Source organism: Rana temporaria, chromosome 10, assembly GCF_905171775.1.
Source record: "Rana temporaria chromosome 10, aRanTem1.1, whole genome shotgun sequence".
Lineage (NCBI taxonomy): Eukaryota > Metazoa > Chordata > Amphibia > Anura > Ranidae > Rana > Rana temporaria.
Window position 1 is genome coordinate 118,055,377 of NC_053498.1, and position 282,700 is coordinate 118,338,076.

At 44.5% G+C, this 282,700-nt stretch overlaps 5 protein-coding genes across 6 annotated transcripts; 3 read left to right on the forward strand and 2 right to left on the reverse strand.

The window, feature by feature from the left end:
- Positions 1-25,391: 25,391 nt before the first annotated feature.
- On the forward strand, positions 25,392-32,325 carry LOC120915502 (lymphocyte antigen 6E-like). The gene is made up of 3 exons (XM_040326064.1): positions 25,392-25,519; positions 28,440-28,559; positions 31,763-32,325. The coding sequence occupies exons 1-3, from the start codon at positions 25,462-25,464 to the stop codon at positions 31,969-31,971; spliced, it is 387 nt and encodes a 128-aa protein (XP_040181998.1). The 5' UTR covers positions 25,392-25,461; the 3' UTR covers positions 31,972-32,325.
- A 10,556-nt stretch (positions 32,326-42,881) lies between these two features.
- On the forward strand, positions 42,882-58,648 carry LOC120915489 (myb-related transcription factor, partner of profilin-like). The gene is made up of 4 exons (XM_040326044.1): positions 42,882-42,970; positions 47,402-47,476; positions 51,444-51,896; positions 57,353-58,648. Exons 2-4 carry the CDS (start codon positions 47,431-47,433, stop codon positions 58,189-58,191), a joined length of 1,338 nt encoding a protein of 445 aa, XP_040181978.1. The 5' UTR covers positions 42,882-42,970; positions 47,402-47,430; the 3' UTR covers positions 58,192-58,648.
- A 2,728-nt stretch (positions 58,649-61,376) lies between these two features.
- On the reverse strand, positions 61,377-101,860 carry LOC120915488 (beta,beta-carotene 9',10'-oxygenase-like). Of its 2 annotated transcripts, none has more exons than XM_040326042.1 (12): positions 101,752-101,860; positions 91,631-91,826; positions 86,956-87,170; positions 85,461-85,576; positions 84,188-84,290; positions 83,020-83,148; positions 78,097-78,257; positions 75,033-75,200; positions 71,083-71,211; positions 68,697-68,876; positions 65,911-66,021; positions 61,377-61,672 (listed from the first exon to the last, which is right to left on the reverse strand). In XM_040326042.1, exons 1-12 carry the CDS (start codon positions 101,789-101,791, stop codon positions 61,553-61,555), a joined length of 1,668 nt encoding a protein of 555 aa, XP_040181976.1. In that variant the 5' UTR covers positions 101,792-101,860; the 3' UTR covers positions 61,377-61,552. The 2 variants fall into 2 exon arrangements, with proteins under 2 accessions (XP_040181976.1, XP_040181977.1); XM_040326043.1 differs by lacking the exon at positions 101,752-101,860 and adding an exon at positions 97,959-98,057.
- An 8,870-nt stretch (positions 101,861-110,730) lies between these two features.
- On the reverse strand, positions 110,731-180,725 carry LOC120915486 (beta,beta-carotene 9',10'-oxygenase-like). The gene is made up of 12 exons (XM_040326041.1): positions 180,519-180,725; positions 145,712-145,913; positions 140,177-140,388; positions 136,356-136,471; positions 125,544-125,646; positions 124,132-124,260; positions 121,114-121,274; positions 119,733-119,900; positions 117,993-118,130; positions 113,763-113,945; positions 112,127-112,237; positions 110,731-111,445 (listed from the first exon to the last, which is right to left on the reverse strand). The coding sequence occupies exons 1-12, from the start codon at positions 180,553-180,555 to the stop codon at positions 111,320-111,322; spliced, it is 1,686 nt and encodes a 561-aa protein (XP_040181975.1). The 5' UTR covers positions 180,556-180,725; the 3' UTR covers positions 110,731-111,319.
- Positions 180,726-229,364: 48,639 nt separating this feature from the next.
- On the forward strand, positions 229,365-266,855 carry LOC120915501 (interleukin-18-like). Its single transcript, XM_040326063.1, has 5 exons — positions 229,365-229,442; positions 243,468-243,522; positions 256,495-256,635; positions 258,929-259,068; positions 266,188-266,855. The coding sequence occupies exons 2-5, from the start codon at positions 243,474-243,476 to the stop codon at positions 266,410-266,412; spliced, it is 555 nt and encodes a 184-aa protein (XP_040181997.1). The 5' UTR covers positions 229,365-229,442; positions 243,468-243,473; the 3' UTR covers positions 266,413-266,855.
- Positions 266,856-282,700: the final 15,845 nt, after the last annotated feature.

Sequence of the window (282,700 nt, forward strand, 5' to 3'; positions counted from 1 at the left end):
GCGCATTGCGGCTAAGTACGCCGTACGGGCCTATTGATTTCGACGTGGACGTAAACAACGTAAATCCCGATTCGCGGACGACTTACGCAAACAACGTTAAAATTTCGAATTTTGCGGCGGGAACGGCGGCCATACTTAACATTGGCTAGGCCACTATAGCATAGCTCTAACTTTAGGCGGCCTATCCCTTACGGAAACAACGTAATTCGACGGCGTAGGCCTGGCGTACGTTCGTGAATCGGCGTATCCTCTCATTTACATAATCTACGCCGGCTGCAATGGAAGCGCCATCTAGCGGCCATCAGAAACATTGCAAGCTAAGATAGAACGGCGCAAGCCGGCCTATCTTAGCTTTGTTTAAGCGTATCTCTGTTTGAGCATACGCTTAAACAAACGCCGGTGTAGATTCAGAGTTAGGTCTAACTCTTTGTGAATCTACCTATTTGTACTCAGAAATTGTTAAGGGATAGCTGGTTGACTCCTTCAAGCTACACTATACGAGTGTTGCCATTCCAGGTCTTCAATAGACAGCCCCCTCAGAAATCTCTTTGTAGAACCAGGGTCACTCTCTCTCTAACTTCAGGCCATCAGCACACTAGAATGCATGGGGATAGGCCCTAGAATTATGAAATGGATAAAAACATTATATAAAGGGCCTACGGTCATGGTAAAAGTCAACAAAATATTATCATGCCCCTTTGAGATGAAAAACGGGACGAGACAGGGGTGCCCCCTGTCTCCACTCTTATTTGTATTAGCATTGGAACCACTCCTGGAAACAGTACGGGGGGATGTAGATATCAGGGCTTTTAGAGTGGCAGATGAGGAGCATAAGTTAGCTGTATTTGCAGACGATGTACTATTCTACATATCTAACCCCCGCATCATGATGCCCAATCTTTTGAGAGTACTAAAAGAATATGGAGAACTTTCCAATTTTAAGATTAATCCGAATAAATCTTAGATATTAAATGTCAATATGAAAACAAAAGAGGAAAAATACCTACAAATGCCTCAATGTTTGCAATCATTACAGTAAAAGGAAAAATAATCTATAATTTCTTCTTCAGTGACAGTGAGAGCTGTAAGAGAAAGATAGAAAAATTAAGGAGAACAGTGACAAAAGTTCTGAAATGTGATGCTCTGAAGAAGAACCCATTTGACCCGGTGGAGATGCCACAAGCCGACTGCCTGATTAGTTGCCTCTGTTTAGAAGCACCCTGTAAAGATGTGGAATCCTTCACCAATGTTTTGAGAAATTTGAAGGACCTCATTAAACCAGGGGGTCACATATTAATACAGAGTTTGCTTAACTGTTCATACTATTGTGTTGGTCAAAAGGCATTCTCCTACCTGCCCATCACTAAGGAAGAACTGGAGGCATCATTTAAAAAGGCTGGCTTTGAAATACGGAAACTAAAGATCACACCATTTGCTGAAAAAAAGCCAGAAATTAGTAATTGTAATGGCTTTTACTTTATCCATGCCCGTAAACCATGTCCATAGGGCAAACGGCCTATCAAGTATTTACACCCAGGTCTAAGGCTAAGCTTGCACAGCAATGGAGAGCAGCGGGAGCACTTTACCGCTCTGCCAGCTGTCCAACCCTGGCTACAGTAGGAGGCAGTGTGGTGCGTGATTCTGCATATCACACAACCCCCCCCCCTTTTTTTTTATGCAAATTTTTATTTAAAATGTAGAAAACATACACTTCATTCACGGTGTTGTACAGCAGTGTGATGCGCTGCCAAACAGTGCTATGCGATCCTGTATGGTGCACTGAAGGAATATGCAGCAATGCTCAGCTAGATGAAAAATCATGTCAAATCAATTGATCAAGGTCATTCACTCATACCTAATTTACTATGAATAATCATAAAACCAAATATGTTTTGCAAGCTTGCCATGAATATAATATAACACCTATAAGTGCCGAATTATGAATTTAAAATAATATTCTACACTGTAACATGCACTGCAATAAAGTGCAGCATGACTGTATATTAGTGCAGCCCTAGAAAACCATTGCTTTCTGTGTGTCCTTGCAGTGACAGACATTTTACAATGCAGTAAAATGACTGTCACCACACACTGTGTGAATCGGTCCTTAACCACTTAAAGGAGTTGTAAAGGAAAACATTTTTTTTCCTAAAATTAATGTCTGCAAGGTAGACATCAGAATAGTGTAATGATTCTGTTAAAAAACAAGTAAATACCTATTAAATTCCTTCATCTATATCACCTCCGGCATTCTAGTTTCTGTTCTCTCATTCACTTCCTGGTTTGCATGGTTCGTTCATGTAAGAACTACATTTCCCAGTATGAATTGCGGCACACCCAGTAATTCACACCTCCTTGAGGTCTCTAACATGTAGAGAGCGTCCTGCTGCACAGATGTAGTTTCCAGGAGGGGGTACGCACGTTACTGACCACCGCATCACGGTGGTCAGTAAAATCAGACAAGCAGGAAGTGAACAGAACAGAGAAGACATAGAGCAACTTCTGAGCAAAAACGAACAATGAGGAAGTGAAAAGAGGAATGTCTGCAGGTAAAGGATGCTTATTATATATATTAAAAAAAATTCCTTTACAACCCCTTTAAGACTGGGCCTATTTTTTTAACTTTTTGTTTACAAGTTAAAATAAAACATTTTTGCTAGAAAATTACTTGGAACCCCCAAACATTATATATATTATTTTCTAACACCCTAGAGAATAAAAAGTGAAAAATGATGTTACCATGAGTAAATTGATACCCAACATGTCACGCTTTAAAGTTGAGCCCGCTCGTGGAATGGCGACAACCTTTTACCCTTAAAACATGCAACCTATAGAATTTTTTAAACGTTGCATATGGAGATTTTTTAAGTTACAGAGAAGGTCTAGGGCTAGAATAATTCCTCTTGCTCTATCGATCATGGTGATACCTCACGTGTGGTGTTTGAACACTGTTTTCATATGCAGATGCTACTCACATATGCGTTCTCTTCTGCACATGAGCTTGGCCGGACAGGGCGTTTAAATTATTTTGCCTTTTTATTGTTCTTAAAAAAAATGTCCTAAAAAAAAATGGTGTCACTTTCATTCCTATTACAAGGAATGTAAACATCCCTTGTAATAGAAAAAAAGCATGACAGGACCTGTGATTAGTCACAGTGATCACATAATACAGACCATCTGTACTATGTGATTAGAGGTGGGCAATCACAACAATACACACTGGGGTAGATTCAAGAAGCAATTGTGCCTGTGTAACCATAGGTTACACAGCGCAATTGCTTACTTGCTTACTTGCTCCTGATTCAGGAACCTTGTTACGCCGACTGCAGCCTAAGATCTGCGCGGCATAAGGCTTTTATGCCCGCATATCTTAGGCTGCATTCTTGCGGTGGCCGCTAGGTGGCGTTCCCGTTGTGCTCAGTGTATAGTATGCAAATTGCATACTAACACCGATTCACAACGTTGCGCGAGCCCTGCGTACGCAATTTACGTTGTTTACGTACGGCGGTTTTCGCGCAAGGCTGCCCCTGCTATTAGCAGGGGCAGCCCATGTTACGTATACCCGTCGTTCCCGCGTCGCGAAATTTGAATTTTACGTAGTTTGCGTAAGTGAATCGTTAATGGCGCTGGACGCCATTCACGTTCACTTTGAAGCAAATGACGTCCTTGCGACGTCATTTGCCGCAATGCACGTCGGGAAAGTTTCCCGACGGAGCATGCGCTCTACGATCGGCGCGGGAACGCACCTAATTTAAATGATTCCCATCCCCTACGGGATCATTTAAATTGCGTGCTCTTGCGCCGGGCATTTTGCCTGCGCGCCCGCGCAATTTACGGAGCTTCTGCTCTGTGAATCAAGGGCAGCGGAGCAAATTTGCGGGGGCGCAGGGCAAAAACGTTGCCCTGCGCCTCCGTAAATAATGCGCAATTCTACCTGAATCCGGGCCACTGATTAGATCAATTTCATTCAGTATAAATGGTTGCTTATAACAGAGAAATTCACTGGTATAAGCAATCAGAATGTGATTTTTACATTCTGTCATTAGTCAGTGTCCCTGATCACCGCCATATCAGTTATATGATGACACTGTGCTGCACTGGTGACAATATGTAAAAATGTATTTCTTAATTTTTCAAAAAATTCTCAATGCCTCTTACTAAATACCTTGGACTGTCTACTTTCCAAAAAGGGGTCATTTGGTGGATATGTGTACTGTCCTGGTGTTTTCGGGCCTCAAGAAACGATATAGGCAATCAGTACATCAGGATTGATACATTTTCAGATTCTGTATATACCATAGTTTGTGGGCTCTATAACATTCCTAAGGACTAAATTATATACACTGATTTGGGTTATTTTCACCAATGAAATGTAGCAGTATACATTTATAACAAAAACAAAGAAAAACACAGTGGTGATTAAAGCGGAGGTTCACCCGTACATAATACTTTTTCCCCTTAGCTTCATGCTCGTTTTGTCTAGGGGAATCGGCTAGATGTTTCAAAATATGAGCTGTACTTACCGTTTACGAGATGCATCTTCTCCGTCACTTCCGGGTATGGGCTGCGGGACTGGGCGTTCCTATGTTGATTGACAGTCTTCCGAGAGGCTTCCGACGGTCGCATCCATCGCGTCACGATTTTCCGAAAGAAGCCGAACGTCGGTGCGCAGGCGCAGTATAGAGCCGCACCGACGTTCGGCTTCTTTTGGCTAATAGTGACGCGATGGATGCGACCGTCGGAAGCCTCTCGGGAAAACTGTCAATCAAGAAGGAACGCCCGCTCCTGAAGACCCATACCCGGAAGCGACGGAGAAGATGCATCTCGAAAACGGTAAGTACGGATCATATTTTAAAACAAATAGCCGATTCCCCTAGACCGAACGAGCAGGAATCTAAGGGGAAAAGATCAAAAAATAAATAAATGGGTGAACTCCCGCTTTAAACAACACCAAAAGAAAGCTTGATTTGTGTAACAGTGTTGCATGGCAACTCAATTGTCATTCAAAGTGAAAAAGCTCTGAAAGCTGAAAATTGGCCTGGTATGGAAATGGTTAAAAGAGACTTTATTTATTATTACAACGTGTATAAAACATAGGTAAACTGATTAAATTGAAGGTAATCTATAATAGTTGTAATAGCACAGGGACCACACACTATTTTTTTTTGTTACAGCTTTAAATGCGTCTAATATGCTGTAATATGTAGATGGTGTGAAGGGCATATACTGTATGATTCTCCATGTGCCCCTTGCACTTGGTCTTATGACATTGCATGATCAAGCTAAGTAAATACATAGGGAAGTATCGATGTCCTGTGCGCCAACTATTTAGTACAGCACTAGTCTGCTAGTAAGTGTAACACGCTGTTGTCTGGGGGTTGGTGTTGCTTGCTCTGCATAATATTAAAGGGGAGTTCCAGCCATTTGTATGTTTATTAAAAGTCAGCAGCAACAAAAAGTGTAGCTGCTGGCTTTTAATAAACAGGCACTTACCTGCTCCAGCGCTCCAGCGACGCGCCGGCCGGGGCTCCGCTCCTCTCCCCCCCTCCCCGGCCGGCGTCTTCATCTTCAGTGTGGGCACCCGGCCGTGACAGCTTTCGGCTTCACGGCCGGGCACCCACTGCACATGCGCGAGCGCGAGCGGCGCGGCACTGCGCCGTGTAATTGCCCAGGAGATCGCCTAGGACCTGTGACGTGTCCTAGGCGATCGCCTACAGCAGCCACTTCCTGAAGGCGATTAAGCTTAGTCGCCTACAGGAAGGAGGAAGTGGGACAGGAAGTCCCACTCGTGCTGAAGCCCCCACTCCCCTCCCAAAAAAAATACATGCCAAATGTGGCATGTAAGGGGGAGAGGAGTGGGTTAAGAGGAAGTTCCAAATTTGGGTGGAACTCCTCTTTAAGTGTACTATAGTGTGGGCAGCAGGGTAAGGACACAGTACTGGGGAGCTGGTCCAAGGTTTGGATTGGGGCCTCAGCCTTCACTATATTACCTAAATAATTGGGACACCTGCCTTTACACGCACATGAACTTTAATGGCATCCCAGTCTTGGTCCGTAGAGTTCAACATTGAGTTGGCCCATCCTTTGCAGCTATAACAGCTTCAACTCTTCTGGGCAAGCTGTCCACAAGGTTTAGGAGTGTGTCTATGGGAATGTTTGACCATTCTTCCAGAAGTCAAAAGAATGGTCAAACATTCCCATAGACACACTCCTAAACTTTGTGGACAGCCTTCCCAGAAGAGTTGAAGCTGTAAGGCCTCGTACACACGACCGAGGAACTCGTTGTAAATGAAACATTGTTTTCCTCGACGAGTTCCTTGTAAAGCTTGTCGAGAATCTTGACAAGCTTTCTTTGCGTACACACTGTCAAGACAAAATCTCGTCGTTCTCAAACGTGGTGACGTTCAACGCATACGACGGCACTATAAAGGGGAAGTTCGATTCCATTGGCGCCACGCTTGGGGCTGCTTTTGCTAATCTCATGTTACTGCGTGTTAAGTAAAAGTTTGGTAAGAGACGATTCGCGCTTTTCAGTCTGTTACAGCGTGCTATTTCCATTACGAACGCTTCTTTTACCGAAGGTGCGCTCATACTTCTGAGAATGCACGGGTTTCTAAGCATACACACGAACGTGTTTCTCATCGTAAACCAGCCCGATAGGAAAAACACAATGAGGAAATTGAGACTCCCAGACGAGGAAAAAGAGAACTTGTTCTCTTTTTTGCTCGTCGAGATCCACAACAGTTTTCTCGACGAAAAACATACACACGACCGTTTCTTCAGCAAAAAAGCTCTGCCGCCAAGTTTCTTGATGGATTCTGTAGAAGAAAACAGTCGTGTGTACGAGGCCTTATAGCTGCAAAAGGTGGGCCAACTTACTACGGGGATGCCATTAAAGTTAATGTGCGTGTAAAGGCAGGCGTCCCAATACTTTTGGTAATATAGTGTATATAGCTACGCCTAAGCATACATGTTACTGATCTTGACAGCTAATACTGTCCATGCTCATAAGCCATGCCTTTTAAGCAAATGACCAATAAAGTATATTTACCAGACCCAGGTCTTGATCAGCAGTTTATTTTGTTGCTTTACAAAATCATGATGCAGAAAAACAATGAAGAGACAATGCAAACCAGATATATAATAATCTAAACCAAAAAGATGCTGCTCCAGGTAGGTCTACTCTACCTACACCCCCACACACCTTCCAATTGGGTGCAAGCCCAGCTCGCCGCAGGCTGCACTGTAGAAAGTCTGGATGGCTGCACTCTAGTACAATCCACTTTAGGTTAAAAAAAAAAAAAACAAGGTTACATGCTGACACAGACACAGCATAGGACTAGATGGTTGACGCGTTTCGGTCATCTAAGTTAGCACTGATAACGCAAAATCCTGTAATTTGGTCTTTTGTGAGTTAATAAAGTGGATCATACTGGAGTGCTGCTGTCTGGACTTTGCTTTCTACAGAAATGTATTTATGATGGGGTTTCTATCTGCCATAAATGCAATCCTCTTATTATTAGTGAAAAAAGGATATTTTGGAGGAATGCATCGGGTCTAATTTCAACTGCAGGTTACTGCATACCCTCTGTAGATTAACCGTTTCCATACCGCGCCTATTCTGGCACTTCTCTCCTTCATGTAAAAATCATAATTTTTTTTGCTAGAAAATTACTCGGCACCCCCAAATATTATATATATTTTTTTACAGACACCCTAGGAAATAAATGAATAAAAAAATACCAAAACAGTAAAGTTAGCCCATTTCTTTTGTATAATGTGAAAGATGATGTTACGACAAGTAAATAGATACCTAACATGTCACGCTTTAAAATTGCGCACACTCATGGAATGGTGCCAAATCTCCATAGGCGACACTTTAATTTTACAGGTTACCAGTTTAGAGTTACAGAGGAGGTCTAGTGCTAGAATTATTGCTCTCGCTCTAACGCACGTGACGATTCCTCACATGTGTGGTTTGAACAGCATTTACATATGTGGGCAGGACTTGCGTGCGCGTTCGCTTGTGAGCGCAAGCTACTGGGGACAGGGGCGTTTTAATTTTTTAATTTTTTTATTATTTTTTTTTATTTTACTTAATTTTTTTATTTTACTTAATTTTTTTATTTTTACACTTTTTTTACACTTTCATTCCTATTACAAGGAATGTAAACATCCCTTGTAATAGGAATAGTGTGTGACAGGTCCTCTTTATGGAAAGAGACGGGGTCAATAAGACCCCACATCTCTCCTCCTGGCTGGAAAGCATGAGATCGTGAAAAAAGAAAATCACCGATCTCATGCTTTCAGCTGCGATTGCAGCTTTGTTGACTTCCAGGTACCCGGGCGTGACGTCATAACGTCGCGTCTGGGCCTCCGATGGTCACAGAGATTTCTATCCTCCCCATCCAGCGGCGGCCGATTCGTTCTCCGGGCCTCCGACGGCACGGGAGAGCCCGGAAAAGCACCGGATGGCAGCGGGAGGGGGGATGTCCCTTCCCGCTGCCTATAAGAACGATCAAGTGGTGGAACCGCCATAATGATTGTTCTTATGGTGCGCAGAATCGCCGCCTGAAGAAAAGGATATCTGAATGATGCCTGTAGCTGCAGGCATCATTCAGATATCAAAAAAAGTGAAAAAAATATAGTCGCGCTAAAAATTTGGTGAATAAATTGAAACAAATATGTGCATATTCCAAATACAATTCAAAAAAATCAATCCTTAAATGATAATTGTGAACAAATACTATGGTAGAAACATTGATCCCCATACAAAGAATAAAAGTAAATATGAATAAATATAAGAGTCCATATGATAGGTGAATAAGTGAATAGATTCTTATCGCTGGCCACAAAGAAGGTGTTCCACCACTAATGTGAGGAATCCTTCAATGATATAGTCCAATTGTGTCAGAAAGTGAAAATTACAGCCGATCCAGTGAAATCCTCCACCAATAAAGCACACAGATCTGCTTACCAGAACCCGGCGGTCCCTTATTATGAGGGACCCCAGGGAGCATGTAGATATAAGAACTGCTGGGTTTAATACTCCAAGGACCGTGCTAGTGATTATCTCCACACTCCATAAAGGTGAATGTCAGATAACATGAAGATATGGAAAAAGACAAGAAATACCTTGGGATAATCAGGGTATTGCCAACTACAGAAGCTTCTGATTCCAGTGTTTGGACAATATTAGAGGAAGCTATTTGACTAGAATTTCCATTAGAATGTCTCTTAATATTCATTTTGCGAATTAACTTATGGGCATCTATGAATGTCTCAAATTTGTTCAATGTGCGAGGGGGTGCAAATTTAAGGCCCTGGCTGAGTACCAGCTGTTCACCCTGTGACAACTGGGCGGAGCTAAGTCTCTGGGTGTTTTACATAAAAAAGAGAAAATACATCTAGTACCTTCTGCACCCAAAGTCCCGGTCATATATTACCTGCCAAAGGTGCATAAAAGTATGATAAATCCACCAGGTCGGCCCATTATAAGCGGAATAGACTATAGTCACAGCTAGAATAGGCAAGTATATTGACAAATTTTTGCAACCTCTAGTTACTGTAACACCTTCATATTTGCGTGACACCACACAAGTCATCAATCTTTTGACTGTTTTTGACTGGAAAGATGGATTCATTTTAGCGACGGCAGACGTCACCTTCCTCTACACAATCATATCACACGAGCATGGTCTAGAGGCAGTGAGATTTTATCTTCAGCGAGATAATACTTTGTCTGTCGTACAAAAAGATTTTATCATTGATCTTTTAATTTTTTGCTACCAGACATAATTATTTTTGGTTTGGGCACCTTTTTTATTTACAAAGGTGTTTAGCGTGGCTATGGGGGCCAAGTTTGCCCCCAGCCTCGCCAACCTTTTCATGGCATACTGGGGGAGGGAGGTTATTGATAAAAATCCGCCCAAAGAATTGCGACTCTGGAAAAGATACATCGACGATGTTCTTGTTTTATGGGAAGGAGATTTACTTTCATTAGAAAATGTCTTCACTGGACTTAATGATAACAATAGAGGAATTTGTCTTAAATATGAAATTAGCCAGTCTCAAATCCATTTCTTAGATCTCAATATTTCAGTTATGGATGGGGTTCTGACCACTACTACACACTTTAAGGAAACAGATCGTAATGCGTTTATTCCTCTGACGAGTTGCCACCATTCAAACTGGCTTACTGCTGTTCCCAAGGGTCAGTTCCAATGAATCAGACGGAACTGATCAACCTTAGTGGACTATCAACAAGCGCAGATCTTAAAGCAGAGATTTCTAAAAAGGAGATACTTAGAGACAAACATTGACAACACCATTCAGATAGTTAATGATATGGATCGTAATACGATGCTCATGAGAACCGATTGGGCCAATCATATCACAGACAACCGATTCGGTTGTTCTATGATTACAGGTTACTCTAATCAACATTTTCTAGTTAAAAAGATGTTCAATAAAAATTGGAATATTTTAAAGAACGATAGGATTTTGGGCCCTGCCATCCCCGATCATCCAGTCGTCATCTTTAGAGGAGCACCTTCTTTACGCCACAAAGTAGCCCCTAACATCATTGATCCCCCCAAAAATATCTCTTTCTTTCAAACCATGAAAGGTTTTTTTCCATGCCGGAAATGTAAAATATGCAAGCTCAATTCCTTTAAGGGACGGAAATTGGAAAATTTTCAATCCACACAGACTGGTAAGATATATGACATTGACTCTTTCATCACGTGTTCCAGCGAATGTGTGATATACCTTATTCAGTGCCCATGCTCCAAGCAGTACATCGGTCGCACTAAGAGGGCCCTACATGTCCGGTTAGAGGAACATGTTGGTAATATAAAATGTGGGTTTCCCAAACATAATTTATCCAAACATTACGCCAAACATCACAATCGTCAAATCAATGACACCTTGTTTGTCCCAATAGAAAAGCTCCGTCCACATTGGAGAGGCACAAATAGGGTGCGCGCTATATCCAAACTCGAGACGAGGTGGATATTTGACATGCAGTCTTATGTGCCTCATGGGTTAAACGTAGACTGGGACATTAATTGTTTTATAAACAATTCTTAACCATGTCATTATTAATTCATAGCCTGCTTTTCTCCCAGTTTTTAGCTGCATTTTTCATATTATCCAATTTTAATATTAGTACTACAATATATGTGTGCTTTTTCATTCAGATTATGTAATTCATCCTATGTATTTTGTTTAAATTTTTACTTGGATCTTTCCATCTCATGAATGTTGGACATGCGGTTGAGGCAGACTCTCCCTTTCTGCTTTTATTGTTATATAGCAAGTAGATTATGCGCAAAAAGTTTATCAGAGCATTGTTATAGGAGGCAGCATAGTCAATCTAAAAAGTTGAAATCAGTAAAAAAATTCCAGCTGTTTGGGGTGGTGATGGGGGATGTGCGGGTATGTTGGGATGGGAGTATGCACACAGGGCTGCCGTCAATAAGGAACAGAAACCATGTTCCAATCTGGCAAACAAACAAGGAGAGAGGCGCCTCTGGGTGCAGTACTTAAAACAGTTTAAAAATGAAATTAAAATTAAAAAAAACACAAGTGAAAAAAGCCACTCACATTTTGGTGGTCAATCGAAAACGTGTGGAAACAATTTTTCAGGAGGGTAGGTAGGTATCATCTGGTGGTGTCTTTTCCCTTTGTCCCTGGTACAGCGCTCTGGGATGCAGGGGATCTGTCCTTCTGCCGCTGGTGGAGTCTGTGATTTTCGGCGGTGGGCAGGGGGATCCTGTGCAGGCGCTGCGAGCCGTGTGTGCCAATGGACGAGCAGGGATGACGTCACCAGGAAAGCGACGCGTTTCTGAATGCTGGCCGCGAATGACAGGGCTGCCGCATTCCTTTCTCAAGCTGCTGATATGGAGCATGGGGCTAGACTTTGTATGACGGGGGAGTGGGCGGAGCTAGTCGGGAGCAGACTGCAATAGGTTTAAAACTAAGAGCTGGGCGGGCTGATCTCGGGACAGGACGAAAAATTAAAAATTAAAAAATGAAAATGAAAAAATGAAAAAAATGTTGAAATGATGAAAAAAATGTATATGTATATGAAAGATAAAAATCGGGACAGAAGTGGAAGGAAAAAATAATAATAATAAAAAAATAATAAATGAAAAATGTGTGTAAAAAATATATATATATGTATATAAATAAAGAAAAGGGGAGGGAAGCCAAAGGCAGAACGATGTATGGAGATGGAGAAAAGGGGAGAAAGAAGAAAAAGGGGAGAGGAGGGGAAGAGAAGGGGAGGGGAGGGGGGGGGGGTATTTTGTTTATGGCAACAGTAGGGTGTTGTCTATTATTAGAGCTGAGGGTGCTGGCACCAGGGAGTTTAAAAGAGGAATAAAAGTAGTGAAAAATAATAATGAAAAGTAATGAGAACATGAGTTTAGATAATGAAAGTGAAGATAGGAGGGCTGTGGTGGGACTGGCGTGGGTGCAATTATAACATGAATAGTAGTAGATTGGGCAAGAGGACATGGGGAAAGAAGAATGGTGAACGATAGATTTTTTGTGGTCATGAGGCCATGACGCTGAGGGATAAAGAACTTTATTATAAACAACGATATGGTTCAATAGGGTAAGCGATGTGCATGGGGTGTAGGGGGGAAGGGGGCTGGTGTGATTAGAACAAATTGTAGGTATGAACAAAACACATTTGGGTGATGTGGGTACATATATAAATATGTATAGGGAGGGTACATACATAACCATATGATAAGCAATGCATATTATACTGAGCCCTCCTATCTTCACTTTCACTTTCATTCACTTTCATTATCTAAACTCATGTTCTCATTACTTTTCATTATTATTTTTCACTACTTTTATTCCTCTTTTAAACTCCCTGGTACCAGCACCCTCAGCTCTAATAATAGACAACACCCTACTGTTGCCATAAACAAAATACCCCCCCCCTCCCCTCCCCTTCTCTTCCCCTCCTCTCCCCTTTTTCTTCTTTCTCCCCTTTTCTCCATCTCCATACATCGTTCTGCCTTTGGCTTCCCTCCCCTTTTCTTTATTTATATACATATATATATATTTTTTACACACATTTTTCATTTATTATTTTTTTATTATTATTATTTTTTCCTTCCACTTCTGTCCTGATTTTTATCTTTCATATACATATACATTTTTTTCATCATTTCAACATTTTTTTCATTTTTTCATTTTCATTTTTTCATTTTTAATTTTTCGTCCTGTCCCGAGATCAGCCCGCCCAGCTCTTAGTTTTAAACCTATTGCAGTCTGCTACCGACTAGCTCCGCCCACTCCCCCGTCATACAAAGTTTAGCCCCATGCTCCGTATCAGCAGCTTGAGAAAGGAATGCGGCAGCCCTGTCATTCGCGGCCAGCATTCAGAAACGCGTCGCTTTCCTGGTGACGTCATCCCTGCTCGTCCATTGGCACACACGGCTCGCAGCGCCTGCACAGGATCCCCCTGCCCACCGCCGAAAATCACAGACTCCACCAGCGGCAGAAGGACAGATCCCCTGCATCCCAGAGCGCTGTACCAGGGACAAAGGGAAAAGACACCACCAGATGATACCTACCTACCCTCCTGAAAAATTGTTTCCACACGTTTTCGATTGACCACCAAAATGTGAGTGGCTTTTTTCACTTGTGGTTTTTTTAATTTTAATTTCATTTTTAAACTGTTTTAAGTACTGCACCCAGAGGCGCCTCTCTCCTTGTTTGTTTGCTTTTATTGTTAGCTCCGTGTACTTCTGTTATATTGCCACAAGATGGCGTTGTTTTTCTCATAACAATCAGGCTTGTTTATTTTGCTCCTTTTCAGCTGCCAGTACTATGCTGGTCCGCTGTTGGTTTCTCATTCCTTATCTCTGTTTGCCCCCAGTAAAAATGGCGGATAGGCACTATATAAGGGCATGCGTGATGACGGGAGTTTAGCAGCCAATCCCAGACGACGTCCGTGGTGACGAAACGCGTAGGCGTGGCTTGCATAGTGGTCATCTAAACAGGGTAAGGAGACTACAACACTTCTTCCGGGTGTCTTCTCTGGTGGATGAAGTTTACTCTATCCCTTTACCCAGCATATGGATGACCATTTGGACTAACTCTCTTGGGATCATCTTCCATGTGGATCGCAAAATTGAAGAGAAGAAGCTGGGACAGCTGCACTCCAAAAACGTTCCTTTTTATTAAAACTGGTCACAGAACATCTCACGCCACAGCAAACAATCAGGAAAAATCTAACGTGTTTCACACTGTGCTTCAGTGCTTATTTATAGCTATGAATAAGCACTGAAGCACAGTGCGAAACGCCTTAGCCTTTTCCTGATTGTTTGCTGTGGCGTGTGATGTTCTGTGACCAGTTTTAATAAAAAGGAACGTTTTTGGAGTGTGGCTGTCCCAGCTTCTTCTCTTCAATTTTGCATTAATTGCATTGCCGGCACCCACGGTTTGGATCCAGTGAGTAAAAGTTCCTTGGTTCATCTGTGCGGTTACTTTTCTTCTCTTCCATGTGGATTGGTTCCACACAGCTTTTTACACTTATCAAATTCAGTGTGATTTTTCCTTTTTTCCATTTATTTTTTCAGACTTTGTGTTCACTTTTGGTGGTTTCGAGTCACATATTGATTGGTTATATTACACATTTGTGACACCACATTATTTAATATTTATCACGGATAATATATTGATTTGTTCATTATTAGAATCCAATTTCAATTATATGAGCGCTGTACCCCTTATTACACATGTTCTTTTAATTTTTGTATCACACATTTTTGGTACTGGCAGCTAGTTCACTTAATTTATTTCATTCTATTCACATGTTCATCTAGCGCAGTGTTTTCCTTTTTTATTGGTGCCAATACATCAGATGTGATCAATTTGTTATGAATGAATGAATGAAAAATTTATATAGCGCGGCACATGCGAACTGAATCGCCTCTGGGCGCTTGTTGTTTGTGTCTCATGCCTTTCAGAAAAGCAGGGTTTTGATCTGCCTTCTGAAGGACAGGTGGTTTTGCTCCAACCGAATGCTGGTTGGTAAAGCATTCCAAAGCCTGGGGCCCTGGAAAGCAAACCTTCTTTCTCCTTTGGACTTGTATTTGGTTTTAGCAACCTTGACCAGATTTTGGTCGGTGGATCGCAGAATGCGGTTGCAATTGTGAGGTTTGATCTTGTCGCATAGATATCTAGGAGCCTTCCCATGGATGCACTTATGTGTCAGGCAGAGTGCTTTAAATGCAATTCTGTCTTTCACTGGCAACCAGTGAAGGGATCTCAGTGAAGGTGAGATTGATTCCCAAGATTTTTTCCCAGTCACCAGTCTAGCGGCTGTATTCTGTACGACTTGAAGACGAGCGATTTGGTACTTGGGTAGCCCGAGGTAAAGGGCATTTGCATAGTCCAGTCTGGAATTCACGATTGTTCCCACCACGACTGCTACGTCTTCTTTGGGGATAAATGGAATCAGTCTGCGTAGTAGGCGCATCAAATGGTGCGCCCCGCTAACTACTGACCCTATTTGTGCGTCCATTGTCATGAAGGTGTCAAACGTGACTCCCAGACTTTTGACTTTGGAGCTAGGGGAGATGATTTGTCCCAGGATGGGAGATGGTGTCCAGTTTGTTGTCGGTCGTTTCTTCCGACTGGCATCGAAGATAAAGAGTTCTGTTTTAGCGCTATTGAGTTTGAGATAACTCTTAGTCATCCAGTTTTCTATTGAAGAGAGACATTTCTCTAATCTGAGATGATGATCCTTTTTATGGCAGATGCGAAAATACAACTGCGTGTCGTCTGCATAAGAGTGATAGAGTAGTTCTTGGCTACTGATAATATCAAAGAGAGGACGAAGATAGATATTAAACAGCACCGGTGATAGGGGGGATCCTTGGGGGACCCCACATGGCACCGTGCGTTTTTCTGACGTGAAGGATCCCAGTTTCACTGTTTGTGATCGGTTTCCGAGAAAAGAGGAGAACCATGGTAAGGCATCTTCTGAGACTCTGGCGACTTCTGTTAGTCGTCTCAGTAGCAATTTATGGTCTACTGTGTCAAAAGCTGCGCTTAGGTCCAGCAGAACCAGGAGACACGATTCTCCTTCGTCTGCGGCCTCGAGCGCATCGTCCCATATTTTCAGTAAGGCCGTTTCTGTACCGTGTCCGGGACGGAACCCGGATTGATATGGATCGAGTAGGTTGTGGGTGTCCAGATGCTGTTGCAGCTGATTTACCACCACTTTCTCCATTATCTTGGACAGAGCATTTAGACCTGTTATGGGACGGCGGTGAGTTGGGTCCATAGGATCCAAATTAGTTTTTTTCAAGATCGGCAGGATTGTGCCCTCTTTCAGCAGGGAAGGCACTATGCCTTCCTTAAATGACTGATTTATAAGCTGCGTGATCGGAGGCGCCAGGATGTCGGCACATTCCTTCAGTAGCTTGGTGGGAATGATGTCATTGGGTGCTGTGCTGTTGCGCAGCGCACCAATGAATTTTTTTGTGGTATCGATGGAGATGGGTTCCAAAGTGAACTTAGTTGATTGTAGAGGCGTTCCGTCGGTGTTTTGATTGAAGAGGGGGCTGAGTGGAGTATTGTTTTGCCGAATACTTACCCGAATTTTTTCAATTTTGTTGATGAAGAAATCCGATAGTTCATTGCAGAACTCTTGGGTGTCTGAAGTGGGGACTTCAAGACATCCCGGATTCATGGTCTGGGTGACCATCCTGAAGAGTTCACGTGGGCGATTCATTGCGCTGTTAATCACCATGGAAAAGTGAAGTTTTTTGGCTTTGAAAATTTCCTTGTGATATCGTGTTGTTACTGCTTTGTAGAAGTTGAGGCGGTCTTCTGAAGGACTTCTTTTCCAGGCGGCTTCCGCCCTTCTGCGCTCTTGCTTCAATAGCGACAGCTGGTTATTGAACCAGCTGGACTTTTTTGTCCGGCTGCGGAGTTTGCGCTTTGGTGCTGCTAAGTCGGCTGACTGTAGCAGAGCTGCATTTATGGCATCCAAAGTATCTGAGGCTGCTAGCTGAGGAGGAATAGCCCCAATTCGGTTTCCCAGGGTAGATCTGAAGAGTTCCGAGTGGAGCTTCTTCTGAGATCTAGCCCAGTGTATTGTCACCGGCTTGGGTACTTTCATGACTAGTGGAGTTCTGGGAATTATGAAGCTAATTGCATGGTGGTCTGTCCATGGCAAAGGTTCATTTCCCAAAATGTTTATTTTCAGATTTTGTCTGAAAATTAGGTCGAGTGTGTGACCTGAAGCATGCGTGGGTCCGCATATAAGTTGCTGAAGTCCTAATCCTTCCAGGTGGTCGATGCAGGCCTCCGCGATGGGATCCTGTGAGGAGTTGGCCCACAAATTGAAATCCCCGAGCAGCAAAAGATGATTGCTGTTAAGGGAGTAAGTGGAAATGAACTCCGTTAATGCTGAAATCAACTGCGATTTGGGCCCAGGGGGCCTATAGCAGAGGAGAATGTGAACGGTCTCCTGAGAGTGAGCTTGAAGTTGAAGCGTAAGGGTTTCCATAAAAGGTAGAGGATTTTGAAGGACCGGTTTAGTGATTGCAATATGAGACTTATGAATCACCGCCAGGCCTCCTCCTCTTTGCCCTATTCTATTTTCCGTAAGGATGCGATAATTTTCTGGCACCAATTCTCCGAGAATGGTGTTGCAGTCGTCTGACAGCCAACTTTCCGTAATAAAGAGGCAGTCTAGATCGTTTTGTAGTAAGAAATCATGGATTTCTGAACGGTGTTTAACTGCCGATCTAGTGTTAAGCAACGCACATGATATGTGCTTGAGCTGTGTTGAATGGTTGAGATTTTTGATGATCGATCGTCGATCGATTCTCAAAAGTTGATCTGATTTTAAGGCTTTTGTGGTGACGGCAGGTAATATTGTTGCGAATTGTCTCAGACCCCAAATGGTTTCCGCAGAGTATCGCAGTTTAACCATTGTTGCCAGTCACCGTGAGGGGGGGTGCGGGTGTTTGGTGAGAGAGGATTCGGAGAATCCTCGCTCTCAGCAATCCTTGGTCCAGAGGAAGGCAAAAAAACCCTGGGCAAGCTGGCCAATGTGCTGCGGCAGGGAAAAAAATTCCTTCCTGATCCCTAAAGGCGATCGGCTCAAGCCCTGGATCAAAGACTGATGACTTAATGAGGGGAAAAGGGGGGGGGGATGCTGGGTGTCACTGTTGCTGGGGTGCACCAAGATGGCCGCCAGGCAAAGACACAGGACCCAGGCTGGGGGGGCAATCAGGTAGGTAAGAAAATGATTCCACCGATCTGGTTGCTAACAGGGGGGTGGAGGGGACCTCTAGGGGTGCAGGGGCGATAATCAAAGAGAACTGCACTGTTGGTGGTAGGTGCAGGGAGAAACGGTCGGAGCGCCGGTAGGCCGCGGCTGAAGCCGCGGACTTTCCTGAGGCGCGGCGGCCGCGAAAAGTAGCAGGCTGGCGCGGGCGTGTAAAAACGCCAAAAAGCGCCGAAAATACACCCAGGGGGGGTGTCTGGGGGCCACCACAATCGTGGGTGGCCGTGCTAGTGGGGATGCCGAGCAAAAGACGGAAATAGAGAGCCGCAGTGTGGGGTCTGTGTGACGGCTGCCCTGAGAAGGACGGCCGTCAGTGGTTCCCCAGGATGGTAGGCCCTGAGAGACAGGGTCTTACCTGCGGAGAAAGAAGGAGTCCACGAGGAGAGGAGAGAGCTTGATTCCTGGTTCCTAGGAGCTGTTTCTTGTGCAGCACAGGTAATGGAAGTCTGCCTAGTTTCTGACTGCCAGGTCTGGGTGGGAGCAGGCTCGTAAGCGGAAGGTCCGAAGCACCCTACTCCACCTCATTTGCACCATAGATTGTAGACTCTATAACTTTCACACAGACCACATAATATCCACTAATGTGGGTTATTTGTACCAAAGATACTGTATGTAGCAGTATAAATTGTGGCCAAAATTTATGAAGAAAAATTACTAATTTGCTAAATTTTATCACAGAAACGAAGAAAAAAAATTTTTTTCATTTTTTTTGTCTATTTTCATTTATAGCGCAAAAAAATAAAACAACCCAGAGGTGATCAAATACCACCAAAATAAAGCTTCATTTGTATGAAAAAAAAGGACAAAAAAATAATTTGGGTACAGTGTTGCATGACTGAGTAATTGTCATTCAAAGTGTGAGAGCACTGAAAACTGAAAATTGGTCTGGGTAGGAGGGGGGTTTAAGTGCCCAGTAAGCAAGTGGTTAAATTACACACAGGGGCCCAGATTCAGGTAGGCTTGCGCTTCTTTTACGTAGGCGCAGGGCACCGTTTTTGCCCTGCGCTACCTGCGATTCACGGAGCAGTAGCTCCGTAAATTGCGTGGGCGCTCCGGCAAAATGCCCGGCGTAAGCGCACACAATTTAAATGATCCCGTAGGGGGCGGGAATCATTTAAATTAGGCGCGTTCCCGCGCCGAGCGTAGGGCGCATGCTCCGTCGGGAAACTTTCCTGACGTGCATTGCGGTAAATGACGTCGCAAGGACGTAATTTGCTTCAAAGTGAACGTGAATGGCGTCCAGCGCCATTCACGATTCACTTACGCAAACAACGTAAATTTCAAATTTCGCGACGCGGGAACGACGGGTATACTTTAGCATTGGCTGCCCCTGCTATAGAAGGGGCAGCCTTACGCAAAAAACCGACGAACGCAAACGACGTAAACTGCATACGCAGGGCAGGGTAGTGAATCGGCGTTAGTATGCAATTTGCATACTATACGCTGACCACTACCAGAACGCCACCTAGCGGCCTGCGTAAGAATGCAGCCTAAGATATGAGGGCATAAGAGCCTTATGCCACGCATATCTTAGGCGTAACAAGCTCTCTGAATCAGGAGAAGTCGTTACGCCTGCGCAAGTAAGCAATTGCGCTGCATAACTATGGTTACGCAGACGCAATTGCTCTCTGAATCTGGGCCAGGTAGATTATATTTACTAATTAGGTGACTTCTGAAGGCAATTGGTTCCACTAGATTTTAGTTAGGGGTATCAGAGTAAAGAGGGCTAAATACTGCCGCACACCACACTTTTCACATATTTATTTGTAAAAAAATAAAAATTGAAACCCATTTATCATTTTCCTTCCACTTTACAATTATGTGCCACTTTGGGTTGGTCTATCACATAAAATACATTTACATTTTTGGTTGTAACATGACAAAATGTGGAAAATTTCAATGGGTATCAATACCTTTTCAATGCACTGAATGGGGTTTCCCCACAGCTGCATTGCTAGTGCACAGCAGCCTATTCATTTGCATGGGCTGCTGTATTCACTGAAAATGAAGGTAAAAGGTCCCTGCATCTTTTCAGAAAATGTGGCTGCAGGTAAACTGCCTAGTGCAGTGCAGTCCTGAGTACAGGACACCTTGCTGTGGTTTCCAGTGTGTGGGGGTGCCATTAGGATTACAAGAGATGTTTGCATTCCTTGTAATAGGAATAAAAGTGATAAAAAAAAAAAAAAAAGAAAGTGTAAAAATGAAAAAATGAAAATAAACAATAGAAAATAAATGTTTTAAAGCGTCCCCGTCCCTGCGAGCTTGCACGCAGAAGCGAACGAATACATATGTCATGCCCACACATGTAAACGGCATTCAATTCACACATGTGAGGTATCGCCGCAAACGTTAGAGCAATAATTATGTACCAAGACCTCCTCTGTAACTCTAAACCTTTAACCTGTAAAAAATGTAATCTTTGCCTATGGAGATTTTTTGAGTACCAAAGTTTGGCACCATTCCACGAGCAAGCGTAAGTTTCAAGCATGACATTTTACCTATCTATTACTCGTTGTAACATCATCTTTCACATTATACAAAAAAATTGGGCTAACTTTAGTGTTTTTTTTTTTTTTTTTAATTAATGAAACATTTTTTTCCCCCCCAAAAAAACGCATTTGAAAAATTGCTGTTCAAATACCATATGACACAAAAAGTTGCAATGACCGCCATTTAATTCCCTAGGGTCTAAAAAAAACATATATAATGTTTGGGGGTTCTGAGTAATTTTCTACCAACAAAATTAGGATTTTTACATGTAGGAGCGAAGTGCCAGAATTTGTCCGCATGAGAAGTGGTTAAATAATAGAAAATAATTAATCATTATGATCACAATTATTATTACTAGCAAACGACATACCACAGTTGCTACATTTCAGGGCTTTTTTTTCTTTTTTTTATCACGTGCTCTCATTCTCTGAACTGTAACCATGATCCAGCTAATACTATAATAACCACAAATGTAATAGCCAGATTTACTTTTTCAGCATTATAAAACAAGCTATGACACATATGTCATTTACTACAGTGCTAACAAACGAACTCAGTTTTTACTTTACATTAAGCCATAGACTGAAAACAAGTGAAGATAATATCATAACAGAGTAAATTTATTTAGAAAGACGCTTAAGTACTTATTATACCCAACAAAAAAGTAATTGAGCCCCTAATATAGATATACTGTATAGGCTGAATATGGTTTTCCACATATTAAATCACTGGAGAGATCTTGTATTTGACCACCAGTAGTAATTAGCAGTGGCGGTTCGTCCATAGAGGACACTGGAGCGCCGCCCCCTCTGGCTCTCACCGCCACTGAAATAACATAGATTCATGCATTGCACGAATCTATGTTATTATCGCCGCTGTTATTCAGATGGTCGGCGCTCATGTCCGGCCATCTGAATAACGCCAGCTGGTTGGCTGTACGGAAATGTCTATCAAAGGCAACAGCTCTGATAGGCTTTCCCAATACAGCCCTCGGGTCCCGGAAGCTTATTCTCGGAGCGCACACACTGTACGCCCCTTGGATAAGATGACAGGCGTCTCAGCCAATCAGGTTGGCCGGTTCTGGCTACCGGTAACCTGATTGGCTGAGACACCTGTCAGTCATCGAGGGCGGGAGAAGACATCGTGGGACGTGGATGCCTGACTCCAGTAAAGGTAAGTGCCAGGCGGGGGGGGGGGGGGGGAAGCAATTTACAGGGCACAGTGGGGACAATTGGCACAGCGGCGACCATTAAAGGGCACAGTGGTGACAATTGATGGCACAGTGGCTGCGTTTAATGGCATGGCACAGTGGTGACAATGGATGGCACAGTGGCGACAATGGATGGCACAGTGGCTGCGTTTAATGGCATGGCACAGTGGTGACAATGGATGGCACAGTGGCTGCGTTTAATGGCATGGCACAGTGGTGACAATGGATGGCACAGTGGCTGCGTTTAATGGCTTGGCACAGTGGTGACAATGGATGACACAGTGGCTGTGTTTAATGGCATGGCACAGTGGTGACAATGGATGGCACAGTGGCTGCGTTTAATGGCATGGCACAGTGGTGACAATGGATGGCACAGTGACTGCGTTTAATGGCATGGCACAGTGGTGTGAATTGATGGCACAGTGACTGCATTTGATGTCATGGCACAGTGACTGCGTTTAATGGCATGGCACAGTGGTGCGAATTGATGGCACAGTGGCTGCATTTGATGGCATGGCACAGTGGTGCAAATTGATGGCACAGTGGCTGCGTTTGATGGCATGGCACAGTGGCTGCGTTTGGGCACAGTGAGACTGCAATTTTATTTTCCTTTGCGCCCCTCCAAAAATCGGTCGTGTGTACACTTTTCAGCGAGGAAGCTGACGAGGAACTCGTCGGGCCAAATAGAGAAACATGTTCTCTATTTCCTCGTTGTTAAATGAGGAAAGTCGGCCCGCCGAGAACCTCTGCGGCTTCAGCACTGAACTTGACGAGGAACTCGATGTGTTTGGCACGTCGAGTTCCTCGGACGTGTGTACGGGGCTTAAGAAGCCAGTGGGTGACTCAGGACATAGACAAATCTGAAATGTATGAACCTTTGAGAAAAGGCTATTATGTACTACTAAGCAAGGTGAAACAATCCTATAAAGTCCCACCTGTGTTCTAATATGACTTAGATACAATTATCATTTATCTCCATGGTTTATTGCTTTGTTGTATCTAAGAAGTAAATGAGGATACTTGACAGCAAAATGATTGGGTAATAATACGTATACACACCCTCAATTACAGCATGAAACCATCTACCTCTACCCACACCTATGCTTGTCAATAGACCCAAGACAGGAGATATATTTCTGTGCCTGGATTATAATCTTTTCACTTCAGGGAGAAAAAAATATATGTATGTACATGCTCCTTATTCACCCCTGGTATTATAGCAATATTTATTTTCAGATAAAAATTAAGGCTATATTAAAGGTGTGGTAAAGGTTCGTGTTTTTTCACCTTAATACATTCTATGCATTAACCTCCCTGGCGGTATGATTATTTCAGATTTTAGGTGCTGAAAGCGGTACAATTATTTGCAAGGAAATTTGGCGTTTTATATTGTAGACCTGTAATTTTTAGGAATAACTCACTTAAATCTGACCAAACAAGAGTCTAGTAGGCATCCCAGGTATGAATTTTTTATTTATTTTTTAATTATAAATTATAATATAATACATAATTATAAATAATTATAACAAATAATAATATAATTATAATAAAAATTATTCAATAATGTAATCAACTCAAAATCACTGAAATTTGCTCAGTTGCAGAATTGTCGCTGTCATTACTTTTATTTTTTTATGACGAATTTCCCCACAAATCGCTATCGCTCAATTCTGCAAGTGATTATAATTTATTATCGCTGTTTTCTAGCTGGTCTAAAACCATTTTTGACATAAAGGGACACTTTTGGTTGCTATGGACAATATACAGTTTGCAGAGAGAAAGAACAGTTTTTATTATATAAAAGAACATGCAGGGCACTGGGCAGACCACTAGGGACAAGGGGGGTGTGTATTTTTTACATACAGTACTGTCATCTATAAGATGACAGTATACTGTATGTATTGTGTTTGTTTACCTTTTTGAATTTGGCGCCGTTCTCCGCTCCCGTGCGTCGTAACGTCGCAGGGAATGGAGATCGGCAGCACACAGAGGCACTGTGTGAATCGAGCGAGGACCCGCTCGCTCACACAGCGCGGTGGCATCGCTGGATCCAGGGACAAGTAGGTAAACCAAGCCTGTGGATTCAGCGAGGCGAGCCCGAGTCTGACTCGGGGTTACCGATCGTAGCCCAAAAATCTCACCCCGAGTCAGACTCTGGAAAACCGCCAGGGGGGTTAAAGGGGTTGTAAAGGAATTTAGTTTTTTTTCATAATAAGCATCCTTTACCTGCAGACATTCCTCTTTTCACTTCCTCATTGTTCGTTTTTGCTCAGAAGTTGCTCTATTTCTTCTCTGTTCTGTTCACTTCCTACTTGATTGTTACTCACCACCGTGAAGGGAGGCTTTACTGCGGTGGTCAGTAACGTGCTCACCCCCTCCTGGCAACTACATCTGTGTAGCAGGACGCTCTCTACGTGTTAGAGACTTCAAGGAGGTGTGAATTACTGGGCGTGCCGCAATGCATACTGGGAAATGTAGTTCTTACATCAACGAGCGTCGCAAACCAGGAAGTGAATGAGAGAACAGAAACTAGAACGCCGGAGGTAATAAAGATGAAGGAATTTAATAGACATTAATTTTAGGCAAAACATTTTTTTCCATTACAACTCCTTTAAGGTGAAAAAACACCTGGCAACGACGCCCCCCCCCCCCAGCCCCCTTGTTTTACTTACCTGAGCCTGTTCACCTGCTGTGCACATCCCCCGACGTCCTCTTCTAAATGGAGCCTGGCTGTTGATTGGCTAGATTGGCTAGATTGATAGCAGCGCAGCCATTGGTTCGCACTGCTGTCAATCACATCCAATGACACAGCACGCCAGAGGTCGGGCCGAGTGATACAGTCGGTGGCTATAGTCACCAGCTGTATCACGGGTGTGCGCCCACAATCTAGCCCCCTTGGGAGAGAGCTTCCCATGAAGGGGGTGAGTTATTGCAGGGAGGAGCCGAGACAGCCGCCGAGGGACCCCAGAAGATGAGTATCAGGGCCACTCTGTGCAAAATGAACTGCACAGTGGAGGTAAGTATAACATGTTTGTTATTTAAAAAAATAACTTGATTCACACCACTTATATTTGAATATGATTTATAGACTTTCAGGGTGTCACAGAAGTAGATTAAGAATACTTATAAATAATCCCTGTTTTCGTTATAATTTCATAGTATAACATTGTTACTAACTAATTGTGATGAATCACTTAGGTGAGATGAATGGTAAGACACACTGTTCATAAACAAAATCTGAAAGCTGCAGATTATTTCATCTATAGTAGAGTATGTCATTAATCATACATAAAACCTCCTAAAATATGTTATAGAAGAAAATTCTCAGACCCCGCCTTGTGTATAGGAGGATCCCTTTCTCATACTTATAAAAAGACAAGTCTATCCAAACATCAGCTTTCCATAATATTCCATCTCTTTCAACACAATGAATTTCTTCGAAGTAGGATTATTTTCACTGAGTGCCATGTTGACTATTTCAGGAGGTAAGTTATACATTCTTCAAGGATATCTAAAATGATATTTTATTCACAGTTTCCAGATATTTTATGCAGTTAAAGACCAATGCCACCTATACCTGGAATTACAAGGGCACTGCTGGATTAAACCCTTCTTCTTTCTTGGAGACTCCATAAATGAGATTTCCTTTCATTAATTTGGAAAAACAATTAATATCTCGTACACCCCATTTGGGTGGTTATATCACAGCAGCTCTGCGGGTGAGAGACTGATTTTTTCTGTGGCACAGAGATAATTTGTTAAATTTGCTTAATTCATTTTCTGTCCCACAATGATACAATAAAAAAGTTACTTTTACTTTACACAGATAAACTCTGCAATTATTTGCTCAATATACATTGTAGAGGGTGACACCAGCATTTAGTTCTGCAAAGCCATAAAAATGTGAACACAACTAGGAATTATAATATTTTAACAATGAAGATCCTAAATTATGTAAGAAGTCACAATGTAATGTTGGTTTTAGGTGGATTTTAATGCTGATTTATTGTTTAACTAACCGCATCATATGGGTTTGCTTAATGTGTATGTCCAGGCATTAACCTCAAACCTCCATCTTCCTCTCTAGTGCATGTCCCAGTAAATTTTTTCTGTTTTAACCTTGTTCCAATAGCATCATTTCCAAGTCTATAACATTTTTGCAGGGGTAGCTGCTGGAAGGTCAATTTCTAATAACATGTATCTGGATTCACGTAGATTGCCGCAACTTTAAGGCGGCGTAGCGTATTATATTTACGCTACGCCGCCTTAAGTCAGAGAGGCAAGTACTGTATTCACAAAGTACTTGCCTCCTAACTTATGGCGGCGTAGCGTAAATGGGGCTGGCGTAAACGCGCCTAATTCAAATTAGGCTGAGTGGGCATGTTTCATGTTAATGGGGGGTGACCTGACGTGATTGACGTTTTTACGAATGGCGCATGCGCCGTCTGTGTACATATCCCAGTGTGCATTGCGCCAAAGTACACCGCAAGGTCGTATTGGTTTCGACGTGAACGTAAATTACGTCCAGCCCTATTCACGGACGACTTACGCAAACGACGTAAAATTTTCAAATTTCGACGCGGGAACGACGGCCATACTTAACATTGACTAGTCCAGCTATTTGATGGAATAACTTTACGCCTGAAAACACCTTACGTAAACAGCGTATCTTTACTGCGACGGGCGCACGTACGTTCGTGAATAGGCATATCTAGTCATTTACATATTCTACGCCGAACTCAACGGAAGCGCCACCTAGCGGCCAGCTTAAATATTGCACCCTAAGATACGACGGCGCAGGCTGTCGTATCTTAGCTAGGTTTAAGTGTATCTCAGTTTGAGAATACACTTAAACTTAGGACGGCGCAGATTCTGAGTTAGGTCGGCGTATCTATCTGATACGCCGGCCTAACTCTCTCTGAATCTAGCTAATAGACTTGCATCTCCCAGTAGATAGGCTTGATCTCTTCTACATATGATGTGTGGGCAGGTGCTTTAAAATCAAGGCAGCAGCATAGATTTGCTGGGAAATTAAATCAAAGTATGCATGTAGAGTAGGACAGGGGGAGCTAGGGGATGGAAGGGGTTCTGTAGTTCAGCAGGCACAACTGAGAATGCTGATTAGATTTTCAGTGTGACTTTGGGGTTGGTTTACTAAAGCTACATAGGATGTTAACCTTTCAAGAGCTTAGTAATTTTGGTGGAATTTCAGTGTGCAAAAAATACCCAACCGATACAAGGAAAATAAAAAAAAAACAGCGGGGCAGATCCTCAAAGAAATTACGCCGGCGTATCTGTTGATACGCCGCGTAATTTCAAATTTTGCGTGTCGTATCTTTGTTTTGGTATCCACCAAACAAGATACGACGGCATCTGTGTTAGATCCGACAGGCCTTAGTACGCCCTCGGATCTAAGATGCAATTTTCCGGCGGCCGCTGGGTGGCGTTCACGTCGTAATCCGCGTCGAGTATGCAAATTAGCTTTTTCCGACGATCCACGAACTTACGAGCGGCCGTCGCATTCTTTTACGTCGTTTCTGTTCGGCTTTTTCCGGCGTATAGTTAAAGCTGCTGTCTGGTGGCGTACTCAATGTTAAGTATGGCCGTCGTTCCCGCATATAATTTTGAAAATTTTACATCGTTTGCGTAAGTCGTCCGTGAATGGGGCTGGACGCCATTTACGTTCACGATGAAAACAATGACGTCCTTGCAACGTCATTTGGAGCAATGCACCATGGGAGTTTTGATGGACAGGGCATGCGCAGTTCGTTTGGCGCGGGGACGAGCTTCATTTAAATGAAACACGCCCCCTACTCGCCGCATTTGAATTCCGCGCCCTTACGCCGCAAGAGATACACTACGCCGCCGTAACTTACGGCGCGAATTCTTTCAGGATTCAAAGATTTGCAAAGTAAGTTACAGCGGCGTAGCGTATCTCACATACGCTGCGCCCACGCAAATGTATGTGGATCTGCCCCAGCATTTTTGCTTGCACATGATTGTATAAAATCAGCAGATCTTGATCCTCATTCACTAAAAAGTGAGGCAGATTTTCTTGTCAGGTGCAACTTCTCTTGCAAAGCGAATTTGCCTTTAGTAAATCACCCCCTTTGTGTTCTCAGCCCAAACAGGAAGCTAGGTACACACTGGATATCTGGCAGGTTATTACATATTTTTATTCTATTTAATGTGTTTTTAAGAGGGATAACATATAAGGATACTTATGTTTTGCAGAGAATCACACATTCTGTGGTTTGGATCTGTCCACTGTACCTTTGGGAACATGTTACATCAGTTTTTAGGAGAAAAACATGTTCCATCCAATTTAGGACGAGATCTTGTTGACAGAAATCTTGTTACCAGTACTTTACACCAATCTCTCACTTTTATATTTTTCTATTTTAGTGGCATCTTTACATTGCTATTCATGCACTGATGTGAAAAACAACACTCTGTGCAACCAACAGCCAACAGTGATCTGTAACTCCTCTAGCCTGTGTTTTACACAAATAGACAAAGCAGTACGTAAGTATATGACTTCTTTGGGTGTCAATATAATTGTTCATTTTCTAATGCTTGTTGCAATATGGAACGCTTAGGCCCAGATTCTCAAAGGCGTTACGACGGCGCAACACCATTAGCGCCGTCGTAACACCTCATCTGGCCCCGGGTATCTATGCGACTGATTCTCAGAATCAGTTGCGCATAGGTACCCATTAGATCTGACAAGCGTAAGGCTGTTACGCTGTCAGATCTTAAAAGTAATTTTTTTTCCCGCCGCTAGGTGTCGCATCGTCGCTTTTCCCCGTCGTCTATGCAAATGAGGTAAGTACGGCGATTCCCGAACATACGCGAGGTCGACCCAGCGAATTAACGTCGTTTGCGTAGCGTACCCGACGCGTAAGGTTGCCCCTGCTAATTAGCAGGCGCAACCAATGTTAACTATGGCCGTCGTTCCCGCGTCGAATTGAATAAAAATTACGTTGTTTGCGTAAGACGTCCGTGAATGGCGCTGGACGCCATTTACGTATACATCTAGGCAAATGATGTCGGGGCGACGTCATTTAGCGCAATGCACGTCGGCTAATTTACCCGACGGAGCATGCGCAGTACGCTCGGCGCGGGAGCGCGCCTAATTTAAATGGTGCCCGCCCCATTTGAATTGGGCGGGCTTGCGCCGAGCAATCTAACGCTACACCGCCGCAAGTTTACAGGTAAGTGTTCTGAGAATCAGGATTTAAACCTGTAGACCTGCGGCGGTGTAACGTAGAGCTCATATATTACGCTGCCCAGGAGCAGCGCTAATGTATGAGAATCTGGGCCATAGTGTCTAATATACTGAAGATAAAAAAGAAGTGATGTAAATCTGTGTCAACTTCTGACATCCAATCATTTGCAAGGGCAGCTGTTTTTTAGGAGCCGACAGCTGCAAAGGATGCCAGACCTTGTAGTTTTCTATTCACTTCACTCTGTGAGTGAATTACGTAACTGGCCTGGGTGGGCAATTTTGAGATTTCTTGCCTGACCTGTTTCATTGGGATGGTAATCATATTTTTGCCTTGTTGTTTTGTCTCAGTTTGACTTAATTTATATGTTGCTGGTCATGTACATTGAGGGACAATTTACACCATGAATCACACAGAACTTCTCTGTGCATTCCTGTGCGATTCACATGCAATCTGGGCAGGGGCGGACTGACCATTCGGGCACTCGGGCACTATGCCACTAGTAGGGCCCCATCAGGGTTGCCAGCCGCAGTAAAATCTGAGACAGTATGTAAAAATTTGTGTTTTTTTACATCTGTCCCTGAAACGTCCCTTACTGGCATCCTTTTGGTCTAAAAATCCCAAGATTATATCTGCCATGCCTCTCCAGTACCTTTTCCGTATGTGTATTCTGTGTGTATACTGTGTATGTATACTGTATGTGTGTGTATACTGTGTGGCCCCATAATCCTCTATTGCCTGGGGGCCCATAATCCTCTATTGCCCGGGGGCCCCATAATTTCCTATTGCCCAGGGGCCCCATGAGTTGTCAGTCCGCCCCTGAATCTGGGTGTGGTGCGATTTCACCCAATTCATTTGAATGGGCGGAAATCGTTGCCGGACTATAGCCAAAGTATTGCAAGAACTACTTTACATAATGCAGAGTAACCGGATCACATGGTACTTCTGTACAACGCAATCCAGTGCAGACAAGCGCACTGTGTTTGCAATCTGCATTTGGGGTGTCGTTAGCATTGCACTGGCACCTGCTGCAGATCACAAGTGCGTTGCATTTTGAAAGCGGTGCACGGAATGTGGGTTTCCAGCACCACGTTCTGGTGAGAACAGACCCTTAAAGGGTTTGTAAAGGAATTTTTTTTTATCTTAACCTCCCTGGCGGTATGATTATTTCAGAAAAAAAGGTGCTGAAAGTGGTACAATTATTTGCAAGGAAATTTGGCGTTTTATATTGTAGGTCTGTAATTCTTAGGAATTACTCACTTAAATCTGACCAAACAAGAATCTAATAGGCATCCCGGCTATGACATTTTTTTAAAAACAAAATTATAAATTATAATATAATAAATAATTATAAATAATTATAACAAATAATATAATTCTAATAAAAATTATTCAATAATGTAATCAACTCAAAATCACTGAAATTTGCTCAGTTGCAGAATTGTCGCTGTCATTTTTTTTTTCATGCCGAATTTCCCCACAAATCGCTATCGCACAATTCTGCAAGTGATTCTAATTTATTATCGCTGTTTTCTAGCTGCTTTAAAACCATTTTTGACATAAAGGGACACTTTTGGTTGCTATGGACAATCTACAGTTTGCAGGCAGAAAGAACAGTTTTTATTATATAAAAGAACATGTAGGACACTGGACAGACCACTAGGGACAAGGGGGAGTGTATTTTTCACATACAGTACGGTAATCTATAAGATTACAGTATACTGTATGTATAGTGTTTGTTTACCTTTTTGAATTTGGCGCCGATCTCCGCCCCGTGCGTCGTAATGTCGCAGGGAACGGAGATCGACGGCACAGGAGGGCACTGTGTGAATCGAGCGAGGTCCCGCTCGCTCACACAGCGCGGTGGCATCGCAGGATCCAGGAACAAGGTAAGCCAGTGCACGCTGCAGGCTCTGCATAGCTACCCCGAGCGTGACTTGGTAATACCGATTCCAGCCCAAAAAATCCACCCTGAGTCACGCTCGGGAATACCGCCAGGAGGGTTAATAGCTTCCTTTACCTTAATGCAGTGCTGTTTTCATGTCCTCATTGTTCGTTTTAATTCTTCTCTGATCTCAACACTTCCTGGTTGTCTGTTTCCTGATGACCACAGTACTGGGAGCTTTCTCTCTGTGGTCACTAATCAACGAGGTGTGATTACCGTGTGTCTAAAACCCCTCAGCACCAATCAGTTTCGTTTTCCAAACCATCACTGCCCTGTATTGGCTCTGTAGCTCTGTACATCACAGAAGCAGGAAACAACATGCAAAAACGAAACTAGAAACTGCAGGTACATTATATGATTGATTTTTATCTATTTTTAATATTTTTTAAAGGGAATCAGTTAACTATTATGTCTCTATACCCTGTAAACAGTCATTTCAGCAAAAAAAAAATGTTTCCTTTACAACTCCTTTAAACTCTAATAAAAATTATAATGTAACAAAAAAGGCAACTTGATCATCCAATGTTTCTTACTTGCCTATTTGTGTTTGTATTCAGTTCACAATGTGAAGATTACCAAAAAATGTGTTCAGGAGAGGGAATGCAATCCAACAAACTACAATGTATTTGTGGCCTCTAAGCACACATCCTGCTGCTCTGGAGACTTCTGCAATGAATATGCGAACGGCAAGACCAATCTAACATGCAACACCTTCCTCATAATGGCGGCAGTACTGGTGCTTGGAATCTTCAAGAAGATGGAATAATCTAAACCAGTCTTATGAAAACAAGTCTTATGAAAACAAGTCTTATGAAATTTGAAGGTTTTTTTTAGATTTGTATAAATCCAGGACACTAAAATATCTGCAAAATGTTCTTAGATGTGTTTTTAAAAAAAGTTACCTTGAGCCATGCATGAAAATGTCTGCAAGAGCAATAGTCTACCTTGCATATAGCAGCCAATCAGATTCCCTAATCTCTTCTGGCACTTTTATCTATGAAGCCTATTAAATACTGAAAATCTTTTTTCTGGAATTCCTCATCAAAACTTGCAATGTACTTCCCGGTATGTGTGTGTGCCTGCAGCCTTTCAGCTAAATATAGAGATTTCCGGCTCTTGACTTTTTTCCTTAGCATATTTGGCATGAGATTTGGGGATTTCGCTGCTCTGCTGCTCGCTGTTCTCTTTACTGGAGACTTACATACCAGAAAGGAGAGCCCTGCCTCTACCAAGATGGTCACCTCTGCATAGAGACATAGGGCCAGATTCACGTACAGCGGCATATCTTTGAGCGGGCGTAGCGCAGCTCATATGCGCTACGCCGACGTAACATAGAGAGGCAAGACCAGTATTCACAAAGCACTTGCTCCCTAAGTTACGGCGATGTAGCGTAAATGGGCCGGCGTAAGCCCGCCTAATTCAAAGTAGGCGGGTAGTGGGCGTGATGTATTACAATGAAGAGTGACCCCATGTAAATGAAGCGCCAAACAAACGGCGCATGCGTGCGCATGCTCAGAATCGCATCGAATTTACTCCCTAAGATACGCCAGTTCAATGCCTACGACACGAACGTAACACCTACGCCCAGCCCCATTCACGTACGACTTACGTAAACGACGTAAAATCCGACAGCAGTTCCGACGTCCATACCCTACATGACTTAGACCAACTATTTGATGGTTTAACTTTACGCCGAACGTACGCCTTACGTAAACGGCGTAGCTTACTGCGACGGGGTGGCGCCATTCGAATGGAACTTCCCCTTTATAGTGTCATCGTACCTGTTGTACGTCACTGCGCTTTGCTCAAGCATTTTTTATCACGATCGTGTGTATGCAAGGCAGGCTTGAGAGGAATCACGTCGAGAAAAACATATTTTTTTCCATGACATGAATAACGGTCGTGTGTACGCGGCATAAGTTTAGGCTTTAGGATCAATGTTAATGAGTCCTTCTAGGCATAGCAAGATATTCTATCCCCAGCCCAGCACTTGAATATTGGCACTTCACAGACTGTTAGACCATTGGGATCACTGTAAGGCCCCTTTCACACAGTCGGGCCATTCAGGTCCGCCTGTCAGTTTTTTCGGCGGACCTGAACGGCCGCTCCAGACATCTCTATGGAGCGTCGGATGTCATACACATATAGTACAATATACATGTATATGAGGATAATGATTTTGTTAATATGAAATATTTTCAAGGGTGTTTTTGATATCATATGTGTGTTCTCACTTGTGTTGCGCTTTTACACTTCTGTTTTTTTAATATGTGCTTGGATAACCACAACTATGGCCAAATCTCAGAAAAATTAAGACAAATCAAAGCCCAAGTGAATGCGAATGGTCCAAACGATATGTGTGTAGTAAGCGTGTTTGTGTTTATTTTTTAATAAATCTCCCTTGCAGGTTGCAGGTCTCTCATCTTTATGCTTTCTCTCTTCTCTTCCCTTGGAACAAGTACCTACATGTCAGGGTTCCTGTCACTTCACTGCCTACAAGCTTGTTTGATCTCCGAGAGTCCAAAGGATTAAAAATCAGGCATCTGCATATATGTCTTTGTTACTTATGGGCTCATACTGTACACGTTTGTGAACATTTTCTTGTTTCATAATGTATTACTTATATGAGAAATATTATATTAATAATACATTATTAACACACATTGAAGGATTGTGTTAAAGGGTTTAAAATATGATGTTGCCAAATTATAAATCAATATTAAAGTGATTAGATTACGTAAGGGTTAGAGACGAGGACTAGGTTGTTTGTTTTTTATTGTGTTTTTTTTTTTTTTTTTTTTCTTTCTGTGTACATTTGGGGAAATTTCCCTCACTCTATGTAGTTTTTTTTTTTAAACTTCCCCCACTCTACATTTTTGTTTTTGCTTTTCTGTTGTTTATGTTTTGTTTGTTTGCTTGTTGTTTTTTTTTTTTTTTTGGCACGTGTTAGAGAGACATCCCCTCCTGTTCTATTGGAAATGTTGTCACCTACAGTAAATGAGAAGTGAAGGAAAATGTTCTTGTTATTCAAAACTTTTGGCTAAAGATACATTTTATAATTAGCATTCACACTACAGTCTCAAGTTGTTGAAAATCATGTTTTTTGTTGCAGTATACAACTCCCTCAATAAATATATCTGTATCAGTTTTCATTTATGATAGTCACATTAATGTGAAAGATAGAAAACTCTTCATGAGTTGATTGTTGATATATATACACACACACACACTATAATGTGAAAAGTATTGGGACACCTGCCTTTACATACACACACAGGGCTGCTGATAGAAATCATGGGGCCCCGTACAGCCTACCTGACGGGGCCCCCTTCAGCTCCACCCCTGGTCCCGCCCCTGGTCCCTCCTTTAGCTCCACCCCTGGCCCCGCCTTGAAACTGTCTCTGCAGCACGTTACGGGATTGGCGGTATTGGTAGGCACCTGGAGCAGAGAACCGGGGGGGGGGGGGGGGAGGGGCTGCCGTCTGAAATTGAAATTGAGAAGCGGGAGGGGGGGGGCTGCCGCGAATTGAGAAGCGGAGGGGGGCCCTTTACAAATTATTAATAAAAATTTAAAAATAAAAATATATAAAATAAATAAATAAACATTTATAAAAAAAAAGGGGGGGGGTTGCCATTCAGGGCCCTGGGGACCTCTGGGCCATTTAATTAAAAAAAAAAAAAGGGGGTTTGCCACATGGAGACCTCATGAGCCCTTTAATATATATATATATATATATATATATATATATATATATATATATATATATATATATATATATATATATATAAGGAATAAAAAGAAAAAAAATGAAATAAAATAATATGAAAAAAAAAAGAATTTATAAAAAAAAAGGGGGATTGCCATCCGGGGCCCTGGGGACCTCTGGGTCCTTTAATAATAATAATAACATATATATATATATATATATATATATATATATATATATATATATATATAATAAAAAAATATATAAAAATGTATTTATTTTTTTATAAAAAAAAGGGGTGTAATCATCCCAGGCCCTGGGGATCTCCGGGCCCCTGGGGACCCCCGTACCCCTAAGAAAAAAAATTGTCCCTTTAATAAAAAATAAAAATATATATATATTAGAAAAAATATATATTTTTTTATAAAAAATAAATAAAAAAAACTGGGGGTTTCTATCCGGGGCCCTGGGGGCCTTCGGACCCCTGGGGACCCCCGGACCTCTAAAAAAAAAAAAAAAAATGGCCCTTTAATAAAAATTAAAATAAAAATAGATTAAAAAAATATATATATTTTTTTATAAAAAAATAAATAAAAAAAGGGGGAGTTGTCATCCGGGCCCCTGCTGGCCCGGGGCCCCCTACAACAGGGCCAGTTGTACTGGATTATCAGCGGCCCTGTACACACATGAACTTTAATGGCATCCCAGTCTAAAGCCTCGTACACACGATCGGACTTCAAACAAACTTTTCCGTGGATTTTTGTCCGAAGGGAGTTGGCCGGGCACACCCATAGCATACACACGCTCGGACTTTTGTGCAAACTTTCTAGAACTTTCCCAACATCACGTGTTTTTTCTGCTCTTTTCTGCTCTTTACTGCCACCCTTTGGTCAACTTCTGCTATTGTTGGTTGATTTTAACATTGGTTCTGGGCATGCGTATTTGCACTTCGGACAAAAGTCCGATGGATTTCTGTACATACGATAGGACTTTGCACCGTGGGACTTTTGTTGCCGAAAAGTTTGTCCGTTTGCAGAGCGAACTTTTGCCGGATGAAAACCGAAAATGTTTGTCTAATGGAGTGTACACACGCTCGGATTTTTTGGAAAACTTGCTCATTTTGAAGTTTGTTGGCAAAAAATAGGATTTTATACTCACCGTAAAATCTTTTTCTCTGAGTTCATGGACGGACACAGCCTTAATCTTGACAAAGTGAGTATTAGCCTTCCTTTAGGAGTGACTAAGCAGAAAGTGTTAAAGCGGTGGTTCACCCTGCTGAACAACATTTCAGCATAAAATCCGGCATAGTAGCGCGAGCTACACTATGCCGGTCTTACATTTTTTAACCCCGTACTCACTGTTTAATCGTACATAGACGATTCCGTCTGCCGCGGGGAATGGGCGTTCCCAGCAAGAGGGAGGGTGATTGACGGCTGACTCTGGCACGTCACGCTCCCCGAAGACAGCCGGAGTAGGTCTCGGCTCTTCACGGCGCCTGCGCACAGGCGCCGTGAAGAGCCAAACCTATTTCGGCTATTTCCGGAGAAGCGTGACGCGCCAGAGCCGGCCGTCAATCACTTTCCGTCTGGATTGGAACACCCATTCCCAGTGGGCAGACGGAATCGTCTAGGTCGGATTAAACAGTGAGTACGGGGATAAAAAATGTAAGACCGGCATACTGTAGCTCGCGCTACGATGCCGAATTTTATGATAGAATAAAAATTTTTTTTTTTTTTTTATTCTAGGGTGAACCCCCGCTTTAACAACTTCAAAGCTGAACAGCCCCGCCCAGGGGGTGGTCCTACTGGCTATATCCCCTCAGCCTGCACTAAGCAGCTCAGTTCGTTAAAAGCAGTACAAATTTAAAAAAGAGGGGTGGGTGCTGTGTCCATCCATGAACTCAGAGAAAAAGATTTTACGGTGAGTATAAAATCCTATTTTCTCTTTCGTTCATGGACGGACACAGTCTTAATCTTGACAAACTGGAACGTCCCAAAGCAGTGTCAAAAAGAGGGGTGGGAACAGCATAAAATTAAACTTCACCCCAAAACAAAACAGAGCTCCTCAACTGTGGAGTTGTAACTCTAAACAGCCGCCTGCAAAACTTTGCGGCCAAAGAAGCATCCGAAGATGCACTCACATCAACTTGTAAAGTTTAGTGAAAGTGTGACCGGGCGACCAGGTCGCCGCCTTACACACCTGGGAAACAGACGCTTGATGTCAGAAAGCCCAAGAGGCACCTATTTCCCTGGTTGAATGCATCGTGACAGGCCTGATCGCAATCTGTCGGATCCACCTTGAAATGGTGGCCTGATGAGACCGCTGGGCCCCTCTTGGGACCAGCCACCGAAAAAAAACAGTGAGTCTGAACTCCGGAACGGAGCAGTAACAGTCAAGTATACTCTCGGAGCTCGGACAACGTCCAAGGAATGCCACATCGTCTCCTTAGGATTCGACGGATGAGGACACAAGGATGGCAGTACAATGTCTTTCTTGAGATGGAAGGTTGAAATGACCTTAGGAAGAAAAGAAGGCTGCGGACGCAGCACCACCTTATCCTTGATAGGGAGCCTTTCATGACAAGGCTGCCAGCTCAGAACCCGTCTTAACTGACATAACTGACATAACAGCCAACAAAAGGACCCCTTTCTGAGAAAGTGTCAACAAGGGAACTTCCCTAATGTTCCCAAACGGTGGTTTCTGAGGCACCTAGAGGCCATCCCTTTAAGGCCATTGACTGTAAAGCAGGATGACATATGGGACCTTGAGACAGCAGGTACTCTCGTAGCGGTAGACGCCACGGACGTCTGCTATTCAAATCTCCACGGGGGTAGTGGAGGATGGACCGGAGGGGCCGCATGCCGAACCCCCTGTACAAACATTCTCACTAGAGAGTGAGCCGCCAGGGGTTGTTGAAAAAAGACAGCCAGGGCAGAAATCTGCCCTCTTATTGTATTTAAAGCTAATTTTTGGTCTGCCCCACACTCTGCCTCTTACGAGCAGCAGGACTCTGGGAACCAAATAGGCACGCGGATGTCACCTCATTTCCCTTTACAAATGGATATGTAGGTCTTCCAAGTGCGATGGTAAATCTTCCTGCAGGATGATTTCCAAGCACTCCTCTTGGTAGAGATCACCGAGTCTGGCAGGCCCCGGTCTTTTAGCACCTGGCTCTCAATAGCCCTGCCATTAAAGCCAGCAACTGTAAAACAGGATGGCGTATAGGACCTTGAGACAGCAGGTCCTTTCCTAGTGGTAGACGCCAAGGGACGTGTGCGTACCACATCGAGGCCAATCCGGAGCAATTAGGATGATTGGAATCCCCTCTGTCTCCACTCTGCAAAGCAGATGAGGAAGGAGCTTTAGAGGAGGGAAGGCATAGATTAGCCGGTACTGACTCCATGGTGCCACTAACTAGCTTCTGACGCCAGGGTGACCCACACACCTGACACAAGGACTTCAAGGCAAGGCACAGTAACCCACCCTCCTAGCTGCAGCAGAGACGAGAGGTTCCCACTCAGAGGACTCACCACCCTGGAACAATAGTATGCTGCCGTCCGCCACTTAGTAGAGCTGCTTCCTTGTCAGATATGCAGTCTGACCCTTGAGCAGCGTGTGTCTTTCAGTCTGTGCCTTTTAAGTGCTGCTGTCTGATAGATGGCAAAATAGCTGCCGAGTGCCCACTAGAGGCCAATAACGATCGCAGGCCACAAAAACATGGCCGCCGAGCGGCAGCTAGAAGCCCACACAGTGAGGGCACAAAAACATGGCCGCCGACAATAGCCAGTGCATGGATCTCACGGAAAAACAGGCCGCCAAACGGTCTATCGAGACCAACCAATGCCACAGTACACAAGCGCATGACCACTGGGTGTAGATAGAGCCAGGAGTCCAGGACAAAGGCCACCAAGCGGCCGCTAGAAGCAGAACAAAAACATGGCCGCCGAGCAAGAATAGTCAAACACCACCTGGATCACAGCAAAGATGGCTGCCAAGCAGAAGATAGAGGCCAATTACAGCGCGGCCACAAGAACATGGCCGCCAGTGCAGTAGAAAGTAAACAGCAAAAATCACAAAAAACATGGCCGCCGAGCATGAATAGTCAAACACCACCTGGATCACAGCAAAGATGGCCGCCAAGCAGAAGATAGAAGCCGATTAAAGCATGGCCACAAGAACATGGCCGTCAGTGCAGATAGAGCAATACAGCATGGATCACAGCAAAAATGGTCGCCGACGGCATGGAGCAGGACACACAGGTAAGCAAAATCTTTTTAAGCAGCTTATAATAATGCTTTAGCGGACGTATATGCACAGTTCTCCCCAGGTGACACCCTCCCCAGGAGAACCCACCGCCCCAGCAGCTAGCTCAGAGAGTCTAGGGAGGAAGGAAGGAAGGGAGGGGAGAAGGGATGGATAGAACCCTTTACTCACAGCCCAGCTCTGTCTTCCTGCCGAAGCAGAGGATTATACTTACCCTTCCTGAAGATTGTGCTGGAAGCATCCCAGACAGACCATCTTCTGCATGGTGACGGAGGTGACAGTCGGCCAGGCTACTGCGACTTGGCCCTGTAGACCGGTCCTATGCAATCCCTGGAGCGTATAGCTCACCGGCCACCAGTAGAGCGACGTGGACGACCCAGTGCGTAACTATGGTCGGCAAACGCTCGATGGCCGAAACTGGGGGGACTACAAGGGTCTGGGATCCAGCCTGTCGCCCAGTCGGCAGTTGATCGAAGATCACAGGAACAAAAAAAAAATTATGAAATTTCCATCTGGGATAAAAAACCTCCAGGCCTATGGGCCCGAAGGGAGCCATGTCTTCTCCTTAACTAGGCAGAAAAAAACTGAGCTGCTTAGTGCAGGTTGAGGGGATATAGCCAGTAGGACCACCCCCTGGCCGGGGCTGTTCAGCTTTGAAGTTGTTAACACTTTCTGCCTAGTCACTCCTAAAGGAAGGCTAATACCCACTTCGTCAAGATTAAGGCTGTGTCCGTCCATGAACGAAAGAGAAAGTCAGACCGTGTGTATGGGCCTTTAGTCTGCTGGGTTCAAAGTGAGTTCCCCCCACCCGTAGCTTTAACAGCTTCATCTCTTCTGGGAAGGCTGTCCATGAGGCTTAGGAGTGTGTCTATGGGAATGTTTGACCATTCTTTGAGAAGCTCATTTGTGAGGTCAGGCACTAATGTGGACGAGAAGGCCTGTCTTCGCTCTAATTCATCCCTATCTGGTTGAGGTCAAGACTCTGTGCAGGCCAGTCAAGTTCCTCAACCCCAAACTCGCTCATCCATGTCTTTATGGACCTCGCTTTGTGCACTGGTGAGCAGCCAACTTGGAACAAGAAAGGGGCCATCCCTAAACTTTTACTACAAAGCTGGGAACATGAAATTGACCAACATGTCTTGGCTTGTTGATGCCTTAAGTGTTTCCTTCACTTGGCCAAACCAAACCCCTGAAAAACAACCCTGCACCATAATCCACCAAATGATTTCAATCAGTGCACAAAGCAAGGTCCATAAAGACATGGATGAGCGAGTTTGGGGTGGAGGAACTTGACTGGCCTGCGAACTCAACCGGATAGAAGACCTTTGGAATGAAGACTGCAAGCCAGGCCTTCATGTCCAACATCAGTACCTGACCTCACTAATCCACTCCTGGAAGAATGGTCAAACATTCCCATAGACACACTCCTAAACCTTGTGGACAGCCTTCCCAGAAGAGCTGAAGCTGTTATAGCTGCAAAGGGGGGGCCAACTCAATATTGAACCCTATGGACTAAGACTGGGATGCCATTAAAGTTCATGTGAGTGTAAAGGCAGGCGTCCCAATAATTTTGACAATATAGTATGGCCCGGATTCACATACATCGGCGCATATTTATGCCGCTGTAGCATATCTCATATACGCTACGCCGACGTAGCGCAGAGAGGCAAGCACTGGATTCACAAAGCCAGTGCTGCCAAATCTGCGCTGGGTTTCCTATGCGTAAGTCGTCGTAAGTGGAAGTGGGCGTGAGCCATGCAAATGAGGCGTGACCCCATGCAAATGATGGGCCGAGCGCCATTAAGATACGAATAACGAATGGCGCATGCGCCGTCCCGTGGACGCATCCCACTGCGCATGCTCAGAATCACGTCGGAACTACTCCCTAAGATACGACGGATCACTGCCTACGACGTGAACATAACCTACAACTAGTCAAATTCACGTACAACGCAAACGACATAAGATACAACGGTTTGTGTTCCCTGGTCCATACCTTTGCATGGGTTGCGCCTCCTATATGGGGAATAACTTTACGCCGGACGTACGACTTACGCAAACCGCGTATATTATGCGCCGGGCGCAAGTACATTCGTGAATCGACGTATCTTCCTCATTTCCATATTTGAATAGGAAATCAATGGGAGCGCCACTTGCATCCAGCGTAAATATGCGCCGGCGTAGGCAAGTTACGTCGGTCGAATGAAGCCTATTTTTAGGTGTATTTCGGTTTGTGAGAATGGCGCATAGATACGACGGCGCATATTTGCACTTACGCGGCGTATCTCGAGATACGTCGGCATAAGTGCTTTGTAAATCTGGGCCTATATATTTATATATACATATTTATCATATGTGACCAAAAATGCTTTTGATCATTTAATACATAATATTACATTCTAGGATATCTATGACCAATAAATAAAATAATTTACTTGTTATTTTGTCTCAGAAAGTGTTATGATAAATAAACATATTTTAACCACTTGCCGACCGCCGCACACACATATACATGAGCAGAATGGCACAGGCAGGCAAATGAGCGTACAGGTACGTCCCTATAAATGTGCCGCCTTGTGATTTATTGATAAAAAAAAATTAAAATCACTTTTAAACGTTTATGTTTTTTTATCAATAAATCACTTTTTGGAATTACGCTATGGTGCTGATATCTGTTTTTATGAGACCACAGTATCATCTTTGGGATCTCTGAGTGAGGACGATCGAGTGGTGGATCAATCAGCGGGACGAGCCAACAATTCCCCGATGTCCTGACACACCTAAGGCTGGGTTCACACTACGATTTTCCCGTCCGTCAGCCGCATACGATTTATATGAAAAAACGTATGCGGCTGAAACGGACGTAAACGTATGGAACCGCACATATGTGCGTTTTCCATTGACTTGGAGCCTAGGTTCACACTGCTGCGAATTCAAAATCGCGGTAAAATGCCGCGATTTTGCCGCGATTTGCCGCGATTTCGGCCGCAATTTAATGTAAATCGCGACCCGAAATCGCAAAAAGTAGTACAGGAACTACTTTTTGAAATCGCAGATGCGGCGTCGCACTGATTAGGACAGTGCCATTGCCGACAATTGCCGCCGATTTGAGATTCGATTTGACATGTCAAATCGCATCTCAAATCGTTCCAAATCGTACCCAGTGTGAACCAGGGCCAATGTTAAAAAAAAACGTATGCGTTTGCCATACGGTTTCAAAAACAGCCGCAAAACCGCGGTTGAACACGGTTTTGCGTACTGTTAAAAAACGTTTTGCCAGCAAATCGTACGCACCCGGATGCATCTGAGTGCATACGATTTGCAATGCATTGTCTATGTATGCGTTTTCCCGTCCGGGCCCGTACGTTTTCAATACTGAAATAGTATGCGGCTGACGGACGGGAAAATCGTAGTGTGAACCCAGCCTAAACCCATAATCATCCAGCAGCGTTACTAACAGCCTACGAGGAGGATTGCTGAGACCATCCATCCAGGCTCTTTACTTGCCAAGGTCTGGTAAGTGTACACTTCATAGGGAGAGGGATTCATTTTTTTCCCCAGCAGGCGACGTGTGTAGAGATCATGATGACATTATAAGAAACATTCTTTCTGTCCCATGACAAGGACTATGGAGTAGAGAGTTTGCGTGGGAAGGGACTGTCCTTTCAGGGTGGAGACTTTAGCTGCATGACTCACTATTGGGAAAGTGAAAGTAACCGTGCAGAGTATTCCCAGATCTCATATACGAAGGCAACCAGCAGATCTTATACAACGCTCACACCATACATTTCATGGGTAAGGGGCATTTCTGTTACATATGCAAATTCATGATAAAAATTGTCAGGTTTTTTTTTTTTTTTTACTATAGGTTTTTCTTTTTAAAGAAGTAGCTCAACTGTATTCCAATGTAGATGTTCAACCAAGTGAAGATTTCTATGTGTGTAGAACAGGCTGTGGTTCATGGCGGTCACCCGGCCGTTACAGAAAAGTTATATATAGTTTGTATGATACTCTACTATCTACTCAGTGTTAGAGACTCTGTTACCGATCTACAAATGAAATCCAAAATGAAATTGCCTTTCACTAATTATTAGATGTGATGGCTGCATTAGGGTTTTTTTTTTTCATCCGGTGATCCTGCCAATAAGTCTGTTCTTTTTCCACTTCCTTTAACCCCTTCCTGCCTAAGCCGTTTTCTGACATTTGTTGCTTACAAGTTAAAATCCGTATTTTTTACTAGAAAATTACTTAGAACCCCCAAACATTATATATATATATATATATATATATATATATATATATATATATATATATATATATATATATTGCAATATTTTATGTAATACACTTGCAGGAATATGCAATTAGCGGACCTCCAGCTGTTGCAAAACTACAACTCCCATCATGCCTCTGCCTCTGGGTGTCATTCTTGTGCCTGTCAGAGTCTTGCTATGCCTCATGGGACTTGAAGTTCTGCAACAGCTGGAGGTCCGCTGATTGCATATGTAGGTTATACAGTATTTGCGCAGCGTTTTTTCAAACGCATTTTTTGGGGGAAAAATACACTTTCATGAAAAAAAAAAACTGTGGGCTGGATTCACAAAGAGTTACGCCGACGTAACTCGGAATCTAAGCCCGTCGTAAGTTTAAGTGTATGCTCAAACTGAGAGATACACTTAAACCTAGCTGTCGTATCTTAGGGTGCAATTTTTTAATTGGGTGCCTTTAACCACTTGCTTACTGGGCACATATACCCCCCTCCTGCCCAGGTGAAATTTCAGCTTCCGGCACTGCGTCGCCTTAACTGACAATTGCGCGGTCGTGCGACGTGGCTTCCAAACAAAATTGACATCCTTTTTTCCCCACAAGTAGAGCTTTCTTTCAGTGGTATTTGATCGCCTGTTCGGTTTTCAATTTTTGCGCTATAAACAAAAAAGAGCGACAATTTTGAAAAAAAATACAATATTTTTTACTTGTTGCTATAATAAATAGCCCAATTTAAAAAAAAAAAAATTTCAGTTTAGGCCGATACGTATTCTACATATTTTTGTTAAAAAAAAAAAAAAAAAAAATCGCAATAAGCGACTGGTTTGCGCAAAAGTTATAGCGCCTACAAAATAGGGGACAGAATTGTTTTTTTTTTATTTTTTTACTAGTAATGGCGGCGATCTGCAATTTTTATTGGGACGGCGACATTATGGCGGACACATCGGACACATTTTTACTGCGATCAGTGCTATAAATATGCACTAATTACTGTATAAATGTGACTGGCATTGAAGGGGTTAACACTAGGGGGTGAGGAAGGGGTTAAATATGTTCCCTATATAGTGTTCTAACTGTTGGTTGGGGGGGAGGTGACCGATCTGTGTCCCTATGTACAAGAGACACAGATCGGTCTCCTCTCCAGAGACAGCACCGCTGTCTCTGTGTGAGCCGGCAATGAGAGATGATCTCAAATGTTTACATTTGAGATCATCTCTCATTGGCCGCACAGATCGCATAGCAAACGACCACTCTGATTGGCCGTTCACCGCGATCTGTGATTGGCTGTGTCCAAGGGACACGGCCAACACAGAGTTTCCCCGCTGCGCGCTCGGGAGCGCGCGCGCGGGGAACGAGCAAAGGGGCGGACGTCAATTGACGTCCACTTGGAATTTCAGGTCCGCGCTGTAGCCGTCAACGTTTTTTTCCTGACGAGATTCTTGGCAAGAATCTCTTGCCGCCCGAGTGTACAGACACTCTTTTGAATATAGCAAACGCGGTGACGTCATCAACTACAACGAGCATGCGCTCATCACATTCGATGCCGTCTCCGCCATCTTGCTATACCCTACCTATGCCTAGGAAGCTACCACGCATGTGTCAAAGTCATTTCGAGCATGCGCGAGTTTCCACGGCGACAGGTCAGTATACACACTCTCGGGTTTCTCGCCAGGAAAACACTGCCGAGAATCTCACAACGAGAAAATAGAGAACATGTTCTCTATTTTTCTCGTCTAGATTCTGGGCAGTTTTCTTGACGAGAAACCTGAAAGCCTCGTACACACGCTTAGCCAGATTCAGATTCAGTAGATACGCCGTCGTAACTCTGAATCTGCGCCGTCGTACATTTAAGTGTATTCTCAAATTGAGTTACACTTAAATGTAGCTAAGATACGACAGCCTGCGCCGTCGTATCTTAGCTGTCTAGTTCCGCCGGCCGCTAGGGGTGTGAACGCTGATTTACGCCTAGAATGCGTAAATCAGCGAGATACGCCTATTCACGAACGTACGCTTGCCCATCGCAGTAAAGATACGCCGTTTACGTAAGGCGTTTTTAGGCGTAAAGTTAGTCCAACAAAAAGCTGGCCTAGTCAATGTTAAGTATGGACGTCGTTCCCGCGTCGAATTTTGAAAATTTTACGTTGTTTGCGCAAGTCGTCCGTGAATGGGTCTGGACGTAATTTACGTTCACGTCGAAACCAATAAGTCCTTGCGGCGTACTTTGGAGCAATGCACACTGGGATATGTCCACGAACGGCGCATGGTTTATTTACATAAAACACGCCCACCTCTTCACAATTTGAATTAGGCGCGCTTCCGCCGGCCCATTTACGCTACGCCGCCGTAACTTAGCAGGCAAGTGCTTTGTGAATACAGCACTTGCCTCTCTGACTTACAGCGGCGTAGCGTAAATACGATACGCTACGCCGGCTGAAACATACGTCGCCCTACGTGAATCCAGCTAGCTCAGTATACTCAGCAAGAAAGCTCTGCCAGCAGTATTCTTGCTGGTTCTTGCCGAGTAAACTGAGCGTGTGTAGTGGAGTTTAGAGTTTAGCTTCAGTTCAAGGTCGTATGAATCTACTTGTCAAACACTAGACTCTCCCCACACTGACAATGCTGCTGTACAAAGGTGTCTTTACTACTCTACAATATAGACACCCTATAGACAGGAGGTGTGTTACTGACAGGGTCTCCAGGTGAAATAAAACACCTATGCAGGTTGCAGCTTGCATATTCCAAGTGCATTTTGTGTTTTTCAATACACATTTTTCATCCATTGAAGTCTATGGAACCAGAAAAAAAAATCATGGCCCTTTCCATAAGATGCACAGACGTGAACGTGACCCATAGGAAGCCTTGTTTCCCTACGTTCACACGTATGCGTTTTTTAGTGCATTTTGAAGTTTGCAGAAACGCACTACAGTCCATTTAACATGGTTAACTATAAATACACATATAGGGCTAGATTCAGTAAGAATCGCCTATCTTTAGGCGGGCGTAGCGTATCTCATATACGCTATGCCGCCGTAACTTTGAGAGGCGAGTCCCGTATTCTGAAAGAATTTGCGCCCCGAAGTTACGGCGGCGTAGCGTAAATGTGCCGGCGTAAGCGCGCCTAATTCAAATTGTGAAGAGGTGGGCGTGTTTTATGTAAATAAAGCATATGACCCCGCGTAAATGACGTTTCTAACGAACGGCGCATGCGCCGTCCGTGAACGTATTCCAGTGCGCATGCTCCTAATCACGTCGCAAATAGTCAATGCTTTAGACGTGCACGTAACTTACGCAAAGCCCTATTCGCGAACGACTTACGCAAACGACGTAAAATTCTACGCTGTCCCGACGTCCATACTTAACATTGGCTACACCTCATATAGCAGGGGTAACTTTACGCTGGAAAAAGCCTTACGTAAACGGCGTAAAAAAATTCGCCGGGTGCACGTACGTTTCTGAATCGGCGTATCTAGCTCATTTGCATATTCTACGTGGAAATCAACGAAAGCGCCACCTAGCGGCCAGCGTAAATATGCACCCTAAGATACGACGGCGTAGGAGACTTACGCCGGTCGTATCTTAGCAACATTTAAGCGTATCTCAATTTGAGCATACGCTTAAAGATATGACGGCGCGGATTCGGACTTACGACGGCGTATCTACTGATACGCCCGTCGTAAGTCTTTCTGAATCTAGCCCATACTGTCTAAAAAACAAAACACAAATATAGCAGCCGGCACAACAGTAGATCAATTGCAAAATGTGACAAAAACGTGGAAAAGTGCAGCGCTAATATATGAAAGGTCTTAAACCATGTAAAAAAAAAAAAAAAAAGAATTACATAGGTATAATATGTAAACCAGTGACATAAACTTAATAGACTAAGGGTAATTGTGCTTTTGCTTATAGAAAACTGAGAAGAGATCAAAGTTTACTGATCACTTACATTTTTTTTATTTCAAGGAATCGGTTGATGAATCTTTGACGGGCTTATGAAAATTACAGATTTTTTCCCTTTAACACCTGGCAAGGACACAGGTAATGTCTCTTTCTAGTTTTACCGTTAGAGTCAATACAGAGTTTTTTTGTGGCTTACAAATAGTCATAAACAATTTCACCAAAATGAATCCTTAAGGCACAGGGTACGGTAATCGAAAGCCTCGTACACACGTTTGGATTTCCATTGGACAAATTTGTGGAATTTTGTGCGAAGGGCGTTGGCCGTGAACTTGGTATGCATACAGAGGACAGAATTTTCCAGCCAACATACACGAAACAATGTGGTTTTTCAGCTCTTTAGCGCCACCCTTTGGGCAACTTCTGCTAATGTTGTGCTATGGTTAGCATTGGTTCGGAGCATGCGTGTTTGTACTTTGGATTTTATACCAACGGACATGTGTACACATGATCGCATAATCCGACAGAACACATTTGTTGTCAGACAATTTGAGAGCATGCTATAAAACAATTGTCGGAAATTCCGACAACAAAGGCTCATAGTGGTGAAAATCCCATAAAAACAGCTTTATTTACCACCAATATGATCCAACACTCAAAATGACCACCTGGGTACTTCCTGTTCAGGCGCCTCACATCACTTTCTGATGTGTTTTGTCTGTAGACTTTGCCAAGGGAATTTGGGGTGCATATTGCTTTGACAAAGTCTACAGAAGAAATGCATCAGGAATCGTCAGACGCCGGAGGTACCCCGGTGACCATTTTGAGTGTTGGATGTTTGTTTACCTTCTTACATGTAAGCAAAACTGAAGGGGCCAGATCCACAAAGAAGTTACGCTGGCGTATCTATTGATACGCCACGTAACTTCTAGGTTGCTCCGGCGTATCTTTGTTTTGTATCCACAAAACAAGATACGCCTGAAGCTGGGCTAGATCCGACTGGCGTATGTCTTAGTACGCCGTCAGATCTAAGGTGCAAATTTCCGCTGGCCGCTAGGTGGCGCTTCCGTCGATTTCCGCGTAGAGAATATGCAAATGAGCTAGATACGGCGATCCACAAACGTACTTCCGGCCGGTGCATTTTTTACGTCGTTTCCGTAAGGCTTTTTTCGGCGTATAGTTACCCCTGCTATATAAGGCGTACGCAATGTTAAGTATGGACATCGGGCCAGCGTCGAATTTTCCGTCGTTTGCGTAAAACGTTCGCGAATAGGGCTTTGCGTAGAATTACGTTCACGTCGAAAGCATTGGCTTGCTGCGGGTTCATTTGGAGCATGCGCACTGGGATACCCCCACGGACGGCGCATGCGCCGTTAAAAAAATACGTCATTTACGTGGGGTCAAGTAAAATTAACATAAAACACGGCCACATCTTTATCATTTGAATTCCGCGCCCTTACGCCGGCAGATTTACGATACGCCACCGTAACTTTAGAGGCAAGTGCTTTGTGAATACAGCACTTGCCTCTCAAATTTGCGGCGGCGTAGCGTTACTACGATACGCTACGCCTGCCTAAAATTACGATGCGCTACGTGGATCTGGCCCAAGATTTTTTTCTGGATCCTGAGTGAACTCCAGTGATGAACAGCCAATAGGAAGAATCAATGTCATGCAGGAAGTGATGTGGACAACCAATGATGAACTTACCTCATATATATATATATATATATATATATATATATATATATATATATATATATATATATATATATAAAAAAGGACATTAGATTTCTTTTTTCTCAGCGATTAGCATGGGAGGGGTGTCCATTTAGGTCAACACTGCAACTTCAACAATTGTATAGGTCAGTTATGAAAAGAAGTATCGGTTTCTAGTCACACTTACGTCATGCCGTATCTGCCTTCACATATAATGATTAGAGTTTATTTTTAGCAAAAGGCTAATCTTATCTATTCGTAAAGGACGCCCTGCCTTTAATGTCTAAAGGTGAAATGGGGCTACTTTAGAAAAACAGTTAATAATGAACAACACAGAGATCTTTTTTACATTCTTTCATTAAAGTTTTCCCTCCATTAGTGATGAGCTGAACTGCCCTGGCTTCAGTTCGGCAGGGGTTCACCGGATTTCAAGGAAATTTGAATGCTGAGCCCAAACCCCATTGAAATCATTAGTGTCACTGGTCCTCAAAAAGTGTCAGTTAGTGTCAGAATGTCCACCGCAATACCGCAGTCCCACTATAAGTTGCTGATCGCCACCATAACTAGTAAAAATAAACAAAATTATCCCATATTTTGTAGACGCTATACCTTTTGCGCAAACCAATCAATATACGCTTATTGGGATTTTTTTTTACCAAACATATGCAGTAGAATACATATTGGCCTAAATTGATTATGAAAACAGAAAATGTAATATCAAATACTTACTGAAGTTTTCCTTTCCTGACGTGCTCCATGTCAGCCTACTACTGGGTATGCTCCGCCCATAACCCCACCTGCAGGACCTAACTCGTAAATTTGACTTCCGCCCTATGGCCGGTATTCCATAACTCGATTTCTGCACCTGGGTACAATCCCCATTGAAAAGGTCAGATTGTGACAAAACGCGTCTGGAAGGGCACGTATTGATGTCACCAAATCGTTGTAATGGAGGAAGGGCTCCTATTGTTTGCCGGCCGGCATTTTTATACGCAAATTTTTATCTACTAAGTGTACTACTTTTTTATATATTAAATTTTGTGACGGTATCATGGTATGGTTCGCTTCTTTTCCTTTTTGAACGTATGATTACATCTCGGGCATGAACTTTAAGAGACGTAGAGGGGAATCTAGCCATCCATCCAGTCCACTTGTTGTTTGAATCAGCTCATCATTGCAAGCTAAAGGCTGTGGCTGGGTTACAGCCAGACGCCCTTTGTGCTTGCCATCTGGTAAGCGGATTTATGGTACGGTGTTGGGCACTTTTTCCCTCGTGTGGAGTCACTGTGGTGTCATTCTAAGGATTATTTGGTTCTGTATAAGGACCTTTAGATTGCTTAACTTTCTACACAATTTAACAATTGCAGATTGGTTTATATAATACCTATGGGCTAATAGCTTGGAATCATTTCCTACCTATGTCATCTATTGAGGACTGTTTTTTCCATATGGACGGAGGATTTAATTTAATTATTTAAAGCGGAGGTTCACCCAAAAAAACAAGTATCTAACATTACATTCAGTATACCTCAAACATGTACAGTATGCCGGTGTTTTTTTTGGGGGGGGGGGGGGTACATACGGTATTATCGGTATTTTCCTCACGGCTTCCGGGTACTCGCTTCCGCGGGACTGGTCGTTCCTGTGCAGTGCCGCCCAGATGACATTGCGGCACTGCACAGGAACGCCCAGTCCCGCGGGAGCGAGTACCCGGAAGCCGGGAGGAAAATACAGATAATTCCGTATGTACACCCCCCCCAAAAAAAATGTAATGTTATATACCGTGTTTCCCCGAAAGTAAGCCCTACCCCGAAAATAAGCCCTAGTTTAAAATGCTTGTAAAATCCTATAATCCACTCTATTACAATATTATATAATGTACAATGTTTGTGTTTCTGTAATATAATCGCGGGGAAGAGAGCTCCAGCGGGTCACAGAAAAGCAGAGCAGCGCTATAATGAAGGTATTTGGCACAATTATATTACAGAAACACACATTGTACATTATATAATACTGTAATAGAGTGGATTATAGGATTTTACAAGCATTTTAACTTGGTTCACACTGGGGATTCCTGTCAAGCAGGGAGGGAGAGGGGGAGAGAAGACAGCACATTATATGGTAAGACCTACCCCGAAAATAAGCCCTACTGTGTCTTTTGTTGCCAAAATTAATATAAGACCCGGGCTTATTTTCGGAGAAACACGGGTACTTGTTTTTTGGGTGAACCTCCGCTTTACCTATTTAACAATTTCATTTTGCGCAGTTTTCTTCTTTTTGCCTATCTGTGTATGTGTATATCCCACAATAAGCTGCTGCCTATCTTTGTATTAGTCTAGCGCATTTTTCTCCTTTACCATATATTAAAGATATTTTGTATCCTTTAAGCAGAAGACAAGTCTGTCACCTCTGGAATTCAAGGCCAAAGAATGTCTCATGGTGCAAACACTGGGGTGTTATCCATACAGACCCCTAAGAAGAGGAAGGAGAGGTTTACTGACCAGGAAATCCATGCTCTGGTAGATGCAATCTTGGAACACATAGAGCAGTTGTTTGGACGGAAAGCAGCCAATGCTGCAGGAAAAGCTGCAATCTGGGATGAAGTGGTAAGAAGAGTTAATGTGCAAGGTAATATTCAGCGAACACTTCCAGAATGCAAAAAGAAATGGGATGATTACAAAAGAAAAATTAAGAAAACTATTAATATGACAAAGTCATCGACTGATAACATATCTATGGAAGAAAGGTTGCACAGAAGACAAATGACAGTTGCAAAATTTTTCAAATGGGACAAAGAAGGCACCAGCGCCACACAGCTCCTTAACAACTCTCTCCTGGATGAAGGTAATTGTACTTTGTTATTACAAATTGAACTCCTATTATGTACTAAATAAAAAATTATAGAAAGAATGTCATATAAACTGTATGGCAGGGGTGCCCAACCAGTGGTCCACGGAGCCCTCTGATGTGGCCCGTGACCTCTTGCTCTGGAATAGCGGGTTGATATAAGCTTCATGTATAGCGCCAACTCCTGTCATAGGTGTCGTGATACCAAATGCACTCTGCCTGGGACAGCAACAGCTGGCGATGCCTGAATGGAAGACTGTTATTAACCACTTAAGCCCGGGACCATTATACAGGTAAAGGACCTGGCCCCTTTTTGCGATTCGGCACTGCGTCGCTTTAACTGACAATTGCGTGGCCGCTCGACGTGGCTCCCAAACAAAATTGGCGTCCTTTTTTTCCCACAAATAGAGCTTTCTTTTGATGGTATTTGATCACCTCTGCGGTTTTTATTTTTTGCGCTATAAACAAAAATAGAGCGACAATTTTGAAAAAAATAAATAATATTTTTTACTTTTTGTTACAATAAATATCCCCAAAAAAATAGTTTAGGCCGATACGTATTCTTCTACATATTTTTGGTAAAAAAAAAAAAAAAAAAAAAAGCAATAATCGTTTATTGATTGGTTTGCGCAAAATTTATAGCGTCTACCATATAGGTTATAGTTTTATTGCATTTTTATTAATAATTTTTTTTTTTCTAGTAATGGGGGTGATCAGCGATTTTTATCGTGACTGCGACACTTTTGACACTATTTTGGGACCATTGTCATTTTTACAGCAAACAGTGCTATAAATGCACTGGTTACTGTAAAAAATTACACTGGCAGTGAAGGGGTTAACCAGGAGGGGGCGCTGTAGGGGTTAAATGTGCCCTAAGACAGAGAACAGATGATCAGTGACAGGCTCACTAGGAAGCACGGGGAGAGGTTTGTTTACACTTACCTATGCCCTTTCTTGCTCTCTGTGACCCGATCGCGATCGGGTCTGCTGTTCCCGCTTGCGACCCACGGCTGGGATCTTAAAGGGGATGTACATGTACGTCCTTGTGCCCAGCCGTGCCATTTTGTCGACGTATATCGTCGTGAGGTGGTCCTCAAGCGGTTAAAGGTAAGTTTATTACTAAAATCACTGGGCTAGATTTAGAGAAGAGATACGCCGGCGTATCTCCTGATACGCCATCGTATCTCTGAGTCCGGCCGTCGTATCTATGCGCCTAATTCATAGAGGTTACGCATAGATATCCCTAAGATCCGACAGGTGTAAGTGACTTACACCGTCGGATCTTAGGCTGCAATCTCACGCTGGCCGCTAGGTGGCGCTTCCGTTTGTATACGTGAGGAATATGCAAATGAGGAGTTATGCCGATTCAGAAACGAACAACCACCCGGCGCTTTTTTTTTACGTCGTTTGCGATCGGCTTTTTCCGGCGTATAGTTACCCCTGCTATATGAGGGGTATGTGCGGCGTATCCTATGTTAAGTATGGCCGTCGTTCCCGCGCCGAGTTTTGAATTTTTTACGTCGTTTGCATAAGTCGTTCGCGAATATGGCTGGACGTAATTTACGTTCACAACGAAAGCATGACGAGTTGCCAACGTCATTTGGAGCATGCGCACTGGGATTTAGTCGCGGCCGGCGCGTGCGCAGTTCGTTCGGCGCGGGGACGCGCATCATTTAAATGATACACGCCCCCTACCCGCCGAATTTGAATTCCGCCGGGTGGATTTACGATACGCCGCCGCAACTTTACAGGCAAGTGCTTTGTGAATAAAGCACTTGCCTGAAAAACTTGCGGCGGCGTAACGTAAATCAAATAGGTTACGCGGATCTAAAGATCTGCTCACCTATCTGAATCTAGCCCAGTATATATGGACATATCTGTTCTGCAGTGGTTACTGGACTGCTTTCATACTGATTTGCAGGTGCAGCGCAGAACACCTGCGGGTTACTTGCACTGAGCCATAGACTTCTGTTATTACCCGTGGGTTGGTACACTTCAGAAAGTGCACCACACCTGCAGGATGTAATAGATCTCTATGGCAAAGTGTAGCTAACCGCAGGAAAGCCACAGATGCACTTCGTTGCGCCCTCAGTGTGGTATATCGCAGCGCATCAGTGTGAAAGCAGCCTTAGGCTCCTTTGACGCGACCAGTCTGACCCAATTCGACCCTTCATTCACCTCTATTGAGCCACAGATGTAAACAAACTTGTGGTCGTTTACAAACACCTACCTCTAATTCGATCCACAAAAAAAAAAAAACAGAAGGGGGGATCTGTCCCCTTCCATCTGGGAAGAGTGGACATGGGCCTATCACCTGCCCACTCCATTCATTGCGGCCCGTGACCGGTTACCAAGTCGCTCCAGTGGCCCTCGCCCTTCAAAAGGTTGGGTACCCCTGCTGTATGGGATAAAAAGACCCAACTAGGTCGTTCACGCATATAGGACAAGGAAAGTAGAATATTGTACTGTATTAACTATCGATGCATGCAGCAGGTTTTGGAGTTTAGGCGATACCTTTTATTAACCAATTTAACCGGTTAACGACCGACTCCTATACATATACGTCGGCAGAATGGCACAGCTGGGCAAAGTAACGTATATTTCTGTCATGTTGAAATTCCCATGACCAGTGTTCCGCGATCGGATCACAGAGCTGCAGTTCTACCTAGTGACACTGTGACTGATCGTCTGCTTCCTCTCATCGGGAGCAGCGATCAGTGACATGTCACATGTAGCCACGCCCCCTAACAGTTAGAATCACTTCCTAGGACACACTTAACCCCTTCCTAGCACCCCTAGTGGTTAACCCCTTCACTGCCAGTAACATTTCTACAGTTTGCAGGCTTTCTTGTGCACCATCTTTAGAAGAGGCTTCCTTTAGGGATGACAGCCATGCAGACCAATTTGATGCAGTGTGCAGCGTATGGTCTGAGCACTGACAGGCTGACCCCCCCCCCCCCCCACCACTTCAACCTCTGCAGCAATGCTGGATGCACTCATACGTCTAATGTTTCCTGTTTTACTTATTTCTATCATACAGCCTGCAGTACAGTTCTTAATTTCAAGCTTTAAAGCCCAGGCATATCTTCTGTCTTTAAATGAGATCATTCCACCTCTCCACCCCCCCCCCCCCCCCCTGCAGGAATAGGGATTTTTTTTAATACAAAATCCTTGCCTCTGTCTCAGGCAAATAAAATGCACGCCGTGCCACACGGGATATGTATGTCACATACCCTTTGAGGCATAGGCTTTCATTGAGGATAGGAGAAGGGGTGGGCTTGTCCACACATCATCGGGAGGAGATGACGTCACAGGGAAACAAGGCGGCACAGGATCCAGTGCTAGTAGTAGTAGAAATGATGAATGGACAGCCACACTCCAAAAACCTTAAAAATAAATAAAAATTGGCACTACAAATCACAGCAACAATGGGGATTTACAGCCTACGCGTTTCACACTATTGGTTTGTGCTTAATCAGGGGCCATGATTAAGCACTAACCAATAGTGTGAAACACGTAGGCTGCAAATCCCCATTGTTTCGGTGATTTGTAGTGCCAATTTTTATATTTTTTTACTATAAAGATAACCATCAAGTTTTTTAAAGTGCGGCTGTCCATTCATCATTTCTACTACTTGCCTTGTGCATTGCTGGCAACCTTGATTTCCTGAGAAGACACTGATTGCATAAGCGTATCCACCTGGAGTGGTACCGTATTTATCTGCCTATAGCGCGCACCGGCGTATAGCGCGCACCCCTAATCTAAAAGGGAAATTCCTGGAAAAAAAAAAAAGAATTACTTACAGTTTTGGTCCGTTTGCGGCCGTGCGCGGGGTCCGTCCAGCCTTCCTCGTGGCATCCGTCTGCGGCTTCCTCGCGGCGTCCGTACAGGTGTCAGTCTGCGGCTTCCTCGTGGGGTTCGTCCAGGTGTCCGTCTGCGGGGTCCGTCCAGTCCTCCATCCGCACGTTGCCCGGGGTTGCGGCGGTGTTAGTTTTTGAATTAGGCGCCGAGCCGAGAGGAGCCGGATTTCCTGTTTGTTCGGCTCCTCTCAGCTTCTCTTGGGCGGAGCCGAGTGTAGCCGAGTGTGCAGTACACTCGGGCTCGGCTCTAGGCTGCGGCGCTCGGCGCCTAATTCAAAAAACCAAACACCACTGCAACAGTATCGGCGTATATCGCACACCCACGATTTTCCCCTGATTTTAAGGGGAAAAAAGTGTGCCGTATACGCCAATACACTAACTCCCTTTCTCTACAGGATCCAGTGCTGGCAGAAGAGAAAAGGCTCATAGCTGGATAGTGCTGGATCCGCTGGGTTGGTGAGTATCAAAAGTTAGCAGACCTCACCACCAGGTAGGGTAAGGTTTAGAGAAAAAAAAAGTTGGGGGGGCAGGGTGGAGGGTGAAGTTCCGCTTAGGGTTGTCCCGATACCGATAACAGTATCGGTATCGGGACCGATACCGAGTATTTGCGGGAGTACTCGTACTGAAAATAGAATACTTGTTCCCCCCCCGCCGCAAACCTGTCGCCGCAAACCGCAAAGCCGCCGCCGCCGTTAATCAGCGTGCGGGGAACATTACAGCTTCGTTTGAATAGCTGTATCCCCGCCGCGTATAGACACTCCCCCTTGCGCGGGATTGGACGGATGATCTGTCCAATCCCGAGCAAGGGGGAGTGTCTATACGCGGCGGGGATACAGCTATTCAAACGAAAGCTATAATGTTCCCCGCACGCTGATTAACACGGCACGTGCGGCATCATCAAGGTATGTAGGACATGGCTGCATTATGTGGGGGACATGGCTGCATTATGTGGGGGACATGGCTGCATTATGTGGGGGACATGGCTGCATTATGTGGGGGACATGGCTGCATTATGTGGGGGACATGGCTGTAATATGTGGGGGACATGGCTGTAATATGTGGGGGACATGGCTGCAATATGTGGGGGACATGGCTGCATTATGTGGGGGACATGGCTGCATTATGTGGGGGACATGGCTGCATTATGTGGGGGACATGGCTGGAATATGTGGGGGACATGGCTGGAATATGTGGGGGACATGGCTGCATTATGTTGGGGACATGGCTGGAATATGTGGGGGACATGGCTGGAATATGTGGGGGACATGGCTGGAATATGTGGGGGGACATGGCTGGAATGTGTGGGGGACATGGCTGGAATATGTGGGGGGTATGGCTGGAATATGTGGGGGGACATGGCTGCATATGTGGGGGGACATAGCTGCATATGTGGGGGGACATGGCTGCATTTAGGGACACATTTAAAAAAAGTATAGGTATTCGGTATCGGCGAGTACATAAAAAAAAGTATCGGTACTTGTACTCAGTCCTAAAAAAGTGGTATCGGGACAACCCTAGTTCCGCTTTAACAAAACTTTTTGTTGACACCGTCTTAATACTAAGCTAAAACTCCTTTTTACCGGTATTTTCCAGGTGAGATGCCCGATTCAGAAGATGATTTTATTGTCAATCAAAACGAAGAAATATCATCAGAGAACTTGACAGTGGATAGCCCTGAGGATATGTGCATTCCACACTCATCTGCTGCTGATGATCACCATCACACAAAACCATTAACGGAGGCAATACACTCACCTGACACTTTATCAAAGCAATCATTTGAGCACCATAAAACAAAACCTTTAAAAACAGGCATACATTCATCTGCTGATATATCAAAACAGACAGTTGAGCGCCAGAAAAAAAAAACTTTAAAAGAGAACATAAACTCATCTGCTGATGTATCAAAACCATCCAAGTACCAGGCAGCTGAAACATCAAAAGAAATCATAGAGCCCACATCCACCGAGTCTCCTCAACAGCAATTACCAAACTGGGACAGTAAGTTAGATCAGCTTATTGCCCAACAACGGCAAACAAATGAGATCCTCAGCATACTACGACAGAGTGTATCTGAAAGCCTAAAGCTGCAAAAAAGAATGAGCCGTGTGCTAAAAACCAACTTTCTAGAGTTACAAAAATCCATTATATCCAATCAGGAGATATCCAATGAGCAGAGCAGAGCGCTGGAAAATACGATGAAAAGTGTTCAAGCGAAGATGAATGAAATCAGCAACCAGCTTCGAGTAAAACAACTGCAAGAATTCATGTCCAGTGATGACTCAGATTTGGATATAGGTACCCCAAGAATGCTAAGCAGCCCTTTAAATAAAGAATTGACACCAAGGAAGAAAAGAAAGCTGAATGAAACCCCCTCATCTTCTGGCTCTTTAAAGAAGAAAGGAAAGAAAAATGTTTCAAAAAGCCATTAATGGGAAAGTTGTCGACACGCTACATCTTCTGGGCAGTTAAATGTTCCAAGGATCCCAGAACAATAACAGCCCCCGCTACTGGAAATCACACATGCGTTTCACTTCCTTCTTTCTGAGTGAGATGAACTTTAGTCACATTGACAACAGATTTATCTTCCTTTTAATCAGAAATTTCCTGAGATTATTCCAAGAAACCGGTGAAGACAATTGTATCCACCATGTTTGATCACTTTGAAAGACATTTTAAAGAGGTGCATAAAAAAGGTGCTCCACATATTATGGAAGTGTAGCATCAGATTTTAGATTATAAAGTTCTAGAGCAGGGGTGTCAAACTCAATTTCATTGTGGGCCGCATCAGCAGTATGGTTGCCCTCAAAGGGTCAGCTGTATCTGGTGTGCACTACGAGTGCAGGGTTCAGGGGAGCGTTAGGTACAGACAGAGTGCAGAGTTCAGGGGCGCGTTGCGTACAGAGTGCAGGGTTCAGGAGTACGTTATGTACAGAGTTCAGGGGTGCATTACGAACAGAGTGCAGAGTTCAGTGGTGCGCTACGTACAGAGTGCAGGGTTCAGGGGTGCGCTACCTACAGAGAGCAGAGTTCAAGAGTGCGTTATGTACAGAGTGCAGAGTTCAGGGGTGTGTTGCGTACAGAGTTCAGGGGTGTGTCACGTACAGAGTGCAGGGTTCAGGAGTGCGTTATGTACAGAGTGCAGCGTTCAGGGGTGCGTTACGTACAGCGTGCAGGGTTCAGGGGTGTGCTATGTACAGAGTGCAGAGTTCAGGGGTGTGTTATGTACAGAGTGCAGGGTTCAGGAGTGCATTATGTACAGAGTGCAGCCTTTCCGGGGTGCGTTACGTACAGTGTTCATCGTTCAGGGGTGTGCTATGTACAGAGTGCAGAGTTCAGGGGTGTGTTACGTACAGAGTGCAGAGTTCAGGGGTGTGTTACGTACAGAGTGCAGAGTTCAGGGGTGTGTTACGTACAGAGTGCAGAGTTCAGGGGTGTGTTACGTACAGAGTGCAGGGGTGTGTTACGTACAGAGTGCAGAGTTCAGGGGTGTGTTACGTACAGAGTGCAAGGTTCAGGAGTGCGTTATGTACAGAGTGCAGCGTTCAGGGGTGCGTTACGTACATCGTGCAGGGTTCAGGGGTGTGCTATGTACAGAGTGCAGGGTTCAGGGGTGCGTTACGTACAGAGTGCAGAGTTCAGGGGTGCACTATCTACAGAGTGCAGAGTTCAGGGGTGTGCTACGTACAGAGTGCAGGGTTTAGGTTTGCAGCTATAGTTAGTACCTCCCTGTGTAGGTTCATCTCTATGTTCAGTACCAGTACCAGTGTTCAGGTCTTCCCTATAAGTCTTATTTCACCACCAAAATCATCAGCACAAAAAATAAGGCTTTAACAACACTCCCTCTCTTCATCGCCACTAAGGGATGAAGCAAGTCATCAAAAGACCACCCTCAGTATGCAGCCCACTGGATGGAAAAGAAACAGAAGACGGAGCTGTCAGGAACTTCCGCCACTGACATCTATGCCAGGCCGATCGCGCATTAAATTTAGCTCTCACACAGCCAGCGCTGCTAAAAGGGACTGAGGAGGCGAGAGAGCGGAAAATGTTTATTCTTGTTCCCAGGAGACTGACCGGCCGCACATACGCTCACACAAAGCCGGTGCCGCTCGCGGGACTGAGGAGGATGTTTACTCTTGCTGCCTGGGAGACCTGGCAGTGAGAAAAACAGACAGCGGTGAGAAAAAGAGGTGGCAGCCGCCGCATGGGCCATATGACAGGGCCTGGCGGCCCGGATTCGGCCCGAGGGCCTTGTGTTTGCCACCTGTGTTTTAGAGTGATATGAGAAATTGGGAAGGAAGGGTTTTATGACAAATACAAGGTTTTTAAGCATTAATAAAAGTATTCAAATCAATTATAATAGATTATTTCAACCCTCAGTTTAGTCAAAATAGTAAAAGGAAAAAAAAATCAGAACAAGGGACACTACTTACCATTAATCCGATTTGTCACTTGTGCTACTGGCGCCTGCTTTTTTTTTTTTTAATCTTCATCCTCCAACCCCCCACCCCCAGAGAACTAAGGTAGCTGTCACCGGCATAAACTGTGATAGGTTCGTCCCTCTAATCCATGTGCCGGTCCCTAATCTACATGTGGGGCCTGGGACGCATGGATTCCAATGGGGATTTTTTTTTAAGCACCTGATTAGAGCCCAAGGCATTAATTGGTTTCAATAAAAGGTGGGCTTGGGACCCAGAGCACTATTCCCCTGAGCCCACCCAGTTGTGTGACAATAGCAAATTAATATTCGCTATTGTCTTCCTGGTTCTCCAATCAGGAAGGGGGTCCTGGGACCCGATTGGCCAGGGAGTCTCAGGATCCACTTCCTGTTTTGCTGGGAGGAGAAGCATTGCAGTCCTAGCCCTCTCCATACCTCTGCTGGAAAGGGGGGGGGGGGGGGTTCTCCGCAGCTCATTCTTCATTCCCCAGGGGTCTCTGTCCAGGAACCGGAACAGAAAAGTGGGTGTGATCGGCGGCCCCTGTCCATGGCGGTGAAGGAGGGAGGTGAGATGGAGACCAAACTCTTCTCTGGGAAACGTTGCCAACTCTGCACTGCTTTCAGATTGGTTTGGCCTTCATTCCCCCTGCATCCTAAGGTAAGGAGAACTCGGACTGCCGTCTCTCTGCCCGTCTCCTGCGGGGGGAAGTTGTTGATCCCTACTTTTTCGTCCGTCTCCCGTGGGGGGTGTTGGTGTGATTGGGAGCGTTGCCTTCCCGTCTGTCTCAAGTGTTAGTTTCCCAACCCCCCTCCCCCAAATATTGGCGCACCAGCTGCCACTGCCTGAGACTGCTGCTGGGTGCCACCATCTTGTGTGATGTCAGCAGCCCCAGCAGATTCAGAGTTGTCGCCCCACTGACAGTTCAAAGTATTCCACTTTGCTACTCCCTCTACAACAACCAAAGAGTTTATGCAGGGAGGTGAGGGGTGTAGGAGCTGGGTCAGCATAGATGATAATTAGACACTCCCGGATAGGAGAGAGCTGTGACATGTCAGGGTGGGGGGGGGGGGGGTTGTGATGGGTAACTGACACCCCTGAAGAATTCAAATTTTCTAGCAAGTTCAAAGGCACATTGCAAGAGAATAACAATTATAGGAAGGAAAAAACACTACAAATAGCCATTTCAACTAGTTGATTTTCTATGCAATTTTAGTGACAGTAAGTACACAATACAACTTTGTATTCCAATGTTATAAAAGCCTGTATTTGGTTAATATACATTATTTACTTATGTTCTTCACAGTTGTAATTAAAAGTGCTATGTAATCATAAGGCAGTCTTCATATCTTCACATTCAGTTTCTTTGAGGTACAAAGATACCATGAAAACCATAAGGAATCTGCAAAGGAACTTCCGCTCTGGCAATTTCTGTGAAGTCTTTTGCATTCAAGATTAGAAGGAAAGTACTTTTATCCTAAAAGAAAAGAAAAAAAAGAGAATAAGAAAATATAATCATGTTTCTTGTACTCACTGATGTAAACTGTAATTTCCTACTTCCCCCTCTAGTGGAATGTAATGGAATGACACCGTGCTAGCAGATAACAGGAACTCCTACACGTCAGGGTTTTACACTGTGTTAATGGAAGACATCATTCTGACAATATGACTGTTTTCTTCCTGTTAGAATAGATAGGTAACAGTTCCAACACAAACCCGCCTGAATAAAATGTACCGTCACAGTACGCCTATACTTACTTTCTCCAGGGCCGGTGCGACCACTAGGCAAAGTAGGTCGCCGCCTAGGGTGCCCGGCCACTGGTGTTCCTACTCTCTTCTCTCTGAAGCAAGCAACTAATTCTCAGCATCAGCAGACAGCCACCGCTCTGTTCACACTTAGAGCCCATTCACATCTAGGCGACAAAACGCCCGACGCCGGACGCTTGTGCCGCTAGAGGGGAGAATTCCCATTGTTGTCTATGGAGATGGTTCACATCTCATAGACGCCGTACGCCTGTCATCTGAAAAAAAGTCCCGGACCCTTTTTTTCAGGCGGCATTGGCGTTCGGCCATACAAAGCAATGGGAAGGCTTTGTGAAAAAATAAAAAAAAAAGTTACACACTCGCGGGCAAATACGCCGCGTACGCTGCGTATCTTGTCGCGGAGGTGTGAATGCAGCCTTAGTGTCAGAGGTGCATTGGCGGCCGAGAACTCTGTCTATGTCCCGACTCCCGAATGAATGGAAGCAAGCAAACATTTATTGATGGGTGTTGGTGAGGTTGCATTTGATTGGCGCTGCTGAGGCTGTATTGGTGGGCACTGGTAGGCTGCATTGATGGGCGCTTCATTAAAAAGTTGGGGTATACATGGGCAGGGCAAATGGGGTGGAGTCAGGGGGGGGCGGGAAAATGAGGACCGCCTAGGGTGTCAAATATCCTTTCACCAGTTAGGTTAAAAACCCTGCATAAGCTCTGTCTGAAGTTTATGTAGGGGCTGGGCCAGCAGCTCAGGTATCATGTACTGCATAATAAGAGGAGAAGACTGTCACATGCTCCCCCATATGAAGAAGTACAGAATATGTATTTATTGCAGGTATTTACTTAGTGCCGACAATTAGTGCCTGCCCTTACAATCTAAGGTCCCTAGCTCACATGCATATATATATATACATTATACACTTAGGGGCAGATCCACAAAGATCTGCCCCGGCGCATCCTATCTGAGATACGCTACGCCGCCGTACCTTACCTGGCTTTGGTTTGAATCCATAAAGATTTTGCGCCGTAAGTTACGGCGGCGTAGTGTATCTCAAGCGGCGTAACGGCGCGGAATTCAAGTTGGGCGGGTAGGGGGCGTGTTTCATTTAAATGAAGCGCGTCCCCGCGCCGAACGAACTGCGCATGCACCGTCCCTAAATTTCACGCGGTGCATTGCGCGAAATGACGTCGCAAGGACGTCATTGTTTTAAATTGGACGTAAATTACGTCCATCCCGCGATTCACGGACGACTTACGCAAACAAAAAAAAAATTCAAAATAAACGCGGGAACGACGGCCATACTTAACATAGCAGGTTTAACTATAGGCCACAAAACAGCAGCTTTAACTATACGCCGGAAAAAGCCGACTAGAGACGACGTAAAATAATGCGACGGCCGCTCGTACATTCGTGGATTGTCGGAAATAGCTAATTTGCATACTCGACGCGGAAAACGACGTGAACGCCACCCAGCGGACGCCGAAGAATTGCATCTTAGATCCGAAGGCGTACGCCTATCGGATCTAACCCAGATGCCGTTGTATCTTGTTTTGAGGATTCAAAACAAAGATACAACGCGGGAAATTTGATAATTCAGTAGATACGTCGGCGTACTCGCTTTGTGGATCTGCCCCATACTGTTTTGCCATTTTGGAAAAGAGCTGATTAACCTACCATGCCTTTTGATTGTGGGAGGATCATTGAGTACCCAGAGGAAACCCACACAGGCACAGGGAGAACATGAAACCTCCATGTAGATAGTGTCCTGGTCAAGATTAGAACCAAGGACCCCAGTGCTGCAAGGCAGAAGTGTTCTGCTCTACTTCACAGAGCTCTAAAAAAAGATAAACAGAGCTGTGGGGGCAGAACAGTAAAGGTTTTCTCAATAAAAAAAAGGGGTACTATAAAGGGAGTTTATAGTAACTTTGTAGATTATTTATTTTTAAATATGGGCAGGATATTTTTTAGTCACATAATTATTTTAATTCTCAAGGATTTATACGTTGTCAAGGGGTTCAGTCCAATGTTTCAACCAGGCAAACTGTGCTGTAAATCAGCAGCTGTGCTGTAACTTTAGCTAATCCACAGTGCTCTTGGAACCCTTTATCGTGTATCTTTATTTATTAGTAAAACAAAGATTGTAAAAACAAAGTTTAGGTATAAAGTATATGCTTGCTAAAGTTATTTTCTTTATATTTGTATATTATTTCCTTAATGAATGTAATTAATTTATCTGTAATTCTGGTGGGCTCTCTCCAGGCTCCCCTGTCCTCTTCCTATCCATTATAATGCATGTGCTTCTACTATAGAGGCTTCCAGAATTTGAATTTAGAACTTGAGATAATACTGGGTGCCATGAAGAGGCTCTGCAGCTTATGCATGTATTTGCAAATCTGTACAACCCAAACCCCTGCTTTAAACACATAGGCCCGGATTCAGAAAGGACTTACGCCGACGTATCTTCTGATACGCCGCGCAAGTCCAGGGATGCGCCGTCGTATCTATGCGCCTAATTCTCAATACAAGATACGCCTGAATTTTGGCTTGATCCGACCGACGCAAGTCTCCTACGCCGTCGTATCTTGGGTGCATATTTACGCTGGCCGCAAGGGGCGCTTCCATTGATTTACGCGTCGAATATGCAAATGACCAAAATACGCCGATGCACGAATGTACTTGCGCCCGTCGCTGTAATCTACGCCGTTTACGTAAGCCGTACGTCCGGCGTAAAGTTATTCCACCAAAAGCAGGGGTAAGTCATGTTAGGGTATGGACGACAGAACAGCGACGGAACAGTCGTCGTATTTTACGTTGTTTACGTAAGTCGTACGTGAATGGGGCTTGGCGTAGGTTACGTTCACGTCGTAGGCATTGAGTCGGCGTACCTTGGGGAGTATATGCGACGTGATTCTGAGCATGCGCGGGCATGCGCCGTTCGTTCGCCAATTCATTTGCATGGGGTCACGGTTCATTTACATGTATCACGCCCTCCTTCAACCTACTTTGAATTAGGCAGGCTTACGCCGGCCAATTTACGTTACGCCGGCGAAAGTTTGGGAGCGAGAGCTTTGTGAATACTGCTCTTGCCTCTCAGAGTTACGTCGGCACAAAGATGCGCCGATCTACGTGAATCTGGGCCATACTGTTAGACAGGATAATTTGATTGGTTGCAGGCTGGTCGGCAAGTTGAGCTGGGAATTTTATTTGGTTTGTTTGACAGGCGTTGCCCTTCCATGCGCTCCTTGCTGTAAAAGCCAGTTATAGGCGGGGGCAGTGGCCATTTGTTTGTACTGTTAAAATACTGGTGTTGGGACACAGTGGACACCTTTGCTGCCATTAAACTATTGCTGGGTGTCCAGAGCACCCCTGTGCCTTTAAGGAGGGATGGGCTCCCTCTAGGCTCACCTGCCCTCTATCTATCCATTATAATGCATGTGCTTCTACTATGAAGGCTCTCAAAATTTAGAGATAGGACTGTAGATAATACTGTGGTGCCATGAAGAAGCCCTGCAGCTTATGCATGTATTTGCAAATGAGTGCAAATGAAACCCCTGGTTTTAACGCATAGTGTTAGACAGGATAATTTGATTGGTTGCAGGCTGGTTGGTACGTTGAGCTGGAAATTTTCCTTGGGTTTTTGTTTCCCATCTGTAATCCTGAACTAGGATTGAATAATACTGTCCTGCTGGGCTGGGCTTCTCCTACGAGCACCTTCCACCAAAAGCCAATTCACACCAGTGCGGCGTGGTTTAGGCACGTTACCACTGAACTCTATATGATGTGCATTTTCATGAAAACGCATTAAAGATGCACCCAACAGGATTTTTTTAAACACACTGTACATAACACACAGGTGTGAATGAGTACTAAGGAAGTGTTGCAGAAAAAAGGAGACAGAGATATGGTTTCCATTATCACACTATATGATGAATTGGTACAACAGTCCAGTCACCCACCTGATGAGGTGTAAGGACAGCAGACAGTAGGACTCCATCATCCTCTTCTACAGAATCTGGGGAAGGCACAAATATTGGTTCTGAAGGGTAAAATCCATCTTCTTTCCATACCTGTGACATTTAGGAGACAGACCATTGTGATTTCAATATGCACAATATAAAACATTGGTTAAAAACGGGAAGTATATTGCTCAGTATATCATATTTTGACTTATTATTGAAGTCTTTACTTATTAAAGTGGTTCTAAAGTCTAAATGTTTTTTTTTTCTACTTTAATACATTATATGCATTATGGTAAAAAAAACAGCAGCTCTACTGTGTACTATACTACTGTGTGACTTTTTAAACCGTTTAGGACCACTTAATACAGATCTAGTAGTTCACAAAAAAAGCTGAGTAATATATGATATCTATAATCTGATTGCTGATTGCTACGTTCATAAACTCTGTTTTTTTTTTTTTTTTTTTTTTTTTTTTAACAATTCAGGAGGATAGTTCCAAGGAAGTTGGCAAACAAAACCATAATTAAAGAGTAACTCCACTTTTGTTATGAAAAAACATCCCCCCCGGTGATCTATGTACATTGCATGGATTTTAACAAACTTTGTTGCAGATTCCTACCTTTTGTTATTCATAAGATACAGCTGTTTGTTTGTCTGTGTTCAAATGTAACAAATAGGAGTGGTTTTATAATTATCTGTTCTATTGAGGAAAGAGACATCAGCTGCATCCCTTTAGATGTGATTTCCATTTTGGGAGTATCTCACCAAAAATTACAGCCCAGATTCACAAAAGAGATACGACGGCGTATCTCTCGATACGTCGTATCTCTGTTTTAGGGTCTTCCTAACTATGCGACTGATTCATAGTTACATAGTTAGTCAGGTTGAAAAAAGACACAAGTCCATCCAGTTCAACCACAAAAAATAAAAAAACAAAATAAAAAACACAGTAAAATCCTATACACCCAACTCCATACCCACAGTTGATCCAGAGGAAGGCAAAAAACCCCAGCAGAGCATGATCCAATTTGCTACAGCAGGGGAAAAAATTCCTTCCTGATCCCCCGAGAGGCAATCGGATTTTCCCTGGATCAACTTTACCTATAAATCTTAGTACTCAGTTATATTCTGTACATTTAGGAAAGAATCCAGGCCTTTCCTAAAGCAATCTACTGAGCTGGCCAGAACCACCTCTGGAGGGAGTCTGTTCCACATTTTCACAGCTCTTACTGTGAAAAAACCTTTCCGTATTTGGAGGTGAAATCTCTTTTCCTCTAGACGTAAAGAGTGCCCCCTTGTCCTCAGTGTTGACCGTAAAGTGAATAACTCAACACCAAGTTCACTATATGGACCCCTTATATATTTGTACATGTTGATCATATCCCCCTTATTCTTCTCTTCTCAAGAGTGAATAAATTCAGTTCCTCTAATCTTTCCTCATAGCTGAGCTCCTCCATGCCTCATAGAATCAGTTACGCATAGTTTGCCCTAAGATCCTACAGGTGTAATTGAATTACACTGTCGGATCTTAGGATGCAATACCTCGGCCGCCGCTGTGGGGAGTTCGCGTCGTAAGCCAGCGTGGGGTCTTTAAATTAGTAGTTACGGCGATCCACTGCGGTTTTTCGCGTTCGCTACGTCGCTGCTAGTCTAGTTTCCCGTCGCAAAGTTAGTCGTCGTTTTAGCTGCCCTAACTTTACACAGCACACGTATGTGCTGTATAAAGTATGGCCGTCGTTCCCGCGTCGAAATTTTAAAAAAAATTGTTCTTGCATAAGACGTCCGGGAATACGAAAGTACGCTACGCACGTCGCTGTTCGAAAAAATGACGTCACTTTGCGCAAAGCACGGCAGGGAATTTCAAAACGGAGCATGCGCAGTAGGTCCGGAGCGGGAGCGCGCCTAATTTAAATGGCACACGCCCCTTTGAATTACGCGGGCTTACGCCGGAGGCCGCCGGCGTAAGTTTTCATGCAAGTGCTTGGTGAATCAGGCACTTGCGATGAAAACTTGCGGCGGTGTAACGTATCTACGATACATTACGCCGCCGCAGTTCTATGTGAATCTGGGCCTACATTCTTGTGGCAAGGGATGCCCAAAATGTGACTTGTATGCAGACTTCTCGAAAAAGTAAACCAATCACACAAGCAGGAAGTGACATATCTGGGGGGCGTTCTGTACACATTCTGTGTACAGAACGCCTCCAGGTAGCCATATTGCATTGCATTTTACTGAAAATTGTACAGCTGCAGAATAAAAAGCAAAGCTTGTGTTTAATAGCATTCAATTACAATATGACTTCTATAGCACTGTATATGCCATTTAAATTTTTTTTCCCCCCCACAAAGGTTGAGTAACCCTTTAACAGTCAACACATTTTTCTACATTAAGGCTACTTTCGCACTGAGGTGCTTTACAGGCACTAGGGCTTTCACACTGGAGCAGCGCGCTGGCAGGATGGTCAAAAAAGTCCTGTAAGCCACATCTTTGCAGCACTGTAGGAGCGGTGTATTCACCGCTCCTAAAGCGCCCCTGTCCACTGAAATCAACGGGCAGCGCTGCTGAACCACCTGCAAAGCAGCAGCGCTTTACAGGTGATTTTAACCCTTTTTCGCTTGCTAGCGGGGGTTAAAAGCACCCCGCTAGCGGCCGAAAAGCGCTGCAAAAAAGACGGTAAAGTGCCGACAAATATATCATTGCTTTACCGCCGATGCCCCCAACGCCTCGGTGTGAAAGTAGCCTTAATGTGTCTTATAATATAACCAGCTGCCTTAATAACTAACCTTTGCTTTCTTTGTCTCCACGTCGACTTTAATCAAAGAATCCCCAACCAGGTGCTGGAAGCCACAGCCATAAAAGAACTGGTATTTTTTTGTGTTATATTTGGCATAATTTATCTGAGGAAATTCAATTCCACTTGAGTCCAACGTATGGTCATGGAGATTTTCATGGGTACACCACACCTACATGGGTTTAAATAAACAAAGAATCTACTGAACATCAAAAATCCAGAAAAAATAATATTGTAATCAATAAAGTGGAACTTTTACAAAAGTACAAAAAAAAAAATTGTGAACAGGCAGGATTTTTAGTGCAGAAGAGATATACTATGGGGTTGATCTTGTGCAGCTGTGCAAAAAAAAAAACAATCAGCTTCCAGTATTTTTTGGTCAAATATTAATTGAACAAGCTGAAGTTAGAAGCTGATTGGCTACCGTGCACAGCTGCACCAGATGTTGCACTCTCCAGTGTTAGTAAATCAACCCCTTTATCTTGTCAGCATAAATGTTTCTTACCCGACTGTATACTAAACTGCGCTCACACACCTTGGTATACAATTTCAGCAAACCAAGAGAAAATTTAAATAAACTCCTGCGCATGCCGTAAAGCAAAATGGCTGAAGATGTCAGCGGCCAGCAGGGAGCTCCGGGAAACAACAGTGCTGGAGAGAATGGGAGTTTAGTTCCACTTTAAAGTGAACCTATGCTCTTAGAATGTCCAAGTGAAAACACCACAGGATCCAACTATTAACTTTATTAGCCAAACAGGCTTCTTAGGCCCCGTACACACGACCAAACATGTATGCTGAAACTGGTCCGCGGACCAGTTTCAGCATACATGTTCGGTCGTGTGTAGGCGCGAGCGGGCCGAATTCCAGCAAACATTTGCCCGCCGGGCCTTTTCCCAGCGGACAAATATTCCTGGACGTGTTTTAAAACCGTCCGCTGGAATCCTGCCCGCTCGGACATGTACGGTCGTCAGTACAGACCTACCGTACATGTCCGAGCGCCCGCTGCCCCTCGCATGCGTCGAATGACTTTGACGCATGCGTGGAAGCCTTTAAATGGCAGGCCCGCCCACGTCGCCGCGTCATCGTCGCGGCGACGCCGCAGACACGCCCCGCGTATTGTTTACGCGCGGACTTCTGTACGATGGTTAGTACAGCCATCGTACAGAAGCCCTCTGGCAGGCATGTACGGTGAAAACGGTCCGACGGACCGGATCCATCGTACATGTTTGCTCGTTAGTACCCGGCCTTAGTTGTAGGCCTTGTTTACACAGTACAACTGTTGTTTTGACACCCCCCTTTAGCTGCAAAAACAGAGAACCTTTAAATAATAACTTTTTAAAGTCAGCTACATGAATAAAGAAGTTATTCTAAATAAAACAGGTGTCTGGTCCTGCCATATACAAAATGTTCTTTACAGCAGAATCGGTGCTTGCCTTGCAGTGTAACCCTTGGATGTGTAACAAATGACCCCAGTAAGGCAGCAAAGGTTTGACAAATATCTCCAGCACTTGATAAGTTCTATGATCATAAGTCCCCCATAAGAAAACCAACCACTGCTCTCCAATTAAAAAAGCACTGATGCCTACGTGATTAACGTGGCAGGAAAACAGGGTAATTGGGTTTTACTGAGTGTTGGAGAGCAGGGCAAAAGTCCAAGAATGGAAGAGTGTAATTACCGGGGATTTTGTTTAGTGCTGCCCTTGCCCTGTCATTCCCGGCTCACACCTCAGATCCTCAGTGACCTAATAGATAATGGAAGCAGCCATAGTCTCCTTCCAAGATCAGGAGTGGATGTCACTTACCAGTGGCGGCTGGTGCTCAATAAGTGCGTAATAAATGGGAGGCGCTGTGGTGTCATCTGTGACATCAATAGTACTTCCTATGGTTGCTATTTCGAAACCTTTCATCAGCTACTTTTATCTCTTTGGAACTTTGAATTTGAGAATTCTGCCCCAAAGTTTCTATTCCTTATAATCTGGCAAGATCATTAAAAACAGTGACACGAACATGACTGGTGGTAAAGCTAGCTCTCAGAATAGGGCCCTATTGGCCGGAAGCTTAACTCCCCCTCTACCCATTTAGGGCAAGGGAAATAATTGTATTCCTGGATAAGTGTCTGCTTTGGTCTTTTATTGCCTGCATTTAACTGTATCCTGTGAACTGTTTTATATAAATAAAAAACTGTTATTTGGAAAAGAAAAAAAAACAGTGACACGCTTTTGCTACTGGATTTTTTATTTTATAACTAAAAGTAATTCATAAATAAGAGAATTCAGCGGGACTAATAATGACTATTGCAAGCTGGAAAATTATATCTCTGAACTCAGTCTTTAAAAAAACAATTAAAATGTCTCTTTTCTGCATAACAGATTGCCTACCTTTCCATCGGCTTTCTTTTCAGCGGTAGCGGTAGAGTAGTTTAGGGGTTGGGTAAGGTCTCCTTTGGCACTGGTGTCCAGAGGGATGACAAATCTGCGTGGGTAAGCCTTAGCCACACTCTTATACACCTGCAGATAAAAGTTACCACACAATATATCATACAAAATTTTAATGATAGAGAAATGAAAAACATTGTCAAACAAAACTGTTTATGGCGACATAGCTGGGTGTGTTGTTTAATAACAATACTTCCTTTAGACTCCTTTCACACTGGGGCCCTTTACCGCTGTTTCAACCCCACTAGCGGCCAAAGAAAGGGTTAATAGCGCACCTGTGTTGCATCGCTGAAAAAGCGTTTTGCAGGCGCTTCCCATTCATTTCAATGGGCAGGGACTGTTTATGGCTATACTTAACAACAACACTTCCTTTAGACCCCTTTCACACTGTCGGCGTAAGCGGTAAAGTGCCGCTAGTTTTAACAGGACTTTACCGCTGTTATAGCGGTGCTTTTTGGCCGCTATCAGGGCGCTTTTAACCTCCGCTAGTGGCCGTAGAAAGGGTTAGTAGCGCCTGTGTTGTGGCGCTGCCAAAGCGCTTTGCAGGTGATTCGGCAGCGCTGCCCATTCATTTCAATGGGCAGGGGCGGAGCGCTGTATACACCGCTCCCGCACCGCCCCAAAAGATGCTGCTTGCAGGACTTTTTTTCCGGTCCTGCAAGCGCACCGCCCCAGTGTAAAAGCACTCAGGCTTTCACACTGGGGCGGCTTCAGAGGTGCTTTACACAGAGCTCCCTGATTAAGGCCCTTCTCCCCCAATCACTCAGTTTGGCTGGGTGGTCCGATCTAGGAAGAGACCTGGTGGTTTCAAACTTCTTCCATTTACGGATGATGGAGGTCACTGTGCTCATTGGGACCTTCAATGATGCAGAAATTTTTCTGTACCCTTCCACAAATCTGTGCCTCGATACAATCCTGTCTCTGAGGTCTACAGACAATTCCTTGGACTTTATGGCTTGGTTTGTGCTCTGACATGCACTGTTAACTGTGGGATCTTATATAGGCAAGTGTGTGCCTTTCCAAATCATGTCCAATCGACTGAATTTAGATGGACTCCAATCAAGTTTTAGAAACATTTCAAGAATAATCAGTGGAAACAGGATGCACCTGAGCTCAATTTTGAGTGTCATGGCAAAGGCTGTGAATACTTATGAACATGAGTTTTCTTCTTTTTTTTTTATAAATTTGCAAAGATTTCCAACAAACTTCTTTCACGTTGTCATTATGGGGTATTTTTTGTTGAATTTTGAGCAAAATAATGCATTTAATCTATTTTGGAAAAAGGCTGTAACATAACAAAATGTGTATGAAGTGAAGCGCTGTGAATACTTTCCGGATGCACTATATTACTCCCTCCAAACTATACAAGCACCAGCAAGTAGGAAAGATCAGTAAAGCAGAACTGAATCTGCATTGTTTATCCAGAGCTGTAGCCATTATATGCATGTCCAGGGCCGATCCTAGGCAGGGTGCAGGGGGTAGGCACCGCAAAGGTGGGGGCGCCGAAGCTCCAAAGTGCCCCTCTCCCTCCTCCTTGTCTGTGTCCAGAGGCAGAGGGCAGAGGGCGGTTCCCCATCCCGCTTGCTCTCTTCGCTGGCGACTGACAAGAGAGCATACCTCCCACTGCCCCCCGGAAATTCGGGCTGGGTACTACAGCAGAGCCTAGTACCGGAACACGTTCCGGGACTAGGCTCCACTAATTAATTCTGTCCAGTGTGCATTGAGCAGTCTCCTGTCTGCCCCGCCCCCTCTGCATGTGTCGGCTCTTCTCCCATAGGCGGTGTGATGAGAGGCTTCTGGGTTGGCCGGAGCTGCTGCCAATCATCCCGTGCACTCCCAGAAATGATTTTCGAGTGCCACCCTCCAAGTAACCAAAGATGCCACGTATGCCCCGCTCCCTGTAAAGTGCTTCTGCTCCCAGCACGCCTGAGCTACAGGGATCTAATGGACAAGTACTGATCTACGGGGACACCTGCTGTGGGGGGCTCTGATGGGGGACACCTGCTGTGGGGGGGCTCTGATGGGGAACACCTGATGTGGAGGGGCTCTGATGGGGGACACCTGCTGTGGAGGGGCTCTGATGGGGGACACCTGCTGTGGAGGGGCTCTGATGGGAGACACCTGCTGTGGAGGGGCTCTGATGGGGGACACCTGCTGTGGAGGGGCTCTGATGGGGGACACCTGCTGTGGAGGGGCTCTGATGGGGGACACCTGCTGTGGGGGGCTCTGATGGGAGACACCTGCTGTGGAGGGGCTCTGATGGGGGACACCTGCTGTGGGGGGGCTCTGATGGGGGACACCTGCTGTGGAGGGGCTCTGATGGGGGACACCTGCTGTGGGGGGCTCTGATGGGAGACACCTGCTGTGGAGGGGCTCTGATGGGGGACACCTGCTGTGGAGGGGCTCTGATGGGGGACACCTGCTGTGGGGGGCTCTGATGGGAGACACCTGCTTTGGAGGGGCTCTGATGGGGGACACCTGCTGTGGAGGGGCTCTGATGGGGGACACCTGCTGTGGGGGGGCTCTGATGGGGGACACCTGCTGTGGGGGGGCTCTGATGGGGGACACCTGCTGGGGGAGACATTGATGGGGGGCACTAATGAAGACTTTCATAGGGGAGCATCTCTGTGTTTGAGTCGTAGCCATATAAACATGTGTAAAGAGGAGGAGTTAGTAAGATGACTACGCCCATGTGGGGGCGCCAGAAATATTTCTGCACCCAGGCGTCTGTGACCCTAGGATCGGCCCTGTGCATGTCTATGGTTCTGGGTACACAATGCAGATTTAGCACAGCATGCTTGCAAATTAGGATTTACCTCCTAGATTACTCTCTTCTACTGATGCATTTCCAGGCTTCTACTTATTGATCTCTCATCACCACCTTCTGTTGTTCTTCCAGACCGGAGATTTTTCTTCTTTGGACATTGGTGAACCACTGATGCTGTAACTCCCACCCATGCATACACTTGTTAAATTAGAGCAGCACCCAGCTGTTACTTATGCTAGGACTGTACCCTGCACTGAGCATGTGTCACAAGAATGGAAAGAGACATACAATTCTCTTCTAAAATAAAACTCCTCCTGCTTACAATTTTTTTTATTTAATCGTTTATGTGGGATCAGAAGGCAAAAAAGAACTGTGGAGCAGAGACAAGGGGCCAGATTCACGTAGAATCGCGGCGGTGTAACTTATCCTACATAAGTTACACCGCCGCTATTTTTCATCGCAAGTGCCTGATTCACCAAGCACTTGCGATGAAAACTACGCCCGCGGCCTCCGGCGTAAGGCGGGCCAATTTAAATGGGCGTGTGCCATTTAAATTAGGCGCGCTCCCGCGCCGGACCAACCGCTCATGCTCCGTTTCCGAACTCCCGCTGTGCTTTGCACGCCGTGACGTCATTTTTTTGAACGGCGACGCGCGTAGCGTACTTCCGTATTCCCAGACGGCTTACGCAAACGACGTTAAATTTTGAATTTCGGCGCGGGAACGACGGCCATACTTTAGATAGCAATACACTTGCTGACTAAAGTTAGGGCACCAAAAAAAACGACTAACTTTGCAACGGGAAACTTGACTACGGACGACGTAGCGAACGCGAAAAACCGTCGAGGATCGGCCGTAACTCCTAATTTGCATACCTGACGCTGGTTTACAACGCAAACTCCCCCCAGCGGCGGCCGCGGTACTGCATCCTAAGATCCGACAGTGTAAAACTATTACACCTGTCGGATCTTAGGGATATCTATGCATAACTGATTCTATGAATCAGTCGCATAGCTAGAAACAGAGATACGACGGAGTATCAGGAGAAACACCGTCATATCCCTTTTGTGAATCTGGCCCAAGGTTCTCCCCTACTAGAAATGTTCCCACCATTCCTTCCCTGGTCACCTCATTCAATGCTTCTCCAGATTTGCGCAGATTCTGCAGCTCAAAGATTCCCACTGCTTCTCCGTTGTCCTGGCAGCAGAGATCAAGCACTATGCAGCCTTGGTCTTCGAAGGCATTAATTTGATGGAAGGTTGAAAATGCTTTGGTGTGAAAATTCACAGGGTGCTTCTAAAAAGACAAATTAAAATAAAAACATATGTTTTTAAAAATAACTTTAGTAAAACTGCAGCAAGTATTTATTAGTAAGGTCTCATTTACACGGGGGCTTGGACCCGTAGTCTCTGAATGGGTTGTGTTTATGCAGCTTGATCTGCCAGGTGCTGTGTGTAGATAGTCCATTCAAGTCCATGGGAATGCAAAAGCTGCTCGCCCCAATTTTACAGCCATGCTGGTGCAGGAGAGCAGCACTGAATGCACAATGTCTGCTTAATGTACAAATGTGCAGGATAAGGGAGGAGATCAGTTAATATACAGGTAACATGCAAAGATAACAGCATATCATATGTATTACAGAGGAGTGGAGGTAAAAGGGTTAAACCTTATTTAGCTACATCACTAACCTAGTCTCAAAATACCAACCAAATCAATCTTTACCTTACTCCCAAGACCTTCTGCCCTCTATTTTCCTTGTCACCTCCTCCCATACTCGCATCCAGGACTTTTCCTAAACTTCTCCCACCCTCTGGAACTCTCTACCCCAATCTGTCTATCTCCTACTCTGCTTGCTTTTACATGATCCCTGAAAACCCTTCTCTTCAGAGAAGCCTATTCTGCCTTCACCTAACAACTGTACATTTATTTTCTCCATCAGATCGTCCCCCCCCCAGTAATTAACTTTTGTATAATTTGACCCTCCCTTTTAGATTGTAAGCTCCAACACGCAGGGCCCTCCGTTTCCTCCTGTATTGAATTGTATTGTAACTGTACTGTACTGTACAGCCGGGTGACAGCTTGCGGCTGGATGATGGAGACACGTAATCTGACCACTCTACCATGGATCAGCAGCCAAGAAAAGCGTGGTCAGGGGAACACAGGAACAGTCAGGATCAACCAGGCATTATACAACATGGAAAGGGATAAATTACATTGCAAAAGCACTGTGCTGTATATTGTGCTTTACTGTGCTTGCAAATTTATTTTTATTTTATATATTTTTTTTTTTTGAAAACTTAAATTTTATTGAATTTTCAACATTTTCCAGGTAAAGGATAAACAAAAGAAGGGACCAGGAAAGAAAAAAAAAAAAATAATAGAAAAAGACATAAAAGGACACATGGCATTGTAAAGGGGCAGCACTAGGAGGGACAAACAAAGTTGCCAGAAGGATTGGGAGAGGGCAGACAGTGTCCGGGGTGGTAGATTGAGGGGGAGGGCTTCCGTCTTAGAGTTATTAATTTTGTACATTTTATATTTTTTAATAAACAAACATGGTATACTTACCTGCTCTATGCAGTTGGTTTTGCACAGAGCAAACTTGATCTTCCTCTTCTCGAGTCCCTCTTCGGCGCTCCTGGCCCCTCCTTCCTGTCCAATCCCCTCACAGCAAGCGGCTTGCTATGGGGGCACCCAAGCTGAGCCATTCAGACACAGAGCCCCCGATCTGGCCCTGCCCCCTCTCTCATGATTGGTTAACTGACTTTGATTTACAGCCGCAGGAGCCAATGGCACCGCTGCTATGTCTCAGCCAATCAGGAGAAGAGTCCCGGATGGCTAAGACACTTGTGGACATTGCTGGAAAGAGATGGGGCTCAGGTAAGTAATTAGGGGGTGCTGGGGAGGCTGCTACACACAGAAGGCTTTTTATCTGAATGCATAGGATGCATTCAAATAAAAAAGACGTCTGCCTTTACAGCTCCTTTAACCACTTGCTTACTGGGCACATATACCCCCCTCCTGCCCAGGTGAAATTTCAGCTTCCGGCACTGCATCGTTTTAACTGACAATTGCGCGGTCTTGCGACGTGGCTCCCAAACAAAATTGACGCCCTTTTTTCCCCCCACAAATAGAGCTTTCTTTTGGTGGTATTTGATCACCTCTGCAGTTTTTATTTTTTGCGCTATAAACAAAAAAAAGCATAAATTTTGAAAAAAAAATCAATATTTTTTACTTGTTGCTATAATAAATAGCCCAATTTTTTTTCCAAAAAAAAATTTTTTCTCAGTTTAGGTCGATACGTATTCTTCTACATATTTTTGGTAAAAAAAATAAAAAAAAAAACCCCATTAAACGCTTAGAAAATATGGGACAGAATTATTATTCTTATTTTTTTTCTACTAATGGCGGCAATCTGCGATTTTTTTATCGGTACTGCGACATTATGGCGGACACATCGGACACTTTTGACACATTTTTGGCGCCATTCACATTTATACTGCGATCAGTGCTATAAATATGCACTAATTACTGTATAAATGTGAGTGGCAGGGAAGGGGTTAACCACTAGGGGGCGGGAAAGGGGTTAAATGTGTACCTGTATTGTGTTCTAACTGTGTGTGGAGGGGGGTGACTGGGGGAGGTGACCGACCTGTGTCCCTATGTACAAGGGACACAGATCGGTCTCCTCTCTCCCCTGACAGGACGTGGAGCTCTGTGTTTACACACAGAGCTCCACGTCCCTGCTCTGTCATTACCGATCGCGGGTACCTGGCGGACATCGCGACCGCCAGGCACGTGCATCGGCATCTCGGGGACAGAGGAGTGGTCGGAGGAATCCAGGACGTCAATAGATGTCCTGTTGGATTTTCAGAGCCACCGTGAAGCCGTCATTTTACAATGACCCGGGGCTCAAGTGGTTAAAGGAATAGAAACATTTACTTTTTAATTTTTTATTTTTTTTTAGGGTTACAAACTCTTTAACTGAAAAAAAAGTGACCAGGAATTCTAAATTGCTAATCTACATGCTTGTTCTAGATCTGTGTCTCAGAACTGAGGACAGAGATGACCAGGCAACTAACAATGCGAGAAGGACGTTGGTAATGGCAAACCCTTTTTTATCATACGGGCCATGAATTCTGCAATTATAGAGCAAGCCATTGTGTATTGATATTATTGGAAAACAATTTACCTTTCCTGTGTGTTTATTAATAACGTGGAAAATCGTGTCAAGCTCAGGCTCCCAGCTCATGATCCCAGCAAAGGATTTTCCTCTAATTTGGTTAATCAATAACTTTATAATGTTCAATCTCAGAGGCTGTTCCACAAACACCACATAATTCTCACTCATTCCTTGGGAGAAAAGCAAAATGAAAGCAGAATTAAAAATGGGGCCATAAAAAGCCCAACTTTTCTATCTCAGAGCCTGTAAAATTCTACAACTGAACTAATTCAAATAATCACACAGATTACAAGCAAAGTGTTGACTTGGATTGACTTGATTTAAGACTACATCCATCATATAGGGGTTGATTTTTTTTAAATAATGAATTGCATAGCCATTCACCAACAATAAATGTTATCAGGTTACATCCGGGTTTAAACAGCAAATAAAATACCACAAAGGAGCGATGTATTAGAAGGTATCTCCTATAATACTTGGCTCCATCTAGTGAGAAAATGCAGCATTTTCCATTTAAACTCAATTAGCCAGATTCACGTACGCCGGCATAACTTTGTGCGGGCGTAACGTATGTCATTTACGTTACACCGCCGCAAGTTAGAGAGGCAAGTGCAGTATTTACAAAGCACTTGCTCCGTAAGTTTTGGCGGCGTAGCGTAAATGTGCTGGCGTAAGTGCGCCTAATTCAAATTGTGGAGAGGTGGCCATGGTTTATGTAAATAAAGCATGACCCCACGTAAATGAAGTTTTGAACGAACGGCGCATGCGCCGTCAGTGGACGTATCCCAGTGCGCATGCTCCAAATTGCGCCGCAAAGACTCATTGGTTTCGACGTGAACGTAACCTACGCCCAGCCCTATTCTGAATCGACTTACGCAAACGACGCAAACAACGTGAAATTCAACGGCGGTTCTGACGTCCATACTTAACATTGGCTGCGCCATCTTTTTTTTTTTTAAAGTGTATTTTGTGCGTGTACTCGAGAGAGGAGCCGGACTGCAGGAGTTGGGAGTAGGCAGGCCTCCCCCAGAGGCAATCTGCCACCTTTCTCCATGCCCCGGGTGGCAATGGCGGGTGTGAGGGGGTCCTCCCACACAGCCCGCCCTACCTGCTCCGCTTTGAAGCCCAACGGGGCAGAGGGACTCCCTATAAGGGAGTGAGAGGATCTAGCCCGCTCAACCAGCCCCGTTAGTCCTTTGCCTCTCTTTTTAGAGACCGCGTGGTCAAAGTGCGTGCATGTTAACCAATTTTGAGTGCGTGTAAGTGTGGTGGTTTTTGTGGGAGGGGGGTGGGCGTACTAAGCGCAGGCTTACCTCGCATAGCACACCCACCGGGAGCCGGGCTGAGACCACCAAACTCAATTCACATGCAGCCGAGACCGGGATCCGAACCCCTAGCTGCAGAGGTGAATGGCTTGTCAGCGCAGTGCCAATCGCGTTGAGCCACCGCAGCTCCTACGCTATCTTTTTAGTGGTTTATCTTTACGCCTGAAAACGCCTTACGTAAACGGCGTATCTTTACTGCGATGGGCAAGCGTACGTTCGTGAATAGGCGTATCTCGCTGATTTACGCATTCTAGGTGTAAATCAGCGTACACGCCCCTAGCGGCCAGCGTAAATAGACAGCTAAGATACGACGGCGCCGGCGGTCGTATCTTAGCTACATTTAAGCGTATCTCAATTTGAGAATACACTTAAATATACGACCGCGCAGATTCTGAGTTACGACGGCGTATCTACTGATACGCCGTCGTATCTCTACGTGAATCTGACCAAATGATTTTGACCTTCCTGAGAAATGTTCTTGGGCCACACATAAAATACACTAACAATAAGGATAGCTGATGAGCAGAAAAAGTCAGGCAGATCACAAGTTAACGACTATCGATATAGATATGTATGTATCACGACCATCGATATAGATATGTATCTGAGTAATAAAACTTAAAGCGGTTGTAAACCGCATAAACTTTTTTTTTTTCCCCCCAAACCTGCAATGCAAAAGGCATAATAGGCTAGTATGCACCGCATACTAGCCTATTATGAAATACTTACCTCGGAACGAGGTGTGTACCACTTACCTGGTCCACGCCGAGTAGGATGTCATCTTGCTCCGGCGTGTCTTCCGGGTATCGCCGCTCCAGCGCTGTGATTGGCTGGAGCGGCGATGACGTCACTCCCGCGCGTGCGCGCGGGAGATTTAAAATCCGCAGGGTCCGGCGATGCCGGTCCTTCAGCCGTGGAGTCCCCCCTGCGCATGCGCCGCCCGCATTGCGGGGGTAATATCTCCTAAACCGTGCAGGTTTAGGAGATATTCTCCTTACCTACAGGTAAGCCTTGTTGTAGGCTTACCTGTAGGTAAAAGTCCAAATAGTGGGTTTACAACCACTTTAATTAAAAAAAAAAATAATAATTACTGTAAAAGTGGGCAACATAAAACTAGTGCCATATTTGCCACGGTTTTTTAAAAACACATGAATCAATATTTGATTAGATGGATGTTGTAGTAATTCTCAATGGGTTCTCAAGGTGCTTATCAGATATTTTGGTTCTAATTTTGCCCTTTATGTGCTTCATCCTTGAAAATTGTTGCTCACCAATTTAGGTGCTGCCGAAAACCGATGACATGAATAAGGTGCGATTGTGAAGAGTGGGAGATTTTTCTTTGTGAAGATAAAACTTATAAAAAAAAAGTACAGTAAAGAGACAATGTCATTTTTTTTTTTTTTTTCGGCAGCATATGTTCAAAAAAATGTAAATGCATTTTTACAAAAAATAAAAAAAACATAATTTTTAGGCAAGTTAAGGATTTTGTCTTGGGCTGCATTCAAAGCTGCTGCAAGTTGAACACCCCTGATTTATATTTTTTGCACAATTCACAGAGAACAAAATGTAAATAAAAAAAAAATGACATCTCTAGCAAAGATCGGCAGGCAAGGTGGTGTGCAGAGATTGTCTGGGAAGCTGCTGGGTGGTGAGAAGGAAGCGCTGTAGAACAAAGAGGCCAGCAGCGTGGTATGATAGATACACAGGGGAGGCAGTCTGCCTCCTACCTACTTGATGTCTGTTTACCTGCACTGTCATCATTGTAGGGGCCCCAGAGCATTACTTTACCTGGGGGCCCATGATGCTATTAAGACGGCCCTGCATCGCCGTCTGGGTGTCCCTGGCTTGCTTGACACTCTTCTGAAATGCAGAGTTCAGCCAGGAAGCACTGGGCAGAAACAGACAAGAGCGATGTGGCTGATGGAGAGACGTCATCACCTCATCAAAGCCGAGGACACTGAGAAGCCGCCACTCTGCAGAGTTGCACACGGTTTAACTTACCCAGCCACAGCGCTCCTGTCTGTTTCTGCCTAGCCAAACTCTGCATTTCAGAAGAGTGTCAGGAAAGCCAAGGATACCCAGATGCCGATTCACACCACACCACTGGCCTCTTCATTCTCCAGCGCATCCTTCTCTCCACCCAGCAGCTTCCCGGCCAATCTCTGCACACCACCAGCCGCTTGCCTGCCGATCTCTGCTAGAGATGTCAAGACTTCCACAGATGACAGGCCAATATTTCCTCCATCAAATATGAGTGCTATATTTATTCATCACTACCAAATAGTGATTTTCATCTAGGAGGAGGGGCTTCCTCCTGACTGCATGCCTGGACTAAGGGCAAATGGATTCTAGGAAGTTAATGCTGCATGAATCATCTTCCCTTTCTCAAGATGTCCATGGCTGGAAATGCCAGGGGCTGTTTTTCAAAGCAATTTCTCAGTAAATTAAAGCATGGAGACATGGACAGATGAGTGAATTTTCTTTGAAGATAAAAAATGAATTAAATCGTGTTTTTGGTTTGTGATGCTCAGATACCATTTAGTTCTGCTTTAATATCTAATAAATGATCAGGGGGCATCCCAAATGCTTTAAAATGCTCCAGAATCAGGAATACTAGTGAACTGTTCTCTAAATGCTTGCAAACCTTTTACTAACCCCTTGCTACTCAATCCCATTATTTTGGAGGTAGATGGAGTGAACACAAGTCCTTAATAAAAACTGAAGTCAAGGAATCTTGTACCGTCCTATTCATCTGCAATTCAAACTAGTGGTGTATACATTGTACATTTTAAAGTGATACTATTAATATGCAGTGTTTCATTTTACCTGACTTATAAAAAAGAAAAATCGATAAAAATGTTATTGATAATAAATAAAACAACACTTTAGTTTATATTTTAAAGGGGTTGCAAAGGTAATTTTTTCCCCCCAAAATATCTTCCTTTACCTTAGTGCAGTCCTCCTTCACTTACCTCATCCTTCCATTTTGCTTTTAAATGTCTTTATTTCTTCTGAGAAATCCTCACTTCCTGTTCTTCTATCTGTAACTCCACACAGTAATGCAAGGCTTTCTCCCTGGTGTGGAGAAAGCCTCTTGAGGGGGGAGGGGGCGAGCAGGAGAGTCAGGACGCTCTCTACTTTGCAGATAGAGAAAGGAGCTGTGTGTTAGTGGACATCCTGACTCTCCTGTAGTCCAAGGGAGGGGGCGAGCATGACATTCCACACCAGGGAGAAAGCCTTGCATTACTGTGTGGAGTTACAGACAGAAGAACAGGAAGTGAGGATTTCTCAGAAGAAATAAGGACATTTAAAAGCAAAATTGAAGTATGAGGTAAGTGAAGGAGGACTGCACTAAGGAAAAGGAAGCTATTTAGGGCAATTTTTTTTTTTACCTTTACAACCCCTTTAACTTCTCATATTGGTGTCATTATAGATCTAATCCAGAAAAATATGTGATAAAAAAAAATTTCCGTAGCCAGTGTAATTTGTAATGGCGAAAAAAAAAAAAAACACAAGCCAGAATTACATACATCTATATCAGTAAGAGAGAAAAAGGTTGAGAAAGTTCAACTATTATTCTCTTTTGGATATTCACAACCCAACTCACCAAAGCTGTGATAATAGGCAGGTTTCATTTTCTCCTCTGGATTTATGGAACATATGACTTGTGCTCCATCCAGAGTTTCTCCCGAGCTGGACTTCTGAGGGGGAACTCTAATTATATTGTACCGTGTACCTGTAAGGAAATAAATGTCATATGGTGATAATAAGCTTTAAAGGAGAATTAAAAAAATAAATAAATACATCAGTCCGATGCTGCAAGCTGTCCCCTACTGGCTCTAAGCCAGAGAACCAAGTGATCACGTGACTGCTAATCACTCAGTTCTGGTTGTTCACTGATCAGACAGTGGTGACTGTCAGTCACCAGATCTCTGCTCTGTCCCTCCAGTGCTCACTGGGCAGGAGAGGGGATGGGAGCAGCTGGCTCAGGCTCTCAGCAGTGCACTGAGAGGCTGAGCCAGCAGCCTGTAAGGCAGCTGGATGGATTCTGACATTTTCTGCATTATTGTTGGGATCCCTCCAACGTCTGGAGTGGCTATGTAATGTCAGCCAACAGCAGACTTTAGCCTGCTGTCGGATGATTCTGGGTCACTGGAGAGCATAAGTAAGTGCACTGCTGTGACAAGCTTGAGAAGTATGTCCAAAAGAACTTTGGCCCTATTTCTCTTTTAAAGAGCATTACCTACAGTGAAAACATATAGTAAAAATACACAGACAATGGAAATTATTCAATGCAATAAATTCCTTCTTTTGAAAAAGTAAGTCTGTCATGACCCTAAAAGGTAGCTGGACAGAGAATATCAGGTACTGTGGCATTCTGGGTACCCTTTCCTGCATCCTGGGTGCCCTAAATTGCAGGCACTGTAACATGTCAAGTTCAGCACTGATTCTGTATACTGGTGATACTATGTGCTCACACACCCTTTCTATATCATTGATGGCGCAGGACTACAACTAGCCTTACATTACATTATATATTATAGCATCCCAGAATACTTAGCTACCAGCCTGGTGTTAAATATGTCAAACAACAGAGAAGTTATTAGGTTTCAGTGAATATGCCTGCTCAGTTCCTCTAGTACAGTAAATAAATGGTTTTATAATAAAGAAACAACAGAATCTCATATAACTCCCAGGTTTTCTTTGCAAGGATAAGTTGTACACTAGCAAGCATTGTATGAATGAAGATGTACGGTAATTATCACATAGCTTACCTTCTTTCCCATAAGAATTTCCCATATTGTACACAGTCCCATCAGGGTCATAATGAGGGTGTGCTGTAGCACCATTTACGGCAATGAAATTGCTCCAGTCCACCTATTTATTAACAAATAAAAAGACAAAATGGGTAATAAATCCTCACCTGTTGTTATCAAGATGGTACTGTATGTATGTATGTATGTATGGGTCACCTTTATTTGCTATTAGGAAGGTTTTTGCTTATTTAAAAGTACGGTATTGCATCTCAAGATTTTTGTATTATACATTCATAAACTAATACATAAACTAGAAGCAGGGCCGGCCCTACCATGGGACCCGACGGTACCATTGTACCAGGCAGCACTTTCAGGGGGGGCAGCAAATTTCCTGCCTGCACGCCATCCCATTCCACCAGCTCCACTCTCCACTCCACTGTGGGGCTAATTGCCGCCCGACCGCTCCTCCCGTTCCGCTCTCCGCTCCACTGTGGGGTTAATTGCATGAATAGAGCCATAACAGGTCCTTTTTATACTCCTATATACATGTATAGAGCCATGATAGGTCCACTTTAGTTATCATGATATAAAATAATGGATGCGGGGGCATTTTGGTGGGCATAATTTTTTTTTTGGGGGGGGGGCAGCATTTTTATTCTTGGTACCAGGCAGCACAATGTCTTGGGCCGGCACTGACTAGAAGACACTAGAAACAACTAAGCATGGTGTGACTTTGAAGGCACAACAAAAGACTATCCAAGTTAGGGTAAATGTGCTTATAATCCGGCATTATACATAATCAATATAGAAAATTCAATTAAATTTTTTTCGCAAAATAGACGCTTTTTGTGGACTTAATCCACTTCATCAGATTAATAGTGGAGCATATAAATATCCTCTGGGCTAATACCAGTACAGGGAAAGACAAACCCCAACAGGGAGGTAAAATCATTAGGTAAGGCCTGGGGCCAGCACTCGGGAGGACCTACACAGATGAGAATAGTTGTAGATGGTTCAACCTAGTGGCATAATATAGTGTTTATATAAAAGAAAATATCTGATATGATTTGCCATGTCCAAACAAATTTACAGAGGCCCACAGGTCACACCACTTAGGGACCGCTGTTGGACATTCTCAGCATGTCCGATTTGTATTCAACAAAATGCAACCATCTATGTACCCTGCATGGAAAACGTCCACACAGGACACATGCTTAGAGACAGCTATTCTTCATCTAAGACCTTTGAATCCTAAAAAATCCTTCCTGAAATCCATAGATTTCTTTATTACCTTGTCCAGTGTTTTTAGACTTGCTGGATCCACTTTTCGCATGAAATTGGTCTCAGTGCTGACATAATAATCCCCTTTATAAATCACATAGTTTACACTACAGTTGTCAGTGGATACTGAAAGGGATTGAAAAAAACAAAAAAAAAAAAAAAAGTTATGTTTACTGAAGTGATAAAACACTAAAAGAATACAGAGTTGGTGGCTAAAAGGCAATTTCAAAAGTAAAGATTATGTCTTGGCTCTGGGCCTGTGGACACCATTGTGCTGCGGTAATGAAGTGGCATCCAATACACCTCGCCAACTAAAGTGTGTTGGAGCGCACAGTAACGCACTACTAGGCATTGTAGCGTGCTGCTTTACAAGAAGCAGAACATGCACATTTATGGCGTGTTTTATGCATTAGGCAGTCTGTTCAAAGTAATAGGTTGTCTTAACGCATTGTGCAATAATCCGTGTGCATTAATGTAGTCCAACAATATTAATAAGGCCTGCATGTTATACTATAATTGCATGTACATAAAAGCCATCCTGAAAATGTTCTAAGAAAAAATAAAATAAAAATAAACTGAACAGAGTGCCATACTGGGTCTTGCAGCTCCACAGAGATATGAGGGATGCCAACAGAACATAAGAGGAATTTTACTTGTCAAAAGACATACAATTGGGGCTCTTGGCCCTAAAGAGGGAAGGAGTTCTTTAGTGTTCTAGGACTCCAGCCCTGTAAACACGGGCCAGAATCTCGTCAGGAAAAAAACACTGTTTTTCCAGACGAAATTCTTGGCAAGAATCTCTTGCCGCCCGAGCGGTTCTTTTGAAAGGCAAGAACGCAGTGACGTCTTCGCGTACAATGAGCATGCGCTCGTCACATTCAATGCCGTCGCCGCCATCTTGCTGCACCCTACCTTTGCCTAGGAAGCTACCGCCCATGTGTCAAAGTCATTTTGAGCATGCGCGGGTTTCCACGGCGACAGGTAAGTATACACACTTTCGGGTTTCTCGGCAGGAAAACACTGCCGAGATTCACAACGAGAAAATAGAGAGCAGGTTCTCTATTTTTCTCGTCAAGATTTTAGGCAGTTTTTTTGACGAGAAACCTGAAAGCCTCGTACACACGCACGGTATATTCGTCACGAAAGCTCTGCCAGCAGTTTTCTTGCTGGTTCTTGCCGAGAAAACCGAGCGTGTGTACGAGGCTTCCTAGTTCTATATGATGGACAGCGCAAAAAAAAGTCACATAGGGGTTTATTTACAATCTGCTTCTAACCTCAGCTTGTTCAATTAAGCTTTGGCAATACAACTTGGAAGCCAATTGGTTTTTATGCAGAAGTGATTTTGCATTCTTCATCTTTGGTAAATAAACCCCATAGTGTGAATGAAATAAACCAAACCATTTAACAACTTTCACTGGTTTGAGTAAGGTCCAAGTCACAGATCATGGTCTGTGGCCTCTGGGCTGCAGTGATAGGGACACTACTGTTTCTCTAAAGATATCTACCTTTTTTAAAATCAAATCTGGATTTCATGCGATCGTATATAGACATGCAGGGGTCTGGAGCTGCCAAAGTACCAAACTCTGAGCATACAATCCGGTTCTCCTTCTTATTCTTTATATAGGCGTCACTTTCCAGAAATTTGCTCATGTAGGTGACGGAGCCATTTTCAATGTGGAAGTTGTGCATTAAAGCCATGCCATCAAACCAGTGATTGTACCTAAAAACAAGAGACACCATTCTTAAACAAGGTAGGAAATAATAGAAACATCAACAAATCTCCACTGACTTACATATAGTAAGTTATTGCTTGTTTGTGATTACAGCTTTCCTTAACCACTTGCTTACTGGGCACATATACCCCCTTCCTGCCCAGGTGAAATTTCAGCTTTCGGGACTGCGTCGCGTTAAATGAAAATTGCGACGTGGCTCTCAAACAAAATTTATGTCCTTTTTTCCCACAAATAGAGCTTTCTTTTGGTGGTATTTGATCACCTCTGTAGTTTTTATTTTTTGCGCTATAAACAAAAAAAGAGCGACAATTTAAAAAAAAAAAACACAATATTTTTTACTTATAATAAATATAAATAACATTTAATATATATCCCGGACACTGCAAGGTGTATTTTCACCTTAATGCATAGGATGCAGGTGATAAAACAGCTCCTTTAAGATCTCCTATATTTTAACCACTTCAGATCCGTAGGACGTCCTGGACTTTGAGCGGTGATATCTGAATGATGCCTGCAGCTGCTGGCATCATTCAGATATCGCTGTCTTCAGCTGACGATTCTGTGCACCAGAAGAACGATCAAAGCGGCGGTTCCGCCGCTCGATCGTTCTTCTAGGCAGCGGGAGGGGACGTCCCCCCCCTCCCGCCGCCATCCGGTGCTTCTCCGGGCTCTCCCGTGCCATCGGGGGCCCGGAGAGCGAATCGGCCGGCGCTCGTTGGTGAACCATAGAGATGACTGGTGACCAGACGGTCACAGTCATCTCTATGACCGTCGGAGGGCCGGGCGCGACGTTATGACGTCACGCCCGGTACCCGGAAGTAAACAAAGCCGCTATCGCGGCTGTCGGCATGTAATCGGTGAAATTTTTTTCACCGATTTCATGCTTGTAAGCCTGTAGGAGAGATGTGAGGTCTTATTGACCCCACATCTCTCCATAAAGAGGACCTGTCACAGTGATTCCTATTACAAGGGATGTTTACATTCCTTGTAATAGGAATAAAAGTGATCAAAAAAAAAAAAAGTAAAAAAAAGTGTAAAAATTAAAAAATGAAGTAAAAAAATTAAATAAAATACTAAAAAAAAAAATTTAAAACGCCCCTGTCTCGGTCGCTCGCGTGCAGAAGCGAACGCACATGCAAGTCCCGCCCACATATGTAAACACCGTTCAAACCCCACATGTGAGGTATCATCGCGTGCGTTAGAGCGTGTGCAACAATTCTAGCACTAGACCTCCTCTGTAACTCAAAAATAGTAACCTGTAAAAAAATTTAAAGCGTTGCCTATGGAGATTTTTAAATACCGAAGTTTGGCGCCATTCCATGAGTGTGCGCAATTTTAAAGCGTGACATGTTAGGTATCTATTTACTCGGCGTAACATCGTCTTTCACATTATACAAAAAAATTGGGCTAACTTTACTGTTTTGTTATTTTTTAATTCATGAAATTGTTTTTTTCCCTAAAAAAAGGTGTTTGAAAAATTATTGCGCAAATACCATGCGAGAAAAAAAGTTGCAATGACCGCCATTTTATACCCTAGGGTGTCTGCTAAAAAAATATATAATGTTTGGGGGTTCTGAGTAATTTTCTAGCAAAAAAATTGTGATTTTTACATGAAGGAGAGAAGTGCCAAAATAGGCCCGGTAACGAAGTGGTTAAAGCGGAGTTCCAACCACAATTAGCATTTTTTAAATGTATGTCCTTTCATCCTGCGTTTTTATAATATAAATCTGGTCACTTACTATTTTACAATCCGCCGCCGATCCGCATAGATATTCAAAAAAGATAGTTTATAAAACTATATCTACACCGTTGTCATTTTGCTTGTGGGCAATGTGAAGCCTACAGGCACTTATTTCCTGGAAGTCTTGGATGGGGAGTGATAATTGGACAGCGCACTGCATCCTGGGAAATGATGACACACAATTCCCAGGAGCATTAGAGGGAGATGATGTCAGAATCCTAGGTGGATTCAAAGGCAGATTTTGTGGGACCGCATAGCAACAGGCATTTCCAGATCAGTAAAAAAAAAAAAATATATTTTTTTTCTTTTTTAGTCGTAAGCTAGAGTTTAAAGCAAAATAGTTTTTTTGATGGAACCTCCACTTTAAATAAGTATTATTATAGTTTAATTAAAACTGAACACTTGGCAGACATAAGACACAATTTAATCCAGTTAAGCATTCATAAAAAATACTAATCAGGTGTTGAAAAAGTGGGATCTGGGAAAACTGAACAACAGTAAAATATGAATGTAAAATAAATGATAACTTTCAATAGGCTTTTAACCACTTCAATACCGGGCACTTTGCCCCCCATTCCTGCCCAGAACAATTTTCAGCTTTCAGCGCTGTCGCATTTTGAATGACAATTGCGCGGTCATACTACACTGTATTCAAACTAAATTTGTATAATTTTCTTCTTACAAATAGAGCTTTCTTTTGGTGGTATTTTATCACCTCTGGGGTTTTTATTGTTTGCTAAACAAACTAAAAAATAAGACCGACAAAAAAAAGTTTTGTTTCTGTGTAAAATTTTGTTTTCTCCTTCACCGACGGGCACTGATATGTAGATTTGATGGGCACTGATTTGCAGCACTGATGGGTACCGATAGGCGGCACTGATGTGCAGAACTGATGGACACTAATAGATGGCACTGATGGGCATCACTGATGATTAGGTATGGACAGTATTTTTTTTTGATGGGCAATGATTGGCACTGTGATGGGTACTGACAGGCGTTTCTGATAGGGCACTGACTGTCAGCTGATGGGTACCGATTGGCATAGTTTGTGGCACATCTGATGGGGCTGAGCGGATAATCAATGCGCTGATCATCAGCACAGACCCCCCCCCCCCTCTGACAGGGAGTGCTGTCGATCGGGATAAAGGGTTTTAACCACTTGCTGCCAAATCACGTACCTGTACATCATTTGGCTTCAAGTGGTCGTACCAGAGTGATACCTCCAGCTGCAAACATCACCTCGGTACCGTTATTTAGAACTGAGGGTCGACTCTCTTCTAAAAGCAACCCATGCAGCTAAGCATTCACTCGGCTGTCATTACACACAGCGGGAGGGGACTCCCCCCCACCTGAGCAACTAGCCAGCACGTTTGCTGGCTGGCTGGAGACCTAAACAAAGGAGGTGGAAACATCAGGCTGACTTTTTGGCATTAAAGGGGCAAATGGACGGGGCCAAGTAAAATTTGGATGAGAACCTTCTTCCCTCAGCCAAAACATTGAAGATGGGTTGGGGATGGGTCTTCCAGAATGACAATGACCCAAAACATACCATCAAGGCAACAAAGATGTGGCTCAAAAAGAAGCACATTAAGGTCATGAAGGGAACAGAAACTGAGTTTCCAAGCAAAAGCAAAGAAACCTTAAGGATTTAGAGAAGATCTGTAAAGAAGAGTGGACCAAATCCCTCCCACAATGTGTGCAAACCTGGTAACCAACTGCAAGAAACGTCTTACCTCTGTGCTTGCCAACAAGGGTTTCTCCACCAAGTACTAAGCCATGTTTTGTTTGGGGAGCAAATACATAATTCTACTTACTGAACTGCAACTCAATTTAGAACATTTGTTTCATGTGTTTTTTCTGGGTTTTAGGTTGATATTCTGGGCCAGATTCACGTAGAATCGCGGCGGCGTAACGTATCCTAGATACGTTACACCGCCGCAAGTTTTCATTGCAAGTGCCTGATTCACAAAGCACTTGCGATGAAAACTACGCCGGCGGCCTCCGGCGCAAGGCGGGCCAATTAAAATGGGCGTGTGCCATTTAAATTAGGCGCGCTCCCGTGCCGGACCTACTGCGCTCAGTTGCGCAATTCCTGTCATGCTTTGCGCGCCGTGACGTCATTTTCTCGAACGGCGACGCGCGTAGCGTAATTCCGTATTCCCGGACGGCTTACGCAAACGACGTTCATTTTTAAATTTCGACGCGGGAACGACGGCCATACTTTAGACAGCGATACGTTTGCTGACTAAAGTTAGGGCACCCAAAACGACGACTAACTTTGCGACGGAAAACTAGACTAGCGGCGACGTAGCGAACGCGAAAATCCGTCGTGGATCGCCGTAACTCCTAATTTGCATACCCGACGCTGGTTTACGACGCAAACTCCCCCCAGGGGCGGCCGCGGTATTGCATCTTAAGATCCGACAGTGTAAAACAATTACACCTGTCGGATCTTATGGCTATCTATGCGTAACTGATTCTATGAAGGAGATACGCCGTCGTATCTGCTCTGTGAATCTGGCCCTCTGTCTCTATCATTTAAAATACACCTATGATAAAAAAAATATAGACCCTTCATTTCTTTGTAAGTGGGCAAACTTACTGAATCTGCAGGGAAATCAAAAAACGATTTTTCCCCACTGTACAAGCCAACAAACACCACACTCTATACTTCAATGCGTCAACATCAACAAATACCATTCTTACTTGTCATTTCCGAATTCGAATCTGCCAGGTCCGTTACGTAGAAGACTGCCTTGGATCCATTTTGGGACGGCACCTCTGATCTTGGCTGGAATTGGCTGGGGAGTTTCTTGCACAGTTTGGAACAGAGGCGCTATGCATTCTACATTGGCTTGCGTGGAGAAACATACCCTCTCCCACACACACCACTTCTTAACAACTAAAACAAAACAGGAATTGTGTTAGAAAAAGTAAAATTGTAATTTATTTAGGTACAGAAAGAACAGCTATAAAACTTTCAAATATATACTGCAACAATCTCCTAGCTGAACAGCCCTGCCCATCAATGCATTGTAGAACAGTTGTGGGTCATATGATGCTTAGAAGCTCTGCTAGAGAAACGCTTTTTACTAATCTTTGCTACTGTTCTTTCTTTTGGATATGGCTGAGCAAGAGGATTGATTGCCACCACATTTAGAACGAAATGCACTTCCTCTCCAGCACCGGACACAGACTTTAGCCATTGCCTAGCTCAGGGGTGTCCAAACTTTTTCAAAGAGGGCCAGATTTGATGAAGTGAACATGCGTGAGGGCTGACTATTTTGCCCGACATTCTTTGAACCATTAAAATTCGGTCTTAGCTAGGGGTGCAACGGATCACAGTTGATCCGTGATCCGAACGGGTCACCCCCTTCGGATCGGAAAACACACTGTGATCCGCGGATTGCCACGGCTCTGGAGCTAGGCCGAAGCCGCGGCCTTTCCTAATGTTACGGCGGCGGCTTCGGCCTACCTCCGGAGCCGCGACCATAACGCTAGGAAAGGCCGCGGCTTCGGCCTAGCTCCGGAGCCGCGGCCATCTTGGTACACCCGGCGGCGGCCCTCCTCTGTTTACACCCACAGAGGAGGAGCCCGCACCCGTGGGACACGCCGCTCGTCTGTCGGTACTAGCTGGGGGGGGTCACTGTACTGAAAAGGGGGTCACTGTCCTGAGAAAAGGGGGTCACTGTCCTGAGAAGGGGGGGTCACTGTCCTGAGAGGGGGGGTCACTGTCCTGAGAAGGGGGGGTCACTGTCCTGAGAAGGGGGGGGTCACTGTCCTGAGAAGGGGGGGGTCACTGTCCTGAGAAGGGGGGGTCACTGTCCTGAGCAGGGGGGGGGGGTCACTGTACTGAGAAGGGGGGTCACTGTACTGAGAAGGGGGGGTCACTGTACTGTGAAGGGGGGGTCACTGTACTGTGAAGGGGGGGTCACTGTACTGAGAGGAGAGGGGGGGGTCTCTGTACTAAGAGGAGGGGGGGTGTCTGCACCGAGGGGGTACTATAATTGGTGGGGGGGGGGAGATGTGGATATTACAGTGGGGGAGATTTTTTTTTTTTTTTTTGCCGATCCGAAAAATGATCCGATCCGTGACTCCTGATCCGAGGAACGATCCGAACCGTGAGTTTTTTGATTCGTTGCACCCCTAGTCTTAGCATGTTCATCCAAGCAACTAATACACTGCCCAACAAAAATTCTCTTGCCTTTGTGGCCGTGTGTGGTGAAGAGATGAGCTTGGGTGTGTTATTTGGATATACTGTATATATTTCTTTTGTGGTCCTAACTAATCCCAGAGCGCTGCTCAGGACTAAGGATGAGCTTGGGCATGTTATTTGGATATACTGTATTTATCAGGCCAATAACACGCACAGGCTCACCATTGCCATGCATGCAGCCTTACATGTGCCATGAATGCGGCCTTACCATTGCAATCAATGCAGCCTTACCATTGCAACTAATGCAGCCTCACATGTTCCATGAATGCAGCCTTACCATCAGTGCAGCCTGATCGATGCCCGTCTGCAGCCTCGGAGGGCAGAGGGAGGGGGGCGGGACGAGTGCCGACAGAGTACAAACAGGAGAATCTCTTGTTTATTTTGTGGCCCCTTTAATACGCCTAAAAGGCCTTATACACAAGATAGGTTAACCAGAGGCCAGCGGTCTGAGGGACCGTTTTCATCGGTCGAAACCAATCGTGTGTGGGCCCCATAGGTTATTTACCCATCGGTTAAAAAAAAGCCAACTTGCTTTAAATTTAACCGATGGATTGGTAACCGATAGGTCAAAACCGATCGTTAGTAGGCACAACCATCGGTTAAAAATCCACGCATGCTCAGAATCAAGTCAACGCATGCTTGGAAGCATTGTACTTCGTTTTTTTCAGCACGTCGTTGTGTTTTACGTCACCGCGTTCTGACACGATCGGTTATTTAACCGATGGTGTGTGGGCGCGACGGACCATCAGTCAGCTTCATCGGTTAACCTATGACAACGGTCCTTCAGACCGTTCTCATCGGATGGACTGATCGTGTGTACGAGGCTTCAGCGAATGAGGAGGTTATCTTACTTGTTAAGCTTGAAGATAAAAAAGCACTTGGAGTTTCACTTATGGTGTTTGTAAGCTGACTTGAACTGCTTATAATACCATGGCTGGTTGTATTTAGAATAGTTGGCAAAACGGGTGGTGGCTCAGTAGGGTACTGCTTGGTAAGCAAGCTAAGAGCGGGTGCATTGATAAGGTTGCATTGTATTGCTATTCTTTTTCCAGCAGAGGTTTGAATTGCTTTATTCTTTTTCCGCCCAGGAGGATCAGTGTCAGAAAATCTACATTTGATGCAAGAATCTCCAGTATCCATTGAGTTCTTCTGCGCTTAGCCTTAAAAAGGGAGTTCCAGCCGTATTTATGTTTATTAAAAGTCAGCAGCTCCAAAAATGCCTTGTTTCCACTGAGCGGAACGGTTCGGGTCGGCACAGTTTGAAACAGTTAGAATGGTCCGGTCTATTCAGGTGAGCGTTTCCACTGCAAGTCAGACCATCAGGGGCCATACAGGGTTTAGAAAAAATGCCTAGCGTGTCCACCAATCAGTGGAATGTATTGTAGCTCCGCCCTAACCGAACCGTTCCATTTTCTATGGCCCCACATCTGAAGCAGGACCCAGAATGGTGCGGTACGGTTCGGTTTCATGGCACACTTTCATAATGGAAAAAACACCCAAAATACCATACCGAACCGATCCGCTCAGTGGAAACGAGGCAAAAGTGTAGCTGCTGGCTTTTAATAAACAAACACTTACCTGCTCCACGGTCCAGCGACGCAATGCCCGGAGCGTCGCTCCTCTCCCCCCTCTCTCCGCCGGCGCCTCCATTCTAACTGTGGGCACCTGGCCATGGCAGCTTTCGGCTTCACGGCCGGGCACTCACTGCGATCCCTGGGCGGAAGGAGCAAGTGGGACAGGAAGTTCCACTCCTACTGAAGCCCCCACTCCAACCCAAAAAAATGACATGCCGAATTTGGCATGTAAGGGGGTGTGGAGTGGTTAAAGCGGAAGTTCCACTTTTGCGTGGAACTCCGCTATAAACATTCCAAAGGGTGGAGGAGGATCAGGTTCAAACAGAGTTGGTAAAGCATCAGGCTTCATCACTTTCTTGCCATTGTCAGTGTCCCAGTAGTTGTCTTTGGTGAAATGCCTTGAACATATTCGGAAACTGTCATAATTCTTTCCCTTTAGAACTTTGTATACAAGGCATTCCCCTATTCTGCCTAGTGACACTGTCACTGATGACCGTTTCCTGTAATCGGGAACGGTCATCAGTGACGCGTCACGTGTAGCCACGCCCCCCAACAGTAAGAATCACTCCCTAGGGAACACTTTTTTTTTTTTTTTTTTTTTTTTAAAGTGTATTTTGTGCGTGAACTCGAGAGAGGAGCCGGACTGCAGGAGTTGGGAGTAGGCAGGCCTCCCCCAGAGGCAATCTGCCACCTTTCTCCATCCCCCGGGTGGCAATGGCGGGTGTGTGAGGGGGTCCTCCCACACAGCCCGCCCTACCTGCTCCGCTTTGAAGCCCAACGGGGCAGAGGGACTATAAGGGAGTGAGAGGATCAAGCCCGCTCAACCAGCCCCGTTAGTCCTTCGCCTCTCTTTTTTTTAGAGACCGCGTGTTCAAAGTGCGTGCATGTTAACCCAATTTCGAGTGCGTGTAAGTGTGGTGGTTTTTGTGGGAGGGGGGTGGGCATACTAAGCGCAGGCTTACCTCGCATAGCACACCCACCGGGAGCCGGGCTGAGACCACCAAACTCAATTCACAGGTAGCCGAGACCGGGATCCGAACCCCTAGCTGCAGAGGTGAATGGCTTGTCAGCGCAGTGCCAATCGCGTTGAGCCACCGCAGCTCCCTCCCTAGGGAACACTTAACCCCTGCAGCGCCACCTAGTGGTTAACCCCTTCACTGCCAGTGTAATTTTTACACTAAGCAGTGCATTTTTATAGCACTGATCGCTGTAAAAATGACAATGGTCCCAAAATGGTGTCAAAAGTGTACGATGTGTCCGCTATAATATCGCAGTCACGATAAAAATTGCTGATCGCTGCCATAACTAGTAAAAAAATAAAATATTAATAAAAATGCCATAAAACAGTCCCCTACTTTGTATACGCTATAACTTTTGCGCAAACCAATCAATAAACGCTTATTGCAATTTTTCTTTACCAAAAGTAGGTAGAAGAATACGTATCGGCCTAAACTGTGAAAAAAATAAATGATATATTTTTTGGGGATATTTATTATAGCAAAAAGTAAAAAAAAAATTTAATTTTAATTTATCAAAGACCAGGCCACTTTTTGCGATTCGGCACTGCGTAGCTTTAACTGACAATTGCGCGGTCGTGCGACGTGACTCCCAAACAAAATTGACGTCCTTTTTTTTCCCCACAAATAAATCTTTCTTTTGGTGGTATCTGATCACCTCTGAAGTTTTTATTTTTTGCGCTATAAACAAAAAAAAAGAGCGACAATTTTGAAAAAAAAAATATTTTTTTTTTACTTTTTGCTATAATAAATATCCCATTTTTATTTTTTTTTTACTTTTTTTTTCTCAGTTTATGCCGATACGTATTCTTCTACATATTTTTGGTGAAAACAATTGCAAGAAGCGTTTATTGATTGGTTTGCGCAAAAGTTATAGCGTCTACAAAATAGGGGATCGAATTATGACATTTTTTTTTTATTATTATTTTTTTAATAGTAATGGCGACGCTCTGCGATTTTTGGCAGGACTGCGATATTACGGCAGACACATCAGACACTTTTGACACATTTTTGGGACCATTCACATTTATACAGCGAACAGTGCTATAAATATACACTGATTACTGTGTAAATGTGACTGGCAGGGAAGGGGTTAACACTAGGGGGCGATCAAGGGGTTAAATGTGTTCCCTGTTAGGTGATTCTTACTGTGGGGGGAGGGGACCGATGCTGTGTCCCTATGTACAAGGGAAACACCATCGGTCTCCTCTCCCTGACAGGACGTGGATCTCTGTGCTTACACACAGAGATCCACGTCCCTGGCTCTGTAACTGCCGATCGTCGGTACCCGGCGGACATCGCGGCCGCCAGACACGGACATTGGCACCTGAGTGACGCGCCTGACGTCCTCGGGCCTCCCGGCCGATATTTGTCAATGGCCGGGGTCTCAAGTGGTTAATAAAATATATCCAAAGGATAATGCACAAGGCTGGTGCGCCCTTTTCTTCTTTTTCTCTTTGACATTTATACAGTAATCAGTGCATTTTTATAGCACTGATCGCTGTATAAATGTCACTGGTCCCAAAAAAGTGTAAAAAGTGTCCGATCTGTCTGGCACAATGTTGCAGTCCCCCAAAAAAATGCAGATCACCGCCATTACTAGTAAAAAAAAAAAAAATAAGAATAATAAAAATGCCATAAATCTATTCCCTATTTTGTAGACGCTATAACTTTTGCGGAAACCAATCAATATACGCTTATTGTGATTTTTTTGAACGAAAAATATGTAGAAGAATAGATATCGGCCTAAACTGATGAAGTTTGTTTTTTACTTTTTTTGGGGGGGATATTTATTATAGCAAAAAGTAAAAAATATTGTTTTGTTTTTTTCAAAATCGTCGCTTTTTTTTTGTCTATAGTGCAAAAAAAAAAAAACACAGAGGTGATCAAATACCACCAAAAGAAAGCTCTATTTGTGGGGAAAGAAGGAGTCAGTTTTGTTTGGGTGCAGTGTCGCATGACCTTGCAAAATAATAATAATATTATTATTATTGCACAAGAGCTGTAATAATCCAGCCTGACAGACATGAGGTTTTTCATTGAGGAAACCTTACTGGCTGATGTGTACAGCACCTGGGATCCCCCTGTTATCACTTCCCATAGACTTCCTATTCCAATACAGAGCAGTCATGGGGAAGAAGCACATTCAGCCTCTTGTTGTATAACACTGAGCCCTCACAGCTTCCGTACACAGCACTACCCTCAATGCTCCCAGACACTGATATTACCTGACACACGGAGCACTCTGCTAACCTCCACCACTCTCATGTTCCACAACAAAACTCCTATAGTCCCCGTACCCCCCTCTCTGTACACCTATTGGGCGTTGCCTCTGTCAATCACTGAGCTTTCCGCCCTGATTGGTCTTTCATCTCTATAAGAATCGTCCTGCCAGAGATAACGGAAGTGACGTGTTCGGTACAGCTATATGTCACAGCTCTGTGCATACACAACACACCTATACTACACTGATGACTTCTTTTTTTTATAAAGTTTTTATTGTTTATGCCAAAAATACAAGTTATTGACATCATTCTTACCACAGAATGTGCAGCGCTGCACTTATTGTTTTCTGTTTATACTTGACTTTGTTTGTTTGTGTGCTGGCTGCTACATGGTCTAAATTTCTCTAACTAGCGCAATTTTTTTCCCCACATTTTTTTACCACAGAATGTAAAAAAAAAAAAAAAAAACAATGAGTACGAGATTGTAAGCTCCTTAGGCTGGGTTTGCACTAGTGCGATGGCAGACAGCGCAGGTGATTCGCACCGCATTGCTGTGCAGATCACATGCGATGTCTGTGCGATGCAAATTTTGTATGGCTGAAATCGCATCACATTCTCACTGGAATGGTGCAGGACCTTTTTTTTGGACCGCACGGGAAACGGATCGCATTGGGTATTCACACTTATGCGATCTGATTCCTGTCCCCTTTCATAACTCCCACTGCGTTCTGTGAACCAATTTGGTAGTGTCATTAACCACTTCAGCCCCAGGCAGATTTAGCCCCCTAATGACCAGGCCATTTTTTGGGGATACAGTACTGCGTCAATTTAACTGACAATTGCGCAGTGGTGCGACGTTGTACCCAAATTAAATGTATGTCCTTTCCCCCCCCCACAAATAGAGCTTTCTTTTGGTGGTATTTGATCACCTCTGTGGTTTCTTTTTCTTTTTTTTTTTTTTGCGCTATAAACAAAAATAGCCAATTTTGAAAAAAATATATATATTTTTTTTTACTTTTTGCTATAATAAATATCCCCAAAAAAATGTAAAAAAAAAAACGAATTTCATCATCAGCTCTACTACATATTTTTGATAAAAAAAATATTGGTTTGTGCAAAAGTTATAGCGTCTACAAAATAAGGGATAGATTTATGGCATTTTTATTATTATTATTTTTTTTTACTCGTAATGGCAGCGATCAGCGGTTTCTAGCGGGACTACCACATTGCGGCCGACAGATCGGACACTTTTGACACTTTTTTGGGACCAGTGACATTATAACAATGTAACAATTACTGTATAAATGACACTGGCAGGGAAGAGGTTAACACTAGGGGGCGATCAAGGGGTTAAGTGTTCCCTAGGAGGTGTTTCTAACTGTGGGGGGAGTGTACTTACAGGGAGTACAGAGAGATCGCTGTTCCTGATCACTAGGAACAGATGATCTCCCTGGACTCCCCTGGCAGAACAGGGATCTGTTTGTTTACATTGACAGATCCCCGTTCTGCCTCTCTGAGGAGCGATCGTGGGTGGCCAGGGGACATCGGTGCCATGCGCGCACTCGTTATATCTCTTAAACGAACCGCCGTACTGGTATGGCGTAGCGAGGAAAGAAAAATGCGGCACGTGAATTCCCCCTTACATCAGGTATCCCCCAGTGGAGCCCCCTCTTACATCAGGTGTCCCAGCAGCGGAGTCTCCGCCGCCATTAGAGAAAACCATAAGTAACAGGTCACTCGCCGAGGCCAGGAACAAACAAGAGGCGGAGCCGGCTGGGTGGCTGCCAATAGAAATTGAACTGCCGCCTACCCACTGCCTTTCCCACAACAGGGGACCAATGTCCCTTTGCCCCTCTTTCCTCCTCATGTGTCCCTCATTTTGGTCTGATCTATATAGATGCATATAAAATGCACTTTTTAACTATCCAAAAGTGTTAAAAGTGTTATGCCGCGTACACGCGACCATTTTCAATGTTCTAGAAAAAACAACGTTTTTTCCGACGTGATTCTTGTCAAGCCTGCCTTGCCTACACACGATCGTGAAAAAAAATGCTTGAGCAAAGCGCGGTGATGTACAACGCGTACGACGGCACTATAAAGGGGAAGTTCCATTCGGATGGCGCCACCCTTTGGGCTGCTTTTGCTGATTTCGCGTTAGTAAAAGTTTGGTGAGAGACGATTCGCGCTCTTCAGTCTTTGTGCTTTTCAGTCTGTTACAGCGTGACGAATGTGCTATCTCCATTACAAACGCTAGTTTTACCAGAACGAGGGCTCCCGTCTCATAACTTGCTTCTGAGCATGCGCGTTTTTTTCACGACGTGAAAAACGACAACGTGAAAAAAAACGCAAAAAATTAGAGCATGTTCTAAATTTTTAATGCCCGTTTTTCACGTCATGAAAAATGCTCTGGAGCCTACACACAATCGTTTTTAATGACCATTTTAAAAAAATGTAATTTTTCACGTCATGAAAAACGGTCGTGTGTACGCGGCATCAAACTTTTAATCGTATTTCTAAATTGCTGCATTTCTATATTCCAAAAGCCAATATAAAGGAATAGTAGTGGTAAAAAAAAGCTGTTGTGGGTTTAACCAATCTTGGCCTAGATTCAGTAACACTTACGACGGGCGTATCAGTAGATACGCCGTCGTAAGTCCGAATCCGCGCCGTGGCAACTTTAAGCGTATGCTCAAACTGAGATACGCTTAAATGTTGCTAAGATACGACCGGCGTAAGTCTCCTACGCCGTCGTATCTTAGGGTGCATATTTACCCTGGCCGCTAGGTGGCGCTTTCGCTGATTTCCACGTAGAATATGCAAATGAGCTAGATACGCCGATTCAAAAACGTACGTGCGCCTGGCTGATTTTTTTACGTTGTTTACGTAAGGTTTTTTCCGGCGTAAAGTTATGCCTGCTATATGAGGCATAGCCAATGTTAAGTATGGACGTCGGGACCGCGTCAAATTTTACGTCGATTACGTCGTTTGCGTAAGTCGTTCGCGAATAGGGCTGTGCGTAATTTACATTCACGTCGAAAGCATTGAATTTTTGCGGGTTAATTTGGAGCATGCGCACTGGGATACTTTCACGGACGGCGCATGTGCCGTTCGGAAAAAGCCTCATTTACGTGGGGTCACAATAAATTATCATAAAACACGCCACATCTTCCACATTTGAATTAGGCGGGCTTACGCTTTGAGAATACTGCACTTGCGATATGCTACGCCCGCCTAAAGATAGGCAAATCTATGTGAATCTAGCCCCTTGTTTTTTGTACAATTCTCCTTTAAGGGGGTGGGGCAAAGGGGTGTGTCCTATTCCTGCATACTTTTGCTGATGTCTCTCATTCCAGTCTCAGAAAGTTAGGAGGTGTGAAATTGTAACGCATCGCAACAAGCTGCAGAAAAATAGAAATAGCAAACAAAGCAAAAAAAAAGTGCATTGCAACATATTTACAAAATGCATGGTAGAGCGGCACAATTGAATACATGCTGTGAACAAGTATTGTTATAATCCATTCTGAAAGCGACTGAGACATTTGAAAAAAAAAAACCTTGCAGGCTGATACACTGTAATCAATAATGGACAACCAGGACTGCCTATTCCAATGCAGGGCAGCCCAGGAAGCACATTCACCTAATCACACAGCAGGCAGCCCTTTGTTGTATAACACTTCCCTTGTCGTATATATAACACTGAGCCTTCAAAGCATTTGTACATAGCACTGTACTGCCCCCAATGTTCCCAGTCTCCAGACAAGTATGTAGGAGCATTGATTGTATATACAGATATTACCTGACACACGCAGGACCCTGCTTATCTCCAGCACCCTCATCTTCCACTACAGAACTCCTCTGGACCCTGAACCCTGACTTTACTCCTATTGGTTGTATTCGCTGTCAGTCACTGAGCTTTCTGTCCTGCATTCCATACATAACGGAAGTCTGTGTAAAGTGGATTGTGTAAAGTTATGTGTACTACACCCACTGCAAAGACAAGCACAGTACATGCCACAGCTCTATGTACACGGTTCAAAGGGATTGTGAGGAGAGAGGAGAATGGATAAGGCAGAAACCAGTTCCTTAGGTGGAGTTCCACCTGAGGCCTCGTACACACGACGAGTTTCTCGGCAAAAAACAGCAAGAAACTTGCTGGGAGATATTTTTTTGCCGAGGAAACCGGTCGTGTGTACATTTTCGTCGAGGAAACTGTCCAGAAACTCGACGAGCCAAAAAGAGAGCAAGTTCTCTATTTCCTCGACGGGAATGGATAAACTTGCCTTGTCGAGTTCCTCAACAGCCTGACAAGGAACTCGACGAGGAAAACGATGTGTTTCGCCCGTCGAGTTCCTCGGTCGTGTGTACGAAGCTTCAGAGTGGAAACTTTGCTTATGTCGAAAACCTGTCAAAAACAGGTACTTGCTTCCACTTCCGTGTAAGGTCACCACGGCGACCTATGTCATTTACAACCCCTCCTCTATCCCCCCGCTGAATGGTCCCAGAAGACAGCGGGACCATTCAGAAAATCCAGTGCTTCTCGCACATTCGCAGTGGAAAACAGGCTATGAAGCTGCAAAGGCTTCACTTCCTGTTTCCCTTAGGATGCCGGTATGTTGTCACATTCTGCTCCCCATCACAGAATACTCCGGAAGTGACGTTCCGTCGCCGCCATCTTGCTACACCCCACACTCCTGCACAGTAATGATAGAGTGAGAAGGGAGCAAGCGGACATCTTGTTACACCCATCGGAGTTTTAGATTTCACACTTATTTTCAACACAAAACGGAGCTTATATACTTAAATACAGTGGCCCGGATTCATGAAACACTTACGCTGACGTATCTTGAGATACGCAGTGTAAGTGTGCAGATGCGCCGTCGTATCTATGCGCCTAACTCTTAAAACAAGATACGCCTGAAATGTGGCTTCATCCGACCGACATAAGTTCCCTACGCCGTCGTATCTCGGGCGCATATTTACGCTGGCCGCAAGGGGCGCTTCCATTGATTTACGCGTTGAATATGTAAATGACCTAGATACGCCAATTCACGAATGTACTTGCGCCCGTTGCAGTAATCTACGCCGTTTACGTAAGGCGTACGTCCGACGTAAAGTTATTCCACATTCCAGGAGGCGCATTCCAGGAGGCGCATCCCATGCAACGGTATGGACGACGGAACAGCCGTCGTATTTTACGTAGTTTACGTAGGACTACGTGAATAGGGTTGGGCGTAGGTTACGTTCAGTGATTCAACGTATCTTAGGCGTTCGTTCCGACGTGATTCTGCGAATGCGCACTAGGAGCGTCCATGGGATGGCGCATGCGCCGTTTGTTCGGCCCTTCATTTGCATGGGGTCACGCTTCATTTAAATGGATCACGCCCACTTCCTTCCTACTTTGAATTAGGCGGGCTTACGCCGGCCAATTTACGTTACGCCGGCGCAACGTTGGGAGCGAGTGCTTTGTGAATACTGTTCTTGCCTCTCTATTCTACGTCAGCGTAGCGCATATGAGATGCTCTACGCCGGTATAAAGATGCGCCGATCTACGTGAATCTGGCCCAGTGTTTTTATATTCCACGGACTGTTTACATGTTAAATGTCAAAATCAGAGGCGTTCTGTCACATTAGCAACCATGTAAGGTCAGCAGGTTTGCTGCTGCTTTTAAAATGTTACATTTAAACAGTCCGTCGGATTTCTAAATACTGTCTTTAAGCAAATAAGCTCAGTTTTTTTGTTTAAAACTGTGAAATCTAAAACTCCGGTGGGTGTAACAAGATGTCCACTTGCCACCTTCTCACTCTATCATTACTGTGCAGGACTGTGGAGTGTAGCAAGATGGCGGCGACAAAACATCATTCTGTGATAGGGAGCGGAATGTGACACTACACCGGCGCCTGCACCCGGAAACCGATGGACGGTTGGCTTTGGGTGCGGACATCGCGGGCTCCCTGGACAGGTAAGTGTACTTATATTAAAGGTCAGCAGCCTAGAACCCTGCTTTAAGGCCCCTTTCACACGGGTTCAGGTCTGTCTCTCTGTTTTTTAGGCGGACCTGAAAAAAATGCTCCATGCAGGTCTATAGAGAGATGGATGTCAGCGGTGACATGTCCGCTGACATTCGATCAGCTCCGATCCGCTAAAAATTCAGATGTATGGCGATCAGATGAGATCTGATGAAAATGGACATGGTGTCTGTTTTGGTCAGATCTCCACATAGGAATAGCTCTACAGACCCCTCCCCACTTAGTGAGCAGAGACGGACCTGTCATCCGCCGGCTCAGCGGAGATCAACAGAGCGATCTCCTGCTGAGCTGGCGGACTCCACTGCAACGGATCCCCCTTGTGTGGAAGGGGCCTACGGCCTCATTCACACGACGGACCGTTCAGGTCCATGCATCCCTATGGAGCGTCGGATGTCAGCGGAGACATGTCCTGATTGATGGCAGTCTCAGCGAGCCGTTGAGACGATGAGATGGTCGCTCCTCGCCCCTCCACTGCTCAGCGCCTCGATGAGTGCTGAGAAGTAGAGCAGAAGCTATGCTGACTGACAGTCAGTATCGCTCTGCTCGGGGAGGAGTGAGAACTGAGTCATCGGTGGTGTTCGGTTCTCAGTGCAGAGACGCCGGGGGACAGATGCAGCATCAGTCTAATGCTCCATCCACCGAGGTAAGTATGAATAGGGAAAAATAAAAACTTTACTTCTCTTTTAATTTGCAGGGATTTTCTCTCACTTCGCAGAAAAAAAATCTTGCAAAATCTCCCATACTCTTATCAAAAATGGAAAAAAAATAAAAATGTTGCCCATAGTTCTACTTTAAATGCCCTTAGAAGAGCCAGAAGCTGGGTAAGCACTTTGGTGAACAATCAGCAATAAGGGACATTCTTGAGAATTGGAATTACATGCTCAAGAGCATCAACACAAAACAATAAGGCTGAGGGCATCAGCTATACAGGCATACCCCACATTTAAGTACACAATGGGGTTTATTTACTAAAGATGGAAAGCGCAAAATCAGGCTCACTTCTGCATAGAAAACAATGAGCTTCCAGGTTTTATTACCAGGCTTAATTGAACAAGCTGGGGTTAGAAGCCCATTGGTTTCTATGCAGAAGTGAGCCTGATATTGCGATTTCCAGCATTAGTAAATAAACCCCGTTGTGTACTTAAAAGCGGGGTATGCCTGTAATTGATGATTATGGACCTGTATATTACTCTATGGCTAACTACACAGATTATATAAATCTAACGCGCTCACCGCCAGCTAGAGACCTTCATAGCCAAAAGCCACAAGTTTGCGCAGATTAGAACCACTCTGACGGAATTCGAAAACATGTGGGTCTCTGCGGACTCTCTACCCCATGCGGTCTCAGCACTATATGGGATGCTGGAGGCTGCGTCACCTACCCCTACGCCCCACTTTATCAGGGAGTTGGAAAGAGACCTACGAATTGACTTCACTAGGGAACAGCTTCATCACTTATACCGTTTCACTCACTCGAGCTCTGGACTCTAAGACCCAAGAAAACAACAAGCTATTGTCACGGTGGTACAGAGTGCCCACTACTCTGGCCAGAATTTTCCCTACTGCCTCTGATGTGTGCTGGAGGGGATGCGGGCAAAAGAGCATGTTCCTCCACATTTGGTGGGAGTGCCCGGTGCTCTGGCCGTTCTGGGAAATGGTTGGCAAACACATGTCTGATGGCCTGGGTGTGGATATCCCTGCTTTGCCTAAACATTTCCTGCTCCATATCCCCCCCATACCACTGTCACATTATTATAGAAGTGCTCTCCCCCACCTCCTCAATGCAGCAAAACGTCTCATACCACTCCATTGGAAAAGCTTGCATATTCCAAGCGAGCAGGACTGGTTGGGGAAGGTGGGGGAGATCATGGAGGCAGAGAGCTGGCTTGCAGACTGCTGGGACACCCGTAAACAATTTGATCAAACTTGGGCAGAATGGAAGGCTCACATTCACAACACAACCACGTTCTCGTCCAGTTTAGATGTGGCATTCCTGGCCCTTGCTGATCCCTCCTTTGGGAGGCTCGTTCAGGTGCGCCATCAGTTGACTAACCCGGACACCTCCTGATTACGGGTACATCTCATCAACAGCACCGATGAGAACTGTTTCGTATGCTTCCGCTTCTCCTGCTTTCTTCCCCTCTTTCTTTTCTCTTGCTTGTTTCCCATCTGACCTTCTATCTGTAACGTTACTCCAAATTCGATTCAGGTTTATGGATCGCAACTGCGGAGACTTCTCAGGTTCGAACCCAGGTTTCACTCTTAACTCAGTTAAGAGTTTGGGTTCTATCATCACAGCCTCAGTAAAGTAAATAATGCTTATTCCAGCATAAGCAACATAAAAGTAAATCTTGGTATTACTGGTATAGAACAGGTATAGGGATAAGTGTAGACGCAGTACTGGGACTGCACACTAGGGGTCAGGAGTGAACTCAGTGTTACTGGTATTGTACAGACAGGACTGGGTTCCTTATGGACAAATTAGTCTACTTATCATAGTTCAATCGTTAGTACTAATAGTAACCGACATCATAGGCAGAGCACAATGGTGAGGATATCTGTAGCAGTGAAGATAAACTTGAATGCTGTAGTTGAGACACTAGGGGTGCTCTATAGTACTCAATAGTATTAGCAGTGCACACAGGCATGGAAGCAACATCAGGCATGTAAAGCAATGCAGGTATTGGTATCTATAGCAGTGAGCATAACATGTGAGCTGCAGTTCAAACTTGAGTGGAACTCCTTAGTACTTTAGCAATGAGCACAGGCTTGAAAGCAAGCGACAAGTATGGGATCAGCGTCTAGTAATTGGTTTCTATAGCAGACTACTTGCGGTTGCAGATAGCTGGGCATGGATGTGCGTCCTGGGAGCCTGGACCTGGCTGATGAGAGCGGTAGCTGCAAACAAGGAGTCCTGGTGATCCAGTTCAGGAAGCTGGAGATCAGTTCAGGTGAGTCTGGAAGCCCAGCTGACAGTGGCGTTCTGTCAGCAATAGAGGAACACCATTCTGTGAGTGCTGGGAGTTTAAATAGGCCGCACAGGAATGAACCAGGAAGTACCACTAGGTGGAGCACCTCCGCAACCACTGTGGAGAGCAAGGCTGCAGGAGGTGAGAGGACATTCGGAAAGAAGGAAGAGAGTTGACTGGAAAAGAAGCAACTAAAGTTGTACTTAGTGCAAAGTTATTGGTGTGACGTTACACTATCTTCTTTGTCCCTTTCCTTTTTTTGTCTGTAATGTTTATTGTTTTACCGGCATGGGATGCTTAGGTGTCCAGCCTTGTTTCGGGCTACCGGGATAGTCTTCAGGTTTTTTCTTGACTGTCCTGGGTGCCTCTGGTTGTTTCAAGATGCTTATTAGTATCAGTATGGGAGTTCTGATTGCACTTGCATACGTGTAGGGGCTTTAGGCTACCCTACCCCTCACCAGTTTGGGGGGGATGCCTGCCCACATAGATCGAATGTCCGGGGCGGGCGGGATGCCCCCTTTTTATCTAGAGTTTTTTTTTACTCCCTGCTGAGATGTATGTTTGTATCCAGACTATGTTTAATATATATTTTTTATTGTTCCCTTCCCTGTATCCCTCCTCTCCCCCTCCCACCTTTCCACCCCCCCCTTTTTTTTTGTCTCCCTCCCCTCTTTCTCCCCTCCCCCAGTTTGTTCTGGCTATGTTGTACTGTTCAACTGTCAATATACTTTGAAATTGAAAATAAAGCCCCGTTGACATTGTAAAAAAAAAAAAAAATCTAACGCGCTACCCAGTAATAAATAATGAATTCCAATCAATAGGACCATGGAAAAAATGTATATAAATAAATACTACGAAGTGCATAAATAGTGTCAACCACATAAATACATCACTCTAGTGGCCAAAATGTATATAAGGTGCAAGAATATAGAAAGAAAATCCAAAATAGTTAAAAATATTTTTTTCGTAAAGTCCATGTATATGTAACAAGCAAAATTATTAAATACATATGTGCATTCAAAACTTCAGCTTCATAAGTCCAATGGTGTGTAGCTCCACTTTAATTAGAAATCTCTTCTCCAAAAAGTGCTGTGTAAACACATACACCACCGTACCCTTCACCCAACTGCAAGGGTGTTCTCTCATCTTCTTAGTTGGACTTCGTTATGCTAGAGGAAGTCATAAGCACCTCTATTAAAATAATGAAGTGCTGCTCCACACGATTATTCCATCCACCTTGGACAAGCTATCCTCAATCCAGAAGGTCATATACTGTATATAGGAAGCAAGGAGAAGGCCAACATATTGTAGATCGTCTAAGATAATTTTATTAAACCAAAGAAAAACACATGATTACAGAAGACAATAAGCAAATCTCTTTTGTGTAATGGCTTTCGTAATCTCCGCCCTCATGATGAGGTCACCGCCTGCCTCTAACTACGTCTATCTAACTACACACATTACACTTTATGCCAAGCCTGATGCAGAATCCAGTGCCCAAAGCAAACATTACAGGCCTGCCCTACACAATGGGGTCCTAGTACTTTCTCCAAGGTAACACCAAAGGGCACTGAAATAAATTACAGGGGGGTTAGATTCTCCTTACTTAAAATATAAAGTTCATCCTCAAAGTTCTATATCTTGGCTGGGCTCCAGGAGGAAGGGCTCTGGAGAAGTCACAGAGACAAGTATAGGAAGAGAAGACAAAGGAACTAGAGAGCAGGAGGTCTTGAGAGGAGCTGAGAATGGTTTGGGTGATATTTGGAGACAAGATTGGTGATGTAGCTCGGGGCAGAGTTGTGAATGGCTTTGTATGTTGTTGGATTTTTAATTTATTCACTGGGCAGTCGGAAGTCCATGGAGGGATTGGCAGAGAAGGGTGGCAGACACTGAATAGCTTTGTAAGGTGGATGACTCTGGTAGCAGCATTCATGATAGAATGAAGAGAGGTAGACCTATGAGAAGGGAGTTGCAATGGTCAAGGTGCAAGATAAGAAGTGAAGGAGTAGCTTGGTAGTTTCATTGTCTAAAATGGGTCACATTTTAGAGATGTTACGGAAGTGAAGTCTACAAGATTTTGACAGATATTAAATTTGGAGCACAGGGGGGAATATTATGAGCTCCGTTTTAGAAATGAGGAAGTGGACCTCTGAAAACTAAATAACATTTTGTTGGATTAAAAAAAAAGAAATGAGGAAGTGGTGTGACATCCATGTTAGTATGTCAGTTAGTAGGTTAGTAATGCGAGAGGACACTGAAGGAGTGAAGGGAGAAGCAGAGAGATAGATTTGGGTATCATTGGCATAGAGATGGTATTGAAAGCCATGGGAGGATATCAAGTGACCAAGAGAGGAGGTGTACTGTAGATAGAGAAGAGAAGAGGTCCCAAAACAGAGCCTTGGAGGACCCCCAGAGAGAAAGTGGAGAGAAGGAGATAGAATTGTAGGTAACACTGAACGAGAGCTGTGATAGATAGAAGGAGAACCAGGAAAGGGCATAATCTTGGAGGCCAAAGAGTCAAAGGTGGTATAAGAGAACTGTCAAAGCGCTCCGGGCGCACTCGTGCACGCACATGCGCACAAGGAACTCAGCAGATCGCTGAGGCGCTGATGCGTGTGCGCAGAGGAGCGTGCATGTCCGTGGGAGAGCGTCCAAGCTTTCCTTTGGCACCAGACGGCCAATGTAAGGGGCGTACTGACCCCAGTCTAGTGCTGACGGATGTCAGCTGTTCCTGTACCCGTATCCTATAGTTCACCTGCCTGTCACCTGTTACTGAACCTTGACTTTCCCTGACTCTGCTGCTGGACTTCGTTACACTTCTGATTATCGGTTCCTGATCTCAGCTCCCTATTTGACCTTGCTCCTGCCTGATGACTTTGTACCTTGCTGCCCACCTGCTACCGATCCCGGCTATCCGTGTGACTACGCTCCTGTCTCCTGTTTGGCTCTAATCTTCCTCCCCGGGTATCTGCAACTCCGTTCCTGCGGCCTCCTGTGGCTTGCTGCCTTCCAAGAGTCGCATCATCTGCTTCAGGCTTCCAGGGCTACATCTGCAGGCACTTGTGTTCCTCCTGTCCCTTGGTTCCTCCTGTCTCCACCCTCAGCGGGACCAGGGCCGGAGATACAAGAGAGGCTGACCTCGTCACTTCAGACTCTGTACAGGTACGTGACAGGTGGCTACATTCCTCATCCATACTTGCAGTGCAGGAGTGAATGTAGCCACCCTAAGACAGGAATTATATTACTAGCAGAAATACAGGTAAAAATAAAGGAATACAGGCCTGAAAAAAAAGTCATGCAGCCACCACATCCAATGATTGGTAAGCTATAAAATATTATATTTTTGTTTTGGGGGTTAGTTATGTTTTAAGAATCATAAGGCCAAATCTCTGAATGTATTAATTAAAAAGTCAGTTTTTTGCTATTTGTGTCCAATTGGGCAGATTTACCTTTACTTCCTGTTCCATAGCTAAAACAAGAAGTGAGAGTAAATCCTTGCAAATTAAGGGAATCCATAGGGACCCCCAAGGTCACCAGAACTAGTTTCCCCATTGGAAAATTTCACTGTTACTATTATGTTATTCAAAATAGAAAACATATCGGATGTTTAAACTAAGCAAATGTACAAATTTTAGAAAAAATAAGGTCATTTTGAAATTGATGGCAGCAACACGTCTCAAAAAAATTTGGACAGGGCAACAAAAAGCTGGCAAAGTACAACCCAATTCCCAAAAAAGCTGGGACAGTGTGTAAAATCTACATAAGAACAGAATGCAATGTTTTGCAAATTTCATAAACACATATTTTATTCAAAATAAAAAATAGAGAGAATATCAAATGTTTAGACTGAGAAAATGTACAATCTGTTTAAAAAAAAATAAGGCAATTAAAAAAATTATGACAGCAACACATCTCAAAAAAGTTGAGACAAAAGCTGGCAAAGTACAACGTAGCTAAACAGGGGTTAAAGCCGGCCATACATGCATTGAAATTCAGCAGATTCAGCATGCAGGGCTTAGCTGATTGTACACAAGATGATTTATTGATAGATCTAAGTACAGTACAACCAGCCTGTTGGATTTTTCCTGAATAACCAGTGCCAGCGGCTATAGCCAGAAACACTGTTCATTGTATTCTGGAAGACTCCCTGCTGTCAGAATAAAATCGCTCAGTAGGAGCGATTCCCCCATCCATGTCAAATGTGTGGGTGGGAGAATCGTTTTATAATTTTTTTTCATTCAACCCACTGGTTAAATAATAAAATATAAAAATAATCATGCACGATTTGCCTAAAAGGGGTCCCTTGTCTACATGCTTATAGGCAGGAATTAACATTTTAAAAGCTTAGGTTGGCTGACAGGTTCTCCATCAGTAACATTCTTTCTGAGGTAGGAAAATTCCATGGAATCCATAAGGCATTTGTACAGGAATTTCAGCCCGTGCAATTTCTGTGAAGGCTTTGGCATCTAAGATGAGCAGAAATGTTGTTTTATCCTACAAGAAAGCAGAAAAAAAAATCAATTAATATTTGAATTAAAATGTATATTAGACATGTGCACTGCCAAAAAATGTGTTCATTTTTTGTTTCATTCGATTTTTTTTTAGCTTTTTTCAGAAATTCTGAAAATTCTGAAATTTGGATATTCGAAATTCAAAATCTCTGATTTTCGAATTTTCAAAATGTTTGAATTTTCAAAATGTTTGAATTTTCAAAATGTTTGAATTTTCAAAATTTCCAAAATTCAGAATTTTCGAAATTTCGGAAATTGGAAATTTCGGAAATTGGAAAATTCGGAATTGGAAAATTTGGAAATTGGAAAATCTGACAATATGGACATTTGAAAATTCGGAAATCCGGAAATTTCAGAATTAACGAATTTGTCAAAATTCATAAAAAAAAACGAATTTGGAACTAAACAAATTGCACATCTCTATCTCTATTACAAATTTGATACATTTTTAAGTTTGAACGTTTTTTTTGTGCTCATTGCAAATACATAAAGGAACTTCATGGCTGATCGCCCAACAGCATAACTGCACCACATGCTTAAGTGGAACTTGACTCTGTCAGCCATCATTGAATATTTTTAAATCTTATGCTGCTAGCTTTAGTAAATATGTTATTTCTTTACAACTATACATTACTTTGTTGAGCTGTTTGCAGTGCAATCCTACCTGACGGGGAGTGACTACGGCTGAAAGGATAACTCCATCATCTTCTTCAGTGGAATCTGGACTAGGCACAAACACAGGCTCCGAGGGATAGAAACCATCTTCTTGCCAAATCTTATAAAATAAAAACATACACATGTAATAAACACAATAAATGTACAATGCCACCATCAATGCTGATGAGACATAGGGACATATTTGTGTATTTCTTAAAATATGTGATCACTTGTAGACTGGGAGCAACGATCAAAGCTGGAGGATATCAGAAAGTGGTAGCAGGTGTCAGGCACTAATTCATATGGGAATACACTGCTTAAAACCAACCCAGTGCTTCAGATATGGACATGGCTGTGTATGGCCTCAGACAGCGCTGCTCCGGCCATGCCCCCTGACATGTTTTGTCCCGCCTATGGGGGCTTGATCACAGAGGTCTAACCCCTGGTAGTTGGGGTGAAACATGTCAGCGGGTGTGGCCGGAGCAGCATTGGCCATACACAGCACGGGGTCTGAAGCATGGGGTCGGTTTTGAGCAGCCCCTTACCCCCACATATGTCCACGCTTACTTAAAATATGAGTGAATAGAAATAAATGAATGCAAAAGCAGAAATAAGCTGACAGCTCAGTCCTGCAGATTACAAAGGGAGTTACAGCAAGACCAATAGGACCAGTTTTGCTACCTGAAAAAGTTTGTACTTACTACTTAGTCATACAATCAGTAGTAATTTCTCTAAAAGAACATTGGGCCAGATTCTCGTAGAACTCCGGCGGCGTAACGTATCGTGTTTACATTACACCGCCGCAAGTTTTCAGTGTAAGTGCCTGATTCACAAAGCACTTACCTGTAAACTTGCGGCGGTGTATCGTAAAGACGTCCAGCGCAAGCCCGCCTAATTCAAATGGGGCGTGTACCATTTAAATTAGGCGTGCTCCCGCGCCGAACGTTCTGCGCATGCTCCGTTCGCAATTTTCCTGACGTGCTTTGCGCGAAATTACGGCACCCCGAAGTGTTTGTGAATGGCGACGTGCGTAACATTTTACGCTGAAAAAAAAAAAATTTAAAATTCGAAGCGGGAACGACGGCCATACTTTAACATGGCTGGTGTAAAGTTAAGCAATGCAAAACATTGCTTAACTTTGCGACGGGAAAAAACGACGTTACGCACGCGAGTAGGTTCGTGGATCGCCGTAAATGCTAATTTGCATACCCGACGCTGGAAAACGACGCGTACTCCACCCAGCGGCGGCCGAAGTATTGCAGCCTAAGATCCGAAGGCGTACAAAGCTGTAAGCCTGTCGGATCTTAGCCAAAAGCCGTCGTATCTTGTTTGTGAATCACAAACTAAGATACGACGCGGCAAATTTGAAAATACGCCGGAGTATCAGTAGATACTCCGGCGTATTTGTTCTGTGAATCTGGCCCATTGTACCAAAAAGCAATAATGCGAAGGTCTATGATATGCAAGTGCCAGTTTAGTAATGGTACACTTTAATTTTATAGTAACTAAAGATGCCATGCTATACCGCGTATATAATGGAGAAATTATAAAAAAAAAAAAATTGGAAGATTATGTTAAAATAAAATAAGTAGGTTCATTATAAATTTTTTACAGCATCCTAAAAGAAAAAAATATATTCTCACCTTCATGTCCTTGGTCACCACATCCATTTTTATAAGGCTGCTTCCAACAAGATGCTGTAATCCACATCCATAAAAATAGCGGTACTTTTTGGTGTTGTATCTGGAGTAGTTAATGGCTGGGAAGTCAAGGCCTCCAACGTTTTCAAATGTTTCATTATACAGGTTCTCGTGAGTACACCACACCTAGGAAAATGACATACTGGGTGACAGATTGTATCTTAACTATATAGAAAAACAAAGATGTGACAAAACAGTAACAAACTGCATTTTCGTTTATTAAAATAATTCAAACCGCAATGATGATTATGTTCTAAATTAATTAAGGGCATTGTAAAGTCAGAAGGTTTTTTTTATCTTTTTTTTTTTTTTATCCAACAAAAAAGTTTTTTATTGATGAAAAGGTGGTATACAGCGTTTGGCAACTATACATTGTGCAACATGGCCATACAGACAGCCATCAAAAACAAAATACAGCAGTGTTATTATTATTACAATGTCACCACTTCTACTACCCTCAAATTTCCATGCTGTGTTACTCATCCCACATTCAGTCCCAACAACCTGTCCATGACCAGGTCCACCAGGGAAAACCCCGGCGTATCTAGCCACGGGGCCCAAAGATTCTCATATTTCTGTGTACTCCCCCTGTGTTGGTAGATAAGTTTCTCCATACGTAGCATATCTCCTATCTTGACAATCCATTCCCTCGAGGTCGGAGGGTTCTCCGATTTCCAGTAAAACATAATCAACTTCCTAGCCTGGAATAGAACTCTATGAACAGCCTCCCTTGTGTACACTTCCACCACATACTCCTCCAATACACCCAATAGACATACCCTGGGGTTCACAGTTATAGACACCCCAAATACCGAGTTGACAGTACTCACTACCTCGGCCCAGTTTTTATGCAGTTTGGGGCATCTCCACAGAAGATGGATAAGATACCCATGGTCACGCTTACATCTAGTGCTTGTATCTTCATTTTGCATCCCCATCAACTGCAATCTATGTGGCGTATAATATACCTTGAAGATGATATATAATTGAGTGAGCCGCTGGGCCACATTCAGTGATCAAGTGCTCACCCCTTGAAATATCTCTTCCCACTGTTCTCCATCCAGTTGGCCAACTTCCCTCTCCCATTTTTCCCTCACCGGTATTGGATGCTGCCCCAAGAAGTTCTGTAATAAGATGGCGTAGCATTGAGAGATAAATCCCTTCGAAGACACAGCATCCCCAATGAGACTAAATACCGGGGTTGGCGACAAGTGCCACTCAGAAGACCTACTCTGAGCCCTTACTGCGTGCTGGAGCTGCAGGTACTGAAAGAGCATTGAGGACGGAAGCCCATAGTCCGTCCGCAGAACTGCAAACGGTCTAAGCCTTCCATGCCTAAAAACGTGTTTGACATGTGTGATCCCATATGGTTTCCACCCAGTCCCTATCTGTAGCTTAGCCAACTCTGTGTAAGTGTCATTAAGCCATGGGGGCTATATTCAGTGTATTCGTCAGCCTGTTGAATATACTTGCATTTATTACACACTTTTTGTATGAGATTGTACGTAGGATATTTTTTATTCGGTATGGCAAGGTTTTTTTTTATCTTAATGCATTGGATGTATTAGGATGAAAAGCTTTCTGTGTGCAGCAGCCCCCCTCAGCCCTCCTAATACTTACCTAAAGTCCATCTCGATCCAGCGATGGTGCACGAGAGACTCGGCTGTCCAGGACGCCCCACCTCATTGGCTAAGACAGCAGTGAAGTGCCATTGGCTTCCGATGCTGTCAATCAAAGTCAGTGAGCCAATGAGGAGAGAAAGGGAGTCACATGCGGCTCCGTGTCTGAATGGACACAGAAAGCTACAGCTTGGCTCAGGTGCCTCCATAGCAAGCTGCTTGCTGTGGGGACACTCAACAGGAGGGAGGGGCCAAGTGCACAGGAGAGGGACCCGAAAAGGGGAGGATCCAGGCTGCTCTGTGCGAAACCACTTCACAGAGCAAGTAAGTATAACATGTTTATTATTTTTAACAACAAAAAAAAATAGACTTTAGTATCACTTTAAAATGGGATGATTTTATTGGGTTATTACACTTTACACATCGCTATTACTTTTTAAACCTCTGCAATGAATGGGCCCACCACAGCAGTCTGAAGACTAAGGCTGGGTTCACACTGATGCGAATTGGATGTGGGTTTCCCCGCACCCAATTCGAACGATAGGCGAGGGTGTCACCGGCTCTCAATGGAGTCGGTTCACACACCTCCAGGGCAGCCGCGGTCTAGATTGCAGAAGGGTCCTGTGCATCTTCTGGCTGTTTCAGGTGCAAATTCAGGCAAAGATTTGTACCCGAGTCGCACCTGAAACGGTCAATAGGGACAGACCAGACCCCCTGCTGGGACACAGGCCCGCAGCTAGTGTGAACCCAGCCTAAGTGAAAAATCATAAGCAGATAATGAGAAGAAGTGATAACTAATAACCTTATTATACATGTGTAGCATCCTCGTCCTAAAAAGGGCTGCTAGTAAACTTAGTTGTGCTAGGTGGTAACTAGCCTGGCTAATTTGTAGTCTTGATCAAATGGATTTCTCCTGAGCTTGGGTTGAACTGTGATTTCTTACTTTTGTCAATAGGTGGCACTGTTACTTTTGACATTAGCATGATGTTTTTTTCTCAGCCAATCAGCAGGAGTTTCTTTGGCCGCTGAGGCTGCTGGGATAGACTATTCTGAGAGAGTCAGGTGATCAGGGTTCTTTCCACCTGGGCTGTAGCCTGGGTGGTGTGTGTGTGGAGAAGCAGCAGAGGTGTAGGCCTGAAGCCTGAGGCCTAACCACATGTAGTGAAGTTGCCAGAGGGTCAACCACTCTTGTTGCTGGAACCAAGTGCAAAAGGGATGGAGTTTTAGGCCTAGATTCACGTAGGGCGGCTTTACGTTGTGCAGGCGTAGCGTATCTTATTTACGCTACACCGCCGCTATCTTAGAGAGGCAAGTGCTGTATTCACAAAGCACTTGCGTCCTAAGTAGGCTGCCTGCCTAGTTCTATTTTTGTCCAAGGAGTCTGCCAATTTGCTATTGCATTTGCATAAGGGTGTCCTGTGCCCCATCCCTCTCTCCCACCATTCCTGTTAAGAGAAATAAAAACCATTTTGTTCATTTTTAAAAGTGACTGGCACCCATCTTTCCACCTTGCACTACACCCACCATGCGTAGTAACCTGCACCCTGAGGAGGAATTTCAGCTCTCCCTGACTCTGGGGGTCACCGCCAGTCCTCTGGTGGTTAGGGAGATGGCTACACATGCATAATATAGATTTAAAGCGGTTGTATACCCGCAGAAGTTTTTTTGTTTACACACCTGAAAGGCAAAAGGCATAATGAGCTAGTATGCACCGCATACTAGCTCATTATGAAATACTTACCTTGGAACGAGGTGTGGGGAACTTACCTGGTCCACGCCGAGGGAAATGTCATCTTGCCCGTGTCTTCCGGGTATCGCCGCTCCAGCGCTGTGATTGGCTGGCGCGCGGGAGACATCATTCCGGCGGCTGCCGGGCCTTTATCCGAGGATCCGCGCTGCTCATGCGCCGCTGCAATCACCATACAGGTTTAGGGGATATTCTTTATACCTACAGGTAAGTCTTATTATAGGCTTACCTGTAGGTAAAAGTGGTAGTACAGAGTTTACTACCACTTTAAAGTGTTACTGAACCCAGGACCCTGCATTCGCTATATATGGTCTCCCAGAATACACAGAACATGGAAATGCAATTATTTTATCTATCAGTCAATTTTCTATCAGTGTCTGGTTAAAGCTTGTAGGAGGAGTTTTTATTCTCCTATCCCTGTCCTATGCAGGACACCTGACCCTCTGTCTGGACAGTGCAGATTGGCCCTGTGCTGATCACATGCATCCTCCCAATAAAAATAAAATTAAAAAACTCTCTAGCAATACACACCAAAGTGAGCATGTGCAGCCTGACTCCAAAGGCTCGATCTTATCAGAAGATGGATTGGGGACTGTGGAAGAAGGGGAGTTTAGTAACACTTTAAGTCCTGATTTTCCTGGCTTGCCCACCCAGAACTTGTTCACTTGTGTAATTTGGACCACTATACCTATCCGAAGAAAGGTAAGTTGACTTGCATGAACAGTGATTTATTTTACTACTGAATAATAGAAAATAAATAGACATACTAATCACATGTATGACCTCCAAAGTCCACCTATAACTTACCCTTTCAAGGTCCTGCTTTACAGCAGTTGCTGTTGTATATTCTAGAGGATTTATGTCTATATTTTGTGGTGTCTCAGAGTCAATATTGAGAGGAAGCACAAATCTGCGAGGGAAAGACTTGGCCACTGAATTATAGACCTGATAAAAAAAAGATGGATTTTAGATTATAAAAGACATTTAATTCTTCAAAAAGAACACAGAAATCTGCCCAAGCGCAACGCAGATACAATCACTCAACCCTTCCTGGAGCTGACATCGCTATCATATACCTGACTGATCAGTGCTAAGCATTCAAATTAGTCTAATTCAAAAACCCTTTCAGTGTTAAAGTTGAACTCCAGATACATTTAAATCCAAATTCCGGGCACAAAAACCTTCATGTAAATACAATCCTCAACAACCGAAAAGCATATGCAGTAAATTCATATTCATTTACTCAGTGGGTGGGACTCAGCAGGCTCCACCCACTACAGGCTGCCTACAGAAAAGTACAGTTGGGGGCGGAGACAAGACCAGTCACCTCACACAAGGAGAGAGAGCAGCAGTGAGCGGTCTTTTTTACAGGAAGCTCCTACACAGAGGGAAAGTCTCACACTGGATTAGTACAAAGAGCTAGAAGAAATACACAAAGCACACAAAGATTCAAGAAAGAATACAAAGGACTCTTGTACTTTAAGGTTTACCATTACTGCCCTGATCTCAAAATAACTTTCATTGGATATTTCGCCAATAGTTTCAGCGATTTTGGATTACAGTATCAACTATAAAAGCAGCCGTGGCGTCACTAGGGTTGGTGTCACCCGGTGCGGTAAAACATGGTGTCACCCCCCCTCTGTCTAGGCTGCCCAGCACCAAGCAGGCAGCGCACGGGCACGGGGCGCACCCCAAACCAGCCCCTGTAAATGATAGTATGGGGCAGTATAGTGGCAGGTTAGGGTAGTATAGAGTGGTATAGTGGCAGGTTGGTGTAGTGGGGTGGTATAGGACAGGTTAAGGTGGTATAGGGCATGTTGGGGTGATATAGGGTAGTTTGGGGTGGTATAGGGCAAGTTAGGGTTGCATAGGACAGGTTGGGGTGGTATAGGGCAAGTTAGGGTGGTACAGGGCAGGTTGGGGTGGTATAGTGCAAGTTAGGGTGGCATAGGGCAAGTTGGGATGGCATGGCAAAGGTTGGGGTGGTACAGGGCAAGTTAGGGTGGCATTGGGCAGGTTGGGGTGGTATAGGGCAAGTTATGGTGGCATAGGGCAGATTGGGGTGGTACAGGGCAAGTTAGGGTGGCACAGGGCAAGTTGGGGTGGCATGGGAAAGTTTGGGGTGGTACAGGGCAGGCTGGGGTGGTACAGGGCAGGATGGGGTGGTACAGGGCAGGATGGGGTGGTACAGGGCAGGCTGTGGTGGCACAGGGCAGGCTGGGTGGTACAGGGCAGGCTGGGGTGGTACAGGGCAGGCTGGGGTGGTACAGGGCTGTTTGGGGTGGTACAGGGCAGGCTGGGATGGTACAGGGCAGGCTGGGTGATACAGGGCAGGCTGGGGTGGTACAGGGCAGGCTGGGGTGGCACAGAGCAAGCTGGGGTGGTACAGGGCAGGCTGGGATTTCACAGGGCAGGCTGGGCATGTCAGCTTAAAAAAAAACGGGATGGTGTCACCCCTCTAGCGGGTGTCATCCGGTGCGGACCGCACCCCCCACACCCCCTAGCAACGCCTCTGAAAAGCAGTCTTTACATTCTATAAGACAATACCTTATCCAATGCTATCCCAGATTTGCGCAGGTTTTGCAGCTGAAACTGATGTATCCCATCCCCATTATCTTGACAGCAGAGGTCAAGCACAATGCAGTCCTGATCTTCATAAGCGTTGATTTGATGAAACATTGCAAAGGCTTTGGTATGATACTTCACGGAATGAAGCTGTAGCAGAGAAAAGATGATGAAAAAGATCTCACCATGGTAAAGGGCAGGCACAATGCCATTACGAAAGCTACTTTTACCGAAGGTGCGCTCCCGTTTCATACTTTATTCTGAGCATGCGCGCATTTCTAAGCATACACACGAACGTGTTTCTCGTCGTAAACCAGCCCGACAAGAAACACGACGAGGAAATTGAGACTCCAGTCCCGACGAGAAAAAAGAGAACATGTTCTCTTTTTTTCTCGTCGAGATCCACGACAGTTTTCTTGACGAAAAACATACACACGACCGTTTTTCTTGGCAAAAATGCTCTGCCAGCATTTTTCTTGACGGATTTTGCCGAGGAAAACGGTCGTGTGTACGAGGCCTTAGGCTGCTAGCCTGGGTGAATAGATAGGAACTATGAAGGACTTCTCAAGTTTGTTGCAGGTCGCGGGAGTCTCTCACGTTTGACTGCTGGCTACCGGACACCCGCGAGCGCCAGGGGATCTCACGGCTGGGACTGTCACTCAGCCACAGACAGAGCAGCCCGAGCGGCCGAATGGAGTACGGCCGCGGCGGTCGCTTGAGCTGCTCCATCTTCTGTCTGTTGCCAGGAGAGGGGTCAGGACAGAGCCGGGAGCGCTCCAATGGTGGACACTGATGGTAGGCACTGTTGAGGTGGCACGTTGTCAATAGGGGTCCCCATGACCGCGATCCACCCGTCAATCACAACTAGTTGACGGGTAGATCTGGTCCCTGCAAAGCGGCTGTCATTAGACCTTTCATGGCACACTCCTCCCCACCGGTCCCTCCTTCCCTCCTGTCCACCGCAGGTGCTTCTGGGGTGGACGGGAGGGAAGGAGGGGCCGGCGGGGAGGAGCGTGCCATGAGAGCTTAAATGACTGCCACTTTGTAGGGACCAGATCTGTCATCACCTCAGACGGACTTGAAGAGAGGAGGGGCCAGCAGGGAGGAGCATGCCATGAGAGGTCTAATGACAGCCGCTGTGTGCCCCGTGCCCTGATGTGTGCCCAGTTGACGGGGTCGGCGCCAGCGCGAAGCATCACCTCCCTGAAAGGAGTTTGCCCCCTCCCTGAAATTAGTTTTTGCAGGTTGGGATGTCTGCTGCATATACAGACTGATTTTACTGTTGTGTGTTTAGTAACATTGTACGAAATCAGTAGACAATAGGGACAAAGATTTTTAAAAACTAAGTGACATTTAGCCTTACCGTTCCTGTGCTTTTATTTGACACATGGAAAATGGTGTCACAGCTTGGATCCCAGCTCAGACAGTCAGATATCGGTATACCTCTGATTTTCCCTGTAATAATTCTCAAAAGGTGCATCCTTATTGGCTGTTCTATAAACACTATGTAGTTTTCTGTCATACCTTGGAACGAAGAAAAGAATATGTTCAGCTAAGAGTTCTGATTTCAGTGAACTGGATTGATGATGTACAGTTAATGCACTTTCAGTGTATTTTGGGCATTATCGTACTTCAACCAGCGCGTCACTCCATATTGGCTCCCAACTTTCTGTGCTGCCATTTTGGCACCAATAATTTGCTGTATTGCAGAAGGTGCCAAAGGTTTTATTGCATGTCTTTTTTATGTTGTTTTAGTTTTGCCACTATTACTATGCTATTGATAGCACAATAATATAGAATAGTAAAAATATTTATAGAATAGTATCTAATACTTTTTTATCAAACAAAAGAGTGATAGAGCAACAATAAGCTCCCCTTCCCTACTTCTGTAGAGCTCTTTCCCAGGTTTCATTGAGAAACATTGCTCCTATGCTTGTGCTTTTTAAGTAATGCATGTTGCCCTGGGGATCCCTTGTCAGGTATTAAATGGGATATATTATATATATATATATATATATATATATATATATATACACACTGTATTGCCAAAAAGTATTGGGACACCTGCCTTTATATGCACATGAACTTTAATGGCACAAAGCAAGGTCCATAAAGACATGGATGAGCGAATTTGGGGTGAAGGAACTTGACTGGCAAAGAGTCCTGACCTCAACCCAATAGAACACCTTTGGGATGAATTAGAGCAGAGACTGTGAGCCAAACCTTATAATCCAACATTAGTGAACAGACCTCACAGACCTCTAGAAGAATGGTCAAACATTCCCATAGACACACTCCTAAACCTTGTGGACAGCCTTCCCAGAAGAATGTAAGCTGTTATAGCTACAAAGGGTGGACCAACTTAATATTGTGCCCTACACACAAAGACTGGGATCCCATTAAAGATAAATTAATGACAGGCATCCCAATATTTTTGACAACTATATATATATATATATATATATATATATATATATATATATATATATTGTTTATTTTTTTTTAAAAACACACTGATTCAAAACATTTCAAGGAAGTCCTGAAGACTTTCCAATAGAAAATTCAAAAATTACCTCCTGGATATAATTAAAGCCAAATGATCTGTCTTATGACAGACGATGAATTGACAAGCACGTAACATAATAAAAACACTTTATTCAGAATATGTAAACCATGAATCCAATATTTTCAATTTCCCCCAGACTTCTAACCCCCCAAGCAGAGGTACACTTCTTTTCCCTATCTTCTTATAGGGAAAGGGATTTTTCCTTCTATAAAAAGATAAGAAATTATCAGATTTGATATCATTATCTATCAGGGCAATTGTTAAAGGGGTTGTAAAGGTGCAGGGTTTAAGAAAAAAAAAACACATGTCATACTTACCTTTCTGGGAATCAATATTTAAAGCGGTAGTTCACCCTCCTTTCCATCATTAGACCATTAAATTCGGCATCGTAGCGCGAGCTACGGTATGCCGGTCTTAAATTTTTAATCCCCGTACTCACTGTGGTATCGTTGATTGAAGAATCCGACTCCCGCGGGGAATGGGCGTGCCTATGGAGAGGGAGGATGATTGACGGCCGGCTCTGGCACGTCACGCTCCCCGAAGACAGCCGGAGTAGGTCTCGGCTATTCACGACGCCTGCGCACAGGCTATGCGCAGGCGCCGTGAATAGCCAAGCCTATTTCGGCTATTTCCGGAGAAGCGTGACGTGCCAGGGCCGGCCGTCAATCACCTTCTCTCACCATAGGAACGCCCATTCCCCGGATTCTTCAATCAGCGATACCACAGTGAGTACGGGCATAAAAAATGTAAGACCGGCATACCGTAGCTCGCGCTACGATGCCGAATTTAATTGTCTAATAAAAAAAAACTTTTTTTTTTTTTTTAACAGGGCGAACCCCCGCTTTAAACATGGTAATTTTGAAGGTTGATGAGGAAAGAGAAAGGTCATCTGTTGTAGGTTACATGTTTTTTTGGAGTTCTACGTCAAGACAATGGGTGGAGATGTTACTTAATATACACAAGTGGGTGTTACTTCTGAGACAGTAACATCATCTCTTTCCTTGGAGCTATTCTAAAAGGAAATTATGCTTAGCTTGGCTTTTAGAACAGTATAAGAATCCATGTGGTTTGAGTAGCTAGAAGGAACTTGAGGGTCTCCTGACCTTGCAGGAACTCGGGGTCACCTGACCCTGCTGGAAGGGACCTTACCCAGCAGATGATGTACCATCATATCATTCCTCCTTCTGAAACCTTATGAATTACCATCTTGCCATGTGTTACCAGCTGCCAATATGGAAGCATTGTCTTATTGCTTGTCTATCTTGAAGAATAAACTTTGTATTTTTGAAGAATGCCTAAGTCTTGTATATTGGGAACGAAAAGCCTGAAGAAAGAGACTATTGACATAACACATGACACGTGTCAAAAATGTCTCCCCCTCTTCCGCATTCTTCAAGCTCTCCTTCGTGAACACTCATGCGGGCGTGCTCCCATGTCCTGCTTCTGTGTCTATTGACACAGAAAGCAGGGCTCAGGGCCGCCCCCTGGCGCTCACGTCATTGGATATGATTGACAGCAGCAGAAGCCAATGGCTGCGCTGCTATCAGTTATCCAATCAGGGTACTAGACACCAGCCGGAGCTGGTGTGCTCGTTCCCGTCATGAGAAACACACGGCTCAGGTAAGTATAACAGGGGCTCGAAGGGTGCATTAAGGTGAATGCATTAAGGTGGAAAAAACACGAGGGTTTACAACCTCTTTAAATCAAATTATATGAAAGCTATGCTAAACAATGAAATAAAAAATAGATATGAAACATCAGTTTATCAACATAAATAAAAGTAACTATTATAGTTTTCTATAGTAAAGTAATTACCAAAACTATGGTAATAAGAGGGGTTCCATTTGTCCACTGCAGGGATTGAGCAAACTACCTCTGCCCCTTGTAGTATTTCTTCATCTTCTGATTCCTGAGCAGGCACCTTGATAATATTGTAAAAGGTCCCTGCAATATATAGATAAGGATAATAGAATACAATTTTACCACAAGGACTTTGTATTTGAATTACAAAATTTGCATTTTTGAACACAATGTAGGGACTAAAGAGAAACAGGGAATGAGAGTGTGCAATGTAAACTGCTTCATATGCTGTCAGAACCTTAAAAAGCCATATAAAGCTTTTATTTGGTACACAGGTAAACAAAAACAAAAAACGTTCTGTTTTTCCTGTTACAGGTTCTTTTTACATTATTTTTTTTTAAATAAATTATTCATTTTAAATAATTAAATTTTCATCTAACAATTACATTTGTAAAATATGGTATTGTAGATCCCACTGCATCCAGAAGGTGGCAGTGTATATCTTAGGCATAGATGCCAATTTTATCAGTAACCATGGGTCTTCAAACTACGGCCCTTCAGTTGTTCAGGAACTACAGTTCCCATCATGCCTAGTCATGTCTGTGAATGTCAGTGTGTTACAATGCCTCATGGGATGTGTAGTTCTACAACAGCTGGAGGGCCGTAGTTTGAAGATCCCGTCATAGACTTCATGTGATCACTATGTCATTGTTGTCACAGTGATCACTTGGTCAGAACCCTCTCTGGTTTTCTGATCTTCAGTGGGGACTGGAGTTGTCAGTGACATAGAAAATATGATCCGCACTCAGGTTGTTGCTTTTAAAAAAAATGTAATTTTATTGAAAAGTCATAGTGCACAAATGCAGATAAAAACAGTTGACGTGTTTCAGCCTATAAGGCCTTAGTCATAACCACCTTATAGGCGGAAACACATCAACACGTCAATTTTTTAAAGAGCAACAACCGGAGTGCGGATCATCTTTCCTACATTACTCTGCTCAGCCAACAACTGTGGATCGAGCACCCAAGAGCTGTGCTATCTATATGTTGGGTAGTAGCACTGACTTTTCTGTTTATAAGTTGTCAGTGACAGCCAGGCTTAAAAGCCGCCGGCCATGCAAACTGAAAAGTGTCGGTTTGAGGCTCTCAAAGGGAAGAGGTATATTTATGTATCATCAGTACAAGATTTCACACAGATGGGAAAGGTTTAGCTATGACTAAGCATTGAGGTTCAATGTGAAACGCGTCAGCTGTTTATTTCCCACTGTATGCTGTTTTTTTGTAGTGCATTTTCTTTTTACCCAATAAAGGGCACGTCTTTTTTAGACTTAGCGGAGTGCGGCTGTCCATATACGTTTCTTCTTTTGCATGGGAAAGGTTTATGGTTGATTTGTTTATGCATGTGAACTAAATGTTGCTTGCCTTACCATGTTTTCCATAGGAATTCCCCATATTGTATGTTGTACCACATGGATCATAATGAGGATGAGCTGTTGCCCCATTCACAGCAATATATTTTGTCCAGTTAACCTGAAATAAAATTGTTAGGGTTCATATTTACATTGTTAGGTCCTCAATACTGTGTCCCCTGCATGATACTACATCCTGTGTACCTCAATACTGTGTCCCCTGCATGATACAACGTCCTGTGTACCTCAATACTGTGTCCCCTGCATGATACTACGTCCTGTGTACCTCAATACTGTGTCCCCTGCATGATACTACATCCTGTGTACCTCAATACTGTGTCCCCTGCATGATACTACGTCCTGTGTACCTCAATACTGTGTCCCCTGCATGATACTACGTCCTGTGTACCTCAATACTGTGTCCCCTGCATGATACTACATCCTGTGTGCCTCAATACTGTGTCCCCTGCATGATACTACGTCCTGTGTACCTCAATACTGTGTCCCCTGCATGATACTACGTCCTGTGTACCTCAATACTGTGTCCCCTGCATGATACTACGTCCTGTGTACCTCAATACTGTGTCCCCTGCATGATACTACGTCCTGTGTACCTCAATACTGTGTCCCCTGCATGATACTACGTCCTGTGTACCTCAATACTGTGTCCCCTGCATGATACTACATCCTGTGTGCCTCAATACTGTGTCCCCTGCATGATACTACGTCCTGTGTACCTCAATACTGTGTCCCCTGCATGATACTACGTCCTGTGTACCTCAATACTGTGTCCCCTGCATGATACTACGTCCTGTGTACCTCAATACTGTGTCCCCTGCATGATACTACGTCCTGTGTACCTCAATACTGTGTCCCCTGCATGATACTACGTCCTGTGTACCTCAATACTGTGTCCCCTGCATGATACTACATCCTGTGTACCTCAATACTGTGTCCCCTGCATGATACTACGTCCTGTGTACCTCAATACTGTGTCCCCTGCATGATACTACGTCCTGTGTACCTCAATACTGTGTCCCCTGCATGATCTTTTTTTTTTTTTTTTTTTCTTTTTTTTTTTTTTGTTCCGCCTCAGAGAACTGTCAGGAAACTTAATCAATTTGCGTTCATTCGCAGTCTCCTTAGTTCACATCATGGTGGGAAACCTTTTTTTTTTTTTTTGGTTATTTTGTTATTGCAAAAGTGCGTTTAAATATATGTCAATAAATATACAAAAAAGAGAAAAAAAAAATACTTAAATGTGTGAATGAATACATTAATTTCCCCTAGCCGAACAGACCCTCATCCCACCCTCATCCCTTAACCCCACCCTCCGCCCTCCCCTATCTCCGAACTTCAGTCTCGTATTGTATCTCTCTTTGCCCGTTATACTTCTTACACTATATCATCCTATCTATATACCTCGATGAAAGTTTAAAATTAACCCAATCCTGCCATTTTAATTTAAATCCTCCTTCTCCTTCCTCTCCCATGAACCTGAGCTGTTCAGCATAATATATATCATTGATTCTGCACAACCAGCTCCTCTCTGTTGGACTCATAGGGTCCTTCCATTGTTTGGGGATCAGACTCTTTGCTGCATCTAGTACGTGAGGAAGTAAAGTTCTCATATACTGTTTGGTTGACATTTCTGTCCCGTGGAACAGACAGACCCATGGATCAGGAAGTATTTTAATTCCGGTTATCTCCTCAATTACTAATAATACGTTATTCCAGTATGTTTTAATTTTTGGGCAGGTCCACCATATATGTGACATAGTACCCACTTCAAGACAGCCTCTCCAACAATATTTGGAGGTATCATCTTGAAAACGGTGTGCTATGACCGGGGTTATATACCACCGTGCTAAACATTTGAAGTTCATTTCGATTAATGCACAGTTAGTTGAACTAGTATGCGTCTTTTTTAATATTTTCCTGACCTCTAACTCGGTTTTACCCGTTCCCAATTCCTCTTCCCATTTATTAATGTAAGGAGGGAAACCGGGATCTTTCAATCCCATCAAAATTTTGTAAATTGAGGAGATCCCGCCTCTTCCTTTTGGTGCTAAACACAAACGCTCCAAAGGGAGCAGATTTCTATCTGACCTCGGGGGGGAGGGGAAGGAATCTACAAAATGCGTCAGCTGCATATATCGCCACCAGTTCAGCTCAAACAATTCTTTTTTTTTACTTAATTCCTGGTAGGTAAGAATTTTGCCGTCTTTTAATATATCTTTTAATTGTGCATCTGGTTTTTTAATCCAGTTACCAAACAGGCCTATTTTCCCTGGTGCAAAAAAATTTGTGTCGAATAGAGGGATTAATGGGGAGTTAAAGCCCCATCTGTGCTTTTTGTGTGTCCTATCCCATATGGACATGGATGCCAATGTGATCGTGTGCATGTGCGTATTTTGTTGTCTGAAATGTGGCGGTATCCAAATCTCTTTTCCTAACAGTGACTTGTTTGAGCAACTTTCTAATCTAACCCACCTTTTCTCATTATTATCTCTAACCCAATCAACCACCCGTGCCATGTGAATAGCCGTGTAATATGTGTAGATATCAGGTACCCCCAAACCACCACGTTCCTTATCTCTAATTAATATTTCCATACTTATGCGCGGTTTTTTGCTCCGCCATATAAACCTATTTAATAACTGTTTTAATATTTTAAAGTAAGCACCCGGTAATACGATTGGTAACATTTGAATTTTATATAATATCTTAGGGAGAATAAACATTTTAAAACAATTTATTCTCCCTAGTAGAGATCTTTGTCTAGATGCAATTCTCTTTAAATCAATTTTAATATCATTTAATAGCGGGATAAAATTCTGTAGGTAAATTAGCTCCGGGGATGCTGTGATATTAACTCCCAAATATTTTATCTCGATATCTTTCCAAATAAATGGAAACTCTTGCTTATATCTCCGTACGTCCTGTGCGTTCACGCTAATATTAAGGATTTCTGATTTTAGAGGATTGATTTTGAAATTTGACACATCTCCATACAATTTAAGAGTTTTTAATAGATTCGGGAGGGTTATAGTTGGGTTCGTTATATATAGTAAGATATCGTCGGCGAATGCTGCGAGTTTATGTTCCCCATCATTTGTTTGAATCCCCCTGATGTCCGGGTTATTTCTAATCCCGTCCAGCAATGGTTCCAAAGATAAAATGAATAAAAGAGGGGACAGGGGGCACCCCTGTCTGGTCCCATTGAACATCTCAAAAGTCCCTGATAGTGTCCCATTCACTTTGACTCTTGCTGTTGGGTGTTTATACAGAGCATTTATCCACCCCATCATTTTTGGACCGATCCCAATGAACTCCAATGTGTTCAGTAGAAATCCCCAGTCTACCCTGTCGAACGCCTTTTCGGCGTCTATAGACAGGAGTAGACCTGGGGATTTACTATCTTTTAATATCTGTGTTAACAGGAGTGTTCTGATGCTGTTGTCCCTACCTTCCCTCCCGGGGACAAAGCCTACTTGATCAGTATGTACTAAATCTTTCATGATTATTTTCATTCTCCCGGCTAAGATTTTGGCAAACAATTTTACGTCCGCATTTAATAGCGAGATGGGTCTAAAACTAGAACATAAGGAGGGATCTTTACCTATCTTGGGAATTATTGTAATAGCGGCCTCTAATGCCTCTCGGCGAATATCCCAATTTGAACCAATACCGTTTATATAAGAGCACATCCTGGGGATCAGAATGTCACTGAACTTTAGGTAATATGCAGTTGTTAACCCATCGGGGCCTGGGCTTTTCCCCTTTGGTGACTCCTTTAAATTGTTACGAATTTCCATTTCCGTTATCGGTTCTTCTAAAAAGCTAATTTTATCCTCGGGTATTTTATTTAAACATGTGTTGTTTAGGAATTTTTTTGCATTATCACTTCTCCTTTTAATTTTTTCGGGGGGGTCCCCATGCGATATCGAATATAACTTCCCATAGTATTCTTGAAATACTCTTGCGATCTCAGATGTTGTATGTACCTTACCCCCTTTACCCGTTTGAATGCTTTCTATAAAATTACCCTTAGGTTTATTTTTGAGCCCTTTTGCTAGGAATTTACCCGACAAGTCTCCCCATTGATACTTCTCTTTCTTACGTCTATGAAATGCCGCTCTATTTTCATATTCAATAAGATCTCTTAATTCCTCTCTTTTTAGGATAACATTACGCTCTGCTTCTTGCCCTCCTGTTTGTTTATGGGTCTGTTCAAGATCAAAGATACTTTTATATAACTCATCGTATTTCTTCTTACTTTCTTTTTTTTTCGCTGATCCTATTGCGATCAGTATGCCCCTAATATAGGCCTTGTGAGCCTCCCAAACTAATGATTCCGGCATATGTTCTGAGCAGTTTGCCTTGAAATACCATTCTAATTCCCGTTTTATCCTTTCTACAACCTCTTCATCCTGTATTAAATCCTCGTTAAGTCTCCATGTGGTGTTACTGTTCGGAGCTCCCTCGATTTTTATATTAATTGAAACTGGCGCATGATCCGACAGGGTAGTTATTCCAATTCCCGAACCTGTCACTACATCCAGTGAGCTATGATCCACTAAAAAGAAGTCGATCCTGGAGTACGTCCCGTGTACAGCGGAGTGGAATGAGTAATCCCGTGTTTTCGGATGTTGTATTCTCCAAACGTCTATCAGTTGAAGTTGATGTAATTTTTTTTTAAGTAATTTTCTTTGTGCATCTCCAGTCCGCTGTACACGAGACGTACAGTCGACTTCTGGATCCAGACAGAGATTCATGTCGCCAGCAACAACTACCCGGCCTATCCTGAAATCCATAAACATCTCGGTGACCCCCCTAAGAAATCTCATGGAGTTCGTGTTTGGACAGTAAATATTTGCAATAGAATAATCCACTTCATTTATTTTTCCTCTAAGTAAAAGATACCGCCCCTCGGGATCTGCTTTTCTCTCTCCCAGGACAAATCTTACTTCCTTGGCAAAACCTATGGCAACTCCCTTTGCCCGTTTAGTCGGTGAGTCTCCGTAGTACCATAGTGGGTATTCCGGTGAACTTATTTTCAGATTTGACTCCTGCGAGATATGTGTCTCTTGTATGAGTACTATATCTGCTTTAAGATGTTTTATTTCTCTTAGAATATTGCCCCTTTTTAAAGGGGAGTTTAGTCCCCGTACATTATATGAGAGTATTTTTAAGGTTCCTGTTCTATCTACCAGATAGTCAATCTCCCCCCAACCACTCCCGCTACTTTATTGTTATTATTGTAGGTCTCTGTAGATTGCGACATATCAATCTCAATCTTGTATAGACAGGTTTTCCAATAAGCATCAGGGCAAAACCTCAACAGGTAACGTATTTCTGAAACAGATAATCGGAGATATTCCCCCCCGAACCCTCTCCCTTGCCCCCCCCCACTTCTTCTGCACTATAACCACCCCATTCCCCCTGTCCCTCCCCCCCTCCCCTACCAATTGGGGCATTACGGCCTTAAATAGGCACATGGATCCGTGGCCAACCTACTCCACCCGGCCCTACGGTTCACGCCCCGGAGGTTAAGCTCTGCATGTGGGGCTACATCCAGGACTGTCGCCACCAACCCCCCCCCACCCAAGGGGTGGGGGCAGGTGAGTAGCCCCGGGGCCCCAGCAACCCCCCGAGCACAAACCACCCGGCCCCCCCCCCACACCCTCCCCCCCCAACCACTGAACCCCCCCCCCATCCCCCCCGCGCCCCACCCCCCGACATCTCGCATCATCATTTTCAATTCTGGTTATTTATCCTATGCGGATCGTTTCTTGATTATTTTCCTCTTTTATTTCGTGACATAAGATGCCATGTCTGATGACCCGGTATAGGAGATATCTTCTCCTGTGGTTCACTCCAACCAGGTATCTCTATCAATGGAATCTCCAGTCTCTTACAAAACTTTGTCATCTCTTCAGGGAACCTTAGGGTCGCGGACCTGCCCTCCTTCTTCCCAATTAAACACGCTGGGTAACCCCAAGAATATTGGATATTGTGAATTTTTAAATGTGCGAGTAGCGGTTTTAATAATCTCCTTCTAGAGAGGGTCTCAATAGCAAGGTCCGGAAAGATCTGTAAATCAGTCTCATTAAATGTAACCGGCCTGATGGTTTTAAGACGCTGCCAAATCTGTTCTTTATCTTGAAAATTATGAAATCTTGCGATCACATCTCTGGGTATTTCTGCTGCCAATTCCGCCGGTTTTCTAATCCTATGAATTCTCTCGAATTTGATTTTTTCCGTTTCTATTTTACCCAAAATGTGTCCGAATAATTTATCAAGTTTTTCTTGGAGATCTTCTCCTTCCTGGTCCGGTAAACCGCGGATCCTCAAGTTTTTCCTCCGGTTACGGTTTTCTTGATCTTCCATTCGGTACCGCAAATTCCTTTGTTCCATTTGTAATTCCTTCATTTGCATTTTTAACTCTGTCACCTCTGCTGCTTGATTATCCAGTTTTTCTTCAGTTTCTTCCACTCTTCTCAATAGGTGACTCATGTCTTCATGTACAATCGATATCTCGTTTTTTAACGAGAGCTCCATTCGTGAGATGGATGATTCTAATCGTGAAAACATCTCTAATAACTCTGTTTTTGATGGAGGTAAATCTTTATGGGTGGCGCCCTGTAGTTCCGCGACATCCTCATCTGTCTCTCTGATTGACACTGTTTCAGAATATCTTCTCTGACCATTTTTTTGTTGGCCTGATGATAATCTACTTTTGGCCCCAGATGTTTCACTAGGACAGTCTTTGGAAGTATTTTGTGTCATATATTTTTTTATAGTGCCAGGGCTGGCACTTATTTTGGGGGCGTTAACTACGGCACCCCTAACTGGGCGACCTCTCATTTCTTATACCTTATACTCTGATACTTGCACAGAAATGATAATGGTCGACCACCCAAATGCCCTGGTCACAGCCAATTGATCGGCTATGTGAGTTTTCAATCCTGAACAGTTATTCCCCTACTGACCACTCAGACAGTTCCGGCGGTCAAATAGCGGACTAATGAAATAAGTAGTGAGGCTAATATTTCCCTTCTAGCAGATCTTCTAGCAGATCGGGAGCTAAGTGGCAAAACAACAGATTTGCAAGCAAAAAATCATATATTTGAGGCTATGTAAAGCTGATAAAAAAAAAAAAAAAAAAAAAAATTTTTGTTCTAAAAAAAAATGGATAAAAATATGAAATAGTCTCACCTCGTCAGTCCATCTGAGTAGCGATAGCCAATTTTTCTTACAGAGGGACCATCGATAGGCAAAAAGCAAAATCGAAAAGTGACTCACCGTTGGATTACAGTCCATTACAGGAACAATTACAGGAATGAGTTGCGGCTATAGTTACCCGTTGATGAACCTCTAAAGGACGGCATCTATGGTCTGTAGGGCCCCTCCTGGGCAGCAAAATCAAGAGCTGCGTCTCCCATCCTTTGATGTTAATGTATAGGATCAGCCAGCGTGCTGTGAGAGCAATGTGAGCTGCAGGGGGGGAGGGGGGGGGAGAGGAAGCCACAATTCCCTGCACACTATTCCCCACACCCCCCCTGTAACCACTTAAATCACTTAAAGTTGCTGAAATTGCTCTAATTGCTGAAATTGATTGTAATCATAGTAGTCACTTGTAGTTGATTGTAGTTGTAATTACTCGCAATTAGCTTATAGTTAGTGACAGTTAGTAACAGTAACAGTCTGTTATCAGCTATCTGCTATCTGCTATCTATCTGCTTCGGCTTCAGCCTTTCTGCCTTTCAGCCTTTCTGTAGCAGTACACTGCGTGCTGACACTCTGCTGACACTCTGACACGCTGACCTGCTCACACGCTGAGTCAGACGAGTCAGGCTGCTCCTCCACACATCTCTACAACAGCACAGCACCACACAGCCCGCCCAGCGCTCGGAGCTCGAGACTTCAATGCCTAGCAACACCTCCTAGAATCCTCCTAGAATCGGGACTCCACATACCGAGGTAGAGCAGCGGGGGGGGGGGGAGCGGGCGAGGGGCGGGGGGGAAGAGTGCAGGCAAGGACGAGGGGAGACCGGCTCAGCGCACGCCCGAGGGATCCATGGAGCCCACGGAGCTCCACAAACTAGCAGCGTGTCCTGACGAGCGCCCTCATCAGGCCCCGCCCTCCCTTGTCGAATAGTCGTGTCCCCTGCATGATACTACGTCCTGTGTACCTCAATACTGTGTCCCCTGCATGATACTACGTCCTGTGTACCTCAATACTGTGTCTGCAACAAACTATAATGTGATATGCAGTATCCTCTCATCATTAATCTCTAATGTAAACCCCAATGCATAGAAACATCAAGATACCAAGCCAAAAATATTGTAGTGAATAAAGGTTTGTGTGAGATTTAGCTAAAACAAACTGGCGCCCATTCACACACTGCCATGTCATATAGTGGGCTCCTCTTAGTAAAAAAAGGGCTTCAGCTTGGTCTCCTACCCATGTGAAAACCCCTTCTAACATGTTTTGATCAATAGGCGTTTAATGGCACAAGCTCAGTGGAATATCTGTGGCACTTTATCATTAATAAGGATTTTTGCACAATATTACAAATATTAAAAGTTGACCAACTGCTCCTCCTCAGCAAATTACACTCCCTTGGCCTCCGTGATTCTGATTCGGCTTTATCCTGTTTCTCATCCTACCTATCCCTGCGCACTTTCAGTGTCACTTACAACCCCATCTCCTCCGCTCCTCTTCCTCTTGGGGTACCCCAAGTCTCCGTCCTTGGGCCCCTCCTATTCTCACACTATACCTCTTCCCTGGGCCAGTTGATAACCTCCCATGGCTTCCAATACCACCTCTATGCCGACTAAACCCAGATGTATCTCTTCACTCCTCAACTCACCCCCTCGATCACCTCATGGATCTCAAACTTACTGAATGACATATCGGTATGGATGTCACACCACTTCCTTAAACTCAATCTTTCTAAAACTGAGCTTGTTATATTTCCTTCTTCACATTAAGATCAACAACACAACCACTGGTCCCTCCACACATGCCAGGGTGCTGGGTGTAATCCTTGACTCTGATCTTTCCTTCAGCCCCCATATCCAATCACTGGCTAAATCCTGCTTAACCTCCACAACATCTCCAGAATTCGACCCTTCCTGACTAATGACACCACAAAGCAACTTATTTATTCCTTGATTATTTCCCGCCTGTTATGGATATGCAATAAAGTCTGGCAGCTTACCTGATCTCCATGTGTTCATTAGAGGCCTGACCCTCCTTCTGACTGTGTTTTATCACCTTCCTCCCTGTATTGCTCCACCCTAGGCCATCCCAGGAAGTCTATATTAACCACTGCACTTCTAGTCTGCTTTGCTGTTCAACCGTGTTGTTAGCTTTAGTTCCTGTCTGCAGTGTGCTACGATTATCTTTCTGTGTACCGTTTTTGGCTCGTCCCTGACTTCTCCTGTTTGCCTGTGATCCTGACCTTTTGCCTGTCCCTCGGTTACCCTTGTCTGCCTGTTGCCCTGACCTCGGCTTACCCATCACTACCGCTTGTCCTGCTTGCTGCTTCCCCTCTCTCCCTGCGGAGCGTGACCTAGGGGATCCCAGGGGTCGCGACCTGGATCCAGCTGCGGCGAAGGCCATCCTCACCACTAGAGGCTCTGGTGAACACAAAGCTGGGTCTTAGACTCCGCGCCCTGGGCGATCCTGGGTTCACGCTTCCTCTCTAATTGCAGCAGTCGGCCATAGGGTTCACTACCCTGTGGTGCATCCCTGACCCCAACGGGCTGCACTTGTCACCTGGCCACAGGTGACCTGACACCGCCTTGACTACTGCAACTGTCTCCTTAATGGCCTACCCTTACGCGGGCTAGACTAATACATCTCACTAACCAATTCGTGACTGCTGCTCCTCTCTACCAATCCCTTCACTGGCTTTCTCTACCCCACCGTGTAAAATTCAAAATGCTAACCATAACATACAAGGCCATTCACAACATCTTCCTCATCTACATCACCAACCTCATCTGCAGATACCGCCCAAATCGTCCCCTCCGCTCCTCCCAGGACCTCCTGCTCTCTAGCTCCCTTGTTACCTCCTCCCATGCTTGCCTTCAGGACTTCTCCAGAGCCTCTTCCATCCTCTGGAACTCCCTGCCCCGGTATGTCCGATCACTAATTTATTCAGGGAAGTCTATACCACACCCACCTACAGTAACAACTGTCCCGAGCCACCCCCATCAAATCATTCTCTGCAGCTAATACCTTTTGTACCACCCCCCTCCCTTTAGAATGTAAGCTTTATTAGCAGGGCCCTCCTGTACCTTCTGTATTAAACTGTACTGTAATTGTGCTGCCCCTCTATACATTGTAAAGCGCTGCGTAAACTGTTGGTGCTATATAAATCGCGTATAATAATAATAATACATATTTATTTAATCACTGTTGATTGATCACGTTGTTTTATTTCCAAGACAAAAAACGACCGTGTGTACGCGGCATAAGGGTTTACAACCACTTTAAGATGAATAAAACAGGAGGGTTTACAACCCCTTTAAGACCAATGAAAGGACCATAGCCCTGCCTTGGATGTGATGACACTAAGGGACAATCTACCGCCAAAGCCAATCCTATTGTCAGGGGAGCGGCGGATCAAGAAGTAAAAGTGCTTTTAAGCAGGTAACCCTTTCAGTGCTGGCACAGCCCCATTGCAAGGGAGGGTTTTCAAATTTCCCAAATAAAAAAAAAGGTTAATTCCAAACTATTCTGTCCTTCTAAACCCTCTACTGCTTATGTTTGACACATACTGTACACAATAATAAATAAATATATACAGTCACCTCTTCATTCGTCTGCAGCGTTACTGGATCCACCTTACGCATGAGGTGTGTCTCTGTGCTGACACAATAATCCTTTTTGTATTTTACAAAGTTTACACTTCCATTGTCTGTTGACTCTAAAGATTGGATTGAAAAATACTATATTTATAACCCAAAGTAGATATAAACCTGTAGTCTTTTTAGTGTACAGTGGAACCTCGGATTACAAGCATAATCTGTTCCAGGAGAAGGCTCGTAATCCAAAGCACTTGCATATGAAAGCGAATTTCCCCATAGAAGTCAATGGAAACTAAAATAATTAGTTCCGCATTGACTTCAATGGCATGCAATACCGCATGTTGCCAAAGGTGGGGAGGGGGCGCTGGAGAGCCTCGGAAATACAGAGTATTGTTCTGATTGGGCCAAAGCTGTCAGTGACAGCCAGCTGTAAAAGGGGTGATAAAAATGTAGATAGATGACATTCTGTAGATGACATACTGTTAAAGGGATAACAAATCCTTAGCATGGGGCATCATGCAGATTGTAGACAAGAAGGGAATAAAGTAGATCTAAACACTAAGGGGCAGATCGACGTAGAATTGCATGGGCGCAGCGTATGTGAGATATGCTACGCCGATGTAACTTACTTTTATTATCTTCGAATCCAGAAAGAATTTGCGCCGTAAGTTACGGCAGCGAAGTGTATCTCTTGCGGCGTAAGGGAGCGTAATTAAAATCGGCGAGTAGGGGGCGTGTTTCATTTAAATGAAGCGCGTCCCCGTGCCGAACGAACTGTGCATGCTCCGTTCCTAAATTTCCCGCCGTGCATTGCGCTAAATGACGTCGCAAGGACGTCATTGTTTTGACGTAGACGTAAATTACGTCCACCCGATTCAAGGACAACATACGCAAATGAAATAAAATTTTTAAAATTATACGCGGGAACGACGGCCATACTTAACATTGCGTATGCCACCAAATAGCAGCTTTAACTATACGCCGAAAAAAGCCGACTAGAGACGACTTAAAAGAATGCGACGGTCGCTCGTACGTTCGTGGATCGTCGAAAATAGCTAATTTGCATACTCGACGCGGAAAACGACGGGAACGCCACCCAGCGGACGCCGAAGAATTGCATCTAAGATCCGAAGGCGTACGAAGACGTGCACCTGTCGGATCTATCCCAGATGCCGTTGTATCTTGTTTTGAGGATTCAAAACAAAGATACGACGTGGGAAATTTAAAAGTACGCCGGCGTATCAGTAGATACGCCGGCGTACTCTCTTTGTGAATCTGCCCCCATATTTTTTACATTTATTTTGCTTAAGTAATTTATATCATAAACAACTGATGTGATTCATTTGCATAAAATATTGTTTTTACTTTTTTAATGTTTTTTTTATTTTTTTATCTTAATGCATTCTATGCCCCTCGGCACCCCTAATACTTACCTAATACTTACCTGAGGCCATCTAGATCTACAGCAGTGCAGCGCCATTGGATCCTGCTGCTGTCAATCAACGTCAGTCAGCCATTGAGGAGAGAAAGGGTATGGGGCAGCGGCTCCGTGTCTGAATGGACACAGGGAGCTGTGACTCGGCTTGGGTGCCCCCACAGCAAGCTGCTTTCTATGGGGGCACTTAACAGGAGGGAGGGGCCAGAAGCACCGAAGTGGGACCCGAGAAGAGGAGGATCCGGGCTGCTTTGTGCAAGTCCACTGCACAGGGCAGGTAAGTATACAGATGTTTGTTATTTTTAATTAAAAAAAAGCTTAAAAACGGCTCTCCATGTTAGCTGGGGAGAAAGCACAATGGCGCCACTCTAAGTGCAATATGTTTTGTTACATTTATTGAGTAAAAACAGCAAGGGTACTCACAAACATAGGTGAGATGAGAGCATGTATCATGTATCACCAGGGAACGTCCAAGAGAGTCACTATATGCAGCTGTGTTGCGGAGCGGGTGGCATCGGTGGATGCCACCCGCTCCGCAACACAGCTGCATATAGCGACGCTTCCTGTGTCTGTCGCATTGGGAGCTGGGGCTGTGACGTAAATTCCGGATGGACGCTGGAACAGGTGGATGACGGTACTTCCAGGTGATGTGGGGAGCCAATAGGCGACGCGTTTACGGAGCAGGCGCTCCTTTCTCAAGCCTCTCCATGTTAGCCTATGGCCTCATGCCCACCATGACGTTTTTGAGCTGTAAATGTCTGAGCCGTTTTTAAGCGGCTAAAAAAAAACAGGACCAGTGCGTTCTGAAGCTCCATCGTTAGAGCTGTAAAGACGTCAGACGCCGGCAAACGTGATTTATCGAGGCTTAACGCTGTGTTAAGCCTCATCTGGCGTTTCTTTCTCTATTCAAAATCAATGGTTCCCTATGGGAGCCCATTGATTTGAATAGAGGTCGCACCAGAAGTCGGATCAAGATGATCCGACTTGTGGGGCGACTCGTGTGCGGAGAATCTTGAAGGGGAACCCCCGCGAAAATGTAAAAAATGTTTGCGTGAGGTTCCCCCACAGGATGATACCAGGCCCTTCGGTCTGGTATGGATCTTAAGGGGAATCCCCCACACCGAAAAAAAAATCAGCATAGGGGTTCCCCAGGCTCCATACCAGAACCTTATCCGAGCACGCAGCCCGGCAGGTCAGGAAGGGGGGCGAGCGAGCACCCCCCCCTTCTACACCGTACCAGGCCACATGCCCTCAACATCGTCAGCACCCGGAGCATGCTGGGACTGTGACGTCATAAGAGGCCTATATAAATCATCACGCACCACACACTCGGCATTACAGCGGGAGGGAGCGTTGTGGCAACATCGGAAGAAAAGAAGAGGGAAGAAGGCAGAAGGCGACAAGGAAGACCGGGCTGGCTGCCGCTAGTAAAAGAGCTGCAAGAAGATAGCGGCGGCCAGCCCCGAAGAAGGCACCGGAGAGCGGGAGAAGAACCGGGGAGCGCGGAGAGCAGAAGAAGAGAGCGGAGAAGACCCCCGAAGTCAGAAGAAGACCCCCGTAGAGCGGAGAAGTCAGAAGAAGACCCCCTGAGCTGCCTAATAAACTACTTTAAAAACCCTGTGTAGTGTTTTTTTATTGACATTTTTATTCCACCAGGTGAATGGGTAGGGGTACGATGTACCCCATACTCACTCATTCACATAGGGTGGGGGACCAGAATCTGGGGGCCCCCTTATTAAAGGGGGCTCCAAGATTCCGATAAGCCCCCTGCCCGCAGACCCCGACAAGTAACGGCCAGGGTTGTCGGGAAGAGGCCCTTGTCCCATCAACAGTGCCCCCCTGCCCCAAAGCACCAACCCCCCCCCCATGTTGAGGGCATGTGGCCTGGTACGGTGTAGGAGGGGGGCGCTCGCTCGTCCCCCTTCCTGACCTGCCGGGCTGCGTGCTCGGATAAGGGTCTGGTATGGATGCTGTTTTTTTTTTCGGTGTGGGGGACTCCCCTTAAGATCCATACCAGACCAAAGGGGCTGGTATCATCCTGTGGGGAACCTCACGCAATTTTTTTTTTAATTTTTCGCGGGGTTCCCCTTCAAGGTTCTTTGCCGACGTGTCGCCCCGTAAGTCGGATCATCTTGATCTGACTTCTGGTGTGACCTCCTTCAAATCAATAGGCTCCACCCTAAGCTTTAGAAAATTTGTCTATAGGTGGAGGAAAGTTAGCAAACTCACAGCCTGTGAAGCTCTAGGCAAACCAAGTAAATTTATCACTGCTCCTGTGAATACAGCAGAAGCCAAAAACCAAAATTTGCCTAGCAGACTAACTAGGACGGTGCTACATAAATATACAGTATATATATTTTGTCACCTAAATATTAAGAACATAACTTACCTGGCATCTCAAACTTTGATATGAAGCGCTGAAACAAACTCTTACAGGGATCTGGTGTAGCCAAAGTTCCAAATTCAGACACTACAATCCTGTTCTCGCTTTCATTGGACTTGTACGCATTGCTTTGAAGGAACTTGCTTGTGTAGGTTACATTTCCGTCTACAATTGCAAACTTGTGCATAAGGGCCATGCCATCGAACCAGTGGTTAAAACTGTAGGGAAAAAAGTACACATTTAAGGCATTATCAATATTCTTCTTAGAAACCATAAAACACAAATAGCCCTTTTTATTTTGTTTTCATAAATGCTGTTCTTTATTATTTTATTACAATCAATCCCAAGAGCCGTGTGATCTGTTTAATCTGAATTTCAGCTAAAGCTTCAATTAGCTCACAAAAGGAAGCTTGTTCTGTTTAAAATGTACCCATCCTTCTCTACAATTACAAAATATTTATTTTTTCACATTTTTCTTCCAGCCCCACACCACCCCACCCCGTGTCACTATTTTGGCCTAGACAAGAATGACGTTTCCCTGGTTCTGCGGTCTCCTGTGATACTCATGTCACATCTCTAAAGCCGCGTACACACGATCAGTGCATCCGATGAGAAGGGACCGATGGACCGTTGTCATAGGTTAACCGATGAAGCTGGCTGATGGTCCGTCGCGCCTACACACCATCGGTTAAAAAAACGATCGTGTTAGAACGCGGTGACGTAAAACACGACGTGCTGAAAAAAACGAAGTTTAATGCTCCCAAGCATGCGTCGACTTGATTCTGAGCATGCGTGGATTTTTAACCGATGGTTGTGCGTACTAACGATCGGTTTTGACCTATCGGTTAGCACTCCATCGGTTACATTTTAAAGCAAGTTGGCTTTTTTTTAACCAAAGGTTAAATAACCTATGGGGCCTACACACGATCGGTTTGGACCGATGAAAGCAGTCCATCAGACCGTTATCCTATGGTTAACCGATCGTGTGTACGAGGCCTCAGGGGTGCTGTAAGATCGGGCATACAATGCAACCAAAGGAAGGGCCTGGCGCATCATTGGAAACTGTCCAGAACAGGCAAACAGCTAAAGAGGACCAGGATGGTGGTGCAGGACCTGGTTTTCAACCAAAGACTGGATTGCAGCAGAAGTAGACAAACAAAAAAAACTACCACTCTAATGCTCCTGTCACTGATATCAGCCAACACAACATGAACTGCCGCAGAATGTATGAAACACCTTGTTAGGCTACAATGTGCCACAGAACAATGGCAACCGATTGCACATAGGACGCCAACTCACTGTTGTAGTGATATAGTAGTAATGGGTATTTTGTTGTTATTATGATGATGTGAGTAGTTTCCCGTAGCAACCCGATTCTTCCAGAGAGATGCACTTTATTGACTTCCAACACAGAACAAAGTCCATCAGTCCGTTACAGCATGACGAATGTGCTATCTCCATTACGAACGCTAGTTTTACCAGACCAGGCGCTTCCGTCTCGTACTTGATTCAGAGCATGCATGGAATTTTGTGGGTCGGAATTTACAAGAACGGATTTTGTTGTCGGAAAATTTGAGAACCAATGTTTCCAACATTCCATGAATGTAACTCTTTTTTTGAAATTAGTAAATCGATGGGTTTGGTTCCGCTTGGGCTTTAAGCTTCAGCAAAATGGCAGCCTCCAACAAGAAGAAACAGGAGAGGCAATTTGCAGCACACACTGTGGAATGTATGTTCCTTGCTAAAGAACATTATTTTTTATCAAGTTGTTATGGGTAAAGTTCCGCTTTAAGTTCCAATACTTACCCTTTCTTTAACAGTCTGGTGTCCTTCACCAGTGCCAGCATCTTTTTTTGGTTGCCAGGCTGAAGCCATCTTCATTTGCTGGGGGTGGGATGATGGCACTTCTGTGCTTGTTCAGGCACAGGCACAGGCACTGGGCTAAAATAAAAACAGAGCTGCAATTGTGCAGCGTACAGTCTACAGAAGACTATGAGCAGGCAGGTAGTTTTATTTTAGTGCAGAAGAGACATTTCATGTTTCTTCTGCAATAAAGAGCTTCCAATTTGAAGTCTTTAAAATTGTGACTTTAGATCTGTTTTATCCCCTTGCCAGTCCTATAAGAAGGCTGCGATTCCTGAAGTTGATTCATTCATTCACTGTAATTGGCTGCACAGTGATGTCATAATTGGAATCCCATCTTACTGCCTCCTGATCCTTGGTAGTTGACTGTGAGTTGGCGGTGACAGTCTGGTCACATTTCTTACTGTAACTGAGTTACAGTGTTTTATTTTGGGGGGAGGATGAGTACTGATTTTTATTGGCAGTTGTTTCCACTTCCGCAATCCAAGGATACGAGGTTTGCATTCCTTGCCTTGCCCGATCCCCTCCTGGAGGCTTCTGGGACATATCATATGTTCCAGGATGCTGCAGGACCTTTCACAAAATGGTGTACAAACCCACATCTAGTGTTCCTTAAGAAGCCACAACTGGCCACCTATCAAAGGTGACAGCATCGGGGGAACCGCATTGGTAAGAAGAACCGGCTGCAGGGATTCAGTACTGGACCACAGGCACTGGTAAGTGCCTGATTTTTAGACATTAGCAACTACCATGTTTGTAGGCATTGACTTAAAAAAAGTTCCCTTTTAAGTGCAGAATCCCATGTGCCAAGAATAAACAGAAGACGTCTTTTGATGATGAAACACGTAGGGAGGAGTCTTCCATTGACTTCATCATGTACTGGAAGGAAACCAAAAGTTAACCAGGATTATTAGGAATCCACTGGCAGAGTGATTTTAACCTACCGTATATACTCGAGTATAAGCCGACCTGAATATAAGCCGAGGTACCTAATTTTAGCATAAAAAAATGGTATAAGCCTAGGGAGTCCATCTGCATGCCTCATTGTGCCTCACTTTGCCTCACTGTGTCCATGTGCATGCCTCACTGTGCCTCACTGTGTCCATGCCTCACTGTGCCTTACTGTGCCTATGCCAACTGTGCCCATGCCTCACTGTGCCCATGCCTCACTGTCACTGTGCCCATGCCTCACTGTGCCCAATCTCCGTACCTGATCTCCAGCGCTGTGTGACTAGACTGACATTTAACATGGGAGTCTATGGAAGGGGTGACCAGCTTTGAAAAATCAGTGCTTCCCAGCCCTAAGGTCCCCCGGACAACAAACTTTGCACACTTGTAGATGGCCGGGATCAGGCACACAAAGTTGAAGATGGACACAGACTCGAGTATAAGCCAAGGGGGGCATTTTCAGCACAAAAAGTATATACGGTATATACGCATATTATATTATTTATATAAGTGTGATTCTATTTAAATAAATATGTGATTTGAGTTACTACATTATGAGGAGCATTTGTTTGCTTGTCTGGTTTTGAAAGCATCTTGGTGACATCACATTTATTTAGTTATTTAAATTTTTTGTGCACGCTTACTTTGTGTGGTTTACAGGTATATACATCTTTCAAAAAATAAACAAGCGTTATAAATTCTTGGAAGAGGCTATCTGTAAAGTGAGGCAGAAAGACGACATGTATAGCATAGGGTGAATAGTACCAACCATTTCATAATTTTAAAAATGAATACTTTTACTATTGATGATGGAAAACATTTTTAAATATAGAGTGCCCTGCTCTTGGGATTGAATGCTAAGCTGCATCCTCTTGGGAGGCTGTACAGATCAGCACCTGTGTATTTATCAGGTGATGTGCATAGCAATTATTCTTAAAGTATAACAAATAAACCAGATCAATTTGAGTGGCACATTCTTTGTTTGTATGGCCAGCTTAAAGTGGTTGTTAAGCTACTCATATAACTTTACATAAGCCTCTCTGTCATAATAACTGGCGTTCCCGTCTCTGTGTTTTATAAAAAAAAAAAAAGCCTACTTTAACGTATTTCAGAGCTGTTCGCCACAATGACGTGACTGGCTGGCTCTCTCCTCTACTCGGCTGACAGATGCAGCGGGCGGGGCTGAGATTCCTCCACTGACATCAGCAGGGACGAACAGAAAGAGGAGGAGAGGAGGAAAGAGTCGGTCGGTCACATGATCGCAGGAAGCCGCTCTGAAATACGGTAAAGAAGGCATTAATAAAACACAGAGACAGAAGCTCCTGTTTTAAAAAAACAAGCAGGATATTATAAGATTTTACCAGTTATTAAAGCAGCAAGATGGGAGGGACGGCTCTGTCACAGGAGCAGACAGGCGGGGGGGGGGGGGGGGGGGGGGGGTGAGAAGAAAACAGAGAAAACTGACCACGGTGTCAGGGCTCAGCAGCCATGATAAACCATGGTCAGTTTACAAAGGGAAGGGGAGAACTTGACAGGATCAGCCAGGTATTACAGGTGTTACAGGGGGCCAAATGACACAGCACAAGCACTGTTTGTATTGTTGTTGTTTTTTTTTTAGGTTAACAAATGCTTTAAAGCTGAGCTCCAGCTAAACTCACACATGAAATATAAATAAGGAATCTGTTATACCCGCCAGAGGATTTGTATTCCTGCCCATCCAGTCCTGAGATTTACACAGCAACCTCACACAGCATAGTCAGGTGGATGAGCCATTTACAGGAAAAGAATACTGTGGTGGCATTCTAACCAGACAGTGAGAATGACAACACAGCATGGACATGGACACAGCTGACTCTGCTCTATATCCAGCCAGATGTAATTGAACTGCCTGTCCAGTTTACACCTGGTCCTCTGACCCAATCTAGGCAGCCAGAAGGGAACGTATCTGCTTCTGGGAGTTGGGGGGGACAAGCATAGGCTGATTGAGCAAGTAGGGTGCACCCTGCACCCCATACCTGTCATACAGTGTACATGTAAATAACATTGCCTCCTATGAGCCCCCGCTGCGGCCTGTTCATTTTGGGCGGTGGGCCTATATGAAGGTAGGTGCCTGGAGCTGCAGCTCTAATAGCCCCTATGTTAATCAGGTCCTGCCCCACATCCCAAGTCCCCATTGTAACAGCGGGCAAGGGGATCTTTCCCTGCACCTGCTGTCACAATTTAAAATGAATGCAGCTGTGCGTGGTTCTGCCTTTAGCCACGACATTCATTCACAGAGTTCTGTGAATGAGAAAACTATCACCATTGCAGGTGATGGCTTGTAGCTCTCAATGAACTACGATGGCGCTGGGGAGCGTTCTAGTAGTTGATTGATCTTCCTGCCATTCAGTAACTGCCTGCCCTTATGAGGTACGTCCAGACAGCCACACAGACAGTCTGCAGGAGCCATGCATTGAACCGCGATTTGCTGATTTTGGATGCAATGCATTAGGATCCTATTTTTTTTTTTAAATGCACGTTTTTTTACCTGCAAAAATATTTGCATTTATTACTTTTTTTTAAAAGGTGAACTTAGTTAGCCTTAAAGTTTTAGGTCACAGTGGGCTGGATGTGCGGTGATTTAGCGCATCACCTCTATATACAGTAAAAGCATAAATAACATAAACCATTGGTATAACATTATAAATCCTAAGCCATGCTATATAAACAGATCTAGAACAATGATCTCACTTGGAGTCTCCAAACTCAAATTTGCCTGGCCCGTTTCGCAGCAGGCTACCCTGGATCCATTTGGGGATCGTGCCAGTAATTTTGGTTGGGATGGGTTGTGGAATCTCTTGTACAGTCTGGAATAAAGGTGCAATGCATTCTTTGCCTTCGTGTTCGGAAAAGCACACTTGTTTTTTCTTTTGTCTAAAGAAATTCTTCAAACCTAAGGAGAGGAAAAAAAAGTTATTGTAACATTGCTAACACTTGTTTGAAGAGCACATTTTCAGATGCAGTCTATGGAATATGTATTTTTTAAAGAATAAAAAAAACATACATAGTCACCTAAATGGCTGCAAAGCAACTAAGCATCAGTGTGGTACTGCAGATGTCTCCCACCGGCTCTAAGCCTGAGAACTGAGCGATCATGTGACCGCTGATCGCTCAGTTCTCAGGTCTGCTCGTAGCAGAGAGCAGTGACTGTCTCACTCGAGTGCCAAGCAGGAGAGGGGGTGGGAGTGGCTGGCTCAGGCTCTCAGCAGCGCGCTGAGAGGCGGAGCCAGCTGCAGATCAATCAGGCATCTGATAGGGGATGGCACTGAGGCCAAACTGTCTGTATTGTACACTCTGTGGTGTGCTGCACCAGAAAAAATATTGCATTTCTGATTTGTGCTGCATGGTGGTTTGTTACCATTCCATTTTAATGAAAGTGCTGCCTTTATGCAATGCCCCTAAATGTGCAGGATGACGTTCATTACCAGGCAGTCAGTAATGCAATGCAACACAGGGTAGACATCTGAATGTACCCTTGAAGTTTTTTGTTTTCTTTCTGAACATTTCACAAATTCTATTAACCACTTGACCTCCGGAAGGTTTTACCCTCTACATGACCAGGGCATTTTTTTGCTATTCAGCACTGCGCTACTTTAACTGGCAATTGGGCGGTCATGCAACACTGTACGCAAATTAAATTTTTTATAATTTTTTCACATAAATAGAACTTTCTTTTGATGGTATTTGATCATCACTGTTTTTTTTTTTTTGCTATAGAAATGACAAAAGACAAAAAATTTGAAAAAAAAAACCTATATTTTCTAATTTCTTTTATAAAACATATCCTTTAAAAAATGTCTTCATGAATTTAAGCAAAATGTATTCTGCTACATGCCTTTGGTATAAACAAAAATCCAGATAAGTGTATAGTAATTGCTTTGTGTGAACGTTATAGCGTCTACAAACTATGAAGAATGGTTATTGCCAGACTAATCTATTAGCCTTCTATGAGGAGGTTAGCTGCTATCTAGATAAAGGAAGGCCCGTAGATGTGGTGTATCTAGATTTTGCAAAGGCATTTCGATACAGTCGCCACAAACATACTATACAAACTAAGGTCCGTCGGCATGGACCATAGGGGCGAGTACATGGATTGAAAACTGGCTACAAGGGCGAGTTCAGAGGGTGGTGATAAATGGGGAGTACTCCAAATGGTCCAGGGTGGATAGTAGGGTCCCCCAAGGATCTGTCCTGGGACCAATGCTGTTTAACTTATTCATAAACTAATTAGGGAATGTGATAAAAAGCTCAATCTCATTATTTGCACTAAGCTAGGCAGGGCAAAAACTTCTACGCATGATGTGGAAAACATAGAAGAAGACCTAAACCATATAATGGGGTTGGAAACAAATACATGGCAAATGAGGTTTAATGTAGAAAAATTTAAAATAATGCATGTGGATGCCAAAAATATGGATAAAATCTACACACTGGGGGGAGAACATCTGGGGGAATTTTGGATGGAAAAGGACCTGGGGGTCCTTATAGATGATAGGCTCAGCAATGGCATGCAATGCCAAGCTGCTGCAAGCAAAGCAAACAGAATATTGGCATGCATTAAAAGGGGATTAACTCCAGAGATAGAACAATAATTCTCCCGCTCTACACGACTCTGGTCCGGCTGCACCTGGAGTATGCTGTCCAGTTCTGGGCACCAGTCCTCAGGAAGGATGAGCTGGAACTGGAGAGAGTCTAGAGAAGGGGAACAAAGCTAATTAAGGGACTGGAGGATCTCAGCTATGGGGAAAGGCTTTTGAGACGCTAGAGAGGGGATATGATATCAATGTAAAAATACCATACTGGTGACCCTAGCATAGGGGAAAAAAAATCAGTAAAAGAGAATTTAAAAAGACATGTGGCCATTCACAAAAAATAGAAGATAAAGCAGTTTAACCTTAAACTGCGTAGAGGGTTCTTTACTGTCAGAGGGGTAAGGATGCGGAATTGTCTTCCACAAGCAGTGGTATCAACGGGGAGCATCGATAATTTCAAAAAAACATTACATGGGCACCTTAACGACCACAACATACAGGGGTATACAATGTATTATTGACATAAACGCACCCTCACACACACACTGGACTGGATGGACTTATACTTACTGTATTTTTTCAACCTCACATAACTATGGTATCTATAGTAGAATTTATGCAGCTAGAGACACTATCCTGTAATGATGGTGATCAGTGACTGATAGTGGGGCTGTGATAGGGTAGTGGGCAATCTGGCACCAACAGGCACTATCTGGGAGAGTCGCTAACTGACACTGACATCGTTAGTGACACTAATACAGTGATCGGTAATACCGTACACTGTTACTGTACTAATGACACTGGCTGGGAAGGGGTTAACATCTAAATGCAATCAAGGGGTTAATTGTGTGCCCAACAATGTGTAATGTGTGGTGCTTTCACTTTACTATCTGACTGTTTTTTCTTCCTGCTTTTCAGGGAGAAGAAACAGCCAGATTGCTGTTCCTATGTACACAGAGTTCTGTGTGTTTGTAAACACAGAACTCTGTATGTGATTGGACACGATTAGCTGATTCAGCCAAAATCTTTGGCTGAAATCTGCTTCCAAACTTCACAGGTCAGGCAGGGGGCATGTGCATGTATGCCCCAAACCCGTAGGAAAGGCCCGATGTACAAGTACATTGATTGTGCCTGTACCTGCTGCCTGCTCACAGCTGCTGCCTTGGCAGGAGATTGCATACTCCTTTGGAGTCCATATTACTACGGAAATGTATTTCGGGGCCACAACCACTTTCTCTGGCCTTTTTTTTTTTTTTTTGCACATACAGAACAGCTTTAAATGGCGGTACTAAGGCAGGAATAGTGTTGACACACAGAAAATGACAAAGTAAGACCAAATTAAAGACACCTGGAAAACATGATTATTCCATAAAGAAATATAATAACGTTGGCAGTATCAATAAAACAAGCTTATGAGGATGCACCGTGTCCACGACCAGCACTGTTGCCTCTAGACGCAGAGTCTGTCAGTACACAGACACACCATGTAGCTTTAGGTGCAAACTGCAGAGGACACAGGCAGTACACACCACGTAGCTTTAGGTGCAAACTGCAGAGGACACAGGCAGTACACACCACATAGCTTTATGTGCAAACTGCAGAGGACACAGGCAGTACACACCACATAGCTTTAGGTGCAAACTGCAGAGGACACAGGCAGTACACACCACATAGCTTTATGTGCAAACTGCAGAGGACACAGGCAGTACACACCACGTAGCTTTAGGTGCAAACTGCAGAGGACACAGGCAGTACACCATGTGAGAATACTGCAGCTAGCACAATCACCTGCCTGTCAGTAACTTTGGAAGAGCGGATCTAGCTATACTATACAGTGTATAAATATATATACACAACACCTGGTATGCATATATATCCTCTACACACTGTAACTTTAACTGACTAGCCCAGGGGTCTCCAAACTTTTGACTTCGAGGGCCACATTGTATATTTTACAGATATTCGCGGGCCGAAAAAAAAAGAAGCCATTTATAAATTACTCCTCAGCTATGGAATAGAGCAGAATTTAAAAAAAAGCTGCCATTAGCAGGGCTGGATGGTGCACCTGTATCCTCTGCCCGCACCTAAATGCCAGAGCCTCGTGCACTAGGGCCAAATATTAAGTGTGCACGAGGCCTTACATCAGTGTTCCCCATCAGAGCCCCCTCCACATCTACATCCCCACCAGAGCCATCACCACATCCCCATCAGAGCCATCACTACATCCACATCCCCACCAGAGCCCCCACCACATCCCCACCAGAGCCATTACTACATCCACATCACTACATCCCCATCAGAGCCATCACTACATCCACATCCCCACCAGAGCCCCCACCACATCCCCACCAGAGCCATTACTACATCCACATCACTACATCCCCATCAGAGCCATCACTACATCCACATCCCCACCAGAGCCCCCACCACATCCCCACCAGAGCCATTACTACATCCACATCACTACATCCCCATCAGAGCCATCACTACATCCACATCCCCACCAGAGCCATCACCACATCCCCACCAGAGCCATTACTACATCCCCATCAGAGCCATCACCACATCCCCATCAGAGCCATCACCACATCCCCATCAGAGCCATCACTACATCCCCATCAGAGCCATCACTACATCCACATCCCCACCAGAGCCATCACCACATCCCCACCAGAGCCATTACTACATCCCCATCAGAGCCATCACCACATCCCCATCAGAGCCATCACCACATCCCCATCAGAGCCATCACCACATCCCCATCAGAGCCATCACTACATCCACATCCCCACCAGAGCCCCCACCACATCCCCACCAGAGCCATTACTACATCCCCATCAGAGCCATCACTACATCCACATCCCCACCAGAGCCATCACCACATCCCCACCAGAGCCATTACTACATCCCCATCAGAGCCATCACCACATCCCCATCAGAGCCATCACCACATCCCCATCAGAGCCATCACCACATCCCCATCAGAGCCATCACTACATCCACATCCCCACCAGAGCCCCCACCACATCCCCACCAGAGCCATTACTACATCCCCATCAGAGCCATCACTACATCCACATCCCCACCAGAGCCATTACTACATCCCCATCAGAGCCATCACTACATCCCCATCAGAGCCCCCACCACATCCCCATCACTACATCCCCATCAGAGCCATCACTACATCCACATCCCCATCAGAGCCATCACCACATCCACATCCCCACCAGAGCCATCACTACATCCCCATCAGAGCCATCACTACATCCCCATCAGAGCCATCACTACATCCCCATCAGAGCCATCACTACATCCCCATCAGAGCCCCCACCACATCCCCATCAGAGCCATCACCACATCTACATCCCCATCAGAGCCATCACTACATCCCCATCAGAGCCATCACCACATCCCCATCAGAGCCATCACCACATCCACATCCCCACCAGAGCCCCCACCACATCCCCATCAGAGCCATCACTACATCCCCATCAGAGCCATCACTACATCCCCATCAGAGCCATCACTACATCCCCATCAGAGCCCCCACCACATCCCCATCAGAGCCATCACCACATCCCCATCAGAGCCATCACTACATCCCCATCAGAGCCCCCACCACATCCCCATCAGAGCCCCCACCACATCCCCATCAGAGCCATCACCACATCCCCATCAGAGCCATCACTACATCCCTATCAGAGCCCCCACCACATCCCCATCAGAGCCATCACTACATCCCCATCAGAGCCATCACTACATCCCCATCAGAGCCATCACTACATCCCCATCAGAGCCACCACTACATCCCCATCAGAGCCCCCACCACATCCCCATCAGAGCCATCACTACATCCCTATCAGAGCCCCCACCACATCCCCATCAGAGCCCCCACCACATCCCCATCAGAGCCATCACTACATCCCTATCAGAGCCCCCACCACATCCCCATCAGAGCCATCACTACATCCCCATCAGAGCCATCACTACATCCCCATCAGAGCCATCACTACATCCCCATCAGAGCCATCACTACATCCCCATCAGAGCCACCACTACATCCCCATCAGAGCCACAACTACATCCCCATCAGAGCCATCACTACATCCCCATCAGAGCCATAACTACATCCCCATCAGAGCCATCACTACATCCCCATCAGAGCCACCACTACATCCCCATCAGAGCCATAATTACATCCCCATCAGAGCCATCACTACATCCCCATCAGAGCCATAACTACATCCCCATCAGAGCCCCCACCACATCCCCATCAGAGCCCCCACCACATCCCCATCAGAGCCATCACCACATCCACATCCCCATCAGATCTCCCACCACACACAGTTTTGTCCCCCCTCTATACTTGTGTGCCCCCCCAGCACAGTATTTTCCTCATCACTGTCTGTCTGCAAGTTTCCCCGTATATCAGCGTGTTCTGTGCTGCTTGCCTGCTTCTGAAGAGCCAGCATTAGAGCAGACACGCTGTACTTCCCGGCTCCCGCCCCTTTTACACAGACAAGCTGTTACAGCTAAAATTAACTAACTCTGGTGGAGGAGCTGGGAAGTGCAGCAGGTCTGCGCTGAAATCCCTCAATGCATGTCAGAAGGCAAAGCAAGCCGTCCCTGCAGTGAGTCTGATCACTGAAGCTGCGGGCCGGACAAAACGTCCTAGCGGGCCGGATGTGGCCCGCGGGCCGTAGTTTGGAGACCCCTGGACTAGCCTGCCTGCTCTATCTACCTAGAAAAAATGACACTCTCTCTCTCTCTCTGTCTCTAACCACCGCCGCAACACACTACACAAGGCCGACCTGCAGGCGGCCTTTTATAGTGTGGGGCGTGTACTAAACCCCCTGAGCCATAATTGGCCAAAGCCATCCTGGCTTTGGCCAATTATGTCTCTCCGTTTTTTGCAAGCTGTGATTGGTCAAGCATGCGGGTCATAGTACATGCTTGGCCAATCATCAGCCAGCAATGCACTGTGATGCCGCAGGGAATTATGGGCCGTGACACGCCACTCGAATTTGGTGCGAACGGCCCGTAACGTTCGTATTTCGCCGAACGGTCAAACATACGATGTTCGAGCCGAACGTGAGTTCGACTCGAACACGAAGCTTATCCCTAGTCATAAGCCTAGACTAATGACCAGACAAGAAATAGGAAGTGGACTGTATAAGGTATTTACTGGCAGAAAAAAAATGTTTTACTATCCAAAGTTAAAACAACAAGAGCAGAAGATTTAATAGATGGAAAGATGAAAAAATTACTGATGATCCGTTTTAAAGAGGAACTTCACTTGTCACCTTCCTTTTCTAAACCCCCGCCTTTAATAAGGTGTATAATGTATAAGAAGGACTTTAGAAAAGGGTAATGAGTTACAATAAGATTTCTTTAGTATGTACATATTTGGGACTGATTGCCCCAATGTGATGGAGTGGAGGAATTGATGGTATGTATTTGTTATTATAGTACAGGTGCCTTAACCTTCAGATTATAAAGAGCTGAATGAGCGCCAAATTGGATACACCCCCCGATTATATATCATTGGCAAAGCCTTTGAATTCATGTGAAACAGCCGTTGGAAATGTGCTGGTTTTCCTTAATCCATAGTCTTTTGTATCTGAGTAATAAATCTGAGAGTGCTTGGGTTTATCTACTGGATGTGGAAATTCTCAGGCTTTGCCTGTTTCACAATATTTCAGGATATCTTAGTATGCAACCAATGACTGGGAACTTATATATGAATTTCAGACTATAGGATGACACTGTACTGTAGGAACAATGGTGGCTAAAGACAATATGGCCATCTGTATTCTCAGTTATAACATTGAGTTTTGTAGCAAGACAGGGGCTCCTTATGTGATGCAGAAGCACCAAATTTCCGCTCTGTATATACTGTTTCACCATAAGAGTCATTTCAAGACAAGAACCATGATAAAAATAGGAATATCAGTCTAAAGTTGGCCATACACTTATAGATTTCCAAACAAACGTGGGCACGAATATTCGCTCAAATATTCCATGAAAATTCTCAGTACATTCAAAAACTTGGCGAATGTTGTGTAAAAATTTGTCAAAATGTATTTTGCTTTTAACATTTATTTTTGGAATGAATGTCATTTTCCACATTCAAGGTTAGAAAATCAGTCAGGCTGGGGTCACACTATTTCGAATTGGTTGTGGGTTTCCCTGCATCCAATTTGCATGTCAGGAGATTGTGAAAGGCCCTCCATGGAGTCGGTTCACACTTCTCCGGAGTGGCTCCGGTGTGAATTGCACAGGAGTCCGGTGCGTCTTTTGGTCTGTTTTAGGTCCGAATTCATCCTAAAATTTGGGCTGAAATCGGACCTGAAACAGTGAATGGAGACGCACCGGACCCCCTGCTGTGAGCCGATCCGTGCTGCGGAGTGAACCCAGCCTCAATTAATAAAAATGTTCTATCCTGCTTTTTTGAATTTTTATTGAATTGATTTGAACCCATTAAGAATTAGAAAGTCAAACAAACATTCTTAAAATGAAAAACTTTGAATGCAATTCTACTAGTGTGTGTCCAGATTAAAGCGGGAGTTCACCCGAAAAACAATTTTTAACATTAGATTGATGCTCATTTTGTCAAGGGGAATCGGGTGTTTTTTTTTAAATTGCAGTACTTACCATTTTAGAGATAGATCTTCTCCGCCGCTTCCGGGTATGGTCTTCGGGACTGGGCATTCCTATTTGATTGACAGTCTTCCGACAGGCTTCCGACGGTCGCATACATCGTTTCACGAGTAGCCAAAAGAAGCCGAACGTCGGTGCGGCTCTATACGGCGCATGTGCACCGACGTTCGGCTACTTTCGGAAAATCGTGACGCGATAGATGCGACCGTCGGAAGCCTGTCGAGCCTGTCAATCAAATAGGAATGCCCAGTCCCAAAGACCATACCCGGAAGCGGCGGAGAAGATCTATCTCTAAAACGGTAAGTACTGCTTCGATTTAAAAAAAAACACCCGATTCCCCTTGACAAAATGAGCATCAATCTAATGTTAAAAATTAAGTTTTTGGGTGAACCTCCACTTTAAGAAGAATTCCTAAGAAGAATTATTACCAATATGATAATGATAATCATAACATAATAATGGTGACATACAACTGTGTTAGCAAATAGCAAGTTAGATAAATATGTGGGTGCTCAATCAGGGTATAGTGGAAATGTTTTTATATGCAGATTATTGATCATTTAAATCTGTGCAGGACTTATTGGATGTACATCATATTCTAAGTGCCTCCGGACGTACAACTAATCCTTCCTACTTAGACTGACTTTTAGGTCTATTCTACATCAGATTGGCGAGCCAGTCAGGAGGGTACATCCTAGTACTTGGAACCCTCTCTGGACACAGGCAACTTGGTACAGACTGCCAGTGGGTGACAGCATCAATACAAGGTAAGCAGACACCGAGCTTGCACTGACAACACTTGCACTTGTGACAAGGGAGCCATGGTCTGGTAAGGGTAGGTTGGTTAGGCATTGAAGCAAGTCTGGACAGAAATGTGTTGTTTGGGTACCTTACTAGTGTTATAGTAGGATGAGGATACCTCACTAGTCATATAAGTTAGCTGTATCATAGTTAGAAGGGGTCATGGGTTGAATAGCCACTGTCCACTGTATATGCAGATCCACATGTGCCTTTTGTAAATGAACATACAAAGAGGATCTCTGACATACAGTATGTACCAATGAAATACTAAGATGGGTAATGTAGGAGAGATCCATAGCATGTAGTAATAAAAAAAAGATATAATGGACCTCAGTTTGCTAATAAAGTCTTAAAGGAAAATTGTAACTTTTGGGAAATTGACCAGATATGAGTAAGTGTAAACCCCCCTGGCGAATGGATAATAAAAAGGAAAAGTGCAGCTGTCTGTACTGTGGATCACAGGAGTGAAGTTCGTTCTGCACTCCTGTGACCTGTTTTCGGCAGACAATGGGCTGAAGCCCGCTGTTGGCTGATGTCACAGAGCCGGTCCAGGCTCAGAAAAGATCGCGACAATATGGTCTGAATCTACCCACATGCCTGGACCAGCACCTGGCTCTGCTTTTTGGTGAGCCACTGAGAGCCTGAGCTGCCCGCTCCCGCCCCCTTCACAGCTCGGCACTCCAATGACTGACAGTCACAAGCTCTCTGCTCGGGGAGCTCTGAGAACTGAGCAATTGGTGGTGTTTGATTGCTCGGTTCTCAGTCTTAAAGTTTGCGGGGGACAGATGCTACAACCACCTAGGTAAGTATGCTTCCCGAAAAAAAACTTCCCATACTATTCTTTTAAAGATCATAAATAGGATTTTAAAGAAGAAATTGGTTAACTGATGTCACATTGAAAATAAGTATTCTGCATACTGTCTGCTTCTAACCTCCATGTCCCTGAGGAATTTGAGGAGGGACCACCATTAATCCCTTATAGATGATGAGATGATTGAACATGAAGTTTGACAGAATATTAATGTGAACTAACTAGAGTTGTGAAGTTTTGCTTTCAACAGATCACAGGTATCTGCAGTTGCAGATGTAGAAAGAGTTAAAGCGGAGGTTCACACAAAAAGTGAACCTCCGCTTTTTGGATCCCACCCCCCCTCCGCTGTCTTCTGGGAAACACTATTCCCAGGAGAGAGCGGGGACCAGTGACGGCGCGCCACGATCCTCGCGCATGTGCAGTAGGGAATCGGGCAGTGAAGCCGCAAGGCTTCACTTCCTTATTCCCTCACCGAGGATAGCGGCGGAAGCAGCCGAGGACCGAGCGATTGCTCAGCCTCTGCTGTTGACATCGCGGGCACGCTGGACAGGTAAGTGTCCATTTTTTAAAAGTCAGCAGCTGCCGTATTTGTAGCTGCTGGCTTTTAAAAGAAAATCATCCGAACCTCCGCTTTAAGAATCTACCTCCTCGAATGAAAGTGTATATAAACAGCTGTGACTCATCTGATGTACCAGAAGATGATCCAAATACAATATTTATTTTTCTGTCTAGTAATGATTTTGCTATGTAAGTACTGTATTTGCTGGCGTATAAGACTACCTTTTACACTTAAAAAAAATGGCCAAAAAGCAGGGGTCGTCTTATACGCCAGGTCAGCTGCTCGGATGCCTGCTGGATGTGTGGTAATACTGTATGTAGCTTTGGTTACTTGCAGTATATACCGCTTAGCCAATCCCGGTGAGCGATGTATTCAAATGAATACAGAGCCTGCTCGGATTGGGGTAACAACCTCTGCCAATCTGAGTGCCTACATACAGTAGGCATGCTCGGATTGGCTTTGAGAGTCAGAGAGGCGTGGGCTGATGATGTTACAGCCTCTGCCAATCCAAGCAGGCTTTGTATTAATTAATAGAATACATCACTCGCCGTGATTGGCTCCAGCTCCAGCAAGAATGAAGATGAATATGGCTCCAGAAGAAAGAAATATGAAGCATTGGGGGTCGTCTTATACGGTGAGTACAGGCAACAAATTCTTAAAAAAATGCAAAATTAGGGGGTCGTCTTATACGCCTGGTCGCCTTATATGCCGGCAAATACGGTACTCTTATTCCTCATGTGATAAGCACAAGGCCAATGATGTGTACCAGAGATAATGAAAGTAATGATTAAAATTGTATAAAACATATTATTATTATTATTCAGGGTTTATAACGTATCACCAGTTTGTGCAGGGCTTTACATTATAAAGGGGTGCAGTGCAATTACAATACATTTCAATCAGTGACAGCTGATGCTTGATATATTGGGGGGGGGGGGGGGCAGCAAACTAACACCAACCCCCCCCACATACCCCAAAACGCACCCCCCCCATGCGGGAGACGGCGGCGATCAGGACATTACCTTTGGAGTCAGGGGGGAATGAAAAGCAGAGCTATTGATTCTCCTCCTGGGCGAACAGGAAGTGTATTGTGTGTATCCTAAGACTCCCCGGCCGATCAGGCTTGATTGGCCGGTAGGAAAATCGGGAAGACAATAGTGAATATTAATTCGCTATTGTTACACAACTGGGTAAGCCAATTAGAGCCTTTAGGCTTCAAAAAAAAAATCCATGCGTCTGGCACTCTGCATGTAGATTAGGGGCCGGGCACATGGATTAGGGGGGCACCCCTGCGCCCCTTATGGATGGACCGCCACTGATTTCAATACAGAAGGATTACAAGGGACCAGTTCTTACAATCTAAAAGGAGAAGGTGATACAAAAGGTAATAGCTGTGGGGGATGATCCCATGGAAGTGACCCAAGTACAGTTTTTAGGTGGAGGTTGGGGTAGGCTTCCCTGAATAAATGATTTTTCAAGGATCACCTAAGGATGGACAGCGTAGGAGATACTGGGGTAGGGAGTTCCAAAGGATGGGAGAGGTTATGTGAGATTAAAGGGGAGGTCCAATAATATCAGCAGGTCCGTATTATCATTTGGAAAACAGACTAATGAAGGTTGATTTACTCAAGGCAAATATAGGCCCGGATTCACAAACCACCTACGCCGACGTATCTCGAGATACGCCGCGTAAGTGCAAATATGCGCCATCGTATCTGTGCGCCGTACCCACAAACTAAGATACGCCAGAAAATAGGCTTCATCCGACCGACGTAATTTGCCTACGCCGGCGGAGAGTGGGCGCATATTTACGCTGGACGTATTTGGCGTTCCCATTCATTTTCTATTCACATAGAGAGATACGCCGATTCACGAACGTACTTGCGCCTGGCGCATAATATACGCGGTTTGCGTAAGTCGTACGTCCGGCGTAAAGTTATTCCCCATATATGAGGCGCAACCCATGCAAAGGTATGGACCAGGGAACACAAGCCGTCGTATTTTACGTTGGACGTGAATATGGCTGGGCGTAGGTTACATTCACGCCGTAGGCAGTGATTCGACGTATCTTAGGCAGTTGTTTCGACGTGATTCTGAGCATGCGCACTGGGATGCGGCCACGGGACGGCGCATGCGCCGTTCGTTATATATGTATCTGTCTGCCACTCGGCCCATCATTTACATGGGGTCACGCCTCATTTGCATGTCTCACGCCCACTTTCACTTACGCCGCTTACGCCGAGGAAACCCAGCGCAGATTTGAGAGCGAGTGCTTTGTGAATTCGGTGCTTGCCTCTCTGCGCTGCGTCGGCGTAGCGTAAAAAAGATACGCTACGGCGGCATAAATATGCGCCGATGTATGTGAATCCGGGCCATACTGTTCACTTTGCACGGGAAGTCACATTTTTCAAGGGAATTATCCCCAAACCTTAGCGAACCAGGTAAATCTCTGCTGACTTCCATCATCCAATCATATTCAAGCAAAAATGCATATTCAAGCAAATATACAATCAAATCTGAGCTGTTTACAGCTCAGCCAAAAAACAAAATGTACACTATAGCCCCATTTTTAGGAACAGGGGGCTATACGTGCTTATTGATTATGTAAATCTGAGCAGGACTGCATGTACATCATATTGTAAGTGCCTCCGGCCATACTATAATTATCACATTTCTTCCTACTTAGACTTTTAGGGCCAGATTCACAAAGAGATACGATGGTGTATCTACAGATACACCATCGTATCTCTGACTTACACTGGTCCTATCTTATCGCCTGATTCATAGAATCAGTTACGCATAGATAGGGCTAGATCCGACAGTGTTACACTGTGTTAGGCCCCGTACACACGACCAGTTTCCTCGGCAGAATTCAGCTTCCGACCGAGTTTCTGGCTGAATTCTGCCGAGGAAACTGGTCGTGTGTACACTTTCAGCCGAGGAAGCCGACGAGGAGCTCGACGAGGAAATAGAGAACATGTTCTCTATTTCCTCGTTGTTCTATGGGAGCTCTCGTCCCGCCGAGCTCCTCGGCGGCTTCAGTGCTGAACTGGCCGAGGAACTCGATGTGTTTGGCACGTCGAGTTCCTCGGCCGTGTGTACGAGGCTTGACACTGTCGGATCTTTTTTTAAATTTAAAAATGGCGCCGGGGGGCGTTCCCGCTGATTTACGATAAATAATATGTAAATCAGCGACATACGCAAATTCACGAACGTACGCGGACCCGTCGCAGTGTTCTTACGTCGTTTCCGTAGCGGTTTTCCGTCGTATACTTACCCCTTCTTTTATCAGGCGCAGCCAATGTTAAGTATAGCCGGCGTTCCCGCGTCGAATTTGAATTTTCCTACGTCGTTTGCGTACGCCGATTCACGAACACGCGCGTCGCAAGTCCCGCTCACGTCGCAACCACTGACGTCCTAGTGACGTCAGTGGGAGCAATGCACGCCGGGAAATTCTACGGACGACGCATGCGCATTTAAATCGGCGCGGGAACGCGCCTGATTTAAATATGACACTCCCCTAGCCGCGGAATTAGAATTCCGCTGGGGGATTTAGGATCCGCCGTCGCAAGTTTGGAGGTAAGTGGTTTGTGAATTAGCCACTTGCCTCCTAAACTTATGGGAGCGGATCTTAATTCACGTAGATCGAGCGGATCTATAGATCCGCTGAGCTACGTGAATCTGGCCCTTAACTTTTAGGCCTATTCTACAACATTACGGGCCAGATTCACATAGAGATACGACAGTGTATCTCCTGATACACCGTCGTATCTCTGACTTAGGCCGGTCGTATCTATGCGACTGATTCATAGAATCAGTTACGCATAGATATGCCTAAGATCCGACAGGTGTAACTGTGTGGCTGATTTACACTGAGAAATATGTAAATCAGCGAGATACGGCAATTCACGAACGTACGCGGACCCGACGCAGTGTTGTTACGACGTTTACGTATCGGTTTTCCCGGCGTATACTTACCCCTGCTTCTATGAGGCGCAGCCCATGTTAAGTATGGCCGTCGTTCCCGCGTCAATTTTTTTTTTTACGTTGTTTGCGTAAGTCGGTCGCGAATACGGATGGCCGTAATTTACGTTAACGCCGAAAACAATGACGTCCTAGCGATGTCATTTGGAGCATGCGCACTGGGAAATTTTGCCGGCGGCGCATGCGCAGTTAAATCGGCGCGGGGACGCGCCTGATTTAAATTGTACACTCCCCCTAGCCGCGGAATTTGAATTCCGCCGGGGGAGTTACGATCCGCCGGCGCAAGTTTGGAGGTAAGTGCTTTGTGAATACTGCACTAGCCTCACAAAATTGCACCGGCGGATCGTAAATCACATCTAAAGATCCGCTAATCTATGTGAATCTAGCCCTACATTTCTGGAATGATATAGTACATGAACTGGCCATGGCAGTCACACTGTTGAAAATGATGTGTACTTATCAGAGCCTAGGGTCAGATGCTTCCAATTATTTTTATTTCCCTAAAATTATCATTGCTTCTAAATCAAGCTAGTAAATGAACAGCAATACCATATGAATCCCCTAAAACCAGAGACCTAAAAATAAAAATAATTGGAAGCATCTGATCCTAGGCTTTGGCATGGAAGATTAGTCAAAGCAGTGGAAACTGCAGTTCAGTGGCCCAGATTTAGCATAGCTTGCGCTATATTTGCGGGGGAGCAGGGCAACGATTTTGCCCTGCGCCCCCGCAAATATTTTGCGCTGCCCTCGATTCACGGAGCAGTAGCTCTGTGAACTGCGAGGGCGCGCCGGCAAATTTGCCCGGCGTAAGCGCGCGCAAGTTAAATGATAACCGCCGGGGGCGGGAATCATTTAGATTAGGACCCAGGGAAAAATAAGTAGTAAAATCGGTCTGTATATGCAGTAAAGCATGCTTGTTATACTCACTGTGGAACCTAAAGACTTAATCCTCTGCAATGTGTAAAAAAGCTGTTTGATCCTGTCTTCTCTGATCCCCCCCCTTCTTCCACAGTCCCCAATCCATCTCCTGATAAGACAGAAACTTGTAAGAAAAGAAATGGCTGCACATCCAAGAATTCCGATTGCCTTTTATTTTTTAAAGTGATAACACCAAGGACACCAACACGAGGTCACGTAGATGCGTTTCACACATACATCTTGTGCTTAATCCTTACCTAAAGATTAAGCACAAGATGTATGTGTGAAACGTGTCTACGTGACCTTTGCCTTTTATTGTTCAAAGTGATAACACCAAAGGTTACGTAGACACGTTTAACACATACATCTTGTGCTTAATCTTTAGGTAAGGATTAAGCACAAGATGTATGTGTGAAACGCATCTACGTGACCTTGTGTTGGTGTCCTTGGTGTTATCACTTTGATCAATAAAAGGCAATCAGAATTCCTGGATGTGCAGCCATTTATTTTCTTACAAGATCTCTTACCCATACCAAGCTCCCATGCCACTCTCTCTTCCTCCAGTTCCCAGCATCCTGCTGCCACTCTGCTTTCTGTATGATGCTCAATAGCCTGAGGGCCGCATATAGAGAGCTAATGGGTTGTATGCTGCTTGCGGGCCTCATGTTAACCTCCCTGGCGGTATGATTCTGTCTGGAATTACGTACCAAAAGCGGTACAATTATTTTGCAAGGAAATTTGGCGTTTTATACTGTAGGCCTGTAATTTTTTGAAATAACTCACTTAAAGGGGAGTTCCAGCCATTTGTATGTTTATTAAAAGTCAGCAGCAACAAAAAGTGTAGCTGCTGGCTTTTAATAAACAGGCACTTACCTGCTCCAGCGCTCCAGCGACGCGCCGGCCGGGGCTCCGCTCCTCTCCCCCCCTCCCCGGCCGGCGTCTTCATTTTCAGTGTGGGCACCCGGCCGTGACAGCTTTCGGCTTCACGGCCGGTCACCCACTGCGCATGCGCGAGCGCGAGCGCCGCGGCCCGGCGCCGCGCCGTGTAATTGGCCAGGAGATCGCCTAGGACCTGTGACGTGTCCTAGGCGATCGCCTACAGCAGCCACTTCCTGAAGGCGATTAAGCTTAGTCGCCTACAGGAAGGAGGAAGTGGGACAGGAAGTCCCACTCGTGCTGAAGCCCCCACTCCCCCCCCAAAAAAATTACATGCCAAATGTGGCATGTAAGGGGGAGAGGAGTGGGTTAAGAGGAAATTCCAAATTTGGGTGGAACTCCTCTTTAAATCTGACCAAGCAAGAGTCTTGTAGGCATCCCGGGTATGATTTTTTTTTTAAAACAAAATTATAAATTATAATATAATAAATAATTATAAATAATTATAACAAATAATAATATAATTATAATAAAAATTATTCAATAATGTAATCAACTCAAAATCACTGAAATTTGCTCAGTTGCAGAATTGTCGCTGTCATTATTTTTTTTTTTTATGACGAATTTCCCCACAAATCGCTATCGCACATTTCTGCAAGTGATTATAATTTATTATCGCTGTTTTCTAGCTGATATAAAACCATTTTTGACATAAAGGGACACTTTTGGACAATCTACAGTTTTTAGGCAGAAATTACATTTTTTATTTTTATAAAAGAACATGTAGGGCACTGGGCAGACCACTAGGGACAAGGGGGGTGTGTATTTTTTACATACAGTACTGTAATCTATAAGATTACAGTATACTGTATGTATTGTGTTTGTTTACTTTTTTGAATTTGGCGCCGTTCTCCGCTCCCGTGCGTCGTAACGTCGCAGGGAACGGAGATCGGCGGCACACAGGGACTGTGAATCGAGCGAGGAGGTCCCGCTCGCTCACACAGGGGGGTGGCATCGCTGGATCCAGGGACAAGGTGAGCAATTTGCCTGTGGATTCAGCGAGAAGGTAAGCCGCGCCGCTGCACGTCCACCCCGAGCGTGACTCGGGGATACCGATTTTAGCATTGAAAACCAACCCCGAGTCACGCTCGGGTTTACCGCCAGGGAGGTTAAGCACCAGGGTCTTAGACCATTCAGAGTACGAATCATTAATCAATACTCTCTATATACAGTATTTTAGCCAGTTTTCTATTCATTTACAAACTGGATTTTCAAATTTTCTAAGCCTGTAGGCCCGGATTCACATACATCGGCGCATATTTATGCGGGCGTAGCGTATGTAATATACGCTATGCCGACGCAGCGCACAGAGGCAAGCACTGGATTCACAAAGCACTCGCTCCCACTCGCTCTTAAAGATACGCTGGGTTTCCTCGGCGTAAGCCAGCTTAGGTGGAAGTGGGCGTGAGCCATGCTAATGAGGCGTGACCCCATGCAAATGATGGGCTAAGCGCCATAGAAGTACTTAAAATGAACGGCGCATGCGCCGTCCCGTGGCCGCATCACAGTGCGCATGCTCAGAATCACGTCGGAACTACTACCTAAGATACGTCGATTCACTGCCTACGACGTGAACGTAACCTACGCCTAGTCATATTCACGTACAACGTAAACGACAAAAGATACGACGGCTTGTGTTCCCTGGTCCATACCTTTGCATGAGTTGCACCTTCTATATGGGGAAAAACTTTACGCCGGACGTACGACTTAGGCAAACCGCGTATATTATGTGCCGGGCGCAAGTACGTTCGTGAATCGGCGTATCTCCCTCATTTGCAAATGGGCCCAGCGTAAATATGCGCCCACGATACGCCGGCGTAGGAAAGTTACGTCGGTCGGATGAAGCCTATTTTCAGGCGTATCTAGTTTTGTGGGCACGACGCATAGATACGACGGCGCATATTTACACTTACGCGGCGTATCTCGAGATACGTCGGCGTAAGTGCTTTGTGAATCCGGGCCTTAGACTTTAACTTTCATATTAGCCGTGTCTGGAAACTTTGGCAAAGTCAAAGTATCCACAGCCACTTCTTTGTCTCCTGTAGCTGAAGCCATAAGGGTTCTGCTTAGATCTTTAATAGTAAGCCTGATGTTCCAAATACATACAGCGTCTGTGTCCTGATGTCCCTACATGCCCGACACAAAAAAAAAACACATTACATCAGAACATTTCATGGGAGAAAAAAGAAGAAGTTCAGGCACAATATGACTGGATAAGATATGCTTGCCAAAATGCAGAGTAAAGCAAAAAAAATTAAAAATGCATAAATAAAGACTAGTGCCTAAAGTAATTAATGTCAAATGTCACAGAATGTAAAGCCCAACTCCAGACTCACACTACACCCCCTTCGTGCAATTTTTTAGTATGCATACTTTTTTCCATAGGTCTTCGGCCCTGTCATATGATAACATAGGTCCTCTTTACTCCTTTACTTCCTGCAGTGGTGGACTACTGGACGGTGCAGAGAAAGGTGCAATATAATAACTTGATGCCATTGTCTGCAACATTCTTCTGTGCACTCAGGTTGGCTTAATTCCCCCACCCCCACCCCCCAGAGGTTGGGCTATTGATGCCCGGGCTCACAGGAAGTGGAATGAATGATACTATGTAAAAAAAGCTTTCAAGGCACTGGGACTGTGATGTGAGTTCATACAAGGTAGTGAGAGGGCAAAAACATTTGAAGAGCCCAGGTTAGACTGCTCACAATAGACAAGGTTACCCTCCGGTGGGTACCCCAGCAGGTTACATGCTGCTTCCATTTGTGCATGTTTTTTTCTGATACTATGGGATTGATTTACTAAAACTGGAGAGTGCCAAATCTGGTGCAACTGTGCATGGTAGCCAATCAGCTTCAATTTTTTTTTTGTCAAAACTTAATTGAACAAGTTGAAGTTAGACGCTGATTGGCTACCATGCACATCTGCACTAGATTTTCACCCTACAGTTTTAGTAAATCAACCTCTATGTGTCATTTAACCAGTTAACGACCGCCGCGCGACGATATACGTCGGCAGAATGGCACGGCTGGGCAGATGGACGTACCGGCACGTCCTTTACATCTACCCAGCCGTGGGTCGCGAGCGCGCGCCCGCGACCCGGTCCGAAGCTCCGGGACCGCGAGACCCGCGGACCCGATCGCCGCTGGGGTCCCGCGATCGGTCCCCGGAACTGAAGAACGTGCTTCACTGTGGCGGCTGCATCGATCGTGTCATTCCCTTTATAGGGAGACACAATCAATGACGTCACTCCTACAGCCACACCCCACTACAGTTGTAAACACACACTAGGTGAAACATAACCCCTACAGCGCCCCCTGTGGTTAACTCCCAAACTGCAACTGTCATTTCCACAATAAAGAATGCATTTTAAATGCATTTTTTGCTGTGAAAATGACAATGGTCCCAAAAATGTGTCAAAATTGTGCGAAGTGTCCGCCATAATGTCGCAGTCACGAAAAAAATCGCTGATCGCCGCCATTAGTAGTAAAAAAAAAAAAATTTATAAAAATGCCATAAAACTATCCCCTATTTTGTAAGCGCTATACATTTTGCGCAAACCAACCGATAAACGCTTATTGCGATTTTTTTTACCAAAAATATGTAGAAGAATACGTTTCGGCCTAAACTGAGGAAAAAAATGTTTTTTTATATATTTTTGGGGGATATTTATTATAGCAAAAAGTAAAAAATATAGATTTTTTTTCAAAATTTTCGCCAAGTCACCAAGTTTCTTGATGGATTCTGTCGAGGAAAATGGTTGTGTGTACGAGTCCTAAGCCACAGGTTTTTATTGTGCGCCATTAAAACCTTCTAGCCGCTAGAATCCTAACAACCAATGGCGTCATCACTTGATTCAGAGGATGTCAGTCGTCTGCACAGCATCCTTGTATCCCCCTCTCCTGCCCCTCTCCATCAGTTTGGGGTTTCATTAGCTAAGTAATAAAAAAACTGTGGGTGAAGAGAAACATTGGAATACTAATCAGTACCAGTGTGCAAAAGTGTATTGGATTTGGAAGAATAAATCCCCTCTAATGTTGGGTGTCCTACTTGTGTGGATGTTGCTGCGTTATGTAAAACTATTAGAATAGTTTTCACATTTTAGAATGAGGTGTCTCAAGACTGTCCATTATTTTTAAAGGGTGCCTTGACTGAAAAAAGGTTGAGAAACACTGGCATAGAGGATGTTGAAGAAAATGAGCTTTCAACAGAACAGATTATGATAGAGAATTTAGGTTCAGAACTAAGGCCCCGTACACACGATAGAATCCATCCGCTGAAAAATCCCAGTGACTGGGTTTCAGCGGATAGATCCTATGGTGTGTACACGCCAGCGGATCTTTTTTCGCGGATATTTATCCCCTGGGATGGATTCCAGCAGATCGAATATTTGCTGACATGCCAAGCAAATCCATCTGCTGGAATCCATCCCAACAGATGGATCCGCTGGTCTGTATAGACTCACCGGATCCATCCGTCCGAAGGGATCCCCCGCATGCGTCGTAATGATTCGACGCATGCGTGGAATTCCTTATATGACAGCGTCGCGCACGTCGCCGCGTCATAATCGACACGTCATCGCCAGAGGATTTCGGCATGGATTTCAATGCGATGGTGTGTACACTCCATCGCATAGAAATCCGTGGAAATCCTAGAGAGGATTTATCCGTGGAAACGGTCCGCTGGACCGTATTCGCGGATAAATTCTCTCGTGTGTATGGGGCCTTAGGCTCATTTTCATAAATATCTGAGCCATGTTCCAATCTAAGTCCAGACATCTGCTGCAGGCCAGTGCAATTGGATGAAAGATTATATTTTGAAAAGAATGTACCCAGCTTTCTGTATTTAATTGTTAGAATATTTTTTTGCCCTATTTTAGTGGATAGTTGTGCCCTAGGAAATGATGACCCTTTATACTTCTATCCAAAACTCACAGACCTAATGCAGATAAGACTACAGGGGGATATGAAACTTAGAACAGCATTCCTGGAATATATAAAAGTGACTGTCATGAGAAGGTTATTTAAATACAACACAGTAACTTTATATTTCTTTATAGGTGCATTCAATTCTATTCTCTTCGTAGATGACATAATTATATTTTATTATTTCCATCAACTTCATTTCTCAATTACTTGTCATCAAATAGCTGCCATGAAGCTATGATTATGACACTTTGGGGCTGATTTACTATAAACAATGCGCTGCGCCGGTTCATGGCTCAATTGGTGCGCCGGATAAATCGTTATTGAGCGTGTGAACCGGTGCAGCAGCGGGCGCAATGCAATAATCAATATGTAAACGGTAGAAGCCGCCGAACTCCCTTTAGAAGTCTATGGGAGAAATCAAAAGTGTTGATTTTAAAGGTTAATATGCAAGTTTTTGTCCTAAAATGTGTTTGGGGACCTGAGTCCTGCCCCAGGGAACATGTATCAATGCCAATTTTTTTTAATAAAACGGCAGTTTTTTCAGGAGCAGTGAATTTAATAATGCTTAAAGTGAAACAATAAAAGTGAAATATTCCTTTTAATTTCATACTGGGGGGGGGGAGGGTGTATAGTATGCCTGTAAATTAGTGCATGTTTCTCGTGGTTAGAACTGTCCCTGCACAAAATGACATTCTGAAGGAAAAAAAGTCATTTAAATTAATTGTGGCTATAATGAATTGTCGGCTCCCGGCAATACAGAGACAAGTCATTGCTAAAAAAAAAAAGTGAGCGTGGGGGTCCCCCCAAATTCAATTACCAGGCCCTTCAGGTCTGGTATGGATTTTAAGGGGAACTCCACCCCAAATTTAAAAAAAAATGGCGTGGAGTTCCCCCAAAAATCCACACCAGACCTAAGGGCCTGGTATGCTCCTGAAGGGGAACCCATGTTGGTTTTTTATTTAAAATTTGGCGCAGTTTCCCTTCATGGTCAGCGTAACTTCAAAAAGATTCGGCCATTTAGGTGCGCAGTACACAAATAAACCTCCCGCAGGTTTAAATGTACTAGCAGGCTCAGCGGCTGCTTTCTACAAAAGTCACTTTCACTTTCTATTCAGGCCGTATATGTTACATGAACACATGTCACTACACTTCCCCACATCATCCCACATCCCCCCATAATAAACTCACCCCCAAACTATTTTAATTAACATTTGTAGATGCCGTGCGCCAGGTCCATAGTGGCCCACCGTGACGCGATGTATGCGACCGTCGGAAGGCTGTCAATCAAATAGGAACGCCCAGTCCCGCAGCCCATACCCGGAAGCCACGGAGAACATCTATCTCTAAAACGGTAAGTACTACATTGATTTAAAAAAAACACCCGATTCTGCTTCGCCTATCTAGCCTCAATCTAATGTTAAAAAAAAAAATTCGGGTGAACTCCCACTTTAATTATTTGTGGCATCGATTCAACAAGGTGTTAAATGTCTGTAGGTGTACTCTGTTCACAAGCAATTAATCCGAGTCATTACTGACGAACAGAGCCTCCAACTGACCCTGGATGCAGACAGCGTGTGTCCAGACAGTGGCAGGACAAGGTCCCCTAGAGCCTAGGGCAAACATGCCAAACTGTGCCCCCCCCCACAAAATGTATGAGCATTATGTGTCAGTAAAAATCCCCCCTCCCCCAAAAATGTGGGCACCAATCTTGCATGATTAACACCTAAGCATAGACACCCCCTCCTACCAATACAAACCCCTTTGCTGAAATCCCCCCTCCCAGCACAAATCTCAGCCCCCTCCATCCCCCAAATTTTGCAGCACAAATGCATCCCCTCCTAATACAAATCCTCCACCCCTCAAATTTCCTCTCTGAGTACACATTCTCTCCCCCCTACTCCAAAACCTCCTCCTAGCACAAGTATCCCCCTACCCCCCCTCCTAGTGCAAACACCCCCAATCATCCCTACTAGCACAAATCCCCCCCACCACCAAAAAAAATCTCTCCTCCTAGCACAAATCCGCCTCCCCCTACCTAATCTCCTCTTCTAGGAAGATACCCCCTCTTCAAATCGACCGTCCTAGCACAAATCCTCTTTTCTCATCCCCCTCTCAACATAAATCCTCCTGAATCACATCTCCTAGCACCCCCTCAAATGTTCCCTCCTAGAATAATTATTACCCCCTACTACCCCCCAAATTCCTCTCCTCCCAAAACAAATCCCCTCCATCCTCAATCTCCTTGTGGTGCCCCCCACCTCACATGATACCACAGTGCCTGGGGCAGCTGTCCTTCCTGCCCACCCCTTGGCCTGGCCCAGTTTCGGCCACACACAAACTGTCCACAACTAATCAACCAGTTTTGTATGCAGCTATAGTGTTGCTGTGTCCAAAGGCGGAGTTTAGTCACTATTGTATGCAGAAAACTAGCCCCAGATATTCATCCATCTGAATGTAGCCTACGCCCAATGAGAGGTGGATTGCAGCCAACTTCACAGACTATTTTTGATGGATATCTGTCAGGCGGAACAGCGAATATTTATTGTTCTTTAGTGTTAAAAGCAGGTTAATCGCTTGCCGACCGCCTCCTGCAGATATACGTCGACAGAATGGTACGGCTGCGCAAAGTAACGTAAAGTGACCGTGCCCGCGGGACCCGTGGACTCAATGTCACGGGTCCCCGTGATCGTGTCACGGAGCTAAAGAACGGGGGGTGCCAGTGTAAACACAGTATCTCCCCATTCTGCCTAGTGACAGAACAGTGATCTACTCTTTCCTCTCATCGGGATCAGTGAACAGTGTCGTGTCACTGGTAGCCCATCCCCCAGACAGTTAGAATCACTCCCTAGGACACACTTAACCCCTTTCAGCGCCCCTTACTGGTTAACCCCTTCCCTGCTAGTGTCATTTACACAGTAATCAGTGCATTTTTATAGCACTGATCGCTGTATAAATGACAATGGTCCCAAAACGGTGTCAAAAGTGTCCGATGTGTCTGCCATAATGTCGCAGTCACGATAAAAATCACTGATCGTCGCCATTACTAGTAAAACAAAAATATTAATAAAAATGCCATAAAACTATCCCCTATTTTGCAGACGCTATAACTTTTGCGCAAACCAATCCATGAACGCTTTTTGCGATTTTTTTTTTACCAAAAATATGTAGAAGAATACGTATCGGCCTAAACTGAGAAAAAAAAATGTTTTTTTTTTAATAATATTGGGGATATTTATTATAGCAAAAAATAAAAAACATTGCTTTTTTTTCAAAATTGTCGCTCTATTTTTGTTTATAGCACAAAAATAAAAACCGCAGATGTGATCAAATACCACCAAAAGAAAGCTCTATTTGTGGGGAAAAAAAGGACGTCACATTTTGTTTGGAAAACACGTTGCACGACCGCGCAATTGTCAGTTAAAGCGAAGCAGTGCCGAATCGCAAAAAGTGCTCTGCTCAGGAAGGGGGTAAATTCTTCCGGGGCTGAAGTGGTTAATACAGCTCTTATAGTCCCGTTTTTATTGACCACCACAATACATGAGCATTAAATCCTCGCCCACAAGCCCATTTTTGCACAAATGTGGACTTTACCATGGTTGGCCTAACTGACTGTAGATGAGGCCATCATCTTCCTGGAGTACTTTCTAACACAGGGGTGTCAAACTCAATTTCATTGTGGGCCACATCAGCATTATGATTGCCCACAAAAGGGCCGGTTGTATCTGTAAGATTATATGTCCAGCCAGGGCCACCATCAGGAAATATGGGGCCCCTTACACAGTTTCAGGCATGGACCCCCTGGAGCAGAGGACTTGAGAAGCGGGGGGCGCCATGAATTGAGAAGCAGGGGGAGAGCCGCCGCTAATTGAGAAAATTGAGAAGCGGGGGGGCCTTTACAAAAATAAATAAAGAATATTATATAAAAAAATGTATTATAAAAAAAAGGGGGGTAGCCACCTGGGGATCTCTGGGCCCCTGGGGACCTTTGGGCCCTTTAATAAAAAAAAAATATATATATATATATATATATATATATATATATATATATATATCAAAAAAAGAAATAAAAAATATATAAGAAGAAATGTATTTATTTTTTATTAAAAAAAAGGGGGGGTTGCCATCCAGGGCCCTGGGGACCTCTGGGCCCTTTAATACAAAATAAATAAAAAAAAAATATATAAAAAAAAAAGGGGGGGTTGCCACATGGGGCCCTGGGGACCTCTGGGCCCTTTAATAAAAAAAAAAATATATATATATATGCAACCCCCCTTTTTTTTATAAAAAATAAAATAAATAATATTAAATAATAAATTTTATTTTTATTATATATATATATATATATATATATATATATATATATACATTTTTTTTATTTTTTTTATAAAAAAAAGGGGGGTTTCCACCCAGGGCCCTGTGGGCCCTTTAATATATATATATATATATATATATATATATATATATATATATATATATATATATATATATATATATATATATATAAATAATAAAAATAAAATAAAAAAACATTTATTTATTTTTTATAAAAAAAAGGGGGGTTGCAATCCGGGGCCCTGGGGACCTCCGGGCCCCTTACAAAAAAAAAAGGGCGTTGCCATCCTCTCCCCTTACATTAGATGTCAAGAGCCACCCCACCTTCAGTTGAGTCCACCACTCTCCCTTACATCACAGTGTACCCCCCTTTCCTTATGCTGCTGCTGGGAAGAAGCTGGAGGCATTGCTTGAAAGCAGAAAGTAAGGATCTGGAGGAGGGCTGCAGGAGAGGTGCGAGGGCCACATGAAATGGCCTGGAGGGCCGGATTTGGCCCATGGGCCTTGTGTTTGACACCTGTGCTCTAACAGATTGATGTGCTTCAGTATGTAAGCTACTTCAATTATCTGTTAGAACAAATTGCAACAAAGTAAACACCAAAGGTCATTTTTGAAAATGTGTCCCTTTACCTTAACCACTTCCTTACTGGGCACATATACCCCTTCCTGACCAGGTGAAATTTCAGCTTGTGGCACTGCGTCACTTTAACTGACAATTGCGCGGTCGTGCGACGTGGCTCCCAAACAAAATTGACGTCCTTTTTTAGAGCTTTCTTTTGGTGGTATTTGATCGCCTCTGCGTTTTTTTTTTTTTTTTGCGCTATAAACAAAAATAGAGCGACAATTTTGAAAAAAAAAACAATATTTTTTACTTGTTGCTATAATAAATAGCCCAATTTTTTTAAAAAACATTTTTTTGTCTCATTCTAGGCGATACGTATTCTTCTACATATTTTTTGAAAAAAAACGCAAGAAGCGTCCAGTTTGTGCAAAAGTTATTGCGCTTACAAAATAGGGGACAGAATTATTATTATTTTTTATTATTTTTTTTTACTACTTATGACGGCGATCAGCATTTTTTTCGTGACTGCGACGTTATGGCGGACACATCGGACACTTTTGACACATTTTTGGCGCCATTCACATTTATACAGCGATCAGTGCTATAAATATGCACTAATTACTGTATAAATGTGAGTGGCATTGAAGGGGTTAACACTAGTGGGTGAGGAAGGGGTTACATGTGTACCCTAAATTGTGTTCTAACTGTAGGTGGAGGGGGGGTGACTGGGGGAGGTGACCGATCTGTGTCCCTATGTACAAGGGACACAGATCGGTCTCCTCTCTCCCCTGACAGGACGTGGAGCTCTGTGTTTACACACAGAGCTCCATATCTTGTCCCTGTAGCCGCCGATCGTGAGTCCCTGGCGGACATCACGGCCGCCAGGCACTCGCATCGGCATCTCAGCGATGCGGCGAGCACGCGCGCGCCGCCGTCAGACGCGTGCGCGCCCGCCCCGCAGGATGCGCGCGCAGGCCGTCTTTTTACGGCCTGTTAGAGATTGACAACCACCCCGCGGCCGTATAAAGTCGTACGGCCGTTGGGTAGTGGTTAAATTAACTTGTATGTTCCCTACATGAAGTACATGTAGTATCAGCTCCATTTTTAAGTCATTGTCACATGTACAAGGATGAATTTTTAACCACTTCAGCCCTGGATTCGGCACTGCGTCGCTTTACAGTTTTTCTCCATTGTTTTGGCTCATTTCTTGAAACAGAAATGACATTCTCAAAACAACATGGACAAATCTCCAAACCACTTCGCAATTGTTCACAACTGAATGGCATTTCTCATTCATTTCATCAAATTGCAAATGTCTCAGTACATGTTTCACTGTCTCAGTACATCTTTCAAATGATTTAGTACAAGTAGCCTACATTTAGCACAATTTCCAATTGAATAGATCTTGTTGATCTAAACTGATTGTCATTTCTTCAGTCTAATGGTCGCTCTCTCCAAAACGTGTCAGCGTCATTTCATTGTTTAAGTCATCACATGCACAATAGTCTGTTCAATTGTCAAAATGATTCAGGAACATAATACCATGAATACCATATATGAATCTCTTGGAACATTTGATAAAATGATTACAGCAATTGACAGTCGGGTGCAACTAGAACTTGACTAACGAAGGAGAAGTTGGAGTTGGTCTCAGATGACCAATCAAACAGTATGTTTAGTTACTGTACCTGACAGGTGCTGTCCATGATTGTGAATGCTGCCAAACATGTATATAGAGCTTGACCATGCAGGAACAGTACAATTTCTGAACATGGAGTCACCTGGCCAAGTAAATGAACAATGGCATATGGCAACTGTCTGCTCGAGGAAGAAGAAGAGGAGGAGGAGTAAGGGTGTGTGGTGGTGGAATAGGGGGAAGAGGCCGAGGAGCACGAAGACACCATGCTGTCCCTGATGAAATTCGGGCCACAATTATAGACCATGTCATCAACCATGGCCTCACAATCAATGATGGAATTATATAATGTATAGGACAGGACAGTGTGCATAGAGCAACAAATATGTTTATTCATTTACATATTCATTTAGTGTGTGTGATAGGCCTTCAGTATTACAGTATCTTACCTCAGTGGGATGTTACGTATGATACTAACAATGACAAGAAAAAAATTGTAGATGTAGCGCCTGTGTACTTCCAAGTACCGGTGCTATTACTGTAAAAGTTAAGGGATAATCAGAGTGTAGTTGATTCTGATTCTGATTGCAATTTTACAAAGGGTCTCTGTTTCAGCTGGGCTGTGCTGCGGGTCCATTCTGTGGTTGCTGGGGTGTCATACCACAACGAGGCGACAGTGGAGTCCAGGCTGGGGTACCTCTTGCCAGCAGCAAATCGGGAGGGAGTTTCTCTCGTGGGGCATGCTGGGGGAGGGTACTTCTGGAGCAGACGCCATTGAGGCGGGGTTCTTTTCTTGAGGTGGCACCCACCTTTAGGGTGACCACACATCACGGCCCCCCGGCGAGATGGCCTACCAGACAGGGGTGCGCGTGCCACGCGGTGTTCCTGGTTCCGGGGCCATGTTGGCCCAGAACATTTAAAGCTGTGGCGGGGCCCCAGTATTCGACTGGGTCCCCAATTCTGAGAAGAACATGTACCCCAGGTTTGGAACCACTGGAATACTGGCCAGTAGTATATTGAACTTGTGGAACATAGAACATTCCTATGTAGCTGTCTGTAACTCTAGTGTATGACTCTTCTGTATGACTGATTTGATGTTTTCTTTTTTTACTCTATTGTAGAGAATAATGGCACTGGAAGGAAACGAGACCTCTCACATACCCGTGTATGTGGATGAGGCTGGCTTCAACCTGGCCAAGGGCCAAAGACGTGGCCATAATATTATTGGCCACCAGGCCACGGTGGATGTCCCAGGCCAGCGAGGGGGCAATATAACTATGTGTGCTGCCATTTCTGAGAATGGTGTGGCCACTCACATCCCCAGTCTTGGCCCATACAATACACAGAAGCTCCTCATCTTCTTGGACCGCCTTCATTTGGATTTGATCCCTGAAAATGAGAGAGGTCTCATAGGGCCTCACCTACTACAAAATATAATTGTATGGGGCAATGTGAATTTTCACCATGGCCCGCTTATCAGGGCCTGGTTCACTGCTCATCCAAGGATGGATATGGTGTTCCTACCACCTTACTCTCCTTACCTCAATACTATTGAGGAGTTTTTCTCCGCTTGGAGGTGGAGAGTGTATGAGCATTGGGCTCAAGATCAGAGGTCCCTGATCCATACAATGGACGCTGCCTGTGAGGATATTACAGGAGATCAGTGTAGGGGATGGTTGCAACATGCACTCTGTTTCTTCCCTCGTTGCATCGCAAGGGAGAATATACGCTGTGAGTTGACGAAAATCTGTGGCCAGACAGTCAGCAGCGTGTGGATGGGCAGGAGGATGAGGACGGTGGACAGGAGAGGGAGGGTGAGGACAGTGGACAGGAGAGGGAGGGTGAGGACGGTGCCCAGGAGAGGGAGGGTGAGGACGGTGCCCAGGAGAGGGAGGGTGAGGACGGTGCCCAGGAGAGGGAGGGTGAGGACAGCGACCAGTGAAGAGATGTTACAGTAGTTGTAAAACTCCAGCTTTATTTACAGCATTGTAGGCTAAATGTAATTTTCCTTGTTTTATGTTTGTGTATTTATATTTCTGTATATATTATGCTGTATACATTTTTCTTTTTACTCTGAAGTATGGAAGTTACTTTGTGTGTGAATGATAATGGTTACAATACTGTAAAGTAATTTTTCCTTGGCAGTATGAGTGCAATGTGTGATGTCAAACCTTGGAGGCGACTCTTACCCTAAAATCTTTTCCTTTTTTTCGGTTTTATACACAATTGTATTCAATTAGCTAGACAAAAACTGTACAGTAACCATTGTCAATGAAGGACTGGGCTAAGACTGAAAGGTGGACATGAGGGATATTTCAATGGTCCTCTGCCATAGAGACAAAACATCTAAACATTTTGACTTGCAGTGCTTACACAATGCCAAAGGGATGAAGCATTTGGGGGGCACTGACTATTTGAATGAGAAAGAAATTTAGTTTTGACACATGAGTGAACTGTTTTGGGAAAGATATGAATTTTTGAAGGTGAACCATGGTGTTGTGCCGAACCATCCAGGTTATTTTGGCAAAAGTACCAAAAGAGCTGAGAACGTCCGGTCTGTATCAAGAAATGAGCCAAAGCAATTGAGAAAAATATTTGCCATTTTGAGGGCACTGACTCTTTATATAGGAAATTAATACGGTTTTGAAGCAAGAGTGAACAGTTTTGGGAGAGATATGAGCTTTTGCACGTGAGTTATAGTGTTGTGCTGAACTGTAAGACTGTTTTGCCAAATGATCTTAGGCCCCATACACACGATAGAATCCATCCGCTGAAAAATCCCAGCAAATGGGTTTCAGCGGATAGATCCTATGGTGTGTACACTCCAGCGGATCTGTTCCCGCAGATATTTCTCCCCTGGGATGGATTCCAGCAGATCGAATATTTGCTGACATGCCAAACAAATCTATCTGCTGGAATCCATCCCAACCATCCAATCCCATCCAAAACCATCCAATCCCAATCCATCCCAACCAGCGTCTGTATAGACTCACCGGATCCATCCGTCCGAAGAGATCCCCTGCATGCGTCGTAATGATTCGACGCATGCGTGGAATTCCTTATATGATAGCGCCGCGCACGTCATAATCGCGGCGACGGCGCGACACGTCATCGCCAGAGGATTTCGGCGCGGATTTCAATGCGATGGTGTGTACACTCCATCGCATAGAAATCCGCGGAAATCCTCGAGAGGATTTATCCGTGGAAACGGTCCGCTGGACCGTATCCGCGGATAAATCCTCCCGTGTGTATGGGGCCTTATGCCGCGTACACACGGTCGTTTTCTGCGATGTAAAAAAACGACGTTTTCTGTGAAGTAAAAAACGACGTTTTTAAAACGACACTTTTCAAAAACGATGTTGCCTACACACCATCGTTTTTCTCACAGTGCTCTAGCAAAGCGAGGTTACGTTCACCACGTTTTTCCATTGAAGCTTGCTTCATAACTAGCTTCTGGGCATGCGCGGGTGTAAAAACGTCGTTTGAAACGTCGTTTTTTGCTACACACGGTCAATTTCTGTGAAGTCAAAAACGACGTTTTGAAAAACGACACATAAAATTGAAGCATGCTTCAATTTTTTTTGGTCGTTTTTCAGAAGACATAAAACGTCGTTTTCTCCCACACACGGTCAATTAAATTGACGTTTTTAAAAACGTTGTTTTTTTACATCGCAGAAAACGACCGTGTGTACGCGGCATTAGAGTTTTGAGAATGTCATTTCTGTTTCAAGAAATGAGCCAAAACAATAGAGAAAAACTGTAACTGACAAGTTGTACCCAAACAAAATTGACGTCCTTTTTCCCCACAAATAGAGCTTTTGGTAACATTTGATCACCTCTGCGTTTTAAATTTTTTTGCGCTATAAACAAAAGAAGAGCTACAATTTAAAAAAAAAAAATCAATATTTTTAACATTTTGCTATAATAAATATCCCCCCCCCAAAAAAAAAAAAATATATATATATATATATAAAAAATCCTCAGTTTAGGCCGATATGTATTCTTCTACATATTTTTGGTGAAAAAAATCGCAATAAGCGTTTATTAATTGGTCTGTGCATAAGTTATAGTGTCTACAAAATAGGGGATAGTTTTTATGGCATTTTTTTTTTTTATTATTATTATTTCATTAGTAATGGCGACGATCAGCCATTTTTATCGTGACTGCGACATTATGGCAGACACATCGGACGCTTTTGACACTATTTTGTTACCATTGTCATTAATACAGCGATCAGTGCTATAAAAATGCACTGATTACTATGTAAATGACACTGGCAGGGAAGGGGTTAAATACTAGGGGGCGATAAAGGGGTTAAGTGGGTCCTAGGGAGTGATTCTAACTGTAGGGGAGTTTGTCTCACTAGAGCATGACAGAGATCACTGCTCTCGATGACGGGGAGCAGTATATCTCTGTCATGTTGCTAGGCAGAACAGGGAAATGCCTTGTTTACATAGGCATCTCCCCCGTTCTGCTGCTCCGTGACACGATCGCGGGCACCCAGCGACTATGTTGCGATTTAAAGCGAAGCTGTGCCATTCTGCCGACGGACATCGTCGTGCAGTGGTCGGCAAGCAGTGAACTGACAATTGTAGGGTCATATGACTCATGCAGATCGGTTACAGCACTGGTGTTAGCGGACGCACTATTAACCCCCAGCATTGGTGTCAGCGGACGCACTATTAACCCCCAGCCTGGGCACACCCTAATCACCCTGTGCTGGCTAGATTCCCCCAGCTGCTTGGCTACAGAGAAAGGGAATGGGGAATCTCTGTCCTCAGTCCCTTTCTTTGTCTCAAAAGTGAGACATCAGGGGCTTGTTCAGACCCTTAATATTTCACCAATGGGGAACCGAAAAAAATTGTAAAAAAAATATTTAAAATATTACTGTATAAAAATATTATAAACAATAATGCAATTTAAAAAAATGTAAACTTGGCCTTGGATACACTTAAAGTGGATGTAAACCCAAACCTTTTTTTTTTTTATGTCACAATGTAGAGAATAAGATTTCCTATCATCTCTGCCCAGTCTTGCCACACAGAATTAATCCAGCTCTGAGCAATCCTCTTTTATTGTGCAGTGAAAATTAACAGACTTCCAGATAAAACCCTGTCTAAATAAAAAGTCCTTTCCTCCCTCCTTGCTTTGAGTAACAGGTTATTTACATATCTAGCTTGGACATGTTTATCATATGTTATGTTTATCATAATATGAGGTGAGTATGCAGGGCAGGAGTTTTTCAGGCAGTATAGCAGCGCTATTTTTAGCGCTGCAACGCCTGAAAAACTCCTCAGTGTGAAAGGGGTCTAATGCCGGGTACACACGATCCGAAAATCGCACGGAAAATTACACTTTCGAAACGATCGTACGATAATCGGATCGTTAGTACAGAGCTTCCGAGAGCCGATCAGGACAGTTCATCCGATTTTATTCTATCGGACATGCACGGAAAAAAAATTTGTACGATGCCAGATCGTGCGATTTTCGTTTAATCAGTACAGCTGTCGTTCGAAAATGCAATACTAATGCATTACAACACATAACATCACTTCCGATTTTTTTTTCTGCCGTACGAGAATTTTCGTGACTTTAGTAAACTCATCAGAATCGACGTGAGATTAGCATACAAAAAAACGGACGATCGTTCGTCCAATAATCGGATCGTGAGTACCTGGCATAAAGGCATGGTTCGAATTTCGAAATAATTTTCTTTTCGAAAATCGTATCAAAGAATTTTTGTGCGAATTTCGCACCGTTAGTGGGCTGCAGCAACAGCAGATTTTCGTGCGGCAAACAAATTTGAGAAATCCGACATGTTGAAAATTTTTTGAAAAACGAACGATTTTCTAAACAATGATGGGAAAAAATGCGCATGTGCAAGAAAAGAATATTCCCGGAGAGAAAAGAATATTCCCAGAGAGAAACGAATATTCCCGGAGAGAAAATAATATTTCCAGAGAGAAACGAATATTCCCAGAGAGAAACGAATATTCCCGGAGAGAAAAGAATATTCCCGGCAACATGAAGGTTTGGTCGGATTTCGAATTTCGAAAATCAATGGTGGCATCATCCGATCACAAAAAACAAACTTTCTGATTTTGAAAAGAAAATTTGTTCGAAATTCGACCGTGTATGGCCTGCTTTAAGCCGTAAAACACGCAGACAGAAAAAAAAGCATTATAGGGAATCTTTACAAAAAAAATAAAAAATTGCTTGCACCGACTGCATTTATTAGGCTATATGCTAAACTCTACCCTTTTGACAACAGCCTGCAATGTGTTTCATGAACCCTTCTGCTATGTGCACTAATTTCATCTGACAACACTGTATGCTTCAATTGCTGAGTTAGCCTCCTAAGCACAAGGAATAATGAAAACCAAAGCAACCTCTAACAAAATAAAATTGCTGTTCAAAATGTTTTTAAGTAAATATGAATATAAAGTTTTTTTTTTTTTAAGAGATAAATGCAAAATTACTTAAAAATTATTCCGATGATGAATAAAGCCTAAGCATACAAACAGACATGATAGAAGCAGGCAGTTACAGCTCTATTAAAATACTTTTTTAAATATATTTTAATTTTTTGGGTTGTTTTTGTGATGCATGGGCATTTTTTAGTTTTGTTATACAGGATGATAATGATAGGAGTCTGTTACATGAAATGAACAAATAAGGAGGTGTGCAATGCAGACTACAATAAAGATCATTTAAATAGTTAATAAGATGCTATTAATATTGCAACCCTACACATCACCACGTTACCTGGGCAATTATAACGAAGGTGTCTTTAGAAACTGCTACATCATTCATTCAGTCCTCAAATGAGTATTTACATTACCTGGTATGTTGTAAAACGCAGAGAAAATAAAATCCATTTATGAAGAAAGAGGTGATTACAGAGATGTTTTCTGGTAATACGCAGAGGATGCAGTGTAGCGAAAGCTGATTGGATTCTAGAACATCAGCAGAATCTTCTGTTGGTTGGCAGTTTATTGAAGCTGACAAGCCTGCTGCTCTGAATAGCCTCCTAAGCTGAAAGCTGTAATGCACTTCACAATAAAAGCCTGATGTTGCAGTACCGCCTGTGACCAGCAATCTAGAATACAGATCCTTTTGTATCATAAAACACACACACACATGAATAAAATTAAAAGGTGTCCGCTATGTATGGGCAAAGTTTCACAGTCAAAAAATTAGGATGAGTGCCTTGGGTGGAGGGCGAAACTCCTACAACCGCCCCATAGATGAAGTTTCTCCTTCTCTCTTACCTAGATACTTATGCTATACGAAAAATCATCCAAAATTCAGTCATTTCGACATTTTGATTGTTTTTCGGCCAGTTAATGGCCACAAAATTGATAATCGTTGGGACGTTTTTGAGCCCGAGAAAAGGACAAGTTTGGAAATGTTCTGCCGAACAAACGATAAATTGAAAGGTTAATGTGTTTCCCGTCCAAACGGTCTGCACTAAGTATATGTAAAAAAAAAATGTATTCATTTATGTTCACTGAACGATTTATCGGTCATTACATGATGGCACTATCGTTTGCGTTTACGACTGAATGTTAGTTTTTTGAAAATGGGTTTGTATAGTGTATGGCCAACATTAGTCTCTATCTTGATATTTTGTCACCATCTACGTGCATTGCTTCCCTGATTTTTGTATTGAGTTGTGATCCTATCAATAGCTACTTTTTGTAAGACTCAACTATCTCCCACTTTATGTGTTATTATCCCACTTCACCATCATCATGATTTCCCTTAGGATGATATTATTGATGTATATAATTTGTGATATAATACTAAAAGCGCTACTATGTATGTGAAGTGAACAGTGTAGAGAGTAAAAAACCAACATGGAACAGCTGAACCATTAAAATGGTCTTAAACATTAAATAAAATAGTAAATTAAAGCGGAGCTCCACCAAGAAAAAAAAAATGCTGCAAAAACCTGACGTGCCATACCTGAAGTGCCTGTTGCTAGGCAGATCATCCTAATCTGCCACTTCCTGATCCACGGTCCGTCTTCTTTCGTCTCCTCCTCGGCTGCCCCCTGGGGAATGGGGGAGAGGTGTCTTCTGGGACCTTGTGTGCGTCCCAGGAGACATCACCCATTCATGTCGCAACGCGCGTCTCGCGCATGTGCAGTAGGGAACGGGTGGTGAAGTCGCAAGGCTTCACTTCCTGATTCCTTCACCGAGGATGGCGGCGGGGCCGCCGAGACCCGAGCACTTGCTCGGCTTTGGCTGCTGTCATCGCGGGCACCCTGGACAGGTAAGTCTCCTTATTAAAAATCAGCAGCTACAGTGTTAGTAGCTGCAGACTTTTGATTATTATTATTTTTTTAAACCGGACCTCCGCTTTAAGAGAATGGTGCGCTTATTCCAACATACAGCATACCATAAAATATTTTATTTTTTATTATTATTATACAGGATTTATATAGCGCCAACAGTTTGTGCAGCGCTTTACAACATCGGGGAAGACAGTACAATTACAATACAATTCAATACAGGAGGAATCAGAGGGCCCTGCTCGATAGAGCTTACAATCTAGAAGGCGTCACAGATCACGTGACTTCTTCAAGGTCTGTATTGGAGGAGCACTGTATGAAAACTTTAGGAAGTCACTATTAACTTGTTAAACAGGACTTTATACGCACAGATTGTTTATATACAGTTGTAATAAAAAGTATGTGAATACTTTTGGAATGATATGGATTTCTGCACAAATTGGTCATAAAATGTGATCTAATCTTCATCTAAGTCACAACAATAGACAATCACAGTCTGCTTAATAACACACAAAGAATTAAATGCTACCATGTTTTTATTGAACACACCATGTAAACATTCACAGTGCATGTGGAAAAACTATGTGAACCCCTAGACTAATGACATCTCCAAGAGCTAATTGGAGTGTGGTGTCTGGAGTCCAATCAATGAGATGAGATTGGAGGTGTTGGTTACAGTTGCCCTGTCCTATAAAAAAACACACACCAGTTCTGGGTTTGCATTTCACAAGAAGCATTGCCTGATGTGAATGATGCCTCGCACAAAAGAGCTATCAGAAGACCTACGATTAAGCATTGTTGACTTGCATAAAGCTGGAAAGGGTTATAAAAGTATCTCCAAAAGCCTTGCTGTTCATCAGTCCATGGTAAGACAAATTGTCTATAAATGGAGAAAGATCAGCACTGCTGCTACTCTCCCTAGGAGTGGCCGTCCTGTAATAAAACACACACCAGTTCTGGGTTTGCTTTTCACAGGAAGCATTGCCTGATGTGAATGATGCCTCGCACAAAAGAGCTCTCAGAAGACCTACGATTAAGAATTGTTGACTTAATTAAAGCTGGAAAGGGTTATAAAAGTATCTCCAAAAGCCTTGCTGTTCATCAGTCCATGGTAAGACAAATTGTCTATAAATGGAGAAAGATCAGCACTGCTGCTACTCTCCCTAGGAGTGGCCATCCTGTAAAGATGACTGTAAGAGCACAGCGCAGACTGAGGTGAAGAAGAATCCTAGAGTGTCAGCTAAAGACTTACAAAAGTCTCTGGCATATGCTAACATCCCTGTTAGCGAATCTACAATACGTAAAACACTAAACAAGAATGGATTTCATGGGAGGATACCACAGAGGAAGCCACTGCTGTCCACAAAAACATTGCTGCATGTTTACAGTTTGCACAAGAGCACCTGGATGTTCCACAGCAGTACTGGCAAAATATTCTGTGGACAGATGAAACCAAAGTTGAGTCGTTTGGAAGAAACACAACACTATGTGTGGAGAAAAAGAGGCACAGCACACCAACATAAAAACTTCATCCCAACTGTAAAGTATGGTGGTGGGGGCATCATGGTTTGGGGCTGCTGTGGAGCCACCGAGGGAAGACTTTTACTGGAGAAAAAGGTGTAGATCAGGGAGAGATGATCCTGTAGTCACCAGGGCATTCAGGAAGAAGCTCTGAGGATCCCTGAGGATTGGTGCCAAACTTGTCTAGTTTGATGTATAACCTGGATGTTAGAAGGTTTACATCTGGCAACCATCCTCACCCCACCCCTTGCAACAGAGATCTCAAAAACCTCTGGGTGACGGTGACCTCTTCTCTGGGAGCAGCTGAGGAAGCCTGTCTGCTATCATTCCACTCAAGGAATGTGCACAGCAGTCAGTTCTAGAATTTTCTGACCTGTACAATTCAGAATCATGTACGCCTCTCTTGAGCAGCACAGCTTCTGGTAACTCCTTGATAGTAGATGTAGGCCACTGCCATGGCATTGTCTGCTTGCATTGCTGTTGGGAGCCACTGAAGCGAAAAAGTTCAACACTGAGGGGACAAGCATATAGCTCAGAGTCCTAGAATGTGGATGGGAAGTTTGGATTCTCAAGGTATTAAGGAATCACTAACACCTCAGCTTGGTAGAAATAACTGTCCCAACTCCAAAGTCAGGCTGGAAATTCACAACACCAGGAACAGTCTATATTTGCATGACAAACACATGAAGTGATCCAAAGACTTAATCTGTCTGTTCCACAGAGCCTGAATGTTTGGTCACAGTGATCTGGAGCAGTAGTGTATTTAGGTTTTGTGCTGCCTGACTAAACTCATGTACCGCAGAATTTGAATATGACCCACCCCTTCCTGTCAAGGCCACACCCCTTTCTGTTTAAGACCCACCCTGAAATTTGAGTGAGGACACTAGTTCTTAGGGCCTGGGATTCCATTAATTTGCATAATTTCCTCTCACTTCCTGTTTGGCTATGGGGCTGGAAGTGAAATCCCTGCAATAGGACAGGTATGGTAAAAAATAAACTGACAGGGGCTATAACCTTCCCTTACTTATCCAAAATGGAAAAAAAAGTGTTGAAGCCTATAGTTCTACTTTAAGCACAAATTTCTGATAATTTTATGGAGAGGACTAAGAAGATATAACCATGCCAATGGTACAGCAGAAAATATATAGCACAGTGAGGAAGGTTTGTGGTCCCGGCTGATAGGACAGTCAAAATTAGAAGCAGCTTGTGTTACACTAACAGTGTAGCACAAGCCGGTGGGGACTCTTTCTGTGCTTCCCCCCTGCAAAGTACTACCCTAGGCCTGGGCCTTGTTGGCCTAGGCCAGGATACAGCATTTGTCTGGAGGGAAACCATGCATAAGGCATGTGGGTACAATAAGCTTCAGTATCCTCATGCAAAAGTGTACTGAGGCGGGTCTTCTGTATTGATGAGCCTGCTTTAGAGAACAGAGGGACGTATATGTTCCAGAGGAAGAATGATCAAAACCTGGTCCATGTATGGACATCAAATCTGAAAAGGGGTGGATGCTACTCTTGGTGTCACGATTTAGCCTGCAGTTGTCCTGGCAGTGTATTTCTTACCTTCTTGCTGCAGAGCTTCTCCTCTGATTCCATTCACATGTGTTGTTTGGCTTTTGTGCTCACCTATGGGTGTCGTCTGCTATTCTGTGGGTTTGTTTTTCTTTTACCTACCATTACTTCCTAGCCAGCCTCCCAATATAACACATGCTCAGTGCAGCCTGCATTGACTGAGCAACTTCCCAGTTCTCTGAGCTCCTGTTTGCCTACTATTACGTGTATTCTGTGTCTGATTTCCCATGTACTGACCCCAGCTTTGTCTACTATCTTTGTTTGCCTGTTGCATGCCCTGACCTCGGCTTATTTCATGGATTTCCTTCTGTCTCCTGCCGTTGTACTCTTCACATGCAAGAGGTGTCCGCATCTTCAACTGGGTCGTGACCTGGTTCCCTGGGGAAGAAGTAAGCTGGGGCTTAGACTCCATGCACTGGGAAACCCAGAGTTGGTGATCTACAAGGGCTCACTGACTCCTGACACTTGGCCTTTGGAACCGTAAACAGACTGAGGTAGAAGCCCTGAAAACTCTTCCACGGGGACACACAATTACTTTAGCTCAGCTTGCTGATCTCCCCGTCCTTGTGGGGAAATGGAGAGATTGGAAAGTAGGAAGAGGGGTGGAGGGGGAGAATTACACTCCTGCCTGTACCTTGTAGAGATGGCACTCTGGGCCTAAATGGTTGGGGAGTGCAAGATTAGTGGCTAACTGAATGTTGGACTTAGATGCTAAAACTAAGGAGGGACAAAAGGAAATCTTGCAAGACTTGGATGTTGAAGACTCTTCTTTGGTGGAGGTTTGCCTTTTTTGTCAAAACTAAGCAAATTCTTACCACCTGTGACCTTCTTTATAAGAGAGTCTAAATTTCCTTTATAGAGATGTTTCCTTGAGATGGTCTGTTTCAGGTGCTGCTCACACACTGCCTCTGCAGACCAGTACTTAATAGAATCCTGTGCATCTAGGGACTAAGTCACACCAATGGGGATCCTCACTGCCCTGGATTTGTATAGCACCCAGCTATTAACTCCATGCATGTGCTAAAGAGGAGCGCAAAGGCAGGATCCAGTGCCAGAAGTGACATAAGTTGGCCCCATGTCTTCCATCTGGTGGGGCCCGGGTATGATCCCAATGGCATGCCTAGGGTACCGATCTCGAAGCTGTGCCATTAGCTGAAATCACTGGTGCACTGCTGGTACTGGAAGAAGAAAAACACTGAGGAAGTTTCTAGAAGAACAATTAGTCTCCCTCCGAGGGAAACATCCATCACCTAAGGACACTAGAAAATGCTGAGGGTTATTAGGAGTGGGAGGGGTTTTTACGGGAGTTCATTCAGCTGTGATTTGCTAGTATCCATTCACCTGAATGTAGCTGCATATAACCTTCAGTTCATGTGTGTGTAAAGGCAGGCATCCCAATACTTTTGAAAAAATAGTGTATGTGTACATTACATGCAAGGTTAAAATTTGACCACTAGAGGTTATCAGAAGTTATTTGATATCATACCAATATTCCCATAAATGTGTTCCTTAAAATTAAAATCTGCTATAAGTTTGTAACTTATTTTAGGTATTTATATGTGGATAGGGTAAAATTGTTCATATGAATTTACATTTAAAGTAACTTGTATTCAAACATTTGATACTTATGAATAAGCCCTACTGGCTTCCAAAATTAAACAGTTACTGGGAGCTGTCATCAATAGCTTAGTCACAGCGCAGGAAGTAAGCAACCAGCACAGAACTGCGCTAGCTGTTTGCATATATTTGTTAGCATGGCGTAAAAACCAACTTCCCTGCTGCCACATGTATGGGTACCCATACATGTATCGCCTTCGCGACAGATTAGGCATTCCAAAACGCTTCAGTGATCAACCCCACAACACGTAAGTAGACATGAGGAACATGAAAACACCAATAAGAATAACATAATTTATTGCCCAGAAGTAATATAAACTATGTTTATTCATTTTTATTTCCAAAAAACACCACACAAAACATACTTTTGTTTAATAATAAATTAACTGAAATCATTTGACAAGAACAATATTATCCGACTTTTGTATGTAGTTTTTATATTATGAACATGCATAAATACTACATGCGTACACATTTCATCTATTTTATAGTTTGCATTTGTAAAGTATCTGCAATCATAGTTAGTCGGCTCTTCAGGCTTTCCCACTTCTGTTTTAAAACCGTTTCCACAGATTTGCATTCTTTAAGAATTTCATCGAATTCTTCCACAAAGAGTACGTCCATCGCAGACTGCTCACTTCATAAAAACAGAATAAAGCATCTCTTTAAATTGTGCTGTCATGGATATGCAATAGTCTGGCAGCTTACCTGTTTCCATCTGTCTATTAAGAGGCCTGACTCTGTTCTGGTTACCTTCTTATTTCCTCTCCTTCCTCTATGGCCCCACCCATGCCATCCCAGGAAGTATATATTAACCATTGCACTACAGGCCTGCAGTGCTGTTCAACAGTGTTGTTTTCTCAAGTTCCTGTCTGCAGTGTGCTACGATTATCCTCCTGTGTACCGTTTTTGGCTCGTCCCTGAATTCTCCTGTCTGTGCCCTTGACCTTTTGCCTGTCCCCCGGTTACCCTAGTCTGCCTGTTGCCCTGACCTCGGCTTACCCATCACTAACGTTTGTCCTGCCTGCTGCTTCTTCTCTCTCTCTGCGGAGTGTGACCTAAAGGATCCCAGGGGTCGCGACCTGGGCCCAGCTGCGGCGAAGTCCATCCTCACCACTAGAGGCTCTGGTGAACACAAAGCTGGGTCTTAGACTCTGCGCCTTGGGCGATCTTGGGTTTGCTTCTTCTCTGATCGCAGCAGTCGGCTATAGGGTTCACTACCCTGTGGTGCATCCCTGACCCCAACGGTGTGCACTTGTCACCTGACCACAGGTGACCTGACATATGCACACAACAAAGCAATGTTTGGTAAATTATATTTGCACAGCATCCCTCCAGATGTTACCCGGGCCGCATGCTTAACCCTCTTGGGTTGCTGCAGCCGTGGGTTGGACACCCCTGTCTTAGAGCTTGTGCTGAGGACATTGTTGGACATCATTCTAAGATCATTCAGAATTAAATGACAGGTGCATTGATCTGCAATTGACCTCCTTCTGACCTGCATTTGACTTGCCTTTAAGCCAATTTAGCATTCTTACAGGCTTGTGTGGGAATGTAAATCCCAGTTGAAGGAAACAAAAGGATCCTGACAGAAGCCCTGAGGCAGGTGTGAGAGTGCTCATCTGATTTAGCATTTAATGGCTTTCATAGATTATATAAAATTTTACCTCTATGGAAAAAAAGTGTTAAAGAATTATCACTGAATTTGTTTTTATATTATTTAGTTCCTGATGGGATAAAGTACATGTAGTACTTTGTCACATCTTTCTAGTTGTCCTAAAACACTTAGGGGTCATGCACACTGCAGCTCAAAAAGAAAGCTGTATTTACAGGCCCTTGAGATTTTATTAAATAAGGGGGAAGAGAATGGAAGAAAGCGCCACCTAAGTGTAGAGATTTAAAATGCATCTAAAAAAAAAAAAGGAATTAAAATTTACTTATGCTGTAATATAAAAGGCTCATCAAAGGGTTTAGCATAAGTGTCCCCCCCCCCCCCCCCCACACACAAATGTCTTTTTCTTGCTCTTTTGTATGTTTTCACGAATTTTTGGGCACTTGGGCATCTTTTCTGCTTGAAAGCTCCTCTCAAAAATGCGTGTTTGGTGGGGGGGGGTTTTCTGCCTGTAAGAGCATATGCCTATAAACTCCTGAAAAAGTCATAGTGTGCATGAACACATCATCTAACATGGAGGGGAGTTTCCATGCAGAAGAAATAAGAGCTCAAAAAAACTCAAACGCTTCCAAAAAGCATAGAAAGTAAGTTGCATGTTTTGCAATGGCATAGTTCTCACCAGTGCTTGCAGTTCCAGTGTGTTCCAGAAAAACAATGTAGAACTTTCTGCAATTTTCCTGCACAGAACTGTACTGGAACGTGGTAAAATGCATAAAAAACACACCTACACGCATCAAAAACGCACCAGACCCCAGTACAGTGGGGGAAAAAGAAACAGGCAAAAAGAAGAAAAAAGCATCAGGAAACGCGCTAAAAATTGGCTCACCAATTTTCCCAGAAGTCTGCACTAAGATACCAGTCATAGTTCAGGCATCCCCTGCAACAAAAATTATTTTGTGAGATACTCCCAATAGAAAATCACGTCTAAAGGGATGCATGATAAAAATGATAGATCCACAGGAGATCAAATAATTATTTTCCCCATTGTGTGTGTATATTATATTTAAATTATATATATATATATATATAATTTAAATATAAGTATAGGCGTACTTGCCTTGCAGTATACTACTATTTGACAGTGCTTAGGCTTGGAGAGGGCTCAGGCCATGGTGTTGGGTGACTGTGTTTGACATCACAGCAAAAGCTAGTTCACACCACAAAAACGTCCTCCGGATCTGTATCCTGAATGTGCATTTTTAATGCGTTTCCTGATGATTTTTTTCTTCTTTTTGCCATTTTTTCCCCCACTGCATTTTTATGCATTTTACCACGTTCCAGTACAGTTCTGCGCAGGAAAATTGCAGCAAGTTCTAAAAAAAATCTGGAACTGCAAGCACTGGTGTGAACTATGCCATTGCAAACCATGTAACCTACTTTCTATACTTTTTGGAAGCAGAAAAAAAAAATCACTGGAACATGTGTGATGTGAACTAGCCATAATTTTAATGGTAGATTTATTTTAACACTGAAAAGACAGAACAAAAAAATATCCTGAATTTCAAAAAAGTTAAATTGATTTTCATTTTGAAATAAGTGAAATAAGTATTTAATCCCCTATCAATCAGCAACATTTCTGGCTTCCAGGTGTCTTCTATACGGGTAACGAGCTGAGATTAGGAGCACGCTCATAAAGGGAATGCTCCTAATCTCAGCTTACCTGTATAAAAGACACCTGTCCACAGAAGCAATCAGATTCCAATCTCTCCACCATGGCCAAGTCCAAAGAGCTGTCCAAGGATGTCGGGGACAAAATTGTAGACCTACATAAGGCTGGAATGGGCAACAAGACCATCATCAAGCAGCATGGTAAGAGGATGACAACAGTAGGTGCGATTATTTGCAAATAGAAGAAAAACTAAATAAATGACAATCTCCCTCGGTCTGGGGCTTCATGCAAGAGCTCACTTCGTAGAGTTTCTATGATCATGAAAACGGTGAGGAATCAGCCTAGAACTACATAGGAGAATCAAGTCAGTGATCTCAAGGCAGCTGGGACCATAGCGACCAAGAAAACAATTGGTGAAACACTACCCCGTGAAGGACTGAAATCCTGCAGCGCCCGCAAGGTCCCCCTGCTCAAGAAAGCACATGTACAGGTTCATTTGAAGCCGTGTCAATTTTGTCAATGTTTCCGTCAGCGGCACTACAGTGACGAAAAACGAAATGAAAAGTACAGCACATTTTCATCCACTGACGAAACCTATGAGGAAAATTGAAAACGGAACGAAAATGTGAGGCAGGGATGTTTACCCTCGTGAATTAACTTCCGTTTTTTACGGAGCTACACCTGCTTCCACTGCCAGAGACCAGAGCAGCACTGTGTATTACAGGCAGGCCTACCGATTCCCGACAAGACTGTCCCACTCCCGAGTTCCGACTCGGGAGACGACCGCTGATGTCCAGAGCAGAGAGCAGAATGTAAGTGTGTAGTACTAGTGTACATTACAATTACAGCAGGCCTGAGGCCTCCCTTCGGACCACCGTCCGTCCAGAGCACCGTGTGTGCATTATCACAGGCCTCCTCTGACCACTGGCAGTTGCATCCAGGGCACTGGGCATTACAGGCCACCCCTCAGACTTGAGACCGCCATCCAGCATTGTGTAGCATTACAGGCCTCTTCTGACCAGTGACCACCGACATGGGGGCATTAAGAGCACTGTGCATTGCAGCCCTGCCAGGATTTTTTTTTTAACCATTCTTTACTCTATCCAATGTAAAAAACTAAAAGGGAACCTTATATATATTACTACTTATTTTGAAAGGCACTGCTGATAAAATACTGACTTTAATAAGCAGGTTTACCTCAATGACTTTGCATAGTTTGAAAAAAGGTGGTTTATTTCATTGCTTACATCTGTTAAAAGAAAAAAAGAAAAAACTGCTTAATACCAAATAAATGTATTCACGCATTGTGTAATTGCTAATCTAAAATACTAACCTTTCAATAACTCAAAGTCTCCTCCTTGGTAGATGTCTAAATCAGAAGATGGCTGATTTGTTGGCAAGGCATACTGAAGCATTTCTGAGTCTGGGATCTATCAGCGTTTGAAATAAAATAAAAGACATGACATAATTACTGAGTTACTTAGTAAAAAAGAGGACCATAGTTTAGTTATCAATACGTTTACATGACTCATGCCATTCCTTCTTCTGTTGCAAGCTCCCGGTTGATTCCTCTCATGGCACCGCTCTCTAGAACCCCCTAGACAGCTACAGTGCCTGCCGCCGAGAATGTGTTTTTAGCACGACAGCATCGCGCTGATTCTCGGCGACAGGGTGCCGACATCTCGCACTCGCTGGAATAGTAAAAGCACATTCCAGCAAGCGCGTCATAGAAGCGACGGGGATCCGACTTGGATTCCCGCCAATTCTACACGTGTGCAGCGTTTGGTATAAATCCGGCATTGGGTTCCCCCCTCAGGAGCATACCAGGCCCTTAGGTCTGGTATGGGTTGTAAGGAGACCCCCCTACGCCGAAAAAACAGCGTAGGGGTCACCCTACAATTCATACCAGACCCGTATCCAAAGCACGCTACTCGGCCGGCCAGGAAAGGAGTGGGGACGAGCGAGCGGCCCCCCCCTCCTGAGCCGTACCAGGCCGCATGCCCTCAACATTGGGGGGGTTGGGTGCTCTGGGGCAGGGGGGCGCACTGCGGGGCCCCCCCACCCCAGAGCACCCTGTCCCCATGTTGATAAGGACAGGGCCTCTTCCCGAAAACCCTGGCCGTTGGTTGTCGGGGTCTGCGGGCGGGGGGCTTATCAGAATCTGGGAGCCCCCTCAAATAAGGGGGCCCCCAGATAACGGCCCCCTACCCTAAGTGAATGGATATGGGGTACATACATGCGTACCCCTACCCATTTACCTGGAGGCAAAGTGTTAAAGTTAATAAACACACGACACAGGGGATTTTAAAATAATTTATTTGTCTGCTACGGAGGCCCCCCGTCTTCTTTAGCTCTTTTAGCAGGGGGGGCTTCGTCTTCCGCTATCCGGAGGGGTCTTCTCCGCTATCCGAAGGGGTCTTCTCCACTCTCCGGGGGTCTTCTCCACTCAGGCGGTCGGCTTTCCAGGTATAACAACTGAAGCGGCTAAAAGCCGCTTGGCTGTTATACCGGAGGAGCAGGAGGGGACATCCCCCCCTCCCGCCACACCTCCCGTCCCACCAGGAGGCCCGATCTGCGATGCGCTACTTCCGGCGCCTAGAGACAGACTGGCACGAAGTCGGAAAAACCTCTTTCTCGTTTGCGGGGGTAAAAGCGCCCTGCTAGCGGCCGAATAGCGCAGCAAAATTGACGGTAAAGCGCAGCTAGAAATAGCGCCGCTTTACCGCCGACGCCACCCCACCCCACCCCAGTGTGGAAGGGCTTTTAGTGTGGCTGAGGGGTGGGGAATGACTCCATCGCTTAGGACTGACTGTCTGCTTTGACATCTTCCTGACGGGATAGATGGTTTGGATTTGTGTCCAAACATTCCTGAGCTCATTTCTACTGCTAATCAATGATGAAATTGCTAATAACAGACCTGCAGTGCAGGTTCGGAGCTCGGCTGTCAAAATGACATCAGCAGGTCCCTGCAGCTGCATACATTAAATTGCCAAAAGTATTGAGACTGCTGCCATTACATGCACTTTAAAGGCATCCTAGTTTAAGTCCGTAGGGTTCAATATTGAGTTGGTCCACCCTTTGCAGGCTGTTCACAATGTTTAGGAGGGTCTATGGGAATGTTTGACCATTCTTCTAGAAGAGCATTTGTGAGGTCAGGAACTGATGTTGAATGAGAAGTCTCCGCTGTAATTCATTCCAAAGGTGTTCTATCGGGTTGAGGTCAGGACTCTGAAGGCCAGTCAAGTTCTTCCACCCCAAACTCGCTCATCCATGTCTTTATGGACCTTGCTTTGTGCACTGGTCCAAATCATTTGGTGGGGATTATGGAGTGGGGTTGTTTTTCAGGGGTTGAGCTTGGTCCCTTAGTTCCAGTGAAGGGAACTCTAAGACCCCTTTCACCCTGAGGGTGCTTTTCAGGCATTTTAGCGCTAAAAATATGTAAAGAACCTCTCAAGCCTCCCCAGTGTGAAAGCCTGAGTGCTTTCACACTGGGGTGGTGCACTTGCAGGATGGGAAAAAAAAAGTCCCGCAAGCAGCATCTTTGGGGCGGTGCGGGAGCGGTGTATAAAACTAGCGGCGCTTTACCTCTAACATTTGGCCAGTCTGACTGTGAAAGAAGTCTTATGACGTCAGTATACCAAGACATTTTGGACAATTTCATGCTCCCAATATTGTGGGAACAGTTTGGGGATGGCCCCTTCCTGTTCCAACATGACTGTGCACCAGTGCACAAAGCAAGGTCCATAAAGACATGGATGAGCGAGTTTGGGGTGAGTCCTGACCTCAACTCGACAGAACACCTTTGGGATGAATTAGAGTGGAGACTGCGAGCCAGGCCTTCTTGTCCAATATTAGTGCCTGACCTCACAAATGCGCTTCTGGAAGAATGGTCAAACATTCCCATAGACACACTCCTAAACCTTGTAGACAGCCTTCCCAGAAGAGCTGAAGCTGGTATAGCTGCTAAGGGTGGGCCAAATCAATATTGAACCCTACGGACTAAGACTGGGATGCCATCAAAGTTCATGTGCGTGTAAAGGCAGGTGTCCCAATACCTTTGACAATATAGTGTTTATGGCCAGGGCTGTAGAATATATGAGGTATACCCTACTTCCTTAAATCAGAGTTACACCCAAAAATGGAACGTCCACTTATATGCTTCTCCCCCCTCCCCCCCCCCCCCTCCAGTGTCACATTTGGCACCTTTCAGGCAGAAGGGGGGGAACAGGGACCCGTTTAAGACACGTCCCCTTCCCCACTTCCGTAGACGGGCTGCGGCCCGTTCTCCCAGAAGTTCGACCCCCCCCCCTCCTTCCCCAGCCGCTGGGCCAATTGGAAAGCACAGCGCGCTTCACACATGTGCAGTAAGGAACCAGTAGTGAAAGGCTTCACTGACTGGTTCCCCCTACCAGGAATGGGGGCAATCCGAACATCCGCTGGGGTGCCGACATTGCGGGCTCCCTGGACAGGTAAGTGCCCTAATATTAAAAGTCAGGAGCTGTACTAGTTGAAGCTGCTGATTTTTACATATTTTTTGGGGGCTGGAACACCTCTTTAACTAAGGTCACTGTTAGCAGCTGCAACAGACAGTATGTTGCAACTTTTAAAGGCACAGTAACAAAGGGCATAGTTAGTAAAGTGTGTTAGCTAAGGACAGTTTGTTTGTAAAATCTTTACTTATCTAACTGGGGCAAAAAAAATTGAATAAAAGGATAAATCTACTCACCTCCATAATTCTTCTCCGTTTGCAACTTTTACTTTCATCCTTACAAGCAGTATTTGCCATCACACCTGGAAACAGCTGAAAAGCAGATGGGGAAACAATACCTAAAATAAAGGAAAGCACAGTGAAGACAACAAAAATAACAATACAAAAATAAATATCATAAAAGGTGTCCAGTTGCCCAGATCACTTTTAGTGAACAGCCAATCACTGGCTGAAAAAAACATGATTCCGAGTTAATTGCAGCCACAAATTTGTTTTAACCACCACAGTAACATGGTATAGCGTGGTACTAGGGCATCCATAGACATCCTCCCAGAACTCCGCCCCTACAATGTGCATTGGGAGCGCTTTGTGGCTACTATGCCCTTCGGACACAGCTGATCACAGATTGGGGTAAAGGGCCAATCACAGCAGCCCTTTACCATGTGATCAGCTGTGCCCAATAACAGCTGATCACATGTAAACAGACTTGCCGTTTATCAACAGTCCTTTCCTCACACGCTGTGTCAACACACTCAGTGGCGTCACTAGGGTTGGTGTCACCTGGTGCGGTAAAATATGGTGTTCCCCCCCCCCCCCCCCCCAATAACTTTTTCCAAATATTTTTTACCCTACTGTTTGCTCTCTGTTCTCCTTTCTTCCCTTTTTTTTCTCTCTCTCTATCCATCTTTCTTGTTCTTTCTCTCTCTATCCATCTTTCTTGTTCTTTCTTTCTCTCCATTTTTCTTTGTCCCCGCCTCTCTTTCTCCAGGACCGGAATTCACATCTCAGGAGCCTATAGGCACTGGACTCTGAAGCGCCTCCCTCCCCCAAACAGTGTTGCCAGCCCCCTACAACTTTTTGTATACACTGAAAAAACGTAATGCATTTCTTTGAGAACCTGAAATAACAATATGCTGCCTGACATTTTGGAGAATAAAATGTACATTATATACACTTCAAACAAAGTTTGTACAAAAAAAAGAGGGGGAAGTATGATGCACTGAACTGTTAATCATACTTCCCCCCTAGCAGCCTGCAATGCAGAGTGGCTGGAGTGTCAAATTGCTCCGGCTGCTCTTTGATTTCATGCTGATTTAGTGGGAATTTGCCCTAAAAGGGCAAGAGGGGCTGGAAGGTTAGAGACAGAAGGGGGGGGGGGAGAGAGAGAGGAAAGTGGGGGTGATAGAGAGGGGGATGAGAGAAAGGGGGTGAGGGAAAGGTGGTGGGGGTGGGACAGAGATGGAGGGGGTGGGGTGTAACAGAGATGGAGGGGGTGGGGTGTGACAGAGATGGAGGGGGTGGGGTGTGACAGAGATGGAGGGGGTGGGGTGTGACAGAGATGGAGGGGGTGGGAGTGAGACAGAGATGGAGGGGGTGGGAGTGAGACAGAGATGGAGGGGGTGAGACAGAGATGGAGGGGGTGGGGGTGAGACAGAGATGGAGGGGGTGGGAGTGAGACAGAGATGGAGGGGGTGAGACAGAGATGGAGGGGGTGGGGGTGAGACAGAGATGGAGGGGGTGAGACAGAGATGGAGGTGAGACAGATGGAGGGGGTGGGGGTGAGACAGATGGAGGGGGTGGGGTGAGACAGAGATGGAGGGGGCAAGACAGAGAGGGAGGGGGTAAGACAGAGAGGGAGAGGGTGGGGGTGTGACAGAGAGGGTGGGGGTGTGACAGAGAGGGAGGGGTGGGGGTAAGACAGAGAGGGAGGGGTGGGGTGTGGCAGAGAGGGGGGTGAGACAGAGATGAAGGGGGGTGGGGGTGAGACAGAGATGGAGGGGTTGGGGGGTGACCGAGAAGGAGGGGGGAGACAAGAGATGGAGGGGGTAAGACAGAGAGGGAGGGGGTGGGGGTGAGACAGAGAGGGAGGGGGTGAGGCAGAAGGGGGGATGACAGAGAAGGAGAGGGTGAGACAAGAGATGGAGGGGGTGAGACAGAGAGGGAGGGGGTGGGGGGTGAGGCAGAAGGGGGGGTAAGACAGAGAGGGAGGGGGTGGGGGGTGACAGAGATAGGGGCGAGGCGAGACATAGATAGGGGCGAGGGTGAGACAGAGATGGAGGGGGTGAGACAGAGATGGAGGGGGTGGGGTGAGACAGAGATAGGGGCGAGAGTGAGACAGAGATGGAGGGGGTGGGGTGAGACAGAGATAGGGGTGAGACAGAGATGGGGGGTGTGACAAAGAGGGAGCGGGTGGGGGTAAGACAGAGATGGAGGGGGCAAGACAGAGAGGGAGGGGGTGAGACAGAGAGGGAGAGGGTGGAGGTGTGACAGAGAGGGAGGGGTGGGGGTAAGACAGAGAGGGAGGGGTGGGGGTGTGGCAGAGAGGGGGGTGAGACAGAGATGAAGGGGGGTGGTGGTGAGACAGAGATGGAGGGGTTGGGGGTGACAGAGAAGGAGGGGGGAGACAAGAGATGGAGGGGGTAAGACAGAGAGGGAGGGGGTGGGGGTGAGGCAGAAGGGGGTGAGACAGAGAAGGAGGGGTGAGACAGAGGGGGAGGGGGTGAGGCAGAAAGGGGGATGACAGAGGAGAGGGTGAGACAAGAGATGGAGGGGGTGAGACAGAGAGGGAGGGGGTGGGGGGTGAGGCAGAAGGGGGGGTAAGACAGAGAGGGAGGGGGTGACAGAGATGGGTGAGACTCCCCCCCCCTCCTCTTTACCCCTCAGCTGTTTCCTGCACATTCTGTACATACATTTCACACAGTCGGCCGGCACTGCCATTCTCACTGGTGGCACAGACAGAGGGAATGGCATGTGCTGTGTGTGTGTGCACGGACCGAGTGTTTGGTGCCGCTGCCAAGTACTGTATGTAGGCTCCTCCTCGCCGGTCTCTTCCCTTATCCCAGGCGGTCAGCTTCCTCCTGGATCCTGGAGTCCTTCCTACTGCTGACTGACTGTTCATTCCCGTGCCGCTCTTCTCTCCGCCTATGGATCACGATGTCACGTCAGCCGGAACTAGATAGCTCCTGTCGGGCAGAGATCAGCGCGAATCGGGCTGATTTGGGCATTTTTAAACGTTTGTATTCCCATAGAAACTAATGGAAAAGCTTGATTCAATCGTCTAGCGCAACAACGAGCGTTTCTATGGGCGTTTTGACGCTTTAATCTGTTCTGTGAAATAGAACATTCACCCAGGAAGAAGATAAAAAAAATCTACAAACATAGCAACAAATGATGAAAGAGATGATCATTTTTCCATTGGCTAAAATAAAAAACGACGAAGTTCAAAAACGTCGGACAACGCTGTATGCAAACGCGCGAATACATGTGAATATGCGCGACAAAAGGACCGAAACCGCTACGCTCAGGTGTGAATGCAGCCTCAGAATTGGCCTGGGTGCTCCAGAACGCCTGATGGTGCTCCCTGCATGTTGGGCCTCTGTATGTGGCCACGCTGTGTAAAAGTCTCACACATGTGGTATCGCCATACTCAGGAGGAATAGCAGAATGTATTTTGGGGGGGAAATTTGTGGTATGCATATGCTGTGAATGAGAAATAACCTGCTAATATGACAATTTAGTGAAAGAAAAAATCAAGAAAAAAAAAATCTTGATCTTGCAAAGAATTGTGGGAAAAAATGACAACATCAAAAAACTCACCATGCCTCTTTCTAAATACCTTGGAATTTCTTCTTTCCAAAAAGGGGTCATTTGGGGGGTATTTGTACTTTTCTGGCATGTTAGGGTCTCAAGAACTGACATAGGCCGTCAGTACATCAGGTGTGATCAATTTTCAGATATTGGCACCAGGGCTGTGGAGTCGGAGTCGGAGTCGGGGGAAATTTTGGGTACCTGGAGTCGGAGTCGGAGTCGGCAAACAATGCACCGACTCCGACTCCGACTCCTACTAAATTTAGATTGGAATAAAAAAAAAAAAAAGCAAGTTTAAATGTCCCAATTCACAAAAAGTTATAATTAATGACTTCTCTACTGTAAGAATTATAGTTGTCCAGATACCGATACTAGTATCGGTATCGGGACCGATACCGAGTATTTGCGGGAGTACTCGTACTCGCGCAAATGCTCCCGATACCTAAATAGAATACTTTTTTTGTATTTATCAACATGTTCTATGAAAATTCTTTGAGTTTTTTACTACTGCGTGACAAGCAAATAAAACATTTTTATTCATTTTTACTCATTTTTATTCTTTTATAATGTCTTGAGTTAGAGTTCTTCATAATTCTAAAGAAAATATCCTTAGTCTGTATTGTGGTTTGAAAACTGTCACATGATATTTAAAAAAAGTATCGGTATTCGGTATCGGCGACTACATGAAAAAAAGTATCGGTACTTGTACTCGGTCCTAAAAAAGTGGTATCGGGACAACCCTAGTAAGAATAAAGACCAATGCATGCAGTGCCTCACGTAACCGCAAAACGAACACGTTAAGTGACCGTGAAGAAGCATGCTTTTCATGTGCTTCACTATATGGCACGCAACGCACAATTAGGAGCGGCAATACTTATACTTTCCATAGTGTTGTGTTCTGCTTTTACAGGGAACGCAGCATCCATGTGTAACCTAGCCTCTCACTGATAAGGGATTAAATAAATATGTTTTTTGCAGGACTAGAGAGTGAGACACTTGTATAAGTGAAGGGAATGGAGGGCCAATAGTTCAAGACTGAAGCTGTAAACCATTAGAAAAACTGCTGTCATTTAGCTAAGGCTATAAAAACTTGTAAACTCCGATTGTTAGCTTAAACTTTAAACATGACTATGGGATTCTCCTAGGAAAATCATGTTTTAGAATAAAAAAACTTTGTTTTCATTGTGTTTGTCTTTTGCTTAAACTGTGCAATACAGTGGACCAGGGGTCTCAAAGTACCGGCCCGCGGGCCATTTGCGGCCCGCTGACCGGTTTTAAATGGCCCGCAGGCAGGGCGTGTCCCGCGGAAGTGTAGATCGAGGTGCATGAAGAGTAGCGCAGGAAGCGTCTGTCATAAGTTCACTTGTCTCTCATGTCACACTGCTACTCCCCGGCGGCCCCTTCTCTCTTCTCGTCCATCCCCATTTGCTTGTGACATCATCTGAGATGGACGAGAAGAGAGGGGGGCTTCCGGGGAGTAGCACATCAGGGCACATGGCACATCAGGGTACAGGGCACATGAAACAGCACATCAGGGTACAAAGCCCAGCACATCAGGGCACATGGCACATCAGGGCACAGGGCACATGAAACAGCACATCAGGGTACAAAGCCCGGTACATGGGGTACCCTGATGTGCTGGGCTTTGTACCCTGATGTGCTGTTTCATGTGCCCTGTACCCTGATGTGCCATGTGCCCTGTCCTGATGTGCCATGTGCCCTGTCCTGATGTGCTGTGCCCTGATGTGCTCTCATGTGCCCCATGTTCCCTGGTGTGCCCCATGTTCCCTGATTGTGCCCTGATATGCTCTCATGTGCCCTGGTGTGCTTGTATGTGCCCTGATATGCCCCATGTGCCCTGATGTGCTCTGATTGTGCCCCATGTACCCTGATGTGGCCCATGTACCCTGATGTGCCATGTGCCCTGTCCTGATGTGCTGTGCCCTGATGTGCCATGTCCTGCACTGTGCCATGTGCCCTGTCCTGATATGCCCTGCCCTAATGTGCCGTGCACCCTGATGTGGCCTGTTGTGCTGTACCCCTATGTGCTGTGCTCTGATGTGCCCTGTACCCTGATGTGCTGGGCTTTGTACCCTGATGTGCGCTGTGCACTCATGTGTGCTGTGCCCTGTGCCCTGATGTGCTGTACCCTGATGGTGAGTGGTCAGTGTGTAGTGTAGTGGTCAGGGTTAATAATGCGTTCGCTGACACCAGTACTGTTTTTGAAGTTTGAAAGTTTGCATGTGGCCCCCCATGGGATATGGAAACTTGTCTTGTGGCCCTCAGGTAATTTGAGTTTGAGACCCCTGCAGTAGACTGTTGGCTTCCCAGCCAGTAGTCCTGTGGTAGGTTGTGTTTCTTTCCCTCAAGGAATGTATAAAATACATTTGCATATTAATACAGAGGAGTCGGAGTCGGAAGTACATAAAACTGAGGAGTCGGAGTCGGAACATTTATCTACCGACTCCACAGCCCTGATTGGCACCATAGCTTGTGGACTCTATAACTTTCACAAAGACCAAATAATATCCACCAATTTGTACTTATTTCTACCAAAGATATGTAGAAGTATACATTTTGGCCAAAATTTATGAAGAAAAATTACTAATTTGCTCAATTTTAAAACAGAAACAAAGAAAATTTCATTTTTTTACAGATTTTTCAGTCTTTTTTCTTTTATAGCGCAAAAAATAAAAAACCCAATTGTGATTAAGCCTAGGTTCACACTGCTGCGAATTCAAAATCGCGGTAAAATGCGCGATTTTACCGCGATTTCGCCCGCAATTTAATGTAAATCGCGGCCCGAAATCGCAAAAAGTAGTACAGGAACTACTTTTTGAAATCGCAGATGCGGCGTCGCACTGATTAGGACAGTGCCATTGCCGACAATTGCCGCCGATTTGAGATGCGATTTGACATGTCAAATCGCATCTCAAATCGTTACCCAGTGTGAACCAGGGCTAAATGTCACCAAAAGAAAACTATTTGTGTGAAAAAAAGGACAAACATGTAATTTGGGTACAGTGTTGTATGACTGAGTAATTGCCATTCAAAATGTGAGAGCACCGAAAGCTGAAAATTGATCTGGTTATTAACCACTTAAGACCCGGACCATTATGCAGCTAAAGTACCTTGCCTCTTTTTGTGATTCGGCACTGCGACGCTTTAACTAACAATTGCGCGGTCGTGCGACGTGGTTCCCAAACAAAATTGGCGTCCTTTTTTTTCCACAAATAGAGCTTTCTTTGGTGGTATTTGATCACCTCTGCGGTTTTTATTTTTTTGCGCTATAAACAAAAATAGAGCGACATTTTTGAAAAACCACAATATTTTTTACTTTTTGCTATAATAAATATCCCCAAAAAAAGACATAAAAAAAATTCCTGTTTAGGCGGATACGTATTCTTCTACCTATTTTTGGTTAAAAAAAATAAAAATCGCAATAAGCGTTTAATGATTGGTTTTGCGCAAAATTTATAGCGTTTACAAAATAGGGGATAGTTTTATGGCATTTTTATGAATATTTTTTTTTTTACTAGTAATGGCGGCGATCAGCGATTTTTTTTTTATTTTGTGACTGCAACATTATGGCGGACACATCGGACAATTTTTGGGACCACTGTCATTTTCACAGCAAAAAGTGCTATAAAAATGCATCGATTACTGTGAAAATGACAATTGCAGTTTAGGAGTTAACCACTAGGGGGCGCTGTATGGGTTATGTGTGACCTCATATGTGTTTCTAACTGTAGGGGGCGGGGCTGGACTTGTGACGTCATTGATCGTCTTTCCCTATATCAGGGAACAGACGATCAGTGACAGTGCCACTGTGAAGAATGGGGAAGGTGTGTTTACACACACACACCGTTCTTCCGCTCCTGTGACCGATCGCGGGACACCGGCGGCGATCGGGTCCCGCGGCCACGGAGCTTCGGACCGGGTCGCCGACTCACGCTGGGCATTTAAAGGGGACGTACCTGTGCCCAGCCGTGCCATTCTGCCGATGTATATCAGCGTTAGGCGGTCCTTAAGTGGTTTTAAAGCAGAGGTCCGTTCAACAAAAAAAAAAAATTAAAAGTCAGCCGCTACTAACACTGTAGCTGCTGACTTTTAATAAGGACACTTACCCGTCCTAGTCGCCAGCGATGTCAGCCCCCGCCGAGGCCGATCCTGGCAGCTCCAAGCGCCGCCATCCACAGTAAGGGAAACAGACAGTGAAGCAGTGCGGCTTCACTGCCCGTTTCCTACTGCGCAAGCACGAGCAGCGCGGCACTTTGTGAATGGGCTGGCTGCTTTCTGGGAAACACATAGGGCCAGATTCACGTAGAATCGCGGCGGCGTAACGTATCTTAGATACGTTACACCGCCGCAAGTTTTCATCGCAAGTGCCTGATTCACAAAGCACTTGCGAGAAAACTAACGCTGGCGTGAGCCCGTGTAATTCAAAGGGGCGTGTGCCATTTAAATTAGGCGCGCTCCCGCGCCGGACCTACTGCGCATGCTCCGTTTTGAAATTCCTGCCATGCTTTGCGCGAAGTGATGTAATTTTTTCGAACGGCGATGTGCGTAGCGTACTTTCGTATTCCCGGACGTCTTACGCAAGGACAAATTTTTTTTACATTTCTAAGCGGGAACGACGGCCATACTTTATACAGCACATACGTGGGCTGTGTAAAGTTAGGGCACCAAAAACGACAACTAACTTTGCGACGGGAAACTAGACTAGCAGCGACGTAGCGAACGCGAAAAACCGTTGTGGATCGCCGTAACTACTAATTTGCATACCCGACGCTGGTTTACGACGCAAACTCCCCCCAGCGGCGGCAGAGGTATTGCATCCTAAGATCCGACAGTGTAAAACAATTACACCTGTCGGATCTTAGGGCTATCTAAGCGTAACTGATTCTATGAATCAGTCGCATAGATAGAAACAGAGATACGACGGAGTATCTCTGCTGTGAATCTGGCCCATAGTTCCCAGAATGCAGCGCGCCCCATTCACAAGAAGAAACACTAGGAAGAGAATCTACCGCGGAAGATGAAGAGGCAGATTCGGCACTTCCGCATAGCAACAGCTATTTAGGGTAAGTAAACTTTTTTTTTTTTCTTCATTTTTTTTTTTTTTTTTAGATTTTTGGTGGAAAAAAAAATATTCAGGGTGGAACTCCGCTTTAAGTGCCCAGTGGTCAAGTGGTTAAATAACCAGGCTGCTGTAGCTGTGACAAATGTGCCGCACATATGTGAACCAGGCCTAACAGAGCGCTGGGGTGTCAGACATTGCAGGGTGGTCACTGCAGTAAGCGATATAAGCGTCGCAGTGATAATTAATGGCACCTAATGTCCTTCCCCAAAAAATCGCACAGTAGCTGTAATCACGCTCTGTAGTGGTGTGTTAGATCTCTGCTGTCCAATGCCATGGGATGGCGGCGGGCCCTCTGCGTCCTCATCCATGACTGCTGGTCCTGCAATGTACGTGGTGACGTCAGAGAGCTGCGAGTGGTGTTTCGTCACATATGGCGGCTACCCATCACATTTGGCTACCCGCTGGAGTGTGCATGCCCGACGCCGCCATATGCCTTCCAACACTTTTACAAATGTGATGGGTTGCCGAATGCGACAAAGAATATAGCTAGAGAATTTAGCTGAAAGGAATTTGTGAACGTTTTAGTAATTTGATTTTCGATGAGAATTTAACCTTTGTAAAAGTGTTGGAACGCATATGGCGGCGATGCGCATGTGCACTCCAGCGCATAGCCAAATGTGACAGAACAGTGGCAGAGAAAAGTCCTGCAGGGTGGTATACAGATATATCTCCTTATTTATCACCCCGTCTGAAGCAAACCACAGCTATTAAACCCCTTTGTCATTTAAACTATTCAGGAATGGTAACAACGCCTATCTACGTACAATGCTATGAGTAACACAACTGCTTCCCTTTACTGAGGCGCTCTCCCCCCCTCTATACCGTGTAGACACGACATGCTGCTTCCACCCCCCTTTGTACACCCCCTCTGAAGTATACCGGGATCACAGAACGGCCGTGACGTCACCAGAACTATAATATGGCGACCGCGGGCAGTCCTCGAAGGATCGCGCGTCACCACTGCGGAGCTCGCACGTCGTCCCTGCCCAGTAAAAGTTGATTGGCAGGGATGAGGGCGCCAGTAGGAAAGCGCCGCCACACACACGTGACCAGCAGCAGCGCAGTGAGGGTGTTTATTTCTGGTCAGGTGATCAGTGCAGTGATAGTACAAGTGTAGTGTAGGCGGGAAAGAAGGGAGACAGCCTCCCTCAGTAATATGTATTCTCCTAAACACTGCAAACCTCTAAAAAAATCATTGAAAAAGTAATTTCTAATATTCGTGTTTACTTTAATATGCTAGAAGTAATAGATGGAGGTCCTGTAATTAAAGAGGAAGTAAACCCTCTCTTTAAAAAATAAATAAATTACTGCAAGACAAAGGCATAATGAGCTAGTATGCATTGCATACTAGCGCATTATGAATTACTTACCTGAGAACGAAGCCCTCAGACACCTCCTCCGTCGCCAACATGATACCCAGAGTTTTGTTCAAGGACTTCCTGTTAGACTTCAGATAAACTTCAACATTGCTTGACAAACGTTTCCATGAAAAATAAACTATAAAGGAGCAAAGACTAGAATCTAACACATCCCCCATCATCACATGCCACCTCATCCCTTTAACCACTTATCTACAGGGCACTTTCACCCCCTTCCTGCCCAGGCCAGCTTTCATTTTGAATGGCAAATTGCGCATTCATGCTACACTGTAACCATGTAAAATTGTTATAATTTTCTTCACACAAATAGAGCTTTCTTTTGGTGGTATTTAACCGGTTAAGGACCTCCGCACGACTATTTACGTCGGCAGAATGGCACGGCTGGGCACATGGACGTACAGGTATGTCCCCTTTAAGATGCCCAGCCATGGGTTCCTGCCCACCGTGACCGCACCCTCGGGTGCCGCGGACCCAATCGCCGCCGGTGTCCCGCAATCGGGTCACAGAGAGGAAGAACGGGGAGAGGTGAGTGTAAACAAACCTTCCCTGTTCTTCCTAGTGTGTCTGTCAGTGATCGTCTGTTCCCTGTGTTAGGGAACGACGATCAGTGACGTCACACGCACAGCCACGCCCCCCTACAGTAAGAACACTCCATTAGTACACACTTTACCCCTACAGCGCCCCCTCCCGGTTAACCCCTTGACTGACAGTTTCATTTTCACAGTAATCGGTGCATTTTTATAGCACTTTTCGCTGTGAAAATTACAACGGTCCCAAAAATGTGTCAAAATTGTCCGATGTGTACACCATAATGTCGCAGTCACAAAGAAAAATCGCTGATCGCCGCCAGTAGTAGTAAAAAAATAATTATTAATGAAAATGCCATAAAACTATCCCCTATTTTGTAAACGCTATAAATTTTGCGCAAACCAATTAATAAACGCTTATTGCGTTTTTTTTTTTCTAAAAATATGTAAAAGAATACGTATCGGCCTAAACTGAGGAAAAAAAATGTTTTTTTTATATATTTTTGGGGGATATTTATTATAGCAAAAAGTAAAAAATATTGATTTTTTTATAAAATTGTCGCTCTATTTTTTTTTATAGCGCAAAAAATAAAAACCGCAGAGGTGATCAAATACCACCAAAAGAAAGCTCTATTTGTGGGAAAAACAGGACGCCAATTTTGTTTTGGAACCACGTCGCACAACCTCGCAATTGTCAGTTGTCAGTTAAAGCGACGCAGTGCCAAATCGCAAAAAGGTGCCAGGTCCTGCATATTGGTCCGGGTCTTAAGTGGTAAAACACTGACTGGCTTCACTACTGGGCACTGATTTCTGGCTGTGGTGGGCACTAATTGCTGGCACTGTTTGGCGCTGGTTGCTGGCACTGGTAGGCAATGGTTGCTGGCACTGCTGGTGCACTAATGTAATCAGGGCACTGATCATTAGTGCCCTGTTTACATCTCTCTGAGCTGATCGGCTCTCCTCTCCTCACACTCTGTCAGTGTGAGGCGAGGAGAGCCGATTACACCACTTCCTTGTTTACTGACGGCTGTGATTGGACAAAGCCGATCACATGATTAAAGAGCTGCGTCAGTAGCTCTTTACAGAGATCAGGGTTGCTAGTAGCATGACGCGATCATCGCGCTGCACGGCCCCGCAGTTCAGGTGCACTGTCATATGATGTAAACCCAGAACGAGAGCCGCACCGCCCCCCCGTCATTTGATGGTGAGCGGGCGGCAAGTGGTTAAACCTAAACATAAATGACTTAAGACTCGTACACGCTATAAGAAAATCGGGTGAACATTTTCGTTCAAAGAATTTTCATAATTTTAGTTCATCGGTTCTGATTTGCTGTGAAACAACAAGGAAAATTGAACGGTCGTTTGAGAGGAAATCAAGGGGAACACAGTTCCTCTATTGTTTTCTGGGTCACTGGGGAAACACCCGATTGGATATTGACACCCCATGTGACTCCAGCAGCCATCTTAGTTAAGGCAGAACCCACTTAAAGGGGCTGTAAAAGCAGAAGTTTTTTTATCTTAAATGCTGAGCCCCCTCATCCCTCCTAACACTTGCCTGATCCCCATCTCTGTCCAGCGTTGTCCATGAGTGTCTCAGCCGTGCAGATTCTCCATCCTGATTGGCTGAGACACAGCAGTGGCACCATTGGCTCCCGCTGATTTCAATCAAAGCCAGCTAGCCAATCAGGGGAGAGAGGGGGTGGGACCGGGTCAGGGCTCTGTGTCTGAATGGACAAAGGGACATGTGACTCAGCTCGGGTGTCCCCGTAGCAAGCTGCCTGCTGTGGGGGCACTGAGCAGGAGGGAGGCGCCAGGATCACAGAAGAGGTACACGAGAAGAGGAGGATCCAGGCTACTCTGTGCAAATCCACTGCAACAGAGCAGGTAAGTATAACATGTTTGTTATTTTTATAGAAAAAAAAACTAGCCCTTACAATCACTTAAGGCCCTGGGTCCCAAGCTTGGTGCTCTTTTTGAGAGTTGGTAGGGTAAAGACAGGTCCCCCGCCTGTAAGGAACAGTACTAGCGATAGGAAAAGGTTCCTGACAAGGAGGGAAAGCGTAGGGTTGCATCTCCTTTGGACAACTTCCTGGGTACTGGGCGGCCAGGCAGCATTCCGGTCTCTTAACAGATGCTGTCAACCAGGATGATACCTGTCATCTTCACATCGTTGGAATTTGTGAGTGTACCCGGTTGGTCAGGCATCCCTCTGGGTTGTTGTCAACTGTCGTTGCCTCTCTTTAATACAAGTTACTGCCACCGCAGACGTGGCACCCCACCTACATGCTTATCACCAAATGTTTCCCAGGCACTTTTCTTATGCCTGATATAATTACCATTACATTTTGTGGATTCCACTCAGCTGGTTATCCATGCTCCCATCAGTGACAGACCCAACTGGTGACAGACCCAACCGGGACACTCACCATTAGGGTTGTCCCGATACCACTTTTTAAGGACCGAGTACAAGTACCGATACTGTTTTACTCGCCGATACCGAATACCGATACTTTTTTAAAATGTGTCCCCAAATGCAGCCATGTCCCCCCACAAATGCAGCCATGTCCCCCACATATGCAGCCATGTCCCCCACATATGCAGCCATGTCCCCCCCATATGCAGCCATGTCCCCCCACAAATGCAGCCATGTCCCCCCCACAAATGCAGCCATGTCCCCCCCATATGCAGCCATGTCCCCCCCATATGCAGCCATGTCCCCAAACATATGCAGCCATGTCCCCCACATATATGCAGCCATGTCCCCCACATATATGCAGCCATGTCCCCCCACATAAATGCAGCCATATCCCCCCACATAAATGCAGCCATGTCCCCCCACATATATGCGGCCATGTCCCCCCACATATATGCAGCCATGTCCCCCCATATATCCAGCCATGTCCCCCCACATATATGCAGCCATGTCCCCCCATATATCCAGCCATGTCCCCCATATATCCAGCCATGTCCCCCCATATATGCAGCCATGTCCCCCATACAGTATATGCAGCCATGTCCCCCATATATCCAGCCATGTCCCCCCATATATCCAGCCATGTCCCCCCATATATGCAGCCATGTCCCCCATACAGTATATGCAGCCATGTCCCCCATATATGCAGCAATGTCCCCCACATATATCCAGCCATGTCCCCAAACATATGCAGCCATGTCCCCCATACTGTCAGCACATGATAGGGGAATCATGAAGATTTTGCACTGCCTATGGTTTGTGTTAGTGGGGACCTTACATTTGGACACAATTTTGTTCTGAAAGTAAGAGAATACAACTTAGAAACATAACAAACAACCATCCATGAAAAGTAAGACTCTTGTAAAAGGTGAGCTTAGGATTGCCACAAATGTATATTTGCAACTGCTCTGGTCTAAAGAAAACTGACATACCTGATCATGATGCCGATGACGCCCCCCCATCCCCCCCCCCCGCCGCTGCCGCCGCGTTAATCATTGTGCGGCGAACATTACAGGCAGCTTTCGTTTCAATAGCTGTTTTCCCTGCCACGCCGTGTAAAGGACACTCCCCCTTGCTCGGGATTGGACAGATCCGTCCAAGGGGGAGTGTCTATACACAGCGCGGCGGGCAAAACAGCTATTCAAACTAAAGGTGCCTGTAATGTTCGCCGCACGGTGCTTAACGATATACGGCGGCAGCGCGGGGGGGGGGAAGTATTCTATTTAGGTATCTGGGGTATTTGCGGGAGTACGAGTACTCCCGCAAATACTCGGTATTGGTCCCGATACCGATAATGGTATCGGTATCGGGACAACCCTACTCACCATCCAAGACTAGCCGGCAATAGCTTAGATGCAACTGAAACCCTTTATTAAAAACTCTCACAGAATTTATATACCGCACAATATCAGGTGAGCCTGATCACATAATTGTATACAATACAAACTGTAATCAAAAATATAATTAACATAACTTAGGAACAGCCAACATAAACAGTATGCTAATCCACCTCTAGCACCTAATAGCTTATGGTGATTTCATTAATAAATTAACAACTAGCCACTTAAACCAGCCTAGGTGACCAGACTTCCTGGCAACAAAGTACATTACACATTATCAGAAACAATAGGTGACTCCATTAACAATGGGAGAAAGACACTTAGGATGCACACTATGGCACAGACCTACTTACTATAAACACATTATGGCAAGAGACCCAAGTGGTTTGAGCTGGTTACATTAACATCTACAGTCATTGCTGGTTTGAGGCATAGAGGCCCAAACATGTATATGGAACCTCCAATTCCAACAGTCTGTGTGTTTAGGGGAGACATGGACTTGAATCCAAAGCAAGACCACTCCAAGGATCCCCCAGGTGCACACCCCCCAAAGAGTAGTGGTCCCTTAAAAGCCAGGGCCCATAGTCAACAGGCAAGAGGCCACCCTGCCATCCTCTCCAAAAGCCCCTGTCCTGGCTGGGTCTGTCACACCATCCTTGTGTGCAATTTTCTAAGGTCCCACTAAGGGCTCATTTACACTTGCTAAGGCTTCAGACATGCTTTGTTAAAGCTCACTGAACGCTAGTCAAAGCTCCTATCACTAAATAAAATGGTTAGCTTACAGTCCTGTTTACACCTGCTTTTGCTTTTCTTCAAAAATTATACTTTATGTAGCTTCAGTGGTGCTTTAAAGCGTCTTCAAAGCCTCTATAAAGGTCCTTGGCAAAGCTTTCTTAAAGCCCCACTGAAGCCCCTTAGAAGCCTCATCAAAGCCCCACAGAGTCTCATCGAGCTCAGCCAATACCACACTGAAGCCTCAATCAAAGCACCAAGAATAAGCAGGTGCAAACAGGACTGTAAGCTAACCATTTTATTTAGTGACAGGAGGTTTGACTGGCGTTCAGAGAGCTTTAACAAAGCATGTTCGAAGCCTTGTTTTGAAGCAAGTGTAAACTAGCCCTAACTGTTGCTTTTACATGTAAGTTTGGCTGGAGAAGGTAGAGAATCCACCCTTTTTCCTTTGAAAGGTTATTGAATCAAAGCAAAACAAATTTTCTAGAGATTCAACAGCATTTTGCGAGATCTTAGCAGGCAATGACACTTCTTCCACCAGAGGGCACTAAACACCCAGGCCTCAGCACTGTATAAAGGAAGCGATTTCCATATGGAGCCACAAGAAAATGTATACAGTCAGTTCCCGGGTTACAAACAAGATACATTCTGTGGGTTTGTTCCCAAGTTGAATTTGTATGTAAGTTGGAACATGTACATTTTTTAAGTGTAACGTAGGCCAAAAAAATATATTAAATTTTTTTGATAGCACAGGGAAGGGTAAACATCCCTGTAACATTTGTTTTGCTGTCTATGTCTGTGTTCAGAAGTTTTCACCTCACTTTCTGTCCCTGTGACCATTGAATTTTGAAACTCTTGGGTTGTCCTGGAAACAAGGATTGGTGATAAAGCTTCAGCGGAGACACCTTTTTCCCATGATAACTCTTACAGGAGTGAATTTCCCTCCCTAGAGGTAGATTTCCTCTCATTTCCTGTTGTCTCCCTCTGTTTGTATGTATAAGTTGTATGTAAGTTGGATGTATGTAACTAGGGGACTGCCCCCCAAAAAAAACTCATCCATGTTTAGATTGTACATACATCCAAGATTAAAATAATTCCCGGGTAATGTAAATTAATGGTAAAATATTTCAAAGCAAACAATACTAGTAAGTACTGTTTGCTTTTGAAGTAACTAAGTACTGTGTGAGTTTCATGCATCAGCACGTCTTCAGGAGACTCTAGAGGCCCCTGAAGAAGTGCTGTTGCACGAAACACGTAGGGGCAGAGCTACGTGCTGATGTCACTCCATCGTTTCCGGTTCTCGGTTACGACAGCCATTTGCAATGACGGCGCCGTGGAGAGAAGGGAGAGAGGAGCAAAGGCTTCTTCTTAGGCATAGGTAGGGTGTAGCAAGATGGCGGCGAAAGCATCGAATGTGACAAGCGCATGCTTGTCATAGTCAATGACGTCACCGCGTTCGTGCCATTTAAAAGAACGGCGGTTCTTTTGAATGGAGTGTCTGTACACTCAGCCGGTATTAGATTCTTGCCAAGAATGTCGTCAGGAAAAACAATGTTTTTTTCCTGACGAGATTCTGGGCCGTGTGTACAGGTTTCAGGTTGGAAGTTGGACATTTTGGGTGAAACACTGATACATCCTATTTTTTTCAGGTTTGGCATGTTTTTCATTCATGACACTCCAAAAACACAACTTCCAAATGTAAAAGTGGTGCCTATATTTAAAAAGGGAACAAAGTCTTTACCAAGTAACTATAGACCTGTTAGTTGTAGTTGGGAATATACTGGAGAGATTAATAAAAGACCACATAGATGAGTTCTTGCTGGAAAAAACTATTTAAGCAACAGACAGCGTGGATTCAGAAAAGACAGAGGTTGTCAGACAAACCTGATTTCTTTTTATGAAGAGGTAAGTAACACCTTGGACAGAGGCGTGGCAGTAGATGTGGAATACTTGGATTTTGCAAAAGCGTTCGATACAGTTCCCCACACACGGCTCATGTGTAAGGTAAAGTCTACTGCAAGGGTGTCAAACTCAATTTCATTGTGGGCCGCATCAGTATTATGATTGCCCTCAAAAGGGCCGGTAGTATCTGTAAGATTAGATGTCCAGCGAATCCCCTCCTCATATATTAGATGTTCAGAGCCACCCCACCATCAGAAGTTGAGTCCCCCACTCTCCCTTACATCAGTGCATGCCCCTTTCCTTATGCTGCTGCTGGGAAGAAGCTGGATGCATTGCTTAAAAGCAGAAAGTGAGGGTTTTGAGGACCAGAGGAGGTCTGGAGCTCTCCTGCAGCTGCAGGAGAGGTGCAAGGGCCACATGAAATGGCATGGAGGGCCAGATTTGGCCCGCGGGCCTTGTGTTTGACACCTGTGGTCTACAGGATTGGAAATATCAGTTTGTAAATGGATAGAAAACTGGCTGAAAGACAGAATTCAGAGAGTAGTGGTTAATGATTAGACATGTGCACAGCAAAAATTTTCGTTTATTTCTGTTTCGTTTCTGTTCGTTTATCGTGATTCGTAACGAGTCGTAATTTCGTAAGACGTTAGTTATCGTATTCGTACTCTTTAGTATTTTCGTAACACTCTTTTTTCCGTTTTCTGTTTTTTTCTGTTAGTTTATTTTTCGTTGAATCGAGATTCGTATTTTCGTTATATTTTGTATTCTGCCGCGTTCGTATTTTTAAAATGATTTTATTCGTTCCTTCGTTTTTACGTTAGTTTAATTTTCGTTGTTTTGTTATTCGTATTTATATTATATTTTCCATCATGCCGCATTCGTATTTTCGTAAAGAAATATATTTTCGTTGCTTTATGATCATTCGTATTTTCATGTCTAATTTCCTTTGATTGTAAAAACGTACTTTTGTAGATTTTATTGCATTCGTAATTCTGTTAGAATACATTTTACGTTTATTCGACACACTACTCGTCGTAATTTTGTAATTCGGATTTTACTGTGATTGACTTGACTGTCTTAGTTAGCACACACACCCTGTCTAGAATGAAGTCTGACGTAGAAGAAAACTAAAATATGTCAGATATTACAAATACAAATCTAGAAAGTAGATGCACTGCAGTCTAACACAGAAAAAGACACAATGAGCCAGGAGGTAATGAGAAAGAAGCTCATTGGGGGAAGGAACAAACCTCTTCAGAGGAAAGGGACAGCGCTCAGTGGCTATTGGTCAGAAATATTTCAGTACTAACGAAAGCTAATTTACATTATTTTGTATTTTCGTTGTTTTCATTTCAGTTTTCCGAAGATCCGTAATTTATTTTTCGTTAGTTTTGATTTTCGTTTTTTAGTCTTTGTTCGGCATTTCGTTTTCTTTTCGGTCTTCGAATATTAGTAAGTTTGCATTTTCGTTCATTTTGTTTTTCGTAATTATTTTTTTTTTTTGGGTTCGGTATTTTCGTTGTTTCTATGTTTTCGTTTCTTTCTTCTTTCGTATCTTCGTTGTTTTCCATATTCGTTATTTTGAAAATATCGTTATTCGTTATTAATTGCGCTAAACCATTCGTTCATTCGTATGTTAACGAATCAACTAAAATAACGAAAAATGACGGAAAACGTATTCGTAACTTAAAAAATTGCACATGCCTATTAATGATTCTTACTCTGAATGGTCGAAGGTTATCAGTGGTGTACCCCAAGGTTCAGTGTTGGGACCCTTACTTTTTAATATCTTTATAAATGATATTGGGTCTGAGATCAAAACTACCATTTCTGTCTTTGCAGATAACACCAAGCTATGCAGTGGAATAACGTCCTTACAGGATGTCTCCAATTTACAAGCCGACCTCAATGCTCTGGGCGACTATGTGGCAGATGAGGTTTAATGTTGATAAATGTAACGTTATGCACTTAGGGACTAAGAATATGCATCATACATACTAGGGGGAGTACAACTGGGGGGATCTGTAGTGGAGAAGGATCTGGGTGTTTTGGTATATCATAGGATCAATAATAACATGCAATGCCAAGCTGTGGTTTCCAAAGTGAACAAAGTCCTTTCTTGTATTAAGAGAGGTATGGACTCCAGAGACAGAGATATCATTTTGCCCCTGTACAAATCATTAGTAAGACCTCATCTGGAATATGCAGTTCAGTTTTGGGCACCAGTTCTCAAAAAGGATATCGGAGAACTGGAGAAAGTGCAGAGAAGGGCAACCAAACCGATAAGAGGCATGGAGGAGCTCAACTATGAGGAAAGATTAGAGGAACTGAATTTATTCTCTCTTGAGAAAAGGAGAATAAGGGGGGGATATGATCAACATGTACAAATATATAATGGGTCCAGATAGTGAACTTGGTGTTGAGTTATTCACTTTACAGTCACCAAAAGGGACAAGGGGGCACTCTTTACGTCTAGAGGAAGAAAGATTTCATATCCAAAATACGGAAAGGTTTCTTCACAGTAAGAGCTGGTAAAATGTGGAACAGACTCCCTCCAGAGGTGGTTCTGGCCACCTCAGTAGATTGCTTTAAGAAAGGCCTGGATTCTTTCCTAAATGTACATAATATAACTGGGTACTAAGATTTATAGGTAAAGTCTATCCAGGGAATATCCGATTGCCTCTCGGGGGATCAGGAAGGATTTTTTTCCCCTGCTGTAGCAAATTGAATCATTCTCTGCTGGGGTTTTCGCCTTCCTCTGGATCAACTGTGGGTATGGAGTTGGGTGTATGATATTATCATTATTTTTTGGATTGTATGATATTATCATTATTTTTTTTTTTTTTATGGTTGAACTGGATGGTCTTTGTAACTATGTAACTATGTAAAAGTCCTCAATGTAAATAAAAAGGGTAATAAATATGAGTGAAATATAAAGTCAGGAAAGTCATAATGGACGTCATTAGAAAAAGGCACTGATTCTACTAATAATGGAATATTTTAAATCATGCAAATCGTGACATATTGCACAATTGGTTCGGTCTTTGTAGGAAGCTATACCGAGTGCTGCATATGCAAGATTACCATTATATTAAGCATTAATATTACTGTATATGATGCAAGAAAATAATTGTACAATGCATTGTGTAATTCTTAATATTACTTACAGTATGTCAGTAAACAATATGATTCAAGTGTGGTCTGAAAGCTGCACACATGACTCAATCACTCAAGACAATGGCCCAGATTCAGGTAGAGCCGCGCAATATTTGCGTGGGCAAAGGGCAACGATTTTTGCTCTGCGCCCACGCAAATATTTTGATTTGCCCGCGATTCACGGAGCAGTAGCTCCGTAAATTGCGCGGGCGCTATGCTAATTTGCCCTGCGTAAGGGCGCCTAATGTAAATGATCCCGCCGGGGGCGGGAATCATTTAAATTAGGCGCGCTCCCGCGCCGAGCGAACAGCGCATGCTCCGTTGGGAAACTTTCCCGACGTGCATTGCGGCAAATGACGTCGCAAGGACGTCATTTGCTTCTAAGTGAACGTGAATGGCGTCCAGCGCCATTCACGAATCACTTACGTAAACGACGTGAAATTCAAATTTCACGAGCGGGAAGGGCGGCTATACTTTAGCATTGGCTGCCCCTACTATGAGAAGGGGCAGCCTTACGCTAAAGCCGCCGTACGGAGACTCCGTACCTGGCGTGCGCTGGGCCCGGGCAAGTTTTGTGAATCGGTGATAGTATGCTATTTGCATACTATACGCCGATCACAATGGCCGCGCCCCCTAGCGGCCAACGCAAGAATGCAGCCTAAGATATGAAGGCATAAGGAGGCTTATGCCTGTCATATCCTAGGCTGCAGTCCGCGTAGCGATGTTCCTGAATCAGGGGCATTCGCTACGCGGGAGCAAAACAGCTATTGCGCCGCGCAACCTATGGTTGCGCGGGCGCAATAGCTTCTTGAATCTGGGCCCATGTCTTTGCATTAAAGAAATGGTTCTCCAAGATCTATTATTGCTTGAGAACCCCTTTAAACCAAGCCACCAAGGACCTTGTCTGCCCATCCACATTTTAGATTGTAAACATTTTCATCTATTTGTGTACTCCTAAATATGACTGTTATTGAATATTTTTAAGAAGCTTAAAACTTTGCAGATCTCATGGGTGTGCGCAGCCTATTGCATTAGGGTGTACACCCCAAAGCTCAAACACACATGCCTTTCTCTGCAGCCTCAGCTGCACTAGACAGCAAATGACTGGATGCATCCCAGTGCGCATGCTCAGAATCACGTCCAAACAACTGCCTAAGATACGTCGAATCACTGCCTAAGACGTGAACGTAACCTACGCCTAGTCATATTCACGTACAACGTAAACAACAAAAGATACGACGACTTGTGTTCCCTGGTCCATACCTTTGCATGAGTTGCGCCTCCTATATGGGGAATAACTTTACGCCGGACGTACGACTTACGCAAACCACGTATATGATGCGCCGGGCGCAAATACGTTTGTGAATCGGCGTATCTCCCTCATTTGCATATGTGCATAGAAAATCTATGGGAGAGGCAAATGCGCACGGCGTAAATATGTGCCCACGATACGACAGCGTAGGCAAGTTACGTCGGTCGTAGGAAGCCTATTTTCAGGCGTATCTCAGATTGTGGGCACGGCGCACAGATACGACGGCGCATAGTTACACTTACGCGGCGTATCTCGAGATACGTCGGCGTAAGTGCTTTGTGAATCCGGGCCTATAACTTTTATGCAAACCAATCAATTTACGCTTATTGGGATTTTTTTTAACAAAAATATGTAGCAGAATACATATTGGCCTAAACTAGTGAAGAAATTCGATTTTTTACATTTTTTTTATATGATATGTTTTAGAGTAGAAAGTAGAAAATATTTTTCAAAATTGTCTGTTGTTTCTAGCGCAAAAAAATTAAAACCCCAAAGACGACCAAATACCGCCAAAAGAAAGCTCTATTTGTGAGGGAAAAGGACATACATTTTTTTTGGGTACAGTATCGTGCAACCACGCAATTGTCAGTTAACCACTTGGCGCCCAGAGGACGTCATATGACGTCCTGGGCTTTGTGGTACTTTGTGGGGCTATATCTGAATGATGCCTGAAGCTACAGGAATCATTCAGATATCGGCATTTTCAGCCGGCGATTCCCTACACCATAGGAATGATCATAGCAGCTGTTCCGCCGCATGATCGTCCCTACGGGTGGCGAAAGGGGACGTCCCTCCCCTCCCGCCGGTGCTTCTACCGACTCACCTGTGCGATCGGTGAGTGGGTGACAGGAACCGCCGGCCCCCGGATGCAGATCACAGAGATTTCCGGCGGACCAGAGAAGTCTCGATTGTCGGAGGCTTCTGTTGGTCAAGAGAGGAGCGGTGGAGAAAGCGGCCATCTAAGTGATGCATTTCACAATATTTTTAGGACTCACCACCCAGAGCTGTCAGCTTCCACATCCCATCAGCAGCGTCTACATCACATGGTGGACGATTATCTAGGGGCAAAAACAGAGATGGAGAGAATAGACCACTGGCATGAACTTGCCCAGCATGCAATTGAGCTGCTGGGCTGCCCTGCATCCAACATGCTTTCCCAACGGGCACTCAGTGCTGCTGGAGGTTTTGTTACTTATAATAGAATGTGAATTGAATAAAGTGGACGTCGGGATTTTAAAGAAGAAAGTCAAATAAAATTCTCCAGGGATTCCACGATCATATATATGGGATGGTGAATCCCACCCAGATGGTCCACACTTGTTCCGTATGAAACTAGACTGCCAGAGTTATGAGCAGCTTACCAGATCATTGGCTTAAAACAGCAGTCGACTGTGACCCAGCCGCGGCCTTTGAGGGGAGGAGGGGGGGGGGGGGGACCCACTTCCTAGATGTATCACTCACTCCCCAGAGATTAACAGAGGCACAGAGTCAATGAGAGAGGGTCCACCGTGATTCACAGCACGCTATGTGTGAAATCCCACCACCGATAATAGAAGCAGCTTACCAGAACTCCAATCATAAACCACAGTCGGCTATGACCCAGCCGCGGCCTTTGGGGAGATCCCACTCCCTGACTGAGAACACTACTTGCACCCTCGATAGTAAACAATGGTGTCACCGCACAAAAAAGAAAACGGCAAACATAGCGTAACTCCGTGGGATAAGTTATTTAATAAAAACAGTAGAACAATAAAAGGGTTACTCACATTAAGTAGTAATCACAAATAGCTTTTGAAATTGCCAGCCGGCATGTAACAGAGCAAAGCCCTTACTCCAAAACGTAATGACGTCACCGCACGTCCTCCCAGACGCGTTTCGTCATTCGACGTTATCAATGGGATAGGGCGTTGCGGTGCGTCATCCCATTGATAACGTCGAATGACGAAACGCGTCTGGGAGGACGTGCGGTGACGTCATTACGTTTTGGAGTAAGGGCTTTGCTCTGTTACATGCCGGCCGGCAATTTCAAAAGCTATTTGTGATTACTACTTAATGTGAGTAACCCTTTTATTGTTCTACTGTTTTTATTAAATAACTTATCCCACGGAGTTACGCTATGTTTGCCGTTTTCTTTTTTGTGCGGTGACACCATTGTTTACTATCGAGGGTGCAAGTAGTGTTCTCAGTCAGGGAGTGGGATCTCCCCAAAGGCCGCGGCTGGGTCATAGCCGACTGTGGTTTATGATTGGAGTTCTGGTAAGCTGCTTCTATTATCGGTGGTGGGATTTCACACATAGCGTGCTGTGAATCACGGTGGACCCTCTCTCATTGACTCTGTGCCTCTGTTAATCTCTGGGGAGTGAGTGATACATCTAGGAAGTGGGTCTCCCCCCCCCCCCCTCCTCCCCTCAAAGGCCGCGGCTGGGTCACAGTCGACTGCTGTTTTAAGCCAATGATCTGGTAAGCTGCTCATAACTCTGGCAGTCTAGTTTCATACGGAACAAGTGTGGACCATCTGGGTGGGATTCACCATCCCATATATATGATCGTGGAATCCCTGGAGAATTTTATTTGACTTTCTTCTTTAAAATCCCGACGTCCACTTTATTCAATTGACTTTATAACACACGAAGTCTGGGTGCCATGGCGCAGTTCTAACCCCCCTTTTCCTTGTTCTTATATTTTGTGCTTTGGCACCAGAACTGCTGCCTTCCCTATTGTTCATATATATATTTCCTTGATTTATATATTTTTTTGTGGTATATTAATTTATGTGCATTAATGTTTTAGCTGGATAAGCGCAATTTTTATTATTATAATAGAATGTGAATGTCCACAGATTCCTCAGGACCGTCTGACATTTATCAAAATGAATCGATCATTGATGCCGATGTCGCTCATTAAGTGTTTTTGGGATGTGGAATCTCTGCAGGATTTCTAGGCTGTCTAGCGTTGTGGGTGTTGATTTCATCTGGAAGAATGTTTTTGGTATAGGTTTCATGGACACAATTATTACCCAAAAAACTATTTTCCCACGCCTTTGACAGGTGCATATCATTGCAATATTTGACAGCAAGGCCAATTCTTGCTTTCATCAAGTGTACCTTTTATAATCTTATGATGTAAAGGTGCCACCGATACCCAAAGACCAATTTTTCGGCAAAGAAAAGTGGGCAAATATTTAGAGGCCTCCTCCCCACCCTCAGCCTGTAAATCAATAGTAACATTAAAAGCACCATACTGATGAGCTCATCTCTCTGCTCTCTCCTCCAGTCAGCATGCTCCTTGCACAAATGATTGTCTGTTTGTGCTGCTTCTCCTGTCATCAATCTGAACTCCTCCTTGCCTTTGGGCTTGGCCAACCATTCTATGTGGACATGCTCTTACTAAGTGCAAAAAAAGCATCTGCATAAGAACAGGCACTATTGAAATGTGTGTGCTCGCCAAAACCGCGTGAAGGTATGTTACATAGTTACATAGTTACATAGTTACATAGTTAGTCAGGTTGAAAAAAGACACAAGTCCATCCAGTTCAACCACAAAAAATAAAAAAACAAAAATTAAAAAACACAGTAAAATCCTATACACCCAACTCCATTCCCACAGTTGATCCAGAGGAAGGCAAAAAACCCCAGCAGAGCATGATCCAATTTGCTACAGCAGGGGAAAAAATTACTTCCTGATCCCCCGAGAGGCAATCGGATTTACCCTGGATCAACTTTACCTACAAATCTTAATACTCAAGTTATATTCTGTACATTTAGGAAAGAATCCAGGCCTTTCTTAAAGCAATCTACTGAGCTGGCCAGAACCACCTCTGGAGGGAGTCTGTTCCACATTTTCACAGCTCTTACTGTGAAAAAACCTTTCCGTATTTGGAGGTGAAATCTCTTTTCCTCTAGACGTAAAGAGTGCCCCCTTGTCCTCAGTGTTGACCGTAAAGTGAATAACTCAACACCAAGTTCACTGTATGGACCTCTTATATATTTGTACATGTTGATCATATCCCCCCTTATTCTCCTCTTCTCAAGAGTGAATAAATTCAGTTCCTCTAATCTTTCCTCATAGCTGAGCTCCTCCATGCCTCTTATCAGTTTGGTTGCCCTTCTCTGCACTTTCTCCAGTTCTCCGATGTCCTTTTTGAGAACTGGTGCCCAAAACTGAACTGCATATTCCAGATGAGGTCTTACTAATGATTTGTACAGGGGCAAAATTATATCTCTCTCTCTGGAGTCCATACCTCTCTTAATACAAGAAAGGACTTTGCTCGCTTTGGAAACCGCAGCTTGGCATTGCATGCCATTATTGAGCTTATGATCAACTAAAACCCCCAGATCCTTCTCCACTACAGATCCCCCCAGTTGTACTCCCCTAGTATGTATGATGCATGCATATTCTTAGCCCCCAAGTGCATAACTTTACATTTATCAACATTAAACCTCATCTGCCACTTAGTTGCCCAATTAGACAGAGCATTGAGGTCGGCTTGTAAATTGGAGACATCCTGTAAGGACGTTATTCCACTGCATAGCTTGGTGTCATCTGCAAAGACAGAAATGTTACTTTTGATCTCAGACCCAATATAATTTATAAATATATTGAAAAGTAAGGGTCCCAGCACTGAACCTTGGGGTACACCGCTGATAACCTTGGACCATTCAGAGTAAGAATCATTAACCACGACTCTCTGAATTCTGTCTTTCAGCCAGTTTTCTATCCATTTACAAACTGATATATCCAATCCTGTAGACCTTACCTTACACATGAGCCGTGTGTGCGGAACTGTATCGAACGCTTTTGCAAAATCCAAATATATCACGTCCACAGCCACGCCTCTGTCCAGGGTTTTACTTACCTCTTCATAAAAGGAAATCAGGTTTGTCTGACAACTTCTGTCTTTCATGAATCCATGTTGTCTGCTGCTCCATGTTGAGGCAGATAAGCCTTGGATGGCATGTTCAAATCCACACAATGCCTAAAGACCTGTCAGGATACAAATATTGAGAGTTGCCATTGCTGGATTATTTTTAACCACTTGATCACTGGGCACGTAAACCCCCTTAATAACCAGACCAATTTTCAGCTTTCGGCGCTCTCACAATTTGAATGACAATTACTCAGTCATACAACACTGTACCCAAATGAAATTTTCGTCCTTTTTTTCACACAAATAGAGCTTTATTTTGGTGGTATTTAATCACTGTTGGGTTTTTAAATTTTTGCGCTATAAGAGAAAAAAGACTGAAAATTCTGTAAAAAAAAAGCATTTTTCTTTGTTTCTGTTATAAAATTTAGCAAATGTAGTATTTTTTCTTCATTCTTTTGCATAAATGTGAAAGATGAAGTTACGCCGAGTAAATAGATACCCAACATGTCACCCTTCAAAATTGCACACGCTCGTGGAATGGCGCCAAACTTCGCTACTTAAAAATCCCCATAGGCGACGTTGCAGGGTATTGTGGGCTATTGCAGAGTAGTGTGGAGTATTGCAGAGTAGTGTGGGGTATTGCAGAATGCAGAGTGTGGGGTATTGCAGAGTATTGCACAGTATAGGTGTGTAGTATTGCACAGTATGGGTATTGTGTACTGCACAGTATGGGTATGGGATGGCTGAGCAGGGATGGATGGCTGGCTGGATCTGTGACTGCATGTGTCACAGATCCAGCCCACAGCACTCGTGCTGCATCTGCTCTCCCCCCCCCCTCTCCTCACACACTGTACCGTTCGGTACAGAGAGGGGAGGGAGGAACCGGCGTCATCACATGACGCCGGTTTGATTACAAGCGATCGCTCCGTCATTGGACGGAGCGATCACGTGGTAAACCGCCGCTATTAGCAGCGATTTACCGTGATCCGTGATGCGCCGGGTCCTCCGGACCTGGCGGTCATGGACATTCCCGCGTGCGCGCCCCAGAGGGCGCGCGGAAGCGCGATTCTGGGAGGACATCCATGGACGTCCTCCCAGAGTTAAGCAACCGCCTTGTAGACGTATATCGTCTATAGGGCGGTTGTTAACTGGTTAAATTTGCTGTAAAGTTCTTTAAACCAAAGACTCCGCTCATAATTACTGATTTAACTTTGTTCTGTTTAAAATATATTAAAACCCAATCACTGAAGTATAAAGGCTTTACCTTGTTAACGTAATATTTTAAAACGGCAGCTCATTAAAAAAAAAATTGCCTGTTGATCCTGCCATAAGGGGCCTTGCTTAGGCAGTCCCTTTTATAGGGTGACAACGCCCTTGTTGTGTTTCTCAGTTATGCTCTTACATTGTCACCTTCTCACCCTTCCAATGGAGAATGAAGTGGCCAATGCAACACACATTATGCAGGTTTGTAATGTTTTGACTTTCAGAAAACAATTTGAGGAATGGCATGCAGCCATTTCTGGATTGCAAGTATGTAAACAGAAAGAGGCTGCGAGAGATCGGCAGATCTGAAATGGCAAGGATAAAAAAAAAGTGAAAACTGTTTTTATAAATATATATAAAAAAAGACATTTGTTTATACAATGTTCTTTAGCGCTGTGAAATATCATTCAGTTTCACATTACATGTACTTTAGCTTTGAATCACGTGTAGGTTCTTGCATTTGCGGCTGCATTCACACCTGAGCGTTTTGTCGCCTGAAGCATGAAGCTCCAAAACGCTAGAGGGGAAAAAATACATTATTCTCAATGGAGATGGTTCACATCTCCACTCCAAAATGCCTGACGCCGAATGCCTGAAGCTCAAACAAGTTCTGGACCCTTTTTTGTCGCTCGAATTGAGCGTATTTGGGCGTTTTTCTGTTTCTAACATTGGTGACCCTAGACCTGTCCAAATTTGCGACAAAACGCGGTAAAAAAACGCAGCAAAAATCGCAGCAATTCGCGGTAAAAAACAGCGCAAATATCGCGACAAAACGCGGTAAAAAACTACGCAAAATCGCGGCAAAACGCTACGCTCAGGTGTGAATGCAGCCACAGGGCAAGATTCACAAAGAGATAAGATGGTGTATCTCCTGATACACCATCGTATCTCTGACTTAAACTGGTCGTATCTATGCTAAGGTGACCAGATTTTTTAAATTAAATCCGGGGACATATTTTTTCTTTACTAGTAATGGCAACAATCAGCGACTCTCTGCCCGTCGCCGCCGCCTCACAGCCTCTCAAGTCTTACTTTTCGGGCCCGGCTACTACTGGATGGGGAGCGGAGGAAGATGACTGAATGAATGAATGAATGAATGAAAAATTTATAAAAGCGCGGCACATGCGAACTGAATCGCTTCTGGGCGCTAGTTGTTCGTGTCTCATGCCATCAAAAGAGCAGAGTCTTGATCTGTCTTCTGAAAGTCAGGTGGTTTTCCTCCAACCGAATGCTGGTTGGTAAAGCGTTCCATAGTCTAGGACCTTGAAAGGCAAACCTTCTTTCTCCTTTAGACTTGTATTTGGTTTTTGGTACCTTGACCAGATTTTGGTCGGTGGATCGCAGAACGCGATTCAAGTTGTGAGGTTCTATCTTGTCGCAAAGATATTGCAGAGCCTTCCCATGGATGCACTTATGTGTCAGGCAGAGTGCTTTGAATGCAATTCTGTCTTTTACTGGCAGCCAGTGAAGGGTTCTCAACGAAGGTGAGATTGATTCCCATTTTTTTTCCCAGTCACCAGTCTGGCGGCCGTATTCTGAACGACTTGCAGACGAGAGATTTGGTACTTTGGGAGTCCGAGGTAGAGGGCGTTAGCATAGTCCAATCTGGAATTCACGATTGTTCCCACCACGACTGCTACGTCTTCTTTGGGGATAAATGGAATAAGTCTGCGTATTAGGCGCAAGAGATGGTGCGCTCCGCTGACTACTGACCCTATTTGTGCATCCATTGTCATGAAGGTGTCGAAAATGACCCCAAGACTTTTGACTTTGGAGCTAGGGGTGATGATTTGGCCCAGAATGGGTGGCGGTGTCCAGGTTGTTGCCAGTTGACTCTTTCGGCTGGCGTGAAACATAAGGAGTTCTGTTTTTGAACTGTTGAGTTTCAGATAACTCTTATGCCGCATACACACCATCACTTTATGTGATGAAAAAAAACGACACTTTCTGTGAAGTAAAAAATGACGTTTTTGAAACTTCAATTTTCAAAGACGAAGTTGCCTACACACCATCGTTTTTCTCACAATGTTCTTGCAAAGTGAGGTTACGTTCCACCACGTTTTACCATTGAAGCTTGCTTCATAAGTAGCTTCTGGGCATGCGTGGATGAAAAAACGTCTTAGAAAACGACGTTTTTTGCTACACACGGTCAATTTCTGTGAAGTAAAAAGTGCACTTTTGAAAAACGACACATAAAATTGAAGCATGCTTCAATTTTTTTTGGTCGTTTTTTACAAGACATAAAACGACGTTTTCCCCCACACACAGTCAATTAAAGTGACGTTTTTAAAAACGTCATTTTTTTTCATCACATAAAGTGATGGTGTGTACGCGGCATTAGTCATCCAGTTTTCTATCAAAGAGAGACATTTCTCTAAACTGGGATGATGATCCTTTTTGTCGCAGATGCGAAAATAGATTTGCGTATCGTCTGCATAAGAGTGATAGAGTAGATCTTGGCTACTGATAATATCAAGAAGAGGGCGAAGATAGATGTTGAAAAGCACCGGCGACAGGGGGGATCCTTGGGGGACTCCACATGACACCGTACGCTTTTCCGACGTGAAAGATCCTAGTTTAACTGTTTGTGATCGGTTTTCAAGAAAAGAAGAAAACCATGGTAAATCACCTTCTGCGACTCCTGCTACCGTGGCTAGTTGCATCAGTAACAGTTTGTGGTCTACCGTGTCAAAGGCTGCGCTTAGGTCCAGCAGAACCAGGAGACAAGATTCTCCTTCGTCTGCGGCCTCGAGAGCATCGTCCCATATTTTGAGTAAGGCCGTTTCTGTCCCGTGTCCGGGACGGAAGCCTGATTGTAATGGATCCAGTAGATCGTGGGCATCTAGATGCTGTTGTACCACAACTTTCTCCATTATCTTGGAGAGAACATTTAGGCCTGTTATGGGACGGCGGTGAGTTGGGTCCTTGGGATCCAGGTTAGGTTTTTTCAAGATGGGCTGGATTGTGCCCTCTTTCAACAGGGATGGCACTGTGCCTTCCTTAAATGACTGGTTTATAAGCTGTGTGATGGGTGGTGCCAGGATGTTGGCACATTCCTTCAACAGTTTGGTGGGGATGATATCATTGGGCGATGTGCTGTTCCGCAAAGCACCAATGATATTTTTTGTGGTATCGATAGAGATCGGTTCCAGAGTAAACTTTGTTGATTGTAGAACGTTTCTGTGGGTATTTTGTGGTTGATTGACGGTGGGGTTGAGGGGGGTATTGTTTTGCATGATGCTTTCCCAGATTCTTTCAATTTTGTTGATGAAGAAATCCGATAGTTCATTACAGAACTCTTGGGTGTCTGAGTTGGGGACTTCAAGACATCCTGGATTCATGGTCTGGGTGACCATCTTGAAGAGCTCGCGGGGACGGTTTAGGGCGCTGTTAATCGCCATAGAAAAATGATGTTTCTTGGCTTTGAAGATTTCTTTATGATATCGTGTTGTTATTGCCTTGTAGGTGATGAGGTTATCCTCTGAAGGGCTTCTTTTCCAGGCGGCTTTCGCCCTTCTGCGCTCTTGCTTCAGAAGCGCCAACTGGTTGTTGAACCAGCCGGACTTTTTTTTCCGGATGCAGGCTTTGCGTTTCGGTGCTACTAAATCGGCTGACTGTAGCGCAGGGCTGCGTTTATAGCATCCAGTGTATCTGCGGCTGTTTGATGTGGATGGATTGTTTTGATTCTGTTTCCCAAGGTAGATTTAAAGAGTTCCGAATGGAGCTTCTTCTGAGATCTAGCCCAGTGTATTGTCCATGGCTTGGGTGCTTTTATCACTGGGGGAATTTTGGAGATTATGAAATTAATTGCATGGTGGTCTGTCCATGGCAATGGTTCATTTTCTAAAATGCTTATTTTCAGATTTTGTCTGAAAATTAGGTCAAGTGTGTGACCTGAAGCATGTGTTGGCCCGCATATAAGTTGCTGTAGCCCTAATCCTTCCAGGTGATCGATGCAGGCGTCCGCAATGGGATCCTGTGAGGAGTTGGCACACAGATTAAAATCCCCGAGCAGCAAAAGGTGTTTGCTGTTAAGGGTATAAGTGGATATAAACTCCGTTAATGATGGCAGAAGCTGCGATTTTGGCCCAGGAGGCCTATAGCAGAGGAGAATGTGAACAGTCTCCTGGGGGGAAGTTTGAAGTTGAAGAGTAAGGGTTTCCATGAATGGAAGGGGATTTTGAAGGGCTGGCTTAGTGATTGTAATGCGATTCTTGTGAATCACTGCCAGGCCTCCTCCTCTTTGCCCTATTCTATTTTCCGTTATAATGCGATAGTTTTCTGGCACCAATTCTCCGAGAATGGTGTTGCAGTCGTCTGAGAGCCAGCTTTCTGTAATAAAGAGGCAGTCTAGATCGTTTTGTAGTAAGAAATCATGGATTTCTGATTGGTGTTTTACTGCCGATCTTGTGTTGATCAAAGCACATGATATGCGCTTGAGCTGGGTTAAATAGTTGAAATTTTTGATGGTCGATCGAATCTCAAAAGTTGCTCTATTTTTAAGGCCTTTTTGGTGACGGCTGGTAATGCTGTTGAGAATTGTCTCAGACCCCGAATAGAGTCCGCAGAGTATCGCAGATTAGCCATTGTCGCCAGTCACCAGGGGGGGGGTGATGAATTAAATAACGATGGAGGTAGGATTCGCTGAATCCTCTCTCTTGGCCTCCTGACTCCGCCAGGGAAGGCAAGGAGATAGGCAGGTGGCTGGCCAGGATTTGAGCCAAGGCAGAAGAACATGCGAGCGAAGCTGAAGAAATATTCCCTCTGCTCCGACCAGCACATGATCATCAGAAAGGGGCACAGATAATGGGAAAAATACAACCCCCCTATACTAGTAGGCATGGCGGAGCGGGGGTGTGTAATTCTAATTTTTTTATTTTAATTCTGCACTGACTGTCTTTGAAATTGCCCCTGCCCCCTATTAAATCCAATCTGGGGACAAAACCAGGGACAGACTTGGTCTGGGGACAGTGTCCTCAATCAGGGGACTGTCCCCTGAAACTGGGGATGTCTGGTCACCCTAATCTATGCGCCTGATTCATAGAATCAGTTACACATAGATATGGCTAAGATCCGACAGTGGTATACTGTGTGTGTATATATTGTGTGTGTATACTGTCTGTGTATATTGTGTGTCTGTATACATACTGTGTATGTATAGTGTGTGTTTATACTGTGTGTGTATACTCTATGTGTAAACTAAGTGTCTGTGTGTGTATATTGTGTATGTATACTGTGTATGTATACTGTGTGTGTATACTGTATGTGTATACTGTGTGTGTGTCTATACTGTGTATGTATACTGTGTGTGTATATTGTGTGTCTGTGTGTGTATACTGTGTGGCCCCATAATCTATTGCCCGGGGGCCCCATAATCTCCTATTGCCCAGGGGCCCCATAATCTCCTATTGCCCAGGGGCCCCATAATCTCCTATTGCCCAGGGGCCCCATAATCTCCTATTGCCCAGGGGCCCCATAATCTCCTATTGCCCGGGGGCCCCATGAGTTGTCAGTCCGCCCCTGATCGGATCAGATAGCAGCGGGTGTCAGCAGACATCCGCCGCTCCATAGAGGAGACTGCAAGGACCAATCAGGTCCACCTGAAAAACTGACAGACAGACCTGATCGGACAGCCAGTGTAAAAAGGGTATAAAACTTTATCAGCAGTTTTTTCTTCTCTTTTTGGATAAAAGGTTTGCATGAATAAATAAAGGCTGATTCCCTGCCAGTGCTAAGTGGTTTGCCTCATCCATGTAAACTGATACATTCTGCTGAAGAGCTTGAGCTTCTGAAAAATAGCAGACTTACTGGCCTAGTCACCAGATGAAAATGGAAAGAAAAAAGCCTAAAAATGAAAACAAATGCAGCCATCACATCTGAGAATTGGTAAGCTGCAATATAATGGTTGCTTTGAGTTTAATACTGCTTTAATTGAAACATATTTCATGTCAAACTAAAGACAAAAACAAATTAAAAATGAATGACATGATGTGACCTTTGTAGAAAAGGTTCTAAAATCTTCGAAACTCCCACAACACAAAGGGGCAGATTGCATCAACTGGGAAACCCCCTTTATCCAAGGTAACCACAGAAGACGATCCCTCCCTCTATTGTATCATAAAGTATTAAAGATAGAACATTTATACCGGACTGCATACAACGCCCCAGGCACAAAGATCTCTACAAACAAGTGAAAGGAGTTCACCTCACTTCCATATAACACAGGTATGTGCAGCTCCCGGACGCTACTGCTGATCTTTTTTATTTCCTTGTCTTCAGAAAATGGAGTGTGTGCTTTTAGTCATCGTATATTGTCTTCCCGCCAATTTGTGTGCTTGGTATGTAGCTTATTGTACGGGTTCTTTAGATTCATTGCATGCGAGTGTTTTTTTTTTTTTATGTGGTTTGCTGATGCAAATGCTATTGCATTCCTTGAATAATATATTTTCTAAACAGTCTATGGGGGTTATTTACTAAAGGCAAATCCACTTTGCAGTACAAGTGAAAAGTGCACTTGGAAGTGCAGTCGCTGTCAGGGCTGGTGCAAGGATTTTTGACACCCTAGGCGAAACCTCATTTTGACGCCCCCTATTCGCTCCTCCCCTCACTGAGATTTTTGCGGTGCCTCTTCATCTAAACTTCAGCCCCTCTGTACCCCCCCCCCCTACATACACACAAATATATATTTTCCCCCTCTGTACACAATACAAGGCACTTGACAGCAAAGTTCATTGTTTAATCTCTTGTGACTGGGTGCAGGATGCAGCACTGAGCGTGCTGCCTGTGCTTCCACATGTACCTGAGCCAGCGGCGGTGAAGGCTTTACTCAAGGAGAACTGCGCTGCTGCCTGTCTGTTCACGTCTCTGATAACAGATTCCCAAGCAATCAGGCGGAGGTGGAGATCGGATATCACGGCAAGCCTGGGCTGACATGCAGGGCTTCCATCACTGTCACCCCCCCCCCCCCCCCCGGTTCCATCAATCATGCAGCACTTCCAGCCGGCTGCTCCTTGTCCCGGCTCCATCCCCTCATCTTCTCACTCGCTACGGCGGCACGCACTACAGTCTTCCCGCCAATTTGTGTGCTTGGTATGTAGCTTATTGTACGGGTTCTTTAGATTCATTGCATGCGAGTGTTTTTTTTTTTTTATGTGGTTTGCTGATGCAAATGCTATTACATTCCTTGAATAATATATTTTCTAAACAGTCTATGGGGTTTATTTACTAAAGGCAAATCCACTTTGCAGTACAAGTGAAAAGTGCACTTGGAAGTGCAGTCGCTGTCAGGGCTGGTGCAAGGATTTTTGACACCCTAGGCGAAGCCTCATTTTGACGCCCCCCCATTCGCTCCTCCCCTCACTGAGATTTTTGCGGTGCCTCTTCACCTATACTTCAGCCGTGGTCTATATGCCTGCACCTGTGCCCCTGGACCTGGCCCAAAGACAACTAGAGGATGGCACCGGCTCACTTCCTCATGCCAGCTGTGGTCCACAGGCTAGAGCAGTATACAGAGAGGCTAACTGTGTAACTGACTGCCTGTACAAGCGACAGATACACGGACAATGCTCCTAGTAAAAACAATAATGCATGTTTTTTGACCTCCAAAAAGATCTGCATTTATTTATTTATCTATTTTACAAAAGTGGATTTGAACCTCCGCACCTCAGATCACCCCAATTCCTGTATTTTCAGGTCTCAGATTACCAAAATTGTTCCACCTTCACACCTCAGATCACCCTATCACTGTATCATCCTGAACGTTCCCCTCTGCACCCCCCCCCCCCCCCAGCTTTGTTCCCCCGAAAAACCCCACCACACACACATATCAGTTCCTATATGTACCCCCCTGCACATCTGCCCCCATACACACACATCAGTTCCTCCTCTGCCCCCCACGCACATCTGCCCCCCCCCCCACACACACCAGTTCCCTCTCCCCCCCCCCCCACACATATCAGTTCCCCCTCTCCCCCCACCACACACACACACACACCAGTTACCCCTCAGTACCCCCCCGCATATCTGCCTCCCCCCACACACACACACACACACACATCAGTTCCCCCTCTGCCCCCCACGCGCATCTGCCCCCCCCACACACACACCAGTTCCCTCTCCCCCCCACACATATCAGTTCCCCCTCTCCCCCCACCACACACACACCAGTTACCCCTCAGTACCCCCCGCATATCTGCCTCCCCCCCCACACACACACACACATCAGTTCCCCCTCTGCCCCCCACGCACGTCTGCCCCCCCCCACACACACCAGTTCCCTCTCCCCCCCACACATATCAGTTCCCCCTCTCCCCCCCCCACACACACACCAGTTACCCCTCAGTACCCCCCCGCATATCTGCCTCCCCCCACACACACACATCAGTTCCCCCTCTGCCCCCCACGCACGTCTGCAACCCCCCCCCCCACACACACACACCAGTTTCCCCTCTCCCCCCACACATCAGTTCCCCCCCCCACACACACACCAGTTACCCCTCAGTACCCCTCGCACATCTGCCCCCACCCCACACACACACCAGTTCCCCCTCAGTACCCCTCGCACATCTGCCCCCACACACACACCAGTTCCCCCTCAGTACCCCTCGCACATCTGCCCCCACCGCACACACACACACATACCAGTTCCCCCTCAGTACCCCTCGCACATCTGCCCCCACACACACACACCAGTTCCCCCTCAGTACCCCTCGCACATCTGCCCCCACACACACACACCAGTTCCCCCTCAGTACCCCTCGCACATCTGCCCCCACACACACACCAGTTCCCCCTCAGTACCCATCGCACATCTGCCCCCACACACACACACCAGTTCCCCCTCAGTACCCCTCGCACATCTGCCCCCACACACACACACCAGTTCCCCCTCAGTACCCCTCACACATCTGCCCCCACACACACACACCAGTTCCCCCTCAGTACCCCTCGCACATCTGCCCCCACAAACACACCAGTTCCCCCTCAGTACCCCTCGCACATCTGCCCCCACACACACCAGTTCCCCCTCAGTACCCCTCGCACATCTGCCTCCCCACACACTAGTTCCCCCTCTGTACCCCCCCCCACACATCTTTCCCCACACACTAGTTCCCCCTCTGTACCCCCCCCGCACATCTGCCCCCCCACACACTAGTTCCCCCTCTGTACCCCCCCCCGCACATCTGCCCCCCACACACTAGTTCCCTCTCTGTACCCCCCCCCCCCCTACACACACACAAATATATATTTTCCCCCTCTGTACACAATACAAGGCACTTGACAGCAAAGTTCATTGTTTAATCTCTTGTGACTGGGTGCAGGATGCAGCACTGAGCGTGCTGCCTGTGCTTCCACATGTACCTGAGCCAGCGGCGGTGAATGCTTTACTCAAGGAGAACTGTGCAGCTGCCTGTCTGTTCATGCCTCTGATAACAGATTCCCGAGCAACCAGGCGGAGGTGGAGATCGGATATCACGGCAAGCCTGGGCTTACATGCAGGGCTTCCATCACTGTCACCCCCCCCCGGTTCCATCAATCATGCAGCACTTCCAGCCGGCTGCTCCTTGTCCCGGCTCAATCCCCTCATCTTCTCACTCGCTACGGTGGCATGCACTACAGGCTGGGGATAGAGTGATGTCTTCACAGGCGCAACCGCCCCCTAGCCTAGCGGCTGGCGCCATAAGACATGTTTTTTAAAAATGCAGAACCTGGAGGTATTTTAATACTCCGAATCCCCAGCGAGTGGCTGGGGATCCGGATTTTGGCGCCCCCCCACCCTGGCACCCTAGGCAGCCGCCTGATTTGTCCATTGCTAGCGCCGGCCCTGGTCACTGTAGATGTGAGGGGGACATGCAAGGAAAATAAAAAACAGCATTTTATCTTGCACATGATTGGACGATAAAAGCAGCAGAGCTTCCCCTCATTTCAGATCTTCCCTTCAGATCTACAGCGACTGCACTTCCAAGTGCACTTGTAGTGCAAAGTGGATTTGCCTTTTGTAAATAAACCCCATTATCTCACAAAAGTGAGTACACCCCTCACATTTTTGTAAATATTTTATTCTATCTTTTCATGTGACAACACTGAAGAAATGACGCTTTGCTACAATGTAAAGTAGTGAGTGTACAGCTTGTATAACAGTGTAAATTTGCTGAAATCAAAATTATTGAAAGGAGAGGGGAATAGATATGAACAGGGGGGACTTTATATGGAGCACACAGTCTTCAGGGAAAACCAATTATCAACTAGTGTAAATTTGCTGTCCCCTCAAAATAACTCAACACACATCCATTAATGTTTAAACCGCTGGCAACAACAGTGAGTACACCCCTAAGTGAAAATGTCCAAATTGGGCCCAATAAGAAATTTTCCCTCCCCGGTGTCACGTGACTCGTTAGGCTGCGTACACACGGTCAGACAAAATTGATGAGAATGGACCGAGGTTCAGTTTCATCGGTCCAAACCGACCGTGTGTATAGCCCATCGGTCTATTGTCCTTCGGTCCAAAATTTTAAAACATGCTTTAAAACCGAACCGATGGACCGCTTCCCGATCGGTCCAAACCGATGGTTAGTACAGAAAGCATCGGTTCAAAACCCGCGCAAGCTCAGAATCAAGTCGACGCATGCTTGGAAGCATTGAACTTCGCTTTATTCAGCACGTCGTGTGTTTGACGTCACCGCGTTCTGACCCGATCGGTTTTTGGAACGATGGTGTATACGCACATCAGACCATCAGGCCACTTCAGCGGTGAACCGATGGAAATGGCCCGTCGGACCATTCTCATCGGTTTGGAACGACCGTGTGTACACGGCCTCAGTGTTACAAGGTCTCAGGTGTGAATGGGGAGCAGGTGTGTTAAATTTGGTGTTATCACTCTCACTCTCTCATACTGGTCACTGGAAGTTCAACATGGCACCTTATGGCAAAGAACTCTCTGAGGATCTGAAAAAAAGAATTGTTGCTCTACATAAAGATGGCCTAGGCTATAAGAAGATTGCCAAGACCCTGAAACTGAACTGCAGCACGGTGGCCAAGACCATACAGCGGTTTAACAGGACAGGTTCCACTCAGAACAGGCCTTGCCATGGTCGGCTAAAGTAGTTGAGTGCACGTACTCAGCGTCATATTCAGAGGTTGTCTTTGGGAAATAGACATATGAGTGCTGCCAGCATTGCTGCAGAGGTTGAAGGGGTGGGGGGTCAGCCTGTCAGTGCTCAGACCATACGCTGCACACTGCATCAAATTGGTCTGCATGGCTTTCGTCCCAGAAGGAAGCCTCTTCTAAAGATGATGCACAAGAAACAGTTTGTTGAAGACAAGCAGACTAAGGACATGGATTACTGGAACCAGGTCCTGTGGTCTGATGAGACTAAGATAAACTTATTTGGTTTCAATTGGTGTCAGGCGTGTGTGGCGGCAACCAGGTGAGGAGTACAAAGACAAGTGTGTCTTGCCTACAGTCAAGTATTGTGGTGGGAGTGTCATGGCCTGGGCTGCATGAGTGTTGCTGACACTGGGGAGCTACAGTTCATTGAGGAAACCATGAATGGCAACATGTACTGTGACATACTGAAGCAGAGCATGATCCCCTCCCTCCGGAGACTGGGCCGCAGATGACCAGTGCCTTGCTAAAGAAGCTGAGGGTAAAGGTGGTGGACTGGCCAAGCATGTCTCCAGACCTAAACCCTATTGAGCATCTGTGGGGCATCCTCAAACACAGGGGTGGGCAATTATTTTTTCGATGGGGCCACATGAGAAACTAAAAATATTTTGGAGGGCCGGGCCAAAAGGCTAAACTCAATACTGCATAAAATCAATTGTATTTATTTATAAAAAGCAGTAAATATCATTGTTGGACAACTGGTACGAGTACTTGTTATAGTTAAACAATGAAAAAGTGAGGTTGCCTTACAAGAAATTTTTTTTAATTTATTAAACAAAATTTCCCAAAACAATGAACATTTTTCACTATTTGTGACTCATATTAGTGAAAATTTCCAGAGAGGATCAGAGACTGCGGACATGATACCAGAGAGGATCAGAGACTGCAGACATGATACCAGAGAGGATCAGAGACTGCGGACATGATACCAGAGAGGATCAGAGACTGCAGACATGATACTAGAGAGGATCAGAGACTGCGGACATGATACCAGAGAGGATCAGAGACTGCAGACATGATACCAGAGAGGATCAGAGACTGCGGACATGATACCAGAGAGGATCAGAGACTGCGGACATGATACCAGAGAGGATCAGAGACTGCAGACATGATACTAGAGAGGATCAGAGACTGCAGACATTGTCCCCATAAAGTCCTGCCAAACGACAATGTATGCCGTGTCATAAATTATGGTTTATGTATGTCTTATTGTCTTAGTGATTGATTCACATCACAACTTCATTGATAGCTTTTTTTTTGTATGATTTTTAGTTTTGCTCATTACTGCCACACACGTGCAATGCATGGCTGCATGTGTGTGTCAGTGATGAGCAAAAGCAAAAATCATACAAAAAATAAGGGTATCAATTTCAAATCAATGAAGTTGTGATGTTAATCAATCACTAAGACATACATAAACCAGTGTGCCATCAATTGCTGCCAGTGTGCCATCAATGGCTGCCAGTGTGCCATCAATTGCTGCCAGTGTGCCATCAATTGTTGTCAGTGTGCCACCAGTGTGCCATCAATTGCTGCCAGTGTGCCATCAATTGCTGCCAGTGTGCCATCAATTGCTGCCAGTGTGCCATCAATTGCTGCCATTGTGCCATCAATTGCTGCCAGTGTGCCACCAGTGTGCCATCAATTGCTGCCAGTGTGCCATCAATTGCTGCCAGTGTGCCATCAATTGCTGCCAGTGTGCCACCAGTGTGCCATCAATTGCTGTCAGTGTGCCACCAGTGTGCCACCAATTGCTGTCAGTGTGCCACCAGTGTGCCATCAATTGCTGCCAGTGTGCCATCAATTGCTGCCAGCATCCCCACAAGCAAGTACCTGATGATGATGATGATGATGATGATGAAATCTCTGTCCTGTCAGTGTTTTGCTGCCTGCAGTCCTCGGCCGTCTCGGGTCTCCTACAGCAGCCTGTGCAGTGTGCACAGTGTGAGGTGAGGAGTCGGGACCGGGTCATTACTTGGCGGGAATTGGGGGACTTTTTTGAATTCGGGGACACTCACTCAATTCGGGGACACACCCCCCGCTGACGGCTGGGAATGCCGTCAGCGGGGGGCGGGAAAGGAAGCGTGGCCAGCTCCAATGGCTTCTTCGGCTGAATCAGCGGGGGGCCGGAAAGGAGGCGCAGCTAACACCCACGGGTTTCTTCGGCTGCACCAGCGGGGGGGCGGGAAAGAGGTGCGGCTAACACCCGCAATTCTTTCAGCTGCAAATTCAGACTTCAAATTCAGATTTCTAGCGATCCGCCCGGGGGCCGGATTAAAAGGTCCGCCGGGCCGTAGTTTGCCCACCTCTGCTCAAACAGAAGGTGGAGGAGCGCAAGGTCTCTAACATCCACCAGCTCTGTGATGTCGTCATGGAGGAGGGGAAGAGGACTCCATTGGCAACCTGTGACGCTCTGGTGAACTCCAAGCCCAAGAGGGTTAAGGCAGTGCTGGAAAATACATTGACAAAGGTGCAGGTGTGTCAGGAGAATGCACATGCTCCATGATATGATGGGAATTAGAAATACAGGAAAGGAGCTAGCACTGCAGTTTAAAAAGCTATCAGGTTTGCATGAATTGTGTGTCTATCAACTGTCGGCAGTAGGCCAGCAAAGTGCAGCACATCGGAGAGTCTGAGAAGGATTTAGCCCCTCTGCCAGTGTCACAAAAACCACAGACACAGAAAGCTGACTCAGCTTTTCCTTCATTCTGACTTCTGAGGAAGTGAAAAATGTGTGGCGGAACGTAGAGTTTTATATACATTACATGTACAAATAGAAAAATACCATAACTTTTTTTTAACATTTTCAGTAAAAAAGGGTTATAGCCTCTGGCAAGTCCTTATTGCTGTCTGTGAGCTCATATTGTTATCTGTGACCCCACCTGGAAGAATTCCTCTCCCTTCTTGTGTGGTCAGCTGGGCAGGAAGCAAGCAGAGTCTCTCCAGCAGCTACACTGACAGCAATAACATAGGATTGCTTGCAGCAGCTGCACAGAAACGTGACAGGTGGAAGTCAAGTGTAGTATGCTTTCAAATGGCTTTGATTTTCATTTGAGTCACTAATGATAATAATCAGGCTGCTGCTGAGATGCTTTTACATTCAATACACTACCGGATAGGTATTAGAAAAATCCTGCCGTTGAGCTGCCCGTTTACCACCCTGCAGTGGCTGGGTGTGTGCACATGCCCACTTCTGTGATGCTTTGCTTAGTGGTTGTGGCAGGAATTATACCCCCTTGTCCCTTGCAACGGGCGTAGCTCCCACTGAACACGATCCATTCAGGTGAATGAAATGCATGAAGCTGTGGCATACTAGTGTAGGCTTCATGGAGTTAAAGCAATAGGCAAATTTAATGCTTCCTCACCACCTTTCAAATGCTCTCTGAAAAAAGGTCTGAAGGAGGATCGTCTTTTAGGGGCAGATCCACAGAGATCTGCACCCGCGCAGCGTATCAGAGATACGTTACGCCGCCATAACTTTCCCGGCTTTGGGTAGAATCCTGAAAGATTGCGCGCCGAAAGTTACGGCGGCGTAGTCTATCTCTGGCGGCGTAACGGTGCGTAATTCAAATCTGAGATTAGGGGGGCGTGTTTCATTTAAATGAAGCGCGTCCCCGCGCCGAATGAACTGCGCATTCTCCGTTTCTAAATTTCCCGCCGTGCATTGCGCGAAATGACGTGGCAAGGATGTCATTTTTTAAACTTAGACGTGACTTACGTCCATCCCGATTCACGGACAACTTATGCAAAAAAAGAAAAAATTCAAATTTCGGCGCGGGAACGACGGCCATACTTAACATGGCAAATCTAACTATACGCCGCAAAAAAGCAGCTTTAACTATACGCCGGAAAAAGCCGACTAGAGACAACGTAAGAGAATGCGACGGCCGCGCGTATGTTCGTGGATCGACGGAAATAGCTAATTTGCATACCCGACGCGGAAAACGACGTGAACGCCACCCAGCGGACGCCGAAGTATTGCATCTTAGTTCCGAAAGGCGTACGAGGACGTACACCTGTCGGATCTAACCCAGATGCCGTTGTATCTTGGTTTGAGGATTCAAACCAAAGATACGACGCAGGTAATTTGAAAGTACGCCGGCGTATCAGTAGATACGCCGGTGTACTCTGGCTGTGGATCTGCCCCTTAGAGAGCACCACTAGTGTGAATGAGCCCTTATGGAACATGTGTCAAACACAAGGCCCATGGGCTCATCAGGCCATTTCATGGGGCCCTTGCGTCTCTCCTGCAGTTGTTACACTCTGCAGGAGAAGGACAACGATGACCTGAGGAAAGTAAGTGACGGGCCGGGGACAAACTGGCTGCATTTGGGGACAAACTGGCGGCATTTGGGGACAAACTGGCTGTATTTGGGGGGGGAACTGGCTGCATTTGGGGGGGGACTGGCTGCATTTGGGGGGGAACTGCCTGTATTTGGGGACAAACTGGCTGCATTTGGGGACAAACTGGCTGCATTTGGGGGGAAACGGGCGGCGTTTGATGGGCACAGTGTCTGCGTTTAATGGGCACAGTAGCGACAATTGATGTTTTTTTTTCTGTTTGTTTGCTCCCCCTAAAATTTTGGGCACCAGCCGCCACTGCCTATGGTAAAAAAGTACCGTATTTATCGGCGTATACCGTGCACTTTTTTGCCCTAAAAATCAGGGCAAAATTGTGGGCGCGCGATATACGCCGATACCCGCTTCCCGCGCTGTGTTTGAACCACTGCGCCGACATATACCGAGCGCAGTACACTCGGGTATAGTCGGGCAGGCTCGGCTCCTCTCGCGGTCACGTCTTGTGCGTCCTGTACGTCCTTTACGCGAGAGGAGCCGAGCCTGCCTGACTTTACCCGAGTGTACTGCGCTCGGTATATGTCGGCGCAGTGGTTCGAACACAGCGCGGGAAGCGGGGATCAAGCGGGGAGGACACCACGATGGCCGCAGAAGGACGCCGGAACGGACGAGGCCGCCGATGGACGCGATGGACGACGGGCAGGACGCGATGGACGACGGGCAAGACACCGACGAGGGGCATCCAAACTGTAAGTATTTTTTTTCAAGGAATTTTCCTTCAAGTTCGGGGGTGCGCGCTATGCGCCGGGGCGCGTTATAGCAAGATAAATACGGTAGCTAAGTGTCTGTGTGCACATTGTGCATTATGGTGCGCTGCAACACAGGAGCTCTTTGCAGATGCATTGGAGTATTTAGGAATCAATGAAGGGGGCCCCAGCACATTGCAGCATGCTTTGTGCTACGCCTACGGTGTGTAGGAGAACGTGTTTTTATTGCTGCGTGTTTACTCAACGTGATGGTGTATATGGGATGATAACACCCATAGAAGCTTGGACTTTATTCTGCTCATCAAGGACAAAACCATAAAAAGCAGGAACCTCGTATTACACAACACATAATGGTTTGATTGTTTGGCCCGGGGGTTACAGCTACACGTCATTAAATATAATTTTTATTTTTTGAATTAAATGTCTGACATTCTCATGTCAAACGATATGATGTGGAATTTAAATGACTAGAACTTTGTTTCCTATTAAAATACAAATGCTCTGCTTTCCGGGTAGACCTTCTATAACATGGGGCTTGTGGGACTGATATTTATCTGATGATTCATTCACATTCACATTCCACCGTAGATAGACTTTTCACTGTGAAATAGTCATTATGGAAATATGTGTATGTGTTATGCATAGCTCACAACTGTCCTGATGTCAAGGGATTGTTGCTGAATTAGAGGAACTGTCCCTGATTTCGAGGGACTGTCCCTGATTTGGAACAAAGTCCCTCATTCCTCCTCATTTGTCCCTCATTTTGGTCTGATCTGTATAGTTGTATATAAAATACACTTTTTATCTTTCAAAAAGTGTTTCCCATCCCAGTGCTAAACCTTTCATCTGATTTCTAAATGGCTGCATTTGTAAATTTCAAAAGCCAATATAAAGGAATACACCCTGTTCCAAATTATTATGCCCATAGGTGTGCGCAGCCTATTGCATTAGGGTGTGCACCCCAAAGCTCAAACACACACTACTGATCACTTACCATGTTCATTCAGAAAGGGAAGGGGCTCATAAATTCTAGGGATGAGCCGAACACCCCCCCCCCCCCCTTCAGTTCGCACCAGAACCTACGAACACACCAAAAGTTTGTGTGAACTTTAGAACCCTGTTAAAGTCTATGGGACTTGAACGTTTGAAGTCAAAAGTGCTAATTTTAAAGGCTAATATGCAAGTTATTGTCCTAAAAAGTGTTTGGGGACCCAGGTCCTGCCCTAGGGGACATGTATCAATGCAAAAAAAAGTTTTAAAAACGTCCGTTTTTCTGGGAGCAGTGATTTTAATAATGCTTAAAGTGAAACAATAAAAGTGAAATATTCCTTAAAATGTCATGCCTGGGGGGGGGGGGGGTGTATAGTATGCCTGTGAAGTAGCGCTTGTTTCCCGTGCTTAGAACTGTCCCTGCACAAAGTGTAATTTCTGAAGGAATAAAAAGTCATTTAAAACCACTCGCGGCTATAATGAATTGTTTGCTCCCGGCAATACAGAGAAAAGTCATTGATAAAAAAAAAAAATGCCTAGGGGTCCCCCCAAATTCAATTATCAGGCCCTTCAGGTCTGGTATGGATGTTAAGGGGAAACCTGCGTCAAATATAAATAAAAATGACGTGGGGTTCCCCCCAAATATCGGGTCTGGTATGGATTTTAAGGGGAACTCCACCCCAAATTAAAAAAAAAATGGCGTGGAGTTCCTCCCAAAAAATCCATACCAGACCCTTTATCCGAGCACACAACCTGGCAGGCCACAGGAAAAGGGGGGGCCACGAAAAAAATGACTTATTTTCCTTCAGAAATTACACTTTGTTCAGGGACAGTTCTAAGCACGGGAAACAAGCGCTACTTTACAGGCATACTTTACACACCCCATAGGTACGAGATTTAAAGGAATATTTCACTTTTATTGTTTCACTTTAAGCATTATTAAAATCACTGCTCCCGAAAAAACTGTTGTTTTTAAAACTTGAGTTCAACTCGAACTCGAAGCTCATCCCTAATAAATACATATTTACCGGCCCCTTCCCTCACTCATCCTAAAACATCTCTGCAGCAACATCTGGCAGGAGAGGAGGGAAGCTGGAGGGCTGCAGAGGGAAGGAGTTGGGAACCAGGGCGGTAGGGGAAAATCTGTGCTGCACAGAATGATTAAGGTGTGCCTGGGCACATCCGGCACACCCAGTGCGCACGCCTATGATTATGCCAATGATATTTTTCTCATTTACCTAAATAATTAATGGTTTCCTCCTTTCTGATGCTTTGCCAGGCTCTAACTGCAGCTGCCTTCAGATGTTCTTTGTTTGTGGGTCTTTCTGCTTTTAGTTTTGCCTTCAGTACGTGAAATGCATGCTTAATTGGGTTGAGATCAGGTGATTGACTCGGCCATTGCAGAATATTCTACTTATTTTCCTTCAAAAGCTTTTGGGTTGCTTTTGCAGTGTGTTTTGGATCATTGTCAATCTGTACTGTGAAGCACCATCCAATGAACTTTGCTGCATTTGGCTGAATCTGGGCTGACAGTATATCTCTAAATACTGCAGAATTCATCTATCTGCTTCTGTCTTCTGTCACATCATCAATAAACACTAATGACCCAGTGCCACTGGAAGCCATGCATGCCCATGCCATCACACTGCCTCCACCATATTTTACAGATGACGTCAGTGCCCATCACTGCCAGCTATCAGTGCCACTTCTCAGTGCCCACCAGTGCCACCTATCAATGCCCTTCAGTGCCACCCATCAGTGCCACCTCTCTGTCACCTCTCAGTTCCCACCCGTGCCACCTATCAGTGCCCACCCTTGCCGCCTTATCGGTGATCATCAGTGCAGCCCATCAGTGCCCATCAGTGCAGGCTATTGGTGCCCATCAGTGCAGCCTCATCAGCGTACATCAATGAAGGAGAAAAATTACCTGTTTGCAAAATTTATAACAAAATATAAAAAAATAAATATATAAAAAATTTTTTTTAAATCTGTCTTTTTTTTTATTTATTTTTTAACAAAGAATAAAAACCGCAGAGGTGATAAAATGCCACCAAAAGAAAGCTCTATTTGTGGAGAAAAAAATATAAAAATGTCATTTGGGTACAGTGTTGTATGACCGCGCAATTGTCATTCAAAGAGAATGAGAATGATGAAAGCTGAAAATTGGTCTGGGCAGGAGGGGGGTTTAAGTGCCCAGTAAGGAAGTGTTTAAATCGCTTACTGGCTTTTTGTATTTCTTATGGACCCAGTGGGGGAATTTCCAAACCAGAGTTTATTTTACTGTCATCTCCTCCCCTTCATTCTGCAATGCAGAGTAACAATTTCTCACCCCTTTCCGCCATAATGACCAGGAATTTCCAAGTCACCACTGAGAAAATCAAAAACCTGACATTTGGTTCAACCTACTGTAACCCTCCAATACGGAACTATCAGGCTTGCTAGGCAAACACTGCGCCATTTTAGTAGTTGGATGTGACTCATCTAGTGAGGTCACCAAATGAAAAGAGAACTGCTGATATAGCATCAGTTATCGGTATTAGTGTGATGCAACATCCCAATTCCCGCACTTCTATGCAGTAAATATTGTTTTCCAGACGTTCCTTTTTATTTTTTAGTTGGATCCAGTTCTGCTAAAAAATGCAGTATTGTTACCTCAATCGCAGATGAGCTTGTCATTGTCAAATGCACTTGTCATTTGCTAGAAAATCAGTTTGAACCCCCAAACTTTATATATTTTTTGTCGCACAGTATTTGCGTAATTTTCAAACACAATTTTGTAGGGGAAAAAAATGTTCTTTTAACCACTTCCCGGTTGTGTAATCCTGACTGGACGTCTATTGACATCCAGAAGGATAACATGCCCTGTGGGCGCGCAGCGCGGCGATCGGTGATGCGGGGTGTCAGTCTGACACCCTGCATCTCTGATCTCGGTAATGAGCCTCCGGCGGAGGCCCTTTACCACGTGATCAGCCATGTCCAATCACGGCTGATCACGATGTAAACAGGAAGAGCCGTTGATTGGCTCTTCCTCACTCGCGTCTGACAGACGCCAGTAGAGGAGAGACGATCGGTGGCTCTCCTGACAGGGGGGGGGTTCACGCTCATTGTTTATCAGCGCAGACCCCCCTCAGATGCCCATACTGGACCACAAAGGGAAGCCGCCAGGACCACCAGGGAAGGGGCAACATGTGGATGGCCAGGTGCATCCCCCATGGCCATCCACATGTAAAAAAAAAACACAATAGATGCCAATCAGTGCCCACAAATGGGCACTGACTGGCAACATGGGCACTGTCAAAAATGTGTAAATAAATAAGTGATGCCTAGAAATGCCATCAGTGCCACCCCTCAGTGTTCATCAGTGCCACCCCTCAGTGTCCATCAGTGCCACCTCTCAGTGCCACCCATAAGTGCCGCCCATCAGTGCCCATCAATGCCGCCTATGAATGCCCATCAGTGCCGCCTATGAGTGCCCAGTGCTGCCTATGAGTGCTCATCAGTGCTGCCTATGAGTGCCCATCAGTGCCGCCTATGAGTGCCCATCAGTGCCGCATACCAGCACCACCTATCAGTGCCGCCTATCAGTGCCCATCAGTGCCACCTGATCGGTGTCCATGGGGTAATAGTTGTGTGGTTGATCTTTATGGAAAAGTCAGGGGTGAGGGCACAGGCGGTGGGGGATATTATCGGCTTGGTTTTACAAAGATTTTGTTTGAGGAAGTGGTGTGACATCCATGTTGATATTTCAGTTCGTACGTTAGTAATGCGAAAGAAGACTGAAAGAGTGAGGTGAGGAGTAGAGAGATAGATTTTGGTGTCATTGGCGTAGAATATATGAGCACATGCTATTTATTTATTACTTCTCTAATGTATTCTTCTTGTGTGTTTTTGTCATAGAGGAAAATGACTACTTGCTATCCTGCTACTGTGTCCACGAGTTGTCCAAATACAGGTAAGAAATATAAATTTGTGTTCAGTATATTAATAACCTTTAAAGCAAACCTTGCAATTCTGCTAATTTCCTTAATTTTTCGCAGTAGGATACACTTTTTTCTTTAAGGCAATGTAAAGAGCAGTAATGAATTGCAAACTGTACTTACATGTAGAATTATTTGATTATCTTTTAACTGAACTTATGAGAAAACAGCTTGCTTGCTTTACATGTCTGTGTAGGTCCCCACCTTTCATCTTCCCAACCATAATGATAGAGGATTGCTCATGAGTACAGAGCGCATGCTATATAACAGGTAGTTGTGTTATAAATCTTACGAGCCTACCTTTTATTTAGCATGCTGTGAGAGATATCATTTTGCCCCTGTACAAATCATTAGTAAAGCCTCGTACACATGACCGAGGAACTCGACGGGCGAAACACATCGTTTTCCTCGTCGAGTTCCTTGTTAGGCTGTCGAGGAACTCGACAAGGCAAGTTTCTCCATTCCCGTTGAGGAAAAAGAAGACATGCTCTCTTTTTGAAAGAAAAAACAAAATGTGTCCCATATGATAACTAGATAAAGTAATGTAGTAACGGCACCGAGGAGACACTCCCCCAATAGTGGGGTTGTTTACCGTAACCAAAACCTACTGAGCAAATATACAAGAACCTGGGAGGGAACCCTTAGAAGGAAAGGTCACCCCCAGAAAGAGGCTACTATTGGTAAATCAAGGTCTATACTCACGGGTGCGAATAATCTCTATAATTTATTGAATATATAGTACTACAAAACAAGATAAAAAATGTCAATATATATAGTGACGTAAAAAACGTGGCAGAGCTGATAAGTGAAAAGGTATGCTATCGCCTAGGCAATATAGTTATGTCAGACTAACAAACAAAAAACATATAACAAACATATAACAATAAAACTCAGACAGTCCGGACACATTGGTGTCATTTCTGTGATGGTTCACCAGGGCAAACCCCTATTAAAATTTAAAAATTATGCTGTGGAAATAAGCCTAATAAATTGGTGAACAAATCACAGAAGTGACACTGCGGGGAGGGGGAACAGGCTGAAATGAAAATGCCCTGGATGGGTCTGGAATGAAGATGCTGTGTGGACAGCTGTTAGTTGAAACAAGGGGGCAAAAGTAGGGCCCACTATCTGGCGAGATATGCCTTGCATGCAAAAATATCCAGAGCAATCAATAAAGGCATTCGGGGCTTTAACAGGACTTGAGGGACTGCAGTTCTATTGATGGTGACCAAACCCGACTGGTTATATTTATAAACAGTCCCACTCCTATATCGTGGACTCAAAAGAGATCGAGGCAGTTCCCAGTATAGCACACAGTTCCTGCGAGGGGAGTTCAGTGACGAAGGATACTTGCTTGTCAAACTTAATACAATTGAAATTGTAATTGGAAAGGTCTTACCAGCTATGTGAGCTGCAATATAGGAAGTGACAGATACTCTTCCAATTACTTGCAGAGATTGCGTTCAAACGTCTGACATTCCCGGTAGATGGGGGGACACGTCACTGTAAGATGAAATCCTCGGAAGCGCAGCGTACTCCGTAATTATTAGGAGGCAGATAATTCGCTTTGCTGTGTTATAGGCAATTGCCTGTATCGGTGCACACTGAGCCGGCAAAGATCGAGGAGAGTCCTTCAGCCGTGGAGGTTTCCTCCGTCGCCCGCCCCCAGCTGGGAGGGGGAGTGTGTGGATGTGTCTAGCGTCTGAGCGTGATGACGTCAACGCGTTTCGCAGATGACTTGCGTAGCTTCGTCTGGACGCTTGGAGGTGGGCAGTGCATCGCTCCTTCTTATGCATATTGTTGTGCACGCCCACTCTCCTGAACTTGAAGTTCTAAGATTGTTCTCGGAGTGTATGTTCACAGCAACATGTAATGTCCATAGAGACTGACAGATACAAATGTGGGATGCAACAAACAAGGGAGTTTTTTATCGGTAAGACTGTTCTGCTTGAAATATCATTGTTGATAGATGTGGTCATAGTGTGTGCTCCGCTTTATTGTATATGCAAATAAAGGAATGAATCAATGCTCCTAGGAAAAAATCTTTTGCCACAGGACTATGCAGCCCAATATGTATTTAATTAGTGTAGGGGGAGACATTGACACGAAACAAAGAAAACAACCACATAAGCAGACAGCAAAACAGACCAAATCGCAAGTAATAATGATGATCAATGTCCTATCATATTTAAAAAGTAAAGGGATTATAAACAGCTCTCCTTAGGAGATGAAATGATGGCATGGATTATGCTTTAATGGCAAGTCATAATGTAAGGGGGGACATGAGGTGTGCAGTGAACCCCACTGTTGTAATAGGCACAGTGGCCAGCGAGATAGGTTTAATATCACATGATCGCTCAGCAATGTGTTAAGTGAAAAAACTATTCTGAATGATTATAGCCATAACCAACAGATATAATAAGATATATACAGAGTATAATAAAAAACAACAAAAATGGTGAGTATGGTACAGGATAATTAATTAGAATGAAATAGTTAGAGGAAGGATTGCATACTGAGTTCAGTGTTGATTCCGAGTGGCGCCAAAGATTTCAAAGTGTATATCCACCACTTCTCTTTTTGGACCAACACCTTGTCAAAGTCACCTCTTCTCGCCGATAACCTCAGGGTATATATGCCTTTAACCCTGAGGCCATCGGGTTTACCTCCATGGCATTGTAGAAAGTGTCTGGCTATTGGACTGTCATGGAATTTTTCCATGTATCCAGTTTTTTTGCGTTTCTCCTCCTCCTTTTCTTCGTTTTTAATGTCCCTAATGTGCTCACCTATCCTCACCCTAAGTTGTCTTTTGGTCTTGCCCACATAAATTTTCGGGCATGGGCAGGTGAGCATATAGATAACTCTCTCTGTGGTGCAATTGATGAGCCCCTTAATCTTATAGGTTTTCTCACCCTTTGCATCACTGAAGGTGTCCGTCCTATCAACAAATGGGCACATTTGGCATTTGCAACATGGGAACATTCCCATGCTGCGGGGATATTCTGACAGCCAGGAAGTCTGCGGCTGTTTGGTGAACTCAGAATGGACTAAGAGATCCCCTAAATTTTTTGTTCTTCGTGCTACCATTTGTGGGCTGGTGCCAACAATTTTAGCAAGCATTTTATTGCCGGTGAGGACCCCCCAGTGTTTCTCCAGGAGATGTCTTAAATTCTCCCATTGAGGGCCGTATGTAGTGATAAGCCTCACTGGGTTGGTGTCACCACCGGTAGATGCCGGCATTTTGGACTTAGTACCAAGGAGACTGCTTCTGCTACGTTCAGCTGCTTTCTTTTTGGCAAATCTGATCTGCTTGTGGGAGTAACCACGCTCTCTAAATCTGTTGTAGAGTTCCCTACTTTCAGTGTCATAGCTTGGTTTATCAGAGCAGTTCCGCTTAATCCTAATGAATTCCCCAATGGGGATACTATTTTTTTGCCAGAATGGGTGGTGGCTGTTGGCCTGTAACAAAGTGTTAGCTGATGTCTCCTTGCGTAAAGTACATGTGAAGATTTTCCCTCCCCTAAGACCAATCCTCAGGTCAAGGAAGGGAATCATATCCCTATCTAGTGTGTAGGTTAGATTAATATTCCGCTTATTGATGTTAAGTTTCCCTATGAAGTTGTGGAAGGAGTCGACGTCGCCTGTCCAGATGACGAAAATATCGTCTATGTACCTTAACCATGTTTGTACATGTTCTTGATATTCTGGTAGGGTATAGACGTCTTCTTCCTCCCATAGCCCCAGGTGGAGGCAAGCGTAAGCCGGAGCCCATGCAGCTCCCATTGAAGTTCCTTTGACCTGTTGGAAGTATTGTGACGAGAACTGGAAAAAATTATTTGTCAATGCAAAAAGGAGAAGGTCCTCAAGGAGTTCGTTCTGATGTCCCATCTGAGGGAAGTGTTGGTCAAGGAAGGTTCTGACCGCCCTAATACCGCAGGAATGGGGTCTCTTTTTGGCTGGACGGGATCCTCGATAGTTTCCTCGTCTAAAAATGTACACACGACTGGTTTCCTCGGCAAAAAAAACAGCAAGTTTCTTGCTGGTTTTTGCAGAGAAACTCGGTCGTGTGTACGAGGCCTAAGACCTCATCTGGAATATGCAGTTCAGTTTTGGGCACCAGTTCTCAAAAAGGATATCGGGGAACTGGAGAAAGTGCAGAGAAGGGCAACCAAACTGATAGGAGGTATGGAAGGGCTCAGCTCTGAGGAAAAATTGGAGGAACTGAATTTATTCTCTCTTGAGAAAAGGAGAGATTCAGAGGGGGTATGATCAACATGTATAAATACATACAGTAAGTGGTCCATATAGTGAACTTGGTGTAGAGTTATACACTTTCAGGTCATCACAAAGGTCAAAAGGAAAACTCTTTACTTTTGGAGGAAAAGAGAATTAAAGTGATTGTAAAGGATATTTTTAAAAATATAATAAACATAACCTGCCCCTCATCCTATCATGGCAATAGTTAAGAGCGCAGACTCCCGTAGGCTAATATCAACCTTCTATAATATGCTCTCTACTCCTGTCTCTACCGAGTTAGCATATGATTTGAAACCCCGTTGGGAGGGGGAGGTGGGACCTATGGAGGACGAGGTATAGGAGAAGGCATTGGAGTCCTGCAGGGCCGTATCTCCCAAACTCTCAGACAGACTCTCTCAGATCTACATAATCCACGTGGCATACCTCACCCTATCCGAGTAGCCAGATATAACCGTGGCCAATCCATCTTGTGCTTGCTGTGTGGTCTGGAGGTGGGCACATGTTTCCATCTAATCTGGACCTGCCCCAAAATACAGGGCCTTTGGAAAGAAATTGTAGCCTTCCTGCATGACACCATGGGCTCTCCCTGGCACTAGACCCAAAACAATGCGGCACTAGACCCAAAACAATGCCTACTCGGGATATTTCCCGACAATATAGACAAATACACCAAGATATTTCTCCATGAAACCTTATTTTTGGCCAGGAAATGGATGAGACCATAACCCCCCAGCTTTGTGGATTGGAAGGTGGATGTAAACATGGCCCTACCTTACAAGAAGTGCATATACATCAAAAGAGGCTGTCCATCCAAATCCAAATGGCTGCAGGAATGAGGCCCCGTACACACGACCGAGTTTCTCGGCAGAATGAGGCCAAAAACTCGGTCGGAGCTGAATTCTGCCGAGAAACCCGGCCGTGTCTACACTTTCGGCCGAGGAAACCGACGAGGATCTCGGCGAGGAAATAGAGAACATGTTCTCTATTTCCTCGTTGTTCAATGGGAAATTTCGGCTCGCTGAGATCCTCGGCGGCTTCACAAGGAACTTGACAAGCAAAACGATGTGTTTTGCCCGTCGAGTTCCTCGGACGTGTGTACAGGGCCTCAGAGACCTGCATATGAACATAGCCCTGCTTAATGTCACAAATACTCTGAAACATGTCAATGTTGTATATCCTTTAATATGAAGTGTCTAAGGCCCCTTTTACACCGGGACGGGAGGTGCGGTGGTGGTATAGTGCCGCTATTTTTAGCGGCTCTATACCGTCGGAATTGCGCTAGCGGTACAGTTTTAAACCCCGCTAGCGGCCGAAAAAGGGTTAATACCGCTGGCAATGCGCCTCCGCAGATCTCCGCTGAGCTGATGGCTGACAAGCGCCTCTCTGCTCACTGAGCAGGGAGGGGCTTTTTGGGCGCCGCTGTCTCTTATGGGGCGATCTGATGAAAACAGACAGCATGTCCGTTTTCATAAGATCTTATCCGATCCGCCATGGACGGATGGGGACGTATCCCCATACGTCTGTTTTTAGCGGATCAAGTCGGATGTCAGCGGACATGTCTTCGCTGACATCCGACGCTCCATAGAGATGCATGGAGCGGCCATTCAGGTCCGCCGTTAAAACTGACAGGTGGACCTGAACGGTTTGTCCGTGTGAAAAGGGGCCTTATTGGGTTGTTTTTTTCCTTCCTCTGGATCAACCAGGGGTACAGGATTGTATGTATGGATGCTTTCTATTTGTGTTTGTAGCTTATTTTATTTTTCTGTTGGTTAAACTGAACGGACTTGTGTCTTTTTTTATTTTAACCTGACTAACTATGTAACTGTTTTCATTGTACACCAGCATAAACGCTAGATGGAAAGATAATAACGTTTCTGAAATATAACATACTCACAGTAGTATAGTAACTTTGACGCAGGCTCTTGTGTAAGGTTATACCAGTGGCGGCTGGTGCTCAACATTTTTGGGGGGCGCAAACGAAAAAAAAAAAAAAACACAATTGCAGCCTCACTGTGCCCATCAAAGGCAGCCACTGTGCCTATCAAAGGCAGCCACTGTGCTCATCAAAGGCAGCCACTGTGCTCATCAAAGGCAGCCACTGTGCTCATCAAAGGCAGCCACTGTGCTCATCAAAGGCAGCCACTGTGCCCATCAAAGGCAGCCACTGTGATCATCAAAGGCAGCCACTGTGCTCATCAGGCCAGCTGCAGAGAGAGAAGTAGGAATCTTCATTTCTCTTCTATCCCTGTGACTAATGAAACCGGAAACAACACATTTTGGTTATATGTTTATGCTCCACTGCTATTAAGTATCAGGATCAAGCAATAGAAAGATCTCCTTGGCAAAACATTCTTTTTATTGTGAATGAAAAGGGAAAGAGGAACAATTAGAGGAACTGTGCTGCTTATCTTAAAGGGAAGTAGTAGTGATCGGTAAAGGTTTTCTAATTGAGATGTCAGGCTGTAGGGTCAGAGGCAAGCAGTGCCGGCCCAGGACATTGTGCTGCCTGGTACCAAGAATGAAATGCTTCCCCCCCCCATAAAAAAAAGCACACCCACCAAAATGCCCCCACATCCATTATTTTATATCATGATAACTAAAGAGGACCTGCCATGGCTCTATACATGTATAGGAGTACAAAGAGGACCTGTCATGGCTCTATACATATATATATAGACGTATAAAGAGGACCTGTCATGGCTCTATACATGTATGAAGGAGTATAAAGAGGACCTGTCATGGCTCTATACATATATATATAGAAGTATAAAGAGGACCTGTCATGGCTCTATACATGTATGAAGGAGTATAAAGAGGACCTGTCATGGCTCTATACATGTATGAAGGAATAAAAAGAGGACCTGTCATCGCTCTATACATGTATATAGGAGTATAAAAAGAGGACTTGTCATGGCTCTATACATGTATGTAGGAATATAAAGAGGACCTGTCGTGGCTCTATAAAAAGGACTTGTTATGGCTCTATTCATGTAGAGGAGTATAAAGAGGATCGGTCATGGCATTATATTATTATTATTATTATTATACAGGATTTATATAGCGCCAACAGTTTACGCAGCGCTTTACATTATAAAAGGGAGGCAATATACAATAAAATACAAGAGGATTATGAGGGCCTGTGACAGACTTCCCCGGGACAGGGGCTTTTGGAGGGGACTGAATGCTAGCCTCTTGCCTTGCGATCATGGGTCCTGGCATTTGGGGGGAACGGTGCTCTTTGTGAGCTGTATGCCTGGGGACCCTATATATGCCATATTAGAGTGACTGAGTCATACTGTGGGGACATACAGTGTAAGGAGATGCTCATGCCATCACCTCCAGCCATCTGTCTGTTCTCTGTGCTAATTGACCCTGCTATTGTGTGAAGATGTCCTGTGTTTACACTTATGATAATGTGTATTGTATAGCAGGTGAGCAAGGAGACGTGACGTCTACCCTGAAAGGTCATATCTATGAGTCACCTCAGCTGTCTAAATGATTTAGTTAATTAGCTCATGTCATTTATGTTCTGGTTACCTCCTCTTTAACTGTATATAAGACTGGCATTTTGGTTCTAAAAAACACTCCATGTTCAGCAGACAAACAAGTCCCGTCTCGTTGTGTGCTTGTGAGCAGCTGGAATATCTGATATCTATATCCAGACTGATAGGAAGCGTTATATGACAGAAGCACTCAAGCGGAGTGTGGGACATTCCGTTACAGGGCCCTGCTCAGAAGAGCTTACAATCTAATAGGTGTATGTAGGAGTATAAAGAGGACCTGTCATGGCTCTATACATGTTGGAGTATAAAAGGACCTGTCAGGGCTCTATACATGTGTATAGGAGTGTAAAAGGACATGTCATGGCTCAATACATGTATATAGGAATATAAAGAGGACCTGTCATGGCTCTATACATGCATAGGAGTATAAAGAGGACCTGTCATGGCTCTATACATGTATGTAGGAGTATAAATAGGACCTGTCATGGCTCTTTACATGTATATAGGAGTATAAAAGGACCTGTGCGTGGCCGGTGGCCACGATGACAGCTTGCCACCTGCGATCGCTCCAGAGAGCCAGAACGGAGATCTGTCAATGTAAACAGACAGATCCCCATTCTGACAGGGGAGGAGAGACAGATCTGCTGTTCCTGGTGATTAGTAATAGAGATCTGTCTCCTGCTCCAGTCAGTCCCATCCCCCCAGTTAGAAAAACCTCCCAGGGAACACATTTAACCCCTTTCCTGCCAGTGGACAGTGTGTTTTTATAGCACAGATCGCTTTATAAATGTCACTGGTCCCAAAAAAGTGTCAAAGGTGTCCGATCTGTCCACCACAATGTCACAGTCTCGCTAAAAATCACAGATCACCGTCATTACTAGTAAAAAAAAATAATAAAAATGCCATAAATCCAACCTCTATTTTGTAGATGCTATGGCCCAGATTCTCAAAGGACTTACGATGGCGTATCGCCACGTACGCCATCGTAAGTCCGAATGAGAGCCGTTGTATCTATGCGCCTGATTCTTAGAATCAGTTACGCATAAATTCGGCTTAGATACGAGCGGCGTAAGTCTCTTACGCTGTCGTAACTTAGTTGCATATTTACGCTGGAGTGGAGCTTCCGTAGATTTCCGATTCGAATATGCAAATTAGCTAGATATGCCGATTCACGAACGTACGTGCACCCGGCGTATCAAGATACGTTGTTTACGTAAGACATACGCCGGCGTAAAGTTACCCCTCATAAAGCAGGGGTAAGTCATGTTAGGTATGGACGTCGGAAACGTACGAACAGCGCTGTATTTTACGTTGTTTGCGTAAGTCGTCCGTGAATGGGGCTGGACGTAATTTACATTCATGTCGAAAGCATTGACTATTTGCGGCGTAATTTTGAGCATGCGCACTGGGATACGTTCACGGACGGCGCATGCGCCGTTCGTTAAAAGCGTCAATCACGTCAGGTCACTATTCATTACCATAAAACACGCCCACACCAGCCTACTTTGAATTACGCAGGCTTACGGCGGCACAGTTACACTACGCCGCCGTAACTTTGGATCGGTAACTTTGTGAATACGGGACCTGTATCACTAAGTTACGGCGGCGTAGTGTATCTGAGATACGCTACGCCCGCCTAAAGATAGGCGTTTGTATGTGAATCTGGGCCTTAAGGATTTAGAGAAGATCTGTAAAGAAGAGTGGGCCATATTCTCAAACGTATGTACTTTACGTTACGCCGCCGCAAGTTTAAGTGGCAAGTGCCGGATTCCCAAACCACTTACCTGTGAACTTGCGGCGGCATCGCGTAAAGTCCACCCGTGTAAGCCATCCTAATTCAAATGATCCAGGCAGGGGGCGTGGATCATTTAAATTAGGCGCGCTCCCGCGCCGATCGTAATGCGCATGCTCCGTCGGGTAAATTACCCGACTTGCATTGCGCTAAATGACGTCTCACGGACGTCATTTGTTTTGACTGTAACGTAAATGGCGTCCAGCGCCATTCACGGACGACTTACGTAAACGACGTTCAATTTTGAAATTTCGACGCGGGATCGACGGCCATACTTAACATTGAGTACGCCACCTAGGGGGCATCTTTATCTTTACGCCGCGTATCGCTTACGGAAACGACGTTAAAACACTACGGCGGGCAAGCGTACGTTCGAGAATCGGCGTGACTAGTCATTTGCATATTCTACGCTGACCGCCACCTAGCGGTCAGCGTAAATATTGCAGCCTAAGATACAACGGCGCAGGCTGTTGTATCTTAGGCATGTTTAAGTGTATCTCAGTTTGAGAATACACTTAAACATAGGAAACGGACTTACGTAGGCGTATCTGTTGATACGCCTACGTAACTTGTTTGAGAATATGGCCCAGTGTACCAAAATGTGTGCAAACCTGGTCACCAACTACAAGAAACGTCTTACCTCTGTGCATCCCAACAAGGGTTTATCCACCAAGTAAAAAGTGTTTCAATATTATACTGCGCTACTAACAACTGGAGTGGGCAACAGCAAGCGCCACAATCTGACAAACCTTGTGTAATATTTGTAAAGGGAAAAAAGTGCTGCACTAGAATTTTAAAATGACTTGTGCAAAATGAATAATAAATCTTCACTTCACACAGTCCATGAATTCACAATGTGCTAAGTGCATATAGTGCAAATATACAAATGAACAGTGTGTGAAGAAGAGGGTGTTCTTAATTTTCAAAAAAAAGAAAAAAATCCATTAAATAAAAAGCCTCTTGTGTTCAACTTGATTGTTATGATGGGAAACCATAAAGCAGGGGTCTCAAACCGGCGGCCCTCCAGCTGTTACGAAACTACTAGTCCCATCACGCCTCTGCCTATGGGAGTCAAAGTGGTAACTGTGAGCCTTGCAATGGCTTATGGGAATTGCAGTTCTGCAACAGCTAAAGGGCCACCAATTGAGACCCCTGCCATAAAGAGTTTAAATACGCTGACCAAATTTCATGGACTCCATTGCCATCATCAACACTGAGTGAAACAGGCATCAGGAGAATAAGCTCTCCAAAGTGGAATCCAATATTCTGACACCGCATCAGACTGCAGCCTCCATACTAAAATGCTGTGAGAGATCCTCCGCCGACGGCAATGCACACACTGACCCTTACCATCAGGGGTGGATCACTACGTACAGTGGTTAAATATGCTTGTTACAACTCCCAATCTGCAAGAACACCTGGTATCAGAAATCTTTCACGATGTAAAGGACTCCGCTTCAGATGGACCTCAAGGCATGCAGGGTTCAGGAATAGGCAAATACATTTATTAAAACCCAGCAAAAACACTCACCAAACCTCAGATAAAATCTTGCATGTAAATTAGTATTACAAATGAATGTTGACAATGACAACCATCAAGATGGCTGACCTTCATGTGCGACGATGTCACGTGATCCAGATCCACTCAACGTGTTTTGTCATACAGGCGTCATCAGGGGCGTCCCTGAGTTTGGTGAGTGTTTTTGCTGGATTTTAATACACTTGGATGCCATAGTTACATAGTTACATAGTTAGTCAGGTTGAAAAAAGACACAAGTCCATCCAGTTCAACCACAAAAAAATAAACAAACAAAATAAAAAACACAATACAATCCCATACACCCAACTCCATACCCACAGTTGATCCAGTGGAAGGCAAAAAACCCCAGCAGAGCATGATCCAATTTGCTACAGCAGGGGAAAAAATTCCCTCCTGATCCCCCGAGAGGCAATCAGATTTACCCTGGATCAACTTTACCTACAAATCTTAGTACTCAGTTATTTTATGTACATTTAGGAAAGAATCCAGGCCTTTCTTAAAGCAATCTACTGAGCTGGCCAGAACCACCTCTGGAGGGAGTCTGTTCCACATTTTCACAGCTCTTACTGTGAAAAAACCTTTCCGTATTTGGAGGTGAAATCTCTTTTCCTCTAGACGTAAAGAGTGCCCCCTTGTCCTCAGTGTTGACCGTAAAGTGAATAACTCAACACCAAGTACACTGTATGGACCTCTTATATATTTGTACATGTTGATCATATCCCCCCTAATTCTCCTCTTCTCAAGAGTGAATAGATTTAGTTCTTCTAATCTTTCCTCATAGCTGAGCTCCTCCATGCCTCTTATCAGTTTGGTTGCCCTTCTCTGCACTTTCTCCAGTTCTCCGATATCCTTTTTGAGAACTGGGGCCCAAAACTGAACTGCATATTCCAGATGAGGTCTTACTAATGATTTGTACAGGGGCAAAATTATATCTCTGTCTCTGGAGTCCATACCTCTCTTAATACAAGAAAGGACTTTGCTCGCTTTGGAAACCGCAGCTAGGCATTGCATGCCATTATTGAGATTATGATCAACTAAAACCCCCAGATCCTTCTCCACTACAGATCCCCCCAGTTGTACTCCCCCTAGTATGTATGATGCATGCATATTCTTAGCCCCCAAGTGCATAACTTTACATTTATCTACATTAAACCTCATCTGCCACTCAGTCGCCCAATTAGACAGAGCATTGAGGTCGGCTTGTAAATTGGCGACATCCTGCAAGGACGTTATTCCACTGCATAGCTTGGTGTCATCTGCAAAGACAGAAATGTTACTTTTGATCCCAGACCCAATATCATTTATAAATATATTGAAAAGTAAGGGTCCCAGCACTGAACCTTGGGGTACACCACTGATAACATTGGACCATTCAGAGTAAGAATCATTAACCACGACTCTCTGAATTCTGTCTTTCAGCCAATTTTCTATCCATTTACAAACTGATATATCCAATCCTGTAGACCTTACCTTACACATGAGCCGTGTGTAAGGTATACATGAATACAATGCAATGAAGTGTTTATTTGCCTATTCCTTGACCCTGCATGTCTTGAAGTCCATTTAAAGTGGAGTCGTGAAAGATTGCTGATACAAGGTGTTCTTGCCGATTGGCAGTTGCAATATGTGTATTTGACGGCAGTATGTAGTGGTTCGCCCCTGATGGTAAGGGTCAGTGTGTACATTGCTGTCGGTAGAGGATCCCTAACAGCATTTTTACTTTGGAATCTACACTCTTTGGACTCTTTACTCTGAATTTCTATCGAGTTACCGATAAGAACTTTCATGCACTGCACTTATATGTCATCTTATCTAAATGATATTGATATTGATGTAAATTATTTGGTGTTTACAGATGAAGTGGATGCCTTTAAGTGTGGATCCAGTGAAAGTATTCCTTGCAATTTTAAAAATATCTTCAATGAAATATTAATTCCATACCCGGAGAAATGCTTTGCAGCTTTTCAGTCTTGTGGATCTCAAGAAGAAACTGATGGTAAGCATTACTTTATTTCTAACATGTTTTTTGGTTGTAATTCATGTAAACTAAGATAGTCCGTCCCATTGTGGGGGTGCTTATTAGGAGACTGTTGTCTTGCCATGAAGAAGCATAATGTGTATATGTGTATATCAAGGACCATGGCTAAATTGTAGAAAAAAGTTGCTTAATTACACAGAGCTAAAGACAGCATGTACTGAAAAAATATGTAACTGTCGTTGCCGTCATCACTGTTATCTGGAAAATAAATGGCTGCCTTTGCTGTGCTTTCCATTTGAAAAAGTTGTCTGCTTTTCCTTTGACTTTACTAGCTGCATGCTTGTTCTACACTACTGTGTTTGTGTCAGTGTAGGATTCCTTTAATGAGAGTTTTAGCGTATCTGGGAAAAGTGTTTCAAAGGCACTAATCGAATATTATGAAATAGAAGGCTGCTAGAAATAAGTAAGCAATACAAAAAAAACTAAATATAACAGTAAAAAATGCACAGTGTCTTAATATATCAACAAAAAATGTAATAATCAAGTAAATAATAAATTAAAGCATCCACTATAAATCATGTGCATAAATCACCCACAAAAAAAATCATTAATGAACTAAAAAGTCCCTTAACCACTTAAGCCCCGGACCTTTAGGCAGCTAAAGGCCCAGGCCAGGTTTTGCGATTCGGCACTGCGTCACTTTAACAGACAATTGCGCGGTCGTGCGACGTGGCTCCCAAACAAAATTGATGTCCTTTTTCCCCCACAAATAGAGCTTTCTTTTGGTGGTATTTGATCACCTCTGCGGTTTTTATTTTTTGCGCTATAAGCAAAAATAGAGCGACAGTTTTGAAAAAAATTCAATATTTTTTTACTTTTTTCTATAATAAATATCCCCCAAAAATATATAAAAAAAACTATTTTTTTCCTCAGTTTAGGCCGATACGTATTCTTCTACATATTTTTGGTAAAAAAAAAAAATCGCAATAAGCGTTTATCGGTTGGTTTGCGCAAAATTTATAGCGTTTACAAAATAGGGGATAGTTTTATTGCATTTTTTTTAATTATTATTTTTTTACTACTAATGGCGGCGATCAGCGATATTTTTCGTGACTGCGACATTATGGCGGACACTTCGGACAATTTTGACACATTTTTGGGACCATTGTCATTTTCACAGCAAAAAAATGCATTTAAATTGCATTGTTTATTGTGAAAATGACAGTTGCAGTTTGGGAGTTAACCACCGGGGGCGCTGATGGGGTTATGTGTGACCTCATGTGTGTTTACAACTGTAGGGGGGTGTGGCTGTAGGTGTGACATCATCGATTGTGTATCCCTATAAAGGGGATGACACGATCGATGCAGCCGCCACAGCACGGGGAAGCCGTGTTTACACGCGGCTCTCCCCGTTCTTCAGTTCCGGGGACCGATCGCGGGACCCCATCGGCGGTCGGGTCCGCGGGTCTTGCGGTCCCGGAGCTTCGGCCCGCGACCCACGGCTGGGTAGATGTAAAGGACGTACCGGTACGTCGATCTGCCCAGCCGTGCCATTCTGCCGACGTATATCGTCATGCGGCGGTTGTTAAGTGGTTAAATCCAGAAATGCCAGTGTATTGATTCCACCATCGAAAAAAGGGGACACCACGTGCACCAACTCACTAGCTGCCAATACAGCAAGTCACACGTTGTGATTTAACAATCTCAGCTTCCACTCTATGGACATCTATCCAATCTATCCATCCACCTGAGGTCCTTTGACTGTAGCAACAGCAGCCCACCACGGGGTGAGTTTTGGAACCGCTAGATGGAAAAGAAGCACTCAGGAGCCAAACACCAAAACAGGCCAGATATAGTGTAGTCATTTATTACTGATGTATAAGAATCACATTAAAACAATAAAACATCCTGATGGCAAGTAGTAAAAACATAGACAGCGGCGCACCCACTCAGATGGCCACCGATTCTGAAACCATAAGTGATGGCGTGACTTCAGCATATAGCTCCGCCCAATGCGTTTCAGCAAGTTGACCTGAAACTTATCACAAATATCTCACAATGTCAATGTACAAACATGAGCCATACACACTAAAGGGGCCTGCTTCCTTTTGTTTACAAAAGAGGGATCTATCAGTGTCTAGTTGCTGTGAGGTTGGAAAATATTTGAGTGTGATGATAAACTAAAATTTCAGTATTCAGAAGTTGTCTAACCATTGATAAAAAATGTGGCAAGTGAAATCCAAATCTGGCACACCTCATCAAAAGCTCATAATTGCTATATTATAAAATAAATATCATTTTCTTTTTTCAGGTAGCCAACCGATATTCTTCTTAAAAAAGTACAAAGAACTTGCTTTGCATTCTAGAGGACTGGCAGTTGCCATCACTTTCAAAGAGAACAATAAAAACTACGTTGTGAGCGTTAACAGTGATTCCTCTATTGCTTTTAACGTAAGTATGTCGCCGGAAAGATCTATCCACTAAGAGAGGACACCTGTCACTTCCTAGAGTACATTTCATATGATATCAGATATAGATGTAATATGTTTTTATAATGTACAGTTTTGGATACTTTTCTCAAAATGACTGACAACAATTTTTATATGAATTAACCCGATAATCAAGTGAAGTGGCTCTGCCCAACACAATCTGAACAATAGGGAGCTCATAAATCTTGGAATCTTATTTCTCAGTTTGATGGTGACCTATACTGAAGGACCTCTAGACCTGTCCTAATTTTTGCCATTGACAAGCTTCAACTGGATGTCCCTTTCCGTATACTGTACACATGAAGCCCTTGTCCCTTCCATGGACATTAACCACTTAAGCCCCGGACCAATATGCAGCCTAAAGACCCAAGGTGTTTTTACAGTTCGGGACTGCGTCGCTTTAACAGACAATTGCGCGGTCGTGCGACGTGGCTCCCAAACAAAATTGGCGTCCTTTTTTCCCCACAAATAGAGCTTTCTTTTGGTGGTATTTGATCACATCTGCGGTTTTTAGTTTTTGCGCTATAAACAAAAATAGAGCGACAATTTTGAAAAAAAAGCAATATTTTTTACTTTTTGCTGTAATAAATATCCCCCAAAAACATATATAAAAACATTTTTTTTCCTCAGTTTAGGCCGATACGTATTCTTCTACCTATTTTTAGTAAAAAAAATCGCAATAAGCGTTTATCGATTGGTTTGCGCAAAATTTATAGTGTTTACAAAATAGGGGATAGTTTTATTGCATTTTTATTTTTTATTTTTTTTTTACTACTAATGGCGGCGATCAGCAATTTTTTTCGTGACTGCGACATTATGGCGGACACTTCGGACAATTTTGACACATTTTTGGGACCATTGTCATTTTCACAGCAAAAAATGCATTTAAATTGCATTCTTTATTGTGAAAATGACAGTTGCAGTTTGGGAGTTAACCACAGGTGGCGCTGTAGGAGTTAGGGTGCACCTAGTATGTGTTTACAACTGTTTGGGGGTGTGGCTGTAGGAATGACGTCATCGATCGTGTCTTCCCTATAAAGGGAATGACGCGATCGATGCGCCGCCATAGTGAAGGACGGGGAAGCCGTGTTTACACACGGCTCTCCTCGTTCTTCAGCTCCGGGGAGCGATCGCGACGGAGCGGCTATAAACAAATAGCCGCGCCGTGGTCCCGGATCGCTCCCCGAGCGGACCCGACCTCCGCATGTAGCGGGGGGGGTGCCGATCGGACCCCCCACCCGCTAATAGGCGAGGACGTACCTATACGCCCATGTGCCTGTACGTGCCATATTGTGGACGTATATGTACATGGGGTGGTCCTTAAGTGGTTAAAGGGTCACTAAAGGAATTTTTTTTTTTTTTGCTGAAATTACTGTTTACAGGGTATAGAGACATAATACTTAACTGATTCCTTTTAAAAATGATTAAAAATAGATAAAAAACAATCATATAATGTACCTGCAGTTTAGTTTCGTTTTTGCTGTTGTTTCCTGGTTCTCTGATGTACAGAGCCAGAGAGCCAATCGAGGGCAGTGAAGGTTTTGCAAAACAAAACTGGATTGGTGCTGAGGAGTTTTAGACACAGTAATCACACCTCCTTGATTAGTCACCACAGTGAGAAATCTCCCAGTACTGTGGTGATCAGGAAACAGACAACCAGAAAGTGTCCAGAACAGAGAGGAATTACAGCAACATCAGAGCAAAAACTAACAACGAGGACATGAAACCAGGACTGCAGTAAGGTAAAGGAAGCTATTTAGCTAGAAAAAAAAATTCCTTTAGTGACCCTTTAAGCCCTTATGAAGGCCAGCACCGTGTATTGGTGGTTAGCATGTCTACCCTTCAGTCACTGGGGTTCCTGGTTGAAATCCCAACTAGAACACTTTGTTCATGGAGCTTGCATGTTCGTTCTGTGCATGGGCGTAGCATAAGGGGTTGCAGGGGTCACAATCGCAACCCCACCCCTAGCTCCAGGGGGCCCCTGCAGTCTCCCTGTCAATCTGCCCAAGGGCCCCACAGCCACGCTCCAGTACCGGGCTTCCACTTTGCCTTCCACGGTCCACACCCCTCTGTTCTCATTGGCTGGGGACAAGCTGTGAGACATTTCCTGAATGGAGAGGAGCACAGGGTGAGAACAGCCCAGGGGCCAGGTCAACTTTTGCACCGGGCCCACAAGCTTCAAGCTATGCCTCTAGTCCTGTGGTTGTGTGGATTTCCTCCAGGAACCCTGGTTTACTACTAGTAGGTTAACAGGCTCATGTCTAAATTGGCCATACTGTATTTATTTATTTATACATGCAAGGTAAGAACCTTACATTATAAGCTCATTGAGGGTAGAAACATATACTATAAATAATGGACTCTGGTGGTGCGCAAGGATCCACAAAACAAACTTAAGGCTCCATGCACACTAGCGTTTTTCTAAGCTCCCAGAAGCTGTTATTAGCATTTTTCTGCTCCTAGAAGCTAAGTAGTGTTATCCTATGGTGTTCACTAAAGACAAATAAAAGTGCAGTTGTACTCTGAAAGGGCAGTTGCTCCCGAGCTTAGTAAATGAGGTAAAGCTTCACTTTGCAAACAATACCCAATGACGTGTTTGGAAAAAATAAAAAAACAGCATTTTTGCTTGCACATGATTGCATAATGAAAGTCCGCAGAGCTTCTGCTCATTTACTAAGCTCTGGAGCAACTGCAATTGCAGTGCACAACTGCTCTTTACACAGTGCACAGTCTATTTGCCTTTAGTAAAACAACTCATATGTGGCCATGCACACTACTTTAGGCTATTAGAATTTTTTGAGCTTAGGCTTCTAGGAGCAGAAAAAAAATAGTTTTAGTAGAGTTTCTTGAGCTGTTTTTCCAGCAAAAACGCTCCTAAACACTCCTAAACTAAGGTGACCAGATTTTTTTTCATAGATTGTATACATAGTACTACAAAACATACAGCAAAAGGTATGAGTACATGGTTCCAACACAAGGAGAGGCATAAGGTTCAATATTCATGAAAGAATGAGCCCAAATATACTGCCTCCAAGCCTCATCAGTAAAAAGGGGTCACATAAGGAACCTAAAAGTGGCAGGGAATCATCTATCAAGGAGGATACAGTGCAGTGTACTACAGGCCATTGGACTGATGTGAGGATGGGAGGTTACCAGTCAAGATACCCAATACGGCTTTTGTAAGTACTAAGGAACATGCAAAGAGTAAGAGTAGTGCCCGACAACTATGTCGGGACTCAACCACCCATATTTTGCAACATAAAACAAAACAAAATAAACAAAAAAAAAAAAAAGGGGGGGGGGGGGGGGGGGGGAGAAAAGTAGGGGTAAGAGAAAGAGCAGGCTGAGGGAGAGGGGAGAATAGAAGATGAGGGAGGCACTGCAGGGGGAATATGTGAGGAAGGGGTGGAATCGCCACCAACTGCCCTCCCCAGTAAACCCCCAATGATGTGAGAGGTTTAGTAACCCCTAGTACGCCTTTCAAGGATTGTCTCAGAAAAGGTCTTGAAACCGATGCGAGTTTCGGTATTCTAGCCAAGGTGCCCATGTTACCGAAAAATGCTCTATTCTGTCTTGGGCGGTACAAATCAACTCCTCCATTGTTGCTATCTTGTTAACCCGCAAAACCCATTCTTTGGTGGAAGGGGGCGACTTGGACCTCCAGTGGACTGGTAGGCAGAGCCTGGCAGCATTGACCATATGCATAGCTAGTGATCTGTAGTATTTCTTACGGGGAATTTTTGAGAGATGGAGTAGGCACTGCGCTAGTGAGAACTCCAAAGCAAGCGAGGATATCTCAGTCACCTCTTCATGCACCTAGCGCCAGTATGGCTGAATCAATGGGCACGCCCGCCAGATGTGGAGGAGCGTGCCCAGATCCTGCTCACATCTCCAGCATTGGTCCAACACCGCCGGGATGAATTTGTGGAGTATCTCCGGTGTTCTGTACCACCTCGTTTTGATTTTGTAGACGTTCTCCTGAGTATGGACGTTCAGGGAGCCCTTGTGGATGTACAAATGCCCCCGATCCCAGGCAGCATCATCAATCGCTGTATCCAGTTCAGCCTCCCAATAGGCATGCTCCGATCTCAGTGAAGCATAAGGCTCCCCAAACATTGTGGCATGAAGCCCTAAGATTAGGTGACTCTGGGGGGGGGGGGGGGACTGAATCACAGCGATTCCAACACAGTGGGGGATTTCGGAAAGCTCTCTATATTCGCAGGACTGTCCAGGAAATGCTTCAATTGGAAATAGGCCCAAAAGGGGAAAGACTTTGTTTTGGACAAGGATGAAAGTTCACCCTGGCAGGGAAACCTTCCTCTGGGAAAAAATGCTTGGCCTGCATGTCTGCGTAAGGCCATTCTGCTGCTAGGAAGACCCCTTCCATACCAGGGGGAAAGTCCAGGTTACCCCTGACAGGCGTGATTGCACAGTATGTATTCGAAAGCGAGTGTACTTTGCACACCCTATCAAAGGCATGCAGGGTTGCTCCGACCAGAGGGTGAGAATAGATGCCAGTCAGAATGTGTTTCTTTGAGAACCAGGGTAGGAGATGGAGCTCATTACCAGAGATCAGTTTTTCCAGCAACACCCAACCCTTATAGTTGGCATGAAGTCTCCAGTCTACCACCCTGGTTAGGTGAACCGCCCAGTAATACCTCTGCAGGTCCGGGAGTCCAATTCCACCCCCGACTTTGGGAGTACTAACTTTGTCCATCCTACAAGCGCCACCTTATCCCCCCAGATAAAAGTTCTGCACATTCGCCTGTAAGCTGTAAAAAAAGGTGGGTGGCAAGCAGTTTATACAATAAGCGGGGTAGTACAGTCATTTTTAATATTGAGGCCCGACCAAACCAAGAGATGGTAGGGGCGTCCCACCTCTGGGGATCTTGCTGTATAAGTTTCAGTTCCGACAAGAAGTTTTTTTCATACAAATCTTTAAGTTTACTAGGAAGTTGAATACCTAAGTAAGTAATGGTGTCCGTTTTCCAGCAGAAAGGAAAATTTGCCTGACAGAGCCGAACTAGTTTAGGGGGCAAAGAGACATTCAACGCGTAAGATTTTAAATAGATCTTCTATTCCCTATGATGTACCTCTATGCCTCTTATGTTCGGATTCGCGCGGATGTTACGAAGGAGGGGTTCCAAGGTAAGAATATATAACAAGGGGGACAACTCTGTCTGGTCCCATTGTGGATGGGGAAGGCGTCCGACAGGTGGTCGTTGACACGGCACCTGGCTCCGGGCCCGGCATAGAGTGCTCCAATGAAGGCCCGCATGCAGCTTCCTAGGCCCAGGGCCACCAGAACCACATTCATATAGTCCCAGGCCACCCTGTCAAACGCCTTCTCTGCATCCATGGCCAGAAAGCAGCTCTCCCTATTAGTTGACATAAGCCAATGATGTTAGTTGAGGGCCTTGGTAGTGTTGTCCCTGGCTTCCCGTCCAGGGACAAAACCAACCTGGTCCAGCCCAATCCAGGCGGGAATGTGGTATGACAAAAGGGTGGCCAAGATCTTGGCGAACAGCTTGACATCCACATTCAAAAGGGAAATGAGACGGTAAGTAGTTACGTCAGGGGGGTCCTTGTTATCCTTAGGGATGACTGATATATAGGCCTCTAATAGGCTACTCGAAGAACAAGGGGAGTGGGAGAGTAAGAAACTCCGGTATAAAGGAGGACCTATCATAGCTCTATACATGTATATAGGAGTAAAAAGAGGACGGTGTCAGTAGGGCAGTGAACGGTGTCAGTGGGGCAGTGGAAGGTGTCAGTAGAGCAGTGGACTGTGACAGTAGAGCAGATGTATGGTGTCAGCAGCGTTCTACCTCCATCCAAAGACCTGAATCAGCTCTACTGAACCCAACCCCATACAAACTGTTCACAAAGTGGCGCTGTGCATTCTACAACCCTTTCAAGCACCTTTTAATTACAAAAAAAAGCCCAAAAAATTCAAAGCAATCCACAGGTACCCCACAAAGAGAGAAGAAAATAACAGATTAAATATCAGACAGTGCCTGTGCCCCCCCAATAAAGACCTCCATTACAGCAAGACAAAAAAAAAACTTACCTTCCAGGAGCCACTGCAAAGATGTGTGTTGACCTGTTAGGGGGCAGGGTCTGTAATACCACGCTTTCTCCTGCAAAAGCATCACTGGTTGCTAGGACATCAGTCCAGTGGCCCTCCATTCACTGTCTCTGGTTGCATCGGTGCCAGCAGCTGGGTGGGAGAGAGAGAGTGCACAGACAGACAGTGCAGTGTGACCTGGCTGCAGGACATTAGCCCTGCTGGAGCGGGGGAAGAAAGGAGGGGTTTGCATGCTGTTTTGGGGTTGCTGACAGAGGAGGGGGTAGGCGACAGAGGGGGGTAGGCGACAGAGGGGAGGGGTGGCTTACAGAGAGTGGCGGGTTGACAGAGGAAGGGGGGTTGCTGACAGAGGGGGGCTGACATGGGTTGCTGACAGAGAGGGGGGGCTGACAGGGGGGTTGCTGACAAAGAGGCAAAGAGGGGGGTTGACATGGAGGTGGGTTGCTGACAGAGGGGAGTGGCTTACAGAGAAGGGCGGGCTTACAGAGGGGTACCTTATAGAGAAGGGTGGGCTGACAGAGAGGGGCAGCTGACAGGGGTGGGTTGCTGACAGAGAAGGGGGCCGTGTACCATGCCTGTGGGGTTTTCAACCTCCGTCCATGCTTGGCACATGACAGCAGTATGGGTGGTTTTATCAATAAACTACACGTGTTTGCGGGGCGTGTTTAAACAACTGAAGGGCGGGTTTTGCAATGTTGATGGGTGGGTTTGCGGTTCTTTAGCCATCCTCCCCTTACACAATATAATAGTAATACACCTGTCCCTTGCAGAGTTGCACAGGTATCGGGAGGGTGCGGCAGCGTGTGGCACAATGTCGTGTTCATTGCGCAGGCGCCTGAATCACAGCTGTTCATCTGCTGCGACATCCACTTTAACTCATTAGCAACACAAATATATGTACAAATATATATATAATATCCTAAAGGACATCCTGATTCATTCAGAGTATTTTTTTGCTCATGCATTAAACCCCTTTTCTTTCATTTATTTCAGCAATGTGAGCTTCCTCGGGATATATCGGGGGTGCAGAGTGACATTATCTTCTATCAAAAAGTATTTCGCCAAGAGCACCCAAACTCGTTTCGTTTTGAATCGTCGCTCAAACAAAATTTTTACCTTGGTTTCAGTGCAGATGCAGACGACAATAATAAGAAGCTGGTTCTAAAACACCTTCCTAGAGATTACCTCGATGAAACAATTATGTTTACTTTTGTATGATGTCTGACAATGTGCCGGCATTTTTGGCCGAGTATGGAGCCACCAAGAGCTTTTTAACGAAATCTATAGGAAACCATAGGCCTTGTCTCCGTTTTGGTAGATAGATATGATAATTAATAATAAGCTGATAGGGCTCTGCCTCCTAGCCATTCTTTTTTATGGTATGTGGAACTCTAGCCGGATATTGGTTCCTTTTGGAAAGGGTGGAGAAAAGTTTGAAATTCGTTGATTTATTTCTGTTGCCCTGGTGGGGACCTTTCTCCTCACTTCCTGTCCTAGTAACAAGTGAGAGGACATCTCTACAACCAGGATACTACAGTAGTAAATGCACTTCCCTGGTGCCTCCATGGCAGCATACATGTGGTAGAGCTCCGCCTTGACTTCTCTTTCTGGACTAGTGAATAGCATAAATTAAAGGCATAGGCCCTCCCCCAACATTCTCCATGATATAAAATACTGAGCGTGGGGGTGTATGCTGCCATGGATTGGCACCAGGAAATGAAAATTACAGTAAATATGATACAATTTTCCGTTTTATAGTACATAGTTACATAGTTAGTTAGGTTGAAAAAAGTCCATCTAGTTCAACCATAAAAAAAAAAAAATGTAATAATAATATCATACAATCCCATATACCTAATCTACACTCACAGTTGATCCAGAGGAAGGTGAAAAACCCCAGCAGAGCATGATCCAATTTGCTACAACAGGGGAAAAAATTCCTTCCTGATTCCCCGAGAGGCAATCGGATTTTCCCCGGATCAACTTTACCTAAAACCTATATTTTTGGGGAGTTTTTTGTTCTCAGTGTCCCCTAGTGAGTTTTCCATTTACTTCCTTTTTTCAGTAAAAATAGGGGAAATCTACGGGTTTACAGACAGCAATACTAAAAAAAAACCTGACAGATGATCTAATTCTACCTGCTCTCCTAATAAAAACTGACCACACTAAGCAGAACACACAGTAGTTAAAGTGCTACTAAACCCACAACAGTAAAAGCAGTCTGTATTTTCAGTAAAGGATGCTTGTTATGCCTCGTGCACACGTGACCGTGCAAAAGTCTGCCGCGAGTCCGTCGGAAGTCTGACGGAAAGAAAGAGAAGAGGTTCTCTATCTTAGGTCCATCGGACTTCCGACAAAAAAAGCCTGTCTGACTTTTTTTCTTGGAAAGTCCGACCGCGTGTACGAAGCATTAGACTCACTGTGGAGCCTAAGGGGTTAATCCTCTGCATTGTGTGTAGAGGCTGTTTGATCCTGTCTTCTCTGATCCTCCTCTTCTTCCACTGACTCCAGTCTATTTCCTGATAGAACAGAGCCTATGGAGTCAGTCTGCACATGCTCAGTTTGGTGTGTATTGCCAGAGAGCTTTTTTTTTCTTGGGAGAATGCATGTGATCTGGATCCTGATGGGACAATCAGTGAAGACTGAAAACTCCTCCTACAAGCTTTACCACACACATAGAAGTCACAAGACTGCTATATACTGCTGACGAGAAAAGGTATTCAGCAGTCTATATTTACTAAAATAATTACATTTCCACGTTCTGTGTACTGTGGGAGACCAGATATAGTGAATGCAGGGTCCTGGGTTTAGTAACACTTTAATTCTCTAGCTCTGCTGAGAACTCAGCCTGCTCTCTTACAATGATCAGGCTTGAGCTGACACGCTCTGGCACAGCCATTCCCTGGGAAGATCAGTGTACTGCTATTTCTCCTCCCGCAGGAAGGAATGTGATCACTTATAAAAAAAGGGAAAATATAATTATAGGGCCAGATTCACGTCCGATTGCGTATCTTTGTGCGGGCGTAACGTATCTGATTTACGTTACGCCTCCGCAAACTTAGACGGGCAAGTGCTGTATTCTCAAAGTACTTGCTCTGTAAGTTGCGGCGGCGTAGCGTAAATCGTCCGGCGTAAGCGCGCCTAATTCAAATTTGGATCAGGGGGGCGTGTTTTATGTAAATGTTGTGTGACCCAACGTGATTGACGTTTTTCCCGAATGGCGCATGCGCCGTCCATGGAATTTCCCAGTGTGCATTGCACCAAAGTAGGCCTGCAAGGACTACATTGGTTTTGACGTGAACGTAAATGACGTCCAGCCCCATTCACGGACGACTTGCGCAAACGACGCTTTTTCAAATTTCGGCTCGGGAACGACGGCCATACTTAACATTGTTACGCGGCACTTACACCACCATATAGCAGGGGTAACTATACGCTGGGAAAAGCCTAACGTAAACGGCAGAACTTTACTGCGTCGACCGGGCGTACGTTCGGGAATTCGCGTATCTAGCTAATTTGCATACTCAACGCGGAATTCGACGGAAGCGCCACTTAGCGGCCAGCGTAAATATGCAGTTACGATCCGACGGCGTAAGAGACTTACGCCTGTCGGATCTAACTGATATCTATGCGTAACTGATTCTAAGAATCAGGCGCATAGATACGATGGCGCAATGCAGAGATACGACGGCGTATCTGGAGATACGCCATCGTATCTCGACTGAGAATCTGGCCCATAATGTTTTTATATGTATACACAAAATGTTTCCTTTTATTTATATTTTAAACTGAATGGGTTGTTTTACAAGGCGAGGGTTCACATATTCATTGAGGCAGTAGATGTTTTTTTATGGAAAGTGAGGGCTGAGGTCCTGTGGGTATAAAATTATATTTTTGTGAATAATATTTATGGTGACGGTCACCTTGCTGAAACCTTTTTTTTTGACCTGGTGTTAAAGTTGTGCATTTCAGAATATATTTTTATTAGTTCTGAGAATGTAAAGTAACCTGTATTTTCTGTGTCTAGCAAATTACATGCGGCTGGATTTTTGAAGGGAATATAAAAAGAGTTAAGGCTTTTGTTACATACTGTCTGCACAACTTTATGTAAAAAAACACTACCGCTTGCCTCGGATACTTTTGATTATTTTTTTTTTCTTCTGAACAGGTACATTGATTTTTGTAGATTGATCTTGCGCATGTATCTATGTATTATACTGTCTTGTATGTTATTTTATTCATTTTCGAGTATATGTTTTCTTCTCAGTGGGCACAGTGTATAAATGATGCTAAATAAAGTACAATCCGAACTGTTGAAAATAACACTGCACCTGTGTATCTAGTTCAGCATGACGTTAAATGCAGTCTGCTCATATCATTTGTAATAAAAACATCTTTGCCATTCTGAAGATTCCCTCCAACCACTTTGCATATTTTATATATACAGTGGAACCTCGGTTTAAGAGTAACCTGGTTTGAGAGCGCTTTGATTTGCGAGCAAGGAAACAAGCCGAAGTGTCCTCGGGCCTTTTCGGCCGGTTTCGGCGCTCTCTGGCGCCCCCACCTCTGGCCGCATTCGGTATTGCATCCCATTGAAGTCAATGCGGAAGGAATTATTTTAGTTTCCATTGACTTCAATGGGAAAACTCGCTTTGATATGAGAGTACTTTGGATTACGAGCATACTCCTGGAACGGATTATGCTCGTAATCCAAGGTTTAACTGTACTGTGATTCTGTATTTGCCAAATATGCTGCAGAAATCTCCCTCCACTGAGTCTGACTGCATCCATTTTAAAGGGGTTGTAAAGGTTCATCTTTTATTTTCTAAATAGGTTCCTTTAAGCTAGTGCATTGTTGGTTCACTTACCTTTTCCTTTTTCGATTTCAATTCTAAATGTTTTTTTTCTTTGTCTGAATTTCTCACTTCCTGTTTCTTCTCAGTAAGCGTGTCCCCATCATCCGAGCGGTGGAAAGTCATTTAGAACAGCTTACTGAACACCTTACTGAGGAGGAACAGGAAGTGAGAAATTCAGACAAAAAAACAAAGAGAAAAACATTTAGAAGTGAAATTGGAGGAAAATGTAAGTGAACCAACAATGCGCTGGCTTAAAGTAACCTATTTAGAAAATAAACAATTTACTTTTACAACCCCTTTAACTGTGGGCAGCTGAACCTGCTGGCTGTTCACTTCCTGGATTTACACAGACACACAGAGGCACACCTCCAGCTCTGATTTGCCCTCCTATGACTCACCCCCCCCCCTCCCTTCCTAGCAAAATCTCACAAAAGTGAGAGAGATAGCTGTGCATGATGTAATAAGACTAGGCTTTTTACCAGACAAGAAACAGGAAGTGTGCTGTATGAGGTATTTACTGGCAGAAAAAAAATGTTTTACTATCCAAAGTTAAAACAACAAGAGCAGAAGATTTAATAGATGGAAATTACTGAAGTTCTGCTTTAAAGTATAACTAAAGGCAAAACTATTTTGAGCCCTGGGCACAGGAAATAGAAGCTATGAATCCACTGCCCTCTACTGGCAGCTGCTACGATCACATTGTAATGTATATTTATGCATGTCACTTCCTGACTCCGGGTTTGTTAGGAAAAGATCCCGGGAGGAGGAAGTGGAGAGAGAGAGAGGTTTCAGCCACATAGCATGTCCATGCTACTATCACCAGATCAGAAGAAATGATGCAAGTATTTCTATGTTCTAGTTGTTTATCTGCAGCTGCCCATAGCTTTGTGATAGTATTGCTTTATCTTTGTGACAAAAGGAGTATCCCTGTCCTATTACTATTCCACTATTGCACAGTGCCCGATAACTAGGACTGCATTCCTGGTTGGTTAGGTAATGGTTGGAGGGTCTCCTCATCACCACACATCTTGTCTTAAAGTCTCTGACACAATGACAAACTCTGCATCATCCTCAGGAGCCCCTGCAATGCGACATTCATCTGGAGGTACTGCTATAAATAACTATATATACCTGAGTATACTGTATGTGCACAATTCCACCAGGCCCTTTTCTGATAATACCTGTTTGTACATTGAATGTAGGGATGAGCCTGATGTTTGAGTTGAACATAAGTTCGACCCGAACATTGGGTGTTCCCCTGTTTGCCGAACAGTGAACATTATGCGGTGTTCGCGGGAAATTCTAAAAGCCGCAGGAAACCCTAAAGTCTATAGGACACGAACATGAAAAAACAAAAGTGATTATTTTAAAGGCTTATATGCAAGTTATTGCCATAAAAAGTGTATGGGGACCCGGGTCTTACCCCAGAGGACATGGATCAATGCATAAAAGTAATTTAAAACTGACCGCGGCTGTAATGTATTGTCGGGTCCCGGCAATATAGATAAAAATCATTGAAAAAACGGCATGGGGACCTGGGTCCAGCCCCAGGGGACATGTATCAATGCAAAAAATAAAAATCAAAAACTACTGTTTTATTTTTCAGGAGCAGTGATTTTAATAATGCTTAAAGTGAAACCATAAAAAAAAATATTCCTTTAAATATCGTGCCTGGGGGGTATCTATAGTATGCCTGTAAAGTCGCAATTTTTTCCTGTGTTTAGAACAATACCACAGTAAAATTACCTTTCAAAAAGGAAAAAAAGTAATTTAAAACTGACAGCGGCTGTAATGTATTGTCAGATCCCGGCAATATAGAAAATATTAATGGAAAAAAACAGCATTGGTCTCCCCCAGGCCATTACTAGGCCCTTTGGGTCTGGCATGAATATTAAGGGGAACCCTGCACCAATCTTTTTTTTTTAATAGCTTTAATTGCATGTGGGTTCCCCCCAAAATCTATACCAGACCCTTCAGGTCTGTTATGGATATTAAGGGGAACCCTGCACCAATTTTTTTAAAATGGCGTAGGGTTCCTCCGAAATCCGTACCAGACCCTTCAGGTCTGGTATGAATTTTAAGGGGAACCCTTTGTCAAAATAAATAAAAAAAAATGCGTAGGGGTCCTCCCCAAAATCCATACTAGACCCTTATCTGAGTGTGCAACCAGGCAGGCCGCGGGAAAAGAGGGGGGACGAGAGCGCCCCCCCTGAACCGTAGCAGGCCAAATACCCTCAACATGGGGAGGATGTTTTGGGGTCCCCCCAAAACATCTTGTCCCCATGTTGATGGGGGCAAGGACCTCGTCCCCACAACTCTTGCCTGGTGGTTGTGGGGGTCTGCGGACAGGAAGGCTTATCGGAATCTGGAAGCCCCCTTTAACAAGGGGACCCCCAGATCCTGGCCCCCCTATGTGAATGGTATCAGGTACATTGTACCCCTACCAATTCACCAAAAAAGTGTAAAAAATTGTAAAAATTACAGGAGACACTTTGGGACAAGTCCTTTATTAAAAAATAAAAATGTCCCACAATGTTAATTCATCTTTGATGACAGCGCCTGACGGACCGAAAAAAGTAGCAACTCCGCCTCCATGGGAGGCTCCCCCCGACTGACGCTTGTTCGCGATGACAGCTGTTATATAGCCAAGGGCAGAGCCACCGCTCACATAAACGGGTGACCATGCTTTCCTCTGACGTCACGTGACGTCAGAGGGGGCGTAGGCCCGGTATTGAAGTGGTTAATTTTCAGATGGTATAACATCGATTCTCGCCCACTTGCAGCTAAATCTTGCATTCTCTTGAAATGAAAAAAAACCTAAACCTAAATCACTCTCACTACGGTTACACAGAGGGCATGACATCAGGCGAATGGAAAGCCTTATTTTCTCCTGCCAAATCAAACAGGATGTATACAGAAAGACCTTGTTTTATTTCACTGATATACATTCTCTGAGAAGGACAAAGCCTTTAAATTCAGAGACAAAAAGAGGACTATTTTTTTTCCCTGAGATTTTTGTGTATCTTTAAAGCAGAGTTCCACCCAAAAGTGGAACTTCCGCTTAATCCACTCCTTGCCCCCTTACATGCCACATTTGGCATGTCATTTTTTACATGTCCCACTTCCTCCTTCCGCCTAGGGACCGCTTAGGCGATACGTCATTTCGCCTACGGCGGCCCCTCCCTGTAGGCGATCGCCTGGGACACGTGACATGTCCCAGGCGATCGCCTGTCCACTCAGGGAGCGCTGCGCCATCCGCGCATTCGCAGTGAGTGCCCAGTCGTGAAGAAGGGGGTGAGAGGAGCGAAGCTCCAGGGCGGCGCGGCACTGGACCGTGGAACAGGTAAGTGTATGTTTATTAAAATCCAGCAGCTAGACTTTTTGTAGCTGCTGACTTTTAATAAACATAAAAAAAAGGCTGGAACTCCGCTTTAAGACTCTTTCTTATGGCACAGTAATTATCGTATTTTTCGCTCCATTTTCCTGATCATAAGACGCACCTAGGATTTAGAGGTGGAAAACAAGAAAACAAATATTCTGAACCAAATGGTGTACTAATATATTTACCAGTGTCCATGAAATGCAGCCTGATCAATGCCAATTAAATGCAGCCTGACCTGTGACAATAAAATGCAGCCCGACCTGTACCATGAAATTCAGCCTGATCAATGCCAATTAAATGCAGCCTTACCTGTGCCATGAAATGCAGCCTGACCTGTGCCATGACATACAGCCTTACCTGTGCCATGACATACAGCCTGATCTGTGCCATGAAATGCAGCCTGACCTGTGCCAATAAAATGCAGCCTGACCTGTACCAAGAAATGCAGCCTGATCTTTACCATGAAATGCAGCCTGATCTGTACCATGAAATGCAGCCTTACCTGTGCCATGAAATGCAGCCTTACCTGTGCCATGAAATGCAGCCTTACCTGTGCCATGAAATGCAGCCTGACCTGTGCCATGAAATGCAGCCTGACCTGTGCCATGAAATGCAGCCTGACCTGTGCCATGAAATGCAGCCTGACCTGTGCCATGAAATGCAGCCTGACCTGTGCCATGAAATGCAGCCTGACCTGTGCCATGAAATGCAGCCTGACCTGTGCCATGAAATGCAGCCTTACCTGTGCCATGAAATGCAGCCTTACCTGTGCCATGAAATGCAGCCTGATCTGTACCATGAAATGCAGCCTTACCTGTGCAATGACATACAGCCTGATCTGTACCATGAAATACAGCCTGATCTGTACCATGAAATACAGCCTGATCTGTACCATGAAATACAGCCTGACCTGTACCATGAAATGCAGCCTGACCTGTGCCAATAAAATGCAGCCTGACCTGTACCATGAAATGCAGCCCGATCTGTACCATGAAATGCAGCCCGATCTGTACCATGAAATGCAGCCTTACCTGTGCCATGAAATGCAGCCTTACCTGTGCCATGAAATGCAGCCTGATCTGTACCATGAAATGCAGCCTGATCTGTACCATGAAATGCAGCCTGATCTGTGCCACCTCCACCTCGTACAACTGACATTCCTTATGCATCCACCTGTCACTCAGAAAACAGAGCCGCCCGAGTTGCTGTATTCCATTGGGCCACTCGGTCTTCAGTCTTCTGTGAGTGACAGGCCCAGTTTGAGATGGCCTGGCACTTGCAGGAGACGGCCATGCTGCTGCCAGCCCGGTATTGTAACAAGACACAGAGACAGCCCCCCCATTTTTTTTGGGGGGGGGGGTGAGTTTTAGGAATTGAAAAATACGGTAAATCATATTTTGTGGGTGCAAAGACTGTGGCATATGTGTGCAATGTATACAGCATATTAATGAAACATAGTAAGATAATATTAATAAAACCCTGCATATAAAATGTCTGCATTGTCCAAACATGACTGGTTCTGTTCAAAGCTACAACCAGTAGTTTGAACTCCCCCTGACCATCCTTCAATAGATAGTTTACCTGCCCTCTTGGGAAGCGATCTTCCACTTTTTATAAAAAGGGAAATGAACCGCGCTTAGGACCCACCAAGGCTATTACAAGTGTAGAATACTATAGTGTGAGGCCAATAAGTGCCAATAAAGTAGAAATATAACAAATATAAAGTAAAATGTTAGGCTGCAGCCCCCCAAAAACGATTCCCCGAGGGGAAAGGATAGAAGAAAAATGGAAAGTGGGATGGGGTAGTGGCGCTGCCCTACTTATAAACTGTGTAAATAATATAATAAAGTAAACAGTGACCCTAAGGGGTGCGTGAATAAGTGAATAAGTATAATATTAATAAACCGTGGAAACCAACAGATGTAGACCTGCTGGGTAGTAAGTGTAATATCAGTGACCAGAAACTGGCATGTAAAGACTGAACTCAACCAAAGGTGATACACTATACGAATAAACCAAGCTGTGCTATCACTGATAGGCTATGCGCTAGCCTGTGTGTGTGTTTCCACTAAGTGGGTGCAATACGCTCATAGGACCCATAAACATATGGGAATTACAATATAATAAATGCAAACAATAACTCAATTAATATAGTACAGTGGGACAATCAATCTTCATAGATATTGAAGATATAAAAATGTAAAAAATAAATAAAAATAAAAATAAAAATAGAAATAAAAATACAAATAGTCCAAAACTGTGAGGCAATATGAGAGACAGTCTTCATAAAAAATAATAATTAAATGAATTAGCAAGGGATAAAGTCCATCCAAGAATTGAAGGGATCCGTGCTTGTAAAGGTGCACCTAAAAAAGGTGAGTGCTCAATTGAACATTGGTGACAATTCCACGCAGTGATCACGGTGCTCCCCCTTTTGGGTCCCCACTCACCAGAGGCACTAACCCCTGCAGGGGTACAGTGCAAGAAGTATGCCTCCTACGGTTCTAGGATCTCCCACGGTTCCTCTGTTGTCCTTGGTGTCTCCTTTCCTCCTTATTGGTGGAATTCCGGGTTCAAGAATGGTGGTAGTGTTTATTGGTCCGCAGTCCTCCGATAAAACAAATAGACTAGCATAGCGTAGTAGGTTTGATCAAACGCTAATTTATTAACACTAGCAATAGCATGCGCAGTGTATAAAATATAAAAAATAATAAAAAATAAAAATACTGGGAAATAAAAAACAATAGAGCAAGGAAAACACTCTATGTAAGATAAAAGCTAAAAGCAAGAGTTGCAGGTGGAGCGGCTAACATAAGCTAGCATAGCTCCTAGCGCCGCACTGCGTGTACCAGGAAGTGTCGGCAATAGCCTGGGAACGGCGTGCGTTCCACCAACGACCAGCTGGAAACCGGAAGTGCGTGCGTGTGTGCGTGTATCCGCTTTACGTACGTTTCGTTCAGATACGTCTTCAGAAGCGGGTGCACGCATACAGCAGAGGGTTGCCTATATAGCTGACTTCATTATGCAAACGCCTCCCACCAGCGGCGGTAGCCAATCGTGTTTATTTAAATTCGTTTCCCATCGAATCATATATGAAGGGGGTGAGCCCTTGGGTTGTTCTATTTGCATATTTATGCCTCGGCGTCCCAAGTGAGGCCAATAGTGTGAATGAGATGTCAGCAATATAGGCGCAGATCGATAAGCATTACTATTATCACGGTATAACAATAGGCAACCTGCTCTGCTAAAATAAGCCCTGTATGGACAATCATGGGCAAGTATAGATATACAGACTAAATAAAGGAAATTGTATAAAAGTTGAATAGGGGGGATATAAGGTATAAGGTACAAACAGATATTTTGTTCTAGGGGGATAGGGTCAAGTACATTAACCAGGGGCTAGCTATCATAGGCTAGTTGTTGGAGAGCGAAATATCCCCTCGGTCGTGGGTGGCTACATTTAAAGATGAAAAAGTGTATATAAAAGATGTATATTAAAGCCACCATAGTCTCATGGCAATCCAATGGTAAGGTAGATGATAAATAATAGTTGATAATTAGTTAGCAAACAAAGGTGTATGTTAGCTAGCAATATATGAAAAGGCTCCCAAAGAGATCTTGCTAGTGATCCCTACTAGGCAATATGAATATTATTAATTTTGGTAATTACTTCGAAAGGGTAAGTACCTAGAGATCATCTTATTGAGAACTGTTCTCTTATTGAAGTAAAAACCTTCTAGGTGATGGGCAGAGGTGTAGTTGTGGTACACGGTCTAAATGACCTACTAGCAACATTTATAATGGAAGTAAACGTAAATGTGAGTCACCCCATATCCGCTAAGTGATCATCAGTCAGATAAAGTTTGAAATAAGGGGGACAAAATATCAGCGGATGGTATAATACATGACCCAGCTAACATATAATTCTGTATCACCCCAAAAAGGGTGGGGGTGTACAGCGTGGGTGAAATCCCATACGGTATGTCAAAGGATGGGAGGCGACGAGATAGATGGAAGATGAAAATCTCGCCTAATAAAGGAATAGTGTTCAGAATTAGTCAGATTGATATATGATGGTACATATGTCACGTTTTTAAATGGTCAAATTCAGGGGTTTGCCAAGAAACAGTTTAAATCTATGTCCTTATTTAACCCATAAGGCGCCAATGTTCCCAGACGGTAGATCCAACTGGTTTCGTTCTGGGAGATGGCGGTGGTTTTATTGCCACCTCTCCAGTTGTCTTTTACAAGATCTATACCGTAAAAAATCAAGCCACTAGGGTCTTTGTGGTGGACCTCTTTAAAGTGGCGTGAGAGGTAATGTTTGTCATATCCTGTTTTGATCCTATTTATATGCTCACGAATTCTCACTTTAAGAGGTCTGGTGGTTCTTCCCACATATTGTAGGTGGCAGGGACATTCGATATACGTCACATGGGTGGTGCTGCAGGTGATGAGTTCTTTGATCTTGTATTCTTTAAAGTCAGTTCTTGATTTGAAACTTATTTTTCGTCTCGGTTGGCTTTTGCTCACTCTGCAGGGCAGGCATTTCTGGCATTTATAAAAACCTTTAAGTTCAGGGCATATATTGACTGATTTTGGTGGGTCTATGACGTTATGCACAAGGAGATGGCGAAGAGAAGGGGCACGCCTGTAGATAAAATTGGGTTTTTTCCCCAATATTTTAGTAAGAGCATGGTCTTCTTGTAGGATTGGCCAGTATTTTTTGATTATGTGCTCAAAATCCTTATATTGAGAGTTAAAACCTGTGATGAATGCTACATTTCGCTTATTCTGCTTGTTCTTTGTTTTAGGTGCCAGCATGTTGTTCCTATCCATGTTAAGAACTTCTTCTTTCAATTTTAACAGGTTTTGCTCCTTATACCCCTTTTCCTTGAATCTATCTACGATTATGTCGGCTTGTATTTTGTAATCTGCAATCGAACTACAATTTCTCCGGAGCCGCATCATTTGTCCTTTAGGTATGTTTGACTTCCACCTAGGGTGGTGGCAGCTGGCTGATGGAATGTATCCATTGCGGTCCGTTGATTTGAAATGTGTTCTGGTCTGTAATGTTGAGCCGTCTTTGAAGATCTGAAGATCAAGGAAATCTATACATTCTCTGTCGCATTTTCCCGTGAAGGTGAGGCCATATCTGTTGGAATTCAGCTCCTCTAGGAATTCCTGGAAGCTGTCGACCGTCCCATCCCACAGGATGATGACGTCATCGATATACCGACGGTATAGTTTGATATGGGGAATGTTTCTATTGTAAACGTATTCCTCTTCCCAACAGTCCATTAATAAATTTGCAACACTGGGGGCATAACGTGCCCCCATCGCCACGCCTCTGGTTTGAACATAGTAGGTTCTATTGTACCAGAAATAATTGCATTTCATGGCCATTTCAAGTCCTTCTACAATGAAATTAATCTGTTGTTGCTTTAGCCCTGTGCTTTGATGTAGCGCTTTTTCCACCCCCATAATGCCATCTTTCTGTGATATACTGGTGTACAGTGAGTTGACATCTATAGTGGCTAATAATAGATCTTGTACTTCATCAATATGTTGCAATTCGTTAATGAGTTGCAGGCTGTCCCGAAGATGTGATCTCCCCTCTTTAACAATCGGTTGTAGGTAAGTATCCAGATATTCCCCCAGACGGGAAAAAATGGAGTTTATCCCGCTTATAATGGGGCGACCTGGGGGTTTAAGCAGTCTCTTATGGATCTTCGGAGTGTAGTAGATCACTGGTGTTTTAGTGGAGTTGGACACCAAATACTCTGCCTCCTTCTTATTGAGTATCCCCATGGTGGCACCCTTTTTGACATATTTAATCAATTTTTTGATATATCGCGCTTTCGGGTTGCCTTTGAGTTTTTTATAGGTGTTTTCAACCCTCAATAGGTTCTCCATTTCTTCCTCATAATCTGCTTTATTTAGGATTACCAATCCACCCCCCTTGTCAGCTGGTCTGATAATAACCTCATTTTTGTTGCCAATTTCCTTGATAGTTTTCCACACATTTTTATTTTTATTTTTAAATGTTTTCTGTAGTTTCCTTAAATCCCCCTCCACCATCTTTTTAAACGCTCCTATACACTGGTTGCCCGGTGTATTGGGATTAAACGTGGAGTTATTCTTCAGGCTAGTTTGAATGTACTCTGAAACTTCCATACCACTCTCCTCTGTGTTATTCAGAAAGAATTTTTGTAGGTTAAGTTTTCTAAGGAATTTCTGGAGGTCGATGAAGACCTCGAATTGATCTAGAGTTTTTTCTGGGGCATATTTAAGGCCTAAATCTAAAATGTGTAGCTCGTCTTGGGTTAATTGGATATTGCTGAGGTTAAATATACCTTTCCCTAATGTTGCCTTTGGCGTTTTCTTCTGCCCTCCCCTGCACCCTCTGGTGCGTTTTCTCTTTGGGTTTGCTCCAATTCCTGATTGTAGGATCTGTTGTTCCATGGGTTGGGATAGGGTCCCTGACCTTGGTACGGTTGATTTCTTTGGCTTTCTCCTCTTCCTGACGGTCGTGTCTGGGTAGCCCCTCGGTTGCCATTCCCCCCTCTCCATCCGGGGTTTCCATAGCCTGTCCTTGGCCTCCATCTTCCTGGTGGACGGGTGTTGTGGCCACCTCTGTGAAAATCCCCATAGTCCCTCGTATCTCTTCCTTGGTTGTAGTAGGGATCATAGGGGTACTGGTTTCTTCCTGGGGAATTTCTATTGCGACTCTGTGACCTCCACCTAGGGGGGTTTCTGTTGCGGCTTTGTGACCTCCATCTAGGGGGGTTAGGGCTCCTTTGATATTCATCATCATGGTATCTGACCCTTCTAATGTCAGGCCTCACCTGTTGACCCCTAGGTATGTGACCAGTATTCTGTATGAATTCCCTGGGTCTATCAGGTACTATTAAATCAGTGATATCTCTCAAGGAGCTGTCTTCTGGATTATTCACCAGGTTTAGTTCATTTTCATCCAAGAGTGTGTCATCAAGATTTTCACTAGGTTCCTCCATGGAGGCTTGCCATTTGTAGACTTGCGCGTTTTTATAATCTAGAGCGTCTCTTTTGAATTTATTTTGTTTTTTAGTCTGTATATCACTATCGTATTTTTTAATCACATCCTGCAGTTCTTTAGTTTTATCTTTATAATCCTGCTGGTTTGCAAATGGTAGCAGTAGATTTTGAATTTCTTTTATACTTTGTTCTATTGCCTTAAGTTTAAATTTCCTCCTCTTAACAATTTTATGTAAGAGCTCATTTTCACATGTATTAAAAAAATGGTACCACTCATTCATAAGTTCTGCATCATTGATATTGTCATTGGGATGAACATCCCATCGTAGTCTCCTGGGGGTCATCTTTTCCTTGATATAGGTTTCTAAGGTGGCAACATCCCACCATACTCTGAGTTGTTTTTCCATAGTATGTCTTAGCTGTTTGACCAGCCCCTGCATATCCTGTCTATTGGTGGTGCCATCTTGACTGAAGATACCCCCCAGGTCTATGTTTCTACTATTCATATAGCCAAAAAGGTCCATAGCAGCAGTAGACATACACCAAAGGTGTAGGAAATAATGTAAAAAGGGAAATGAACCGCGCTTAGGACCCACCAAGGCTATTACAAGTGTAGAATACTATAGTGTGAGGCCAATAAGTGCCAATAAAGTAGAAATATAACAAATATAAAGTAAAATGTTAGGCTGCAGCCCCCCAAAAACGATTCCCCGAGGGGAAAGGATAGAAGAAAAATGGAAAGTGGGATGGGGTAGTGGCGCTGCCCTACTTATAAACTGTGTAAATAATATAATAAAGTAAACAGTGACCCTAAGGGGTGCGTGAATAAGTGAATAAGTATAATATTAATAAACCGTGGAAACCAACAGATGTAGACCTGCTGGGTAGTAAGTGTAATATCAGTGACCAGAAACTGGCATGTAAAGACTGAACTCAACCAAAGGTGATACACTATACGAATAAACCAAGCTGTGCTATCACTGATAGGCTATGCGCTAGCCTGTGTGTGTGTTTCCACTAAGTGGGTGCAATACGCTCATAGGACCCATAAACATATGGGAATTACAATATAATAAATGCAAACAATAACTCAATTAATATAGTACAGTGGGACAATCAATCTTCATAGATATTGAAGATATAAAAATGTAAAAAATAAAAATAAAAATAAAAATAAAAATACAAATAGTCCAAAACTGTGAGGCAATATGAGAGACAGTCTTCATAAAAAATAATAATTAAATGAATTAGCAAGGGATAAAGTCCATCCAAGAATTGAAGGGATCCGTGCTTGTAAAGGTGCACCTAAAAAAGGTGAGTGCTCAATTGAACATTGGTGACAATTCCACGCAGTGATCACGGTGCTCCCCCTTTTGGGTCCCCACTCACCAGAGGCACTAACCCCTGCAGGGGTACAGTGCAAGAAGTATGCCTCCTACGGTTCTAGGATCTCCCACGGTTCCTCTGTTGTCCTTGGTGTCTCCTTTCCTCCTTATTGGTGGAATTCCGGGTTCAAGAATGGTGGTAGTGTTTATTGGTCCGCAGTCCTCCGATAAAACAAATAGACTAGCATAGCGTAGTAGGTTTGATCAAACACTAATTTATTAACACTAGCAATAGCATGCGCAGTGTATAAAATATAAAAAATAATAAAAAATAAAAATACTGGGAAATAAAAAACAATAGAGCAAGGAAAACACTCTATGTAAGATAAAAGCTAAAAGCAAGAGTTGCAGGTGGAGCGGCTAACATAAGCTAGCATAGCTCCTAGCGCCGCACTGCGTGTACCAGGAAGTGTCGGCAATAGCCTGGGAACGGCGTGCGTTCCACCAACGACCAGCTGGAAACCGGAAGTTTTATTTTTATTTTTTACATTTTTATATCTTCAATATCTATGAAGATTGATTGTCCCACTGTACTATATTAATTGAGTTATTGTTTGCATTTATTATATTGTAATTCCCATATGTTTATGGGTCCTATGAGCGTATTGCACCCACTTAGTGGAAACACACACACAGGCTAGCGCATAGCCTATCAGTGATAGCACAGCTTGGTTTATTCGTATAGTGTATCACCTTTGGTTGAGTTCAGTCTTTACATGCCAGTTTCTGGTCACTGATATTACACTTACTACCCAGCAGGTCTACATCTGTTGGTTTCCACGGTTTATTAATATTATACTTATTCACTTATTCACGCACCCCTTAGGGTCACTGTTTACTTTATTATATTATTTACACAGTTTATA

Bases quoted from the DNA above. Each gene is read 5' to 3' on its own strand.
- LOC120915502 (XM_040326064.1), top strand. From the start codon at position 25,462: ATGAATTTCTTCGAAGTAGGATTATTTTCACTGAGTGCCATGTTGACT. The intron at 25,520-28,439 runs GTAAGTTATACA...TTTCTATTTTAG, and splicing joins CATGTTGACTATTTCAGGAG to TGGCATCTTTACATTGCTAT. The intron at 28,560-31,762 runs GTAAGTATATGA...GTTTGTATTCAG, and splicing joins ACAAATAGACAAAGCAGTAC to TTCACAATGTGAAGATTACC.
- LOC120915488 (XM_040326042.1), bottom strand. From the start codon at position 101,791: ATGAGGGTGCTGGAGATAAGCAGGGTCCTGCGTGTGTCAG. The intron at 91,827-101,751 runs GTAATATCTGTA...GTTTTGTTTTAG, and splicing joins CAGGGTCCTGCGTGTGTCAG to TTGTTAAGAAGTGGTGTGTG. The intron at 85,577-86,955 runs GTAGATATCTTT...AATCCCTTTCAG, and splicing joins CAGATTTGATTTTAAAAAAG to TATCCACTGACAACTGTAGT.
- LOC120915501 (XM_040326063.1), top strand. From the start codon at position 243,474: ATGACTACTTGCTATCCTGCTACTGTGTCCACGAGTTGTCCAAATACA. The intron at 243,523-256,494 runs GTAAGAAATATA...TGGTGTTTACAG, and splicing joins CACGAGTTGTCCAAATACAG to ATGAAGTGGATGCCTTTAAG. The intron at 259,069-266,187 runs GTAAGTATGTCG...CATTTATTTCAG, and splicing joins ATTCCTCTATTGCTTTTAAC to CAATGTGAGCTTCCTCGGGA.
- LOC120915486 (XM_040326041.1), bottom strand. From the start codon at position 180,555: ATGGATTTTATTTTCTCTGCGTTTTACAACATACCAG. The intron at 124,261-125,543 runs GTAAGGCAAGCA...TATATATTGCAG, and splicing joins GAATTCCTATGGAAAACATG to GGACCTTTTACAATATTATC. The intron at 113,946-117,992 runs GTAAGTTATAGG...TCATTTTCCTAG, and splicing joins TAAAGCAGGACCTTGAAAGG to GTGTGGTGTACTCACGAGAA.
- LOC120915489 (XM_040326044.1), top strand. From the start codon at position 47,431: ATGAAAATTACAGATTTTTTCCCTTTAACACCTGGCAAGGACACAG. The intron at 47,477-51,443 runs GTAATGTCTCTT...TCCTTTAAGCAG, and splicing joins AACACCTGGCAAGGACACAG to AAGACAAGTCTGTCACCTCT. The intron at 51,897-57,352 runs GTAATTGTACTT...GGTATTTTCCAG, and splicing joins CAACTCTCTCCTGGATGAAG to GTGAGATGCCCGATTCAGAA.